Below are 247,098 nucleotides of genomic sequence, written 5' to 3'. Positions count from 1 at the left end.
TTAATAAAGGTCAATAAAGAATGTCGAAAGTATCTTCGTGTTCAGAAATATGAATGAAATATTGTTTTCGTGATTCAAATATTATTCAAAATAGGAATCATGAACTATTTAGAATTAATAATTATCTTATATTACTTTCATAACATGCCCGTTTTAAATGGTCTGTTATTTGTGAAAACCACCACGTATAGATCTCGGTATAGATCTGTGTTAGTCTGTGTATAGGCGTAGCGTTATCGTCATCTAATCATAGAACAAAAAATCGGATGAAATCGTTACTATATGTGCCGTCTTGGCTTTATATAGATTACAATGACGTATGAGCACCTGTCTTCAATCGTGATTCCTGCATGCGGGTGACTGCTTAGTATTCTTGTCATGTGCGTCAGGCAAGAGGAGGACTTGATAATACTTTTTGAACATTATAGTTTATTGTAGTATTGTAAATTGAAAATGCTTAATTATACATATACTAGTACATCTATGTGTATTTGTTTGAGTGTATGTCTAGCACGATACCTTAATTGGTGACTCCTGCATTTGGATAACTTTCATATTTAATCTTATACATCAGTTACGAGGAGGACTTAACTCACAAAAACTTATTTCACAATGGATATAATGCTGTTTCTGGTACTTTTTCAACAAACAATAAACATTATGGTTTAAATGGTTGTATTTTTAACTCATTATATGTCATGTTTAATCTGTTTTTCGTTTGTATTACCTATGTTATAATTGATTTTGTAGATAGGAACATGCTTTCATCTCTGTCATTTGGTCTCAGGTGGAAAGTTTGCATTTTCAATCTTACTACATTTTCTAATATGTGACATAGAGATAAAAACTTCCTCCCTTGGATTATTTTATGAAAAACCGGATACAGCATTCATCACACTTGTAATGCCCGAGCCTGTCCCTTAATAGTATATTATTAAGTATCAGAATTTATTTTTTCAGCAGTTTAAATAAAAAAAAAGGGAATCGCTATATACAATTTTTAAAACTAATATCTAAGAGAATCTTGTATAGTACTTTACCTTTTTAAGTATACATGCAGCTGATAAATTTACGAGCGGTAAAATCCCCAACTAATGTCGAACTTCCAATAAATAACAGTCAGTTTAAAAAATACTATGTTTGCATTTTTTGTTAAACATATGCATGTCTGATCGAAAAATAAACTAATATACACATTTTTGTGAACATCCAAGAAAAGGAAATGGAAAGGCATTTCGTTCTCTAATTTTCTGATTTTTCTGAAACCGTTGATACAATCAATGACTCCCTCCCCGCGATAAAGAAATGACCAATTTGACATTCTATCGACAAATTCATGTTTACTGATTTGACTCAAGAATCTCATATTTGATTTACAACATACTAAAACGTATATCCAAATTAAAAAAAGTCTAAAATAAACAATTATCAAGAAATGGGATCGATAGTATATATTATCGTTTAGTGTGTATTTCGGTCTAGAAGTCATCTAATTAATTATCTATTTGACCTCCGAACACTGCCGACGGTCATATAACCGATATAAACATAAAATATAGATATACATACAAGTAGATAACGAACTCGTGCAATTGATATTTTCTAGGTCTGTTTAAATCCATTAAAAAAATGAACACGCATAAAAGATAAGTTGGAGGTCCCATTGGATTCAATGAGGTCGCCGGAATTATTCATCATTGGTGTTTCTTACTTTGAACTAATTTTAACAAAATGGAACCTACTGGCAGAAAAAAGCGAATTATTATTTCACTTCTAAATGATCTTTTAATATTAATAAAAAAAATAATTTTGGGGTGGGTCATATTTTAACTTTATATATATATATATATATATATATATATATATATATATATATATATATATATATATATCTCATAGCAAGTGCCCCTTAAAGGGAAACTTCGCAAAAAAATCAAAAATTGATATTATGTTCATTCTGTATAAAAATGCTCAAATTCATAAATATTAAAGTTTTATTCCGCTAGATAAGCAATCACCATCGATTTTAAATTTAGAGTATCAATTCTCTGCGCTCCGCCATTTTGTCTTCTTTCCCGATTAATAAAAACGATATGTCTATAAACCACAAAGAAACAAAACTACAGTAACCGATGTAGTCGTAATTGCGTGTCGATATAACTAACTTGATACGGAAAATATTCTTATTTTTTTTAAATTACCATGGTCTGTTGTTTTAAAACTGTTGATATTGGAATTAGGTGAAAAGTCAAAGTTAAAATCATAAATAAGTGTTCCGTGAAAATTGTTTTCGAAAATCTAATTTGTTCATAATTCTTTAAAGTAATAAACTTTTTTCAAATATATTTTGATCTTCTCCATCTGATCACCAGCATGGCTAAAGGTATTACTTCCAAAGGTATTGTGAGGGGTGTGAGGTGACACGTCCAGGTATTCAAGCGATTTCCTGTCGGGCTTGCAAGTTCATGCATCGCTTCACTTCTGCAGGTATTGATCAGTGTACACGGCTGATAACTTATAACTTTCCATTTTGAACTATCAGATGTATAATATACAACTCTGTCTTACTTGTCATTAGTAAACTCATACGCTTGTTTATAAATAACATTTCTGGTGTAAAGAATATAATTCATAAAAATATAAATAATACTAAAAAAATAAGATTTGATGAAATTAAAATCTATTTAAATATTTTTTCCAGGGGTGAATTTGGGAAAATGTAATATATACTCATTGTCAATAGTGAAGGACAGATTGGAACAGACCAGAAATATTGATTTAAAAAAATATACGACTGGATAGAAAGTTACGGAACTATAGCGCAATTTAAAATATATACATGTATACATTGAACATAAGAAAAAAACATATATTTTGAATAAATAGGGGTAAATGTGTTGTAAATAGACTAGTCCACGTATGCCAACAGTATGTAATCATCGAATGTCGATAGACTATTGTATTCCAGAAGAAGAAGAGAACCAATTTGATTTAAATACAGGTCGATGTATAACTTTTGCTTTGGTTTATTGAAGCTGTGGACCTAGTAAACTCACAGATTTATATTTCAATAAGATTGTTCTCGAACAAAGGAAGGAATTCGTCATCACAATTGTTATATATGCCACTGGACGAACACTAATTATCCCCAGGGGATGTGAATATTTTGCTGGGAAACTTTTGAGTATCAAAGTTTCAAATTAATTTCGGGATTTATTTTCTTTCTTGGTATTCAATAACAGAAAAAAAGAATAAATTACTTGTCCGCTAAGTAGGTGTATTCTTGTCAGAATTAGTTATATTTGAAAAATAGGAAAATATGACATTAAATTGGTTCTGTCTTTTTTTTAAACATCGTTAAAAAGATATGTGTCTAAGGTGAACGCCACAAGAACCCTGTAATACTAGTACGAGAGTATAGCATGTAAACATTCCTTCTCAATAATATATATGGTTGTATTGGAAATCTTTTCATACAGATTGACAACTCATTGTTCGATATGCATGTAATATTTGCCACATGACGCCCATAGTTCTTTCTACCATCATCATCTTATTCTTTGATATTGCTGTAAACATCGATGGTTCACACCCAATCAAAATGGGAGTAATGGACCTTCAGAGCTTCTCCGTGTTATACACTTGTGAAATATAGAGACGAAATTTCTGTATTGAAATGAATCTACATCTCACAAACAGGATTTTCAAATAACGATTTTGAGTAATCCCCTTACAAACCAATATGGCAAGATATAACCATGAAGGAATTTAGTTTTTGTCAGACGCAAGAACTCATCACTATATCATAAACGTATACGTATATATATGCATACAGTTTCAAATATCAAGAACAAGCGGTCGATGTCGATAGTCCGTTTTCTAACTGTTCAGAGTTAGACATGTCACTTGTTCATCCTTGGAAGCCTTCATATTCCCCGGTTAACGATGGGAACTCTTTCTGATTGTGTTGACTATAAATGCTTGTATGGCAATTCTGTCGTTTATCTGTACAAGCAGTTGCATTTCCTCTCCTTTCGGGCCAACAAACAAACGAACGAAACGCTTCTAGTCTGATTTCTCTGGAGCTCATCCTCAATGGCTCTTATACGTCAGGATACTTACATGTATACTAATAATGATTGTTTCAAGAACAACGATGTATGGACGAACTATTCTAAATTCGTCAATATCAGTTATGCATGACTAAAATATAACTTTTATTACAACTACTGTATTACTTATTTGGATTAATGACGGCTATCATGTTCAACATTGCACAAATATTATCATAGAATTTTTAAAAAAAATCCTCAAAAATCCTCAAAAGAAATAATGCCTTAGCTTAGATAATTGGTATTCTTTTCACAAAAAGTTCGTGTAAATGATTGTCAAATGAATTTAATTATGTAAGAATAAAATGTTAAAAAGAAACTAAAAAAAATCATCCATGTTGTATGTTGTATTTTTGTGTCAATTAAAAACTTTAAAATTGCAATAGTTTTATTAGCATTTAAACACAGCCAGATTTGAATACAAGTTAAGAAATTCCGGTAAAGTCAATGATATCAAACAGATGTACAATGGTATATCAAATTGGGTAATATTGCACTTAGTTTTTATTAAAGATTAAAACTACTATTTTTTGCTTCATATTTGAATCTTTACGCCAATTGCCGCTAAGAAAGTAATCAAAATTTGTTTCCTTTTATTTTTATACACTTTCGGAATTACGAATCTGAATTTTATTTTCAATTAATTTACACAATTTAATTATTGTATCTTTATTCTCATCGTGTATTAAATCTTAGTGTATTAACATCGTGACAGCATACTCTTTCTAATCCTTTCTGTTTATCCTTTCCAAATAACAACATTTATACCTGTGTACGCTTGAACTCACACCTGCGGCTAAATAGCTACAAGGTAAACGAATTGACCTCAAGCCGAGAAATATACAGTGACCTTTACAAAATAATATACACACTCTGCTCACACATTAGTTGCATTGAAATGATTATCAAAACAATAACGGTAAATAGAACTGAAATATTTTCAGTTCAATATCAGTAAAAATGTTCAATAAATATTTTATGAAAAAAATCTCAACAATAATTAATTAAATTTATTCAAAAACATTTACTAGAGATAATTTTATAGGAGTTTAATTCAATCAATACAAAACGGTATATACATCTTCATTTTCGTTCATTCTTATATTGTGGTTAATAACTACGACCATTCGTCAGCTGTGCGCTTTTAATTACGTATATTGTCGATAAGCTATAAGAGTTAAACAGATTTTATTTTTTCCCAGAATTCAATAACTCGGGCTAATACGTCACGACCCACTCGAGAATTCAACCAAAAAAGTTACAAATACTTGATTTTCTCCGTTATTAGAAGGAATATAAATTTAAAACTTTGCAAATGTGTTTTTTATGTTAAGATGAACATAATTAGATGATAAGTAAAAAATCGCGGAATTTCCCTTTAAGTGATATATGTTCGCCATGATAAATCGGAATGATCTTTCGTCTGCATATCCAAAATATGCCGGTATATTAACATAATAGTTACAGATCGTACATGTATGTTATACTAAAGGTTGGTTTTCTTTCACTTTCAGGCAATAAAGCTAAACGAAAAGGCTTTAGCCAGTTATGTATCGTATTTGATCGTACTGTGTCTTTTCAGGTTTTCTGACACAGAAACAAGTGCCTGTGTTTTCTGACTGGAAATTAAATATACTCTAATCGCGCACTGCAGTACTAATTAACGCTTAGCATGTGTCATTTCTGATAGGTAAATCCATGATGATAATGATGTGAAATGATTATCGATTTTATGACAGCCAGGTGTTTGTTCAGTTGAAGTGTTCATAATGCCTTACCTGAGAAGGCATGTTTTTCAATAAACACCGCTTTAGCAGCCGTAAGATGGAAAATGGAAGTAGGACTTCACGGGAGTAAAGTAGGATATCTGGGTGATCTAATGTATTTACCACTTGATTATACTGTGTCTGATTACGTTTTGAGAAGAAGAGGAGCAATATCATTTGGTTCAAGCACAGTATTTGCATCCACACCGAGGTTTGAGGTACGAACTGTTATAAAATTGTTTAGATACTGGAACTACGATGTATACAAGGTATTCTCACACCTTTAAGATTATCCCCTGTTTTATCGATAAACTATTAACTCATTCCCTAAATTAATGTTTTGATATAAATTTACCCAGCTAGACCTAAAGCACAAAAGTTGGGGATGTGCTTGTATCAGTTTCCAACATACTGGATGTTTTTTATTTTAATTTTTAATTGTTTTTTTTGGGGGGGGGGGGGGTGCCTTTTATTTCTGCTATTATGTAATTTTCTCTATTCTATATATTGTTTGCCTATTACTCTCATTCTTTTACATTTAAGCACCCCATTATACTCTGTTCCTTATTTTTTGGCCTTTCTCCCTTGGCCCAGGGATCTGCGCTGCTTGAACTAGGCATCATACATTAATTTCTTTTCCATTGTAGAGTCTAATATTTTGCACTATTAATTTACATAAAAAAATACAGGAATCTTTGTGATGTGCAGTAATCAGTGGACAAATATTGATAATGTGTATTATTTTCATCAGTACTGATTGTCAATTATAAGAATTTGATTTACCAAATATTTCATTCAAAATAGCATCATATTTTTCTAACAACTCACTCAACATGGGAATGAGAGGGTTCATGATCCCATGGGCTTACGCAGATCTAAAAACTTGAAATCCCAAGGTACCTAATTTAAAGAAATTAAAACCCAGACATCCCGAAATTGAAAAAAGAATTCCGGGATCCTGAAAGACTCAATCCCGAAGTCCCAAGCTTTAAAACACCCGATCCCGACATCCCGAAAATGGTCCTGCCCCCCCTCGTGAATTGAAGTGATGATGTCCCTGAACAAACAAATGATGTTCACTAAAACCAAGGTTTTTACAGAAATGCATCAAACTCGAAATTTGTCTATTGTTTTACTGTTCTTCAAGATAATACTTTAGTTAAGTTGTTCTAAAGGCAAAGAATATACAAAATGTAGTTCATTAGTTCAATGTTTAAAAGAAAGTGTTCACCTTTATGCACTTGTAGTTAAGTAGACTTATCCTAGTTACTGTCATCAACGTCAGACACACAGTACGCAAATTGAACCCATTTAGCAAAAATAGCTCAGGAATCTAAAGTTTTCTTACATACTAAATAATTCATATTTTTATGATTTGACATGCACGTCTTTCACATAGCTTTAGCTATTTAAATTTCAACAAAGAATTCATACATGTGAATTGAGAATGGAAATGGGGAATAAGTCAAGGAGACACCAACCTGACCAAAGAACAGACAACAGCCAAAGACCACGGTACCAATGGGTCTTCAATACAGCGAGAAAATCATGCACCCATAGTCAACTTTTAAAAATTAGCATTCAAAATACATTTATGTAGCATGCTTCCTTTTTTAAAGAAATTAATAGTAACAACTATTGTCAAATTGTGCTAAATATATATGGAGAAATAAAACAAAACAACAGTTATTCAAGTTTTATGCAAGTGAATTTAATTTGAAAAAGAAGATGTGGTGAGATTGCCAATGAGACAACTCTTCACTAGAGACCAAATGACACAGAAATTGACAACTAAATGTAACTGTACATACAGTCTGCAACAATGAGCAATGAACATACTGCATAGTCAACTTTAAAAGACTCCCAAATGACAAATAATTCAAAAGAGAAAAATAAAGCCTAATTTATGTACAACATAATGAACGAAAAACAAATATATGTAACACAGCAACAAGTGACAACCACTGAAATATTGGCTCCTGACTTGGCACAGGCACAAACAGAATGTGGCAGTGTTAAACATGTTAGTTGGCACCCAACCCTCCCCTTTTAGCATGGTTGCAATTTTGGCATCCTTATCAGTGGCGGATCTAGAAATCTTCATAAGTGGGGGCCCACTGGCTGCCTAAGAGGGGGCCCCGATCTCGTCACGCTTCAATGATTCCCTATATAAGCAACCAAATTTTTTTCTCTAAAGAAGGTGCCCAGGCCCCTTTGCCCCCCCCCCCCCCCCCCCTCAATCCGCCTCTGCTTATTACAGAATCATAGATTGTTAAGAGATAGGTTCAAAGATTATTCCCTGATTCAATATCGATTAAAAACTATATTGGTGGAACTATTTGGTAAATATTGATACATCCAGAAAATAAGCACAAACAGAACTTTTGTCTGTATCATAAATAAATGTAGGTGAAAAAGATGTCAAAATAAGTGTAACCTCACAGTATATTTAGGACAACAGACGAAGTTATTCCAAAAACAACACAATCATGGCTCCAGCAAAATTTTTAAAGAAAATATAAATATTTCAAGAATAAAAGAATACACTCATCTGAAGCATTGATACCTTTTATGCTCCACCTGAGTGGCATTATGCTTTTCTGTCTGTGTGATTATTTGATCGTCTGTTTGTCTATGCGTCTGTCCTGCTTCAGGTTAAAGTTTTTGGTCAAGGTAATTTTTGATGAAGTAAAATCAAGTTGAAGCTTAACGCTTGAGATCTATATATTGAAGTACAATCAACTTGAAACTTAATACATATGTTCCCTATGTGAGTATGATATGATCTTTCTAGCTACAAAGCCAAATTAACAGTTTTGACCCCAATTTCACGGTCCATTGAAATGAAAGTGCAAGTGGGGCATCTGTGTACTAATACTATCATGGACACATGCTTGTTCTTTTTGTAACCGCCTTGATGATGCCACTCATGTGGTGAAACATGTAGACATAGTACATTATTTCAGTATTACCATGATTGTCAACTTTTTATTCTATAACCTTATGTACCTATAGAAAGATAACTATTGAATAACACTAGGTATCCAACCATACCAGTGGCGGATCCAGAAATTTTCATAATAGGGGGCCCACTGACTGCCTAAGAGGGGGCCGCTCAGGTCATCCTTCAGTGATTCCCTATATAATCAACCAAATTTTTCCCAGAAAAGGGGGGTCCCGGGCCACCTGGGCCCCCTCTAAATCTGCCTCTCCTAAATTTAACCGATACCACACATTGACCAATTTAGGGTTTTGGTTCACTATATACCCATTAGCATTTCAAAATGTTCACTATAAATCACACATTCATAAGTTTTTTTCTTCAAGATTTTTAAAAAATACATGTAAAATTTTTAAGATCTTTGAACACATTTATTTTGTGTCAGAAACTTTTATTATGTCTAAAATTTGATCACAGGCAGTATCAAGCTTGAATATTGTGTCCAAACTTGCCCTTACTGTTCAGGGTTCAATCTGTGCGGTTGTATCAGGCTGTGCTTGGTAAAGCCTTTTATTTGTTCTAAGTTCTTGCCCATCAACAAATAAAATATGTGAAATGCGTGAGACATTGGAACGGTTATTTCATTTGACATGCACTTTTCTAGGGTTGCTAATAAGGTGACAAGCATTTGACTATGGAGGGGAAGATTTTTTTCTGGGCGCTATATATTCATTTTGACCTCTACTTTTATTCTGAGACTGCTTTGAGACAAATGACCATTTTATCAACTGTTTGCATGTCCACATTATAATATTGACTTTTAAGTTCTACATCTATTATGGTAGTTCAAGTACATGTAAACCGTAATTACTGTTAAATAATGATTTAAGCCAATATTATGCCATTTTTGGGATACGATTGCTTTCAAGCAATCTGTCGACTCATACCGGTGGCTCAGAGCATTGCCCTCATGTCAATCGTTTTATTCTAAACATTAAGGAACATCTCAGATTCTTATGATTGTCTTGCTTTAAAAGGTAAAAACAAACAAAGGGATTGAACTTAAACAACTTTCCTATAATGTTCTTTTCAGATTATCTTCATGTTTGATAATTCCCTTGACTTATATGCGTGTTTTAAACAACACAGAAAATCTGAATTAAGCAGTATTTATATTTAGTATTTTTATAAATTTAGAAACACGTCAGAGGGAATTCCCAGTTTTGATAAAATGCGAGAGTTCTCTGAATTCCGATAAATCTATTTCTGTCATTTAAGAACTGAAGTGAAGTTTTTCTTATATGTTACCGTTATGAAACTGATATTTGAGATTGTACTTCCATAAAGAAATAGAGAACCATCTAGGTCGTTTAATAAACATTTAATATACGTTCTTGCTCCTGGGTTTGTTTTGGAAATTATGCGCATGCGTATAGTTTTCTTGACTTCAAGGGGTTTTAGATTAAATGGTTGCTCTGGATTCTCCGCTCAATTAATTAATTTATAACTCATGGGATCTTTTCTATGTATGTCTGCTATTGAAGGTTATTGTTGTTGCATAATTTTAAATCATATGCATCATTTAAATTAAAATAAATGTAGTCCTCATCGTAGAACACCCCTTCAGGCGAAATGGAGTCTTCCATATTATCGTTTCGAGTTGTCTCCCTTCCGGAAGTAACTTCCATCAATTCTGAATCAAAACAACACGTCGAGTATTAGCTCGTTCTGTCAATAAACGTCGTATTATATTAAAAACGATCGCATTTTAAACCGATAAATGTGTACGGAAAGGAGTCATGATCACTGACCCAAAGGAAATTAAATATTTAAAGAGTTAGGAATGGGGTTCCTCCTAGAATACACGTAGGGAAATAGGTGATAAGATACGAAGTGAAATACCTTCTCTCAGTCTGAGTCTCAGTGACTGCTGGGGAAAGTAAACTTGGAATTGATAGTACAAAAATAAAACATAGGCCTGATTACATTGTTCATACACTTTTATCCGTGATTGGCTATTTTGTAACTATTTTAAATGTGCAGTTGAATTAGTTTTGAAAATAATATTATCCAGCTACATGTATACATGTGTCAATGAAACAACGGCAATCGTATCCCTCAGAGCAATCTGCTCTTTGATTTTCTCTTCTACTTGGTACCAATAATTTGAACAATATTATATTACAGTGAGTTGACTGTTAGTGTTGCTCTCCACCAATTGCAATTCATTCAAAATTTTGACCAAATTGCAATTTGTTTTATAAAATCAAATTGTTCAACTGGTTAGAAATTTGAACCAACTGCTGTAGAAAACCACAGCCAAGTCATAAAAGTGCAAGGTGATAAAATAAAACATACTTACAATCCTATAAGACTTTAACTCCACTTTAATGATGTTGTGACAAAATTAGTTTATCAGTTTGTATAGTTATATTATATTCATTTCCATGCTGAAGGGGAACTTTTTATTTTGAATTGCTATAAAATTGTCCAAACTAAGCTTTCATATAGTTTTTCTTTCTAAAAGTATTCTATATTTATAAGAATCATATATCATTTTAAATAAAACATCATATATTCAGTAAAATATGTGTGAAATAACAATATGCTATTGATAAGTTTCTAGGGGAGATAACTTAAAATATTATTCTTTTGAATAAAGACTTTTTGAAAGAAAAGTTATTATCTCCCCCATGGAAACTTCCTACAAACATATATTGCAATTTTACACATATTTTACTGAATATGAAATGTTTTAATTCACATAATGTCTGATTCTTATAAATATAGAATACTTTTAGAAAAAAAACTATATGAAAGCTTATTTTGGACAATTGTTTTTTTTTCTAAAAGTATTCTATATTTATAAGAATCAGACATTATGTGAATTAAAACATTTTATATTCAATAAAATATGTGTAAAATAGCAATATATGTTTGTAGGAAGTTTCCATGGGGGAGATAATAACTTTTCTTTCAAAAAGTCTTTATTCAAAAGAATAATATTTTAAGTTATCTCCCCTGAAAACTTATCAATAGCATATTGTTATTTCACACATATTTTACTGAATATATGATGTTTTATTTAAAATGATATATGATTCTTATAAATATAGAATACTTTTAGAAAGAAAAACTATATGAAAGCTTAGTTTGGACAATTTTATAGCAATTCAAAATAAACAGTTCCTCTTCAGCATGGAAATGGCTATAATATAACTATTCAAACTGATAAACTAATTTTGTCACAACATCATTAAAGTGGAGTTAAAGTCTTATAGGATTGTAAGTATGTTTTATTTTATCACCTTGCACTTTCACATTTTGACTGAACAATTTGTTCAATATTCTGACCAGTTGAACAATTTGGTTTAATAAAACAAATTGCAATTTGGTCAAAATTTTGAATGAGTTGCAATTGGTGGAGAGCAACACTAACAGTCAACTCACTGTAATAATAGGTAAAGTCTTTGCCATTTTTTAAAGCATTAAGACACTCAGAACCTCTAAGTATTGTTTTCAACCAACATTGCTATATATGTTTACAAAACCATATTTGTGTACCAAAATGTGTATTAAAGATGAAAATCATAAAATTTGTAAAATAACATGCATATGAAATTGACAGATTTTTGTTCCCCCTGCTAATGAAGAAAATTTATTGTGACAAATTGACGTCATTGATGTTTATCACTACTCTGTTCACACTGTTGGAAAATAATGAAACTGAGTAATAAGTTGCTAATTTGTGGCTGAACCTGACAAGTATGACAATAACCATGATAACACCATTTGTTTGATTGATTGACTGATTTCTTACATCTGCTCTTTGGATGACTTCTCTGTTTTGATCTCAACAAAATGCATTATAATGAAACATATGCTAGATTTTATGTCCTGGCAAGAAAATGAAAAAATTAAATATCTTCTTTGTCCATCAACCTCAAAAGAAGTAAAAAGCTTAGAGTCCTATTTTAAACAGGCATTAGAACTGAGGACAGGGGACTCTTGATTTATTTATAAAATATATTTATATATCATATAGATAGATTGTTTTGCTTTTCTGCTTTTTTTGTTTTCATGGTTTTTGTTTGTTAAATGTATTTTGTGTATGTTTATATTATTTGTCACAAACTTATTGTTCAGAGTTTATATGACAATAAATATTTGAATTTGAATTAAAATTATTTTTATTTAACTGGTTTAATTTTCAATTTTGTCATAAGGTATTTTCTATAAGAGTTGTTCTTGAATGGGAAACTAATGTAGGCCATTGTACAGTTGAAAAGGTGATGACTGTAACTGAATTATTGTCATTATAAGAGAATGGGTGATTAATTACTATAAATCTATGGATTTATGGAGGCTGGAGGCTTATTTCACACTGCATGTGTATTAAAACTTAAAAAAGGTTCGTCAAAACATACAAATGTTGACGACTCTAGTTGCATTTTATGAATTTACATGATTTAAGTTAAAATAATATTCAACTTGTTTTCACTTTTTAACTGGGTTTCCCAAGGAAAAATCTGATTATATAAAAATTTTGTAGTACAGTTGGCAGGAGGGTGGACGACACTGCATAGTTTCCTTTTAAGTTGTTTTTTTTTTACTCTAAAGAAAGCTAAAACATCAAGAACCAATACATTTTGTTGAATAAAAGAGGTCAAGTTATAATTTTTGTATCAATTTTTAATGATATTTCTGCCTTTTTTGCAAAGTTATTTCCCATATCAATGCAAATCTCCATAGGAATTTTAAAATAGTTATTTTTTAATTTTCCTCAAGTTCATTTTATGAGACTTTTTTCTGTGTATATTTGGGGTATACAGTAATGCTAAAGATTAAAACTTCCAAATCTTCTGTTGCAATTACTTCAAGGTTAGGGACAAATTTTCAAATAAGCCTGAAAAGCATGTGCACCTTACATGTACATTAGAATACAACACTTTCATTTGTACTAGCTGCCCTCGTTGTTAATCACTCTTTACCTTAAAAAAACAACAGAAAACACAGTTAGATGTCATTTAAAAGCTCATTTCTTGTTATTTGTTGAGCCACTGCATTGATGGTGCTAATTTGAAATTAATAGTAAATGAATTTTAGATTACCTTCTACAGTGCACATAGCATCTGCGTTAAGACCAGATTATTTCAAAATAAGTATTAATTTTCAGAATATATGATTAAAGAAATATTTAATTTACAATATGACATTTTCTTAGATCTTAATGTAAAAGTAACATCTTTATCAAGTTGAAGTCAAGTTTTATTGTATCTCAACCATAAGTAGAGTTATGTTTCTTAAAACTGGATAGTTTCATAAAGAACAAATGTAATTTGAACTTTTGCATGCTACTAATAGCTTACGACTAACCTTGAATTATTTCTTTAACCACTAAAATATAACTATGTTTATGTGGCAGACCATAGCCTATTAGTGAATGAAATTAATGGCGATAATTAGGAAAATAGTTAGCTTTAATGGCTTTTGCACACCTTACAGACAGAAGGATAGTTGAGTGATTCGTGCAAAATATGAATGAAAAAAGAAGTTTAAGTTACCATGACAACTTTAGGTTTTATCTTGTAAAAGATGTTAATTGATATTAATTTTTTTCACTCATTGGAATACATAATGACATTAGAATTTCTCATTTATGATAAAAGTATGAGGTAAGAAATTAATTGTTTTCCTGATGATAAACAAAGAAGTACCACTAGTTTAATAAGTACTAGATATACATTTTTCATGGAACTTTTGAAAGTTCATTTACATTTTGTTTAAGTATATTTGATTGGGCCAAACAAAAAAAGTGTGTGTTTTACTGTACCACTACCTACCCTAAAATTTGTTTTACCATTTTTGGTTAAGTATTGTTAAAGTCACTATATTGCTCCCACAGACTCAATGTAAAAAAAAGTCTTCAGAATAAATAAATTTTTCTACCTACCTACCTATCTTTTCAGCATCTTACAGTTAATGCACATATGTTTTTCTTTAACCTTGTTTTTTTCTCTCATTGTGTAATTTTGGATGAGAAAATTATTTGAAAACAATTTGAAGATTTTTTTTTAGCTTCAAAACTGTTTAGCTTTTTATACTACCCAAAGTACCATAACATCTTGAAAGTTGTTATTCATTCATTGATTCAATGAGGCCCTTCTTTTATATCAATTCTTAGACCAACCATTGAAAGCAATTTAGATAACTAGAAACTTGCATCTGCTTTGATAAATACTTGTTTTAAAAATGATGTCCATTTTGACTGAGCCAGTACTGGTACACTTTTTTGTTTAGGGGCCAGCTAAAGCCTGTTCCCTGGTGAATGATTTTCTTGCTGTATTAATTTTTTAGACCCATTGGTAGACTTCTGCCCTTTGGTTGGGTTGTTGTCAGTCTCTGACACATTCCCCATTTCCTTCTCAATTTTATGTTTTAGAAGTTTTTACTACAGTATAAAAAGTGAAGTGTGGTAAACATGTATATCAAATGGAACAGCAACTGGACATCTTAGGCGGTCAACCAACATGTGGTAAATAAGCCTTTGGTCACTAACTCCTAAAAAACCCTCTCCAAACGCCAAAATATTTTGATATTCTAGCTTGAAGAGCTTGAATTCAGCATGGTTGCAATTTTCATATAAAAATGTAGAATGTTGTAGTGGTAATGTGTAAGATTATATAAAGAAACCTTGTGTTTCTCTATTGAGGAAATCATGTAGACTTTGATTTATGAGAGACTAATGACATCAAAGAAAACAATGTCATCATTTCCCCATGAGCTACCAAGCTCTTATATGCATATATTTTTGTCATTTAAGGAGTGTACACTTCTACTCTGCACCAGCAAGTAACAACACTGTCAATTATATATATGTATTGCAACATGAGATTAATTTTAATGTGAATTTATTATTTTTCATGGATTTTTTGAATTCCAAATTGTTCATTGGATTACAATTTTTTGATAAGATTGTATGTAGACTTTGGCAAAAGCATGAAATTAAATATCCATGAAAATGCAAGTTTTTCTCAATCCAGAAATTGATACCCACAAAAAAAAGAAGGAATCATCAGTATCTAGATTTCAAAAGAACGAAATTTACATGGCTTGTTTTATATTTTTGTATCAATGATAAATGCAATAAAGTTCCAAAAAAAATCAAATAGTTTAACATACATGTGTAGACTTAATTTTCTTTGAAAATATTTTGATGTCTTGGTCAATTAAGATAGATTTAAATATTATAAGTTTATAAACCTTATCTGTATTTGTAAAGCTTTTAGTGACCATAGTGGACATTTATAATTTAATTTAAGGTAAACATATTTTGTGTCATAGATCTCTTGTGCCTATAGATTGTAAATATAATTAACTAAGTACATAAAATTTTCTTTTTACTGAAGTATGAACTCAGTCTGGAACGGAAGGGTTCCTATGGAGGCAATCGCCTATTTTGCCAAATTGTTTTGTCTATTGTATAAATTAAATCAACAAATATGATATCAGTCAAATTATGAAGTTTATAACTATGTAACTGCTGTTAAGAATCTAAGTTCTGACACAGGGCAATGGACGGTAATTGTAAAAAGATAATCCTGGCTATTGGTTTGTAGAATTCGAAAAAGTTGTGATTGTATATCTGAATGTTTGTCCTTGCTATCATTGTCTGTCTGTCTTATTCTATAGAGCAACATATTTTATGGTTTGACCCATGTCTTTCTGTGTGGTAAAAATTAGCAATATTGTAACTTAATTGATACATTTGAATAATTGAACAAATCATATCACAGATTATGGGTATCAAAAAAATTGCTTATTATAACAAAAGGGTTGGTAATTCTAGATTTGATGCTTTTATTGTTCTCATTTATAAGGATTAATTAATTTGAAAATTCTTCCCTTGCTTTTGAATCAACTTTGAACTAGCTCTCATATGGCTTCCAAGATATTAGGTGTAACCAGGAGCGGATCCAGTATTGCAGTTAGAAGGGGCGCAAAGTCATATTTTCACCGAGCGGAGCAAGGTGAAAAATTTTTGGAGTTTTTTTTTTTAGGTAAAACTATTGAAATATTTTTCTAAAGGAGTGAAATGTAGATATCTCGAACTTTTGTGTGGTAAAATTAGCGAGAAATTAAAGTTTCAAGCTGAAACCGCCTTAATCCACACCTGACAACAATCTACAGATAGACAAGCAGACAGACGGACGCAAAGTGAGACGAGACAGATCACAATTGCTCACCTGACCAATATATTTTTCAAACAAAATTTCTACTTTTACCAGCAATTTTTAATTGTCCTTTTATACTATCTGTTTTTTACTTTTTTGATTTTCGGAGGTCGTGCCAGACTTTACTGTATTCACCACAAACAACTAAAATCAGAATGAGATGCATTCACACAGTTATATTTATTCTCTTGGTATCCCAAGTATAAAGTAATATGTTGCAGAATTCGGCTAAATATTGAGGTTGCAAGTGAGAAATAAATATAGACATGGAGATACAAATTAAGAAACTAACCTTTCGCTTGAAACAGTATTTTTATCTTTCATTACAGATATTATAAAAGAATCTCACTGTTTTCTTGACCGTGTCATGATGAAATTGTGAAAGTGAGTAAGGGATGTTTTGAAACTGTGATTATCAAACAAATTGATTATAAAAACTGCAAATGTCATCAGACACAGCTCCGCGTTTCAGACAACATCCTTTGAAATTTATTTATAGAAATTTAATAAAGCGACTGTCACTAGGTCAGTTGATTAGTAATCACGTTGATTCTGTTAAACTGACTGTTTTATATACTTTGAAAGTTAAAAAAGATTGAATGGTCTCTTCTGATTCTTAAATATGTTGAAGTCAACCCATGCTTTGCAAATTTTAGGGGGGTGCATGCCCGCCACGCCACCATTTAAATCCGCCCCTGGTAACAACCAAGAATTGTTAAAGCTTTTTCATCAGGAGTACATAATTATCTGTTGTATGAATGCTAAATCCTGCACAATACATCAAATCTAGAAGCAACATGAAAAGTGGCTTATTGAGCACTGAGCAGAATAAATCTGTTTTTGTCTGATTGAATTTTTAAAAATAAGAAAAATATACTTGTCTGTGTTTCACCTAAACAAAATTACAGCAACATCAATATATTGACTCTCAAAGGACCATAGACAAAAAAAAATGATTCATTTTGATGTCTGTAAGCTCCTAGAAAAAGAAGGCCAGCCAATCATGAGTGTAAATTTTAGTCATTATCATTATACACAAGTTCTAGCTCATAGTGTTTATTAAACAAATATATTTCTAAATCATTAGTGATCATTCATTTGGTCTATCTTTATAGAATGAAATTCAAAACAGTGTGGCTGTGGCCATTGATTGACACATTAAATTCATCCATTGACTGGGACAATTTACATGAACGTTTGTCTGTAACGACCACTGTTCACGACATACCTACGATAGACATTTAAACTGTGGGGTCACCAAAGGTTTCCTAACGCCTTTAACTATAAAATAATTAAAAAAATTAATCAGGAATAACCTTTATGTTTTGATTTATATAATTGATATAAATCAAAACATCGTGTTATTTCTGATTAGTTTTTCGAATTGCTTTATTAAGGTGTTGAGAACCTTTGGTGACCCCATAGTTTAAGTGTCTTTAAAAAGTACATAGTGAGAAGTGGTCGTTACATACAAACGTTCACCTAAATTGTCCCAGTCAATGGATGAATTTAATGTGTCAATCAATAGCCACAGCCACACTGTTTTGAATTTCATTCTATTAAGAAAAACACATTTCTAGTAGCATGTTATACTTTATTGTAATCAGGGATTTTACAAAATCCCTAGCTCTATTTTCAGTGATTTTGTAAAATCCCTAACAATTTCAGGGATTTTACAAAACCACTGAAACTGTTAGTGATTTTACACAATCACTGATTAGTCCAGTGATTTTACAAAATCCCTGATTTTACAAATTCCCTGTAACATATATATTGAGACTTATTTTGATAAAATGGAATTGTAATGTCTTATTTTTGACTTAATTACTTCAATCATTATACTTGATTTAGTATTCTCTTTATGCGTCCTGTAATTTGGAAAATAAAAAATTCTATACTATGCTATGCTGACCTGCAATTTAGTCCTGAAGAGTACTTACTGATCATCAAATTTTAGTGTATAAAGTAAACAGACTAATCATAATCAGACAAGGTTATTTTATGGACTAAAGATATTATTTTGAGTATATTTGATGAATATTGAAAATATTAGGAGGAAATGATTGAAATTAGAAGTATGATTAATTGCAGTTATCTCCCTTAGGTTATAAACAACAATTGGCCGATAATGATTGTTTGTTGGTACACATCTGTATTTAGGATTTAAAAAAGGCAAGGTCACACTGTATGACTACTCTTTTGTACACATCGAGTGCAGTCTTCTGTTAGAGTACTTTACTTTATAATTACCTCTAACCCTATACAACAAAAACAATTGTTTGCATTTATTTGCCAAGTCTTTTCAAAAATGAACCTGGAAAAATCAGGATCGTTGCCTGTATAACCAATTATATAACATACTTCTTCAACCTTATGATTAGGTGGCATTTGATATTTTGGTGGAATGTTATGCTTTGGTTTTGTGTTAATATATTCATAAATTTGGGAAGTTTTAATAGCTACTGTTATTGATCATTGAGCTAGAGAACACAGTGACTTTGAACTTATTTCTATATCACTAAAAGTGCTCTCGTTTAGCTACATCAATTATGATTTAAAGTTGGTAAGTGATTGCGTCATAAGATTGAATATTCAGTTACAAATGAATATGTGCTATGTACACTCAATCAATCTTAATTAAATCTTCAGAAGCAGATCTTTTTAACTTTGATTTGATATAGATAATATTTTCTGATTCTGTATGATCAGTGCTGTGTATTATAGAACTAGTAACAATGTGTCGCTGAATAAAATATTGGGATTTTTGCGTCAAGATGTCTCAGTTGATTGAAGATGTGTTTTAAATAAATTCCAATAACTCGGGAATTAACCAATTTATATGATGTGTCGACATGTTGGAAATAAAAACCTGAAGATTTTTGCATCAATATTCTTTAAATGAAAATGTCTGATAATTCTTCGTTATGTGTCGTGTTTTCCTTTAGAATGGAGTTTTTGTGGTGACAGGACAATTTCAAGCAATGATGCCCTTTACTACTGCAATGACTTGTATCCCCTCCAAAGGTCATTTAGCAACATGGAGAGTTACTGAGGGAAAATGTAAAATTATCTACCATAACAGTGAAGAGAGTCTTGTAAGTCCTTTAATTCTATTTTAGGTTAACAAAGAGGGTCTAAATGTCTGCTGTGCTTTATCAATAACTGTTTAACTTCTAACATTAAAGTTTGTAACTTAAGAGGGTATAAATGTCTGCTGTGCTTAAACAATAACTGTTTAACTTCTAACATTAAAGAGGGTATACATGTCTGCTGTGCTTAAACAATAACTGTTGTACTGCTAGCTATAAAGCTTGTGTTAAAGGAGGGTCTTTATGACTGCTGCTGTACTTCAACAGTAACTACTTTTAACACATAGCTGTAAAGTTTGCAATAAAAGAGCATCTAAATGACTTCAGGACTTCTAACCTAAAAGTAACTGCTATCGCCTTCAACAGCAACTGCTTCTAACAAAAACTGCTGTATTGTAACAGCAAACTTTCTTGCCATAATTGGGATGTTGACGATTGCTGTGCTTGTAACAGTTACTATATATGCACTGTGCTTATAACAGTTACTGCTGTACTCAGGTAACAGTTACTGCTGTACTCAGGTAACAGTTAGTCATGTTCCACAGTACTTTTATCAGTAAAGTTTTCAGTAAAAGAAGTCCTAATAATTGATGTACCTATGACAGTGTGTAATAGTAATGTATACTCACAGTAAAGTGTGTATAAAGATTGTATAAATATGACTGCTGTACTTCTAACACTAACTGTTGTAGCATCAAATTAGTTTGCAATAAAGGGTGGAGGGCAAACAATGATTGACGTACTTCTATCAGTCACTGCTGTTCTTGTTACAGTTACTACAGTTGACTTTTAACAGTAAAGTTTGCAGTAAAATAGGTCCTAATAATGGATGTTCTTATAACAGTATGTAATAGTTGTACTGACAGTAAAGTCTGTATAAAGAGGGTCTTAATGACTGCTGTACTTCTTACAGCATTGCAATTAAGGGGTATATAAATTTAGATGTACTTGCAACAGTATCTGAAATACACTTATAACAGTTTAGTTTGCAGTGAAGGATAGTATATAAGAACAGCCTGTTAATGTGTTTTTATTTGGACTTTAATTTTGCACTACATGTACTTTATTTTTTTTATTAATTTTGTAAATGCTTTTGTTTTACATGGGACATTGATTATACAGTAAATTTAGAAAAGAAATGGGGGGAGGGGGATTGGTTTAAGTGCTTGGGAAATATAAAGTCTTTCTTGTTAGGTTTTCCTTTAGATTGAATGTTATGACTTTGTATTACATCTGATTTAGGGGTTTTGTTTTGAGAAATAACCAGTCAAAAGTGTTGAAAATTCCTAAACAATTGGCAAATTATAATATATTCCTAATAAAGAACATTAATCAAACACTAGCTGCATGCACCTTCTCAAAACCATGAAAATGTCCAATTAAGGAAAGTCAAGAATGATTGTAGGTTAAGAGATGACCTTTCATAAGCGTCTTCTGTTTGATACTTCTGTATTGAATTAAGTCAATCATTTTGGGGGATTTTCCAATACAATAATTGAAAAAATATAATATATACAGAAATTAATTTACAAGTCTATTAAAATTGAAACCTATGTTCAAACCTATATTTTTTTTGGCCATGTCTTGGACTTGTTGATTTTAGTCAGTCGATGGGAGTCACAGGTTATCTACTTTCTATTCACCTCCCATTTAGAAGTTGAATTGAAATTTATTGTAAAATTGACAATCAGTAGAAATTTCTATGGAACAATGTTTTCTCTCAGCCAGTGTTGTGACTTGAATGATATCTGGATGAAGTGATGTAGGGATCAATATACCAAATCAACTGACCACAAGACTAATTACAAGACTGACCACAGGAACCATTAAATGACAACCAAAACTGGTTACAAATAAAATGTATGATAAAAAAAGTTTTGTCCTGGGGAAATGAATGCTTGCATTGATGATGTTCTTAATCCATATAGGACTTGATGGTAAAAGTCTAAGTGGTCTCATTTTAAGGCAAATACCACATATGTACAATTATTCATAAGAAATATTACTAAATTTCAGTGATACTACTGAATTTTATTAACCCCATTATCCTAAACATGCTTGCAATATTTTCCACTGGACATTAAGCAACTAACAATCAATCAATCAATCTTAAATTTTATCCTAAAGATTTTTTCAACACCATCCAATAAGATCTATCAATTTTTAGTGATTCAACAACATTTGAATGGTCAGACTAGTATTGTTATAGTCACAAAATGACCCACTTGAAGTGTATCCCACATTCTTTTCATTAGCTGATACTTGACCATTCATTTTGTGGTCACTTTCAGAAAGGATAGATAAAAAGGTTGTTAGCATATTTATTTGGCATCTTTATTATCCTAAAAATGGTTATAGTAACCCAATCTTTTTTTGTTTGCTTTAGGCAAATGTAAACAGTTGACAACTTGACGTCATGTGTAGTTATTATTTCATGTTTGAGTGAACATAGTACAATTACGTCCTTAAAATGTACTCCAATCAGATGAAATTTTCGATTTTGTCAATAACTTACTTGTTGCCTAGTGAAAAAAGCTTGACTGTTCTTTTGATGAATACATTATTTTTTCCCTACATATATAAATAATCCCATCACAGATAACTGTCTTTCATTCTCAGTGTTTTTGCATTCATTGCTAGAGAGAAGTTGAATAGAAATGTTTGGAGGGAGTAGATACGATTGAATTGATGTAAATAAGAATTCATATACATGCATTTTCATCTTACTAGGGTTTCCATTCACAGCTATTTTGTCAAGTTAATTAAAAATTGTGATGAAGTTGAGAATAAATTGTGTAAATTGACGGCTGTGAATCGTAGATATTGATGATGTCTTGATGGGATATATAAGAAAAATGGGACACTGTTGTTCATCAGAGGTATGTTGGTGTATATGTCAATATTAATTAATGAATTAATTGATGATGTCATAAAGTAATTATAATCAATCTCTGATATGGTGGTGGTGTGACAGATTAGAAGTTTTTGAGTGAGAAAAATATGTCAGTATGTCTGTAAATTTACATGACTTTCATATAGAAATTCTTGTATAATAATTAGTAGGCAATAAAATCTTCACAGAATTAACGTATTAATTCATTATCACCTTTAAAGAATAATTACCAGTACATTGAAATGACATACTGCAGGTTTAGTCATAGAATTTTCAGTTCTACTTTTGTTGAGAATTTCAAATTCAAACTTGTTATTTTTTTCTGATTTCTTCATTGAGATAAATGATGACAGATTATGTTTATATTAATTATTTAAAGAAAGATGAAATATTTTTGACTGGTAACTCTTAAAACATTATACATTTATTTTTTTCACCGAGATGATCAAGGGGCCTTTTTCTGTTCAAATTTTTGTCACCACTGACTTACATCAAATCCTTAACGGTTGCATCTGCTTTAATTTGTGTCCTTTACTGAAATGTCAAGAGACATTCTGACACTGATACTTTCAGGTATGTTAATCAAGGGTTCAAATTTACGTTCAATAATGAAAGGTTCAGGACCATTTGTAAATTTCGGTGGAAGGTCCTCTATAAGACATCAACAGTCCTGTATGATGGATTAGTGTAAAGAATTGACAGTCCTTGACTTTTGTAATTTAAAAATGAAAAGTCACACCCTTGAAAAGACAGGTCTCTGACCTTGGACTCGTATTACTTTGCACCACTGAATATATCTGTGTTACCACTTCTACACAGACATATCAATATATATAGTTCTGCATTTATAACCTATGTCACACCTACTTTACAAAACTATCAGTGGGCAATAATCTGTGTTACCATATAAATACACCAAATTATCAGTGGACATTTTTCTGCATCAATTTTTGTCACCACTCCTGGGCATCAATCTTTGTTCCGACTCTTACACCAAATTATTAAGATGGTACTGAACAGTATTGCCATAACTTTTTAACAAATTTATGCACATTGTTGCACAAGCAAGTATTGTTTGCGATTCCTCATACAGCCACATGACTCGATTTATTATGCTTTTATTTCTAAGAAATGGAGAAAAAAATCAGTATAGTAAAGTTTTATCATAGATACAATGTACATGTATGTACTTGATAATTGACAGCTAGTTGTCAGCTTTGGTTTATACTAACTTCATTATTTCTTTAAGGAAGTTTGGCACTCAGAAATCTAAAAAAAATATATATACATATGTGATTTCAGACTTATACACAGATACATTTAGAGACTTTATATATCTGACTGACCTCATTCTTATGTGGGGTGACCTAATGACTTTTACAAAATATACATATGTATGGCAATTTTCTTCTGTCATGATGTTGAAAAGTTAAAGAAAAGTTTTATTTGATCGCATGCTATATATACAAAGTCAAAATTAATATTATATATATTGGTTTTAGATAATATTTGTTGTGTTAGTTAAGTTAGTTAAGTTGTTGCATGATGAATTTATGGTGTTTTCACACCATTTCAAATTGACATCTGGCTTTAGTAATATAATTAAGAGTAGTGTCAACGAATGTAGGCATGCATGACAGTTTTGCTCATTGACCTGAGACCTTAGTGAGCAAAATCCAACACCTGACTGTGCCCCAACAATGTTATATTGCAAAAATGTCAAAACAGGAACATCAAGCAACTTAAGTTCAGTATAAATCTTATCATAAGCTATTTGAAACCTAAATTGTTACCGCTAGAAATAAAACTAGTTGTGAAACAGCTTGATTCTGGTGACTTGATCTTATATCTATCTGAGAATCACCTGCATAACTTTTTTTTCAACTATTTTTTTTATAGCACTGTAAATTTAGAAACTAGTACATAGATATAAGAAGATGAGGTATGAGTGCCAATGAGACAACTCTCCATCCAAGTCACAATTTATAAAAGTAAACCATTATAGGTCTACACTGAGCCTTGGCTCACGCTGAACAGCAAGCTATAAAGGGCCCCCAAAAATAACTAGTGTAAAACCATTCAACAGGAAAACCAACAGTCTAATCTATATAAAAAACGAGAAACACAATTGAACCACATCAACAAACAACAACTGCTGAACATCAGATTCCTGACTTAATACAAGTGCAAACAATTGCAACAGGTTTAAACATTTTAATGGTAACAAACCTTCACCCATATCATCACTTTATAGAAGGACACACTATTCATTATTTTGATTTTTGAAGAATGGACAAAAGATATTACCTTTGAGAAAAATCATCATACAGATATATACATGTATGAGATATCAGAATGTGAGTTCTTATAGCAATACTCACCCAGAAGCACCATTTGCATTATTGAAAATCTCTCAATAATTTCTAAATTAACAGTATACCTTAAGGATGTACTTAGGTGATCTAAGGTAAAATTAAATAAATCAAGAATTCAAAATTGGTACTTTAAGCTGGTAGAGTATTAGTTAAGGATCAAAATAAGCTAAAAATATTGATAGGTCATGGAGCTCCTTTTTGAGATATTTGGTTTATAAAATATGGCGGAAAAAGGCTCACTCGGCCTTTTACCTTATATTTGCATTGGTATTATTTGGGTCTCAAATCAAAAGAAAGAAAATCAAGAATCTGCTTAATTTTGTCAAATGACTTTTTATACGCTATTAAGTCTTATGTTAAAAGATAAATAGATATTATGGGGCAAACTATTTTACTTTGTATCGTATGGAAAAACACCGAGGAGTCTAAAAAGTAAAATCACAAAAATACTGAACTCAGAGGAAAATCAATTCGGAAAGTCCATAATCACATGGCAAAATCAAATAACAAAACGCATCAAAAACGAATGGACAAGAACTGTCATATTCCTGACTTGGTACAGGCATTTTCAAATGTAGAAAATGGTGGATTGAACCTGGTTTTATAGCTAGCTAAACCTCTCACTTGTATGACAGTCGCATCAAATTCCATTATATCGTCACCGATGCGTGAACAAAACAAACAGACACAATAGGTAAAAATGTCAAAAAATAGGGGTACAGCAGTCAACATTGTGTTATCATCTTAATCACTATAAAAACAACAAATGTAACAAAGAAGCACAAAAAGGCATACATCAAATTTAACATCCTCATTTTGCTTATATTATACAATTTAATTTATCTATGTAAAATGCACCCATAAAGGATGATCGAGGGTTTTAAGTACTGGTGTAAATTTTTTAACACGTAAAACATTTTACACTTATTCCAAAACCTCACCCAAGTACATCCTTAATATCCATGTTATATTTTTTAACTCCACATCAAGGAAATAATCATTTAGGGGCCAGCTGAAGCCCCACTCTGGACGGGGAATTTTTTAGCAACACTGATGACTTATTGGTGACTTGGTTGTTTTCTGATCTTTGATCATGTTATTGTGTCTTTGATCATGTTATAGTGTCTTTGATACATTCGCTGTATCTGATGATTCTCAATTCTATCAATCATCTTAAAAAAGGAATCTAAATAAAATGAAATTGTACCAGTGACCAATATATACATGTAAATATGGTCAAGTTCATTTGTTTTCATAGTTGATATGATTTTTGCTGTCAGTCTGTGAGATATTAAATCATATGAAGGAAATCTACCTTATTTAATCTCTTATCATTATTATTTATATTGATAACCTTATTAATTTAGCTTTGTGTAGACTAACCATGACGTTTGACAATGTTAATTGACATCAGTTTGAGGTCTACAACTAGTACAAGAAGTGAATTAAAACTAAGTATGGTACAATAAGAAGGCCATATATATATATTAGGATATATATAATGTGTTTATAACAGTTTATATATACATAGACACATAGAGGGCTATTACTACAATTAATAATACAACTTGTACTGCTAAATACATGATAATAGTATGTATACGTGTTACAGAGCAGGTGCTTGCAATTGGTTCATGTACACTGAAGAAAAAGGCTTGGATCATAGGATAAATTTGTTATGATAGAAACAGTAAAGGATTGTCAAAATAAGATCTGTATTATATTTAAGACTTAAATAATAACATAAATCTTTGCAGTATATAGAAAAATAGCAGACACTGTTACCATATTTTTCATTGTTTCGGAGGAAAATGTGTGAGGGGTGTTTTATTTATTTAATGAATTATTATCAGAATAATCTTAATACATGTATATGAACAAGAGCTTCTAAATATAAGATAACAAAAAATTAAAATTCAAATCTTGAAATACAAATCTTATTGTGGCTATGAGCCTTAGAGAAGGAAGCTGAATGCCTGAGTCTTCTAATATTTTATAGGTCTTATGGACAGCAGTTCACAATATTACTATAGATTCAACTCTTCAATACATTTTGGCATCTGATTTCCTTAGTATTCTGATGTAATCACAAAAGTATGAATTAATGGGGAAATATCTGATTTTACCAATAACTGATTCCACAGAGTTTTCAATCTTAATTACAAGTTGAGACCATGTACAAATATTTGCTAAATAACTTTATACAGTTTCAATAAATGTTTAGTATTGCTTTGTAAATTTCCATAATGGCGGATTTATTGTAATCAAAAATATTTATGTAAGCTTAAGTTTTTAGATGGGTCTTTAAGGAGTAAAAAAAAAGATATTCCATGCCTTCTGGTCCATAATTATGTTTTGGTTGAAGGTGAATAGTGTTAAAAAATTTAAAGATCATTAAAATTAATTGGAAAAAATATCATGTATTCAAGCTTTGATGTTCTTAATTTCAAAATTATGAGTAAAATTATCTTGATTGTTAGAAACATCAAGAATGGCATAATTTCCAGGCCCTGGCATCATCATTATATGTTATAATGTATAACTACTATTAAAGGGAGCCATCATAGCAGATAAATAATGCATATGGTCTGAATTTGGATAGGTTTTCATGACATTTCACAGGTTAAAGAAATCTGTTGTTTCCAACAATACATTGCTTGCATTTGCTTAGCTCATCAATTTGACCTTGTCCTTGAACACCATTTGACCCTGAATTGAATAAACTTTAAAAGTCTCTGTTCCTATATTATTTTTAAGTAAACTCATCAAAGATACTGGGGTGAAAATGTTGTTTTCCAGACACACTTTTAAGCTTATTCAATGAAATTTATTGATTGAGTGTTAACTTTCGCTTTTCTTTTTCAGAGGCGAGGAGGTATATCATATGATAAGCAAGATGAAACGGCTATATATGTGAGAATGCTTGGTATGTATATAATGTACAATTTAAAATATTGTGATATTGCTTTTCTGGTCTGTGAGTCCATCCTTTCGTCAGCTAGTCCATTATCTGGTTAAAGTTATGGTTTATGGCAGTTTATCATGAAGTTGTGATCACACCAAAAATAAAAATCTTATTATACATATTCATTATATTGATGTAAATTACTAGAATGTTTGACAAATTAGGATATTCACCCACATTTGGTGGTTCACTGGGCATAGAAATGGTAAAAGTGTGAGAAGGACATGTTGTCCAATGGAAAATAATTTTTGTTTTTATATTTGTCAATGTGAAATTTTGTGGGAATCAACTATCTATAAGCCAAGTTTTATTCAGCTTTCCGTGATCTAGGTTGAAACACACGTCACATTGGTTAGTGGGAAGCTGCCAGCTCACAAACACACACATTGGTTAGGGGGAAGCTGCAGGCTCACAAACACACACATTGGTTAGGGGGAAGCTGCCGGATTACAAACACACACATTGGTTAGGGGAAGCTGTAGGCTCACAAACACACATTGGTTAGGGGGAAGCTGCAGGCTCACAAACACACACATTGGTTAGGGGGAAGCTGCCGGCTCACAAACACACACATTGGTTAGGGGGAAGCTGCAGGCTCACAAACACACACATTGGTTAGGGGGAGGCTGCCGGCTCACATGTTTACCTGGCTCCATAATGCGTTGCTAGGACATGGAAATACTGGGTTTCTGTCTGTCAGTAGTAAGCATGCCATACACTAACACCAACTAAAAAAATGCTTAAACCATACTGCTGTGCATTAAATATAAATTGTTTTAAAAAGAAAAACCAAAATAAGTAGGTTTTTTTAGTTATTGCCTCTGAATAGATAAAGGACATCACGACCAGGAACTCTGTTCTTTTATTCTATTAGCTGAGTTCATTAAAAAAAATGCTAGTGACAACTGATATAATTTTTCAGAAAAGCTGACCTGGTAAACCGTCAACTTTGTTTCATTTGTAAGTTCAAGAATTGTTCCAAAAAGAAATTATAGTGCCATTTGTTTAAAGTACAAATTATCACAATGAAAATAATGTGAAAAAATTAAGAAGTATCATCACTATTTATTTGAAAAATATATAACTGGTTTTGTAATGAAAAATTAGGTGAGACTTTGACATTAAGTTAAGGGCAGGTGTATATTTTCACACCTTAGTTTTTCTCAGCTTTTACCCTTTTTAAAGTTATGTAAACTGGAGCAGTAAGATCATTTTAAGTAGAAAATACTTATTTCAATACATAAGTGTTCTCAGACAGTACTATTGAGTGATTGATATAAAAGTGATTTTTTATGGAAATTAATTGTTTGAACTAATTCTAGAGACTTTCAACACAAGATAAAACTATCTTATTTATAGAAAACAAAGAAGTATGTACTGGTACATGTATTGTTAAGATAACGAAAAATTGGAACAGCACTGCACAAACTTTATAATTTGATTAGACTTTTCTTGTCCACAAGATGCCTCTTTTTGTCATTAGGTTGCTGTCTCATTGATGTAATACCCTTAATCTCTATAATTGTTATATAATAATTGCATATAACCAGTATGCATTGGCGTGGCTAATTGATAGATTATTTCAATAAACCACTGTAAACATAGAGTAACCAATTAAGTTCAACAACAGATATTTTCAACATCAAAAAATGTAGAATTACGATAAAATTTCAGAAAGTTTCTTATTTTATCAAAACCACTTTCAGTGTTAAAGAATTTAAAAGAATAAATGTTTTTTCGAGTTATGTCACTAAATGATGTCACCGATGGCCTCATCTTGGATTGATACAGAATCCAATTAAGCGTTTTGAGTGGTCATGAATACTAACGATGGAATAATACCTCTACAAATACAACCTTTTTTATGTTAGTGTATGATCTGTATTCTAATAATCGACCTTATTTTTATCGATCATGATGCACTTCGTACAATTAGAACTGAATGTCATACGTAATTTAAAACACTTATCTTTGTAATTAGATAATAAAATATTTGGGTTTGACGTAGTTCTGTATTATCTTTAGATAGTCTTCTTTATCTGATTCCATTCATACAATATACACACACATTGGATACACATCGTACACAGATGACTTCAGGTAATGGCCATTGTAGAACATTTTGAGCAATGTATGTTTAGAGATTGGTTTTGAATTACTTTTGTATGTTCAAATTGATGTAGGGTTCCATATAGGGATTTTGACATTAAGTTTCAGTGATTTTGATTCATGCCTAGTAGTCTTTCAAGTTACTTTAAACAACAGCAGATGTAATAGCATATCATTAGATATTATTCCTGAGTTTTCATTTTCTGTATTTTGCCAAGTTTTTGTTTCAGAGTAGAATCAGACTCTATTAGGGTTAATCTGGATTCTTAATTGACTTCTAGAGATTTAATTTTGAAATTGAAAATTGAGATATAAAGTTAAGAACTTTTGTTTTCAAGTACTACAAATACTTGAATAGAGATATTGTGTTACCCAAATTGACAATATATGTGCCTGTGGATAGCATGAGATGAAAATGTATTCAGTATTAATTAATTTATTATTGACTTCATACAGCCTTGAGAACTTCCAAATTAACTATATTCCAAGCAATGGCCACTTTGTGTTTTGACACTCTTGTTTTCTGTTTACTCCTTGACACCACCCTGGCTTTTGCTCTTCTTGTTTAAAGCAACCAGGTCAAGAAGATTTTTTTCTTTGTTATTTAATCTGGATTTTTGAAAGAAAAAATTGAAACTTCAAAATATTGGTAAGAAATGTATCTGTTCATGTTTTCTTGAAATTGATAGATATAACTCTTAATGTTTGAAGCTGGTAAAATTAGCATTGATAACAACATTAAATGTCATTAATGGCTTATTCTACATGTGAATTTATATGTTGTGATTTAAAAATAAGAATCCTCTTCATACTAAAGTATGATCCTTAACCCTATGATTTCACTTTGGTAGGAGTTAAGTATTAAACTAAGGTTATTAATTTCCATGGATTTTTGGTATATCCCAAAACACATGAAAATGCATACTTTACATTAATTTTTTTCTTAACAAGCAATGAAAATTGGAATTTATAATCAGAGGAATCCTTTCCCAATGCCTTCCAGCGTTGACCACTGGACACCTGTAAATTGATATATGGGTAGATTAAATGATAATTTTCAGAAACTTATAAACAATTCAAAGTACAACCACAAAACGTCAGATCAAGTTTGAATTTTGGAACCTGTCATTTGTATCTTTGTAGGGTTACAGTACTGTGATGCCCCATTACAAATGGAAAAATTGCCGATAATTTTATTTCCGCTCTCTTAAAATTTAGTTTGCCTCAACGAAATATTTATTATGAAGCTTTTACACATTGCTTATTACAACAAAACTCAGATCTCATACAAATTTGGGTGAAAATGCTTTTACGGTTCTTGATTATTTCCCTTTATAATGATTTATGCAAAAGAAAGGGGGGGGGGGGAGCATCTCATCTGTGTCCCATGGACATGAACATGGGACACTGACACATTGCCCATTTATTTGAAATGAAAATCTGCTTGTAAACCAATGCAACAGACAATTGTTGTCAGACAGATTACGATATATAGTATTGTAAAATTTCAATATGTTTTCATAGAACAATTTCAAATTATAAATTTTTATTTTTTTCAAAAATGCATATATTTTTTTTTATGACCATCCTGTCAATGTTTAGAAGTTAATGATTTCCTGTAAATAAGGGGTTGTGTGTCACAGATGCATACTATCCTGTCCTCTAACTATCTATAGGTAGTTAAAACACTTCCGGAACCCCTTCATTGACTTACTGCACACAAAACCACACTTAAATATTTATCTTAAGTCAAATATTGTACTATCATTTAAACTGTCTGTCTGTTAATTATGTCGGTCATCATAGCCTTATATAACAATTGTTTTGTAAGATTACAGGTAGATCTAGAGTTGATTTAGTAAAGTATGAGGTCCTCCAACATGTTTTGTATTGTATGAATGGAGGTGATACTTTGACAATGTTGTTGGTTGAATTCTATCTTGATACCCTCTTTATTGTGTGTAATTTGATAAAAACGATGATTCTCTGATGTCAGTGTGTCAGACATCAATGAAATTTTGTAGGCCTAAGATTTCATTGATCTTTTAAACTTCCCTTTCTTAGTGTCATGAATCAAAAGAGAACCAAGATCTATTTTGTACTTGTTTATCCAATATATTCATTATTTTGAACATTTCTGAGAAAAAAATATGCTTCATTCTCTGTCCCTCCTATTTTAAATGATTTTATACTGTTTTGTTTTAACTTTTTTTAGGCCATTTTTAATATAATTAGACTATACTTGGAAGGACTTTCAAATGATTATAACCCTGATATTTTCATAAAAAATTGTTGTGATTGTCAATTCCAAGTAAATCAATAGATTTAATATTTGACTATATTCACATGTCTGAATTATTGAACAGAACCTAAGAAATCTTTGATACATGTAGTCACCGTGAAAAGTTCATAGTTAAAGTCTTGAAATAATGTCAGTTATACATGTAAATTAATTTTACTAGTAAAAGTATGTCAATGCCTGAATGGATGTTATCATTATATTTGAGTACAATGTTATCTTGACCGTCAATGAATTATCTTTGGGTTTTATAAACTGTCAATAGTTGAAAAATGACAGCATAGATATAGATTACCGGTATATAACTGTTCATGAGGTCAGGTTCTAACTTATATTTTACGTGAAAGTTGTGAATGGTTATTTCAATCAATCTCTCAGGGGGGTATTCTATGTTTTCTGAAAGTCCAATTTTAACCTATAGTGCTGATCTCTAGAAATATCAGTAGTATCTGATAGATAGATGAAGGTTGAGTTTTTTCTAGGTACTCATGCTTCAGAGGCAGATCCAGCCATTTCAAAAGGGGGTAGGCAACTCAGGAGAAATGGCATTTCCAACCATAATGACTCTATTCAAATGCATTGATCAGCTCAAAAATGGGGGACTTTCTTCACATTTAAAAACCTGGCTTTTAGAGATTCAATTTGAAGTGCAACATTTTACCTGAATCTCAAAACATATATATTCTTTCTGCCTTCATGTTTCTTTGAAAATGCTTTTAATGATCATGAATAAAAACTATTTAATGGAACCTGTTTTTTTGAAGTTACCATTAACTGCAAAAACTTTAAACTAAGTAATTAAAAAAAAATCACCAAGTATTTAGGGAAAGAGGAAAAATATCCTGGGCAGTGACACTATATGGAATATCTTGCAATTTCTGAAACATTTTGTCACTCGTTGTAGTGTATGTGAACTAAGGAACAATTTGTAGGTTTTCTTTGATAGTGGTATTATCCCATTGATAATTATACCCCATGCAACGGGTTGCGGAGGGTATAATGTTTTTGACCCGTCTGTCCATCTGGCCGTCAGTCCGTCCGTCAGTCCTGTTTCTTGTCATCGCAACTCCTCTCAAACCACACAACAGAATTTCATGAAACCTTTTTAGATAATAAGGACATACTATGTAGTTGTGCATATCGACAGGAAATTGCGATTCAAATTTTTTGTAGGAGTTATGCCCCTTTGAACTTATTTACTTTAATGTACTACTGCAACAGTTTGTCATCGCAACTCCTCTCAAACCACACAACAGAATTTCACGAAACCTTTTCAGATAATAAGGACATACTATGTAGTTGTGCATATGGACAGGAAATTGCAATTCAATTTTTTTTCTAGAAGTTACGCCCTTCGAACTTATTTGCTTTTATGTACTACTGCAACAGTTCGTTATCGCAACTTCTCTGAAACCAAACAACAGAATTTCATGAAACTTTGTAGATAATAAGGACATACTATGTAGATGTGCATATTGACGAAATTACAAATTAATTTTCTTTTTAGGAGTTATGCTTCTTTGAACTTATTTGCTTAAATGTACTGCAACAGTTTCTAATCGCAACTCCTCTTAAACCACACAACAGAATTTCATGAAACTTTGTAGATATTAAGGACATACTATGTAGATGTGATGATATTGACAGAAAATTATGATTCAATTTTTTTTTCTTATACAATTTTTTTCTTACACTTATTTCATTTCTCTAATGGCAATGTGGGGACGTGGGGTATGTGAGCACTAAGGTTCTTTAATTTATATTCATTTGGAATACAATTTTGCCTTGACTTCTGTTGGAGTGTTTAATTCGCTGAAAATTTGTGTCTGGTATATATGTAATTTATAATTACTAAATTGAGGACAATTTGCATTAAAAGTACACTAAATTACGAAAATGAATGCTATGAATGCTTGTGAAATTAGTTTGACATTGACAAAAGAGAAGATACCAGTTGGAATGACACCTATTGAAGAAATTTCTATACAAACAAGACCCCATGAACTACTGAGTATTTGGTTACCTATTCTTTACATAATAGTTTGAAGGTTGTTAAATTTCAGGTGAGATAAGTATGTATATGTAATTAATCTAACCTATTTATTGTATAGTACAATCAGGCTGCTCATTTGGAAATGTTGACCTAATTCTTTCTTTCTGATCATGCATGATACATATCAAATTATTGAAGAGTTCTTTGAAAGTGATTTCATTAAAAAAACACTGAAGGAGAAACATTGGTTATAAAACAACATATATTTGTCTAATATCTTGAAAAAAAATAATTGATAAAAAACTGACAACAGGCAAAGCAAAAGTTATTAACATGTCTATCTACTTTACATTACAATGTACTACCATCAGATGTCTTCTTGTAGAAGTTACTGTCCCTCTATAACTATCTTTTACTAATTTAAAGATTTTTTAAAAATATTTTAACGAGTAAAGCTGATATGTACTGTAAAAGGAAAAAAAAAAACAATCAGCATTACAAGATCTTAAAACATTCTTATACTGAAACCACCAATTCACTATTAATAGGAGTTATTGCCCTTAAGTGACAATTTTTTATTTTTTTTTAATTGACCAATTTTCAAGTTTTTGAATATAATGAACTGATAGTTACGAGAACCAAATGAGGTTAAACCAAGTTTTAAATACAAATAAACCAGTTATTATACTCTTGAAAAGTATAATTGCAAGCTAGACAGAAACTGTAAACTGCAAAAACTATCAGCAAGGCAAATCACATGACTGAAAATTATCAGCCAGCAGATCACATGATTGAAACTGTCAATTGACTGTTAATTAGAGATATTGCTTTTTAATGAAGATTTTTATGTACTTTTGGTGTTTTTAGATATTATCCAGAAAACAATAATGGATACAGAGAAACTGTAAACAGAATAAAAATGATAAACAAGGCAATTTAGATCTATAAATCTTTTCATTGATAAATTTGATAATAGGATGACTGCTTTAATACCAGTTAATGGAGTTCCATTTTATCAGCAGAATTGAAGGGGTAACTGGCTTATGGAAAAATTTGTAAAGTATTTTTAATTTATACTGATTTAATAGAAATAAAGAACATTATATGGGTACCTAGGAAAAATATTTGATTGTGAAAAGATGAAAACAAACATCAAAATAACTTTTTTTTCGCCTGGTGAACAAATGAATCTGATCTGACCTTTATGACAGGCTAGACACTTTCTTGAATTCTTTTTTCTGATATTTTAAACTCTGTCAAAAATATATTTTTGGGAAATTCCCATATTGACCGTACAGAGTTTGTCTTTTTAAATTCTTCTTGTAGATTAAAATGTATAACAATTTAGAAGGATTTCCAATGAGACACCTATCCACCTCAGTTTAAATGACATGGATGTAAGCAATTATAAGCAACATTAAAGCCTTCAACAATGTGAAAAGCACATACTGTATAATCGGCTACAAAAGGTTATGAAAGATATATTTTATTCAATAGAGAAAACTAACTGCCTAATTTATGATGAATCAATTTATGAAAAATGCATGTTCATTAATATAGGTGATAGGGAAAGATCTAAATATGTTTTTGAACACTTCTATTATAACAATAAGCTGTGTGGTGATTTTGTATTATTGCACACATATTGAGTTGCTATTATCTTAGTATATTATTAATTTGAAATCTTACACAATATAATATTCTATTTGCATGTTTAAAGATTTTTGTAAAAGATGAAGAAAGTTGTATCTATTTGACAATTATGTCATATATTCTTGTTTGCAAGTCATCAAACCAATTATCAGTTTGAATATTTTATAAATATTCATGATATAACATTTTTCATTTTTTATTTTCAAATTTGTTTTTGTATACATATGTATTTAGTTTCAAGTGGCCTTAAGAAATTTACATAAAATTAGCCACCCATTAAGTGAAAATGTATTGTAAATTAAATAACTTACTTTGAAAATCAGTTTATACAGTATGTATATAGAAATAGTATATGTAATATTATATTAATCTGGACTCCTGACAAAAACCTCGATAAGAAGTTAAATATTTTCTGTGTACTAACAGTGACTAATTTAGTTTACATTAGGTTGTAAACATTTCCTTTTTGGAATTTGACTCTATGTAAACACTTGTTCATTAAGGGGATATTTGCAGAGCTATCCTATGGGTAAGATTTTTATTGTAGATTTAACTGTTTTGACCTTGTGATGGGTGTCATCATAAATTTTCTAGTGCTTTCTTTACAAATGGGGTTAATTATCTGTTTTACAAGTACAAATAAGGTCAATTTAACATTTTACTTGTAACACATTAATAATGTTGTACATTTCATACTTAATTGGGACACTAACTTGGCAATGATATAACCTGCATATTAGAATTAATAGTCAATTTCATTGTTTTAAAGAGCATCGTTCATAGTGGCCATGAAAACTCTCAAAAGCTCTGTTACAACTTGTTAATTTTACTGATACTTTGTCTAAAAACGATTTTTTTATTTTCTTAATGACACAAAATTTTGGTTCTGTCCATATTGTTTTTTGAAGTTGCCATTCCTGATTATAAACTGACATAATTACTTAAACCCTCTTTTCATAAGTTATTGAAGCAATATTTTTAATTGAAATTTTACATATGCAAGTTTTAGCATGGTTCATTCTATTTTATGGAACAGCATCTCAAAAAAGGATTGTTCAAGTTTGTTGTTTTCCTGGCAAAGGATTTAGCAAGCCTCTCTCATGGATATTCATTATCATTAATATTTATTAAATAATTATATGTGACAGTATGAACACATGCTTGAATACCTTCCATTCAGGAAGACACTAATGAAGAGTTTTACACATTGATTATTTCCCATGTAATTTATATATATGTTGTCTCATGTTTTAATTCACAACACATTCCTTATTTTATGCCCCCCTCCCCTCCCACCACTTGAAGATTGCTGTATATGTGTGACTGGGTGCACATCCATAACTCCTTTTGTTTCTGCAACATCCCTTGTTTCTGGAGACTAAAGTTTTACTCGTATAATGTGTCCTTGAACTTGTGTTTTATTTCTTCAACCGTAAGACTTTTGGTGTTAATATTTGCAATGGTAATGACAATGAAAGACATTTTCCTATATACTGCAGTTTATATTGGTATCAGTTTCACCTTATCTCCTATTTAGAATTAATGAAATGTTCTCTGAACCTCCTATTTTAGTTTTTTTTGTAGGGGATTGGGGGGAGGGGGGTCTCTTAGTAAATCATTGACTTTGTATCTTTTAAAATTATTTGTTTCTTTATATCATGGACTCCTCAAAGGGTGAAAGGAGATATGATATTGTACATTTCACTTTCAGAATGTTTCTTTTTCAATTTATTTTTTCCAAGGTAAATTGCAGTTCACATTTGTTATTTAAGGCCTCAGAACACAGTTATTCTTCCCCTTGGCTACAATACATTTTTTAGTTAAAGTCAAAGTGAATTAAAAAATTTGCACCGCCACAAACATGAAATAAATTTAACTGCTTATAGACCATTATCATTCTAATAAAATATGCTTGTCCCAGGACAATCCATCAGTGCTTTTTCTTTTGAGGGCCCTATTAGCATGCCAATGGTAGGATTTGAATCTTGAATAAATGACGAAGGCTAATTTTTACCCTACTTTCAGTTTGGCCAAATCACTACTTTCACTTTCAACAATATTTTTTTTCCACATGTTTTACTTATTTCAATATATATGCAACTGATAGGACCACTTAAATAGTAAACATTTCAAAGAAAATAGTAGACAGATTACTTGGGAAGAAATACCCTATATAATAATTGGGAACTATATTCCTAGACCACGAACAAAGGGAATTAATTGTGATCTGAGGCCTTAAACAATGACCTGAGTTGAGTAAATATTGATTGCAACATCAAGTTCTTTAGTAGGAGATTTCTGTGTCTGATACATTGCAAGTACCTTCTTGATAGACTACAGCTTCTGTTCGGTACTATTAAGATGGAGTATGTGACAAAAATCAAAATTTACCAATTGAAATATACTTTCTCACTATACACTCCTGATGACCACTTAATTAAATGTCGGTGGAAGTGTTTATGATCACGATTATAACCTCAACTTTCTCTTAATATCAGTTTCTTCCGAAATAGTTTAATGTTCAGACAACTGGTGAGTTGCTGGTATTGCAAGCAATATTAAGGGCTAATGGAAGTATATATTCTAAAGTATAGGTGATAACACATTTTCTGAATTTGCTATTTATGATAAAAATCAGAATAAATTCACATATTCTAGCTAAAAGCCAATTATTATTCAGTTGTTGAGATTAATCAAATGACAGCATCACTGTATTCCTATAGTACCCATAGCAACTGTCATTTTAAATTATTTTTATGCTAAAATTAAAATTAATTTATAAAAAATCTAAAAATGAAATTCTGCCATGCATTATATTATCTTATATCCGAATCACCTTAAGCCTGTTATATAATGTTCCAACTTATTTTCATTCACTATTTATTACATAATTCAACCTCTTTTCTGACTGATTAAAATAATAATTGTATTTTTATTGTGCATAATCAGTGCAGTAAAGCAACTTGGACATTTTTTTTGCTGTAACAATATAATTAGGGCATGAATTCATTGTAAAAAGCCTCAAGTCTTTCGTGATAATTTCGAAAATGACTTGAGAGCCTTAATTATTTTCCTTTTATCTTCATCTTGTTGTGTAAAAATGACGTCTTTACAAATTTACATTTTAATATATCTTAATGACTTATAGTCTCCTTATGAGTATGTTCTCCCACAAGCAGTTTGGAAAGACTATAAACCATGAGGTGACAAGCCAATAGAAAAATTATTTTGGTTTTGCAATATACCTGAGTAGCAGAAAATCAGGTTAAAGTTTTATGTCAAGACAGTTTACCAGTAAGTTCTGGTCACATCAACTTAGAAACTTTTATACATTTGTTCATATGATGTGCAAACTATATACTAAATAAGGGTTTTGACCCTTGTTTCATGGTTCACTGATCATAGAAATATAGTGAGAGCAGTCCATCTTGTCCTATACATGACACTTAGGATCTTGTCTTTCATTTAAATAATGTTTCTTGAATATAAGCATATGTCATGAAAGGATAGATGAATTATCAGTGTCCTACATTTGTCTACATCACTCAAAGTCAATGCTGTGTTTCATGCTTTATGTCAAGCATAACACTTTTAACAACATATTTATTTAAAAAGATTGTTTTAAAGGCAGCAAAATGTATTTACTTACATTGTGTGCTAGTGTATACTTGTTGACTGGGTATGAGTGGAATAGTAAGTTTATTGTCCCCGGAGGTGCAACTATTGCCAACAGCAATAGTTGTATTAGAGGGAAATAAAAAACTTACTATTCCACAAATATCCAGTCAGTAAGCGTTTTATTATATCATGGGAAAAACAGACAATAAATGGGATGCGATAAATCAGCTACCGTAATATAAAAAGCAGAAACCCAACCATACTGTATAATAACGTTTATTTCAAAATATTCTGAAATGCTTAGACTACGGCCTGCACCGACGTCAACCCTAGATACAATAGGTAAAACGCCACGTTGTAATTAACCCCTGCAGTATTTTCAAAATCCTCCAAACCTGTAGCTGCATTGAAATTTCACTAAATATAAAAACACTTGCGGTCAAAGTTTCATCGAGGTCCAATAGTTGACCTATGTAGTGCAGTGTATTAACCATTGATTACTTTGGATTAATTTCTTACACCTGGAAGATACAGCCAACAATAAGATCAAGATCTTCATGACGTAACAGATTTATAACAACTTTTGTTCCCTGCATTTAAAACTTTAAATCCTCTAAGCCTTATTGCAAGTCTTAATCTATTGCTGTTTTAATATGATCGGACTACCTTCATACTTAATAGTTCATTAGTACCAAGGGAGCTCAGTACGGAGATGTCTTAGTAGTTACTACTGTAATCAGTCAACACTGACGTTGTGAGTTCAAACCTTGCTCGTGCGGGTGCACTCAACCCCAATCTTAATTGACTAGTATCGTCAGTTTTCCTATCGAAGGTCAGAGATTTTCTCCGGTCATTCTGGCTTCCCTACTAATAAAAACTAGCTGCAACGAAATAGCCTAAATGCGGTGCTAAAAAGTGGCTTTAAAACAAAAAATTGAATTATTAGTACCAAATTGTAATGAGCATTTTTAATTTTTAAAGTTTCTTGAAAATTGCCATTTTTATCGTGTAGAGATATTTATGGGAATTATTAAGAATTGTCTGTTTAATGAGAAATTCATATGTTTATGTTTTGCATGGCTAAAATGGGAACAAGGTCAAAATGGGTACAAATCTTGCACAAATAATACAAAAATAAACAATTTGTTTAGTAAAAAAACTTTTTCTTCGTGTAGTGTAAAGTTGAAAATATACTTAAGACTGAATTTAGACAAGAAGTAACTATATTTAGAGGTTTACAACACATTTGTGACTAATCAGCTCAGTAAATAAGTCATATTTGAAAACTACTGTCTGATATATGTCAGAAAGAAGGAAAATCCTCATAAATTATGGTATAATTTACTGGTATACAACTGACCTTGACTTAATGTGACATATATTAACAATGCTGTGTGTCCATACCACAATAATATGTATGTTATTCTCTTCATTCATTTAGTAGATATTCACGCTCACAGATCCATTATTTGATGTTAGGTGGGGGTGGGACTCACGCTCAATGTGGGAGGGTTGCTCCTGAGATTTTAAAACTTTATGACCCTTTTTGGAACGGGGATGAGTGTGCTGAATACGCTTCCATTTGTATTTGTGCTTGATATTTAATTTTTTATCTGTTCCCATGTGCATTATTGCTGTACTAAACAGATTTTAGTACTGATCAAATGCTGTATCATTCTTGTTGAGACTTCACAAATGTGTATTTTTTAAGCATACGATTGCTTCACTTAGATTAAACATGTGTTACGCAGGATGGTAATTTATTGCTTGCTGTCTGACAGAGATGAATTGATTCATTTTGTGGGCCAGGTTGAGCTTATATCCTAATTTAGCATCCATATATTCTGTTAAATCTTGACTTCTTTGACATGTATTCTAGGCTAGTAACCTCTGTGAGGTTTTGTAATCAATGTGCTTTTTTGTATCAAATTAGTCAAAGGTCAGACTTGTATTTTATCTGCAATATATAGATTTGTATGCCCCATGTACAATATAAAGGGAGCATTATAAGTTACAGTCGGTCAGTCTTTACCATATCTGGTTAATTTACTAAGTTTTGGTATATTATAGTTTACTTTAAAGTTCAACTGCACACACCAACTGGAAACTAATAGTACACATTTGAATTAATTGGCTAAATATGGGGTCTGACCTATCCACTATTCACTAATCAGGTCATAGTGTTCACCATGAAGTTGCAATCAGATCAACTTGAAGAATACCAAGTTTAAAATCTAAGAAAACCTATTGGTGGCCAATAGCTGTTTTCTACTCTTTGATTAGGTTGTTGTCTCTGACATATTCCCATTTCCATTTTTATACGACCGCAAAAATTGAAAATTTTTTGGTCGTATATTGGTATGACGTTGGCGTCGTCGTCTTCGTCCGAAGACATTTGGTTTTCACACTATAACTTTAGTATACCGGTAAGTAAATAGAAATCTATCAAATTTAAACACAAGGTATATGACCATAAAAGGAAGGTTGGGATTGATTTTGTGAGTTTTGGTCCCAACAGTTTAGGAATTAGGGGCCAAAAAGGGCCCAAATAAGCATTTTTCTTGGTTTTTGCTCAATAACCTTAGTATAAGTAAACAGAAATCTATGAAATTTTAACACCAAACATCAAAAATTGTATTCTTGGGGTTCTATGATATGCTGAATCTAACCATGAATTTAGATTTTGGATATTGGACCATAATAGGTAAATGTCCAATTTAAAATTTTTAAGTTTTAAAGTTCAAGTTCATAGACCACATTCATTCTGTGTCAGAAACCTATGTTGTGTCAACTATTTAATCACAATCCAAATTCAGAGCTGTATCAAGCTTAAATGTTGTGTCCATATTTGCCCCAACTGTTCAGGGTTTGACCTCTGCGGTCGTATAAAGCTGTGCCCTGCAGAGCATCTGGTTTTGTTTTATATTGTGACGATTTCATTTTTATACGTACTTTTTTGTTACTGTATGAAAGGGACTCAATCTGAAATTAGGATTAATGTAATAGTATTATACATCATCATAACAACTTCATGACAGGTTCCTGCCTAATTTATTACATATTTACGTAAGATTGCTATATTTTTTTCTGTTTATGCAATTGTGATGTCAGTGATTTTTACTGAATTCGGTCCATGTCCTACGGCTGGTAGACAAGTTGCTTTATATAAGACATAACATACTATAAATAATCACATAAATATTAGAAAACACATTCAGGTCTTTCCCAATGTAGGGGAAAGAGCTAAACAAAGCAAAAACAATTATTCGTGATCAGGCCAAGCTCATTTATATTGGTTTCAATATTATAACTCAATGGGTTTCCATATTTTATATCCTGTCTTGCATAAGTAAGTGGTGGTACTATTTTTTGTGTGTTTTCATTTTCCATCTCTATTGATCTGAAGGTAATGAATTTTAGAACTTTATTACAAAGTTATGTTTTGAATAATTTAGCTAAATCTAGTTATGGTAATTACTGGTATTCCTTATTGCTTGATGCTTCTTATATCTGTTAAAAAAGAAGTATTTTGTTTTGCTAAGGATTTTATAAAACATATGTCTACCAGCTGATAGAGGTTAAGGCTCTGTTTTGGTGCATGCTTTATAGCTCTATTAAACATTGTGGCTGTGACAATTCTGTTTCATTTAATGGTTCAGTGTTAGAAGGATCAACATTGTTTATGGGTTCAAGGTTGGATACTCCAGTCTGTAGAAGAAGGTAACTTTTATGGGTTCAAGGAAGTGACAGATTGTTTCTTGGTTCAAGGTTGAATACTCCAGTCAGTAGAAGAAGGTAACTTTTATGGGTTCAATGAAGTGACAGATTATACTAGGTTCAAGGTTGAATACTCCAGTCAGTAGAAGAAGGTAACTTTTATGGGTTCAAGGAAGTGACAGATTGTTTCTGGGTTCAAGGTTAGAAACTCCAGTCCGTAGAAGAAGGTAACTTTATGGGTTCAAGGAAGTGACAGATTGTTTTTGGGTTCAAGGTTAAATACTCCAGTTCGTAGAAGAAGGTAACTTTATGGGTTCAAGGAAGTGACATATTGTTTCTGGTTCAAGGTTGAATACTCCATTCAGTAGAAAAAGGTAACTTTTATGGAATCAATGAAGTGACAGATTATACTAGGTTCAAGGTTGAATACTCCAGTCAGTAGAAGAAGGTAACTTTTATGGGTTCAAGGAAGTGACAGATTGTTTCTTGGTTCAAGGTTGAATACTCCAGTCAGTAGAAGAAGGTAACTTTTATGGGTTCAGTGAAGTGACAGATTATACTAGGTTCAAGGTTGAATACTCCAGTCAGTAGAAGAAGGTAACCTTTATGGGTTCAAGGAAGTGACAGATTGTTTCTTGGTTCAAGGTTGAATACTCCAGTCAGTAGAAGAAGGTAACTTTTATGGGTTCAATGAAGTGACAGATTATTCTAGGTTCAAGGTTGGATACTCCAGTCAGTAGAAGAAGGTAACTTTTATGGGTTCAAGGAAGTGCCAGATTGTTTCTGGGTTCAAGGTTGGATACTCCAGTCAGTAGAAGAAGGTAACTTTTATGGGTTCAAGGAAGTGACAGATTGTTTCTTGGTTCAAGGTTTGATGCCCCAGTCAGTAGAAGAAGTTAGCAATTCTCAGTCTTGGTTCATGGTTTAGTGAAGGTCAACATTTTTGATGGGTTCAAGGAAGTGTCAGATTGTTTGTTGGTTCAAGGTTGATCATACTCCAGTCAGTAGAAGAAGGTTACGATCCTTAGTTTTGGTTCATGGTTTAAGTATGTTGATGTTTACAGCATAAATGTGACGATCAATCATCCTTAGGACAATTATTCTTACCTGTTCTATCCATCTGACATATATATAAGTGCAATCACAAAATAATTGACTATTTATGCTAAAGACACTTATAGTTATGCTAGGCTTTAATGCATTAGTATTTTACAGTAATATTTTTGTCAATTTAGAGAATGTGAAAAGTGGGAAATAAGTAATGTACAGATTTGATTGCTGTTTTAAAGTGTTTTATTTAGACTGACTGTTTACAGAGAAGAACTTTTAAAAAGGTTAAAATGGAAATTTTTAGTTATGAAATTTGTTATTCTGGATTGGAATACTACGATGATTCATTTATAACAATGTATGGTAAGGTCATTTCTTATATATTATACTCAAATCTTCAAATTACAGGTGTCCATATGTTAGTCTCTGTCTTAAATGTTAGTCTTAGAAGTAACTTTTATTTTTGCATTAGTAAATTTTAGTTATTGGGATTCAATAAATCAAAAACATTCTGCTACAAAGTTAGGGATAAAGGTGATATGGTTCCCTTTCTTAGTAATCTTGTCTTATAGACAACTTTCAAATTCCTGAACATTCCTGTAAATTTCCTGTTTCATAATGCTTACCGGTATTATATTATTAAGTCGCAGTTGAAGAACAAAATGTTCAAAATGTTCGATGACGTCTGTTTACTCTGATTGACCTTGTGACACGTGTTACTCATTCATAAAAACAACTGGATTTTTGTGTATACAAGGACATCCCCTTTTAGTGTAATGTTATGTTACTTATACTTCAGCCTGAAGAGTAAAGCAGGCATTATATAATGATAGGTTTGTTCGTTTGTTTTTCATTATTTAGTCCATACACGGTTGCCCTAATTTCTACTTCCTGACTTTCCCTACATCCATTTAATCATTCAGGTAGACATCTGAAAACTAATTATTTAGAGCATGTACTTTATTTCACGTTTAAATAAAGCGTTTAAAGCTATCCCAAATTCATGTATTTAGTTTTGATGTTATATTTGTTATTCTCATCGGATTTTGTCTAATGCTTAGTCTGTTTCTGTGTGTATTACATTCTAATGTTGTGTCGTTGTTCTCCTCTTATATTTAAGCGTTTCCCTCAATTTTGGTTTGTTACCCCTATTTAGTTTTTTTTGTCCATAGATTTACGATTTTTGAACAGCGGTATACTACTGTTGCCTTTATTTAGCCATTTCTAGCCCACTGAATTGTGTCAATTACATTTCGCATTGTTCATTTTACTTAAAATATAGTAAGATAAGAAAAGATCCAACTTTTACATATTTGCCATGATTTATATTTGCTTTATTTTTCTACTGGTGAAAGTCATACGCCCCATGAAAATTAGTGGGTTTACTGTATATATAATCTAGTAGAATCAGTAATCCAAAAAAGCAAGTGATTTAGGATATAAAAGATTAGATAAAAAAAAACCAAACAAACTTTTAATAGTCTAAAGGAAATAATTAATGATAGTAAAGAAAAATTATGAATCAAAGTGATAAATATATTTGGTTATGCTTAAAATCATGTAGAACTATATTTCAAGATCAGTCAATCAGTGATTTTTTTTTCAAGTACTATCCAAGGACCATTTTAATGCAACGTACATTCATCAAATACCCACAGATTTCAATAATCCATAGATTAAGATGGGTACAATCATTGACATAAAGATAATATTCTATTGTTCATAAATGACCATTCTAATTGGTTGTATGGACCTCATGATTATAAATACTAGACACCACAAGGACTCTTCCAAATACCAAAAACAAAATAATTTATCTATCTTTGCCCTAAAGGAACAGAGAAGTTTTTCCTAAACTGTGACAAAATATGAATTGTTAAGTGCGGAATTGATAGGGAAGAGAGGTTACTTAAAAGTGGAGAAAGCAAAAACAAACGAAAAACGGGAAAAGTATATTTTTGGGGCTGCAAATATTTTTTGAATATCTTATGTTTTTCCAAGTGTATAAACTTACAAGGTTTCATTCAGAAAATCATCTTTATGAAGTCAGTATCTAGAAATATGCTATTATTGTTGACTATAATTAGGGGGTACAAACTAAAGAAGATAGAGTGACACTTAATGAATGATCACCAAAAGAAGATCAACAAAAATAGATTTTTGTCATGAATTGTATGCTCTTCCTCCACAATGTTGGAGAGTCTCCTCTGTTTAATATGCACATAGATCAAGAGACACAGGCTCTTTTAAGGCTTCTAGTTCAGTTTCATTGTAAAAACTTATGTTTAGACTAAACAAAACAAACATACTAAATAATAGTATAAATAAATGAAGTAATAGGTAATTTAAAACTCCATATATCATCAGGACTACCTTCTTTTAAATGAGTTGTAGAAATATTGAAGCGTTTTGATTTGAGGACTAACATGTGTAACTTAAATACGACATATTTGTACAATTTATAACTGCTATTCAATCCATTGTGCTGAACTAGTAACCTTTTATAAATTATCGGGTGGTTTTCACATTCAGTGTTATTAAATGTAAATGGGTTTCAGCTAGTTTCTCTTGTACCAGTACATTTAAATGTTTTTCTGGTCGTGTAATTGATAGTATTACATACAAGGCATGTTGTCCACAATAAATTGACAAAGTACTATAGTACTGCATTTAGTGTCTATACATGTATACAAGTTTTAGAGAATGTAATTTATCATTATACATGTAGAACTTTAGGCTTTTTGTCTTCAGGAGGCTCACGAGTATAAGATTTTCAGAAAAAAATTGAACATTAATTTTTCATTACAAATTTTATTTATTACCTTTAGTAGTTGTTACTTTATCATATGGTACAAAAATAATTCTCAAAAATCAATTCGTGTTGGCCCCAGGTGACTTTTAAAATGATCATATCATTGAAAAAACTCCAAATTATCTCCCTTTTGTGCAAAATTGCCATTTTTTGGCATTAAAATTGAAATATCCTTTTTAACCCATCAGTGACTTATATTTTTATGGCTCCACCAATAAGTGGTCTGGGACATATAGTTTTACCCTTGTCCGAAATTCCATAATTCTGTCATTCCGTCATTCCGTCATTCCGCAACAAACCATTATACAGAGTTTTTTTTCAAAACCTCTTCAGATATGGGGCTGATCTATGGAATGTAAGTTCTCCATGATGAGTTACAGATCAAGTTTAAGTTTCATTCTGCTCCGCTAATTTTTGCCAAAATTACAAGCTGTAGACTTTGATAAATTGTTAAAAATCACAGTTATACAGACTTTTTTTCTAAATGCTTTCAGATATTGGGATGATTTTTGGCATGTGAGTTAACCAAGATGAGTTACAGATCAAGTTTAAGTTTTGTTCTGCCCTGCTAATTTTTGCCGAAATTACGGGCTTTGGACTTTGATAAGTTGTTGAAAATCACAGTTATACAGACTTTTTTTCTAAACGCTTTCAGATATTGGACTGATTTTTGGTTTGTGAGTTACTAATGATGAGTTACAGATCAAGTTTAAGTTTCGTTCCGCTGGGCTAATTTTTGCTATAATTTGATAAATTATTGAAAATCACAGTTACACGGACCTTTTTTCTAAATGCTTTCAGATATTGGGCTTATTTTTATATGTGAGCTAACCAGGATGAGTTACAGATCAAAATTTAAGTTTCGTTCTGCTCCGCTGAAATTAAGGGTTTACAACTTTGAAAATTGTTCAAAATGACAGTTATACAGACATTTTTCTATATGCCTCCAGATTTTGAGCTGATTTTTATACATCCGCATAAATTTTTGTGGTCGTATATTGGTATCACGTCATCGTCGTCTTCAGCGTCGTCCAAAGACAGATGGTTTCCAGATAATAATTTTAGTATAAGTAAATAGAAATCAATAAATTTTTAACACAATGTTTATAACCACAAAAGGAAGCTTGGGATTGATTTTGGGGTTATGGTCCCTAAGGTTTAGGAATTAGGGGCACAAAGGGGCCAAAAATAGCATTTATCTAGTGTCTAGAACAATAAGTTGTGTATAAGTATTTCAATTGTTCTGAAATTGTACCACAATGTTTAATACCATAAGTAGAAGGTTGAGATATATTTTAAGGGTTATGGGGTAAACAGTCTAGGAATTAAGGGCCTTAAAGGGGCCAAATACAAGCATTTTTGAAGTTTCAAGTCAATGAATTGGAGTTATCTTTCTTTGTCCAGAATGGTTGTTGAATCACCTAAAACCAATGCTTTATATAATCTTCTTTGAAAATTGGAGTTATCTTTCTTTGTCCAGAATAGAAGTGGAATCAACTTAAATCAATGCTATTAAAGCAATCTTTACCATTCAGTGATTACAAGCACTTTGATTACTATTCTAGAGTTATGCCCCTTTACAAGTGGAAAAATTGACGAATTTTTTTAGTTTCTGTTCTCTTAACTTAAGTTCAGTGGGATTTCCAGTGACACTAGAACAATAGAAAAATCACTCTTCTTATTAAAGAGATAGAAAAGGTAGAAAAAAAGGAGAGACAATTTACACATAAAAACCGATATGCATAGGGATTTATATCTCTTAAAACACAAAACCATTATATAACTTTTATACAACCACTATAAATAAAGTATATGTTAAAGCTAAATTTGTTAATATATGAATTTTTAATTGCCAAACATGCTGTTAATTGAACATCTATTGTTCAACATAGGGGTGTGTAAAAAACTGCCAGATTTGACTGCATATTTTTCTTTTTTTTCGAAAAAAATATATATCAAACCTTAATAATGCAGCTTTCTGAGTATCCAACTTTTAACGTGTTCCGAAATGTAGTTTCGTCACAAGAATTTTTCAAAGTTGGGTCATTTTGTCTATATGAATGTCGGTAAATTCGTATGATCGAGCACACCGACAAGTGTATCGTTGGGACAACTAGATATAATGTAATCAATATACGTGACAAATAACCTAATGTGAAGTTTATTAAAATCATCGTAACATAATTGATCAACACATTATATTTGAAAAACATGAGTCCTATAATACAAAACTTTAAAGGTTCGTATCATTTACATTCAAAGTTTTTATTGGATTTTTTTTACTACAATGTAACCTCGAGGTTAAACCTTGGTAGTAAAAAAAAAATCCCAGAAAAATGTTGATTGATATTGTAAATAATATGAACCTTCGAATTCTTATAATATCGGAATAGAAAATATGTGATCCGAATTAACCATGCACGTGTATTGAAGAAGACTTCGCACTTTTATGAAGTACAGGGGGTAAGGTGTTTTTCTTAAACAATATTACGATCCCAAATTTGAGGAATTTTGTTGGCAATACTTTAAAAGGAAAAGGAAAGTATATGTTAAATGTCAATGTATTGTTATTATGAAAAACCTGGTTTGGCATGTAATGGTTGAAACCTAAGGTGATTCGCACTAACTGCGTAGAAGGGGGCCCGCTCCGGTCTTGCGTCAGTGATTTAGTATATACTAGTAATAAACAAAATATTGTCTCATACTTAAAGGGGCGGCCGAGCAACCTGCACAGCCAAGCTTGTCTTGCAAAACAGCCAAGATTTACAAAACATTTGAAACAAAAACCTTCAGTTGGGCAATCTGACTGGAATCTAATTATCTCTACTGATAAATAATGCAACACTAATGACACATTTAAGTTTTGGAAGGATTTTATTCACAAAGAATGTTTCTCATTGATGTACATTTCTATGCTCTTGTCTTTTCGGAGTTTATATTGGAAATTAAAAATTGTTGCATGAAAGAGTCTAGCTCCACATTCCTATGCATATGATTGTCATATGTACGTGAGAATCATTCCATAAAACATCCGTTTGATATCCTTTCAATGCCAGACACTGTCTAGTGTGGAAAATCTGGTTAAACTTGTGCTGGATCAGACACTTGAATCTTGCATCGTTATTGATGTTAAGCAATTAGTTTAACGGGCCATCCGGAACTGTTGGATTTTATGACAGTCTTCCTTCCATACAAAACATCACTGCAAAATAATTTGAACATTCAATTGGGTGATTATAATATTATTTGGCAATCCAAAGAGAACCTGAAAATATTAGACCAACGTACGTTTGAACAGAGATGCTAAAAAAAAAACTAAAAAAAAAAACCCAGCCATTTTTCTTTACAATCAAATTGAAAAGTAGTTAGTTGCATGTCCCATCATCCTTTGGTTGTAGACCCAAGATAAATATAATCTAAATTTCGTAGCATTTTCACCACCCCCCCCCTTTTTAACCGAATTTGTTCAAGGTATAGTGGTTTTACCCCTTTTCAGATTTCAGTATGTCATGTTGTATATATTTTATAAATTAGATGAATTTCTAGTAAGTTTCTACGATATTCTTTATCATTTGACAAAATACTATGCATCTGAATTAAATTGTTTACTATTTGAAAAAGCGCGCCTTCTTATACTTTAATTTACCTCCCATTATTTCACATAGCAACACAAAGTAAAAACTGCCAATCTTTGCTGCATGTCAATTTTTTTCCCCGATAAAAATATATATCAACTTTACAAATTGGGAGAAAATCAAGGTGTTCCGACCATTGGATAGTATTTAAAAGAAAATAATGAAAGGATGGGATGATTACAAGTTTGATCCCTGACAACACTGAAAATCGAAAATTCACACATTTACCTATCATATGATGATACGATGAGGTGATAAACTTAACAAGAAATAATTCACCTGATTTGTTATCATATTCACATTATGTTGACACGTCTTAGTTCGTTTATGCTAGCTCATTTTAAACAAGCTAAACAATTACAGCATCATCCGTTTTTTTTTACCGATTACCTCTAGTCAGAAGAGCGCACTGTTTACAGGGGAGGTAATATTTTGTCACCAGTTCGCCCACTGAGTTTGTCTCAACTGAATTTAATGTCTCAGCTGAATTCAATGAAATGTGTATATAATAACTCATTTTAAGTTCAATTTTTGGCAGCTTCACTTTTACAGTTCTTGAGTTATGTCCCTTAATCAAGTTATATGCTAGCAGGAGCATCTTGGACACATTCCCCATTTATTTTTTTAGAAGTTACTATTAACTAATATTAATTTTAACCATGACTGTATGACATTTTATATTTTAATATTTTATGATGTATTTTAATGAGTAGTAATTGTTGCAAACTCCATTAGAAATTTGAATTGAGATCTTTTTTTGAATAAGGGAAAGGGGGAAGTGAAAAAAAATTGGGGTGGGTCAATTTTTTTTTTCTCATTTTAGATTTCAGAATTTAAAAAGAAAATTTCTTCAAATATTTTTTTTAAAAATCATAGTAAATTGCTTAAAAGCAAAACAAAAATTTTAAGTTCATTAGACCACATTCATTCTGTGTCAGAAACCTATACTGTGTCAACTATTTAATCACAATTCAAATTCAGAGCCATATCAAGCTTGAATGTTGTGTCCATACTTGCCCCAACCGTTCAGGGTTCGAACTCTGATGTCGTATAAAGCTGCACCCTGCGGAGCACCTGGTTTTATATGTGAGACTACTGTCATGTTTGTGTCCACATGTGTTATTGAAATTGCAGATTTTTCAAATTTTGGAGACAGGGCCATTCGTGTTGCTTTGACACATCTAGTTTATTGTTGTTTTTGAATAAGCTGTACATAAACTAAATAATTGTAAAATTTAAGCGATTTCTGTAATTTAGTTCCTTTTTTATTTCGATATTACCGCTATTTCTCCTATTAGTTCAACAGAAAAAAAGGACATTAACAAAAATGTATTCATGACTCTTTCGAAGGCAGATTGTGAGCGTAAATGAACAGTGACCCCATTTTTTTTATTTCATTGTTCTATTAGTATAAGATAAAGTTCATTTATAGAAAAATTTAGAGACATCCTATATTAAATAAATAAATTGATCTAGACCTGATAACTCCCTTATGCAGACTAAAGTATGTTTTACCCATTGCTAAAGGTGGTACAGTCACCTATAGTTGCTAACTCCTACGTCATTTTGTCTTTGTTGGAGAGTCTTCGCATTGGCAATATTATGATGCCAAATCTTCTTAATTTTCTATAGTGAACTCATACCATTAATGCTGGCAGTCTGTACATGTATTGTCAGTATGTGGAGTATAGTTTATACAATATAATGGCCTACAGTTTGTTAATATAAAATAGTGGCCATAGAGTTTAATATGATATATTAAAGTGGACTTGGAATTAAGATATAATACAAAATAGTGGATCGAACTTAAATACGATATACTGTATTGGATTTCAAGGTAGTGGACTTAAAATTTGTTTATATCAATGCAGTGGATTTCAGTTTTATGAATATAGGACAGTGGATTTAGAATTTTGATTTGTGTAATCTTGTTGGCATAATTTCATAAAATGAAATACAAGTCGTATTTTTATGTTTTAATTTGATTGAAAATTAAAACTTTATTTGTGTTGTATTTAGGTGATGTTCGGATGAAATCAAAGCCAGACAAGAGTAATGAAGGAAAGCGGAAAGCATCAATCTCAGAATCAGACATGAAACTTTTAGATAGTAAGTATGAAGTATAAAAGAAAGCATGGTATATAATTTCAGTTTGGGTTTTCAAAAACAGAAGTTATTCTTTCTCGACGCAGAGCGAAATTTTAAGTCACCAGGGTCCTCAGTTAAGAAAATATTACTTAGCACTCAGAGTACAAAATTTGTGTTGGAAACACCAAATGCAGTATTTTAATTGATTGATTTCTGGGTCTGAGTACGATAATTGATAATCGTGGTCGAAAGAGCTCGGTTTAGTTTGATATGAGCTCAATGCTTGACATCCTTTGCCTGTACATTGACTCAGTTATCATCCACCGATCATTAAGAAATCTCCTCCTGTTCACTAACTGGGCCATTTTCAAACAAAATTGGTCACAATTATCCTAATGGTGTCACTGTTTAGTTGAATATCTATTCTGATCTTTCTGCCATTTAATTAAAATGACCACTGCCACTGCTACTAAAATAGACCATAGCACCATGTGCTCAATATTTCTGATAAAAGAGCATTTTTTCTTAGAATAAGAATTTAGTTTTATCTAACAGCAATTGATATATATATATTTTCATCTTTCGTCAGTAACTTTGACAAACCTTTAAGATTTCCTCAAATAAAACTTGTCAATAATTACTGAATTCTAAATAAAACTCAAAAAGATGTAAGTATGTTGCATACTGCTATCCTTTCTAAGAAGAAATTAAATGATTTTGTATTAATATGGATGTAATTTTTGTTTGGAAACCAGTTCTTTCTTTTCTCAGCAGGATCAGTTTAAATTGCCTTCATTTGCTACAAATGGCAAATCTGACGTCAGCATTAGCCTAGAAAATCAGATTCTAACAGAATCAACAGGCATCACATAATTTCACCAGGGAATTATTTCCTGGATGGTCGGAATAATTGTTTCTTATTAAATGCTTTCCTTTATTGTTGAGGAATCGGAGGTATTTTGTAAGATTATGCCAATAATATTCCTTGCACTAATTCAGATATATATCTATGATTCTATTAGTTTATGACCAAATCTAAGAAATGGTTTTGGTTAAATGTTCATTTTGTCTAATGTGTGACCAGAGACTAATTTAGGAAAAGTAGATGATTTTCCTGAATTGCCGTTTTCATCAATGTGTGGAATGTATTTTTTTTTGTAATGATAAGCTCATTTATGATAATAAGTACTTAAAATTACACCATTGATTTTTGATGTATCTTTGTATTAGCACTACTGCACTACTAGTGCATTCAGTTCACGAGTCCACATTCTGTCAGTATTTCTCCCGTATTTGTCCTGTTAACTACTAAATTGAATGCTAAGCTTTTAGTTATGAAGAACCATACATTCATATGTAAAAAAAAAACTAATTAGCAATGATTTTAATTTTTGTACAACATACAAGTTAGTTAATTTTCTTCAACCATCATTTTTTAACTGAAAATTGCTGCAGACTAAATTAACTCCATTTTGGTAAAATAAAAAAGAAGGTAAGAGCAGCCATTGATTTAAAGAATACCCCATTAAACATGACTTTGTTACTTTCAATAGAAAATATCAAGAATTTTTACTTCATGATAGATTATTACTTTGACCAATCTGAGACTCATTCTATGCCAGGGATGAACACTATAGCATTTCATATTAGGATTAAGTTATACCAGGTGGGCAATTCCAGTTCTTTTGGCACTCTAGTTCATCTATTTGGAAACTCTATTAATTAAGAACATAACCTTTAAATAACTAACCTGTTGCATTAATAGTTATATTAAAGCTTTATGACTAATATTTTCCGTAAGACTATAAGATATTGGCAGTTTTTGTTGATCACTTAATTATACTTTCTATGTATTGTACCTACTGAATCAGGTTCTATGTATTGTACCTACTGAATCAGGTTCTATGTATTGTACCTACTGAATCAGGTTCTATGTATTGTACCTACTAAATCAGGTTCTATGTATTGTACCTACTAAACCAGGTTCTATATATTGTACCTTCTGAATCAGGTTCTATGTATTGTACCTACTAAATCAGGTTCTATGTATTGTACCTACTGACTCAGGTTCTATGTATTGTACCTACTAAATCAGGTTCTATGTATTGTACCTACTAAACCAGGTTCTATATATTGTACCTACTGAATCAGGTTCTATGTATTGTACCTACTAAATCAGGTTCTATGTATTGTACCTACTGACTCAGGTTCTATGTATTGTACCTACTAAATCAGGTTCTATGTATTGTACCTACTAAGTCAGGTTCTATGTGTTGTACCTACTAAATCAGGTTCTGTGTATTGTACCTACTAAATCAGGTTCTATGTATTGTACCTACTAAATCAAGTTCTATGTATTCAGAGCTGTTCAATCATCCTGTATCATTAATTAAAATAGGAAATGTTTGTACATTAGAGTCGGAATTGATGTTTATTGAATTCCGATTTGTGAAGAAATAAATTTCAATAAGCTGCACAAACCCCCAGTGGAAGAATTTATATCCGAGTACGTCAAATCCTAGAATGTAAGATCTATTTATATCCGAGTACGTCAAATCATAGAATGTAAGATCTAATGAAAGGAGTTGTCACTCAGGATAATGATGTATGGAAAAATCAATCTGGTATGGTAACTGACGCAGTCTTGATAAAATCACTGTCATACTGCAAATTCTATTCACCATATATTGAATGTTTTCAAAATGGCCAGACACAGGGAAAATTATGGCACCAAGAAATATATCTGTACAATGAAATTAAACAACAATTGACTCGATACAAATACGTCTGATTAGTTTATTGTTAGGATAACTGTTACAGAACCAACCTTTTTTAACTCTTCCTTACTGTAATTAACTTGTCAACAAAATGTTCGCCCTCTGGAGACGGAATGCTATTGAATGGTTAAGACAAATTGACTTCATTCTGTTTTATTTAGACAATATAGTTTTCTGAGAAAGTATTCCATAGTTTTCTATACAGTACGGTCTGAACTACAATAGGGTTATAACTGCTGGTCAATCACATCGTCTGAAACATAGTTTCAAGGCGTCATGGTCTTATGGCACAGTGCACTGTTTATTACGTTTCGTCTTTTAGTAGAAAATTGAATTCAAAGGATGAGTGAAATTCATGATTAGACATTTAAAATTTTGTTTCCTTACTAGCTTGTTGTCAATTAGTTTGGTGGTCAGTTGACCTGTGTTGACCTAAACCAAATATTAAAAAAATATTGATAAAATGTTTTTATTACTGAGAATACAGAAAAATATGATAATTTTAATTTTAAAAAAATTTTTTTTTTTTTAGAATTGTCTTCTAGAGATAATAAAAGACAGTGGCCCTCACGTTTCCTAAGTCTTCACAAACGACGGCAGCGACGACGGCCTGTGGCAACTCTGTCTCATCAACATATCTCATTATTAGATACCCAATATCAACGACAGGCTGAGGTAAAAACATGTATAAGTAAGACCAAATCATTAACTAAGAAAACCGCAATAATCATTTGAAATTGTGAGTTTGGAAATGGTTTTATGCAACAAATAATTAATTAGAGAAACCACAGAACTTATTCTAAGAAATAGAGCCAAAGTTCTAAGCAAAGCTGTATGACTACATCAAATGAATGTTTTAAAGTTGGAGGTTTGTTTAAGGATGAATGCAAACAATTGTATATGTTCCACAATATTACATGAAAGTCCTATGACATAATGTTAACTGTAGGGTATATATATCATTGAAATGTAAATGAAATACATATAAGTAAATAACAGTTTTTCAAAACTGTTATGGATATTGCATTTTTTGCAATGTCTGAAATACATATGTTATATGACACATGAAAACAGTACTATTATAAAAAAAAATGTTTTTCAGGTGTAAATAAAAAAAAACTGCCACTTTTAGGCAATAACAGTTGTTTAGGAAAAAAAACCTATCAGTACTAATTGTAAATACATCAATGTAGTATCTATAGTACCTTTATAATGTGAACAATCAAGTATTACCAATGTTCTTTAAGGGATGATGGAAAACGGAATCGTATAGTTAGTTTTTTGCTAATTTTCTTTATTTTGTTGTAGTGTCTCCTTTCCAATGTGGGCAATTGGAATTTTGACATTTTCAGCCTAGATCTTTTAACTTGTGGTAAGTTTGTTTGCCTTTAGGCCACATTTACATATTGTGAATTTAATTTATGGTTGTTTCCAAAAGATATATCTGTAAGTAGTTATCAAACATGAATCAACACTTCACTAAAATTAAGTGTTCTGATATCCTCCTATAAATATACAATAACTAACTAGCTAGAGATAGGAAAGTGTTTTAAATTTTAACATTTTCCCTCTTAGTTTTTTTGCAATATGCATTATCAGTTACATTAAAACATGATTTATATCTGCCTTAAAAGGAAATTACTTTCACAGCTTGGATGACCAAAAAAGACTGTATATATATGATTTATTATAGATAACATTAAATGTAACTGGGTCACAGGAATTCAAACCCATTTTACATATGCTAATATAAGCAATATCTACTGGTTTATATGTCATAGCCATCAGAGCAATATGAAACGGTTGTCTCTCGGATTCATTCTCCTTTCCAATCTAGGTTTTGTTTAATTTCATTAGTATATATATTGATGTATGACTAAACAAAGATTTAGATGTTAATCTTTTAGATATAAAACACAAGAATATCTTTTTGGGTAATTGCTACAGTCAGAGTAATAGGTACATCACTGCTTAATGTTGATATTGAGTAATTTAGGATCAAATAGTGTTGGTTAAATGTACCTTGATAGAAACAATGATTAGTTATATGGTTATTTCTGTTGCAGGTAGACCATTACTTCACATTGCCCTTAATATTTTCCGACAATATGATCTCATAAATACATTCAACTTAGACATCATGAAAGTGTTTCAGGTTTTCTGTAAGTATTAATATACATTTCGGGAATAATCTTATAAGTCTCTGAGTGTATTTTGCATAGAAAATAGAAAATAAATAAAGATGGTTGTTAACAATGTCATCAAGACAGCAAATCAACAATACAAACAAAAAAAGACATCTAGAGGTCAACAGAAAGTCTTTAACAATAAACATATTGCTAAACTACCAATCTTCCATCATGATTTAACACCCATTTTGAAAAATGTGTCAAAATTTTTTTGCTGAAAAATACATGAATGAGTATTAAAATGAATTTCTTCCTCTTATTTACCAAGTTAAGTATGGTTCTGTTTATGTAGGTTTAATAGATTACTGATTTCAGATAAAAGTGATAGGGATAATTTAATTTCTTTTAACACATTTTGTACTGGAACTACGCTGTAACTAGTGCTTCTGACGCATTGATTGTGATTGACTTAACAAGGATAAAAGTACAACAATGGCGCTATTCAATTAGATTAGATTAACATGACACAACACTGGTAACCAAACAATCATTAGTTCTATTTATCAATTCTATTATAATCAAACAACAGTTCAAGTAATCAACAGTTTTCCTGGCTGACATTATTGATGTCTTTATGATATACGGAACACAATTTTGAAGAGAATATATAATTCAACTTAAATATATAAATCAACATATTGGTCCTATTGAATTAAGTTCCGTCTTTTTAGTTGTATTCTGCCAGAAACTTGCAGGTAATTCAGTGATCATGATAATTTCACAATGCAATCTTATTATTAGTGACCTATTTCTGTTACAATTGGAAAGTTAAGTCTACATTTTATGCTTGAATGACTTCTATGTTTTGAATTTAGACTATTTTCTGATACCCATTGTCTTCGAATATCACCATTTCAGACTTCCGCTTTTATAAAAAAAGTTAATAGGTAAATAGTTTATATTAAGAATATAGCTTGAAAAATAGATAAATAGTTCCATTAAGAATAAAGCTCAAAATTTTAAGCTTTATATGAAAATGTTTATGTTTTGTGTAAAAGCTTTGTCAGTTGTAGAAAAATAAGTTTGCATATTTCTTTGTATCAGAACAACAATGAAGGCAGTATATTGTGGATTCATTAATATTTGTGGGATATCAATTTTCATGGATTTCGTGGGTAAAGGTTAACCATGAAGTTAAATGTTCCGCTAAATACAAATGTTCTATAGGCTTGTATGCAAACTTTGGCAAAACCGCGAAATTAAATATGTACAAAAATGCAAAATTTACTGAAATTGATACCTATGAAAATAAATGAATCTATAGTATATGAGAATTTGTAAATTTCAGCATTAATAGAAGATGGTTACCATAGTTCCAATCCATACCATAATGCTGTTCACGCTGCAGACGTCACACAAGCTATGCATTGTTATCTTCAGGAGAAAATGGTGAGATTCTTGTTAAAAAAAGAGCATATTAGTAGTGATATTACAGCTTACATGTCCGGTCATCCACTTTCTGTTTGGTAACCTGGAAACCTACAACTTAATATAATCTTGTCATCTATACAGTTAAAATGCTTATGATTTAAAAATGCTACCCGTTGTCAAATATATATTTTGGGTTATTTAGGTCATTTAGGAGTTAGAGTAAAGGATGACCGACTTGGAAACAGAATAATGGTATGTGTAGGGTAACATATCTTCATACAGACAGATATCTTGAGAAGGAGCATGATAAATATCCAAGCCATTGTGCTGGCTAGTACCAAACAGGGTTTATACTCTTAATCACATTCACATTTTATCCTTATTTGCAAGTTATACACTGTCCACACAAGGTACTATATTTGTAGACAACAAAGTTCAAAGGACAATAACTGTATCCCTTTTCAGCAAAAGATAGCACACAGATCTGCTATTCAGGTCTCATGTTATAAGGTTTTACAGAATTCTGTCTTCATTGGTTGAGTTTATGTTTTTGATTTAAGGATGTAAATGTATCAATACTATGTTAGTTGATTTATAATAAGGGCTGCATGTCAAATCAGATCAAATAAAAAAATGAATTTAAGTCGGTAAAAAACATACAATACTGTAAATCATAAGCACCTTAGAGCTTAAAAATGGCAAACTAAAAGTACAAACATAACCAATAACATCAGACAAACATACAAGAACAGATATGAGTTTATCAAAACATACACATGCCAAACAAAGCAATAATAGAAGAAATAATTCATAGATTAACAAAGCTAAAATGTAATACTCACTAGCTTGTAATAAGCATTTATATCAATTAATCTGATATGGTTCTAAAAATATCCTGCAGAATATTAAAAGTGATATAAAATAAAAGCACCAGTAGGACATATTATAGCATAATAAAATTATTTATTCTTTAAACTCTTATGTTAAAGGGTCAGATCAAAAGTCTGTGTGTCTATGATGTGTTAGAGAGCTTTAAGGAAATCTCAAATTAAATCAGAATTCTCTCAATTATGAATTATGTACATCTGACATGTTTCGGTGATCCCAGATATTTCATTGACAATGAAATATGGCAATTTTTAAGTTCAAACTTCACGAAAATGATGTACATTCAAAACTGACACTTTTTTTTTGGTAAGAGCCCTCTCTTTTGAGGTATTGATATTTGCTGATTTCTCCTGTCTCTTTCTTTATTATTCCAAAGTCAATAGTTCTTGCCCTCATTGCTAGTCAGAAAAATATTGTTATTGAAATTCTGTATAAAACAAACCAAAGGGAATTAGTTAATAAAATTTACATTTCCAATACTCTGAAAATTCAGCAGATCTCGTAAATCAAAGCATTATAAAAAAAACACTGCAGTTGATGAATAGCTGTGGGATTATTTATTTGCATATAAAGGACAAATGAGTTTGGCGAGGAAAATCAATATTATTGTTGTTTAGTCAGCACTTTTTGTTACATAATAATGTATGATGTAATCCAATGGTTTTGATACAATTAACACCAATCACAGATTAATCATGTCACCTTGGTCCTTTCAGAGGATAACCTTATAGAATTTATATATGATTAATATTAATTCATTATATTTAGAATGTCAGAATGTATAGAAGATACATGTATAATCAAGGAAAACTCATTACTCTTAGCGGTAGAAAAGTGCAACTAAACAATAACTTTTGCTGGAAATTTTTTCGTGTTTAATATATGGCTACTTTTGTAAAGTGGCAGAGGGTTTCAGTTTTACCCTTGTCTGTGGGTCCAAAAATTGGTGTCTGTTCTCTGACTTTAGTTTGCCTCAATTAGATGTTATCAAACCTATACACAATGCTTATTACCATAAACACTGGGGTAAAGCTGATGACCGTAACTGCATTCACGGTCATCCCAAGATGTCGGATGAAAAAATAGGTCAGTATCTGTATTGTCTGTTACAGTGTTTCTATATCATTTTCTTTACAAAGGAGACATTGATACGATGTAAATTTATAAAAGATTCACACGGAAATCACAAATTACTTCCGAGAAATGTGCATGAAACAGGAAATTCGATTTAAAAAAATCGCTAAGATGACCGTAAATCACAATCGAGATGACCGTAACAGAATTAGCAATTCATAACAAGGGTGACCGTAATTGGTTAAAAGATGACCGTAATTTGTAAAGGATGACAGTAATTTCTAAATGATGAAATGTAAATGAAATACATATAAGAAATATCCGTATTTGTATAACTACTTTTTTTGTATCAAATGATTAATGGTGTTGATATAAAACGTATTTATATAATAGTATTATCCTATGGGTAGGAGAAAATAAGACGTGCTTTAAATACAAAGTTCACCATATATATCTTTTTTTACGGTAGAGGGTATAATTTTTAAAATGAACATAAACAAGACATGCACATGAAAAGTGGGGAAAACATGCAACAAAAGCGCGATTGAAGATCATTGAATGACACCTTACAAACATAATTAAAAAAAAAAGTGTGCTGCACAGCCTCCAACCAAAAGTTAAAAGATTTTTTTTTTATTTCTGGAATTCCTTGTAATGACATATAATAAATGCACTTTTTTAAAAATGCCAATGGATGTACACCCATTGAAATTATATCGTCTTTGATTTGTCTTCTATTTTGTCTTGCAAGTAAAATAACAGCACCTGTTTTTAAAATACTACGACCAAACTAGTGAAGGCGATCTCCAGCAAAGTAGATCCTTAAAATAGTCTTGTGCGTATAGCGTATGACAAGAGGCAGGGGCGGATTAAGCCATTTTCAAAAAAAGGGGGTACTAACCCAGGGTAAAGGGGGTTCAAACTATGTGTCCCCTTTCAAATGCACTGATCGGTAAATAAAAAGGGGGCCCCGCAGGGGCGGATCCAGGATTTTTGAAAGAGGGGCGTAGTTTTTAAAGATTGCTGAGCGGATCGAGGCGAAAAATTTTTTGTGCCCTTTTTAGGACTAAAAACATAAAATAAGTGAATTATGCACTTTTTAAACGGTTCCTGGCGTGGGGCATACATATTTTGTAGTTGCTGTTAAGGTGTAAGGGTTGGACATTTTCGATGCTGTATTCTCCCTATTAATTGTCTATCATAAAATGATCGTATGGATCCAAAGCTATGTACTGATACATTTAATGTGGGATTTGTCAGTAAAACATAGACATGGAAAGTTCTCGCACGTATGTTGTAAGTTAAGTTAGAATAACCTCACAGATTTCTTGTTGTAAACAAGATATACGCTGGGCTATTCGATTGGATTTGAAATACGACCGACACGAGTTAAAAAAGACAAACAAGCAATTTTTAGTGGAAGAAGACTTCAAGTCTTCTGAAGGCCAATGGTGCCGACTTTAAAATCATTGAATTCTCCGTATGCCGCATTCGTTTCTGTGTATTACAATTTCATAACAACTTCTGATTCCTGACACCGATTTTTACACATGATTAAGCATCTGAATAATTTAATTTGTAAATTAGGATTGAGAAACAATCACTATCGTAAATATGTACCCTTTTATTAATGTAAATTATTAGATTTCATCTCATCTACATGAACGTTATTTGTTTACTTGTAACCGGATGTTTTCACTGTAGATATTTGAAGTACGCATGCGTGAATTTGGTATCGGGGACAACTCTCCCTGTTTACATGTTCACCCTTGAAGTTACGAATTTGCAGACAAGATTTTGTTTTTAAGGGATCTATTTCTTATTAAATTGATGTCTTTATTCATTGTTTTCCTTTGTTCAAATGGTTTGAATCTATTTATAAAATTATTCAAGACTCAGTTGACAAGAGCAGTACGTTGCTGTTGGGAGAATTTTAATTAAACTCTAAATGCTCATAGAAAATATAATCTAAACTGAATGTACCGTATCTCCTTCTGAATAATTTATTGCAATATAAATATAAATCCCTTTTGACAAGAGAAATCTGACTTTTGTCAGAAATATTTGTTTCACATGAGCAAAGGTAATCACGTGTGGCGGCCATATTGGTTTGTTTACAAATATGTGAAGAAGCCTCTAGAACCATGATCTAAGCATAAATAGTCTTCCGAAAACGTAAACTTTATGCAATACTATTTTATCAATCATGATTATTTTCATAAATTTAAATTTGATTATTTAAAGAAATAAAATTATAACAATTACGATTTTAGATTAGAGATTCTACACAGACATGCTTTGATCTATTTATAGCCAAATTAGTTTACCTGTGTGAAAATGTAAATAATGGTCTAAATTACTGTGAAAGTACTTTAATTCGTGGGTATCAATTTTCGTGGTTTGAGAGATATTTACATGTTCGTGGGTTTTTAAATTCGTGGATTTTAGTTTTCTAAAAAAAAAATTTGGAAAATTGAAGCTTTAGAAACGAAGGTTACAAATTGTCTTGATTGAGGAAAATTGCAAAGTAAACATTGACCCGGTAAAATGGCAAATCGTAGTGACAACACTAATTAACCCTAGATAAAGTGATCAACAGATTTAAGACCATCAAAGGTGTTAATTAGGCCATAAACATGTCACCTAAAGAAAACAGTACATAAAAACAAATGCTATAAACGTATCTTAATGTTAAATAATTCTTATCAAAATTAAGCTCAGCATAAAATTATTATTTCCGATATGTACGAGAATTTTGAGGATATAAAATGAACACTTTATCATACAAGCATACCAATACCGGAAATCTGACTTTCATCGATCAAAAATATTTTTATGAGAATTAAAAGATCAAAAGTTGTACAGTTAATGTGTTGAAAGATTAAATGGGTATACTCCTTCATGGAGTTGTAGTTCATAGCGCGTTTGCCCTATGACTACTATATAGCATTTTCAGATTTGGCGTTATTCAATATATTCTCTAGATCATATCAGTAGTCAAACCTACATGGGATCATTTCATGTCTTGATTTGAACAATGTTTGTTTTATTTCGTTGGACACTTAAATTCGTGGATAACGTCATCCACGAAAACCACGAAAATTGGTACCCCACGAATAAAAGTACTTTCACAGTAAATGGATATTAATTTGTTTACTAAACAAGTAAAGACAAACTATGGATGGAAGATAATAATTCACATAAATATTTCAGGACATTTGATTTATTAATTTGTTTACTAAACAAGTAAAGACAAACTATGGATGGAAGATAATAATTCACATAAATATTTCAGGACATTTGATTTATTAATTTGTTTACTAAACAAGTAAAGATTAACTATGGATGGAACATTTTTATTTTTCAGTTATTTAGTATTTTGTAAAAAAGGGGGAGGGTTTTTTTACATGTCGCGCCGTATCTCAAAAACAATTTATGATTATTGCTTAAAACTTTACACACTTCTTTGTTATATTAAGTTAAAGATCTGTATACTTTTTGGTTGTGATTAAAAATTTTATTTTAGTGATATTTAGTTTTTTTGAAGAAAAAAAAGAGGGGAGGAGGGTTTTATATGTCACTCCGTATCTCAAAAACAATAAATGGAACTAAGCAGCCTGGGTTAGTGGGGCTGCTTTTATGGTAATTCAAATTACCTTTTATTCACCTTCTTCCACCTCAGAGCTATCAGCTCTTTGATTATCCAAATGTTTGGTTGATATGTTTCACCAACAACATTAAGGGAAGTAAAGGGTTCCAAATAAATCAAAGGCTAAGAATGAGTCTGAAATGACAGCTGATTTATGAATGACGGCCGACAAATGGAGACATAAAGGCCACACCCAGCAGGCAGGTTGCAGTTTGGTCTTGAAAAAAGTATTCCATATATATCAGTTCGGCGTCGGAAACAGACATTCCGGTCAGACATGAAAACCCCTGCCACAAAAAATATGCCCGCTTTTATTCATCATGTTCATTTAATGCTAAATAATTTTGTTGGGAATTTTCGTTTCTAATAGCAAAAAAGTGGACAAGATTTTTGTTTTGCGTCCAGAATTTTTGTTTACGGCAAAAATCAGAGTCAAATTTTTTTTCTATCAAATATCTAAGACTGTCTCCTCAAATCAAATGGTTCGTACTTACGACTTTAAATCTATATAGAGCTTATACTGACTGGGGATCATTATTCAGCTATAGTATTTTAAAAAAGGCTGGGGCGTTTGGGGTTAAACATGTTTCCGTAGTTAGATAATATTGCTGTGGAACTTTTTTTCATGAGAGTGTAATAGTCTATAGAGCATTACTTTCTGTTTGGTGGAATAGTGAAATAGAAGTCAATATGTTCTTGCTAAATCCTGTGTCGCTTTGAAGGTGTCATGATTGTCATCCTCAGCCTACACAATGTGTTACTGTAATTTGAATTTCAAAATGACTGAGAGACGTTTTATTCGACGCACTGCAGGTCAACTCCACCATAGCGAATCACATGACTTTGATAATCAGTAAATTCCAGGGAAAAATATCGTTGTAAGTCAAGAATTGTCGTATAAAAATTAAATAGTAGTACACGGGAAATGGCAAAGTTCACGAAGTCTAGTCTGATTAATCATTTTACAAAAAAAAAAAGTCCTTGCAAAAGGGGGGGGGCATACGCCCTCTGGATCCTCCACTGGCCCCCCTTTGGATCCACCACTGAGGGGAACCTTGTCAATTTGTATATACAGCAATGTTATTCATATATAAAGACAAATTAAGATTTTAATCTGCTTCCTCTGGAACCATACACACAGGCTCGTTTACCGGATATTCATATGTTTTATTAGTGTTTTTTATGCTCCATTCATGGGCATAATGTTTTCTGGTCTGTGCGTTCGTTCGTTTGTTCGTCCGTTCGTTGTCTCGTTCGTCCGTCTGTCTCACCTCAGGTTAAAGTTTTTGGTCGAGGAGGTTTTTGATGACGTTGAAGTCCAATCAACTTGAAACTTAGTACACATGTTTTCTATGATATGATCAAGGATTTTGTATAGTTATAACTATACAAATCCTTGATATGATCTTTCTAATCATAATGCCAAATTACAGTTTTTTTCCCGTTTTAACGGTCCCCTGAACATAGAAAATTATAGTGTAGATGAGACATGTACTAGAGACACCTCAGAGGGACACATTCTTGTTTCTTCAACTTTTCGTCGTATCTCTGTCAATTTGTATTAAAATTTTAAAGTCGTTATCAATAAATATGTCATTGCTTACGAGAAATTTGCAATTTACTATCATTGTCATTATCTCAAAATACGGCAAATAGTTAAAAATAAATTGATGAAACATGTTTATATCCGCTAACTAATCCCCTATTAAATTGATGAAACATGTTTATATCCGCTAACTAATCCCCTATTGAGACAAACACAACAAAAAGCTATGAATACAAATACGGATATTCTTAGAATTGAGGGGTCATCATTTAAAAGTTACGATCATCCTTTATAAATTACAGTCATTCTTTACAAATTACGGTCATCTTTTACAAGTTACGGTCATCTGTTTACCAATCACGGTCATCCTTGTTTTTTGTTACGGTCATCTTAAAAATATTTTGATAATGATTTACGGACATCTTAGCGATATTTTCATATTGAATTTCGCGTTGCCTGAACATTTTTCGGTAGTAATTTTTTATTTCTGTGTGAATCTTTTATAAATTTACATCGTATCAATGTATACTTTGTAAAGAAAATGATATAGAAACACTGTAACAGACAATACAGATACTGACCTAATTTTTCATCCGACATCTTGGGATGACCGTGAATGCAGTTACTGTCATCAGCTTTACCCCAGTGATAAAACAGGTCAAATACAAATTTGGGTAGAGTCACTGTTACAGTTCTTGAGTTATGTCCCTTTATAACGTTATATGCAAATAGGGGCATCACATGTGTATCATGGACACATTCCCCATTTATTTGTGTATCATATGTGCATGTGTTTATAAAAGGAATTAATTTCCAGCTATAAATTGATTGACTTAACTTATAAATTGCTTTATATTTTTTCTTTTCAGCTACAGGGTTCCATTCCAAAATTTGAAATCATGACTTCATTAGTAGCTGCCATGAGCCATGACCTTGATCATCCAGGGGTCAACCAAACTTTCATGATTGCTACTGCCAATCATTTAGCTGCCCTTTACAAGGTACTGTCTTGTTGTTTATAAATCTGAAATAATTTAAGTAGAAAATATGAAAAGCTAAATGTGCCATTACTACAAAAATGAATGCTGCCATTAGTGCAGGGCTTAATGGATAAAAGCTATAATCAAGTGCTCAATAAAATTGTGGTTAAAAAAACAAGACAATTTAGCTTCGTTTTTGAATATACAGCGGCATGATAAATCAATCCAACAAGTTCTAAAAATACTTCTTGTTCATGTTTTTATATGTTTATTTCTAGTTTATATGTTTATAGCTTTATCTGACCACAACTGTCAATTTTACTTTCAGAATACCTCAGTTCTAGAAAATCACCATTGGAGATCTTGTATAGCCCTCCTTCAACAATCCGGTGTTTTTAACCATTTTGATAAAAAGACATGGGAGCAAGTAGAATGGCAACTCAGATCATTAATACTAGCCACTGATATTACTAGACAACAAGAATTTCTCTCTAGGTTTAAGGTAAATAACAGACACAGACAGTTCCACATGTCTAATATTATTTATTTCTAGATATGTTACGGACCCTATTCAGCCTAAAAAATTTACTAAATGTATTTCAAAATCTTGTGGTATATGGGGAAAATTGTATGGCCTCTCGAATATTATGAATTTATGAATATTAGAATAAAATAAGTCAAACTTTTAATTTTCATTAAAAAAATTACAAAAGCATATAATTCTTACATATTTTTGTGAGTTAGCTTATCATGCATAGCAAGAATACATAAATATTTGTAAGAGGGGTGTTGTTTGTGCAGCCAAACCGTGTTGTACATAATTTGATTGCTGAAAGTTCAGGTTTAAGAGATTAAAAATTATGAATCAAAAGGACAATTAAAACAGCATAAGATAAAGAAAAACCAATAATACCAGCAATAAACAACAAAAACCAGTCTAATTAAACATTACAATATAAAACTAATGAGCAAGCTGAACCCAATCAAAAACGGGGTGAACTCAGGTGCTCCGGAAGGGTAAGCAGATCCTGCTTTAAATATGGCACCAATTGTTTGTTTATCATTAACAGTGTACTGTATATGTGTATTTGACTTTTAAGATATTATAACCAATAAAACAAAAAATGATATTAGAATGCTGATGATAATAATATGATATTTATTTCAGAAATATTTAGATGATCCTAACTTTGATTTTAAAAATAATTTTGAACAAAGGCATTTTATGTTACAAGTAAGTACAGTTACAATTTTCAGATGAAAAATTGTTAGTATACGTATGATTAGTTAGCATGAATTAGTTTTATGATAAAGTATCTATTTCTCTAAAAACCAAAAATCCTTTTAATCTTCTATTTCAATTGATCAGACCATGATGAAGAAATTTATGTAACCATCATTGATTGTAAGACTTATATTTATACCAAACTATTTATACTGTTAAATAAAAATTGAAGAAGAAAGGATCCTTATATATAAACTGTGATCATTTGTTGGAAGCTCATAGTTCAGACTGTCCAATGTGTTCAAAATGAAATAAATGAAGTGAATTGATCTTCTGTTTCTAGATTGCCTTAAAATGTGCTGATATATGTAATCCATGTCGAGACTGGCCAGTTAGTAAGCTTTGGAGTGAACGTGTCTGTGATGAATTCTTTAGACAAGGTAACAAATGTGATAATGTAACAGTTAAAAATACTGTAAATTCAGAAATTATTGCGTGCATTTACTGCGATTTTGTCATTTTAGACTTAAATGTGATTTTAATTTTTACGATTTTGAGAAAAATGCTGTTTAATTCAAATAAAGAATTTCAAAATGCTAGTTTAAATTATTGCGTTTACAACTTTGTCAAATTTTTCCCAATATAAATAAAAACCTTGCAATAACTTCTAAATTTACAGTAGATAGATTCTTAACTCTACCACAAAACTTCATTCACAATTATCTAAGTTTTAAAATCAAGAAGTTTGCAAGGTATTATATATTACAAATTTGGATGGAAGCAATCACATTCAACAATTTGCTAAGAACTGATTTAATAACTCAGAGATTAGGAATATTGTTATAATAAAGAATATGAAATATAGTTCTTTGGAGAAATCTGCTTTCATAACCTTACTTGGATAATGTGCAGTGCAAGCTTTAATCCTTATGTTGCACTTGTATTAATTATCTGTATTTTCCTTTTCCTTTTTGCTCAGAGAAAAAAACTTGGTTAATTGATCTAAACTTTTGTTGAATGGTATTTAATTGTCAACCTTTCAAAATTCAAACTATGCAGTATGTTGATATAAATTTGCTTGTTATTGTGATTACTGAAACCCATATGAGCTTTTATGTTTAAAAATCCAATTAAAACCATGACATGTTTACTCCTTTTGGATTGTTTTGCTGATTGTGCCATATTATGCTTAAGTGTTAGGGGAGATATAAAACTCTTTGTTGTCACTAGTTGACATAAAATATATTTGTGTAAAATTTGCTAAGAAGATTTGTTTTATTCAAGAAGACATTTCAGACACTGATGGTTAGCTACCTTTTCAAATCCATCACCAAGCTATCTAATTTTAAAATCCATTAAAATCAAATTAAATATCAATTTGTATTGCATAGATAATCAGTAGTTTATATACATTTATATAAATGTCCAACACCATGCTATCTTGTTTATGTCCAACACCATGCTATCTTGTTTTAAAAGCAAAATTAAGGGTGATTTAAATAACTATTTAAATAGCAAAGATATGCATTAATTTATACATAGAAACTGAATTTTCAATATTAAGATTAAAGCATTACGTTAAAATCTTATCAGTAATATTGATTTTACATAAAAGGAATTTATTTTTTGCAGGTGATTATGAAAGACAGCTACAAATACCAGTTACCCCTCTCTGTGATAGAAATGCTACAACTGTAGCTAAGATACAAGCTGGTAGGTCATAAAAACAAGGATTTCTCTTTTGTCCTAACATTAATACTGATAGAAAATTGGAACACATATATAAACCAAATTTACAACACCACAAATTACTACTTGTCAAAATTAAACATATGCAATTTGTTATAAATGTTTGGGTATACATTTTTTATTATCTTTGGCTACAAATTAAATGTATTACATTTACTTTTAAATTGTTCTCTGTTGTAAAGTACTTTACAATCATAACAGAATACAAAATGAAGATTCTTTCAATTGTACTGACTTTTGATGCTAATGACTCATTCAGTATGCTCAGAAAGAAACATGTTTTAGAACTATTAAATCATATGAACGGCAGCAAAATAACTTATGTTGAATTGAACGACTATTTAGAAGAGTGCTGAAGGTAATTAACCAATATGGCTAACTATGGGTAAACTAGTTTAACATGATACAAATGTATTCTGACTGAGAAATATATAGAGAAAATCTTTTTGTGACCAAAAAAAAAAATAAAAAAAATTGCTTTATTACTGGGTAAAGAATTTTTTGTTGCCTATGTTTATATGAAAACTATAAAAAGTTAATATTAAAGTAGGTAAAGAAGAAGTTATTTCTAACTTATAGCTATGACTAAACATATTTACAAAATCAAGTGTAAGTGCAGATTTTTTTGTATTTTATTTGTTATTGTATTATCCATGCTTAATAGGACAGCAAACATGTGCATTTAAGTCTATTCTTGGAAATCAGAATGAATCTTTGTATTTCCTATCTATTCCTGTTATCATTTACCTGTATTTAATCTTTGATTTTTTTTTTTGTAGGATTTCTGCAGTTTGTAGTTGCTCCTTTATTTCAAGAGTGGCAAAGATTTCTACCTACTCCATTAAGCAGTCATATGATAACAAATGTAAAGCTTAACTTGGAACAGTGGCAAATTATTATTGCTGACGAAAATAAAGAAAAAGAAATCTTGATTGCAGAACAGGAGTTAAATGAACAAAATGATAAGTCAGATGTTGAAGACTCGGCTGAAACTGTTTCATTGCATGTTACTGATGAGGAAGATGATAAGGTTGAGGATGGAAGACTACCATTAACATTTGCTCATCTTTTAGACGATCAAGAGGACTTATCTTATAATAGTAGTCGTCGGGGAAGTATCCGTAGTTTATCTCCCGTTAGAGAAGAACCAGATTCTCTGTTGTTAGAACAGAGACGTCATAGCATGCCACCGTGTTGTTTTCAGAAGGAAATAACAAATGTGACAGTTCACAGAGACATTTTACCATTAACACAATATCTGCGTAGGCGGAGTCTGCCTACTGCTATGATTCTCCATGCTACCTCTTTAGAACGTCTTACAGACAAACTGTCAGCATTAGCTAGTGAACGAGTAACTTTACAAAAGAAAAGTACATCCATGGAAGATTTTCTGGCAAGGCCAAAAATTTCTAATTTAAGTCCCAGTTTTGAAGCGAGTAGACTTGCTAGTGGATTATATGTATCTTCTCAACCTTCCAGTCATGGAAACGCAGTCAGATTTCTGTCAAAAAGACGTAAATCACAAACTCTTCCTCACTCAGAAGATGATGATAGTGACCATGGTGATTCTAATGACTCAGATTTTGAAACACAAGATGATCACACATTCCCAAAGGAAGCATTAGTCAATAGAACTCAATTTTCTGTTCCAATCATTTCAAGGGAAGCAACTCATCCGTCTTTCAATTGTGTGAACAATATAGAGCATGACAGGGTTGTCAACTCTTTACATGAAGGTTTAACTAATTTTCATGAATTAAATGTAAAGGGTAATTCACCTATTGATAAAATGCCTCATATAGAATCCACAGATTTTGATAGCGGACTTATACCGCCAGATATCACAAAAAAAGTAGTTCCTAATGCTGTTTCACCCACTAGTCTTTCCCAGTGATATTGACCTTGTGCCGATTTTAACCCTTAGGATCATTTTTGTAACTCAGGAGAAAAAAGTCCTTTGGACAAAATGTATTAAAGTAATGAAATTATAGTTTTTAGTTTTAATTCAAGTTCCATTTTATCAATTGTACTCACTTAAAACATATTTTACCCTTAAAAACTTTATTTTATCAAATAAGAAATAAGATGATTCATCAAGCTTTATTTTAATTTTGCAATATTTTATTTTAGTATATTAAATGTAAGTTATCTATGTATTTGCTAGTAATTGGTTAATAGATGGAACACACACATTTTAGTTTCAACTACTTGTTTGTCCCTGCCATGACTGTTACTGAAGCTTATATACCTTTTTCACTTTGTTCATTTGTCTTTATATTTATTTTGGAATTAGTTTATTTCAGTTAGATGCATCATTCAGAAATATAAAGTTATGATTATTCCAGTATACCAACCCTTTTTGATAGTGCTATGCTATACATTACAGTCCTATTCTGTAGAACAACACTTCTAAGCAACATTTGTTTCACTAGGACTTACCTTTTGTACTTGTGTTTTGCATAAGGGCCCATCTGCCTGAAACTTATGGGAATATATATTTTATAGTAAAGTGCTATTGAGTTTTTTCCATTTTAACCATCTTTTCAATATATGTCATCACAAAATAAAGGGACATAATTAGGATTTCTGTGTTTCGTGTTATCTTTTTTGGAGTTGTTTTTTTTTACGTCTTTTCATCACAAAACTTGGGGAAACTGAATACTGCTAGGTATTAATTTTCGGATATTAAGTTTTATATGAAGTACTACATCTGTTGGTTTTTTTTAAATAAATAAACTTATCTGAATTCAACGCTTTGATGCTAGTTATAACATTTTTAAATCATCAGAAATTGCCTATATTAAATGTAGGGATTACTATATTTTCAGTAAAAAAAGCATTCAATTTTACTTTCATCATGATAATTATGACAGAATATAAAATGATATTATTACAGTAGTATTGGTTTTTCATTACAAAGTTTGGTTATGAACATACATCATTTTATATTCAAAACTTTTTCTTTTAATATCTGATAAAAAAACTACTATTTTAAGTACCATTTGGGTGTATAATTTATAATTTTCAAAGTTTTGTATTCAGTTGAACTTATTTTATTTGCTTAAATAATGAAACTCTTTAATCAAACTTATAAAGATTTTCCCGGAAAAGTTTGTAGCAAATATTGATTGAATAGAATAGTGTTGAGAATATCAAGAATTGATTGCGTTAAAAGTGAAGACATTTTTCCAAATAATTGATTGAATTAGATTTTATCACTTTTGGAATCAAAGCTTTCTTTACTCTTTTAAGCTCATGACAGTTATTTTCGTTACAATTTAAACAAATAGAAAAAGTTGCTAGAGTTCCGTTGCTTTTATAGTTATTTTTCTGTATTAGTATTTGTATACAACTTGTGGCCTAAATAAAATTACAATGTATGGCCAAGGGAAGACGTGCAAATTGTTGCTGAAAAATAGTCATTTACTATAAGTGATTATGTGTTATGAAAGAAATACATATACGTTCAATTGTTGGACATTTTTATTATTTTTGATACATTTTTTTTTATATTTTTACGAAAATAATGTATCCTATTAGTTAATTACATTTAGCAAAAAGAAAAAAATAGAATTAGAATCCCAAAGAAAAACTTTTGAAATTCCTTGGTGCTTATGCAGTATAAACAAGAATTATTTAAAGAATGGAAACAAATCCCAAAGAAATATGTTTTTCTTGGTGCTAGTATAAATCTGTGTCATATTTATGTATTAAAGAATATTTGTATTATAAATTAGTGCAAATATCTACAATTGTATGCTGTAAACTTCATATTGTTTTATTAATATAGTAAACATGTACGTAATGAAGGTCATTTTACTTCAGATATGAAGGTCATTTTACATCAGATATGAAGGTCATTTCACTTCAGATATCTAAATCATTTTCATTTCAGCAACCTTTTTTAAATTTTATTTTCAAGTGTGCATAAATCTTTTTATCTGATTAGTCTATTGAAAACCAGAAAAAGCATGGTTATTTAACATTTCTATTTCCACATAGCATTTCGTTAAAGGAAATTAAATTCTCGTTTGAAAATATAAGTTGTAAAAATTGAACAAGATTGTTTCAAACTGAAAAAAAGATTAACAAAGCTTTGTCAACATTTTGTTAAACCTTGACCATTTTTTGGTAGTAGAAAATAACAAAGTAATGATCATAGTTGATGTGGTCAATAGATTTTTACTGGTTAAACCGTTGGTTTTCCTGTTTGAATGGTTTAACAATTCTCATTTTTGAGGGCCTTTATAGTTTGTTGTATGTTATGAGCCAAAGCTTCATGTTGAAGACTGTACTTTGACCTATAATGGTTTACTTTAACAAATTGCGACTTGGATGAAGAATTGTCTCATTGGCACTCATACTTTTCTGGAAAGCTATATGAAATAGTTGAATTGATCTTTTCACAACAATTATGAAATAAAACCTTAATGTTTTAATAGATATTCATACTCATTGCCATTCACAGCCAATTTTCATTGACTCAGGACCAAAAAAAAGATAATTTGGTCCTAATTTTAAAGTTGTGCAGACACATTTGTCATAATTTACATCAATATTGTTTAAAACAAAGTGTATGTTTGTTTATGGTGGTCAAGGAATATAATTATCCTACCATCTAGAGTATTTTAAAACTAATACCCTTTTGGAAACCAAATAAAATGTAGGAAACAAATGATTTCTTACAGTTTTAAATTGTTTTTTTCTATCCCAAGACTTCTTACAATAACATGTAACAAATTTGTATAAAAGATCTTTAGAATCAGATATTTAAAAGTACATTTCCAAATGGTTATCATTCACTTTAACTTAATATAATAAGATGTATAGTGTAATTTATATTTCTAAATGGCCATCATCTATTTACCTTACATAGTATAGTGTCTCAAATGCTACCAAATGGCCATCAGGTCTTGAGCATCATATATTAAATTTACACATCCAAATGGCCATCATTTATTTACCATATATAGTATAGTGTGACTCAGGGATCAGATTAATTTAAACTTCAACAACTGTTAATACAGAAATATTTGTAACGTTTTTATGATGGTAAATTTTAAATTATATTATCAGAATCTGTTGACAGATTTTTTTGAATGGCATTAGATAATTTTTCCATTTAAATCAGTTAGTCGAACAGGACTTGTCATGTCTATAGTGAAACAATATCATGACTAAATTCATTACTTAATTTTTTTTTAATTTGAGATTTCTTTATTTTTCACTTGTGATATAAAAAGGATAATGACTTGACTCAGCTGATACACATTTGATGCAGCATCCAATATTGAAAAAGATGAGTACAGCACTCATGAACTCAAACAATTGAAGTAAGTCTCCTGATTAACAATGGCAATAATGAATATTTGAATGTACTGTACTAGTTAAATGTAGTATTTGGTAATAATTGTAATATCGTCAAAATATAGAACCGTAGTGAAGGAAGATCCATGTTTTAAATTTTACGTTTGTCAAACTAAAATGATGTGGTGGTTAAGCTAATGTTAGACATTCTTAGTAACATAAATTTTACATCAGGAAAAAATTTGGAGATAAAATTGAGAAAAAGAAATATAATTCAAGTTTTAAATTTCTTCTTTTTTTTTTTTTTTAGGTCTTATAATAATTTGACATTTTCAGATTTAGGTGTTGGCCAAAAAGGTTGTATAGTTTGGAAAAAAAAGCTTTTAATGCATTATTTTAATTCGTTACATGGCATTGCTACACTTGGCACTTTTTAATGGACAATTATGCTCCCAGTTTCATCAAACTATGATAGCTCTTCCCTGCTAGATTAAGATAAATGTTTTGAATTCTATCAAGTATAACAGGAAAAATATAGTTATGTTCATTCTCCCATATGTACTTGTTCAGTTAGAAATCAGAGACCAATAATAAATTAATAAACAGGGTGGCTGGCTTTGGACCATTTTAAATACTCTAATGTATTTTGAAGTAATTAAACAACTAAGAAAAATTATATATGATATTTTTAAACTGGGCATTTTTCATCCAGGACTGGACATGCATATTTCCATCTTGAATATATGAACTATTGATAAATATATATATATATTTATAAATCAAGAGGTAGACTACAAATTGAAGATTGTCAACAGCTTATATATTTTTATAGATAGTAAGGGTTTTTGCAGGATAAATGTTTTATGCCTATCTTGTATTGGATAAATTTGAGATGAATAGCTACAAATTTATTCATAATTAAAGGTAATTGTAAGATATTACATGTAGTGATACCCCATCTCCCCCCCCCCCAAAGGTCTGAAAACATTTTAAAGTTTGGACCATACATGCATTGATATATATTTTAGCAAGTGACAAGTTTAGTTATACACAACACCACACTGATATTAGAAATATCTAGCCATGTGAAAAAAAGGAAGATGTGGTACAACTCTCCTCAAGAGACCAGAATGACACATAAATTAACAACTATAGGTCACTGTATTACCTTCAATAATGAGCAAAGCCCATACTGCATAGCCATCCATGTATTAATTAAGCTAGGTGTGTAAGCTTTCCAAACTTAGTATGTGTTGGATTATCTACAACACATATTGAGGAACCAGAGAGAAAAAAAACAGTCTAGAAATTTATTTTCAGGTCTTTTATATTTGATATTCAAATTTTTACTTCTTTTTGCAGCTTGAAAAAATACTGTAATTTACCATACAATGGTTGTTTTGACCAAGATATAATTACAAAATTTATATCATGACTTTTGTTAACTTCACATCTCTGCAAACATTAGTACCAACATAGAATACTGTGGATTCACTTATTTTCCTGGATCCTGGAATTATTGTCGTGGTTACTAGGTATTGTGGTTTTGACAACTTCTGCAGAAGAGACTACTAGTATAGGAAATCTATATGTGTGGAGCACTTAAATTAATGGTTACTTTTACCTACGAAATCCATTAAAATGAGTACCAACAAATAATAATGATTCCACAGTATATGTTGTAGAACTTCTGTATTGGCAGCAGAACTGTTATGGTATGGGGAGTTCTGCTAATCAAGGTTTTCTATGATATTACCAAACATTTTAATATGATATTGACATGTTGAATAACATTTTATTTTTTAAACTTTAAAATAGTGTAGTAGTGCTGACTGTCTTTGTGATATTATTGTAATTGTGATTTTGTTTTATTGTAATGTCCGTATTTATAAATAGAAATAAATGTCAATTGAAAAATATACATTTATGGACCATCTAGGGTTACGTTTAATAGAATTTATGTCCAAGGACTTTTTATTAATTAGAAAATTTTATAGTCATGACTTAAATAAGAATAGAACTGCTCAAAGAAGAGTTTTTGTATCAGTTGATGGTCCAAGGATCATTCTATTAATGATGTTAGTATAATTGATCTTTTCTTATTGTTGAATATGAAATATATTTATGAAGAGAATTATTTGTTTACTTTATTTCATTCCTTCAAATATAAAAAAAAGATGATGTGGTATGATTGCTAATCAGACAACTCTTCACAAGAGACCAAATGACACATAAATTAACAATATAGGTCACCGTACAGCCTTCAACATATCACATAGTCCACTACAGAAGGCCCTAAATTGACAAATGTAAAACAATTCAAACGAGAAAACTAACTGCTTAATTTATGTTAAAAAAAATGAAAAGTTTATTAGAGCAAGATTTGTGAATTGGGCCTTATTACAACAAAATCTCCCAAAACTCCAGTCAATACTTTAGTCTGGGAATACATAATCTACTAATAAGTTGCAATTTTGCTTCGACTAGGTTTTCAGTAACTGCAATTACCAATTGTGTCTTTAGTTGAATTTTAAGTTTGGTCAGTAGATACAAACAGCCATATTTTATGTTTGTCCCAAGACCAAAGCATTTATTCAGGTGTAGTTGGTTTGCTGTCTAGTTAGCATTAGGGTTGACTTATGTTAATGTCTTGATAGCTTAATATTCCAAGCTTTGTATGAAAATAAGGAGATGTGGTATGATCGATTGCCCATGATACAACTATCCACAAAAGTTCAAATGAAGTGGATATAAGTATCTTTAGGCACATACTATTGAGAATTTCGAAAACAACATTGTGTAGTGTTAGAAACATTCCTTAAGTCATAGACATGCTCATTTTAATGTATTGATTAATAAATTTGTATACTCAAATATTTCAATTTACTTATAAATGGAAAATAATGTGTTTAAACAAGATTGAAGTTCAACTACAATTATGGACAAAGGAAGATAACTCCAATTTATTTTGCCTAAAGCATTTCAATGTTTAATTTAAAGTTCACATTGCAAAATTAAAGCAATCACTCCTACAGTGCCCACAATTCCTTATAAGCACGTGCACAGTATTTATGAGAGATTGATAATTAGACAATATACGTATAGTGTCTTGAAATATGAAATTTATTTGTATGAGGCTTAGAAAAGGGAAAATGCGAGGTTGTACCGAGCATTTTCCCGTTTCGTGCCGAATACAAATAAATTTCATATTTCAAGACACTATACGTATATTGTCCTTATACTGAAATCGATAAAAAATTAAAAAAATAAAAAAATATGTAACTAATATTGTTAAAAAAAAAGTGTTTGGAATTTCCCTCATGGGGTACCATTTTTGGGTATTTCCCTATGAGCGTAGTCCAGGCGGTAAGACATTGACATTTAAAGGAAAAAGACAGGGAAAATGAACTTAATTAATAACATTTGATAAACATGGTATATAAATTACCAATTTGAAGACATAACAAGTTTAAATTCATAAAAGTTTGACCATTGTTACTACACGTTGTCATGGTTGTGACGTGACATTGTAAGTAGGCGGGGCTTATAGATGAGTTGAGGTCATTGACGTATAAAGCTAACGTTTATACGTATAGCTTTATCTGTATAGTAAAATAGCTGATTGCAGTATAACAGAACATAGGTACCCAACTGCACAATTACCAGTGCAACCTGGTAAAAGAAGAAAGGTTGACAAGATTTCACACCTGCTGCAATGTTTCAAATTGTTTTATGGGGCATTAAACACTACAACTAATATTCTTAAAATATAAAATAAAGAGATGTGGTTTGATTATCAATGAAGACTATTCCAACACTTCAAGTAAAAACAGATTTACCAGGTGAGCAATTTCACATGTAGCTCTTAGTGTGGCAAGGGGCCTTGTTGGTTGATAGGTATAAGAAGTTCCACTACTGGTATCACTATCCAGTCAACACTGAGATTGTGATTTTGAATCCTGCTTGTGCAGGTGCACTTGGATCAATCTAATTAATCAGGATTGTCAGTTTGCCTACCAAAGGTTGTTGGGTTTCCTTCTGGGACTCTGGCTTCCTAGAGCAATCAAAAACTTACTGCCACAAACTAGAAGTTATGTTGAAAGTGGCATTATAGATCAATCACTGTATAGTCTTTAACAATGAGCAAATCCCATACTGTATTGTCAGCTACAATTGGTGCCAATATGACAAAATATGAAACAATTCAAAGTTTCAAACATTAAAACCAACAACCTGATTTATGACAATACAAACCAATAAACCGAATAGACATATAACAGAGAGCAACGTTTACCATCTACAACCATTGAATACAGTCTACTATCTTGAGACAGGGACATACAGAATATGCAGGATTATGAATGTTTGTGAGTGCTGAACCCTAACCATAACCTGGCACAATGGTGTATCTACACGACATAAAGGTAACAAAGATACACATTTAAAAGTAACTGTAATGAATTTACATGCAAAATATTTTCACTGTAAAATGTTTATCTTCAACAAACATTACACAAGATTCAAATCTGACCACTTAAACATGGAAATAAGGAGCAGCCTTATATGACATTTCAAACTGACACATAGTTTTCACAACATGCCCACACACATAATATATTTGTCATATTATGTATATTTATGTGGAACAGACGTTTATATAACCATCTGTGTATAAAAATGAGGTCAAAGCAATGTCACAAACAAATATAGTCTTCACAACAAATATACATATTATATATATTGTTGACCTTTCATGTTGAATAAATGAAGATCAGACCTCATTCTGGAACTGAAGCATCTCACTACTGTCAAATGAGATATTTACAGTAATTGGGTTTTTTTCTGTGAGTTTCTAAATTAAATAAAGAGATATGTTTGCATCGTATATGATCATTTGTATTTTTATTTTGAGTTGTTTTAATGATTATTCTTTGCTTCTCTTGACATTGTGTTGTTTTTTTTTCTGTTTATTCAAGATAAGTGTTTTACAACATATATGTTGAATGCCTCATTGTATCAAATATTTGTGTATATGATTTGTCTTTGTAAGGTTAGGATCCCGGATCCTGCTTACTGTTTTGTCAGATTCACATATCCCGCTTACACTACGTACGTAAGCAATTCTAATTTTTTTGTCATTTCCAAGGTCCCGCTAGACCTCATTTCCCGTTTTCATGACACAATAATTTGACTTTCACGTATCACTATTACAAACAAGAATGTGTCCTAAGTACACGGATCCCCACTCGCACTATCAATTTCCATGTCCAATGGACCGTGAAATTGGATAAAAAATCTAAATTTGCAATAAATTTAGAAAGATCATACCATATGGAACATGTGTACTAAGTTTCAAGTTGTTTGGTCTTCAACTTCATCAAAAACTACCTTGACCAAAAACTTTAACCTGAAACTCTCACTTTCATTTTCTATGTTCAGTAGACCATGAAATTGGGGTCAAAAGTCTAATTTGGCATTAAAATTAGAAAGATCATATTATAAGCAACAAGTGTACTAAGTTTCAAGTTGATTGGACTTCAGCTTCATCAAAAACTACCTTGACCAAAAACTTTAACCTGAAACTCGCACTTTCATTTCTATGTTCAGTGGACCGTGAAATTGGGGTCAAAAGTCTAATTTGGCTTTAAAATTAGAAAGATCATATCATAAGCAACAAGTGTACTAAGTTTCAAGTTGATTGGACTTCAGCTTCATCAAAAACTACCTTGACCAAAAACTTTAACCTGAAACTCGAACTTTCATTTCTATGTTCAGTGGACTGTGAAATTGGGGTCAAAAGTCTAATTTGGCTTTAAAATTAGAAAGATCATATCATAAGCAACAAGTGTACTAAGTTTCAAGTTGATTGGACTTCAGCTTCATCAAAAACTACCTTGACCAAAAACTTTAACCTGAAGCGGGACGAACGAACGAACAAACAGAGGCACAGACCAGAAAACATAATGCCCCATCTACTATCGTAGACATCACACAAGGGTGTTTTATTACAGCCCCCTCCACAGAATTATTCTTTGTTCTCTTATTTTAGTTTGCCTCAACTATATGTTATGAAACTTATACACACTGTTTATTACAGTAAAACACAGGTCAAGTTTGAAATTGGGTTGAGTCACTTTTACAATTCTTGAGTTTTGTCCCTTTAAAAAATTATATGCAAGCATGGACCTTATTTGTGTCCTATGGACACATTCTCCAATTATTTTGTATTTTTTTTTCTACTTTCCATTTTTCCCCTCCATATGTTCTCTGATCCTAATTACTTTAGTTTTTAATATCCCTGTTTTTGGCTAGCTGTATCCCACATCATTAACACATGTCATCCCTCTTATTTTTCATTCTTTACCAAGATTATAGATATAAGAAAGAAACAACTCTTCATCTAAGTCACAATTTGTGAAGGTAAACCATAATAGGTTAAAGTACAGTCTTCAACACAGAGCATTAGCTCTCAAGGCACAGCAAGCTATCCATGCACCTACAATGTATATTGTTATCAAATTTGTTGTGATGTTCAGACAAAGAATAACTAAATACAACAATAATTATTCAATTTTTTATTGTATATTATAAATGTTAACAATTTGTTTGTAATACAAATATTTCAATAGACTGGTCCATAAGCACAGCAATTGGAATGATTCATTTTTGAAAAAATCATATAACTTACAAATGTAAAATATCTTTAACAAGTACAAAAAAAAAAAACTCTGTCAAAATGTGTTTACAAATAAGTTCAAGCACTTTCACTGTGTGAACAATATTTTGGTCCAATTACAAGCAAAATAATAGTAAATGATGCTTATTTCAACAATTACAGGAATGTAGATTCAACAAATGTGACTAGTGAATACTTAACAAAATATGAAAAATATGGTCCACATTGCTTTTAACTTTAGAATAATTAAATATACACAATTTTTGTTCCTTCACCAAGTAAAACTGATGGTTCAGTATAAATTAGTTCTTCAAAAAAATTTAACACTAACTTTAATTGTATGTATGCTGTAAATATAAAAATGTCTTTGATAACAATCTAAAAATGTTTATATTTGATAGAAGTCTATTACATCTTTCTATGTGTTGGATTTTGATTATCAACTCTATGAATATTTCAGTCTAGGAGAGTTAATTTATAACACTAATAAATGAATTCAATTTGGTTTTACACGAGATTCTGATTAAATATCATTTGTACATTAAAAATAGTATATTTAAATTATCTTAATGTCAACATTATAAGACAAAATCAAATTGGAATTACATGACACCATTGCAATTTTTTTTTAGTGATGGTGAAGTCTTTTGGTAAACCTTTTCATGAACATTATTCATTTATAAGTATAGTAAAAATGTTTGAAAGCACTAACATAAAAGTAAAATGGTTGATATGTTCCTAATGCCTTAGATTGATTGATTGTTGTCTGCCAAAGAAACAAAGTACTTCTTTAAGGTGGTACCTAACACTACAGGGAGGTAACTCTGTAAAGTCAGCTAAATGTTTTAATTACGTTGTGTTGTAAAAGGAATATTAAGCTTCTCAATGATCAAAATTGGTGTTTGTCAAATTTCTATATAACCAGGGTAATTTTTCTGACAAAACGGTTGGTTCAAAAATTTTTACATTCTATTAGATCTCAAAATTTTATGAAAATTAAACGAGCCATATTAATTTTAGTGAAAGTATTGGGTACCACATTAATTGGTTCATATTCATACTTTGTCTTTTAACAAAAATATTAAGAAATATATTGAATATACTGTAATGAAACTGAAAATCTAAGTTGATCTACTAGGGTCTATGAAACAAAAATAAAATCAAAGAAAATATTAAACATTGAAGATGAGATAGCGACAGTTTGACTATGTTAAGTTATACAAAATTACATTAATATGTGAACTATTGGCCGATCATCTCTGATCAGTAAATGCATAAATATAGGTTTATATCATCTAATCTAGTGATTAATAAATATGGTACCATTACAATCATAACTGTGCATACATTGCCGTGTGTGTGGTTTTTTTATTCAGCTGAAAGCTATTAGCTGCTTCATTACTGTACTGGAAATAACACAATCCAAAGATTCAAGTCAAAAACAAAAAAATTATCAAAAAAATGTCTTTACATCACATCGTTAATAACTAACTTTTTACTAAAATTACAAGAATTAACTATTGATAATTAAGCAATGATGTTGACAGACCTTATCACTGTAGGATTCTATGACATTAGAACCTAGATTTTGAAACACTTGCCCTATTGATGTCATATAACAATAATTTTTCACTGTTGTATAAAATAAAAAGACATTAAAATTTTATAGGAATTTCTGTGATGTATGAAATTGGAAGACAATCAGGGATATTGTACATAATTTCAGGCCAATAATTGAGATTAATTAGTTTTACACAGAATTTACATGGATATTTAACATTGTCTCTAGATTAGATGATAAACTGGCATAATAGTCTTGATCAAGCATGCAGCTAATGACATTGGAATGTTTATGTAGATCACTATCTTCATTCATCTTTCTTGCCATGCTTTAGTATCCGTGTGAATTCTAGATAATCAAAGTTTCCTTTCTTGATTGGTGCCTCTCTAAACATTTCATCAACCTAAAACAATACAAAATATATCATATGTAAAAAATATATTGTGATTGTTTAAAGCAGATCTACAGAAGCTGTGTTACACAGAATCTGGGAATAAGCATGTCAGTCTATTAGGCCAAAATAAATAAATAGTGTGTTTCCTATTTCACCCCCAAAAAAATAGGTAGGGTAGGTAGGTAAAACATTTTATTTTATGAAAACTTTTTATTTTTTTCTATCGATGACAGCAGCAAAAAGATTCCAAATGAAATCATTTGATGTGCCAGCATGCTTCTTTGATAGTTATAATAGTACTTAATTAAATCTACAGGTTTTTTTATTTTCTGTTTTAGTTCTCTGTATTAAAGAAATACATGTATGAAAATAAACTTTTATGCAAATTTTATGAATTTCATGGGTCGTAATAGGAATATGTTCTTGCCGATTAATAATCTTAAAGCAAAAATGGCAGTGAAAAATCTGGCATGGTCATGATGGTATTATTGTTTGGCCTAGTTGAACCTAACAATGTAAATGACACACAGGGTATACATGTGGGAACAGATTCCTACCCCCTTTTTTTTAGTTGTAAAAACACTGCAAATCAATGCTAAGCAGCGGCTTATGGTTTTTTGAGGGGTAATACTCTTGCATCCTCTTTATTTAATATATAGATGTGTTTTGATGTTTGACATAATTAAATCTTAAAGTGTGGGGTTCTGACAATTGATATTAAAATTTCAGGTTTTGAGGAGTGAGAATCTTGTCTTATTAAATATATGGAAAAAAATTGTAGATATTAATAGGACATGAATTTTTTTCCTTCTCTAGTATAAACTGTTGTGGGACTAAGAGAAAATTTAAAGGAATAAAAGTAGACATGGTGCTGGGACAGATTCATTTTTAAATGAACTTGAATCATACACCATGTCTGCCTACTAGGGAAAGCTTTCTATTTCTTGTTACACATTGTCTGCCCCCTTGTGGTCATTAACTCAAACTGTCAAATCCTCAAAAGCATTAACAGCCGTTTATGTTGAGTCCTGAGAACATTTTTTTACAACATTCGTAAGAGCATTTTTTACAACAAAAGCTGGATTAATTTTAGCAGTATATTGATCTCATTTTTAACTCTTAAATTATTTACCGTCAATTATTACCGACCGAATAAGATACAGTCTTTCCAATCTGAAATGATTCTGACTTTTGGTCCAAAGAAGCACAGGTACAGAACGAAATTTTGTTAATATATGTATATATATACTGAATACACTATTCACTATATATACAAATATTTAAAAAAATATCTCGTCTTGTACCTGTGCAAAGAAAATGAGCAAAATGCATAACTTCGTATTTTTTTCCGTCTATAGGTCCATCATGGTGTTCTTTAAAAAGATTCATCATATCGTAATTATCCGGAATTAATGTCATTATATTTTGCAACCATGTGATCACATTTTGCATATTTGACAGCTAATACGCTGCACGGTTGTCGAAAAGCCATGCTTGTTTATTTAAAATCTTGGTTTTTGAAACGCTTGACTTATCAATATTGGTCATTGCTATCAAACGTTTTGAAGATCTGTAGTTTTCTAAACGAATAGTCGGATCCGAACAGACCAAAAAATCCGGATTTTTTTTTTTTTTTATTTTTGTCAATAAAATGTTTAGGGTCGGCGTCTGAAACGGAGGTAGGGTCGGGAAACCGGAAACACACTATTTATTTATTTTGGCCTTAGTCTAAATAACAAACAAATCATCAGCAAGTCAAAAGCTTAGGCAGACAAAAAAAATCAGAAATGCTTAGATGGTAGGATCCAATATGTTGAATGAATAGCTTTTCTACTTTTGGACCATTGCATCCCTAGACACCAGCCTTTTATTAACCCTATCCTCCAAAAGAGGACCCTTTATGGCCATGCAATGCAACTCTTTATTGTACGAAATATTTATAGCACTCTCATTGTTTCTTTAGTACAAAGATAGCTTACTGTATGTTGAGAACTTATTGCAAGGTTTTTATTAATGTGAATAATGTGTCTTTTGTAATTTTTTATCAAGAATGAAATTGCATGTAGTTAATATTATTGAACTGTGATACATGTACTGGTTTGATTATCTCTGGATTTCTGGTATGAATACTAAAGCTACAAACCTCATCATCGGTAAATCTTTCTCCCATTGTGGTTAATAAATCTCTCAATCTATCTTCATTGATATGACCTAAAACATAAAAGAAGTGTAAATAACAAAAATGTACTGAGTTATTGCTAAAAAATGATACCCTTATTATTGTATTCAGTAAACAAAAAATTTGAGTAGTGTTAAAAGTCATCACACAGTATACTAATTCAGTGTGACCCACATGGCCTTTTAGCATCATGGTAATGTGATACTATATTATTTCTATAAACAAGCCCATAATATCCTTTTTACCAAGATGAAATAAAGAATTTCTGAGGAGAACACAATATTTCTTACATGGCTTTATATACAATGTAAGTAAAAGCTTAAATGCAAGTTGATGAATTTAAGATGTTCATGCATGCTCACATAAAGCTTGATTTTAAAGATTTTTGACGGTCCAACTTAACGCTCCTCAGAAAATGAAATGCATGTATTGTACAAGGTTGAGCTAAATCTTATTAAAATATAGATCCAGCATTTGCTTGCAAGGATCTGAAAATGCTTCATTTTACTTTCTGTTTCAAAGGCATTTGTGAATCCTCTTGTTTTGTCAGATAAATAATACACACTTTAAAAAAATTGCACTCTGAAATTATTTGATTGGCTAATGTAATAATTACCAGAACAGGAAGTAAAACAGAGCATTGTCTGATCTTTGTATGCAAAGCTTAGATACAGGATCTGAATTTTAATCAGATTAGGTTGAACAAGAATTCATTTTATCTCTGATTTTGACTGTTGTACATATAGTCTGTATTTGTTACAATGTTTCCTCAATACTAAGACTATCCTCAACTTTACATAGAGAAAGAGTAAATAATTATTACAAACCTGATGCATCTTCATCAAAGCAAGCAAAGGCATTTTTAATGACATCTTCAGGGTCTGTACCATTCAATTTTTCACCAAACATGGTTAAAAACATTGTAAAGTTTATTGGTCCTGGGGCAAAGTTCATCATCTCTTCTAAGGAAGCATCTGTTGGATTTTTTCCTGTTAATAAAATATACAATGCATAAGGGACGACATCAAAAGATCGATGTAGGATAAAAAACTTCAATAAATTTTTCCCAAATTAAGTTAAGAAAGGGGGAGGGGGGGGGGGGGGGGGGTCAGTGAAAAAAAAACTATGTGAATTAAGTTTTTTATCCTTCATTGAACTTTTGATGTCGTCCCTAAGTATAAGCATATGATGGATTGATTGCAGTTAGAATCATTCTTTTCATTTTTTACTTGAATTTCACATTAATTAGAATATTAGTAAAAAATTCTTTAAAGAATGTGTTGAACATTTAACAAGTGTTTAATTTTCACTTAAATTGAATTCATTATTTGGATATAATAAAAAACATGAGCAAATGCTTTTATTCAATTACACATATCAAGACATAGTTGTTAGTTATTAACATTTAACACAATTGTTTATAAAAGTAATATTTAATCCAGCTGAAAATTTTCCAGAAGAAACTTAATGGAAAGCTTGAGAAAATGTTAAGCCATACCTAATGATGCTAACATATCATGAAGATCTTCTTTATCAATAAAACCATCTCTGTTTTGGTCAATCATATTAAATGCTTCTTTGAATTCTTGTATTTGTGCTTGATCAAACATAGCAAATACATTAGAAGTTGCACGCTGTGCCCTCTTCTTTGTTGTCTTTCCTTTAGTTTTTCTGCTCGACATTTTTAGTTCTGAAGAAAATAAATCATAATTGTATATAAATATTTTGTGTTTCGATTTGCTTATAAAGGTGAAAGTATAAACTAGTGGTACAGTAAGTCTACTTCAATTTTCTAAGTCCAAAATTCAACTTTTTTTTCAATAAAAGAAAAGTCAAATTGAAACACAGATAGATTGATTTTTGTATGTATCATAAGGTCCCATTCAATACACATATTCCCACCAGCAACAAATTATAATGAATAAATTAGCTGGAGGTATAACTAATGTTTATTCTACTTGTAAAAATGTATGTCGCCAGGTAATTTTGTATATTTTTTTAAACATGTACAATTTTGATTTACTTAATTGATAAGAAAAACTTTCATCTTTTTAAAAACTGTCTCGTAAATAGCTGGCAAAAATCACTCCTCTTATTTTAGTGAAACTGAGATAAATTTGACAGGAAATTGATACAGATACGGTAAGCTCCTTAATTAGCAGAGTATTTTTTGTTTAAAACCAAAAAGAAAAACCTGAAAGAAGTTTTTCGCCATAATGTTACAGTTTTAGAACTTTTCAATCATTCAAAAGCTAATAAAAGTGGAAAAAGAGTTGCAAATGTAGATTGAACTAAAAATTTCAGCATCACAAGAATAAACATAATTTATCTACCTGATTAACAAATGCTTGGTTGTACCTTCAAAGTATTATGTTCTATACCTTTATCTCAGAACAAAACATGTACGTAACACTTCCGATATGAATGAATCAGCCCAGGTGTAGCCCAACCCACTGTGACCATTATTATTTTTGCCTCCCGGAAATGAATATATTGTCACTTTACCTAACTTCTGCGTCGGAAATTATAACTTACTTTTATATATGTGGAATATTAAGTTATGCTTATGGTCTTCTGTTCTTACAGGAGAGATTAAATACCTACTTTTGTGTCTGGAATGTTAAAGAATTTCAAGAACTTGACTCCAACCTAACCGGAAACGAAAATAGAAGTTAATTTTGAGTGGGCATGCGTCGGTGGGACCAAGATAACTCGGCCCATTGACAACTCGGACCTTCTATGAAGACGGACCATAAATAAGCCAACTCGGACCGTCTATTATGGCCTCTGTGATTAAGACAACGCAGACTAAGCAAAGAATAAGAGTTTTGACAAAATATATGATTTGATGAAAAGACTGTGTATGAGAAGCCTCTGTTGACACCGATTTAAATGACAAAAAAGACAACTTGGAACATATCTATGAATAAACTCATCATGATTAAAGCACAATTCAGTCTACAACAAGTTATTTCCGACCCAACTTATATTACAGAACACAGTTCGTCACTTCTTGACCTTATTTTAGTAAATGACCCAGTTAACCTCCTATTTTCTGATGTCGGGGTCCCGTTACTTGATCAAATACGATATCATTTACCTGTTATAGGTATCCTTACCCAGCCATGCAAGTTACATCAAGTTTTTAAGCGTAAAGTATACATGTATGATAGAGGTGATTATGACTCATATAGACACCAGCTATCACTTGTTGATTGGGATGCTTTATTTATTTCCAATGACGTCGAAGTCATAGCACGTGCTATAACGGACGAACTTATTGACAAGGCAGATAAAAACATTCCAAACCGAATTATTACAGTCAGAAAAGATAAACCACCATGGCTTACCGCTGATATCAAAAGGATGATTCGTAAAAAAAATCGTATCCATAAAAGAGCCAAAAAACAAATTCTGCTCCGGACTGGACAAAATTTCGATTAGTTAGGAATAAGTCTAATAAACTAGTTTTAAACTCTAAAACTGATTATTTTTCAAAATTGTCAACCAAAATTATATCTGAAACTCATGGTGGCAAACAATATTGGAGTCTGATTAAATCTTTGATGAAATGTGACTCCAGCGACAGTCGCAACATTCCCCCTTTACAGAGTCCTACAGATAGACGATGATCTGATCTGTGAAGATACAAAAAAGGCAAAAATATTTAATGATTATTTTTGTGGTCAATCAAGTCTTGATGACTCCAATCAAGGACGTATAACTAACATACGTCCTTGCTCCAATACACACCTTCCAGACATACCTGACACACGAACAGACGGACTCGGTGATATGATAATATCTGAGAACGAGGTAGTAGACATTTTGAAGATTTTAGATGTATCAAAAGCATCGGGACCAGATCGTATAAGCCCACGACTTCTAAAGGAAGCATATGGAATTTTATCGGACCACAGATGAATTATCACGTTGTGATTGGTTAAACGCCGTCACGTGGTGACCCCCTATGAGACCGTATGGAGTTAGTAAGTTTCATATGGGGTTCATGACGCGTTAATGGCGACGTCATCTATTAATGTTGTTGTGTTTCATTGTTTATTTTTCAACAAAACGCCGCAGAAAAAGTCTAGCGTCCGATAAATTCGTTATACGGTTAACTACTGACCCCCTACGGATCCATAGAGGGTGAATAAAATGCATAGGGGACTCTGCCTCCGGCCTCACCCCCTATGGATTTTACTACCCCTCTATGGATCCGTATGGGGTCAGTAGCGAACCATATAACTTATAATGAAATACCCTTTGTGCAGGTTATTTAACCTATCTTTATCAGTTGGCAAATTTCCTTCCGACTGGAAATGTGCTAATGTTACCCCTGTATTTAAGAAGCTAGGACTCTCCAAGTGACTATAGAAACTATAGACCGATCTCATTGATAAGCGTTATCGGAAAAGTCATGGAAAGATGTGTTTTTAAGCATATTCATAATTATCTAATAGCTAACCAGATAATCACACCCAACCAATCAAGATTCACACAAGGGGACTCAGCCATTAATCAATTGCTGAATATTACAAATGAGTTTGGGAAGGCATTAGATGACAGGAAAGAAATTAGAGTATTTTTTTGTGATATAAGTAAGGCATTTGATAGAGTTTGGCATAAGGGGTTGTTACGGAAATTAGAAGCTATTGGCATTAAAGGTTCTGTTTTGGCATGGGTAAAAAATTATCTATCTGATAGAAAGCAAAGGGTTGTAATTAATAGTGTATCATCCGAGTGGGGCAATATAAGGGCTGGAGTACCCCAAGGGTCGATCCTGGGTCCTCTTTTATTTTTGATATTTATTAACGATATCATATCTACAGTCTACTATTAAGTTGTTTGCTGATAATACAAATTTATATTTGATAGTAGATGACCCCCGAGAATCTGCAAACAATCTGAATAGTGATCTCGTAAAAATCCATAGATGGTCTTCAGATTGGCTAGTGACCTTTAACCCTCAGAAAACCGAGACCATGACAATTTCACGGAAACTTCACAAACCTGATCATCCAAAACTTAACATGGACAACGTAACTGTAACTGAGGTATCAACACATAAACACCTTGGATTACATATTTCAAACGATGGCACTTGGCATAAAAATATTGATGTAATAACCGAAAAGGCATACAAACGACTGAATGTTCTACGGAAATTAAAATTTATCCTTGACAGACGAACACTCGAGACAATATACCTAACATATATAAGACCATTATTAGAATATGCTGATGTCATCTGGGACAACAACACACATCTATTGATTGATAAGATTGAAAAAGTACAAACAGAGGCTGCAAGGATCGTAACTGGGGGTACTAGGTTGGTGTCCCTAGAGAGATTATATCTCGAAACGGGTTGGGAAAAGCCTAAAGATCGAAGGGAGGCCCACAGATTAATTTATTTTTACAAGATGAAAAATAATATTACTCCGGAATATTTATCAACCTTAGTTCCAGAATCCCATGCAACCATACATAATCATAATACGAGAAACTCGTCCCTAATCCCCCCTGTTCGAACAAGAACAGCTCTGTATTCAAGTTATTTTTTACCGGCAACTGTACGTTCATGGAATTTCCTCCCTGAGAATGCTAAGACCAGTGCTTCGGTGGGGGCATTCAGGAATTGTGTCCAGTCTCGGGCGATTAAACCTCCAAATTATGTTTACATTGGTTAGCGATTAGGTCAAATTTATCACTCAAGACTTCGTATGCAATGCAGTTCTCTAAATCATCATCTTTTTGTTAAAAATATAGTGGCTTCGCCACTTTGTTTATGTGGTGCTATAGAAACGACAGCGCACTACTTGTTGCACTGCCCCCGTTTTCACATTATGCGTGAACAGCATTTTTATAATATCAATATAATACATTTATTGTCGGAAGAAATCTTGCAGCACGGTTCAATGGATTTCAACTACGAACAAAACATCGAAATATTCTTGGCAGTTCAAACATTTATACTCAGTAGCAAACGATTTGTCATATGATAGCACACATTTTGTTCAACAAGTAATACTTATATCTTAAATAATTGTGTCCGTTCAGAAACATACACTTTATTATTGAATTTCCGATGTATATTTTTTTCGTCTTTCTTGTGTGTCACAACCTTATTATATGTTTTTTTTTCTCTTCTTTCCATCTAGTGTAACATTGTTATATTTTTTATAACATTTTACTCCTTGAGTATTACAATATGAAATGTTCTTTTTAGGAAACGGATTAATATAAGCGAACAGCTTGTTTCTGGATCCTATTAATTGTTTCACATGTATTATTATGTAAATGCCTATTTGTGTACATTACTGAATTTAATTAATAAAATATGTTTACATTAACTCATCATAGATACCAGGACTAAATTTTGTATATACGCCAGACGCGCGTTTCGTCTACAAAAGACTCATCGGTGACGCTCGAATCCAAAAAAGTTTAAAAGGCCAAATAAAGTACGAAATTGAAGAGCATTGAGGACGAGACGTCTCTCAGTTGGTGGAGTGACATGTCGATAATGCTAAATAATGTTCAGCATTGTTTCTAAACTGAACGTTATGTTATTATGCCTCAGATAAAATTTAGATTCATAAATTTATGGTAGATTAATTAATCTATATATAATTTTTTGTTTAAATTTATTCAAATTTATTCAATTGCCGGTCTTTCACTTTAAAAAAAAATAGAGCTTCAGTGTTCATATCTAGAATGTCAACATTTTGGAAACCATAACACACTTTCACCATTCCTTCTTTCTTCGGATTGTTTACTGTTGCATGCTATTTACAACTAGAGGCTCTCAAGTCTCAAGGAACATTCATGCCATGTTTGGTTTCATTCCATTCAGTGGTTCTCTACTAGAAGAAGTTTAAAATGTAAAATGTTAACGACGACGACGGACGACGACAATGGACGACGGACGACGACAATGGACGACGGACGACAAGTGATGAGAAAAGCTCACTTGGTCCTTCGGGCCAGGTGAGCTAAAAATGAACCAAAATAGGGAAATTCAGTGCAATAATCAGTTGTACAAATCAGTGTGTGTGAGTAGCTGCGCAGATCGGAGATTATCAGTCAGATTAATTTATTCCGTAAGATTTAAATTTGGTAATACAAATTTTAATCTGAATAATGCAAGATTCGTACTTCATTTCTTTGCAAAATTTTGCACCTAGCTCATGCAAGCGAAATTATACCGAAGTCCTTTTTTTATCGTCGGATGATGATTTAGATGACTTTGAAGTAGCATACCTGCTTGGCGATTCTTCAAACAGCCTACAGTACTTATTGTGCTAATCGTAATTATGTGATAGAGGTAACAGTCTATGTAGATATGTCTCCTTTCTTTTTTTTTTAAAGATATGTTATACTTTTGAATTAAAAGTTTAAAAATAGTATTTGGATGAGGGCTTATCCCTTTATCTGGTATAATAGGCTAATTTGTTTCTGATGTATAGACTGACTGAAACAGTTCGTTTAGAATAAAATTGAGAATGGAAATGGGGAATGTGTCAAAGAGACAACAACCCGACCGAAAAAAAAAAAGAAAAAAAAAAACAGCAGGTCACCAACAGGTCTTCAATGTAGCGAGAAATTCCCGCACCCGGAGGCATCCTTTGGCTGGCCCCTAAACAAATATATACTAGTTTAGTGATAATGAACGCCATACTAAACTCCAAATTGTACACAAGAAACTAAAATTAAAATAATACAAGACTAACAAAGGCCAGAGGCTCCTGACTTTGGACAAGCGCAAACATGCGGCGGGGTTAAATGTTAGCTTCATTCTAGAGTGTGTCTCTGATTTTAGTTATCTGAGCTTGTAAAATTAAGATATTTTGAAGAAAAAGCTAGATAAAAAAAGTTTTGCTCGCTACAATTTTGCCCCGTCGATCAATCTGTGTTGAAACGGCCCGATACTACTCGTAGCAGTGGCGGATCCAGAGAGGGGTCGTAGAGGGCGAACAACCCCCTTGCTTGGACTTTTTTTTGTAAAATGATTAATCAGACAAAACTTCGTGAACTTGCCATTTCGCGTGTACTCCAGTATTTAATTTTTATGGGACAATTCTTCACTTATAAAGATATTTTCCGCTGGAATTAACTGATTGTCAAAGTCATGTGATTCGCTATAGTGGAGTTGACTAGTGCGTCGAAAAAACGTCGCTCAGTCATTTTGAAATCCAAATTACAGTAACACATTGCTTAGGCTGAGGATGACAACCATGACGCCTTCAAAGCGACACAGGATTTAGCAAGAACGTATTGACTTCTATTTCACTATTCCACCGTGACACGACGGAGCCACATTTGGAGTAGGATCTGCTTTCTATTACGAAAGTATGTTGTGTTTTGGTATACGTTTGTTAGTCTATGGTTCTTTTCTCTTTTTTTTACCATGGCGTTGTCAGTTTAGTCGACTTATGAATTGGAATTAATTTCATTTTGTTATCTTTCGCCTCTCTTTTTCAGCCCCGTGTAGATCTGTAAGCTCCTCTCCAATAGGGGGCTATATATATATATGTAGATCTGTAAGCTCCTCTCCAATAGGGGGCTATATATATATAGGCCCGGCCCTCTCTTTTTCAGCCCCGTGTAGATTTGTAAGCTCCTCTACAATAGGGGGCTATATATATATAGGCCCGGCCCTCTCTTTTTCAGCCCCGTGTAGATCTGTAATTAAGCTCCTCTCCAATAGGGGGCTATATATATATAGGCCCGGCCCTCTCTTTTTCAGCCCCGTGTAGATCTGTAAGCTCCTCTCCAATAGGGGGCTATATATATATAGGCCCGGCCCTCTCTTTTTCAGCCCCGTGTAGATCTGTAAACTCCTCTCCAATAGGGGGCTATATATATATATAGGCCCGCCCCCTTCTATATAGTTAAAATAAAATTCATAAAATATACCAGGCTTTTGATTATTTTCACAGTAGTCTAATTAACGTACTGTGAAAATTAAAAGCCTACAACAGACTCGTATTATATGACGCTCGAATAAAATAAATGATTAAAGACCAATCACATGAATCAAGCACGAAGTTGGAGAACCTTAAGGGGGTTCGCGGGTCTAAATCATTTATATAGGATTTCTCTATATTTTTCTATAAATGAACTTTATCTTATAGTTAATAGAAAAATAAAATAAAAAAGTAGGGTCACCGTTCATTTGCGCTCACAATCTGCCTTCGAAAGAAGCATACATTTGTGTAAAGGCGGTTTTTTTCTGTTGAAGTAATAGGAGAAATAAAGGTAATATCGAAAGAAAAAAAAAGAAATTTATTACAGAAATCGCTAAAATTTTACAATAATTTAGTTTAAGTACAGCTTATATGGAAATTATATTAAAAAAGATAGGTCACCGATGAGTTGAAAAAGATATTTCAATTTTAGAGCCAAAAAATGGCATTTTTCCACCAAAGGGAGATAATTTGGAACTTTTTCAATGATGTATACATTTTTGAAGTCATCTGGGGCCAACACGAATTGATTGTTTTGAATGATTTTTGTACCATATGATAAAGTAACAACTACAAAAGGAAATAAATAAAATTTGTAATGAAAAACAAATGTTTGATTTTTTTCTGAAATTTTTATACCCTAGCTCGAGCCTCCTTAAAGAGAGATAACTTGAGTATTTTATTTGTTCACAACATGAATAATTATGTTTGTTTTTTCTCCATACATGTATCATATGTACATTTCCTGTTGTGATCACTAATTAATGTACTGTCATGTTTTCAAAAGCACGTCTGCACGGCTAAATGCATTGCTTTGTGTTTGTTATTATTTTAGTGTAGTTAAGACATGTTAAATCAATTTCTCTATAAAAATACATCTATACTTGAGGCTACATGCATCGTTAAACACTATTTTTATAACAGTCAATGATGCGTCAAATAAGATTAAATAACGTAAGATGACGAAAAGGAAAATAAACTAGTGTAGAACGAAGATAGGTCATAAAATAAGTGTTAATCAAGGAAATTTAATAACTATGAAGAACGAGGACAAATGGAGATTTTTATTAGCAGGTGTTTCCAATATGTGTGGCGCTACAGGTAACAGTATATATTATTATATAAATAATGTATATATACACGTTATAGGAAAACTGAAATAATATCCTATATCGCTCATGCATGTTTTATTTTATTTCTTTGTCTAGTATTGTGTATTTTCAACGAACACTCTTTTTCTCGCATGTTTTATAATGATTAGTGTATTATGATGTGTATGTATACTCTTGCATGGTAAATAAAATGTTTATACATGTCATTATAACTGTATGTGTGTGTAAACTATAATCGGATGCATTATATATGTGCTTAAGTATTAGTGTTATTATTGATCTATATAGCCCTCGATATAGCCTCATCTTTTATAGAATTATAGATTTACCAGGGAACGACTTACCACTGACATGACTGAGCACATGCAATGTGCATTCATATTAAAGTAGGCACAACATGATTTCAGTTGACTCTTGTGACTACTTTTTCAGATGTAAACTATTCATTTAAATTTCTTTTTAATTCAAAAAGGGGGATTACCGGCTCTCGGCCTGAACGTGATAGTTTATCAGAAATATTTTAGTGTAGAGATATTTTTTTCAATCCATCTTGGATAAGGCTTGTATAGGCTTTGCTGTTCGTCCAGATTTTTTTTTTTTGTTCATTTTTAAAGGGGCACTAGCCACGAGATATATTTCAAGGGACACTATATCTGCGAGATCTATATATTTTAAAAAAAAATATGATTTTTTGTTATATTCAATCATTAATTAAAGGGAAAGAGTGATACAATAATTAACAGTATGGTTAAATTTGTCAGAACAAGGTAAGATACATCGATAATGAATCATTTCCTTGCAAGTGAATAATTCATCCTATTTGAATCCGCATTCATGTGAACTTCAGTTTAATTCCTTAGCTAGAGTTTTCAAAAAGACTCATTCTTATAAAGATAAAAACAATGATTAACATATATGTTCACTTACAATATGAAATAAAACAAACATAGAAAAATCAAATTACACGAGTTCGCTTTCTATTTCTATTTACATTATATATATCGGGTTTTAACCGTCGGCATTCTTCGGAGGTTACCTCGATGGTTCATTAGATGGAGTTTTGAAAAGATATATATTTCATATTAAGGAGGGGTATTTGCAAAAAATACCAGTCGAGAAAATGGTAAATTTCCCGAGCCGCAAGGCGAGGGGAATTCATTATCAAGACTGGAATTTTTCGCAAATATCCCTCCTTTACATGATATATCTGTTTAATTACACCGAATGTTAACGTATAAAAACGCATTGATGATCGTGACGTTTCAAGCGTCCAGTCGGATAGAGTATTTTTTAGCAAATACCACGGCAGATAGGATAAAAAGGCATATCCTATAAGTTATATGGTTCGCTACTGACCCCATACGGATCCATAGAGGGTTAGTAAAATTCATAGGGGGCGAGGCCGGAGGCCGAATCCCATATGGATTTTATTCACCCTCTATGGTCCGTAGGAGGTCAGTAGTTAACCGTATAACGAATTTATCGCACGCTGGACTTTTTCTGCTGCGTTATGTTGAAAAATAAACAATGAAACACAACAATATCGATAGATGACGTCACCATTAACGCGTCAGGAACCCGGCCCTATGAAATCTACTAACGGCGTAGGACTACTGAGCGCCGCCGAATCACATTTTGGCCGAAAAGGCACATCCGGTTGTCCTACTGTAACCCCATACGGTCTCATAGGGTGTCACTTATAAGGGATAAGATAAGATAAGATAAGATAAGATATTTTTATTCCAATTAAAGGGCCCATGAAGAGCAAAACAATATGACACGAAAGCAGAGCAATACGACACGAAAAGTGAAAAAGTCGGATTAGTATCCTCAATTATCTGGAATGTCCTATCATTGTCTGAACGCAGTCGTTTTAGTTCGTAACAGATTCCTGCGGGTCGGGAAGGGTCCGAATAGTTCGGTAAAGCACCCCGACAGTTAGGTGCGACCCGTAACATTCGGGGCAACTCAGCCGATTTTGTCTAGTCGGATTACAATCGTGGCTATGTCGTGACAGATTCTGCTGTATCGGATCGAATTTCGAACAATGTTTTGTGTATTCTGGACGGTGTCCTGTGGAACGGAAATGATCTGGAGTATTTTTTCATAGCTGTTTTTCTGCCGATTGAGTCAAGATTGCATCCAGATCTTGTCGATTGCGAACCGTTTTTTGCCGAAACCGTTCCGAAACAGTCCCGTTATTAATACGAAATTCGTCAATGATACTCACGTCAGAGTCCCGACAATTACAGAATACAATACGACTGAGACCAAACAAAGCCGTTTGCAATGCGATAGAGCGGACCGTGATAGGATTACGTTCCGACAGTACCTGATCATCCCGAATATGCCGACAGTTTTCGAACGGATAACTTCCGTCAGCGTCGGTTCACTGTCTGGTCACTGTCTGATCTCTGTCGTATTACATTCGGTAGAGTCGGGACGCTGTGGTGACAGGCTCGGTCGAATTTTACCTGGCGAAAAATACGAATCGGATTAGAAGCGGATTTAGAACGGGATTATCGGGACATATTCTTTTGGAAACGGCTGAATATCGACGCTTCCTGAACACTATCTGATTGTTGTTGTGATCAAATTATTTTTTTTTACAAATTTTAATTAAAGTTTGAATTTCCATCCACGATTCACAGGATCTTGATCAGACTTTTAATAAATTTTAATCGGGAATGGTCCTGTCAAGGATGGTAGTAAAAATCGTGAATGTGTGACCCCAGCTTAATAGATCGTCCTTGAATGATTTGTACATTCTAGATGAAAGCTTGCAGACGATAATTTTGTAGTTCGTGTGATGATTGATACAGATATGCACGAAGCTATAAGCAAAACAAAAAATAAATAAATTAAAGTTAGTCCAATGTCATTTCAACTAATGAATTCATCATGTTCTCCAATAGGGAGACTATATAGTATCAATCAGTACCAGCCTACGGATCTTGTGTGCAGACGTCATAAACTGTTTGCTAAAATCATGAAGTTTTAATGTCTCTTGTAAAATTCTTTCAAGAAATAAACAAATGCAGGATATATTAGTGGAAGAAAAGACACTCAAAACAGAGTTATGCTACTACCAACTGCTAGTTCACTGCTTTTCATGTTTTATTCTCTCTCTCCATATATAGATCCCAAGCTATGACCATACTAAACACACGATACTAAACTTGAAATGGATGGACGAAGGGCCACTTTTACATATTATATCATCTATGGTAGCTGGTTTCATGGCTGCACTTACTACCTCGCCAGTAGATGTCGTCAAAACCAGAATCATGAACCAGAAATATGAACGTAAGAAGCACTATTACTTTCCTAGTTGTTTGATTATCTATAGTATATTTTATAATTCCCATGACACTTCGTTACATGGCATTAAAGTATAAATTTACGTACCGGGGTACTTGTAATATAGTATGTAATACATACTTCCGTTGTTCCAAATATAAGAGTTGCATGTCCATAGGGCATTTTTTCTTTATGTTTGTCGGTTATTTATTCTTTATATATATCTGTAAATGTTGTGATGATATTTAGTTTATTGTCACAAACAATTATAAATATTGCACAATGTGTTAAAGTATTCCTGAAAAACTTTTATGATTTCTTTTGTTACAAAATTGATTTACCGAACATGGATGTTTAACAATGCAAAAACTTTATTTAGATTCGGTGTTGTTAGTAAGCTCTAGAGAGAATTTAACTGGACACATACAAACATATGCAATGTTCAGCATAGACAAATATTTATGCAATAAAACCTAAAATTAAGGAATAACAGTACTGTAGTTGAAGAGTTGCCACTGTCAATTGTAGATTTGACGGTCGCGAATGCAGTTTTACTGGCGACGCGTAGCGGAGACAGTAAAACGGAGATTTGCGACCGTCAAATCAAAATTGACGGTGGCAACTCTTCAACTACAGTACTGTTATTTCGATTCTGATGCATTACAAAAAGAAAAGAACAGTAAGCACTGCACAAACATGGCAAAGCAAGTTATACATTTTATGATCATTCCCGTTTCCCCGTAATCATTTGATAGCTAGTCCGAGATTACTCTGACGTCCATCGGCTGTTTTGCCAAACAAACAGCCCTAGATAACAAACAGTTCGAGATTACTCTGACATCCAACGGCTGTTTTGCCGGACAATATCCGAGATTACTCTGACGTATAACGGCTGTTGCCAAACAAACAATCCGAGATTATTCTGACATTCAACGGCTGTTTTGTCAAACAGAAAGTCCGAGATTACTCTGACATCCAACGGCTGTTTTGTCAAACAAACAGTCCGAGATTACTCTGACTTCCAACGGCTGTTTTGCCAGACAAGCTCCGAGATTACACTGACGTACAACGGCTGTTTTGCTAGACAAGCTGCCCCAGCCTGTCTGTCAAAACAGCCATTGGACGTAAGAGTAATCTCGGACTATGGATAACATGATCATTGTGACTATCACAATTAAATAAATAAGTAACAAAATAAAATGGGTATTCCACACATTATCTATATTATAAAGAAAGTTGTGTGGTCAATATGGAATTTTAGGTATTTGTTATGTTTTTCAGATCACCACGAGAAGGTTTATACGGGGACGTTCGATTGTTTGGTGAAGATTGTTAAAACAGAAGGACTTTTAGGACTTTATAAAGGGTTTATACCGAACTGGATGAGAATTGGTCCTCATACTGTTATATCATTCTTTATATTTGAACAGTTAAGACGATCTGTTGGGATGGATCCTGTTTGATGTAAAAAAGGACTAGGATTGTTTTGTAATTTAGTGTTTTTAAAACGATTCTCAGGGAACACATACACGGATTAGAAGACGGATTAAAATAAGCCCTTGTTGCTTGACGGATTAGTATAATCACGAGTTGCTTGTGTCTGAATCCTAATTGTGAATGTGTTTATAATTATACTTGTATATGATTATTCATAATGAAATATTGTTTACACCAACACATACACGTGTAATCCAGACATTTTTATTTATATACATATAAATGGTGTTTTTTATACAGTTATATTTCAAGAAATTTATTTATGTACGGATTGTGTATAACAGAGAGAGCGGGTGCAAGCTGATATTTAAGTTTTGTATGTGCAATAAAAAGTAATTATAGTTTGGCTCTTGTAATTTTAAACCTTTACAAGAATGCAGACGGAGGAGAAGGTTCAATGACTTAAAAGAAATAGAACGAAGCAAAAATTGTATTTGGAACATTGTTGTTGGCATGGTGAAGTTCGGGGATTTTTTTTTTTTGGAAAAGTACATATATTTAGGAAATCAATAACCTCGATGGGGGAGGGGGTGGTACTAAGCTCTTTGGTTCTATATGGAAAAGATTTCGTTTTTTTCTTCAAATTGTTGCTTATGCTGTGTCTAAAGGTCTCTCTAGATATGTTCGCAAATTGGACAACTATCAATTAAAAGATCAAGGGACGAGGATGTATTAAAGTACAATTCACCGCACAACACAATGAAAAACAAGGGACAAGGATGTAATCAACTACAATTCACCGTTCAACACAATGAAAAACAAGGGACAAGGATGTAATCAACTACAATTCACCGTTCAACACAATGAAAAACAAGGGACAAGGATGTAATCATTTACTATTCACCGTACAACACTATACAAAACAAGTGAACAATATGATGTCATTAACTATACAATTCACCGTACAACACTATACAAAACAAGGGACAATGATGTCATCAACTACAATTCACCGTACAACACTGTACAAAACAAGGGACAATGATGTCATCAACTACAATTCACCGTACAACACTATACAAAACAAGGGACAATGATGTCATCAACTACAATTCACCGTACAACACTATACAAAACAAGGGACAAGGATGTAATCAACTACAATTCACCGTACAACACAATGAAAAACAAGGGACAAGGATGTAATCATTTACTATTCACCGTATAACACTATACAAAACAAGGGACAATGATGTCATCAACTACAATTCACCGTACAACACTATACAAAACAAGGGACAATGATGTCATCAACTACAATTCACCGTACAACACTGTACAAAACAAGGGACAAGGATGTAATAAACTACAATTCATCGTACAACACTATATAAAACAAGGGACAATAATGTAATTAACTACAATTCACCGTACAACACTATACAAAACAATGGACAATGATTTAATCTACTACAATTCACCGTACAACACTATACAAAACAAGTGACAACGATGTAATCAACTACAATTCACAGTACAACACTATACAAAACAAGGGACAAGGATGTAATCCTGAAATGGTTTGGAAGTCTGTTCCATAAAGTAGCAGCAGCAAATTTGAAAGTTTTTTTTTACCGTAATGGGTTGGCTTTACCTATGGAATTTCCAGAATATTTACATACCTGAAATAAAATTGAGAATGGAAATGTGTAAAAGAGACACCAACCCGATCATATCTGTCTGCTATGCAGACATCAGCCGTCGTCACCAATGGGTATTCGATGCAGCGAGAAAAGAATACTTTTAAATTTCTTTGACACTTACCAAATTGTTTAAGCAAACAGGATGACTGCCATAGTGTTTATAATCTTAAAAGTTTCTAGAGCCATTGTTTTTATCCGTCTGATCTGCACGGAGGGCACCTTAGCTTCAGTAAGTTAGAAGACCTCATAGGAGCTGGTAAAATCCTCATATACGAAACGAAGTGCTCTTTCCTGCACCTTTTCTAGTTTTTTAGAATTTCTCTCAGTGCAAAAATGCCATACCAAAGGGAAAAAATCAAATTACTTAGAATAAAAGTATGAAAAAAATAAGTTTGCTAAGTCTAACCAAAACTAAGCCTAAACGTTTAAAAACATATAATTGCTTTGATGCCCTCCTACAGATTGAGCTGACATGAACATCAAAATTTAACTGATGGTCAATTTCAATGCCTAATAATGTTACTGTTTTTTCACATGTAAGGTTCGAATTTTGAATATGTATATAGATGGTCAAAGGTGAAAGGTCTTTTTGCCAACAGCCAAAACTTGAAACTTGTCGGGATTTGCTTGCATTTTATTTACCCGGAACCACTCAATATTTTTTTTTTATATTTTTACTCAGATTCCAAAGTTGAAATTAATAAATCAGAGTCTGGAATACAGAAAGACAAAGTATTATCATCTGCATAGTTATGTAAACTACCACTTTTAACAAAAAGAAAAATATAATTTATAAATATGTTAAACAACAATGGCCCTAGTAAAGAACCCTGTGGCTTGCCTTTATGGATATTAGCACAACCACTCAGAACAGTGTTGACTTTAATTTGCTGTTTACGATTATCAATTACCAACCCAGGCTTCATATGTGGCTTCGTATGGAGATCATATACACACACGGAAATTTATAAATATATTTTTTAAAGCCCGACTCTTTTTTCCAAAATCATATATGATCAAATAATTGGAGAATTTTACACTCAAAAACTGAAAAAAAATTACGCGATATGATACAGATTTATTGCTAAAGGAAAGCTATAGGAAGGGATATTTAAATTCACAAGTCAAAACTGGCAAATGACAATACCATGACAAAAAAGGAAAGGACGAAATCAAAAGACAAACAAAAGTACACACATCTCAACATAAAAAATAAAGACATAACACTGAATCAAAAACCTTGATCTATATTAGAAATACCCCTTTAAAATTCAATTCCTTATTGTTATCAAATTAACTTAAATTGCCAAAACAATCTTATCATGACATTGAGATACAAACTATGTCTCTGATTTTATTGGGTGAAGGAAAGACAAATATAAACTACGTCACGGTATAATTGTTTTGGGGAGCAGTACATCTAAGGAATCAACAATGCGACTTCCAGCTGGTGGATGGCAAGTGTTATGTTTGCATTGTTTTTTTTCTAAATATTCTGAGCCCCACTTTGACGGGAAAAAAATAATCTGGTGAAGCATGCAGATGACAACACATTTGCACATGAATTCAGTATTCTGAATGCAAATCAGATACCCCCATACCTCATAGTATAACATTTTGAAAGAAAACAAATCTGATTGATTGCGTTGAAAACTAAATAAAGTTGTTTATACTTTGCGCATGTTGCGCAAGAAGAAAAAAAATCTGACTAAGAAGAAAAATGTAACCCACACCCTTTTTTTTTAGTTAAATGGTTGTTCGCTAATAGGAAATGAATCTGATAGCCAATATCAAGGACGTATATAGTCCAAATAATTATGACGTCTCGTCATAATTATTTGGACTAGGACGTATATTGTTAGTTATACCGCGTCCTTGCCAATATATATATCTTCCTGATTGTCTGTTCTAGTTGTATGTAATGTGAGTTGGTTAAGTCCAAAAAGTTGATTTGTACTTGCAAGAACCCATTAAATAAAGAAAATTAATAAATAAATTGAATTATTTTAAATGGAAAAAAGTTAGGGTGTGTGTCCCAGTCAACCAATCACAAAACACTATTTCAACACACAGAATAGCAGTTTATCTTAATCCGTGTAAATTCTACGATTAGACAGAGCTTGAAGTTGAAATATCTTACCTATTAAAAAAAGAAGATAATCAATATTACTCAGGGGGCAGCAATAATCATGTATAGATTTTTTAGAATCTAAAGGAAAAGGATTTGCAGATACTGTCATCGGGATCGATCAAAATTTAGTTTTAGCTCAGCCTGGGTTCCTGCCGATGGCATCCTTCTGTCTGTTTGCAAACATCCAAAGAACCAGTTTAAGATGGCATCGACGGCCTTGCGAAGGTTGAAATGGGAAAAGTTTAGGTTTCTTAATAATGTACGAGTTTATTAATCCTAAAAACAATTGCAATCAATCAAAATTATCGCTAGATGTTAAATGTTGTAAAATAATATGTTGTTATTATTGTAATGACTAAATACACACACTTTAAAAGACGGTTATTCGATCCAGGATCCATGTAAATTCAGTTTGTGTTTCGAAGTGTGCTTCATTCACTTCTTTGTTTAAAGAAGGGAATCTAGTTTATCCAAAATAATAGTTCGTAGATTGTGTAAATAATTACAGACTGATTGCTACACTCCCCCTAGTTTTTAGTGAAATTAAAGCGTGAACTAAACGCTGGAATGCTGGACGTAACAAGAGGTTTTGGTCTATTCACAGGAGTTTGAAATACTAGCAATAAAGGTGTATAAATATGCCAAACTCGACCAGTGTTCTAACTTCAGAGTTTGAACAGTGTGCAGCACCTGCCCTTTTTTATTGACGCCAATGCCTATTTTCTGTCGTTCCTCTGGGGCCCTGTCGTTTTTATCACATAAAAAATATCGCATAAAAAATATCACATAAAAAATATCGGTAAAATCATAATTGTTCCATGAACAGAAAGTTCAGCTACCTGTGCAAGCTGTCAAATTAAGTGACCCGTGAAGTGTATGGCTTTATCTGATGGCTTTGGTGTCAAACACATTGTTAATTAGAACCAATTACCTTAGATTTAGGTCATAAATAATTTGTATATATATATTTAAAAAAAAGTTCGACAAACAATTTGATTATTTCCCCTTATTTATCACCTGTTCACAATATATTACTTAATTTATGTTTCTTTTATGTATAAAGATTAAATATAAAACTAACTGAATGCATATAAGAATATTAATTTAAATTATTTTCACTTGAAAACACTTCAAAAATAAATATTTTGAAAAATTATATTTTGCATCTTTACTTCCATAATTAATTGATCTATCAAGTGCAATGAAGAATTCCCAACATTAAATTTTCTATAGGTCAGACTACTTTGGTGATAGCTTCTACAAGGCAGCTTAATATACTTATAAGACAAAGGTATCCCAAAGAGGGTCTTAGCATCAATAGATATAAGTAAACTATACAAAAAATTGTGCCAAAAGAAATAAATTGCGTAACTTTTTACTGACACTTCATGTTTCAATAATGAATAATAAAAATGATGTGTTAATTAATTATGAGGCTAAAATAATTGCCCTTTTTCCAGTGATATAAATTTACACGTAAATTGCCTTTTTTCCAATGACATTCATGCGCAAAATTGCCCTTTTTCTGACTAGCACCCTACCATTTTCAAATCTTGGCTAGAACACTGTCGACTATCTGTATCTCAGCAGAGTTTCTCTTAAAGACAGAATTTAGTAATAAAATTGAGAAAGGAAATGGGGTTATGTTTCAAAGTGACAACAACCTGACCATACCGTCACCATAGAGCAGACTTCCAAAGGCCACCAATGGGTCTTCAATGTAGCAAGAAACTTGCACACCCGAAGGTGTCCTAAGACTATAACAACTGTAGCATTGAGAATTTTCTTAGACAAAAAACAAATGATAAAAAGATATACATGTACATGTACTGTGGTACAGGTAGTAATCATGGTTATTGTACATTGTTATAAGGAAGAGTTCAGAAAAAAAACTGATTAATATAAATGTGTGCACTGTAAATTTTCTTTACATTATTTTGCAGTTATCTAAAAGAAAGAACAATTGCAATCAAAATCATACAAGGACAATTTGTCAAAGAAAAACAAATCAGTATATTTGTCACAGTCAGCTAGTATGCTGTAGGACTTTCCATTCGTCTCCAGGTAGGTACAAAATGTACAAGGACATACCATACATTAAAATAAGTTCCTTAACCTACATTGTAAGTTACCTTATGAAAAATGATAACATCTTTTTTTTGTTCTTTAGAAGAAATTAAATATTTTCTAAAGTCTTCTCTTATTTATTTATTATTATTACCAAATGAACACATTCAAATTACTTGGCCTCTTCAATTGACAACTGGCAATTGCTGCTTTTGTCTAAACTTGAGAATGAAAACAGGGAGCATGTCAAAGACACAACAACCCAATTAATGAGCCGAGATTAGTATTTACAGAAACTGTTCTGCTGATCAATGTCATTACAGCTTCATATTATTTATGTTTTACAGTTTGTCATGAGTTAGTACAGTTTAAACTTGCTGATATAGGTGAAGGCATAAGGGAAGTTCAGCTGAAAGAATGGTATGTTATCAACATGATCAAACTTATCAAATAGTGGAACTTTATATCTATGATATGTGTTAAGTTTTTATACAACTACAAAGTTAAGTGTTTGTTCATCCATGGATCTGTTCAGGCATGTCAATCTTTCTGCCTTTTGATTTAGATGATTTTCAGTATAGTCATTCTCATAAATTACTTTAAAAAACATGTCATACTACAATTTCATGCCCCACCTATGACAGGTGTCTTCCACGAATGCCAACATTTTATATGTTACCTATTCCTTGAATGCCAACAAAAATATTTCAATAGTTGTTTATATAATAACAATAGGTGTTTTTATAAGTATTTAACTGTTAAAAAAAATAATGAACTTCATAGAAATGCAACATTTTATCACTTTCTCATAAGGAAAAATAGTAGATTTTAGGGGTAAAAATATTATGAATTTTAAAGAAATAAAGAAAATTAAAATTTTTTATTACTTTTTTTTCCAAAAAAATATGTTTGGAATGAATATGTTAATAACATAAGAAATATTAAAAAAAAATAATGAAATTTTAGTTTAATACAATTATTTCAAACTAAATAAAGGATATAAGAGATTTGTTTAGTTCCATATCAATTTGAATATTTTATTGGTTAATATAAACTATATGAAGATTTCAGTTGTACAATTAATTAAATTTAAAAAATAATTAAGTTAATTTGATAACTTCTAAGCTGGAAACTCTACAAAAGTTTCAAGAAAATTCATAAAATATGGTAAAAAGAATTCAGATGAGTTGCGAACATGACAAACAACTATACAATGTTATTTTACGAATCACTTACAATAAAAAAAAAAAGGTGTAATTGTATGACCAAGAAAAATATCCTGAACAAACTGAAATGAACAAAATAGTAATCTAACACGAGATACAAAGTTTCAAGAAATTTAATCAGTAATATGGTAGGATATTACAGCACACACAACTATAGAAATATTGAAAAAAAAATCTTCAAAGTCCAAAGAGTCTATTGTAGAATTTGTGCAAACTGGAATTCCTTACAGTCCTGACAATATGCACATATTGATTTTGTGATGCAACACTTTTGGAAGTTGCATTTTTTAAGAGAATCCTATTTGTTCAAGCAGGAGCAGCAAATATGATTTTTAACTTCTTAACAAACATGAACTAGATTTAGCTACCTGTATTTACCTATCTGTTTAATTAGTATGATTGTTTTGATAAGCATGCACTGTTGTTGTGATAACTACTTGCACCTATTCCTTGAACGCCAACATAATTTTACAGGTAAATTGTCGGTAGATCAAAGGATGTTGGCATTCAAGGAATAAACCCTATGACAGTTGAGGGGATTATGTTTTCTTGTCTTTTCGTTAGTCTTTCAGCTTCAGTTCAAGTTTTTGGTCAAGCCACCAGGTAGTTTTTGAAGTTGAAATCCAATCAACTTTAAACTTCGTACACAGGTTCCATATTATATTCTCTTCCTAATTATAATGCCAAATTAGATGTTTGACCCCAATTTCATTGTCCACTGAACATAGAAAATGATCATGCAAGTGGGGCACCCATGTACTATGGACACATTCTTGTTAAGTTATATGTGTAGTTAACGTTCTAAAAGACATATCATAATCAATTTTATATTTGGCATTATTTCCAAAAACTTGGCATGTGATATTGGAAATCATACAAAATACAATATGATGTAGTTCTTCACCTTTAAATATCTTTTTGATAGATAAATTTTTGGAGATTTTAACAAACACAAACAAAATGGGATGGAACTAGATGGATTCATTTCTTACTTTTTACTGAGTGCTATTTAGCAAGTTTAGCATATTTCTTATTTTGTGATTGATTAATTTTTGGATTTAATCATATCAAACACCAATTTGACCCTTGCTTTAAAAAGTTTGTCAGTATAGAGTCTTATTATAATTTACATTAGACTTTTTAGAATGGAATGAAGCTTGAGTCTTATGATAACTTACTGTGTTCTCCCCAGATTATTTCATTTAGTATCCTGGTAAAAAAGGAAATATGAAATACATTGTACCATCCTGTTTCTAAAAATCTTATGAAGTTGTGTATTTATAAGTTTGGTGCTTATTAGATGAGAAGAACGGTTGGAGAAGTTTATTTTATTGAATTGTAGGTTTGTAAAAGTTGGAGACCATGTGAGTCAGTTTGACAGTATCTGTGAAGTACAAAGTGATAAAGCTACAGTGACAATCACCAGTCGATATAAAGGAATAATCTCTAAACTCTACTATGATGTGGAGGATATTGCCTTAGTTAGTAAACCATTGGTAGATATTGAAACAGATGCTGATTCACCTGGTATGTCAACCTTGATTTCCATTTGGTTTTTTTGCCAGATACTTATGCTTCATGTTGAATCTGCATCTGCTGTATAATGGCCTATATATAAACTGTCTTCAGTAAGGTTTTGAACACATTTATACACACTGGATGAACAACCTTTCACTATACTGTATCTAGTAATATTATGAAAAAAGTCATGCAATTTTCACCCCCAAAAAATAACATCTCTGTTGGATGAGTACTTACTTCATGTGGTCTCATCAAAAATTTAATGAAATAGGCTGCATTTGTGACCGGCCAGTAAAACCATTGCAAAATTATCATTACAGTATCAGGTAATGTTACAAGAAATGTTATATTTAACAGCCAGATGTTCACTTTAGTCAAATTTTGAGCCATCTGCCTTCTGTAATCGCACAGTAATATAAATGCTATATTATTCTGATCAATGTAATGTTATTGAATTTAGGAACAACACAAAGTAGTCCATCATCATCAGAAGTATCAAGCTCTTCATCAGATGATGAACATTCTATGCAGAGGATACGTGGACGGAAGGTGTTGGCAACACCTGCTGTCCGCAGACTTGCCATGGAGAATAAGGTAAATTGTAATAAAGATACATGTAGGTATAATTGGTTGATTGACTATTTGGTAAATTTTAGCTGTAGATTATTTCATGCATATTTAGTACAAGAACACATTAAAAATAAATCTGATATTTAGATTTAACAAAGAAGGGTGACAACAATAAAGGTTGGGAACTATGAACTGCCACTGGAAAAAGAGGGTATGTATGGTAGGTTAAAAATATGTCTTGCAACATTCAACATAAGGACCCCTTTATGAACTGTTGCAAGTGTTCTTTCCTGTACAGAGAGTACAGAATTTTGCATGCATAAGGCATATGGTTAGAAATTACAACTGAAAATTGGCTGAATCTATATATTATGCACAGCCAAAAATATGCCCATTATTAGCATGTCTTTTTTGAGACAAATTGACCATTTTATCATGTTCTTTGGGTACCAATAAATATTAATTTTTCTGTGTATCAAAGGTAAATATTATTTTTTCTGTGTATCAAAGGTAAATATTATTTTTTCTGTGTATCAAAGGTAAATATTAATTTTTCTGTGTATCAAAGGTAAATATTATTTTTTCTGTGTATCGAAGGTAAATATTAATTTTTCTGTGTATCAAAGGTAAATATTAATTTTTCTGTGTATCAAAGGTAAATATTATTTTTTTCTGTGTATCAAAGGTAAATATTAATTTTTCTGTGTATCAAAGGTAAATATTAATTTTTCTGTGTATCAAAGGTAAATATTAATTTTTCTGTGTATCAAAAGTAAATATTAATTTTTCTGTGTATCAAAGGTAAATATTATTTTTTCTGTGTATCAAAGGTAAATATTAATTTTTCTGTGTATCAAAGGTAAATATTATTTTTTCTGTGTATCAAAGGTAAATATTAATTTTTCTGTGTATCAAAGGTAAATATTATTTTTTCTGTGTATCAAAGGTAAATATTATTTTTTCTGTGTATCAAAGGTAAATATTAATGAATCAGAATAGCCAAATGCTGAGACCCCAACAACTTTAACTTTGTCACATTTTGAGGATATTGAAAAGATTTTTCTTCAAATCATAAAATTCAGTGAACATAAGATTTATATGATATGTAGTATAAAGTGTAGAACTTTCTGTGTATCTGGTGAGTTCAGTTATTGTTGTGTGAAACATCCAAATATGAGATACCATACTGGCCTTTAAATCTTACAGCAGATTTCATTGAGTGTGTAGGCAAAGATAATATTTTTGGTTAGCTTGCTGGTGAGCTGAACCTTGAATTCATTATTAGGTCAGGTATACTACCCTCCTTTGAAGTAGCCCAGTCCAACAGGCACGTAGACTAGTTATCTGTTTGACTATTCTTCTCTTATAGGAGGGTAGTTTACCTAACATAATAATGACTTCACAGTTCAGCTAGCAAGCACGATAACAAAAGATATTACCTTCGCCTACACACTCAATGTAATCGGCTGTAAATAAGTATATTTGTAATACATCATATGTACTATCTACTTTGAAGATCAAGTTAAGTGATGTGGAAGCAACAGGAAAAGATGGTCGAATATTGAAAGATGATATCCTAAAGTACATGGAGGACCCTTCTGTTGGAAAACAAGGCATGATTTTAGTATTGATCAACTTATTTGAGAGCCACCACTGTGGTCTTGTTTAAGCATGGAGGTTAGGGGTGTAACTTTCTGTCTGGATTTAGTATGAGGCGTTTAAGGAGTAAGAAAAAATAGCTAGCTCAGACAAGTCAGAATGTATCTGGCTTTCTATTATGGTTATATAACATAGCCTGGTAAATTTTTGCTTAACTGGTTTATTTCAATGTTCTAGACCTCATAAACATGTGAAACACGATGTAAAAGAGAGAAGAAAGATACCAAAAGGATATCCAAACTCACAAGTTGAAAATAACCTGACATGAATGAAATAGCAAAAGATAAATCAAGAAACATGACCAAAAGACACAACACAACACAGAAAACTAAGGACTGAGCACAAGAACCCTGCAATTACAGTGGCATCATTTTATGTAGTTTCACAAATTTGTTTTGATAGTAATGTTGATTGTTAGAGTGACTGTTCTTTACAACTTTACTACTTTTTCCATTATCATGTCCGTGTATAATAGCCTTCTTGTGTTTTAAGATGTTAAAATTTTAATAATGGTTTGGTCTTTTGTGGCTAAACTTAAATATTATTTTATTGAAAACTTATGTCTTAAGAGTGTTCCCATTTGATTGGTAATAAAATATGGTAATATCATTTGTTTCAGCAAAATCCAGAGCTCCCTTAGCTACACCCCCATCAGTCACTGTTGAACCCTCCAAACCTGCTCCAGTTGTATCAACCACACCTATACAACCACAAATAACTTTACCTGTGGGTAAGGATTACACAGAAAAGATCAAGGGAATGAGAAAAGCAATGGTGAAAACAATGACAGAGGCCAATAACATTCCAACATTTGGCTACGATGATGAATTTGATATGAGTGCTCTTGTTGAATTGAGATCAAAGGTCAAGGCTATAACTGACGAAAAAGGTGTCAAATTTTCGTACATGCCTATTATAATGAAGGTACATGTGTATGAAGTGTATTATGTCAAACTTTCCTAGTTCATCACAAGATTTTTTTTTAATTTATATATAAAAATAAGGAGATGTGTTATGATGTGTTATGATTGCCAATGAGTCAACTATCCACAAAAGTTTAAATGAAGTGGATGTAAGCAATTATAGGCAACCATAAGACCTTCAATGTGCAATGCATGTTTTGTTTTTACATAACCTTTTTATGAAAATAGAAAATTCAACACAAAATAAAATTTGGAGATTTAAAAAAAAAAGCTGGTAAAATTCAATTGACAGATTCTTTGTAGTCAGTGCATATATATTATAAAACCTTATTCTGATACTTGTTAGGTGAGGAAAATATGAGTTATAATTTTAGCTGATATGCCTTCCCTTATAAGTAGCACTAAGTTTTTACTATGCTTTCCCTTATAAGTAACACCAAGTTTTTACTATGTTTTCCCTTATAAGTAACATCAAGTTTTTGCTATGCTTTCCCTTATAAGTAACACCAAGTTTTTACTATGCTTTCCCTTATAAGTAACACTAAGTTTTTACTATGCTTTCCCTTATAAGTAACACCAAGTTTTTGCTATGCTTTCCCTTATAAGTAACACCAAGTTTTTACTATGCTTTCCCTTATAAGTAACACCAAGTTTTTACTATGCTTTCCCTTATAAGTAACACCAAGTTTTTACTGAGTATGTACATAATTTATTTTCCTTTTCAGGCTGTCTCAATGGCTTTAACAGAATTCCCAATGTTGAATGCTAGTGTAGATAAATCATGTGAGAACATAACGTATAAGGTTAGTATACTAGAAGGAAGAATTAAACAATGACTTTTGATATGAACAGAAGATGTGGTATGATTGCCAATTAGACAACTTTCCACAAGAAACCAAATGACCCAGAAAACTAATATTTATAGGTCACTGTACGATCTTCAACTATGATTTACACTTGTTTGAAGGGGTTAAACCTCTACCTTGGACTTTTGGAGTTCAAAGTTGTTATGTGGTATGAAAACAAAAAGAGGTACATTGTACATGGAAAGGATAATGTAATCAACAGAAAAGAAGAAAAAGTTGTGATTTTCCTTATTATTTACTAGTAGATTAAAGTAAACCTTTTCTGAGAATATTCAGTGATTTTTTTTCACATAGTAAATGTTTCATCTGTTTACAGGCAGTACATAATATAGGAATTGCTATGGATACACAAGATGGACTAATAGTGCCAAATGTTAAAAATGTCCAATCATTAAGTATATTTGAACTTGCTGCAGAACTGAACAGGCTTCAGTCTCTAGGATTAGCTGGAAAATTAGGAACCTCAGATTTAAGTGGTGGAACTTTCTCCTTGTCAAATATTGGAGCGGTAAATTAATCTTAAATTCATGGCAATGACTTTTTGTCATGTACAATGTTTTTGTGTGTAAGCATTTTTTGATTTTTGAAAAAAAAGACAAAAAAAAGTAGACAAATTATCACAATTTAAGGAAATGATGCATAGAAACAATGGTATCAAAAATTTAAAGGAGAGCTTTTATTAATGCAATTCCATCAACTTTGCAAGAAAACATGGCATAAATTTCTGAATTTACAGTATTTATTGCAAATGGTAAAGTTATTATTGTTTGTGGAAGAAGACTTCAAGTCTTCTGAAGGCCAATGGTGCCGACTTTAAATCATCAAGCCTCTGTATGCCGCATTGGTTTCTGTGTATTACAATTTCATAACAACTTCTGATTCCTCATTATATTTGGAACAACTTTTCTAAATGAGGGGTCAAATTAATAAAGAAGATATAAGTTTAGAACCATCACAAAATCCTTTTGACATGTTTTGACCATTTAATACTTAATAGATGCATAGTTCTTGGGGGAAAGTTTCATCAAATAATATGAATATAAAGGTGCTCATTTTTTACAGTGGGTTGTAATGTTCTTCCAATGAGGGTTACCCCTCATTTGGAGTATTGTTCCCAACCTGTTAAAATCCATCTTTGTGCATAATTCAAAATTGGAAATTTCAACAAGCATCTAATATTCTTACACAAGAAAATAAACCCTGGTCTGCTAGCTACCTGTTCATCTTTTCTACCGATTTAATAACTAGAATCATGCAAACAGACTTAAGAAAAAGACATGTAAGTTTATCATACAAATATGACACTTTTTCTAGACAATCCAGATCGTGCAAAATACTTCACTAAAAATTGTAACCTTTAAAATTGTTGTTGCGCACTAAAAACCCCCATGGGAACTTTCAAAAGTTGGTGGGTATTTAACAAGTCTTACTATTTTTATGCCCAATTTATGGGCATTATGTTTTCTGGTCTGTACGTCCGTCCTGCTTCAGGTTAAAGCTAATGGTCGAGGTAGTTTTTGATGAAGTTGAAATCCAATCAACTTAAAACTAAGTACACATGTGTTCCTTATGATATGATCTTTCTAATTTTACTGCCAAATTAAAGATTTTTCCTAATTTTAGTTTTAACACCATTTGTGTTTATTTTCTCTTGCTGAAAACACACATAAGAAACATTTATGATCCCATTTTATTAACCGGATTTTTGTGACAAAAATGTCGTTTATTGATTTGGGGATGTACGGCGGGCGGCCGGGCGGGGGGCAATCAAATGTTGTCCGTGCATTAATTCATGAACCGTTCAGCCAAAGCTTTTAAAATTTTAATATGTTGTTACTGACAACTAAATGAAGGTCAAGTTCAATAATGATGATTTTGACTTTTACCGTTCAGGAGTTATGGTTCTTGAAAGATTGAAAAATGGAGTTTTCAGTCGTGTCCGTGCATTTACGCATGAACTGTTCTACCAAAGCTTCCCAAATTTTAATATGTTGTTACTGATGACAAAATGGAGGTCAAGTTCAATAATGACGATTTTGACCTTTACCGTTCAGGAGTTATGGTTCTTGAAAGATTGAAAAATGGAGTTTCCAGTTGTGTCCGTGCATTTACGCATTAACTGTTCTACCAAAGCTTCCCAAATTTTAATATGTTGTGACTGATGACAAAATAGAGGTCAAGTTAAATAATGACGATTTTGACTTTCACCGTTCAGGAGTTATGGTTCTTGAAAGATTGAAAAATGGTGTTTCCAGTCGTGTCCGTGCATTTTCTCATGAACCATTCAACCAAAGCTTTTGAAATTTTTATATGTTGTTACTGATGACAAAATAGAGGTCAAGTTCAATAATGACGATTTTGACTTTTACCGTTCAGGCGTTATGGTTCTTGAAAGATTGTAAAATGGCGTTTCCATTCACGTTGTTGCATTTACTCATGAACCATTCAATCTAAGCTTTTCAAATTTTAATATGTTGATACTGATGACAAAATGGAGGTCAAATTTGATATTGACGATTTTCTCTTTCACCATTCATCAGTAATGGTTCTTGTGATATTGCCAGGACACAAATAAATATTAATAAATCCGGTTTGCTGTCGTTGTGACAGCCTCTTGTTGATATATATATATAGCATTTGTCAGGAATGTAAACACATCACAGTAAATTTATCACCAACATAAATGTGGGAATTCTGCTTCTATATTCATTATTATTCAAACAGAAATGAGCCCTACTATACATGCTATAATTTTGAAAATAAGATGTTCTAATTTGATAAATGTGAATTTTACAATTTCTCCATAATTTTTATAGGTACCGAAGATTAATTTATACACAAATGATGGCTTATGAACATTTTTATGCCCCACCTACGATAGTAGAGGGGCATTATGTTTTCTGGTCTGTGGCTCAGTTCGTCCGTCCGTCCGTCTGTGGTTCCGTTCGTCTGTCCAGGTTAAAGTCTTTTAATGATAGACTTAAGTATTATTCTGAAGGCAGTTAGGCCAACTAAAATTAATTAGTAGATTTTCATCCAAATTTTTGAAAAAAAGGGGCGGGTGGGAGGATTTAATTTTTTATTTCTTATGAAACCCTCTTGTGACGTGTTCTTCAAATATTCAAGTGTAATAATAAGCTTATATCATGTATATACATATATAAGGAATCGTACATAATATTTCAAATCTTAACATGAATAAAAATCTCTGATTGGCAACCACTGTTCTACATGTAATTGCTGCTTTAGAAACCTAAACAGCAAAAAAATAAAAGAAGAATGCTCTCTTCAGTTGGACTACCTTCACCAAATTAATGTGTCTTTTTAAGCGACCATTTTTTTTGACTCCATAAAAAGAAACAAATATGCAACTAAAGAATTACGAGTTCAGAATAAAATGAAACTATTTTGAAAACAAAAGGGTTGGTGCTTTTATGATTCTTCTAAGTTATAGATGCAAATATGATTAATATGTAAAACATGAACTTAACCAAAAAGGAGAAGATGTTTAATGGCTCTATTGAGGGTATTGGGACAGAAGGTGTTTGCTGTTTGTCAACAAAAAATATGGGTAAATCTAAGTGTATGTTTGCTGACTTTTTGAACTCAATTATACTGTCATAAATCTAACAAGTTCGTGCTTGCGTCATTTTATTTATACAGTTATGGTTTTGTACAAATGTGTTCCACAATTCTTGCTCTTTGGATATAATCCACAGTTCAAAATTCTTACCTCATAGTCATTTTATCAATAAAAAAATCAACGGTTTTCTAAATCACAGAAAGGAGTAGGTTCAGTAAGACCCCTTTTTGGTCCCAAAATATAGCAGTTTTAGAAATTTGTGAAAATGTAATCTTTAAGCTATATTTTGGAAAGTAAAATGCTTCTGCTACATAAATATGAGCTGTTTTTGACATTACAATGCACAAATATCGCGTTCTAGCATCATTAAGTCATGCTAAATTACTGAAATCTTCAAAATTTTAGCATTTGGTCAATTTTTAGATGGTTTCCATCTAAAACGAAAGTGGACGCATTCGTGTTCTTTCATAATATTGAAATGTAAATTGAATTTGATGATAATACACAACATATATAAACGTTGAGGATGAACACGGATGGTCACTTTCATTTTTGACAAAAAACATCTGAAAAGTGACGTTTTTTTGCATATTTGATAGATTTTTCTTGTTTAAACTTGAATCAGAGCGTTTTTAATGACTAAATCAGTTAAAATCTTTCACATTAACTAATCAAATCAATTGAAATAGACACTTAAGTGTTTAAAAAGTGTCCAAAAACCTGAAATTTGAGGCCAAAATCGGCCCTTACCAGACCTACTCCTTTGTGTCATGCTGCGATTTACCATCTTGGACACAGCGTATTTCTTGTATCCCGATTATATCATGCCCTTCTCGAAATCAATCTCTATTCTCAGTAGACGATTTTGTCATCATAGAGCTGCAGAATCTTTTTTAATTACTCGAAGTAATACGAAAACCGAAATTTGAAACAGAAAGTTTGAAAGGAAACAAAATTTTTGACAGTTACCGGAAACGGAGATGAACAAAATCTGCAAATTGTAAATTTTTCAAAATAAAAAAAATGGGGCGGGACAATTTCAGAGGGGCGGACGGGGATGAAAATCTATCAATTAATTTTAATTGGCCTTATAATGAAATGTGGAGTAAAACATGAATCCTTGTATTATGTATTATTGTTATCATTACAGATAGGAGGAACATATGCTAGACCAGTTATTCTACCTCCAGAAGTATCAATCGGAGCTTTAGGAAAAATACAGGTAAAACTATTTCATGAGATAATAAAATAACACTTGCTGGTTGTTTGACTATCAACAGACTGAGAACTGTATGTAAATGTGAGAAACTGTCACTTGTCTGATGTTCGACTTGCAACATTCTGAAACAAACAACCATAAAAAACAAAGAGTTATAAGTTCACAAATATATTATGAATCATGATTTAAGTGCTAAGTAAATTTATGAAGTCAAAAACAAATGGAAATTAGCCATGAAATAATAATATTGGGCTTCAAGAGAATTACAAACTCTGATCTGTGAATTAATTCTATGAATTTTGTAGATGACACATACTGTATATGATATTGCTTAGTTTAAGTTTAATTTTAAATCATTTTAAACATAATTGTTTACTTGTAGGCATTACCAAGATATGATAACGATGGAAATATAGTAAAGAAAAATATAATGTGTGTTAGCTGGTCAGCTGATCATCGAGTTATCGAAGGTGCCTACATGGCACGATTCTCTAACTTACTCAAATCATTCTTAGAAAATCCAGGATTGATTATGTTATATCTAAGATGAGCATTATGTGATACAAACATTTACTGGTATATTTACTGTGGACCATATCATAACGGGTAAGACCAGATTGAAATGGTCTAGCCTACTGTAATAATGGTTCAAATTTATAAAGGTGTGATCTTTCAGTGATTGACAGGAGCATGCTTCATTGTGTTTTTTAATCATCAATTACATTATTTGATTCCAATATGCAGGATTCTGTCTTTTGGAAGTGCAGATGTTCTGGAGTTAAATTTCAGCTTCTTATTTCTATGTTAAATAATTGAACCTGAAATTAAAGTTTTCTGTTAGGTAATCAAATCATGTTGAAGACTGGAATTAATATATACTGGGGATATATCTATGGACTCAGGAGTATGCTTATGCATTGCAGAGAATAACAGATCCTAGTCATATTTGTTTGATATTGTGAAATTTTCTGTATAAATTATGAAATATGTTAATATAATGCAATCTAATTTTTGAAAATCGATTTACAGCTAGAATTATTCTTGAATAGAATTTCAATTTTATAAAATGGTTTTTTTTTTATTTTACATTATGAGATGAGTAAGTCTTCATCATAGAAGAATCAATTAAATTGACTGAAGATGAATACCTTAATTATGATATACATTGCAATTGAATATTTTTTTAACTTATTCAACTCAGTATTTTATGTTTAAAAAAAGAAAATAGTTGTTAATATTATAGAGTAATTTGTTTATGTGACTTGTTATGTCCTATAAAATCTAAGAACAGGATATTGAAAAGTGTGCTAATTAAACCAGTAGTTGCATTCAAATGGACATAAAACATAAAAGAGGAATATCTTCATCGAAAAAATTATAACTTTTGCCTAAAAAAAAATCATATTAATGTTTAATAACCTGCTAATATTTATGAATGACATTGAATATACAGCATTGTTAAATTTTAAATCTGTATTGATTTTTTTTTCTTAATTATCAATATGAGTATTTGTTATAGAGTAAAAATATATGCTTCATGAACATTTTTATGTTGCAAATTCAACACATCGATTTTATTTTTAAGTTGAGCAATGTTTTAATTTTGAGCTTCACGGTAATCCATAGGCAGTTAGCTTTACTACAATCCTAGTGATAATAATTTATTCCTCTACATTTGGTGTTCTTAGGTCAATATTTTGTTTGCAACATAACATTATATGTTAAAGGAATATTGTCTTCGAGAATGATTTTAATGAACATTCTAAAACACTGAATGTTGTTCAGAAAAGCATAAAAACATGATCATATAATCCCAACCATAACTTATGTATCTGATGCTAGTAAGAATAATAAGATAGTAAACATATTTGTGAATGCTCATGATCTTCCTCTTGAAGTGCCATAAAAGATATAAACCATATCTAAGCCATTAAAAATCAAGAAAGAACAATGAACTTATAATCAGTTTGACTATATCATATCATTTTCTATAGAATGAAACAGAAACTATATGAGAGGGCATTTTGTATTGTAGAGTTTGAGTGATATATGTATTTGAATCTCAGAAAATAAAATTTATAAAGAAAGCAGTGCAAAACTTTTGAATTCCTTTTATTTTACATAAACATTTATTTGATTGGTCAGTTTATAGATTAGAAATAGTGAACCAGAGGTCAATTTATGTTTGGCAACTATGATGTGTTTTATCCAGTATGCATATTTTTGCTCTTTGTATAATTTGGAGAAAAAAAAAGCAGACAAATTAGTCAAAACCAGCATAAGCTGTTGTTTGAAATGAAATAGGAAGCTCTGAGAAGTACAACATTTGATAAGGTTTGATTGTTAGTTTAAACACATTTATTTATAGTGGATTGGGAAACAAGTTATTACAACTTATACTAATCCCTTTCCACTTTCCTGGTGCAAGTGCTGCCTTGTAGTGGCTTACCTCAGCTCTTGATTTGTTAGAAAGTCTATGCTCCTACTCCAAACACATGCCTATCTTGCTTTGTTTTGTGTAACATATTTATATAATGCTAACATACTAAATCTCCATTTCATATGCTACTGCAATCAATCAGTTAGCACAAAATGCAATGGTTAAATTTTGTGTCATATCTCTCTCAAACAAAGAAAAATGTATAGCATACCCTTTTCCCCAAAGAATTTTCACATTCATTTCTTTTTTTGTTGAATTGGGTAGTATACTGACTGATATTAAGGCCATCAAAGAAAGATTCTAAGAAATAAATTAAAAGTAAAACATTGCAGCATTATATAAAAACAAAACGATTACTACAGATATTTATCAAACAATCGGTATGATTTTATCATATTTAACAAGAAGAGGAGTCTGTAGTCAATCAGTCATTGTTTTCGTCTCCCCTGCCAAACAATGGGATGATGTCAAAGGTGGACATTTTTGGTGCATGTAGGATCCTTGCAAAGTCTACATATTCGTTCACCTGAAACAAACTCTTTATTATGGATCAGTGATCATGGTAAATAGATTTAGGAAGATGTGGTATGAGTTCCAATGAGACAACTCCATCCAAGTAACAATTTATGAAAGTAAACCATTAAAGGTCAAGGTACGGCCTTCAACAAGTAGCCTCAGCTTACACTTAACAGAAAGCCAGAAAGAGCCCCAAAAATTACTAGGGTAAAACCATTCAAACGGAAAAACCGACGGTCTAATCAATATAAAAAAATGAGAAGCATTTTTGAACCACATAAACAAACGACAACCACTGAACATATCTCTCTGTATCTTAGATACTATAGCCAATATATCAACTATAATGACTATATTTTGTGTATAAAATGCTTGATTAGGTTGTAGGTTTAATCTGACCTTGACCTTTTTTTGGTTGATTAATTGAATACTGTTAAGTTTTTGTGGTTAAGTCTATTTTTTCATATTCTATAAGCATTAACGCTACCATAATTCATGTATGCTTGATTGTAAAGTACATGTGTGTCTAACAGATTTCATTTAACCTTGACCTCATTTTCATGGTTCATTGTTCAGTGTTAAGTTTAAATGTTTTGTCTGTTTATGATATACTACAAGATAGGTCAATTATATTTAGTTTCTGGAATGACTGTAAGGTGTACATGTCTGTATGGCAGGGTTCATATTATTATCAAGAGACATAAATACAACACGTCTCTGATATTACCTTGACCTCTTGGTTCCTTGAGCAATGGTGAGCCTGAGTGAGTTTGCCAGCTACTATAACTAATCGGTCAACTATAGTTGGTGTATGGCCTGAATGTAAGGTGTACACATTTATATGGCTTGGTTCATATTACCGTGACCTCATTTTTATGGTTTATCCATTGGTTAATGTTATATGCTTGTGTTGTTTGTTCCGTTTCTCATGTACTATAATAAACAAGAATGTGTCCAAAGTACACGGATGCCCCACTCACACTATCATTTGCCATGTTCAGTGGACTGTAAAATTGGGGTAAAAACTCTAATTTGGCATAGGATCATATCATAGGAAACATGTGTATCAAGTTTGAAGTTGATTGGACTTCAACTTCATTTTAAAAAATGAAAAAAAAACTTTAACCTGAAACTAGCACTATCATTTTCTATTTAGTGGACCATGAAATTGGGGTCAAAAATCTAATTTGGCATTAAAATTAGAAAGATCATATCATAAGGAACATGTGTACTAAGTTTCAAGTTGATTGGATTTCAGCTTCATAAAAAAACTACCTTGACCAAAAACTTTAACCTAAAGCCGGACAGACGGACGGACTAACGGACGCACAGACCAGAAAACATAGTGCCCCTCTATTATCGTAGGTGGGACATAAAAAGAACACTAAATTTGGTGCATGAAATTATTGTCAGGTGAACATGTTTATCTGGTAGTGCTCAAATAACCCTTAACCCGTTTTCAAAGAATATATCACTGATAATGTTGAGTCAGTGTAGTTTAAACTTGTGGTAGAAAACCTTCATATTGCAGACTTACAATATAAATTGAAAATAAGTAAAGCAGGAAAGACATTTCAGCGTGTTCACTCTAAAAATATTTGATTTGGGGTAGACAAGATAAAAGATCTTCAATTGATAATGTGACATCCTATGGACGTCGAGTTGAGAAAAGGACGTCGATATGAGTGTCAGTCTGGGAGCTTTTTCACAAAGCATCCGTTAGCTAACGGACCCGTTAACGTCTCCGTTAAGGGCATACGATACAGTTTTGAACCTGTATTTACAAGTTGATGAAAATTTGCATATAGGCTATTTTTTACCTCATTAAATCAAATATGTAATAAAAAATATATCTTCATGTGCTACTTTTTGAGTAAAATGAGGTCGAAATTTTGTATATTTGCTCAAAATTCAGATTTGTGTCCGTATTTTCCGTTTCGAAAGAAAGACATAGCTTTTTTGTTTTAAAAGATAAACACAAAATGGTTTTTGTTAAATAATCGGTAATTTCTGTATTTTATAAGTATCATTAAAAATTATGCAATTTTTATCCCGAAATATCTCTATATTTATCAAATGTTCATGAATAGAGAAAAAACCGTCATTTTTTGCTGCATGTTTATCAAAATTAAAAAAATTGCGCTATTTACAGTTTTATAAAATTTGGGTCACATAATCTCCTTGCAAAATGAAACAAATTGCTGTTTTAAAAAATAGGGTCCATGCACTCGTTTTCAAATTAAATCAGTTTGAATGATAAAAATCAGTCGAAAAATTTATGCATCTTTTCCCGATATGTCTGTGTTTGACGTCGCGAAAATAACATTTTACGTTAGCAACGTCATTACCTTCCCTGTAACTGTATCGTATGCCCTTAAGTTAACGGGTCCGTTAGTTAACGGATGCTTCGTGAATAAGCTCCCTGGTGTTGTCCTACTTATCAAGAAATTGTCAAATGAAACATAGACCGAATACCGTGCGTAACGTCAAGTACATATGCATTCCTTCATATCAACTCTTACCCAAGTGGTTTTCGTCTTCTTCAGCGGAAATTGATTAAAAGTGTCAATTGATTTAGTAACAAAATAAAATAGTAGCCGTCCAGCGTTTCGATCTATTGGTATTGAAAATATCATTTTCGCGAGAAAAAAAAAAATGTCTTTGTATTTCATTTCTGAAATCTGCTTGCTAAATCCAAAGTATTTCTTTTCCTATCCATCCTTATCTGAAAAAAATGCAATTCCGATATCAGAAATATTATAACTTGAGTTTGTGAAAATAATTTCATTTTGACTCAATGAAGTTTATTTATTTTATTGGAGCCATAGACCATTGTATTTAATAATAAACCTCTGTTTGAACTAAGAAAGACAAGATATGGCTAGGAAATATCAGATTGTTGAACCGTTGAAGGACACCAGTGTCTAATATGCAGTCTCTGATTTCAATGAATCGGTTAAATTCTGACTCGTCAAATATACTGTCAGGAGTTTCGAAGATTGAGCTATTGATTATACTATCCACTGTTTAAATTAAAAGATCGTGCTCTTATTGTAGAAGTACTGAAATGTTCACAATTGCGTCAACTAATTTTGTGAATTAGAGTTATCCTCCTTTTGCCCAGTTTTTGAACAACAGCGTTGTCTATAGAAGGCCACAATTATATACTTGTATGCAAAAATTTATATCAATTTCAAAAGACTTGTATAACAACAACAATGACAATACTTTATATAAGAAATCAAACAAATTTATTTGTAGGCTTTCCGCTGACGAATCATAATAGTTTGCAGATTCTGAAATGGACTGATAACAAACTTCATCAAAGATATCAGAACAGTCCTTCAACGTCGTCAAAACACCTCGTACACCAATAAATTTGCTGTCTGTAACAAAAAGCAAAGATGTTTTATACGTTTTGATTTTGTGTTAATAAAGTATTAATATATTTATATGGGTGTTTTATATTCTACGCTTATAATCTCTGCAGTATGGTGTACATACATTTTATTCCGTGTATATTTCAAGTTCATATTTCCAGTATGGAATATTTATATATAGAGTAAAATTGTCAATTACGTTTGCTCTTTTTACTTTGTTGTCAGTGTTGAAGGTAATATAATCGCATCGAAAAACATGGACCTCTTAAGTTTGTCAACATACATTACAGCTCTTACATTGAAAATGTGAACTTAAGTTGGGTTGGGATCCCGCTAACATGTTTAACCCCGCCACATTCCACATTCTGTATGTATGTTGATTGTCCTAAGTAAGGAGTCTGTTATTCAGTAGTTGTAGTTTGTTGATGTGATACATATTTATTTTTCGTTCTTTTTTATCATTAATGTCATTAATGAGGCCGTTTGTTTTCTCGTTTGAATTGTTTTATGGCTCTTTATAGGTGACTATTAGGTATGAGCTTTGCTCATGTTTGAAGGCCGTACGGTGACCTAAAATTGCATGTAAATTTCTGTGTCATTTGGTCTCTTGTGCAGAGTTGTCTCATTGGCAATCATACCGCATCTTTTTTTTATACTTAGTAGAAATCTTACAGTAGTCTTACGGTCGTTATGTGAAGTTCAATATGCAGAATAAACCGTGTTCCTCTCATTTCATGAAATGAATTGTATCCTTCCTTTAAGAAAGTGTTAACAGATATCTATAATGTTTTCGTGGATTTTGCCCTATTATGATCAACAAAGAAATAAATGATAGCTACAAACGCGTACCAGTTTTCTTTCTTTCCTTTTTAAAGGGACCATTGACCTGGAATGAACGTTCGGTTACTGACCTATAGTGCAAGGTTAAACTAACTCGACCAATTTATGTTATAAATTATATGGTTTTGTCATGTTCATTACATTTATTTACCAAAAAATACCTTCACGAATAATATTGTTAAATACATTCATTTTTATATTTATTTGTGTTAAGATAATAGTAAACCATAGTTAGTTCTGAGAACAAATAAAAATCAAATACTATAGGGTTAAAAATCGCTTAAAAATCAGGGTTGCTGCTATGATCTTTTTGGTGTTCCCTTTTTCATCAAATTGATAAGCTACACCAAGAAGATAATACGTATTTCTAAAACCATTACCATGTTGACGTTTATCCGAAATATCACTTTATAGAATGAAAATCCGACCAAACATTGCGCTAAGTTACTCTACCGCTGAGTATGCTTAGACCCTGTTCATGCACTAGCATTTTTTTGTTATCGATCTAATTTGAATCGATCTAAATAAAACCAGTTAGCGTTCACATTATCTTTAATCATATCGATCTCTATCGGTCTAATATGAACCACTGCGTTCACTCTACAATTAAAAACGCAATCGATCTAACCTTTTTACCCGTAAAACTGTAAACATTGTGTATACATAGAACTGATTTATCAAATTCATGTGTTGATACACTGATACACACACTTGAAAAAAATATTGTTTCTCTTGAATCGCAAGTTAAAATTTTGATACTGGTGTTATTGCAGTTTTCTTTAATTTTGAAAATAATAACCGTAGCAACGAAGTTACAACAATACGCCGGAAATACTGCGGTTCCTGTAAAGAAAAAAAATCAACATAAGAAGACACAGATTTCGCAAATCTATGCTACGGCGAAGACAACATGTTTTCAGTTTGCTTTAAAGGTCTTTTAACAGAGAAATGTGGGTTAAACAACGAACCTCCGAGATAGTTTTGCCGCTATACATGCGCATACGTTATTTTCGATTCAATCGTACTAGTTTAAACCGATCTCTGCGTTCACATTTAAAGTAAGATCGGTTTACTTTAGTTCGATTCAAACTAAACTACCACTTTTGGTGTTTTAGTTTAGACCGATTGAAGATCGATTCAAAGCGTTCACATTAGCCCTTAAACCGATCTAAAGTGAACCGGTCTAGTTTAAATCGATAAAAATGTCCTAGTGTGAACGGGGTCTTAAACTCATTCAAACATAGCGTGAATTAAAAAACATATCACTGAAACAATGCATTAATTAGTTTGGACGAAAACCAAAGCAATGCTTAATACTATAATACAGCATGTACCGAAAATTGCAAAACATTATATGTAAAGATATCGATAGCCAGTTTTTTTTTTTACTTGATACTTTAAGAAGATTGTACACTCGATAACATTTTGAAGAAAAAAACATCTTTGGGTTTCAAACCCAGTCGGTCTAGAGGAGATACTTCAAATCTGAGATAACGGACCACCTGCTTGAATTAATAAATGGTCTCAAGTCGGTTTCTGTCCTCACTGCTGAACCTTAATTGGAGAAGGATTACATTAAGGATATGTACCCTTGAGTTGATTCAATGCTAAACATATGGAAATTTTATGGAAAGTTCACAGCCTTTATCCGTGTACTCTCATATTTGGCAATTTGGTGACTGATAGATATAGGATTATTGCATGCAGTGCTAGCATTGATTTCCTTAAGGTGGTACCTAACACTACAGGGAGATAACTCTGCAAAATCAGCTTAACGTTTTAATGACGTTGTGTTGTAAAGGGAATAATAAGCTTCTCAATGATCAAAATTGGTGTTTGTCAAACTACTATATAACCACTGTAATTTTTCTGACAAAACGGTTGGTTCAAAATTTTTGAAATTTTTATGTTTTTGTTAAAGGGTTTAAGTAAATACTTTGTCAAAATATTATGAAAATTAAACGAGCCAAATTTATTTTAGTGAAAGTGTTGGGTACCACCTTAAAACAAGTTTAGCAATGTAGTTATTGGTTAAAACAAATATAAAGATGGACCAAATCAAGTACACCTTTTAGGGTGCGCTCGACTTTAGTGACTCAGCACGAGGTGTTTTGGAATTTACAGGTTGCTTAGATATTTTTGTAAACAATAAACGCTAGCACATCATAGAAAAGCAAGTGAGTAATCTATGATTCAATTTTTTTTAACAAAAATCTCTGTATGAAAGGCTGTGGATTTTCTATAAAAATCTTGATTTATTTGCCACAAAGTCCTCTTTTTCTATTAAATGCAATAAAACAGTAAATAATAATGCTTTGCATCAAGTTTCCCCTTGCCATGGTATATGTACAAAATGGCCGAGTCTCTCTCAGTTATTCATTACAGTAATTGTAGTTTTGATACTATTGAAGTTTAAAAAGTTCGTACAAAAATGGCTACTTAAGAGGTCATAAACCTTAATTTAGGTTTCAGAATTCATGATGACACGTGCTATCACAAAAAGTACACAGGTTAGGCCGTAAATAAATAAATAATAAAAATCGATTATTCATGATCATAGCGAAATTATAAGTATTGAAGCTTCTTTTAGTAATTTCACAGGGTTGTAAAAGCGTTGACCGTGCGCACATTTTCAGAATGAAGCGCTCCATACAAAATGTACTTCGGTCAACACTTTACACCCCAATGAATTTACAAAAAAAGGAGCATTCAATTCTTGAATGAATGGGTTTGTACTTTTTTTTTAAATTTCAAATACAATACATCATAGACTTAAGACCTCAAAGAGTAATCTTTGGATATATATGAAAATTCCGACACAGCATTAAGCTGTCAGATTACTTAACGTGTATAGCCAAAGCGGACCTCCGACCTAAATGTCAATCAAAATCCACCGGATAAACCACATAGAAAGGAAGATATCGGGTTAGAATGGATTGAAAGTTGATAATACCCGTATATATATATAAATATAGAGAGAACTTTCCTGATAACCAAATTGTGTATGTACATAACAATAATCTTATAACTTTTTGTGGAACACGGAAGTCCGTTTGTTTATCTTTCTTCGATATACATTTTGTATCTTTGAAATCACCGACTTTTTCATATTTACAAGAAAAAAATCTATCAACACCCTTTTTATCCGGAAAACAATCTACAGGAAGAACATTCCTGACTAAAAAAATCGAGAATAGAAAAGGGAAATAGCATCATCTTGTTTTTCACAAACCATAAGATACAACGGTTCGGAGATAAACATACATATTGCAATAAAAACAAACTTATTTATCATAACATCCAAGGACGTATAACTAAAAAGGATACGTCCTTGTAACATCATCAATTATTATCAATTACAACAATTATCATGGAACATTTTTGTACGCTGTGTTTTTTTTTTTAATTCCTTCCAAATTGCTTTAAATTCTACAGTTTCATAGATAAATTATTTTCAAGAGAAAGACGTACTATTATGTGAAAATGTACTTATTAAACTGTAACTTCTTAATATACCTATATTTTTCTCGCATGTGAATATATACAATGAACCATTATTCAAATAAAGCAGTCAACCAACTATTAAAAGTATAATTTACAGTTAAACATACGTTCAACAAAAAATAAAAACTTTGCACTTCCATAGATTGTTTCTTTTTCTGACAGGAAATTCATTTGAACAATAGGTGTGTATGCTTATTTTAACTTGTATATTTAGACATTTAGACAGGAAATTGAAAAATATTTGAAAATGGGTAGTGTCTTGCTGTGAGATGTTTTTAATGCAAGAATTGCTAATTCACCATGATAAATTTTTACCTCTTTTTTAAGTTTTTTATAAATTACCCCATGCATTGATGCCCCCCCTCACTGATAAACACATCTTTAAGGCAGTGATATAACACAAAGGTCTTTTATTTAGATCTTTATATTAGTTACTCATTAATCAGTCCCCATATTTGGAGATGAATTTTGTAACTTGCATATTTAGAAAATAAGACAGGAAATTGCAAAATATATGAAAATGGGAAGTGTCTTGCTGTGTGGTGAGAACGCAAGAATTGCTAATTCACCATGATACATGTATTTTACCTCTTTTATAAACTTCTCCATTGATAATCAAATCTTATAAATAGACAAGGCAGTGATATTAGACAAGGGTCTGTTATTTAGATCTTTAAACAAGTTACTAAATAGTCGCCATCCTTGAAGATGATTTTTGTAATATTTAGATATTAAGACAGGAAATTGCAAAATATATTTGAAAATGGGAAATGTCTTGCTGTGAAGTGAATTTAATGCAAGAATTCCTAATTCACCATGATACATGTTTTAACTCCAATGCATTGATTAACAAATCTTTAAAAGACAAGGCAGTGATATATCACAGGGGTCTTTTATTTAAATGTTTTTATTAGTTACTCAAAAGGTCGCCGTTCTTGTGGATGTTTTTGGAATTACTCATGTCATACGCCAAGTGACAGTTGACTTTATATATACAATCAAGGACGTATAACTGACATACGTCCTTGATACAATATATGTACATTGTCGGAAAATATAAAATTTATTTGTATGAGCTTTAGAGTTCAAACAGGACCAAAAGCGAGGCTTTACCGAGCTTTTCTCCTGTTTCGTAGCGAGTACAAATAAATTTTATATTTTCCAAAAATGTTCATATATTGTTTTTATCCTGAAATTTACACCCAACACTCAAAACTTTCGTTGTCAAATGCAAACCATATTTCTATTAATGTTTCAAAGAAATCAACAGTTTAAACGCGGACCGCGACAAGGACACGCAAAATGAACTGGTTCACAAAATGAAAAATCCCCATTACCCCGTGCTTAACATGGATTCGAAGAGGGGTAAAACTTTATGATTGTATATCTGGATTGGGAAATATCAACTCAAGTCAATATGTATTGTTGATGAACACGACTGTAAAATAAAACATGTTTAATAAATCACCAAACATCATGTGGTCAGATGATCCCCAGATAAAATAAATGCAAATTGATATTTTCTAATCCTCTCAAACGAAATAGACAAATGAATAAGAAAATAAAGCCACAACAAAAAATTTTGAAACAGATTTGCAACATTTTTAGTAAGAGAAAAGTAAATTAAAAATTTGCTTTTTTGATTAATACAAACTTAACAGGCAGGTAATATAAAGAATACATATAAAACAATTCTCTAGTCAAACAAGTATTAGCACGTTGATAATACTAAATACAATAGGGAATTGATTGAAGATTGTAAAATATATATATATATATATATATATATATATATATATATATATATATATATATATATATATATATATATATATATATAAAGAACATAGTTATGCTGTTGTACCATCTGCTTAGGTTACACATTTCAATGGATTGTATCAAATTCATGATTCATTGAAAGACGGAGTGGCGGGATTTGAAACACCGACTCTTGGCACATGCTTATACTGCGGATTAGTCATTATATCCATTATTCAATGTTTTTGTAGTATACCCTAATAGTTGAATATGTTTATAACTTATCAGTGAAGTCTTCTCCTTACGGGCACCATCTATTTATACCTTCTATTTATCTATTTAATAGCTACAATACACTTTCCTGGTGCAGTTGGGTCAATGTTTACATAACATCAAGGACGTATATTAGTTATACGTCCTTGATAACATTTATTATCATATGTTGTTCAGTTGTTGGTTTTTTTTTTTTTTTTTTTTTTTTTTTTTATTTATTTTATACATCTATTTCTAGATAGAATATGATATTGATATGCAAATTTTTCTAATGATTGTTTATGTGTTATATGCCATACATGCGCCCTAATTAAGAGAATAAAATTCAGCCTTCTAAACATTTATCTATTTATTGCACGGATAGAAAATGAGTAATTCCCAAACAAGTTAAATTATACAGAAACCCTACAACACAAGAAAAACAACCCAAAAGATATCCATAGATGTCAACATAAGGACATCACTTATTTGTCTGTTATCTTATATTTCCCCTGACGGTTGGTGGTTGATGGAAATATCTGAAAGATTAATAAAATAACAAACAAAAAACTTGTCGACCTGAATCTAGAACCATTTAAAAGGGTTAAAACTCTAAATTGGCATATATACTGATACAGTTTATGTTATTTGATGCACTTGTGTGCTCAGTTTCGGGTTAAGTTGATCTCAAACAACCCTAAACCAAAACTCTGACTACCTTTAAGCAAAACTTTAAATTGATACAGGAGGGACTAACATATGGACGGACGAACGAACGTGAAAATAGATAATAATGCCCCTCTTCTATCGTAACGGGGTATACATACCTACCTACATACATATCCTCTTCGCCCCTGGTGGAGCATAAGGTCAACCCAATATTTTTTTCAACCAGTTATGTCTTTAGCATTAATTTTGCTTCTGCTTCTCCCCATGTCATGCTCCTTCAGTTCTGCTTCAACCGATCGACGCCAGGTGGTTTTGGGTCTTCCTCTTGGACTCTTCCCATAGGATGTCCATTTAAGAAAGCTATCCTTGTTATATTGGATACAGGTAACATTCCCAAGCCATCCGAAGCGTCTTAGTTGTATTTCTTTCAGGACACGCAGCGGGATTATACACATTATATTATTTTCAGATTTATATGAGAACATATAATCAACTATTCTCTTTGTATTTTAGGATACCCATGCATCCAAGAGAGGAACCGAATACAACTCGTTTATCTGATGTGATTGTTTAAGTTGAGTTTTTTTTAATGTGCAAAATTAAATAATAGAAAGTGCAACATTAACATAATAGATTGAATAGTGATTGAATAAGAACTGAAATAGAATGGATAACAAAGAACCCGAGCCAGATTACCTCACTGAAGACGAACAGAGGGACAAAAAGACCTCTAATTTTTCAAGAAGACAAAATTTAGTTCATTTTCATACTTCAGCTACGCCAAACAGATATTTTAAGGAAGCACAAAACCTGGGTGTCTTACACAATGCCTTATCATATACTGATCGTATTTCTACAGATGACATGGACAATTGGGTTAAATGGCGGGAAATTGCAAATGAACAATTATCAGTGATGATTCGAGCATCGCCTATGCCAGAAAAAAGTTTGACAAGACCTGTTTTGGAGGAAAACGTTTTAATGAATATCGAAACTCATTTTAAGGAACTTTTTCATTCCCTTCCGGGTCATATCTCTAGCAAGCAGTTTGTAATGTTTGGTATACCACGAGCAAAGTTGCTTTATTTACCTTAAAACATTAACTAAGGTCAAAGAGGTTAATTTAAAATAAATTGCATATTATGTTTCATCGTGTTTTTTACAAATAAGAGACAAACTGTTGAACATCATTTAAAGCTATTTCAGAACATCAAGTGATAAGTTGCTCATGTTTCATGATCCTAAAATCTATCCCTTTTTGTGTTTTTTCAACATAGTAAAGTATACGAAAATTCAACAACTATAGTGTTTTTCCAGCTCACAGATCTAATCATTTCGTTCGATGGTGTTGGTCTGGTTAAGCTTTTGACACATCAATTACTAAACACTGACGTGTTAAAAATCCTGAGACATATACAAACTGGTACCGAATTTAAAATGCCTATAGCATATATGTTACACTTTCAATAGTATAGTCATGTACCAAATATTTGCGAGATGAAATTCATATGACATGTACATGTACGTTATGGGTTGTTGAAACTCTTATTGGCATATACATGTTCGATTATTATATGTACGGATTATTTTTACTTTGACAAGAAGTCAATATTTGAGTAACACAAAATGAATAAAAAATATGAAATCCTACAAAAGTTCATCTTGTAAAAGTTCATGATGAGGTCTATTGATGGTCCATATTTGGTCTTGATAACTTCAACAGAAAGGGGAGGAGGCCCTGTCAAAAAAATGTTGGAAGAAAAAAAAACAGAAAAACAATAAGGTCTTTCCTCACGGAGAGGAAAGACCTTAATTATGTATATTATGTTTTGTTTCCATAGCAACATTAAAAACTTATTTTACACCATTCCACTATAATACTGTAAATTCAGAAATTATTGCGTGCATTTATTATTGCGAATTTGTCATTTTAGACTTAAATGCGATTTTAATTATTACGATTTTGTTAAAAATCCTGTGTAATTCATATAAAATATTTCAAAATGCGAGTTTCAATTATTGCGTTTACAACTGGGTCGCATTTTTCGCAATAATAAAAACCTCGCATTAATTTCTGAATTTACAGTATGTTGTGTTCATGTGCTATATTTAGAGAACAATGCTACATTTTATAACAACTATTTTCTTTGTTATGAGTTTTTATGTTACTATCATAAGTAGTGACTTTGCGATGATCGTATCAAACGTTGTAAGTGTTACCAGTTTTCCTAAATAAAAAGGAAATGACGTTTACTGATTAAAAAGTTGTAGCAGTCGGGTAGTACAAAATTTCAATAGTATGAAAAGTGCAGCAGTATTGAGCTATTTGTATACTCTGTCACTTATGTACCTCATAAAAAGAATCTGTCCTTTTTTCGAATGTGAAGTAAAAACTTTTAAACATGGTTGATAGTAAGGTACGGAAAGAGAGTTCTTATATAGAGAATATTTCATAAAAGCTGTAAGTAATATTCTTTGAAGCTCTGCTCCCAAGGGCGACCCTTATTATATCGACTATGAAACGGTACTTTGAGCACCATCCCTTTGTTGAACTTAGGAAACATTTACTATTACTAAAAATATATTCCTATGTCTATAAAACTACTTGTCTTGATCAGATATTATACGATCGCACATTATAATGCACAAACACTCCCGTGCAATGCCATAGTCAGATCTGTTTTTAGTGCCTTATTGTTGTTGGGGTGTACTAGAACCCGGCCACGCTGAGCGGCCACGTTCACACTGATATAAAAAAAAAAAAGAATGTGGTGTGGTTGTAAATGAGACAACTTTCTAAAAGAGTCCAAATAACAAAGAAAAAGTTCGTTCTATGTTGTACTGTTACATATGTCCCAGGTTGGAGAAGAGTTGAACACCAGTTAACATATTTCACCCGTCACATTTAGCCTAGTATATGCATGTCCCAAGGCAGGAGTCTGCAATTCAGTGGTTGTTGAAAAAATGTTTGTTGCTGTATATATATTACATATTTGTTTTTGATTCATTATTTTGTACTTTGATAAGGCCGTTATTTTTCTATGGCTGACTTTGCTGTATTGACGTTGACACGATGACCTATAGCTGTTAATGGCTGTGTCATTTGGTTTCTTATGAAGAGTTATCTCATTGACAACATACAACATCTTCTCTTAAAACTTTTAGTGTATCTGTACCAGGGGCGGATGCAGGAATTTTCGAAAGGGGGGGTGCTAACCCAGGGCAAAGGGGGGGTGCAAAGGGGTGCAAAACATATGTCCCGATACAAATGCATTGATCGGCAAAAATAAAGGGGGGGTGCGCACCCCCGGAACCCCCCCCCCCCTGGATCCGCCACTGTGTACAATCATCAAAGAGAAGGAATGAATTATGTCAAATTCACTAGCGCGTAGTACATGGAGCCTTCTTCTTCTTTAAGATTTGTCTGTTTATTTTCTTTACATTCCAACTAATTTTTCTTTAGAAATAGAATCGGTATATCTCATTTTTGCGACATGAATGTCAGTCCTAGGCTGAGCAAAATAGAAATATGATATACAACATCAAAAGAAAAGCACTGAATTACAGGTTTCTGACTTGGTACATTCTGAATGCGGCGGCAACATACGGAATCTACATTTTTTTGTTACTCAATATTTATTTGTATATACATACAGTATTTAAGATTCAGATAATCAGATTTACTGTATACCCAATATAAAGGTATAATTGTCAAATGAGAATACTCTACTTATAGATCCAATCAAGCTTCACTGCTCGACCGATGCGAAGAGGAGGTTTGACCCGGATACCAGGCTAACATACAGAGACCAAATATCACGGAAGCAAGCAATTCAAGCCCTTTTCTTTCATATTTGTTATATGGTTATCATCAAGCACTCCTCGGGACCTTATTTGGAAATATCTTACGCTATCTAATAAATTTTTAAATCTTCAGCATCGTGCATCTATCTATAAAAATAATTCACGTTTCTGAACAATGTTTGAATATAATACACAGTCGTGTTTGTAGCATTCGATCGAGGAAATAAACACCGCTTTGGTGTGGAAATAGTTTTATATTTCAACGTCTAAATTTTGTAAACCATTGATAAATTTTATGAATTTGTGCTTTTCGTGGTAACGTGATATGATATTATATGACACGGTGTCTCAAAAGTACATAGTTAATACACGGGGGGGTAAGTTCCTATTATTTGGTATACGGGGATGTGCCAAAAATATGGGTCATAATTTTGCGAGATTTTATATAAAAATGACCCTCCTTTTTAATGACATCCTATATTAAAATGCATTTACGTTTGATAACTGTATATTGATTTGGGGTATGATCTACATATCATATATAAATATGCTATTGAGAATCCATGCGTATATATAACGATAAAATATATGTGCACCAAACGATGTCAATTCATACATAAAAACTTAAGGGTAGCTGGTATATTTATGAATTATGAGTGATGATGAGTTAGTGCTTATATAAGCATGGGTCATATTTTAAATATTGTATATAAGTATAGGTCATTCTTTCTTAAATATTTATATAACTATAGGTACTGAATTTCAGTGAATGTTATATTAAAATGGGTACGTTTTTTAAGGCAAAAATGGCACACCCCTACCAAAAAAATATTGAAGTTACCCCCCCGTGAGTTAATACATTCAAGTTCGACCCCGGATACAAGATATATTCGGAAAAATATTCGTTTACCATCCCGGATACAATATTTCTAAAATTAGTATAGGATAAGATGACAAAAGACACATATACAAAAATAGTGATGCATAACTAATTATGTATTTTGTATAACAATGTTATAGGTTATGGTTATGCAACCTAAAATTTATTTTTTGTACATTAATAAGGCCGTTAGTTTTCTTGTTTGAATTGTTTTACATTGTTTTTTTTTTCGGGGCCTTTTATAGCCGACTATGCGGTATGGGCTTTGTTCATTGTTGAAGGCCGTACGGTGATCTATATATATGTGTCATTTTTGTCTCTTGTGGAGAGTTTTCTCATTGGCAATCATACCTCAAAAAGTGACATATTCTTTTTTATATTCAAGATATACTGAATTTAAAATAAAAAACAAACAATAAACGACTTTAAATGCCAAAAAAAAAAAAAAAAAAAATAATAACCGATGTAAAAATTTACAATCTGGTGAAAAAATTGCAGATAACAGGGAAGAACTATAGATTTATTTTGGGAAAATCCACCACTGTAATAAAAAATAACGAACGTTGTTTTTAACTATATTTTTTGAGATAAGAAACCTTGATGAGGTCAAGCATTGATTTGGGGTCAAGGAACATCGATAAGGGAGCTACCATTTGATTTTTATGGGGGGGGCTAGGATGAAAAATTTTGTCCTGCATTTTTTCTCTGTCCTGCCTTTTTATTTTTCACTCTGTTCGGTCCTGCCTTTTTTTTTTTTAGTTTATCCTGACTTTTTTTTACCTAAATTGTCGTCCTGACTTTTTTTTTTTTTGCAAGTGTCTCATCCTGCCTTTTTTTTTACTCAAAACTCCTGTCCTGCCTATTTTTTTCAAATTTCATCCTAGCCCCCCATAAAAATCAAATGGTAGCTCCCTAACAAGTCACAAGTTTTGAAAATTTTTCATACAACTTTGGCATGTCTAAGTTATACGTACACTTTTCATGATTTTACAAAACTTGTGACATGTAATCGATGTTCCACCATTGTAATATAAAATAATGAACGTTTCTCTTCAGATTAACTCCAACTTAAAAAATTGAAAGACAAGAATTTTTTTCTAACAGTTATATTTGTTAAAATATTATTGAATAATAACCTTAAAAAAAGTTTAAACATTTGTAAAAACTAAGTCCAGATAATGTTTATTAACTTTCGATCTGATCAGAAATAAAACCAAGGTCGACTTTATTTTTTCGGTATAAATTTAGTTAATCCTGGGTATAAATCATTTTTTTTTTCTAATATAGGATTTCGCTATATTTTTTTATAAATGAACTTTATCATATACTTATATAACGGGGCTTTCTTGTGTGTGTATTTTAGAACTATGTCATTATTTCGGATCTACGTGTCCGGGATCGTAATCCATGTTGCCCGTTAACATAGGGAACTAGCTATAGTATATATGCCACCATAAAGTCACTGTTAGAATTGAACTAAGTCTCCTTAATGTTCACATGTTTAATCTTATAAAAGTACATGTATATATAATATATATTTGAAGGTTCACAATTATATCTTCCAATACAAAACGTTACTAAATTCCAGCTCTATAAAACAACATGTTACTTCAAGCTACTACTCCAATATAACTGACCAATACATAAAGTTTCTCACAAGATCGAGCTATAAACATGTTCTTAATTTGTGTAAGGCATTGATTAATGGTCTTACATTATTTGGATAAACTATTGCAGTTCAACTGTGCAACTAATGTATCGTATAAAGTGTCACATTAAACAAGATGAAAGATCATTAAACTGATTAAGAACTGACCATCAAATCTTAGATGTAATTGATTACGCCACATCACTCCCCGCTAAACAAAATTCGTTTTCACTCGAATTAAAAAAAATCATACCAAAAATATTACACAAAGTAAAAAGATAAGGGGAGGAAATGTGAACATTAAAAAATAAAATTTTTCTTTTACTAAAACTACTTAAAAAAATCTAAACTAATAATAATAAAAAAATAATGATAATTGCTATACCATGTAATTTATCAATTTACGTCGTGAATAGTTGTGGAAAACTTGCAAAAAGATTAATACTCTTAAAATCTAAATTAGCAATTATCCTTTCAACTTCAAACTCTTGATATTTATAACTACAAAAGAGGCACTAAACAAAAATCATAAAAATATATAACACAAGTTTGACAATTATTAATCTATTCAAATACATTATGGTAAGGTCTTTCCGGAATTTTGACCGTTAATCCAAGCGTAAACGAAATGATAAAATAATTAAAAGCATCAATTAAAATCAACTAATCATTATCTCTGGGCAATCCAATTCAGAAAATCAGCATCTCATTAGCTGCAATTTTCACTTCTATGTGACCGTATCACCATAGAACTACCAACACTGTAAATCATCTTCACATGGACACTCCCATGAACCTCCAACTAGTATAAGCAACCCTTCTCGGTTAACTTAACTACACCCAATACGCCCACTCTCGTAATAACAAGAGATTAAAAATTAGCTTAATCAAACATGTGTAAACAAAATAAAATTAAAAAAATATATATATAATAAAATACTAAACCTAGGCATACTACATTCTGAATGGATAAAACATTTATGAAAACTTAAAGTTATTTACAAACATGAAAATATTGTCCACATGACTTCTTCGGTTGGAACGTGCGGAGCCACTTCTTCTTATCTTGTAACATGAGTGCCAGTTTCCTTCATTTCTGACGGTCCCTGTAGATAGGTTGTCTGTTATGGATCGACAGTTTCGCCAGTCCATACTGGTATTTACATATATACATTGTCACAAACACAAAAGTTTCGATGAACACGTTTACTGCTAGTCTTTTGTAACATCTCAGAGTCATCTCAGGTTTCTATTCATCAAAAATTCTCACAGGCGTTCTTCTAATGTTCTTCAAAGTTCGAGGATAATGCGTTTCCATAAAAATTAAATTGACTGACACAAAAGTTTCACAAATATTTACAGCAAGTCACTTAATTACATTATGGCATAAACAAAGTCATCCTATTTCTATCTCTCGTCTAATTTGATCATAACAGCACTGCTAGTTTCAATTGAATAAATCCAAAAAATGTTTATGCTTTCCAAAGACGCCATGCCTTTGCTAATTCGTCCAGATTTCGCAGACATCATAACTCCGGTAACTGATATAGTTAACCACGGGTACCTCCACCAGATATAACGGGGCTTTCTTGTGTGTGTATTTTAGAACTATGTCATTATTTCGGATCTACGTGTCCGGGATCGTAATCCATGTTGCCCGTTAACATAGGGAACTAGCTATAGTATATATGCCACCATAAAGTCACTGTTAGAATTGAACTAAGTCTCCTTAATGTTCACATGTTTAATCTTATAAAAGTACATGTATATATAATATATATTTGAAGGTTCACAATTATAACTTCCAATACAAAACGTTACTAAATTCCAGCTCTATAAAACAACATGTTACTTCAAGCTACTACTCCAATATAACTGACCAATACATAAAGTTTCTCACAAGATCGAGCTATAAACATGTTCTTAATTTGTGTAAGGCATTGATTAATGGTCTTACATTATTTGGATAAACTATTGCAGTTCAACTGTGCAACTAATGTATCGTATAAAGTGTCACATTAAACAAGATGAAAGATCATTAAACTGATTAAGAACTGACCATCAAATCTTAGATGTAATTGATTACGCCACACTTAAAAGAAAAATGAAATAAAAAGATGGGGTCACCGTTCATTTAAGCTCACAATCTGCCTCTGGAAGAAGCATACATTTTTGTTAATGTCCTTTTTTTCTGTTGAAATAATAAGAGAAATAGATGTAATATCGAAATAAAAAAATAACCTAATTACAGAAATCGCTTAAATTTTACAATTATTTAGTTTATGCAGATTATTTGAAAACAATAATAAAAAATATAGGTCACTGATGAGTTAAAATAGATATTTCAAATTTAATGCCAAACAAACGGCATTTTTGCACCAAAGGGAGATAATTTGGAGCTTTTTCAATGATATAAACATTTTAAAAGTCATCTGGGGCCAAACCGAATCATTTTTTGGGGTTGATTTGTGTACCATATCACAAAGTACTAACTAATAGTGTAGTAAATAAAACTTGTAATGAAAAAATAAAGGTTTACTTTTTTGCTGAAATTTTTGTACCCAGGAGCCACCTCGTTTTTTTGCGTTTTTCACTACCAACTGCAGGTAAAAAATTGGTTAAAACTTCACTGAAGATAAATTCGCTGCCCTGCAATCAATGTATTATGGCGAACGTAGAAATGTATAATGACATGTGCAAACTGCTGTTACCACTTATAAGATCGTGTGGTTTTTAATCAAAATTCGTTGTAAGAAGGACATCTATCTTTGATTTTAAGGTTAACAAAAATAATAAAAACAGGAATTAGAAAATAAAAAAGACGACTCTCTCGTATTAAAAAATAAGTAACTAACATGATATTGAAAGAAAAAAAAATGAGTTGTCTCTCTTTATAAATATATAAATTTTGGGTGCAGATTAGGAATAACAAATGTGCTGAGCTAGTAGGTGCAAACATTCAATTATACACAAACACATCTAAGTAACGAAATTTTATTGTTTAAAAAAAAAAAAGTACGATCTCCAGAGAACGATTCTGTAATTTTGCAAAATTCTTTAAGTTTGTCATGTTTGTCGTCAAGTGTATCACTAATATTAAACTTCCGGGTATATCTTCGATAATTTTATATTATACATCATCTAACATATCACCAAGCAAAAATATACATAAGATTGATATTGTCCTTATTTCTTCAAGAATGTGTTCAATCAAAATTATTGTATATTATAGTATCATGAGTATTATGATCTATTATACATATAATGCCATTCAAGTATTCGAGACAAGTATTTTATTACGACGGAAGGACGGACGAAGACTACTACAATAACCTCCACGCAGTAAAACGAAAAATTTACACACCACAACATTCCATAACTATAAAAGGCTATAAACCACCTTTTTTTAAATACAGATGAGGGGCATATAGATGTTTGCGGTTCTCATGACCTTGCCAAATACATTTGAAGCTGACTTGCCACTTTGAATTACTACTTAAAAAACTAAGTAAATATCAATACTGTGGGGGTTTTTCTTTGTCGTCATTCTGAGAGCATCGAGTTTATAGACTATTTTTTCCTATCAAAAACAATATCAATAAATTCAATCACGAGATTTTTCACACCTAGATTTATATTTCACCAAGATGATCAAATGCAAAAAAGTGATTAAGAATAATGCATTGATCGATTTAAATCGAAAACGTTTCTTTTTGGCATATTGGATAGGCTGAGATGTTGGAAAAGATGGATGATTAAAAAATCACACTTATAGGTATAGTATAATACGTCTATAACGGCGTCACTGGTTACTTTTTTTTTCAGACTGAGGTAAATTGTACAGATCATTACCAGGATACAGATAACATTCTGGTAAAATCACCTATAAAGGCTGTGTTTAAATAAAATAAAGAAGATTTTTTTTTCTTTCAGATGACAAAAGTGGTTGTTTATGGAAAGAACTTTTGGTATGATATACTTTGTTAGATCGGTCTATAACACAAGATCACAGCACGATGGAAGACAGAAACACAGCGAATGACGAAGAAAGAGGCTCAGACTTTGAGGGTGTTATAAGAACTGAAACAATGCCTAAACAAGAAAAAGGAAAGTCTGACGGAGAAATATCCCTAAGAATGGCACAAGTCCAAGTGTCTACTTTACGCGAAATGCCAAAACAAACAGAACCCAACGAATATGTCGAAAACAGTAGCGAAGGTGTGTTGTCATTTCAATTATATATTAGTAAATATCTGAACCTCCTCTCATACCGAGGTAAAGACTTCTTAGCAGTGTGCTTTATCCTTATTCCAACGTTCGGAGATCCTCTACTGGCCAATAAACAAATACCAAGCCTTGTCAGAATCATTGTTACAAAAATCTATTTCATCAAAACGATTTCAGAGACTTCAGATAGATGGCAACTTATATACTTCTATTCTACACGTCTTCAAACATGATTTGGGATAGGAATCCCAACTAATAAACCCTGCCCAATCATGTTTTTGATTATTTGTAGTGGGATTGTTATTCGTATCTTCACTTCATTCTGCCTTGATTGCTTCCCTTGTTAATTGGTTTGGGAAATTTTTAACTTGTTGAATGATTTCCTGTTAGTTTGATACACCCCAAGGGTGACTGGGGTATAGAAATATGGTCACTTGGTCTTCTCCCGACCGGCAGTAAAACGCTTGCCGAAGTGGGGCGTCCGTTTGGCTGTGCGGGATGTATTAAGTTCGCAGTCACGTCCGGTCAGAAGGGGGACGTTAAATCCGATGCCTCGTGTAAAGAGAGTGCCACGCTCTTTGCACGTTAAGAACCCTTGCAACAACTCTTTGAGGGGTCCGTAGGTGGCCTGTTGCAAGGCAAAATTTCTGTCCCTATCCAATATACGCTCATTTTCCAGTGGCAGTCCAAATTTCCCCGACCGTCATCCCAGATGGCCTCTATTGTATCAACCTACCTATTGTATTTATTGTGAACTTGTTCTCGTCCTGAATATGCATGAAATATTTGCCACTGGACTTTAAGCAACCAACAATCAATCAATCAATGTTAGTTTGATAAGATATCCCCAATATATACATTTGTACATGAAATACATTTTTTGATCCTGTTTTGATATATTTTTTTAAATCAATGGTAAAAAAGAATATAGGTCGACACGTATGTTTATGTCCTGAAATTTACTGAGTATTCGAACCGAAATCCGACTAATTTCGTCATGAATTTAACATATTGAGAATGTTTTATTATATATATTTGTATTTACGCGGGGGTATTAACCAGAATCATGTTAAGGTGTGAGCTAATAAACAATTGTAGTTTTTTTTAAAGATTTTTTTTTTTTTTAATCTAAGCTTATTTCTCCGTTGGTTGACATTATTTATTAACAATAATTAGGTTTTATACATCAGTGCTATACATGTGCATAATTAGGTTTTATACTTCAGTGCTATACATGTGCATAATTAGGTTTTATACATCAGTGTTATACATGTGCATAATTAGGTTTTATACTTCAGTGCTATACATGTGCATAATAAGGTTTTATACTTCAGTGCTATACATGTACATAATTAGGTTTTATACTTCAGTGCTATACATATGCATAATTAGGTTTTATACTTCAGTGCTATACATGTGCATAATTAGGTTTTATACTTCAGTGCTATACATGTGCATAATTAGGTTTTATACTCCAGTGTTATATAATTAGGTTTTATACTCCAGTGTTATATAATTTGGTTTTATACTCCAGTGTTATATAATTTGGTTTTATACTCTAGTGTTATATAATTTGGTCTTATACTCCAGTGATAAACATGACTTAATGTTTCTCCAGTACTATACATAATTTGGTTGTTTATTCAAGTGTTTGACACATTTGATCATATTTGGTCTTATACCGTGGCTTCAAAATAATAGTGTTATACATTGTTTTGTTGTGTACTCCAGTTTTATATGTGGTTATTTAATCAAGTGTTATTCATAATTTGGTTGTAGGCTTAAGATTTATTCATAGCTTTGTTTTTATATTCCAGGTTTTATACATTACTTGGTTTTATTTTCCAGATATTGGACCTCACCCAAGGCATCCCCCTCCTTCCAATGGAGTGCAACATTTTCCACCACCATTTGACTATGGCCATCACCCTCCACCGTTTAGATCACTACATCATCCACCACCATTTGGACCACGAGGCCATCGCCATCGACCCTATGGTTCGATACATCATCATCCACCACCTCGACATCCGCGACATCGACATCCGCCACCTCCACATCCCGGACATCGTCATCCGCCACCTCCACATCCGGGACATCGTCATCCGCCACCTCCACATTCGGGACATCGTCATCCGCGACATTGTCATCCTCCACCTCCACATCATCTACATCCCCATCTGCAACATTGTCATCCGCAAGGTGGACCAGATCTTGGCCCTCATTATTCCGGAGTGCCAGATTGTTAATGACTCTTTCAGAAGGGCCATCGCCATCATCATTTTGGACCGCCATGACATTCTTCGTCGTTTAGACCACGGCACCACGTTCATTAACATGTGAAGGAACTATCTGTTTGTACATGTACAATAATTACTAAATTAGTAATTCATAAATAATGATACTAATAACTTCTTATTTTACGTTTGGCATATATGTAATAAAAAAGGTAATATATTAAAAAAATGTGTGCATGCAATGAGCGTGAACAAAAGCTTGGACTATTAAACGAAAGGCAAAACATATTTTAAAGCTTTTTGTCTATCTAATTAATCGTAACTTATAAGTTAAACAAGAGTGGCAGTGTACACGATGAAATGTCTCGCCTACTTTACTGGTCATTGATTTTATGTTGATAGTCGTTCATATAAAGCTTTGCTACAAGTATTACATAAACTTAACATGATCCAAGAAAATGAGGTCCAGGTCAGATAAACCAAACCAGAAATTCATATACACATTGCAATCATTTCATACACAACATATAGTTGGCATATTGCTTATAGTTTATAAGAACAAACTTAACCAGGAACATTTAACATAGAAAAATGATTTATGAAGATGAGGTCAAGGTCTGAACAATGCCAAACGTACACCTTACAGTCAATCTGGGCAAGATATATAGTTGACCTTTTGAGTAAAGTACCTAAGAATCAAACTCAACCATGAAAATTTAACATTGACTATTTAACCATGAAAACGAGGTGAAGGTCGAATGATACCTGCCAGACAGACATGTTCGTCATGAAATGTTTCCATACACCAAATATAGTTGACCTATTGCATGAGTATTGGAAAAAAGACCAAAATACAGAAACTTAACTTTAACCACTGAACCATGACATAGAAGTCAAAGTCGATGACACCTTGTAAGTTGAACAGGCACATCTTACAATCATTCGATACACCAATTATTGTTGATCTATTGCTAAAGTTTTATGAAAAAACAAACCAAAAAACCAAAACTTAACTCTGAGCAATGAACCGTGAAAATTAGGTCACGGTCAGATAAAACCTGTTAGATTGATCGACATATTCATCATTAAATATTTTCATACACCAAATATCGTTGACCTATTGCATAAAGTATTGGAAAAAAAGATCAAAACACAATAACTTGACTTTAACTACTGAACCATGAAAATGAGGTCAAGGTCATATATGACACCTTCCAGTTGGACATGTACTCCTTATAATAATTCAATACACCAAATGTATATAGTAGACCTATTGCTTATAGAACATATTTTGAACAGAACATATTTTATTTCCAATTAAGGGCCCACAAGGGGCATACAGAGCATACATGAATAAGGCAAAAGAATATTGATTTGCATAGATACATAGATACAAACAATTTTTTACATACAGTTACAATACAATTACTAACTCATATTCACTTTAATAAATTTACCAACAGCATTAAGGACCTGATTGTCTTCACAGTTTAATAAATAAATAAATTTATGCTGATTATCAAGTATAGAAAAATTTGGAATTCTTTGACAAACAAAGTCAAAGAGAGCATCTCTATCTAATTTAAAATTTTCACAGTTAGTTAAAAAATGGATTTCATCTTCAACACAGCCAGAGGAGCATTTTTTGCAAATTCTTTCATTTCGTGGAATATTTGAAAAACGACCAACTTCAATTTGAAGCTTATGAGCAGAAATACGTAATTTGCATATAGATCTTCTAAAATCAAAGTTCTTAATTAAAGAAAGATAATTTTCATAACCAAAATTCTGCTTAAATTTCACATAATTAAATAGTTTTCCATCAGAAGCTTTATTTTGGCTATCATACTAATTGCTAATATATTTAGTGTGAATTAATTTACTAGATATGTTCAAAAATTTATATTGTCCGAAATGTTTTACTTCTTGTTTAATTTCAAAAACTTCTAATACTTTTTTAACAAATGAGAACCAAGAAGTTATGTTAGATTTGTGAAGCTCTTGGCTGCATTTATAAGCATCTTTCAATAGACTGAATATAGTACCTGGTATATGGAACTTAATCTTGTTCACTGATCCATAAAATGGGATCGAAGTCAGAGGAAAACTTCGACGGGCATGATGACCTTGCAAGGTATGCACATGCATACTAGATATAGTTATCATATTAATCATAATAAGAGAGAACTTGATATTATAAAAAAATCTAACATTTTCAAGTTGTCACTGAAGAATGAAAATGTGGCCAAAGACAATGGACATTATGACAGACGGAAATTACATAGCATTTACACACAACGTATCAAGCATTAAGGTCTTCCACCTTCTAAAATATAAAGATTTGAAGTAGATACATCACTTCCCTATGTCTAGCTTCCTTCAACAGTTTTTGACAACGATTTTTACAGACTATCAAACCTCCACACGAAGCATCTTTATTACCACATTAGTCCGTTGCCCCCCTCGTCCTACAGACAACGGTTTAACCATTTAGCGGCCAGCTGATCTGTTTTAACATATACATGAGTCAAGCTAGTTTCTCTTCCGCGGGATTATTACAGAACCTTGTTAAATCACAAAGTCACCGATCAGACACCTTGGAAAAGTTACCGATCAGACACCTTGGGAAAGTTACCGATCAGACACCTTGGGAAAGTTACCGATCAGACACTTTGGGAAAGTTACCGATCAGACACCTTGGGAAAGTTACCGACCAGACACCCTGGGAAAGTTACCGATCAGACACCTTGGGAAAGTTACCGACCAGACACCTTGGGAACGTTACCGATCAGACACCTTGGGAAAGTTACCGATCAGACACCTTGGGAAAGTTACCGACCAGACACCTTGGGAAAGTTACCGATCAGACACCTTGGGAACGTTACCGATCAGACACCTTGGGAACGTTACCGATCAGACACCTTGGGAACGTTACCGATCAGACACCTTGGGAACGTTACCGATCAGACACCTTGGAAAAGTTACCGATTAGACACCTTGGAAACGTTACCGATCAGACACCTTGGAAACGTTACCGATCAGACACCTTGGAAAAGTCACCGATCAGACACCTTGGAAAAGTCACCGATCAGACACCTTGGGAAAGTTACCGATCAGACACCTTGGAAAAGTCACCGATCAGACACCTTGGGAAAGTTACCGATCAGACACCTTGGAAAAGTTACCGATCAGACACCTTGGGAAAGTTACCGATCAGACACCTTGGAAAAGTTACCGATCAGACACCTTGGGAAAGTTACCGATCAGACACCTTGGAAAAGAAAAGCGGAAGATAACAAACGGATATTCAAACTCACAAGTCTAAACCGAACTTACAATGCCAAGAAAAACAAAAAAAACTACCAAAAGACAAACTACAGTATAAAAAACATGAAAATGTATTCCAACACCAAGAATTTAAATCTGCAAAAGACCGGTTAAAACTAGAAAACATGTAGCATACACAGAAAACCCACTATACTAAAACTATACCAGTAACAGTTGTATAAAGGAATGATTTGTTGAGTGTTTGCGAAGTACATGTAGATAGAATCTTATATATGATTAGCACACCGTCTATCACGTGACTATTATGTTGTATTCGTATAGAAATTAGAATATTCATTTACGGGTGTCTTGGTCCTTCGTTTTTGTATTCTCTAAAAAAAAAATGTCATTATTTTCTATCTTTAATTTTAGCACCCTTCTATATTCGATTATTAATTTTTGTCCTATTTTTCTTCGATTATTCTCCAATCTTTATATTTTTTGCCCATCATTTTGCCTTTTCTAGATTTATTCTCTTTTATATGAACCAAATTCAGCTCACTGCCACGGCAAATTCGAACTCTGTGTCTGTGTGTTGTGGTTCTTATCATTGTGTTACAGTTTCATAAAAACTTGCATTAGGTAAACTAAGTTAGATTACGGAAAGACAGAAAGACAGAAGAAGAAAAATGAAAGGACGGAAGCTCAAGGGTAACACTTAATTTAGCGAAGGGGGCATACCAATGAGACTCTTTATTACAGAAGTTATTAATGTCCACGTAGGCATATTTGGATTATTTACATCTCGTGGTTCATTTGGTCTTTAAATTTTTTATGTAGGTGTATATTATATTTATATAAACGTCTAAAAAGTGTACAAAACAGCATATTTATATTTATAAATACTTTAATCATACTGAAATTTTAAAGAAGATCTACGAGATGTATGTAATATTTTGAATTAGAGACAAATGTTCTACATGTATTTAAAAACAGTCAAATGCCAGTAGGTGCGCAAATCATTTTGATGTATGAGCCTATAAGTCCAATAAAAAAAAGACCCACGCAGTGATAAAACATTGTTCTTATAAAAATGAAATTATTCATATAATAGTGTATCTCTGCCTTCAGCAACTTATTTTTTTTTGGGGGGGGGGGGGGGTTCCTGAAAGGGAGCATGCAATCGTAATCTTGTCGCGAAGAAAAAGTGGGTTACATATAACTGACATAAGGTGCATGTGGTATAATTACCAATGCCAGATCATGATCAATTTTACATACATTTTAAAGTATTTAATATCATAACATTTAAAACACAAATATATCAGTGGGTCAAGTGAAATACCTATGTAATGAATCATCACAACATGGGTGTGCATTGGATAAAAAAATGGTTTGTGCCACTTTAAATTGTTAAAACTTAAGATGTACTCATATATCTTTTTAATTCACATTCACTCATTCAAAGTAACATTTTGGTATATAATAATTTAATACGTTAAAATGAACCCACTAGAAAGAGAAAATTTCACTGACACCTCCTTTTTTTTCAAGAAAATCTGGACGAAACTACTATTGGATATTGAAAATGCATAATTTCAAAACACTTTCCTGTTATAATTGAAGTACAGGCAGTCACAGTATCTTGACAGTCAAATTTCACGACTGTTGGTTAATTGTTTAGACCAAACCTTGAAAAAAGAGAGTCTGGATTTGCGGGAGAGATTTTTCTGTTTTTTTTTTTTTATTATTCTCTATTATGTTGCTACTTTCCCCCTTTTTCTCCTATTACGTACGCCATACTCCCCAGTGGTGGTTCCAGTTTCAAGAAGCTTTTCTTTTTCTTTTTTTTTGGGGGGGGGGGGGGGGGGCACTGACTGTCCTATCTTGAGGGGGCGCGCCTCAGTCATTCCCTATATCATCAACATGGTTTTTCCCACAAAAAGGGGGGGGCTGGCCCTCTGGATCCGCCTATGTTCTTTTATTATGAACTACCCTTCTCCGCACCATGGGATTGCTTAACTTAAATATATAGAAGAAGAAGAAGATGCTTTATTTCCATAAAATGGGCTCACAAAAAACTCGGGAGCATATAAAAAAATTAATACTGGCCAGTAGCGGATCCAGAAGATTTTTTCCCAGAATAAGGGGGAAGGGGCACTGCCTGTTTAAGAGGGGGTCGCTCCAGCCATGCTTCAATTATTCCCTGAAAAATCAACAGTTATTCTCACTAAAGTGGGAACCCGGGACCCCCACTCCCCCCTTTTTTCCATAACATTCCGCCTCTATATTATTTACTCATACACATGTGGTTATAGTAGCCACAGTTTCTGTGAAGAAAAAGAAACACCACTTCCAATGAAAGTTTCACAGTAACAGTGAAATTTTGTTTAAACACTTTTCAAATTAAAAATAAAATAGATCACGACCAGTTTATCAATGAAAATAGTGTTTATTCCCATGGATTTCGTCATGTGGTTTACTGTAACCAATCGAATTTGTCATCCGTATTTCGAAAGGTTGATATCGCCTGATTTTCTCATGAATATTCATTACAAACCTTCCGATCGGCAAACTGGTGACGTTTCAGAACTAAAATTCGTCTGAGATCACAACACCACTTTGAGAGTGTGCGATATTCATTTTTGACATTGTGGAAAAACTTTCATACATCTAGGACTCTAAATTTTTCATAGAATTACAGTGTTTTATATACTAAATTAGTGGAACAGCCAGACGTATTTTCAAGATCCCCAGTTGACCTCGCTGTTACAACTACTGGGATAGACCACAACGTTTGACGTGTAGTCCAAGCAGCTCACATATTTCAGGATTTAAAGTGAAATTTTGGCAAAAAATGAAGAAATTATCCATACTGTTATTTACTGTAATTGCTTATATACTAATATCATCAATTACATGTGAAGAAGGTAAGACTTTTTTTACATTACATGTTTTTGACATGCCGGCCGGCAAGGCTTACTTGCGGGTTTTCATGTTTTCATGTTTGACAAGTTTTACGAATTGAAACACATTGTTGATTAGTTTTAAAAGCAGTCTTTATTTGTTGTTAATTAGATGTAGCTTAAATGGTCAACAACTTCTGAGTACAAATGTCACTATTCAAGAGTAGCGTAAAATCAGCCAGTGTGGCGTTGACAGACTTGCAGTGTTGCACTGAACGCAAGATAACGTAGAGTTTAAGTTAGAATTTCTGAACGAAGAATTTATTTGGGGTGTTATTTATATTTCAATTTCTTTTTAGCTGCCAGTTGTTTTGAGACACAATTTAAATGCGTAACAACAGGAAGATGCATTGCGATGAACTGGAGATGTGATGGGGATAGCGATTGCGGATACGGTGATACATCAGACGAACAAAATTGTAGTACGTACAGTTTAGTTTACAGTTTATATCAAACCAGTACAATCCCGAATCTTTTAGAAATTATGTTGGGTGTGTCAAAAAAAATACATGTGTCCCTCAGTTTCAAAATTTTCTGTTAATATGTTATCAGTAACATAAATGCGTTTTTTGTGAATATATAGACTGTTTCTGCAATTTACTGTCATTTGAGATATTAATGATATGTTGTTAAACATGAAAATTATAAATATTTATGTATTTGATAATGTTGCTGTATCAATAATATGACCTGATTTCCCATTGGTTCATAAAATGGTCTGAGGTCACATTCTTAAGAATAGACCAATCAGAAGACAGTATTCTGACACACCTGAGAAACATGTTAATATTTTAAAATTCTTTACAAAACTAAATATATAAGAAAACCAATTTATTTGAAGAAATGGAAATGTTAATTTGAGTTCAATGCCAATGGAATACAAACTTCAATCTTCCTTAAACTAAATTTTAAATAAATGATAATTTTGATGGTTTATTTGTTGAATCTAAGAATAATAGCATTATCAAGAGTAATAAAAAAATTACAAGAAGGCCTTATAATTATTTGGAATATGTTCAACTGCATTAGTTTAATTGTCTAAATTTGGCACATTATCCAGGTCAAATTAGACATTTGATTTTGATGGAAGTTTGCCATTGTTGATTGATATGTTACATGTGTTATGACAGGAATTGTTTAAAATAAAAGTTTATTTACAAACTTATTTCTGACAGTTAATTTTTCTCAGTTATTAATATTAATACAATCAAGAAGTTTCAAATTAACAGAACAGATTTATAAGCCTCTAAAATTTTAAATGAAATTTTTAAGAAAACATGATTAGTCTTTCTCAACTGCATGAACATGTCTTTCATAACAAGGAAGTACCTGCACCCTTGCAAACAAATGATCATTTTTGCCTGAATTATTGATGTTCATAAGAAGAACTTATCATTTATATATATAAAAAGAGGAAAATAATTGACATAATTATAAGAAGAAAACTTTTGACATTTACAGGTTCTAAAACATGCCCTCCAGATGAATTTCAGTGTGCTTCAGGACAATGCATACTCCAGAAATGGAAATGTGATGGAGAAAAAGATTGTTATGATGGCACCGATGAATCAACTGCTGTATGCAATGGTTAGTTATAATCAACACGACCCATATATTTTATGAAATATCTTATTTAAATGTGCCAGTCGTTGAATGTTAAGTTTTAGGTTATTACTCATGGTATACCAGATAAAATAATAATCAAAATGAGAACTAATTTAGGGGAAACTAAAATTAGTGTACAAAGAGACTTGTTACCAAAAAAACAACAATTTACAAAAGATGAACACAGAAATCATAGATTAAGTAACCTGAATTCTATTCAAAACATGACCTTAATAAGGAAGTAAGAAATTCTTTTTCCACTTGTGGCAAATATTACTGAATCCATTCACTAAATTAGTCTTGTGTGATGAGTTATAATATTGCTACCATTTTTACAAGACATTTAATTCATTTACATATAATTAAAGTGGTAATTGGAATACCTTATTTTGTTTCTTCAGGTACCCAGTGTAAGCCAGAGGAATTCAGATGTAACAATGGACAGTGTATCTCCAGTAGTTGGCGGTGTGATGGAACCAAAGATTGTTCAGAGGGGGAAGACGAAACTTGTGGTATGTCATTTTATAATTCTGCATTGAACAAAACAGGATATAATTATCTTCGTAACTAGAATATAATCATGATTATAGAGGTTATGATATAGAATTTCAGAAAAAACAAACTACTTCATAATTTTAAAGGTAAAGAAAAAGTAATTTTTTGGTTAGAATTCATTGTTTAATGTAGATAATATATTTCACAGATGCTCCCACATGTGCTGAGGATGAGATGCGATGTGCCAATGGTAAATGTCTGACAAAAAAATGGCTATGTGATGGCGAAGATGATTGCGGTGATAGCAGTGATGAGAAGAATTGCAGTAAGTAATGCTATTATATCACAACACAGAAAGACAAACTTTTTTTTTTACCTTATCCATCCTTTGATCTTAACCTTATCTAAGTTTTTTATATTGAAATTTTTTTTAATTCAGGTTGAAAGAACGTGTTTCTGAAGTATTCAGTAATTTTTGTCTTAAAAGACTATTTTGGCCCAAAAAAAAATATATGTCTGTTTCCTATTCCCAACCGACCCCGAGTCAAAACCCTGGACCCTGGATCTTTTTATTCAATTCTGGGAAAAAAAATTGTTTCCGGTCCGGAAAAGTGGTTTCTGGTCCAATCCATATATAAAAAAAAATTCCCAACCTACCGACCCTGATTTATTTGCCTTGGCAGCAGGAAACAGACAAATGAAAATGAAAAACCTTGAATATTTCAAATTTGTTATTAAATCAACAAACCTGTGTTACATGTAAATATTATTTTATTTGCAGCCTCAGTTTGTACTAATGACCAGTTCCAATGTGCTGATGGTAAATGTATAGATCAAGACTGGAAATGTGACGGCGACCATGATTGTGATGACCATAGTGATGAGACCAAATGTCCGGCTGAACCACACAAGAACACTTGTATTGAGACAGAATGGGCTTGTTTGTATGAGGAACAATGTATTCTTAACAACTGGAAGTGTGATGGCGATGAAGACTGCTTTGATGGTTCAGATGAAAAGAATTGTAAGTTTGCTGGATAGAGTATCATTTTAAAATCATTTACAGCATATAAAATCTATCAATTTGGGGCTTCCAAATTTGTTAGGACTAGTTAAATATACATTTCATTGGGTATTAGATGAGATAATTGTGGTTTTAATTACAAAACAAACTACTTAAATTGGAAGCCAATAAAAACAAATTCTGTACATTTGTATTTGTTCTTAAAAAGCAGATTTTGGCAAATAATGCATGTTGATATTGACTAATCTGGTGGCGTGCATATGTCAATGATCGAAATGGCTTTACTTAAATTGGCAGTATTTAAATAAAATAAAATATGTAAAAAGAAATTTGGCACAATTTCATACTATTGAAAATTGCATTGCCATTGAATACATAGAATTAATTAAGTGTAAGGGTTCATTATTTTTACACTTTATCATTTCAATCATAGACTAAGACATTTAAGGTCACAATTGTTTTGGTTTTATAATTCTAAAGGACATATTATGCTTATAAATTTGTTATTCTTTGTATTTGGCACTTAGCCAGAAGTTGAAAACTGGCGCAATAAATGTCAAGATATTAAATTTGGCTTGTTTTCCAAACAGTTTGATAGTATGTACTCTAAAACTACATTCATATTTACAAACAATGGACTTGCATCATTCATTCACAAGGCAGACAGTATATATTTAACTCTTTCATATTGATATTTCAAATTTTAAATTCAATATATTCAGGTGTTGCATAATCACTTAAAGTAAAATGACCACATGTAGTATGATTAAGATTTTTATGTTTAACATACATATATTACCTAGGTACCTACGAATGTTCTGCTGACCAGTTTAAGTGTGATAGTGGACACTGTATTGACCATGTTATGAGATGTGATGGCCTCCCAGACTGTACTGATGGTTCAGATGAAGTTAATTGTAGTAAGTGTTATCATGGAATATTCTTTTGTATTACAAATCAGAGCTCCAGATAAAAATTCACAAATTGGTGTTTTTACCCACAATTTTTTTATGTAATTGACTGATAAACAGATAAAGTTTTTTTAATTGCATTATCAATTCCAATTCACCCCTCAAGCAAATATCAAATTGGGTTTTCACCACCAAGCTCCTTAATGTATTGTTTTTTTTTCATCAACACAATATTGAATATTTAAGCATGTTATAATCACATTATATCAACCCCTGATGTTTTTCCATCTCAAAAATGTTTCTTTCTTTGTGTATGTGATAGCTGTTTTATTTGGTTTATTCACTGACAAGCAGTTGTACATTTAATTTGTGTCCTGTTTTAAATGTGCCAGTTTGTATTTTCTCAGATTTAAGATTTACCCCAAAACCTTGACCAGGTTTATAAGGTGGTTTAATGACAGAAACCACATTCAACTTACATTTACAAATAATTCTGCAACATCAAATAAATAAATGACAATGTTATACTGCACTTGCCATTAAAACAACTATCTTAAGCATACAGAACAATTACACCAAAACAAAGAAAGTGTAAAGTGGCATAGACTTAAAAAACAGATACATGTATCGTTTATTCACTTATCGACTAAAATGAAAAAAATAATATATAAACTGAAATTATTGCATTGGGTTGTTGATTATTTGTATTGCGTGATCATGCAAATATGCAGCTTATCTGGAGCTCTGACCAATCCCATTTTATCCTTCATTTCAAACCCATTATGATGTAGAAAATTAATGTTAATGTTCTTCCTTGACAGAAGTTATATTTTCTCCAAATTGATGTAAATCTTGAATGAAGTCATTTTTCTTCAGATAGGAATCTTCTTATTTTATATTGTTTATATAACTACCAGTTTAACTGTAATATAGAGGTTGATGGATAAAATGTCAACCCCACCAGAATTGTAAATTTTCAAATCATGATTTAAGTACTATTTTAATTGATATACATTTTTTTCTTTCAGCTGATGTTAAACATTGCCCAGATAATCAGTTTGATTGCTACAATAATGGAAAGTTATGTATTGACTACTCCAAAGTCTGTGACCATTTGAATGATTGTTTAGGCTGGGAAGATGAATCAACAAAACTCTGTGATGGTAAATATATATTTTTTTTTATATCAAGACAGCATGTTGCATAGCTACTTGTCTCTAATAGTTCTGGATTTGACTAGTATATTTATATACCTGTCATCATGTGTTAAAATGTAAATGAGTATCAGATTCTTAAAATAAAGAAAATAATAATTCAACATGGAATAATTAATTGGTAATTTTGATGTGGATCAACTAACATAACTGTCATTTCCACAAAGAATTTAAAAAAAATTAAATTACAGTATTCCCTTCAATGTTTTTATGTCTTTTCTTGAAATAAAACTGAAAGTAGTACATGCCTTCTATTCACTGCATAATCAATTTTCTAGAATAACACGCTGTGTGTGACACATGTATATTGATGCTTTAAATTTATCTTTAGAACACCAAGGCTCAATCGTAGAATTTTATCTTTCTATTAAAATGTAAATTAAAACAGTAGTTTTTATAGTTCAGAATATTTATACTGAGCTGTATATTAATTTAACTTTCTTGGTAACATCCACATTCATTCTTTCATTCATTAGCTGTGTTTAATGGGACCGAACCTGGAAGTATGTGTATCATTCATTGTATTTGTATGTTGTCTGCCGCATGCTTTATTCATTTCTAAGATCAGATAAATATACTAACTATAACTAGTCAGCACGCTTAAACAGAGTCTTAAAAAACCTGTGAAATAAAAAAAAACACAATAAAATTTTGTAGCTAGCTTGAGCAGGAATTGTTGTCACACAAAAATAAAGATAAAACATGGTAGACTGTAATACTGATGAAAATTAAAGCTGAAGATTGAAAACAAACCAAACTCATTTATCATTTTGGACATAAAAAATTTGGAAGAACTAGACAATGAACTAATGATTTTTTTCGGCAACAGGATTTCATATTTAGCTCACAGCAAAACATAAATCCTTTAGAATCTAATCATTAGGCACAAACTTGAATATTCTACATGTATATGTATGATAAATTTTTTAAATAGAAATTCTTATGAAGTCCGAATGCTTTCATTCATCATGTTTGCCAGCTCTTGACTTTTATTCCATATAATGCAAAACTATGACCTATCTTTCTAAAGCATGGTCTTTTTTTAATCTAAGGCAACATCAAGTGTTTTCCTTCCTTTAGTACCAGTCACCAGTGAACACTGCTTAACAGCCAGTTGTCCCTATATTTTGTCAATAGATGTAGTTGAATGATTGTAGTCATCAGAGAGTGTTTTCATCAGAGAGTGCTCAATTGGCTTGTCCTTCATTCTCTTTTGTATTATCAAGTGTAACCTTGGACATGTTTATCTATTCATATGAACATTGTACAAATGGTTTAGCTATATGCATTTTTAGATCATCTTATTCGCTAAGAAAGCAGAATAATTGTGGTTTAGTTTCTAAAACAAAAAGCTTCATTTCCTTTTTTATTTCGCTTTTATTTTACATTCAGGGCTTTCAATAGAAGGCGGTAGGCGGCGATTTTCGTCGTCTACTTGAAGGAAATCCGCCGCCTACTTTGCTCAAAATTGTAAAATTAAAAAATCAATAAAAATGACTGAAGGGGAAATTTACGCTGTTGACACAACCAGGGGATTTCCGATAAAGTGTGGTTGATATTTATAACCTTTCCCTATCTACGTGAAGTGACCCGAGTAGTCACGAACGCCTAGGCTGGGATCGCTATCAACAAGGAGAGTAAGGCGAAAACTACTGAAAGTAGAAACCAGCAGAAGGCACCCGAACACCGTCCGTAAACAGACTCCTGATTGGTCTATTTACAACCGGTTTTCTTAAACGACCTACGATTGGTGTAATTAATAGGCGTGTACGAAAATGAGTAAACGAAAACAAAGTGACATCAGTCAATGGATTAGAAAAATACAAAAACAAGGTGCTTTATAAATATTGAATGGAAATACAACTTATTCAAAGGAGAACACTGTATATTTTTACAACTGTTAAAATAAAATAAAAAACAAACAAACGCCAATATAAACAACGTACAGCCACTGACCCACGTGTTTGCAAGGACACCGATCCCACGTTTGTTTTAGATTCAAATCCTATTACATAGAGTGAACTACATGGACATGTTCCTTTATAACTATGTTGGCTTTGTATTAAAAATTAAATAAATTGGTGTCGCAATCTTCTTTTCTTTGTATCTTCTTTTCTTTGTATCTGTAAAGCATCACTGTCAAATTTGGGGCCACTTTAGGGTCTTCTGACTTCAATGCACAATACAACGATGCACCCACACTCAATGCCCATGTCAAGGATCATATAATTCATTATCCTGTAAAGGATTTGTCTGTCTCTGCTGTATCTACTGAACTGAATGTTAATGTCCCATTTAATTATTATTCTATTTTTCCTGAACTCATAGAATTTTAATCTAATGACTATTTTTTCAATTGTTATTCAAAGAGCACAATAATCACAAAATTATTAAGGGGCAAATAATAATTTTTTTTTTAAAATAAATTTTTAAATGTTTTTTTTCAGAAAATCAATATTTTTAGAGGGGTGTGAATCATCAGACGGGTCAGTAAGCGAACAGCAAACACATAAATGTATATTTTGTAATTTAGGCCAGCCTCCTGATAGTATTAATTCATAAAGCGCATTGACTAATTTCCTATATTATAAAAAGGGATTTTAATAGTGCTATAATTGTACCAAAATATATAGTGGTCCCCTCTTCTATTTCAGAACTTCTTGAGTTCAAGTATAATAAAATTTTATTAATGAATAAATATGCTTGGATGTGGATCTTTCCCTATATTATCACCATGTCATTGCTATTCTCAAACAACTTCAAATACAAGCTTTAAGTTGAAGTCTGGATCAAATGCATATATATAAATGTAATCAATATTTACAGAAAATCCAACCATGCTACAAATTTAAATCAAACATTTACATTATCTTCATTAAAAAATGATGTTTTGAGAGGACTGAAACAGGGTCCAGGAGACTCCCAGAATGCAGGATTTTGCACCATTTTAAAAAAAAATTCCAGACCCCACGCCGTAGGTTCGACGAGCAAGCTCGTCGCCGCGGCCGGCTTCGTCGTCCACATTGATGGGACTCCTATTTTTTGGTTTTATCCTTTTACTTCTAAACTTATTGAAAGCCCTGTACATTATAGACAAACATTTAAGTGATTAATTACTGTTGCATGTCCATTTTTAAGTACATCAAGGTCGTTCAGATCTGACACTAACTGGGTTGCTGTAAAATTCCTAACCCTAAGATTTTTATTTGTTTTGTACCTCTAATGTTTAATGAAAAATGGTTCTTGTAGCTGTCTAAAACATTTTAGTCTTTGCATAATACATAATAATCAAATATTTTTTTTATTTCAAAATTCTGGCAAATACATTTTGATAGAATAAAAGCATTTATATATAAAGCTGGTGAATTTCTTTATAATATCTTATGTAATAGTAAATTATTAATGTTAATTGTCTACACATTGTACATCTGTTACAAGTTTAACCTCTTTTCTTTTCAGAAGATCCTTGTAAAACCAACAATGGTGGTTGTGACCATATATGTGAACCTCTGGTTGGTTCAAAAGCTAAATGTTCATGCAACAGTGGATACAGACTAAATGGGACAAGTATATGTGTCAGTAAGTAACTTGACAAGTAATAACGGCAATATATATATATATATACATAATTATAGTGCAAGACGATCTGGTGCCATGATATCTCAGTCAGTAGCATGAGTTTAAATCCCAGTGAGGGAAGAACAGATCTAACATTGTTGGGCTGATGTTTAGAAGAATTATATATAGTTCATTGACAGAAGATGTATTTAATCCCCAATATATACCTCCTGATACACTTGGTTTTCCTCATACATTTTGTAACTATTCAGTAGTTAAATATGTGACTAGTATATAGTCCTAGAATTGTATTTTATTACTTTTTGGGTTCACTTGCTGTTCAGGTTAAAGTTGAGAGTATTTATATATTGTATATGGTCTCTGCAACACAACATGATGTTTTTTATATTTTTCTTATAGATATTAATGAATGTACAGAAAGCAGCATTCCAGTTTGTTCACAAAAATGTATTGATGAAAAGGGTCATTACAAATGTGAGTGTGAAGAAGGTTACAGGAAGGAATTTATTCTTGGTAAACTAAGCAAAACAACTTGTAAAATTGATGGTATGTTTAGTTTTAGTATTTAAAATTAAAATGATATAACACATTACACCCTCAACAAACAAGATTATGAAAATAATTGATGGATCTAAATCAAAAAAACTTAATATACAACTTGGATATACATATTATATCTTGAAAAGGGGATAAATGAACTAGCATTATAAAAATAAATTAGAATCAATTGATACATGTAAATTCCTCACAGTAAATCTAAATTAATCTGAAAAATAAACTTTGATTTCAACAGGTCCAAGACCTTGGTTACTGTTTGCCAACAAACATGATGTTAGAAGGTTGGAAGTAGGAACATGGTTGTTGGAACCAGTTGTAGAAGGACTTTCAAGTGCTGTTTCTGTTGGTTTCTATAAAGAGAAATATGTTTATTGGTCTGATGTCAATCTACAACAAATATCCAGGTAGGTTGATCATTGCTAATTGAGATGATGGTTATGAAGTTAGAAACCCAACAAGTATTAGACTACATATCGGACTACATACTAGACCACTAATGATCAATTTGACAAGAGTTTTTAATATACTTTGACATTAAAAGAAAAGTTTGATACAATTCCAATTAGTGGAAGAAAACAAAAGAGACAAAGGTCTTTGCTGTTTCTTAGAATGATTATAAATAACGACAATCGCACCTTTTTCAAAATGAAGTATATATATTTGCTTTACAGGACTGAAATCGGGAATGGCACCATGATGAACAACAAAAAAGTAGTGATTAAGGCTAACATAGATACACCTGATGGTATTGCTATTGACTGGATCCATGACCTTCTGTACTGGACTGACACTGGATTAAACAGCATACAGGTATCCAGTCTGGATGGAGATAAAACTGTCACAGTTGTCACCAATGATTTAGATGAACCAAGAGGAATAGTTTTGGATCCAAGAAATGGGTATGTTATAACATTACTACAAGTTTTGTAAGAAAAGAAAAGTGAACATTGTCAGTTAATATAATGAAGTGATATATTTGATTAGTTTATATGTTTTATTTGATTGATTTATGTATTTGTCATTATGGTTTATACAGCTGTCACAAGTTTGTAATAATCTTTAAAAATAGATATTGAGCCATTTACTTACAATTCTTCAAGAGATTGTTTGGAAGTTATTTAAACAGTATATTTAAATTTGTTCATTTTTATGCAGATACATGTATGTTACTGATTGGGGTAAAAGTCCAAAGATTGAGAGAATTGCCATGGACGGATCTGACAGAAAAATCATTTCCAAGGATGTTGTCTGGCCTAATAGTATTACCATTGGTGAGTTCATTTCTCAGAAATAAACAATGAATGTATCTGTTCAAAGACATTATTGCTGCCACAAGTATATCAATAATGCTGGTCAACAAATACAGTAAAAAAAAAGTTACATTCTTCATGTTTAACAGCATCCTTACCAGTCATTTACCTTGCCAGTGTGATTGGTGTACAGAAATGACAGGCTGTTCAATAATAGAAATATAGTTGAATAAAGGGGTATGAGATTAATGCCAATGCTACAATATCTTAACACCACAAGCTAACCATGTCTAAAGTTTTATTTGAATTGCTTGATTTGGAAATTGTTCATCAAGCATCTAACCAGACATGCCAGAAGAGGGAATTATAAAGTGATTGTAACAAAATTTATTATTCATTCTTTCTTTTTAGATTATGTTGACAGTAGATTATTTTGGATCGATGCTAAACTACATACAATCAAGTCGGCTCAATTAGATGGATCAAACCCACGTACAGTTGTACACAATGCTAAACACATTGCCCATCCATTTGCTGTTGCTGTATTTGAAGATGATGTCTATTGGACTGATTGGTCATCCGATTCAATCCGTAAGGCCAACAAACACACTGGAGAAGACTTCCAACAAGTAGCCCTAGGTCTTCGTTCACCAATGGACTTGAAAATTTATCATTCATCTATTCAAAAATCTGGTAAGACATTTATATCATTTAACACTGAGAAAGAAGGCCAATTTTGAAATTTAATAAATTCTTAACATGCAATGTCATGTGGGAATTCCAGAAAGCATAAAGTCTTCTGATATCAAAATCAAGCCATAAGAAACATTTAACATATTAAAATTAAAAAGGATACTGAATTTTGTAACTATTTTCTAAATTTATGTGAATCAGACTAATAAATGGAATGGTAAAAGATATGTACTTCTTCCTTTTAAAATTCAGATGTTCTAATTGTCCATCTCAACTGTTGCCATCCCTAATGTAAATAAATACATTTCATATAAAAATAATTTTAGATGTAATCATTTCCTATCTTTAATTATAGGTGTTAATGAATGCGCTAACAACAATGGAGGTTGTGAATACTTGTGTTTACCAAAACCTGATGCACATTCTACAGATCCTAATGTACAAAAGTATACATGTGCCTGTCCAGACAGCAAAAAACTTTCCTTCAATGGAATGACATGTGTTGATAAAGGTAAGATTGCTTCTACATCATTTATAAATTGCGGTCATCATTCATATACTATAATTACATTGTACAAGCATGTCTACTTTTTCAACAATTTCATGATATCAACTTTCCATTAATATGTTTATTTATATATTTATCATGTTTATATATTCATATCACTTCATCATCATTTTGATCATTGTCATGTTTGTCCTTTTCTCTTGGTAGATATTTGTTATTTGTAACAATTCCAGTCATCAAAATTTTTTTTTTACAAAAGTAAACTATATAGATCATGGTAATTGGTTTGATTTTTTTGGGGTACAATACAACTCTAGACCATAATATAAAAAACTGAGATCTAGTTTATTTACAAAAAATGACTGATAACAATTGTTGTAGATAACAGAATATAAAAGTTGCTTGCAATCATACACATCATACTAACCCCACTCATAATATTTACTTTATAACAGAAGCAACAGATATTCCTGAACTAACTTCAAGTGTAAAACCAGTTAAATCTACAACTCCATCACCTAATAGCACTAATAAGAATACTAGTTCTACTGGTGAGAATTCATTGTTGTTGTTGATTGTTGTAAAAATTCAGTGTTGTAGTTGATTGTTGTCAATTTTATTTTAGTACTGAACTAGGAAGTTTAAACAACATTAATTTTTTTCCAAAAAGTGTTTTATTTATTGCTTACTTGTCATAACTTTTGCCATAATTTGGCATTATGGTAATAACGCATACTGAAAAAAGACACATGACCAACATTCAATAATTAAACTTTCCTTCCTACCCTCCCACATAAGTTTTAAAGAAATAGCCCTAAATTTCCATGACATTTTTATTGAGAACAGTAAAATGCTCATTCACAAGGTCCCTGACATTTGGCAAAGGTCAGTAAAAACTGGTTTTGTCCAGTTAAGAGTTATGCATTACTGGACCAAATGACCAGTAAAACTTTTATTTTTTGTCCAAATCATACATGTTAATGTCCCGTAAAAAAAAAAAGAATCAAGAAGCATGGCTTTCTGTTGTGAGTGTTTGCTTGTAATCATTTGTTACTTGTCATATACATTCATTTATTCATTGATAATTCTGCATGACTAATTAACTAATAATAACGTGTACAAATCAGTTCTGCATTTGTGGATAACATAATTTGTATCTCATCAACTATCGGTTCATTTACATTTGGATTGAGAAATTTAAAAAAATCATGAGGTAACATTGGAAATTTTACTGTAAATTGAGGGTGACATAAACTTCTCTCTAGAGCTTCTCTAGAGGTAAGTGGAAAGTCTTGGGGAAACCTAGTCATTCACTTCCCTTAGTGTGGTGACCCCTGTTAATTGTCTTTCTGTATGTATACATTTTACACTTCAGCACGCAAGTAACTTGTGGCAAATTTATTACTTATTACCTTTTTTCAAGAAAGCCTTTAACACTTGATTTTCTTATAAATGTATCATTGATAAGCATTGCTGACTTGGGGAACTTGTGTCACTGATGAATTGCATTTTGCAAATACAGTGCAACTATTTCATAATATTTTTGTTTCTTTGCAGCTGGTATTACTGTTCCAACAACAAAAAAACCAGCCACTACACCTGCACCTAAACCAGAAACAACACAAGGCCATCATGAACCACAGAAACCAGTCACACAACACCCTATTATTGCTGTATCTACTGGTGGACCAAAATACACAACTTTTACAGAGAAACTCAACAAAACTTTGGAACAACCTAAATCATTGCAGGAGGAACAGACAGGAATTGTGGCATTCGTTGCCATTGGTGTTGTTGGTTTTATTGTCATCATGCTACTTATTGTAAGTTATTATAATTATTATACTTTTACCAGTATCTTAAAAATGCAAAATTTTCTAGTCCCATTTAGCATTTGTTTTAAAATATTTGTTTTAAAGTAAAGAATTTCTATAGTATATTTATTCAAATATTCTTGTTAATTTAAATTACATCTTCATAGTTCATGTAGTTAAAATATTGGCTTGTGCAGCTAAACAAATATACAGTATTTCTTAATTTTGCGTATAATGAAAGTCCTTTTAGTATGAATTAATTATGAATTATAATATCTCTTTCTCCAGGTTGGATGTTTTGTATACAGAAGAGTGAAGAAACGTAACATCAAGAGTATGAACTTTGATAACCCAGTATACCGTAAAACAACAACAACAGATGACCATCATTCAGTTATGATTGGTCACCAGGGCAGAGATGGACATCATAATAAAGGAGATCAATCGGTAAGTGTCCTGTTGTTTACCTCAAGTATTTATAGCTGTCATGGTTGTCTAGTAGTGCAATTAGTTTACCATCACTAGCTTCTGACAATTTCCTCAAGATGGGTTTGAATCGGATATTAATTGGCAAGTTTTTTTTACCAGTTTTCCTGTGGAATTGGTAGTTCTCTCCATTTATTGTGACATCACCAACCATAATATAACTAAGTGTGCTGATTATTTGGTGTTGCATGTTAAATTCTAGTAGAAATTGCAAACCAATTGTTATTTTCAAACCCTTCACATTGATATTTGTGTAATTATGTGCTGTAAAAAAAAAACTCCCCCCTTTTAAGGGCCTTCCCTGAATAAAGAAATGAAAATGGTGACATTTTATGGCAATTAGAAGAGAAAAAAAACCCATTTACTTTTGCAAGAGCATCAGTAAGTCTTGTGATGAATTTTGAATGTATTCAAATTTTAATTTATGCACAAAAGTCGAGTGTTTTAACTAAAAATTCAATTTGAAAACATACATGTATCTTAGATTGTTTTATTGGCATTATTAATATATTGTTGTTGTTTCTTTTCTAGGAAATAAAGCCATTGACAGAAGATGTGTGATGTAAAGAATTCCTATAGAACTTTTAATTTAATCATGGCTGTGAAATAAACTTAACAATTATTGTCGAAATAATTGAGAAAAGGAATTCCAGTGTAAGAACATTCATCAAATAAAAGCTCATGATGCACCTACATCGATCAAATTCAGTCCCATTGGAACGTTGATTGTGAAATCTTGTGGAAAATAGATCTGAAAACCCAAAGGCAGTTCGAAGAAGAAATCTCGAGGAAGGACCAAGTTTTAATCCTAGAAGCATTGGACACTTTAAAGCATAATATCTTCATGATGGCCCTTGGGTAACAATGGGTAGTCATATCACACTTAGTCTTTGTACACTGGCAGCTTTGTTTACGTTGTGATTTACATAAAACCGGCATTTTTATCAGTAACTGCATTTATTCTAGAATTTTCTTAATCTTGATCAAATATACAGATCTCTACTTTGTTTATTTCTTGATTCTTTAAAGATAGACATCACAACAGCTGAATTGTACATAATGATATCCTGGAAATAGTTGTCTCAGGTCTCTGTGTCAGTAGACGCAATTTCCAGTGAATTTGTTTAAAGAACAAACTGAGAGAACTCTGGTTAATTTGTGCTTAATATTCCCAACGTCACATTCTGGTAAAACAAGTCAAATGTAATTGTGTAAAAGGTCATGATGAATAAAAGATTTATAACTGTGTGAATGGTACTTTGTTAATGGATAAAATCCATAGTGAAAAAGACTTGACAAAGTATAGAATATTGTGTGCATGGAAAATGGTGCTAAAGCCCTTGAATGTAATTAATGGAGGTACATGGAAAAAGAATGTGTATATGTGTCATGGATATGTGTATGTGTGTGTCATAGACTTGTGTGCAATAATTGTCTTAGACCAATGATGTGATCATTCTTAGCTAAAAACTTGTTAGTTATTGTTACACAGCAGATCAGCATTTTGAATGATAAAGTTGCATATATGTATAAGACCCTTGTCTAATTTGAAAAACAGTCTATTAAAAAATAAATGTCTTTTTTTGTATTGTGTCTTGAGGTTACCATCTTATTGACGTATATCAAGACAACACATTTTTTTTTAATAATGATACTTTTACTAGTACATTTTATTATATAAATGATGAAATGGAAAAATTATGAAGGAAATAAATCTCGAGATATGATTTATCATAGGCGGATTCATTCTGGGGGCAGCCCCCCCCTTTTGTGGGAAAAATTTGATGATTATATAGGAAATCACTGAAGCATGGCTGGAGCGGCCCCCCCTCAGGTCAGTCAGAGGGCCCCCCTTAGGAAAAGTTCTGGATCCGCCACTGTTTATGAAAGATAAAATTATGTCATTGTCCTATGAAAGTCGAACTAAATTTTCCCTGAAGCATTATCTTTATTTGGAATACGTGACCTACATTTGCTGTTGTAATATTGTGACTAGACATGTTTTGACCTATGTGTAGATGATGTTAATTGTGAATATAAAGATGAACATATGAGAAGTATTAGAATTGTACATAGTTGTTTATTTATTAACTTTTGTTTTTGTTAAATCTTTGTAAATATGAACATACAATCATGATGTAGTCAATTTAGTATATTTATGTGAATAGGACTTGATCCTGAATCTATTTAGTGTCAGATAAATATTGGTGCTTACCTAGAAGGTATATATCAAAGAATACTAGATCTGATTCCCAACTATGTTTAATAACTGCTCAAAATCAAGTGAAAAGTTGTGAGGCATTATTATTTATTCCATTCATAAACCATATTTTGTTTCCTCTTGTACAGTTGATTTGATAAGAATATCTCATGATTGCTTTTTTTCATTTGATATATTTCTGTATGGACCGAGTAAAATCTGACAATTCAATATCATAGTTTTGCATAATAATTGCTTAAGAATCGTGCCTGTAAAATTCTAGATTCTTTTATTTATTGTATCTATACATTGTAAATAAAACCAGGGATAGTGCTTTGTTAAAAGCTTGCAAAGGAATTGCTTATTATTTATAAGTAATGTTTCAGTTTCTAACTGTGCCAAATATGATTTACAGCAAGTCAATTTTTTATCTTTATAAAGATGTTGAAAGGAAATATATTTAAACAGTGACTTTAATTCTTTGTTTTTGATTTTCTGATTTATATATTTCATGTACACCAAATCTCTATAATAGAGGAAATAAAGTTGTATATATAAACATCATATTCAAATGAATTTTAAAGTTATTTACTATCTTTAATTTAAATAACACTTTAAAAAAAGTTGCAGAAATTTAAGCATTTAGTTTTTTTAGAAGTTTGTCAGTTATTAAGATGAAAACTTTTTCCTTGTTTCATAGTGTGCTCATACATTCCTTAAATGGTTTTAAGTTTGAAGTGCTAAGAGTGCTTGAAAAGCATGTGCCAAATTATATTGCTTAGATATAGTGTCTAGTATATGATTAGATTGCTTTATATTTTTGATGAGTGGTTGGAGTTTTGACCTTTTACATTCCATAAAATGTTCAAACAAAATCGCTCCTTTCAGATTTAAAAAGCAACTGCATTGATTCAAAGAATATATGCATCAAAAATGTATTAATTTGTGTTCATCAGGCTTAAAGAATTATATTTAAGGAAGTTCATTTATATCAATTCCTCATTCACATCATGAGAAGTTTAATTTTTTAATTCTGAAAAAAAGACCCAATGTAAATGTAACATTAATTTGAATAAAATTGTTCTAAAAAAAAGGCTGTTGCCAGTCTGGTTTTGGTATTTTTATAGTTTTTAAAAGAGATACAGGCTTTTTTTGTTCCTCTTTTTCCACCTGAATTAGTATAAAACGTATGATCTGTCTGATAATGCTAGAAAAAAATCAAGGATAATCTCATATTTCATATAACTTGTATGCGTAATAAAATGTTAAAAGGATGTAATAAAATGTTAAAGGACAAGATAGGTGACCTTGTAATGTAAGCAGTTTTAACTGAATATTATTCCTAAGTCAGGTGACCTTCAAATGTAAGCAGTTGTATCATAACATTGTTCACCAAGTCAGGTTTATTAAATTAAAGCTCATATATTTATTTAATTAATGCATATCATTTTGAATTATTTTGAGTTTCCATTCATTATTTTATTTTCTCATTTTTTTGGCATTATTTAGTGCTTGTTTTTCAAGGATGTATGGTACAATTTAGTATGAGTGCTTTATATTGTATTGTTATGTAAATAGGGTGTAAATGTTGTTAATGTGTTGCTTGTAAGAAGTTTGTACAAGTAAAAATTTAAATAATAAAAGATGAAAAATCCTTTATCTTTGTTTGTGTTTATGACTTATTGAGATGGTTTCAAGATGGATGCCATGAATAGACTTTCAGGACCAATACAAAGCTTCAAGCTTTAAAACATTTGGTATTTCCAACTAGTAGTCAAGCAAACAACAATCGAAATCAATCATATTCTATAGGTGGTTTGTTTTCCCCCTGTATTCAACCTAGATATGTTTGAAATATGTGCTACTGGACATTGAGTAAACAACAACATGTCAATCTATACAAGTGATGTTTGCAGGGTTATCCAACTTTTGAAACAAAAAAACAAAAAAACAGTAAGGCGATTTTTGAGGGTTTCCAGTGAGAATTTTTTAAAGTATTTTCATGATTGTTCTTAAGATTGGTATATTAAGTTATTATAAATAGAGATGGATAAAATCCCTAGCCATGTAATATAGAATGAAAAATTACACACGAACATTTAGTACTCTGAATTACAAGGTAAAAACATTCAAATAAAAATTATATTCTTTATAATTTGAATGGGAAAAAAGAACTTTAAAAAACGCAGATAAAAATCGGTCCATTTAATTTGCTAGTTAGTACCAGGTAAACAGAAACACTGCATAATCTTGTTTGATTTAAATTTCAAATTCCAAACAGAAAATGGATTTAAATGCCTAAAGATTGTTTATGAATGTCGTTCGTGTTGCTATTGATCCGGTTTCTGCGTCATCACTGGTGGTATGATCGCTGAGGTCAAATCGATCTTAAGTCGTTTCTAGATCCCCACATTTACTATTTACAACTTTTATATGTAGCCAAGCGTGTGTAGGTGTCCGTACACGTTGTCAAGTTACAGTCGTGTTGAATTCATTAATATTTTCATCAGAACACGAGGAAGTAACATATTACGATCATAATTTCATTGTAGATAACAAGAGTAGCATAGAATCTCAAGAATGTATTCCAAATTAATTTATTGAAAATGAATGTCCTGACAGTAATTTAAGACTTTAAAAATAATATGAACTGGAAATAGATCATTTTGCGCTTCACAGGACTTGATGAAAACGAATGTTTTGAAACACAATATACAAAGAATAATAGTGATCAAAAGAATGCGAAGAAACAGTAAAACAGTCGATATTCAATCCACTAATACTCCCTCTCCCCAGAATATCCAATGGTCGTCGCCTTGTTATATTAATTAATAAGCAATCGAATAATATCAAAAGACCAATATTGAGGGAAATATAAGTTGAGCAATAAATCTCAATGGGATTTCTATAAAAGAATGATTTAGAATATTGAATGATTCTTTCATCGATCGGAAAAGAGACAGCTGTCCATGTTATTCACCATTCAGTATAAGTCTTGTGGTTCAATTTTTGTTGAAACATTAATAACTCGGTCAAACTTAAACAAGCTTTTTATCATAGGCGGAAATAGGGGGAGCCCTTTTTCAGAAAAAAAATGGTTGCTTATATAGGGAATCACTGAAGCGTGACTGGAGCGGGCCCCTCTTAGGCAGTCAGTGGTCCCCACTTATGAAAATTTCTGGATCCGCCAGTGTTTATATAAAAAAAGAGAGAACATCGAAAGCAAAATTAAAAATAACATTTTTTCGTATTAGTTTTCACGAAAGCGACTTTTAGTGCTCTATCGATACATGACGCTTGTGTTGTCACATATTTGTAAGCCTACTTTGGATATTTACATGGGATTTGTAATTTACCAATGGTACATTCAAAACACATTAAATCGAGTAAAATTTACATAGAGTAAAATTGGGAGTGAAAAAAAAACCAACCGAAAGGAGACGAAAATACCGAAGAAGTGGTCACTTTGATTTTTTTTTTTTAGCCCAACCCCAAATAGCCGTCGACCTGCTTCAAATAGGCAATGTTTAATTAAGGTGGTATGGGTGTCTTTTTTTGTTGTTTTTGAATATTTTTAAATTTGCATTTTATGGGGATGTAACTCGAAAAATGCATTCAGATGGAATCTTCATGGAATTTTCCTATTTTGTAATTTAGCCGGAAAAACCGTACGGTGACCTGATTAATTTCTTTCAATATTCTCAAAGCATTGTCTGAAAGGTATCGTTTCCTAATTTATTTTACAATTCTATCATTTTGTTTAGTTTCTAATCACACAATGGGGTTTTCTCCTGTATAATCCATACAATTACATTAATGTAGATAATATCAAGATCACAATTACCTTTGTAAACTCACAAGTTGAGCATTGCCGAAATCCCGAGTCGAAACCTTGTTGGTTCCAAAATGACGATTTCTATTCATTTTCTGTGCTTTGACTTTTAAAAATAAACTAAATAGATTAACAAGAAACGTTTTTTTTGGGAAAAATAATCAGAAAGAAAAATTCTCAACAGCCACGCCCAAAACAATAGTAGAATAGAAGATAAAGACAAATAGTCAATTGAAAAAATATCAGCAAGACAAGATCGGCAAATATATTATTACATGGCTGAAACTTCAGGCGACTTGTTCATGTGTAATTGTTCTTGTATACATACGATGGTTTTTACCAGTTTTGCATGTTATGCAAGCATTACAATAGATAGAGAAACTGAAAAAAAAGACAAAAAAAAAAAAAAAGATAGACAATCAGTTATTTTTTTTTATTAGTGATGAATTATATTCTAGTCTGATTTTGGGATCGATTCACCAATTAATTTCAAAGTTTTTAAATAGTTCAATGTTTCAATTGGTTTAAGTAGTCGCATGCAGTTTAAAAGGTCTTAGGCTTGGCCTGTTCTTAACTTACTACAAAAAACAGAAAGGGTCAAATCTGATTACGATTAAAGACCGTAATCAAAACAAATAAACCAACAAGATTAACATGTAATGTTTAATTTCTATGATTTTTTTTATGTATTGTATTGTAATATAATGCAATTGATACTATACTAAATTATTTAGATAAACACTTATCCTATACATGTGGAATTCGGCCAATATTGTGGTATTCTGATGAATGTTTGGCAATATACTTACGCAATATTGTTTACCTGATGATGCAATAAGAAAATAACGTGACGCTTTGTATTGGTTAAATACACTGTGCAATGACATACATAAAATGATAAATAAAACCTCGCCTATATTAGCAAAATATCTAAAAATAGTTTTCTTAAATAAAACATACCTTGATAAAATTAAATCTTTAGTCTTATTTGAGGGAATTGAATGTTTTTTTCTTCTGACCAAGACCTTTACTGTTGCAAATTTTCTAATGATCTACAAATACTATGAAAAACCAAATGTTGGAATCAACCAATCAATCAGAATACTCCCTTATCTTATGTGAATGTTTCTAGATAATTTTTGGGGGATATATTCAAGTGTAATTAAACAGATAAGAGTTGGAAGTGGAATGGAGAATTATGAACTATTTCAAAGTTTTCTATTTATACTTAGGAATTTATCAAAATAGTTGTTTGAAGTTGAAGAGGGTTATACTGTCAGTGGAACAAGCTCCAATGATTGTTCTTGTTTTATTTTAAGAAGTATTAATTACTCTTTTATGATGTTAAACTGCACAAAACGATCTCGTAAAAAATAATGATTGAAGCTAATTTTAACTCTATAATGTTATTTGTAAAATTTATTTCATCTTTTGCCGTATTTATATCTCTGACCTATGCAGAAGGACTTCTGATATTATGTATATGTTGTGTACAAGTTGTTAGATTTTTTGTACAAGTTATCAGTGTTTTGTGAACTGCTTAACACAAATGGATGATGCAAACACACAGTCTTTTGTTCCACAGATTTCTGTCATATTTTCACATCTTCATCATACAGTCTAATACTGAGACTTGATACATAAAACATTATGAGACCACAGAACGACTTTTTATTGGCATGAATATGGTAAAAGGAGAAAAATAAAATTAGAATTTAAACCATCTAGGTATCCTCATTTCCAGTTTGGGGACAATGAGACAAGCACTAAATGTTGGGTTGAAGTATATAAAATTGAATTCAAAACATTAAACTAGTACATTTTAGAAGATAAATCTGTATCACATGATGCAAGAAGGTATGTGTCAAAAAACTTATAACTTGTACAAAAACCCTGTACAAATTATAATTTGTACAAACTTACATCTTGTACACAACATGTACATAGTATAGTAACGGACTTCTGATATTATGTATACAGGACACAAACTATTCTGTTAAAACAGGAACAAATATTTACAGTATTGAATTTGGTATAAAAAGATCTAACCCATGCATAAATATACTCTTAACAATGTTGAAGAATACAATAAATCACTTCTGAGAAATGTATCAACCAAATGATTTTCATATATTTTCAAGCGATTTCACAAACTAAACATTGACATAACTTCCTTGAAGGAATGTATCTTCATTTACGACAAACATTTTACTTGCACAATCTAATTAAATTGTAACTTGCTCAATCTAATAAAATTGTTACTTGCACTACATCTATAATTTTGAAATCCTATTATTATTCTGAATGCATTATTATACATTACTTGCATTGAAAGAGGCAGAATATTGTATTTATACAAAACAGACGCACAATAGAAATTCCTAAAATAAGAAGGAAAAAGTTAAATCTTATAACACCTATTGACTTTTTCGCTTCAGCATATAAAAATTCCCTGCTTGCATATTTTTTCAGATTCATAAGGTTTTGCTAGTTTTCAAAGACAACTGTCTATAAATAAATTCAAAGAATTAAGTTTCATGACACTACATTTTTAAAATTTAAATTGACTGTATTTAAAGGTATTTGAAACGTGAGGCTCCGCGTGACGAGCTTTTCATATTGCGAAATACACTTAACAATTACAATAAGAAAATGAACTTATTCCTGATCTCAATGATAAAGACAGAATGTTTAGTTCCATGCCACATGTATTTTCAAGTTAAGTAAATAAGTAATGTGAATAAAAACATTGTTAGTAGTAAAGATTAATATTAAAGATCAGCCCATGCTATAAAACACAATGGAACAAGGTTAATGAATTGTACATAACGTCAAAGCTGAGAATTGTTTTGAATTTTAATTCTGGGTATCGTTTCACAAATATTCTTACAATAATCTTAGATAATTTGTCGGTTAAACGTCTATGTGACAATTTGTGTTTATGAATGTTGAACAAAACATTACATCTTTAATGAATCAAAATGAATATTTAAATCGAATGTTAAAAAGAAGGATGAATATCAAAATTGAATGCGAAATCATTAAGTAGAACGACATTGAATAATTCTTTCAGCTGATATGTTGAAATTGTCGTACCCCTATCCCATCCTATTTTCCCAAGTATTTGGTCTAGCGGCTTATCATCAGGTTTGTGCCCCAAAGAGCAACACAACGGGTGCTGCCACATATGGGTGAGGATTTGCATACTACACCTTAAATCGTTACTTTTAAGGGTTGATTTTGCTCGGTTTTGTGTTTTCTATGTTGTGTTTATGTTTTGTTGTTTGTCTTTTAGTCGGGCTATCAGACCTTTGTTAATACATCTGTTCAGCATTAACTTATGTGTAAGTCAGATTGTCAGTAGTGGAATCCCAAGTTTATAACATTTAACATTTAACATTTTCATTGTTTTACAATCGATGAAAGATAACAAATTACAAACACACTATATTCGAAAACAAGCTAGCATAGCCATGACAAAAAACGAAAACGACGAAATAAAAATTGGAAACACGTTGCACGAAAATAATCATTTGACAACAACCTTAGTAATGGTTTTCTAGGTTATCAGCCGTTTTCTTACCGAAAGCCAGGAGCCTGGTCTTTGAAAGTCTTGCATGTTTTTTTTTAATTTTAGTTCATTTATATGTTTTAAAGTTTAGTATGACGTCCTTTTCACTGATCTATACTAGTACACACATTTTATTTAGGGGTCGCTGAGGCCCATTCAACTCCGGTGCGGGATTTTTTTTACAGCGTTGAAGAACCATTGGTGGCCTTCGGCTGTTTTCTGCTCTTTTGTCGGGTTGTTGTCTCCTATGACATATTTCCTTTTTCCATTCTCAATTTTATCAAATGAATACTGTGAAAAAAAACCCAAAAAACCCAACATATGTCATATTGCAAATTGCTGCAATCTGGTTGTATGATGAGTCTTGATCGACTCAGTTTGATGGTATTAAAGAATTGCCTTTTCTCACAAAAATGTCATCTTTATACCGTAAAAGAGAGGCACAGGATTACAGGAACATACCCCGTCTTGTTTGACATCAACTGACACTCCTGCTCTTAATTACTACTTGTTATTCTCATTGGTTTTTGTCTAATGCTTAGTTCGTTTCTGTGTGTGTTACATTTTAATGTTGTGTCGTCATTCTCTTATATTTAATGCGTTTCCCTCGGTTTTGGTTTGTGACACGGATTTGTTATTTTTCTATTGATTTATGAGTTTTGAACATCGGTATACTACTGTTGCCTTTATCAAATGTCATAAATGCGCTTTTCGTGGAAAATCAGCAACCTATAATGTTCAAACATTTGAAATCAAACACGAGATGTAACCAAAGAAGAGGAAGAAGAAGTAACATACACACCTACTAGTTTCCCTAAATAACACACAATCGGGATGTTAGCCTGAGTTGAACTATAACTGATCATTTAGGAACAATTTTGAATAAACGAAAGTTTATTTTATGGCTAATGTCCGTAAAATTAAATATGACCAGGTTGATTTCCGCATGCAATGTTTGTTTCTTGAAAACAGATCATAAATAACCATAATGACGTCATTGAAACGCCAAATTTTTTTTCAAGAATTAAGCTGCTGCATGGGTTTTAAAAGGCTTGGCTACTAAGTATGGAAAAAAGAATGTATTTTTAAAAACTCCCTTAACACATTGCATCAGAAAACTCACTCAGCATCAGCTGCGATATCAGTAGCATGTTGGCTATTTTAGTTTTTTCATTGACCACTATAAGAGGCTTAACCTGTTGTCCGTATATTCAACATTTGACAGGATGTTTAAATAGATACATCCTGCAGTCAAGTAGACTGGTGTGACGTCAAGCTGACATAAATACGTCAAATATCGTATGATATCGTTATCTTATTTTTCAATATTTTCCAATTATTGATTAGTATTATGTATATTAAAGTTATTTAAGCGGTTTCGAAGATGACACAACTCAAAATCAACAGGCAACAACTTTATTTTTAATAAATTATATTTAATACTCATGAAGGTAAACATCAACGCAAAAAAAAAAATATGAAAAGCTCACTGTTCAATTGGACTTTCGTCAGCCCCAAACGTGATGAACTTGTTGATGGGTACTTTAGATGTGTTATAAACACTATTTTTCTGAGAAATATCACTCAGGTAAACCAAAAAATGCTGAGACTTCAGTTTAATTGACATCCTTTTGTGTGCATCCGCTACAAAAGGGATGAACTTATTTGCTAGAAAAAACTTTTTTTTCCTAAGAAATAAGATAATGTTATTTGTAGATAAAAAGCATTTAAGGACTATTTGCTCCATTTATAAAAACTGCAATTAAAATCAAGTTTATACAGTACTTTTTCAAATTCTCCAAACATTCTTCCTAAGTTGATTTGGGAAAAATTAATCGTAACAAAGTATTTATTTGCATCGATTTCAATAATAATAAAAAAACAGCACCCAAATAAAACGAAAACCTTTTTTTTCTTTTCTGTCGGACAACTTTAAGACAACATATAAATACCTGATTTTTTCGAGGCAAAAAGTGACAAAATTTGTCTTTCCGTTGCATACAGATTTTAATGAAGGGACGGGATTGCGTATTCACAAACATGTTTGAAATTCGCTATAATATTTTTTTCCTTGTCTACAAGTAAGGAGCTGTTTCAGTGCAGTTGACGTTGATTATTTTTGTTTGTTATATTTGATTTTACGTTTATTGTTGTAGCATATTAGAAAATACTATATATTGGCCTGATTGAATGCTTCAAATTTTGCAATTTCAGGGTCTTTTATATAGCTGACTTTACGGGTTGAATTTTACCCATGGCTAAAGTCCGTACAGTGATCCATCCTTGCTTGAGTCTCCAGCGAACAAATTTTTCAGTCATATCACATCCCTTGATTTTGTTGAATAAAATAAGGCCGTCTGTTGGGAAAACTAATCATGGTACATTTCTAAATGAAATATTATAAATGTATATATATATATATTATATATATATATATATATATATATATATATATATATATATATATATATATATATATATACCCACTACGGAAGCCGATAAGGGCCATTTAAAAAAAAAAAAAACAAAAAAAAAACATTTATGTCATAATTACGACATAGCATAACATGTCGTTATTACGACATCGCTATGTCGTTATTTCGACATAACATGTCGTAATAACGACATCGCTATATATATATATATAAAGGAATATGTATTGTGATTGCCAAGAGACTAATTGTAAAAATTATTATTAAAAAAAATCTTATTTTGATGTTAGCTTTCAAATTCCCTTTTATTTTTAGAACATATGTTAAACATGATTTACATTTTTTTAAAGTTTTGATTGTACCATAATTATTAAAACATAAAGTAAGGGGAACATAAAGGGAGGGTTACGAGGTTAAATAATATACCAACGATCGAGGTTCATAACATTGAGTAAAGTGTGAATTTACTCCTTCACATATGGCGACATTTACTTATATAGAAAGAATTATACTTAAAAGTTCATCATTCTTGGTTTTTACCAACGTAGAATGCATATATCGAAGTCAGAATAATAGCATTTAATAAACTTATAAAGGATTAAAATTCTTTAGAGATATAGGTTAAAGGGTCAGTGTATGGTGATATCTACTAAACTCGGTAAGAAGGGATTATGGATCATTTTCAATCTCTTCATTTGTGCACGTAACATTGGAAAAAATGTTCCCATCATGATTAGACTGATACAAATTATTATTGTAATAGTCAAATCTGAGCGTAGGTACAGTATCCAGATAGGGTACAACACTTGTCGGTCTACCTTCATGATTTGGTTTATACATCATTCAAAGCAAAACCGACATCTCTCTCACTCACTATGGAATTTACTGTTTTAATAGAAAGAATATTTTTTACCATTTTGCATTCTTTTTCGCAGAAACCACACTAGACAAAAAAGTTCGCCACTATAAGATTTACAATAATCCAACATTACCAAAATGTTCAACTGAATCATTAGACCTTTTAAAAAACGTTTTTGATTCGAACATCACTGATTCTCTTGTAGACGAAATGCGTGTCTGAGGTACAATATTATAAGCCTGGTATTCTTGATGAGTTTTATTATAGGAATTGTTGCAACTGAATGACGATTTTAACCAATTTTTGCAGAAACTATTATAGACTGAGACAAATAAGATATTCAATATGGACTCAATTGTCAAATGACCAGGAGTATAATATGAGTAATTGTCCCTGAATGATGATTTTTACCAATAATGTCTGTTCGTTTATTTGTTAAAAACTATAGCAGATAGAGGGAAACTTTGACTTGAATCAGCAAAATAAGACTGAATAAAAAGTCAACATGGCCGAAATCGCCATGAATTAAATGACATTTATTATTGTAATGGGGACCATAGATTACATAGAGGAAGTTTTAACAATTCAGCTAACCAGAGGCACACAAACAAACATTACAGTCAACAGAAAAAAAGAAAGTCGTCAAATTAATTCCTTATATGTGATGTTTGGTTGAGTATTTTATGTAGTCTTACCATAAAATCATGATTCATTACAGTAAGGAAAAAAGTGCAATTAGAGGAGCACAGTTAGTCACCATCAGAACACCTATCACTTGACAGTATACTTAATTTCTAAGCAGAAATTAGCAAATATAATAGAGCAAATACAAAAGCAACTTACGACTTTGTTTGCATCTTCGCTAGCCAAGGGTTACTACCCGAAGAGGGAACTGGATTGTAACCCTGGCTAGCGGAGGTTGTCCGATTGATCTGTATTTAACACGTTTTAGAAAAATAAAAATAAATTCTTATTTGATAAAGTTGTGTCGCAGTGTAAAGAAGTCAGAATTGTAAATTGGGACATTCTGACCTCGAAAAAAAGTTAACTTATCCATCATTAACAAATAATTGTCACACTACATAACATACATTAATCTACGTAACAATAATTAACAACGACTTTCGCAACGGTTGTAAGATATGGGTATTTTTTAAGGAGTCCTTTGGTTATATTCATTTTATCGTTTACGTATTTATACATATTCACTATTTTGGCTTTTGATGCAGGCATATCAAGAAAAGCGATTTGGACGCACGAAATTTATAAAGTTATATTGATTTTTCTTGCTAAGTGATATAAAATGTTATATGGGGCGTTAAACCAAGCTAAGGGGAATAATTCAATTTCAGTCATACTGCAAATAATTGCGAGTATTTAGTAAGATTATAATTTAGATATTGGTACATGTAATTAAAGTTTGACATATAAGAACATAATTAACTTGTGAAAAACGTGCACCTGATAGGTATTTAAGAGGGGATTTTCGATTATAGCAAGTTCGGTTTTTAGAATGATATCTTTAATTTCTGATTATCTATGGATGACTAGAACAATTATTATTAGACTTTTCGGTTATTATTTATTCGCACTTATAACTCTCCTTATCTTTACACTCTTTTTAGAATAATGACCAGAAAAAAAAAATGAAATGAACAAGGATTTAAATTATTTAGTGATATAGGTTATAGGGTCAGTGTATTAGCCTACCATGCTAGAGCTGTATAGCCAGTCAAGGTATTTCAAAACTTCAATTTGTTGTAGTGTATAGTCATATCTACTAAACACGGTAAGAGGGACTTATGGATCATTTTCAATCTCTGAAAGTCTTCCTTTGGGCATGTAACACTGCCAGAAGTGTTCCCATCATGATTAGACTGATACATATTATTATTATAATAGTCAAATCTTAGCGTTGTTAATAAGATAGGGGACAACAATCGTCTGTCTACCATCATGATTTGGTTATACATCCTGCACAGGAAACCCGACATCTTCCTCACTATGAACTTTACTGTAGGACGTTCTCGTCAAAACTATGTTTAAACCCCTTTTTTGGAAAAAAATACACACTGAGATTTAAAAACCTAAAATAACACACTGAGATTTAAAAACCTAAAATAACACACTGAGAAATCGAAACTACACACTGAGATTAAAAAAAATAAAAACACACACTAATAATTCAAAATTACACACTGAGATTTTAAAAAGACACACTGAGATGACATAAATTGAAAAACACACACTGAGAATTGTTAATTACACACTGAGATTAATATGCAAATTACTTATGAATGAATATTCATGAGATGAATAATTCAACAGATTAATATCTTGATCTCAACATGCTCAAGAACTCTTGTCATTATAATGAAATGCGATTACTTTAACCAACATTCGTAATAAATTCAAGACTTAACATCGTTCATATTCATAAATTTGTTGCTTATAATTCAGATTATTACTACCAGTGTATCGGGACATTTTTCCCCCTTAAAACCGTTTAAGCATGGGTCCCTTTTCAAAAGTCTTCCAACTGTTTCCCTGATTTCGCAAGGTAATCTTTTATATTTTTGTTGCGTTTATATGCTATAATAGAAACTTGAGTAAAAATTTCACTGCATTTCTTTTTTGCAGATTGTTCCAATGTTTTCTTATAATTTTAATAAGGTTTTTCATCATTTGGTTATATTTTGTAATAAGAGTAAGTGGGTATTTTTCTTGTTCTTGTATTTCTAAAGTTTTTTTACAAATAATTTGGAACCAAATCGAAGGACTAACGAGTTCTGTCCCCTAGTTGTTTTAAGCTTGTAATAGATTCAGATTAAGTACGCTAATAAGATATGTGCGCATAAAAAGTGCACACAAATCTCAGTGTGTAATTTTAAATTCTCAGTGTATAATTTCAAATTCTCAGTGTTTGTTTTCAGTTTATTTATTCTCATTGCGTCTTTTTGAAATCTCAGTGTGTAATTTTCAATTCTCAGTGTGTAATTTTCAAATCTCAGTGTGTAATTTTCAATTCTCAGTGTGTAATTTGAAATTCGCAGTATGCGTTTTTCATTTTTGTAATCTCAGTGCGTCTTTATGAAATCTGTGTAATTTTTAATTCTCAGAGTGTGTTTTGAAGTTTTTAAATCTGAGTGTGCTTTGTTGTAATTCTCAATGTGTAAAATTTTCGAAAAATGATCTTAACATAGTTTTGACGAGAACGGCTTGCCATAAAAGGCCATGTGAGCTTCAGCGCCATTTTCACTCGTTGATTTTTCAACAATCATAGTTTTTGTCGTCAAAAAACTCCAAGAAAGTCAAATGCCAAAAATCTTCGATATACCTCTTACAGGTGTATATTTGCCATTTAAAGATGATTTTACCCGTTTTTGCAGAATCTAAAAAAGATAGAGAAAATATTTAAAAGTAAAAGTGATCAGCAAATTAAGATCTACTAAAAAAGTCAACTTTGACCTTTTTATAAAAGTTATTGCGGCTAAATGTTGTGATTTCTTCAATATGTGTTTTTTGCAGAAACTATAATAGACAGATATAAACTGAATATTGCAAATAAGATGTACAAACAAGTCAAACATGACCGAAATCGTAAAGTTATTTTTTACCATTTTTGCATTTTCTTTGCAGAAACCACACTAGACAAAAAGGTTCGCCACCTTTAGATTTACAATAATCCAACATTATCAAAATGTTCAACTTAATCATTAGGCCTGTAAAAACGTTTTTGATTCGAACATCACTGATTCTCTTGTAGACGAAATGCGCGAATGAGGTACAATTTTATAAGCCTGGTATCATCAATGCTCTTCAACTTTGGACTTGTTTTGCTTTATAAATATTTTGATATGAGCGTCACTGATGAGTCTTATGTAGACGAAACGCGCGTCTGGCGTACTAAATTATAATCCAGGTACCTTTGATAACTATCCATGATGAGTCTTATTATAGGAATTGTTGCAACTGAAAGACACATTTTACCAATTTTTGCAGAAACTATTATAGATAGATAGAAACGACGAATAAGATATTCAAACTAGTAAACATGGATAAAACTGTCAAATGACACTTAATAGGAGTATGATATGAGTAATTGTCCCTGAATGATGTTTTTTTACACATAATGTTTGCTCGTTTATTTGTCAAAAACTATAGCAGATAGAGGGAAACTTTAACTTGAGTCAGTAAAATAAGACTAACAAGCAAGTCAACATGGCCGAAATCGCTATGAATTAAATGACATATATTTTTTGTGATGACGACCAAAGATTACACATGGGAAGTTTTAAGTTCGACGTAATCTCTCCCTATCTAGTTCTAGGTAACCGGTATAAAAGAGGGACGAAAAATACCAGAGGGACAGTCAAACTCATAAATCGAAAATAAACTGACAAAGCCATGACTAAAAATGAAAAGGACAAACAGACAAACAACAGTACACATGACACAACATAGAAAACTAAAGAATAAATAACACGAACGCCACCAAAAACTAGGGGTGATCTCAGGTGCTCCAGAAGGGTAATCAGATCCTGCCCCACATGTGGCACCCGTCGTGTTGCTTATGAGATATCAAATCCGGTAAGTATTCTAATTCGGTAGGTCACATTTATGAAAGTTATATAAGTTAACCCTTCCTTATTTAATCTTAACAATTCGGCTAACAACAGGCACCCAAACAAACATAACAGTCAACGAAAAGAGAAAGTTATCCCGTAAATTTCTATCTTGAGAAGTTTGGTTGGGTCTTTTTTGCAGTTTTACAATACAATTATGATTCATTACAGAAAAGAACTAAGTGCAATTAGAGGAGCACAGTTAGTCACCATCAGAACACATATCACTTGACAGTATACTTTATTTCCAAGCATAAATTACAAATGTAAAAGAGCAAATATAACAACAACGTTTGGCTTAAATGATTCCTTTTCATCTTCGTTATCTAAGGGATATATTGGCCTTCTAACCATTTTGATATAAGCGCCACTAATGAGTCTTATGTAGACGAAACGCACGTAAGGTGTATTTAAAAGTTATAAGCCTAGTACCTTCGATAGCTATTTACACCATTTGGACGATACCACTGCTGATGGACGTTTCGTCTCCGAAGGTTCAACCAGCCTAGTAGTCAGCACTTCGGTGTTGACACGAATATCAAGTATATGGTCATTTTTATAAATTACTGTTTGAAAAAGTATAAATTATTCTAAATACTAAGGATTTTCTTATCCCAGGCATGGATAACCTTGGTCGTTTTTGGCACAACATTTTACGAATTTTGGATCATCAATGCTCTTTAAATTTGTACTTGTTTCCTTTGTTTGGCTTTCTTACTATTTTGATCTGAGCGTCACTGATGAGTAGACGAAACGAACATTTGGCGTATTTAAAAATTATAAGCCTGCTACCTTTTATAGCTATATACGACCCAAAACGGTGAACTTGATCGCAATCCTTGGCTAGGGAAGGGGGTTCCGATTGATGTGTCTATAACACATTTTATGACCGGAAAAGAAATACATCATCAAGTTTTGTTTAATTAAATTGAATGGCAGTGTATAGAAGTCAGAATTGTAAATGGGGACATACTGACATTCATAGAAACTTAACTTATCCAACACTTACATATAATTGTCACACTACAGAACATACATTAATGTACGTAACACTATTTTACAACAACTTTCTTACCGTTTGTCAGATATGGCTATCCATTTAAAGACCCTTCGGTAACATAGTTGTTATCGTTTAAAGTATTCATACAGGCATATGCTATCCTCAATTTTGGTTATAAATGTTCTTGATTCAGGTAAATCCAGAATAACTACTTTGACGCGCGAAATTTATAAATCATGTTATATTTATTTTTTCTGACATACAATTTGAAAAAGGAAGCGTTAACCGAACAAAGGGGAATAGTACAATGTCAATCATACTGCATTGCGAGTCTTTATGAAGACAATATATTCATAATTGAAGTATGGACTGAAAGTATTTAATTTCTATAGTTTCACCCTAGATCCTCGACTAGAGGTTCGTAATACATAAAAACATAATGAACATTGTGAAAAACATACAATCGATAGGTATTTAAGAGAGGAATTTCAATTAATAAGCGAGTATCGGTTTTCAGAATGAGATGTTTAATTTCCTTTAACCTGAATGACCAAAAACCATCAGTATGAACAATCATGATAAATGGAAACATTATTAACAAAAAAAATCTATTAAAAAGACTACACTTGGAAGTTTTCGGCTTTTTCATTTCTTGCTCCGACTGTTCTTATATATATCCCAATAGGTCTACATTAGTCAATCAACCTTATACATGTTTGCTAATCTTTTTACTCTCATATCATGCATATATAACTCTCCATATATTAACACATTTTCTTTTTTTTTCAGAATAATGACTCGGCGGGAAAAGAATGAAAAAATGAACAACGAAAGCAGCAAATACATGAAATTTTAATGCCATAGTATTAGGCATTGTTTTCTGGACTTTCGTCCGTCCGTTCGATGTTCAGGGTAAACGTTTATACAAATGGAATTTATCGTGAAGTTTGTATCTATCAAACTAAAAGTTAATACATACATTCATTATATTGTGAACTTTTATACATATATGCAAAATTATGGTTTCTGCTCTTGCTATGCGTGCGACGTAAGGAGAATTTGAACTACAGTTGTATTCTCCGTATTTGTTAATGAATTAAATCCGGTAAGTGATTTGGGGACACGAAATTAATAAATATTATATTTTTTTTCTTGCAAACAATATGATTAAGTGACACAGTGTACACAGATATGAAGCGTTACCCGTACAAAGGGGAATAATTCAATTTCAATCATACTGAATTGCGATTCTTTAGAAATATTATGATATAAATATTGTTAATTAAAGTACGGACAGAAATATTATGGCGATAGTTTTAGTTTCTTTAGCTTTCCCTAAGATCCACGGCCAGTAGGAATACATGAGAAAAAAAAATGAACTTGTGGAAAAAGTACAACTGATAGATATTCGAGAGGGGAATTTAAGTTATAGTCGGATTTCTTTATTTGTTTTCTTTATCTATTTAGCGATGGTTGTGTGATATTATAATATTTCAACACTTTTGCGTCAAAAAACTGATTTATTGAACTGGTTATTTCCCTTTACATAATAGAAACAGCTGTTGCAACTAAGTACAAACATTTATGAATGCATTTGAAATCGTCTATATTGATTTGTTACAACATGTGTCATATCAAACAGGCAGTTTAGGATATATTGTATGATGTATAACTATTTCTGCACACATTGTTAACGGCTGTAGGATCCATGATAAAGAGAATTTGGTTCAAAGAGAATTTTTCATATTTATATCTGATGTTATTTTGATGGTTTATTTTTATGTAAATGGTATCATAGTTCAAGAACCCTTCAAGTAGCCTCTCAGGATGGGCATATTAGAAAAATACTAACTAATGTAGACAAAATACCAATAAATATATGTAGTGATTGAAATAGTCTAATTTTAATAGGATTATAATATTCCAGGTAGGTAAGTTTATTCATTTAATTTTCTTCTGTAACCGTCTTCTTCAAAAGTAGCATGAAAATCAAAAATACCTATCCCATTCTTATCATTCTTACTTGTTCATGTCAAACTGACATCAGAGAATCAATGATTGCTATTCCAAATTATGTGTTTTAGTTTTAGTTATGAATAAGAAACTAACTGTGAAAGACAGCTTTTAGTACACATTTTTATTTAGGGTCCAGCTGAAGTCCGACTCCGGGGGTTGGATTTTTTCCCGCTGTGATGAAGACCCATTGTTGGCCTTCGGCTGTATTCTGATCTTTAGATGGGTTGTTGTCTCTTTGACGTATTCCCCTTTTCAATCCTCAATTTTATACCTTCAAAAAAATCTTCATATTTTTATAATCCTTCAAAAACCAACAGCACCGGCCTACCCATGAATAACTAGTTATCAGAGTTTCTGTCATAGCTAATGTTTATATCGAAGATAATTATTTCTAAAATGTTTTTTTTGAAATTTTCAACAAATATTGGCCATTGATGCATGAGGTGCGTATTCCTTTTTGAGAGTTTTACATATTTCTGGTATATTCAACTTCGACAGATTCCAATACTCCTTTATCAAATAATGGCAAAATATTTTAAAGAGTGCCGAATGCCCCAGGAATCTGAATAAACCTTCATTTGCATTCTATTATAGAGCAATGGTAGAACCAGAACCCGACGATGAGGAAGCACAAGAGGTTAAGAGCACACCGGAAGTCAGCACTCGATGGAACTGTACCATAATGATTACAGTTATTATAGAAGTAATAATATTGGCAGTTGTTTGTATTTTGGAGTATTTTCTGAGGTAATTATTTGTTTGTTATTAAGTTCTATTTTTTCAATTAGAAAATGCGAAGAGGTAATCACTATCTATAAGCTGAAAAACATGTCCAATAGAAAAAAGACAAATTTACACAGAAAACATACACCATGATCGAGATAGGTCGACCAAACAAAAAACAAAGCCAAACAAAAACATTGCTACAATTTAACAAATATTTCCCTTCAAAAACAACAATCAGAAGACAAAACTAAAAACACATTAACAAACTAAAATATAGAACCGGAAGTAGTACAATTTTACTGGCGAAGTTTAACAGTCTTGATACAATGCTATTATTTCTCTCCAAACAAAGAGATACATAATCCACACATATATGCCAATCTAGAAAGAAGTATTTAAGGTTTCAGAATTTTTTTACATTTTCTAACTGGAGCAATGATGATACAATTAAATGTCTCCCACTATTACACAGTTGCTAAAGAGTTCCTGATGCTATATGCTGAATTACTTTTATAATGAACAACATCTTATGCTTTTTGTAGTATTATAAGTTTTGTTATAAAGTAAAAATGTACTTTTTACACATAGCTCAACATTTTTTTTTAAAGATCATTTAATGTTGCGAGTTCAATATACAGGATTATTTTTGAAACTGTAAAATATCATATATACATTTGAATTAAATTTCAGATTCACAACAGTTTTCCCAATACGAAAGGTGAACTTCTCTTGTACAGACAATGATATAAGTTATTCCACATCACAAGAGGCAGGATTTACCTTTGATATGCAGATTCCTGAGGCACTAATATATATATTAGTTTTCTGTTTACCGATCGGCATCGTAAGTACTAGTATATGTATTGTAACTAATTCTTGGACTTGGTCCTGTATAATATGAGGTACCAAAATTGCACCTTTTTTGACAGTTTTCTTTTACCTACGTTTATTTATGATCCAAACATGTTTCTATTCTATACTAATTTTGTTGCTGTATCATTATTTACTATAGTTCCATAAATTTAATTTTGATTCCATATTGAATCATAAGAAAACGGGTTTTAACCGACATTCAAAAAATCTATGGTTAAATATAGTCCATTGAGCTCTAACCAAAATTCTGTCTAGTTCGTCTCTGACTCAAAAGTTCATTTGAATAAAGACATAAAAAGAGGCAAAAGATACTAAAGTGACATTCAAACTCATAAGTTTTAAATAAAACCGCCATGGCGAAAAAGAAAAGGACCCAGATACAAACAACAGTATAGACAACAAATAGAATTAAAGCCAGAATAACACGCACCCCAATAAAACCTGATGTGATCACAGATGCTTTGGAAGGGTAAGCAGATGATGTTCTACATGTGTCACTCGTCGTTAACAGTTAATCAATTTGTGATGGTGTCCGTAAAATGTGTAAGGGATTATTTCAACTTCACCACTTGGAACTTTTGGTTTAATAGCTTTTGATCAGCAACACTCCATCAAGGACATCATGACAGAAAATGCAAGTCTAGAACTATCGTATCAACTGGCTCAATGCTTATCAACTTCTTTATTAGACCATTTTAACGTTTTGATTCTACCGTCACTGATGAGTCTTTTGTATACGAAACGCTCGACTGGCTTACAAAATTTCGAAACCCTGTTTCTATGATGAGATCGTTTGCTGCACATATATGATTTAATAGATGTAATTACTACAACGTGTACTTATATTTGAAGATTTTATTAACTGAAACTGGCATTTGGGCCTTTGTAAGCGATAAAAAGAAATCCTTAAAAGCCGGCCGTTTGAAATTTATGCAAGTTATTCGACGAGTGATTCGCTTTTCTGGTAAGTCCACTTTCTTGTATAGATTTATTTACTTTCATTATTTGTAATTTAAAGTGCATCCTAATGCCATAAAGTATATACAATTATTCCATAATTGAAAGAATTAAAGACTTCATATGATAAATTTGACTCATATGCTGAGCTTATATATATATCAGAACTCTGGAACGTTGAAAGTTTTTGGTTTAGACTTAAGAGGGGTCATATAACACATATTAGGTACCCTCTATCAAAAATGTTTCTGAACGTTACTTCATTTTACTTCCTGGAAAATCTACTAAAAGAATCAAAACAAGAATGCAAACATTCTAAAGATAATGAAGAATGGAGAAGGGGTTTATTTCACGAAATGTTACATGCACATTTGCTCTGTGACTTGATATTCGATGATACTATTGGTTAAATGATGATCATATATTACAATTCGTTTGCTATCTTCAATAACAATTAAAGATTTGACATTTCACTTAATTCACATTTTATGTTTCAGGTGTTTTCCTGTTTGGCATTTTATCGCTAATGATCTATGTAGATATCATAAAACTAATGACAGGACGATTAATACCAAGTTTTCTTGAAGTATGTAAACCTAATATGTCACAGTGTACCATCCAGTCTAATTATGGTGGGGACGAATTGTGTACACAAACAGACGAAATCAAATTAAGATTAGCTAGGTAAATTATTAAGGCAACAGTAGTTAACAAGTGTTCAAATCTCACAAATCGACTAAATATGCACATTAACGTAACAAAGAAAAAAATGAGGGAATTGCTAGGACCCCAAATAATAAAAACATAATATAAAGTAAAATAACAAAATACTCAATTTTATGAAAATTCAAAACGAAATTCCTTTATCAAATGCTCAAACACATCAAACGAATGGATAACAACTGTCATATTCCTGTCTTGGTACAGACATCAGTCTAAAACTTCAAGGTGTAAGTACCCGTTTTTCCTCTCTTTAGTTATTTCTAATAGACTAGGTCTGGTAAGGAACAAATATATGTTACCAAAACAAGTCTATTAGAGAAGTGTGTGAAACTTTTTTCGTGAAACAGAAATGGTATAAAATAAGGAAATTTCCAATTCATTCCTTAGCCAATTGTGAAATCGTACGACTAAATTTGTTTTCCCAGTTTAACGAAGAATTAAGCATCGAAAACAAAGTGAATATTATTTTAACTTTCATAAATAATGCATGTTCCCCTTACGGAATGAAGAGTATAGAATATTTATTCCAACGGAAACATATATATAATATCATTGTTTATGATTTTATTTAATAGGACCATCTATTAACAGGATCAAATATACATTCTCAAGTTAGAAGTCATTATTCCAGACTTGTAATTTCGGATTCATTCTTGACAAATATGTATAAGTTGAGATCGTGAATTAATACTTGACAATTCGAGTTATCCTTCCTTCTCTGTTTCATTTCAGGTCGTCGTTTCCATCTTTATATTCAGCAATGACAACATTTTCATCTGTATTCATTGTGGTATGTAAAAAATATGATAAAATAAACATAACATAGAAATAAACTATGATTCATGACAGAAGTTATATACATGACGCAAGAAAAATAATGATTCGTCACAGATATGAGCCGGGTGTAATTAAAGACAACAGTAGCATACCGCTGTTCACATACCATCAATCAATTGAGAGAAAACATACCTGGCTTTTTTTAAACCGAGAAAAATACATCGACTATAAAAGAAAAACAACGGAACAACAGAAACACTGAGGTGCAACAAAAACAAAGTCGATATAAAATACTTTATGGGTGACTTTTCCATACCAATTTTTACGAAATAAAGTTTTGATAACGTTTTGTTTGGATCATATCTATACAATAGGATGGTATATATTTTGGTACGAGTTTTATTATTACCATTCAATAACGAATTCCAAATTTATATGTTTATTTGTATTTTTGTAAGTCTTTATTCAATTTGTTTCTCAAGACCGAATATGAATGCTCCCTTTAGGTTGATTTTTATTCAGGAAGTCATCGGTTCTGATGTGTTAGCAATATTAAAAGTTGTTTTTACTGAATTGTAGTTTTATGAACTTCCATTTTTTGAATTTGACTAGAAGTTTGGGGTTTTTATACTTTGTTTATCAAGAATATGAATATGTTGTAGACTTTTTATCAGTTGGCTTATATATACAATGACTGATCTGCAATACAATCTTCTTTCTGTGTATAAAAATTATGAACAGATATATCATGTTAGGGAGGGGTATTTGCGAAAATACCAGTCAAGGGACCGTGAATATCCCAAGCCGCTAGGCGAGGGAATTTGGTCCCAAGACTGGTATTTTTCGCAAATACCCTTCCATAATATAATATATCTGTTTAATTACACCGAATACATTTTGATTGATACTATCTGTACATGTGAATGGTAATCGTAGTACCGCGGGAGTTATACATATACATTAGTGCTGTCTTTTTGTAACGTCATGGTATTTATATGTGTAAACGTCATTGTTATTCCAATACTAAAGCGTTCATTTATACAGACGTCTTTTTTCCCTCTTTATATGTATATATCTCTTACAGTTTTCGGTTTAACTCAATCAATATTGTTTAACCATGTTGTCTTAATAATCGGGATAAGTGAGAAAGGTTCCGAATAACTTTGTCGGGAACAGGCTCGCGAGGGTAAAAAAGGAATATCCAAAATGGCAAATACCATGGTATTTGAGGCAGATTACCAGCAGTAGTGAAAAAAAGTTATTTTGAAATGAAGAAAAAAGGTTAGATGTGCAAAAATATATTGGTTCCAAACCAATCCAAATGCAGCATTCTTACATGAGGTGTAATTATGTATAGTATCTTATAAAGTATGCTGATTTGAACTTCACTTAAAAGGAATGTATATGTATTTTACAGTTATACTTTCACAAAGCCCTAAAATCTCATTCAGGGCGAATATTCCGACCGTTTCTATCCTTTATCTTCCTAATGTTGGCATTGGTATGTGGTCTGTGGGAAATACGTACCTACCGGTGTCACTGGACAGATGTAGTTGTTGGATATACTATTGGTCTTGTCCTTGCAACATACCTGGTAAGATATTGTCATTGAACATGTTATTTGTATAAATCTAGATTCAAGCTTACATGGAATTGAATAAAATTGTGAAGAAAAATGGAAAATGAGTTCAAAGAGACAACAACCGACCAAAGAGCATAAAACAGCACACCACCTCGAGGAGGGCTTCAGCTGGCCAATAAATAAAAATGTGTTCTAGTTATGTGAAAATGGACGTCACACTAAATACTGCTAATTCAGACACATGTCGTCGATTCGTTATTGAAATTTTTGAAGAATGGGGGAAAATGCGAGATATTATATTTCAATTTGAGGAAAAGCTGGATAAAAATATTTTTTCTGAAATTTTAATGCGAGTTCAGATTACTGAAATACTAACCACACGCAATATTCACAGAAACAAATAACTCGCGGTAATTTCTAATTTACAGTATCTGAATCTTCAACTCAAGTAAAGCATAAGTATCTCACATTCGGAAGTATAAAATTTAGAACGTGTTGTTTTCATTTTATTTTCAAACACATTATCTCATGGAAACAATGCACACAATTCTCTCCGCCTTTCTTTGGATTTGTAATTAACTTTGTGCTAAGTGCTTTGTATAATATCTTATTTAATAAGTCATGAAACAATTGCATACTATTTTTAAGACTAATCACATGTAAATCCTCACATATTGCCTTGTAGGGTCTAGTTTCACTGCAGTACCATAAACAACGAAAAGACGACGACAATATTATTCAGTTTTTCCAGCAGTTAATTAAAGACCAAGAAGAAGAGAACGTAAGTTAATTTGAACTATTAGAATTTATGTTCTTGCCACTCATGTACCGAAGCATAAAATATTACTCATTGCTGATGTTCCTTCGTATCGTCAATAATTTCTGGACTTTGGACACTATAAAATCCAACAGATGTCTGGTATTTTCGTCATGCCTTTAGTTTTGTATTTGTAAGTGTACACCAATTGATGCATTTTTTTCGAGTGACATAGTTTTCTTCTAAATTTACAAGACTAAAAAAAAATCAATGATAACTTTGTATATATCTCAAATTGTTGTCGTTATATATACCTGTGAATAGTAAGCGGATACTTTGTACATCAGTGTGTTTAATGGTTGGTTACATACAGGTAGACCATGTTTCGTTTTAAATGACTAGCTTTTTATGAAAATATGTTACCATTCCGTAATTCTATCAGCTTGTAAAGTTATTTCGCTTCGATTTCACAGATTTTTTAAAGAACAGATTTTAGTGTAACCCATGATTTTTAAATAGCTATAAAATAACTGCATTGACATTAATAATGCTTCATCAAAGTTTTGCAAAAACCAAAAATATTTGATACACACCATTTTCTTTAAAATGCAGAGTTATGAAAAACCCGCTTACACTTGCAATAGTTGATAAAAGTACCATACTTATAATTTAATAGCAAGTGCATTCTTTTAAATCGTTAATTGGACAAACAAAATATGAGCTGTAGAAATGAAAATGTTATACAAATCGCATTAACTATTTACATCAGATTATCAATATCATGATATAATTGGTTTGTTACCTGATTCAAATCAGATGTTCGAAATGAGACGGTCAATTTTATGAAACACGTTGTGAGATACTCGTGCTCTTTTTGCCATATCTGACAGAACAAGCATAATATACACATAACATCAAACTCCCAACGAACGTAAATCTTTTCAATACTATTATTATAGCGAGTAGACATTTTCTATCATTATACTTGCAAAATCACTTGTTGTTAATGAATAATTCAGTATTTTACCTGACATGTAATAATAACAAGAAGAATTTATGAGCCAGGTAACCCAAAGCTTTTTTCCTCGACGGAAGGAGTGACCAGCATACGGAAACATGTTATAGCCAAGGTGTAATAATACAAAACAACAACCTTGACTTGATAACAGTAATATAAAATAAACAAGATCCGTCAGTCCGACAAAAAGGGTGTCAAAGGCTCTAAGGATAAAACAAAACGACAAAAAAAGCATCGAAAGGACACAAAGACAGTCCTAATGAACTTGGAAGATCGGTGTTAACAGATTAATGGCATATGTTTTGTTGACTTGAGTGTCATTAGTATGCCAACTTGCAAGGTTTCGTTCTTTGCAAATTATACTCAGGATCAAAGTTCTCTTTCACCAGAAAAGTTGTTAGGTCTATGAAATAATACCGCAAAACTGCAAGCTGCCCTGCCCCATTATGAAAGTAGAGTTGTTAGATAGTGCTAAGAACCGGTGTAGTTGAGATAAGGGAAGCGGTGACGGACCGCAATAGGCTAAGATAATGTGTGAATACAAACTTTAAATTTAGTGACGCAATAATTTATACAAGTAGCTAAAACACAATTTATTCTAAATAAACCAACTTGTAGTTAGTTTAAGTTGTTACATATTCATTATTTGTGATGACTGCAACCATTGTTAAACTTGTTTTGTTTTATTATTTCTACTGTTTGATTAGATAGTCTGACAGAAACTATTAGAATCCAGACTTTCATTATACATTGATGAGATTTTCAAAGTCTAATAAAATTGTTATTTATTTGTTTTTCTTGTTTTATGTCTTTGAATAAGATGTACCACTCAAAGAATAAAAGAAGAACACCATAAAAAGCAAAACAAAAAAAAAAACAAAAAAAACAAAAAAAAATTGAAGTAAGATTATATATAATTTTGGCAGGCAAACATGCGACTGTCAAGGAACAGAAGTTTACAACGACAAAAAGTCATTTATTCCAGTCCAAAGACAAGATGGCATCGTGCTGTTACAACAATACAAGAAACAAGACAAAACGACCCTGAATTGTACAATTCGTTCCAGAGAGACTTATCAAAAGGCATAGATCATTATAGAGACAGAAGGGGTACACTTATTGATACAACTCGTATAACATGAATAATTAAATGTGTGTATATCTATTAAACATTCACGTCACTCATCAATATGAAAGTAGTTTACCGATGTTCTGCTTATGAAAGTGGTAAATATTCTACATAAACATTGAAAATATGTTCACGAATTGTACATTATTTTAGTTTAGTTAAATAAGCAAAACTGTAATACAAAATATACAAAATTATACATAAAATTTAATTTTTTTGATGAAATGATGTGTTTTTTTTTAGAAACCGAAACATCTATGCACTTGATCTCTTAACTAAGCAGACTTCTGGCTGTAAGGGAAAATCTTCAAATTCTGAATATGTTATAGTATGAAACATGATGTATTGAAATTAAAATAGGTAAAACGTATGTATTGGTCAAATTAAAGAGGTAATGTTTCTAAAAGAAGATCAGAACTTCTAGTGTTGTTGGACTTCATCTTTTCTATAACTTTAGTTAGGAAATGAAAACTTGATACGTGTATCTTATACATTTTGTTCAAAACAAATTGTTATTCGAATGTACACTAGCCTAACATAACATGTATTTAGAGTCATGACACGCTTTTGGTCATGGATGCTATTTTTTTATGAATTACAATAAGAGAGCAGAAAGAGGGACATTCAAACTCATAGATCGACAATTTACTGACCATGCTATAGCTTATAAAGAAAAAGAAAAACAAACAAATAATAGTACACAAGACGCAACATAAAAAAACTATAGACTAATCAACACGAACCCCACGAAAACTTGGGGTGATCTCAGGTACTCCGAAAGACTAAGCAGATCCTGTTCCACATTTTGCAACGCCTGGCTAAAAATGAAAGCAGACAAGCAGACAAACCGTCGTGTTGCTCATGTTATTACAAACCTGGTTAATATTCTTATTCGGTAAGTCACATTCGTTAAATGGGAACGGGATTGTAGTTACGATATAAGGAGCATATCCGATATCACCTGTGAAACGGATATTCCATAACGGTTAACCAACTCTTGATGGCGTCCGTAAAATTTACCAAGGAATAATTACAACTTCACCATTTGGAACTCTTGGTTTCATAGTTTCCTTGTGAGCAGCAACCCTATATTAAGGAAAATATCCTGATAGGAAATACAAACCCGGAAATATCGTATCAATTGGGAGATATATACTCCGTATGCATGTGCTGCTGGAATGTTGCTACATAGAAATGGAAAGTTCACAATTGGGAAGCTGAAATCATCTCTTTTGTCGTTTTCAACCGATTAGCATTGTCAATAAAATTGAGAATGAAAATGGGGAATGTATCAACGCGACAACAACCCGACCATAGAGTATACAACAGCAATATCTAGATGTAAGTCAAGATATGAGATAGAGCTAACTTTTTATCTCATGTTTGATGGGATAGATGCGTTAAATATAGTCACTAAATGAGTTCTTCTGAGTCAGATGAAGTTTCAAGCAAATTCATTTACTAAAAATCTAGAAACCAAGACCAAAGATTGAATGATTCACTTATTGTCCCACACGGAATTTCATTGACGCAGTGATTATTATATGAAAAATATCCAGCTAATTAAACTTTAGATCCATCGTGACTAGCTTACTGTTATATTTGTTAAGCATAGCGTATTACATGTTATATGATAAAATTGTTAAAAGTATAATACATATTTTCGTAAAAACGGGTTGTTTTCTTTAATAAATAAATGCCATACATTCATTGTTAAAACATTTAGAAACAAAAGGATAGCTTCTACAGCGTACAATTTCTTAAACGGAGCAATGAAAATTTTTATATATGTTATCATATATAATAAAACGATTATGTTTAACATAAATAAAGCAAATATTGACGGAAATACGTGAATGGATGTTACGCGCTGACATTGTATATATGAAAACAAAAAAATCACAAAAATACTGAACTCCGTGGAAAATTCAAAACGGAAAGTCCCTAGTCAAATGGCAAAATAAAAAGCCTAAACACATCAAACGAATGGATAACTGTCATATTCCTGACTTGGGACAGACATTTTCTTATGTAAAAAATGTTGGATTGAACCTGGTTTTATAGCTAGCTAAACCTCTCACTTGTATGACATGATATTGACAATGTTGCGTGAACAAAACAAACAGACATAATAAGTAAACATGTAACAAATAAAGCAGTCAATATTGTGTTTCAATCCCATTCATTTAAAACAAACAGATATGTAACAAAGAAGCACAAAATGGCATATAGACCAAGCACATCAGCAAAAATAATGACAAGAAAAAGCCACGTCATATATGTAACAAAGACACACAAAAAGGCGAAGAAAAAGAAATAGGAAAAATGAAAGACCAGCAACAAACAGGTTTAACAAAAACGAAAAGTAAAAGACAAGAACACGAGAATGTCATAAAAAATATTGACAATATTGATTTTGCGTTAGCTTTCGCTCACCTTTTGATTTTTTACAGCATTTGCAACGTAAGACATGAACAGGAATGAAATAAATAAAATCAGTTGGAAATGTATTTAGTTTCACCGTGTGTAAAGACAATATCAAAAGAGGGTACAATAGATCCATAGCCTTAGAATTACAGTTTTGTTTTGTTTTTAATAACCCTAAAAAGAAACTTAAAACTTAAAACAAAGTTGTGAATCTTAGTGGTCATTAAACAATAATCTGATATTCCGTTTAAATCATATATTTAAACGAAAGATAGAAGTTGCCAAAGGTATGTTCAATCTCATAAGTGGTAAACAAACTGACAACGCCAGCATATACAGACGAAAAACGACATGAAGACAAACACTATTTTACACGCCCTCCAAAAACCGGAGTTTAGAATGTCCATTGTACATAGAAAAAATTAAAATTGTTCTTTAATTGACAATCATTGGACCAAAGATCTTTATCGAGGATATCACCTGTACAGTCAATGTCCTCAGCATTGACAATGATTTATTAAATATGTACAAAACCAGACGCGATAATTGTTGTGAATTGCAAACTTACGATCAACTTTAGTCGTAAAACATTTGATCGAAACACATGACAGACCAACACATGCATACTTACAATCAACTTTAGTCGTAAAAATTTTATTGGAACACATGACAGACCAACACATTTCCATACCAAAATCAACCTTAGGATTTAACGGCTAACGAAGAACTAGTTGTTTGTACTATTTTGAAATTTTCACTCTCTTACATGAAAATGAAAAACATGACCTCAAAGCGAAATTTGAACATAATTTTAATTTGATAGCGTGATCCAACTTATCTATATAAATAGATTTCGTTATAAGAGTTATACTTCTGCTCGTAGGTTTCATCAGGGTTTGTAACACAGTATATGAGGTTAGTGTAGCATGTGTATATTTTACTTTATCATTTTCCTGTTTTGTTTGTGTGTCGTAAGTGATGATAGTATGTACCACGCATCTTCTCAATCTTTGTCTGTCGTCAAAAGTTGATAGCCCAACAATATTACATTTGTAAACTTGCTTGTTTTAGTTTTTCCCACAGAGGGATTTGAATCCATTAGTAACTAAACAGGTATATCTGGCACAGTATCATTTAGCCATACAATTGACCTCAATATGATGCTGTAAGTGATTTTATTTGTCCTATGTCCATTCTATTGACACGATTAAGTCTAGACTAATTAATGAGACTAAGAACCAGTTACCTTGACTAAAACATTTGCTTTACTGAAAGTGCAGTAATCATGATCGACTTTTGTACCGAAATGGTAATAATCATATTTTTTGTTTCAATTCGAGTTTAACTTAAATGAAGTTTCCAACGTTATGAATTTATTTGATGCCGGTTATCATTGGAGTTTAACTTGTAAATATTACAGTTAAGATTCAGCTCAGTTCATACACATTGTCAAGCTGATATTTCTGTGGCTATGATAAATTAACTTTAATAACCGTCGTTCTTTACTCGGTTACGACACCATCTAATGCCCCTTACTACTATGTTCTAATTTGCAATATTTACAGTACGGGTCGAATTTATACAAATGCTGACCTTTCTATGGTCAAAAGACGAATTATTTGATTCCGTTATAAGGTTTCATTTCGTAATGAAACGACCCATGCCGTATGCAACAACCCGTATTACATGAAAACTATTATGCTTCTAAAAAATCACAAACTTTATTCATTATTAAAACGGGTGGACAATACATCTTGACAATTAAATAACTGATATATGTATATATATATATATATATATATATATATATATATAAATAAAGTTAGAATCAACAACCTATGATATACGTATGAAATAATGATTGAAATTGGATAAATATTTTAAGATCTATCGTCTTTGAGATCGACATCGTCATATGCCAATTCCAGCTTTATGACGTACAACAATTTTGATTCAAGTGGAATGATACTGCTTTTGTCATTCTCAACAATTTCTGACGCGTTGTGTTTTATTTTCTGGTTAAAATTGCGAATAACATAAATATTTATATATATTTTTTAATTTTGAAATTTTGAAAAAAAATAATAATAAACAATATTGATAACAATTTGCAAGAAACACAGACTACTGCGACAAAAAGAAAATTTTCAGCAAAAAGATTGTGGCGATTTACCTAACAAATCTAAATTCGCGGCGTTTTGAATTAGCTTCACCCCCTTGTCCTATATAAATTTCATGTATGAATCTATCGTAAATAAGGCGATAAAAGCAATCAGAAATCATTTTTTTTAACGCTGAAATAAGTAACCAGTATTTGTCTAATCATTAATGTAAATGTAGAATTAGAGTTATTTATAGTCATATTTACTTGCAAAAGTACACACGCAATAAATAGAGACGAGTGCCCTAAATAAGTATGAATTAAATTCTGACATTTTCACTTCTTATTATTAAATATTGTGATCGGATTGCGCTATGCAGCGTAAAAACTAATTGATATGTCTCACATACAAACTGGTAACAATGTGTTTTTATAACAATATCCAGAACGTCCAATTGCTTGGGTTGCAATCCTTTTAAATTTTAATGTTTTCAATTTAAACGCTGTCATTTTCATTTTGAAGTGAAGTGAAATGTGGATTTTAGCTTATACATCTGTCATCTGTAAAACTTGGTTAATATGCACAAAAGCATAAAAGCACTTAAATCAAAATATCCAACTATAGTACTTATGTATCGTAGGATCCGTTTGTTTGGAACAAATCTTAATTAATTTTATGCATACCGGCTATGATGTTATGAATCACGAAAGTTCATGTTTGATCTTCAGCTCATGAATCGGTCTTTCCATGAAATTTTCGCGGTAGATTTAATTTTGCGATTCAAATCATACCGCGAAAATAGTGAAAACAGTGCCGCAAAAATATCCCTGTTTATAGTAGTTTAACCTTTGAAATATATTTGTTTCCTAGTACATGAGGTATTGTGGCATGTGGTTTACCTTTCATATCAGCTGTGTATGTATGATTTTTGTTGTTGTAATGGTTGGGCAGTAACGTTGTTGCAATACTTTTAAAAAACTTTTTAAATCTTTTTGATATGTTAAAATATGTAACATCTTGAATACAACCGTTCTCTATCGATAAAGCAAACGTTATACAGAACTGATACTACAAATAATTAGACTTAATTCTGAGGTTAAACTAAACAATGTTTCATTTGCGAATCTGTGTCGCTTATTCTTTGTTCATCCTACAATGGGATTTAAACTCATTTGTAAGTCCCCAAATACTCTGAAAGGAAGAAGGATAGCTTGATATCTGCTTCAATCTTTGATCCTTATGATGCCTTTAACGTGTAAAAACGTACGCGAAGGGGATACACAATCAGTTAATTAGGAAGAATTATGATTAAAGAAACAAATTAAAAATGCTTGAATTATGTACTATACAAAATAATGATCAACCAGATAGTTTTAAGTTTTAGAATGATCAATTTGAAAGCTTTTCAATAAAAATGTTACCGCAGGTATTTACATGCAATGATGAATAAGATGAACTTTCTTTATCTTTAACATCAAGTAATACTATCGTGATTAAAATTGTCAATTCTATGAATGTCAAGTGTTCGATTTTTAGATAAAACACATGAATCTACAGTTAGATCTGGCACAGAAAAGGTATTCATCAAGTGGGCTAAATAGTCATATTTACAGGTTATTAACAGAATGAAATATAAAGACTGATCTATGATATTAAAACATAACATTAAACTAAAACATCTGTCTGTGTTGAACGTGCATTTCGCCACATAGAAATTTGGACTAAAATGATTAAAACAATACATTTTCTTTAAATTTCCAGTCCACCAATTGTGTAATTGTGTTAAATCTAAACATTGCATCGTTCTTGCTTATTGTTTATCTTAGGTTTTCTCGTTGTTTCTTTTGTTTATGGCATTGCCTGGCTTTCTTTCGATTTTGTTTACTTTTACTTGATATTTTTTTACCTGAAAAAAAGGTAGATAAATCAATATGTCTTATTCGCTGACAAAGACAACGACTGTAAATGAACTGAAATAAATGACAGGGAAACATATGCATATCAGCTCAATCACAAGGTGCATACAGAGATGTTACACCATTTATAAAAGTAAGATTCGGCTTGAAAATTATGTTATTTTTTGTTTTTGTGACTCGGATTTGTTTTCGCTTAATCGATATAGTTGACTATTAAACAACGATATACTACTGTTGCCTCTTTTGTTAAGGTTGATTATCAGTCTGTTTGAGCTGGACTTTGCAGTATGTTTAGTGTGTGTATTACTGTAAGGTATACCCGGAATATGCTCTAAACTAGAAAAATCGGAGGCGAGATAGTGTTTGGGTGGGTAGGGGTTTCTGTTCATCCAACATTTCATAACACAACCTCATTTATTGTAATTACCAAGTCAAGCTATCTGGATGATTTGTTGTTCGTTGTATTATTTTCTATCTAAATACGTGTACTTTCTCAGATTGCTATTGGTTAGTGGGGTCCGTCGTATTTTTAAGTACTTTTAGTAAATCCTGTCATCCTTTTCATGTTTTATTCCTAGAACAATTGTAAAGAACACATATGAATTACAATGTCTATGCATTCTCTATGGCAGTTACAGTCATTGGACATGTTGGAGCAACCCGTTTCTAAAACAAATTAGAACAACGCAAATTAATTCTATAAATGAAAATTTTGCAACTAGACTCTTACTCTAGACTTGTAATAACATGACGATAGTTTTGATAGTATGGATGTTAGTTCTATGATGAAAATAAAGTAAATCAGAAAAAAACATCACTGAAAATACATAAAAAACTGTTTCTCGAAGGTCACATAAGAAACATTTAAAAGGTTTTGATAAAATGACAGCTTCCAAGTAATATTTGATAATAGAAGTATTTGTTGTTTGTTTTCAATTCAAACTCAATTGAGTTGGCCGTCTTTGTGCTACTATTAAAAGTTTTGATAAAAAAAGTAATTGTCAAGGGCATTGATGACAAAGTCACATTCATTTTGACCGACATTTTCAAGACAATAAGATTGTGATACTGATTTTCCTTTATACTATGCTTATTGTTCTGTTGAATGTAGTTTGGTAAATCCGTCATTTTATACTAAAATTTTGCAATAAAACCTGTTACAAACTTATTACATCCAGTTTATTCGAAAAACAATTCATTGACCAGGAAGTGGTTAATTTGATTGTGATTACAAACGTGTCTGGATTTAGAAAAAGGAACGGTTCTTTTCATAAAAAGTATAGTGTCATTGTTTAGTACGATGAAGCGAATTTACGAATATAATTCGAAAAATATTTCAGTTAAATTAAGACAACAATAGTTTACCGGTGGTCGAATCTAGTAAGTGGAAGTTAAAAGTCTGTTCATAACATCTTCGATTTTTGATGATATTAAAACAAATGTGGAATTGGAAAGATGAAGCTTGAACCTTTCATTAAGTTTAATATCTAGATCACAAGTGCTTTCTTTAAGCCTTTCAGTACGACAGCACAAATCCTATAGTTAATTTTAGTATATTGTGTTGCATATGGTCTTAACTAGTTCAAAAAAATAAAATACCACGATGATTATATGGACCATAGTTTCAATATATATATTTTGCTTTCGGGTATGTTTACTCTACATTTCCTAATGACAATTATTTTGGTATACTGGAAGCTAAACGATTAAAGATACGATACGTACAGATCGATCGTAACTACACAGTATAAGATATTAAGCCTCAATTTACAACCAGACATTGTGACAACCAGCATTCAGTGACGTCAGCAATCATATTTTATCGTATGGCTTACAACAATAAACATAACTTATACCACATAGTCAGCAAAAAAGTCCCAAAATGTAAACGAAACCAAAAGCTTTGATTTTTGACCAAATATTAATCGAAAAATAAGTTAGGTAGAAATAACAACTACTAAATAACAGTTTCATGATTTGGAATAGGCGTATATAGACTAAGCGGGTTAAACATGTTTGTGAGCGCCAAATGTTTCCTCTTTTCTTGGATAGTGAAGTAACAGCAGAACATAAGAACACACAAATCATCATATTGAAATTCTTTGACTCTTTAATTAAATTAACGATACCAATTTTCTTGCACCAGGTGCGCATTTCGACAATACATGTCTCTTCAGTGATGCTGGTAAGAAATATTGACATGGCTAATAAGAAGGCTTTGTTAGTTGAGAGCCTTTGGGTAAATGATTTAAGAAAAAGAAAGGATATGGAAATAAAATTGAATGAGTTACTATAAGGTAATACATAATTTCAATAAGGAATGATAGGTGAAAATAAGTTGGACGAAGCAGCCATAACTATGTAAACATAAATCACAGACATTCAACACAACTGACTAAAAATTCAAATAAATATGCAAATAAATCTAAAAAAGACGCAAACAATTTTTGTAGTTGATAGTAAAGTCGCAATGTTTTCCCTACACTCACGACACACAGTTAATTTCAGATGATGACGAAACACTTTATATTGCTTGGTGTCGTATAAAACAATAGAGGTGGAAAGTATAAAACGTCTTTTAACGTCACTGATTTTTATAGCAATTTTATTTTCTGACGCAAAATATCTGATGCAGATTTATTTCACATTTTCCTTAAACACGTAACAACAATGTTTTGAAATGGAAATCTACTTACCGGTAATAATTCTCTTTCATGTCCGTTTAAACTCCTACAACAGTTTATTCATAGCATTGGGTAGAGTGATACTTTATATATCTAGCAAAAATGATTCTCATGTTTACATAACACGCATTTGAAATAAAATTGTCCAGGTATACCCGGAGCTTGAAAGTCAAATACGTAATTGTCATAGAATTGTACGAATATTTACGCACCAATATAAAAAGAAGAAGATAATGTTTGTTTACCAATAAAACATCTAGAAGCCAGAGACAAAATGATAGGACACTGTATGGCCATCAATGTGTTAATGTAAGACATGTCATATATTTTTTACAAAACAGACGACCAGCTCTGTACCACAATTTACTGGCGAATTTTATTGTGACAGCATAATGCATAATCCGTCGTTTTGGTCTGAATGCATTTGGCGGAAGTCTTGTAACAATGCTCAGTTCTTTTGTGTATCTTCAAAGACAATTAAGGAGATTATGGCCATGGAACATTATTAAAAGAATTCCAGTGAGATGTGATTTCTGTATCTGGGCACTGGCTCAGAAAATCGGAATTCACTTTCAAAATTAAACCAATGAATAGAACTTTCTAGTATCTCGGAAATACACCGATGAACACCATCAAGAAAATGCAGTTTAACGTATACGAAGGTGTTGCAATTTTGGTCTCAAAGACTTTATCTCAGTAATTGTTTTGAAATACACTTCAAATATACTAGAATTTAATTAAGAACACTATGCCTTTGACTTCATTTAACTCAATTGAACATCAAATGTAAATGAGGGTAATGTAACAAATGGAAAGAAAAAAGAAATGAAGTTGAATCGATTGAACAGTTTCGAAAAATGGTGCCAGATACTAAAGTCGTCTATGCATAAGGTAAACACTTAAGTACTGACTACTGGGCTAATGATGTCATCGGATACTAGTATGGCATCGATCTCGTTGTTGTACAAAATTATTGCCAGGTTTATATAACTCAGTACGTTAGAATTATAAATCAAAAGTATCTGTGATATTGAACTGAAACTTAATTGCAACTGTCATACAAGTGAGAGGTTTAGCTAATTATAAAACCAGGTTCAATCCACAATTTTCTACATTTGAAAATGCTTGCACCAAGTCAGGAATATGACAGTTCTTGTCCATTCGTTTTTTATGCGTTTTGTTATTTGATTTTGCCATGTGATTATGGACTTTCCGAATTGATTTTCCTCTGAGTTTAGTATTTTTGTAATTTTACTTTTTACTTACCTAGTATATTTTTTCTTTAAACATGGAATGGTATTGCTGACTGTTGAAAGCTGTGCGGTGACTGTTAGTTTCTTACATGCACCTCCATTGGTTTGATAATTGTGTAATTGGCAATTATTCCATATCTCTTTTTTTATATGTTTTTTTGCTTAAATTTGTACGCAATTCAATTACAAACGTTTTGCTCCGAGCAACCTTGAGAATTTTATTTCAGAAGCGTGCATTGTAAACATTAGAATGTTAATCATATTTCGATTTATGTACCTAATGCCATGGATACATTATAAAAGGAATTTCAGGACATGAAGGAGAATAATTGACTAGTCTTTCATTCCAAAATACGATTGTCACATGTTTAAAGAAAACATCAAATTATTCTGCATCAACTATTTGGCGTAACAAAATCAATTTGCATGCTTTAAGAAATCATCGACGTTAATAGTTTCATTATACTTTACTCTTAATTTGTTTTAAACATGTAACAATAAGCAATAAAAGTTTTTTGTCTTCCGCTGAAATAAACTTTGTTGTTATCGTAGCGTGAACATATCGTAGATCAAATATATTGAAACTTCAGACCAAGCAATGAACGGGTATTTTTCTTGTTTCTGTAACAGTAAGAAAACAAAATTCACAATTCTAAACTAAACTAAATTGAGGGAATTTGTCTTATCGCACTGACAAGCTTTACGAGAGCACTTTGATTTAAACTCTTAATAGATACAAAAAAAAAAAATGTCACAAGACGCGCGTCTCGTCTCATTAGTGACGCTCGAATAAAAAAGTTAAAAAAGACAAATAAAGAAAAGAAACATTTAAGACAAACAATTATGAAAAGTTGACAAAAACAAATAAGGCAGTCTATTTTGGGTGTAGAAACACACTAGTATTTCGAAAAATTCAAAGTTTTGTAAACCATGTCTTTAATGGTATATCTCATTTTTTATTTGTTTTAAAATCGACAAAAATCACGATTTTTAAAAATTATGTTGTTGCATTTTTTAGTAATCATAAGGAATTTCGTAAACAAAATGTTTTATAGACGCATACAATGTCACCGTATAATTGATATGAAAAGGACTACTTCATTTCCTTTTTCTTTATAAAACCAGGCACGTGTGCAGGTACAAGCAAACTAACAACATCCTGTTGAAGGAATTCCGTTATAGTGAATGAATTTAAAAATAGAACTTATTGCCAAATATAAAAAAGAAGATGTGGTATGATTGCCAATGAGACAACTCTCCACAAGAGACCAAAATGACACAATTATAGGTCACCGCACGGCCTTCAACAATTAGCAAAGCCAATACTGTATAGTCAGCTTTAAAAGGCCCCGATTGACAATTTAAAACAATTCAAACGAGAAAAACTAACGGGGTAATCTATGTACCAAAAAAATAAAATGAATGAAAAACAAATATGTAACACATGACCAAACGACAACCACTGAATTACAGGTTCCTGACATGGGACAGGTACATACATTCAGAATGTGGCGGGGTAAAAAATATTAGCGGGGTCCTAATGTCCCCCCTAATATGGGACAGTGGTGTAACAGTACAACATAAAAACAAACTATAAAAATTAGTTGAAAAAGGTTTAACTCATCTGATCAAATACAAGTGAACGTGCCCGGGTACTTGTACATCCCAACAACAAAAAGACACTATAAGTACAGAACTAAGACTAAAGTCTGGCATGAAAAAAAAATTTCTTTTCAAATTACATTCCATCGTAATGTGAGTAAAAAGGGAAACGGTATTACAAACCATATTTTGCAGAAAATGTAGGTCAAAAATGTATGTCTACTCAATCATAGGTAAGCACTTTCAACAAAGCAGATGTTTTTGTATTCATAATTTAGGCCGAAGACTTGATCATCTTAAATGACTGGGAATAGCACAAATTAGTTCGGTAAATGAATCAAATTCAGATTCTTTTTATGGAGATATTATATGTGTCAGATCTACCTTTAATCACGTGTTTCATCTAACTATCAAACACTTGACTTGCGATGAAATTAAATTGATTTGAACCACGAAAATATATCATGATCCTAATCTTCTGACAAAAAAAAAAAATGATTACATTAGGCGCGCATTTTAATTTCTGTTGTAAAACTTGAATTATGTTGATGTGACTGCAAGCCAAGAACTATCAACCTTAAAGATAAACAAATACTCTGCAAGGTATGCTACATATAAAGATGAAAATATCGAATTTGATTGTCAATAAGATAATTGGAGACAAAATGACGTAAATGTCATTTACTATAGTTCGTCGTACGACCTTCAACATTGTATTTCCTTCATATTACATATTTGAGTAATAATTGATCATCGCTCTGTAAAGTCTTTGCAAGGAATCCATTTATGTATTTTGATTCGATTTTTTTTTATTATAATTGTAAATGACATAACTAAGAATCTCTTCTTGTATCCTTTTCCAAGTTATCTGAAATATGAAGATCAAAGGAATATTTAGATATAAAGTAATTTCTAACAAGAGACCATGAAAATAAACATTCAAGAGTTTTTTTTACCAAAATCCTGACATATTTCCTGTCATAGTAATTGCATTTTCCTAATTGGGTTGAAATCCCATTTAGGGAATATAAAAGATTAGGAATCACCAGATTGTTCATTTAACATAGTCAGGTTATAAAAGATTAGGAATCACTAGATTGTTCATTTAACATAGTCAGGTTATAAAAGATTAGGAATCACTAGATTGTACATTTAACATAGTCAGGTTATAAAAGATTAGGAATCACTAGATTGTACATTTAACATAGTCAGGTTATAAAAGATTAGGAATCACTAGATTGTACATTTAACAAAGTCAGGTTATTTTCATACAGAGTATGAGTAACTTGTAGAAAAAGCCCTGTATACTATATAGGTTGTTTGATGAAGAACGTATATTACAAATATGTCATGGTCATGTATTTGAAGATATATAAAAGAGTTATATTTATGTGACTACATGGTAAGGTCAACCATCTTTCAATATAACTAAACAAATGCTCTCCAAGCTTTAGGTATGCTACATATAAATATAAAAGGTGGGGTTTGATTGTCAATAAGATAATTTTAAGTTAAGAAACAAAATGACGTAAAAGTCATTTACTACAAGTCACTGTACGACCTTAAAAATTACGAAGATCAATTCTACATAGCAAGCTATACAAGACCCGACATAAAAAAGGTAAAATAATTCAAACGGGAAACATAAAAGCCTGATTTAGGAAAATATATTAAACGAATAACAAATATGACATACAGCAACAAACGACAGATTCCTGACTTGGATAGGCACATTCATAATGCAACGATATGAAGTCTCATTTCGGGCACCTTGACAACAATTTAAAATAACAATGTAAGAGCAAAAAATTTAAAATCAGACTTAAAAAAATCTTTAATTCAAAATTTAATGAAATAGAATGATGCTTTTAGGTGGCTTATGTTACTTATATAAACAGAGGCAGTGCTACAGTAAGATGCATAATACAGTTATAGATTTATGGTCTACATTACGTCATGAAAATGCGAGTTTTCTTTCTGAAAATGTGGTAAGTTATTCTTGAATATTGCTCTTTGGTATACTGTTTTCTTTTAGACGAGAATAGAAATGATCGTTAGAAAGAATACTCTACATAAATCTAATTGAATTCAATGCCTAAATGAACAGTCTCGTCGAATATCAATTTACAACTAAATATGTCCCATACAGGTCATTATTTGGATAAGAAAATGACGATTGATGCTTTTTCTATAAGTTGTATTCATCACGTGTTAACACTCCATAGAGGATTTGTAAAATGATAATGTATGTGTTCGTTATTGACATTTAGACAATGCTCAACACGTTATAATATAACTTGATGCTGTACAATTTTTTGAGGTTTATATATTAATTATATTATAGAGGAAATAAAGTTATGTATAATGCGCGTAATACCTGGTAGTATGAAAAATATACATTCCAACCTTGAAGTTTGTATATATGTTATTTCTATTTGTATCATTATGTCTTGTTGATATTAACGCTAACCCACGGGTATCCTACAATTTTAGGAAAATAGTCTTTGTTTTTAAAATGTTTTACATGTAATGCTGAAATCATCTAATGAAAACATTAAGTGTATTCGTGTTCAGACATTTAACCCAAAGCGTTCAATTCTATTTTTTTTTTCTTATGTGCTTTAAAACAACTTACATATTAAGGGCTCCACAATCTGTCGACACCTGTTTCATTGGATTATACATGCGTACTGATTAATATTTTAGTCTTGGATGCATCATGTTTTTATTAGTTGTTATTTTCTTTGAAATAGCTGTCAGTAACTGTAAGTACTATTTGATCTGAACTTAGTGTTCTTTTTGTTCTGGGGGATGAATAAATGCCCTGCCACGTCCACGCTGTGTTTTTTTAGATATGTTTGTCTGCTTTGTATCGATCTAAAGAGTTACATCCTTGCTCTAGGTTAGGGGATAGTTAGTGCGCTTCCAAACTAGTTTAACCCGGCCACATTCTGTATATGCCGGTCACAAGTCAGAATCCTTTAGTTCAGTGGTTGTCGATAATGGCTTTATATCATATGATTTATTTCTAATAAATTTATTTTTGACATCCAAAGTCCCTTAAAATGATGTTCAACAAATCTACAGGGAGGCCAAGTTACATTTGTCCTACCAGGAATATGCTTAGCTCGAAATAACTATTGTATTTTAAAGCAGCTAGTACCAATCTCCGGACCAATTTCATAATGTTCTTTTCTTTTAAAGACGTTTGATTCACAATTGCAGCAACCGCTGAATTATCGGTAAAAAACAAGATTTTATGGTTAGCTAAAAACGAGCCCCAAATATCAATTTCTAAGACAATTGAAAAAAGTTCTTTTTATTGTAATGGTTAAATTTCTTATATCATTGGTCCGTTCACCTGCAAACGATTTACTGTCAAAAAGTAGTTGCAAATCCTTCATGTGCTCCATCAGCATGAATAAAGTTTCAAAACATCTGAGGTAGAAGTTGTTCATTTTGTGTCCATCGTCCTCTTGTAGAAAGTTGTCTCATTGAAAAGCACACCAAATATTTTTAGTCTAATATAAGCTTTTTTATGACGATTCAAAATGTGTGATAAGATAACCACGGTTTAAGTAAAACACTTTATGACATGACCACTGATTAATCAGAATAAGATTTGTTCGCTTATCTTAAGGAAGATTTTGCTATGTATTTGTGTAATATATGTTAATAAATGAACGGTTTGATAAGGCAAGTATACTTACCCCAAATGGAAGCAGTTAGCAAACGAATCAAAATATGACTTAGCTTAAAATGTTAATTTGATCATTTTAAGAAGGATGAGTCTACCTTACAAAACCATATTACAACTAGATGCCTCTGGATGTGTCACCAACAGGTGCTTACCGATAGTCGTATGCATTTCATTAAAGATACATTACTATTCGTGTGGTTGCTGCTTTAACAAAAGTTTGCAAATGGCTGAAATCTGATAGTTGTCATATTCACGATTTGTTTTCTCAAATATTTTAAAATCCAGTCATGGTTCTGTTCGATTTGATAAAGAATTAGGATTGTCAACTTGCGAAAATTGTTTTACATTTGGTTTCTCACCCAGAAATCAACAATAAATCTCAAAAAAATATTATTATGGTATTATAGAATACTGATATTGCATTTTAATAACTACATATGAAATTATTCTATGTTTATCGTAAGTACTATGTAAATGTGAAAAGAGTCACGCATTTGAGTAATTAAGTGTTGCTATTTGATTTAACGATATATGTCTACAATCATTTATTATTCATTAAAAACACGAAAATCTTTCATTCGTATGAATAATTATATTCCTGTTCCTAATAAAATGATAATTTTTAATTTTCATCCTCATTAATCACATATGATACATCACATAATTTAAAAAAAAGTAGAGATAATCAATTTCACATATGATAGCTTTTTTAAGGGATAGGATACTCATTAAAAAACGGTATAATTCTTTATTTTTTTTTTCACCAATCATTATAATCATTGCACAATATGTTTAGATACCATTAATGTTTCAAATGATTTGGTGACTATCAATTGTTTCATCTGTCTGCCTTTGAACTGTTATTCTACTGCTTTGGCATCTTCGACATAATAATTGAATTTCAATACTGTTACCTTCGTCCATTTCCTATTACACAGAGTGGTTTTATTGATATCAAAATAGGTTTTAAAAAATATCAACAAATAAAGAGATGAAACTTTAAAGAACAATTGACAGATATCTATTAAGGAAAACAACACAAAAACATAAATACCCTTCACCACTAACCCGCCAAACCTCACCCGAAAAACAAATTTATTTTGTACTCAAAGACTTTTACCACCGGCATATGTACATTTCTTTTGTAAATTGATGTTACTACAACATGTTACCATTGCCGTAAAAGCGCGAGGTTTGGCTAACCACAAAATCAGGTTCAACTAAAAAAAAATCTTAAAATGTCCTGTACCAAATCAGGAAAATGGCAGTTGCTATCTTATAGTTCGTTTCTGTGTGTGTTGTATTGTCATATGTTATTGTTGCACTTCAGTGTTTCTGTTTTTTTGTTCTTTTCCTCTCATAGTTGATGTGTTTCCCTCAATTTTAGTTTGTAATCAGGATTTGGTTTCTCACAATCGATTTATGACTTTTGAACAGCGGTAAATTTCTGTTACCTTTACTTATAAGTTCCTGTAGTGAATTTTTCAAGCAAAATGAACCAACAAACTGTATATAACACATTTATTTTAACTTATACCTAATCTGAAACGTTGACGTTGACGTTCTAATTTCTTACAAACAAAAAACACAATAGATATAAACATATTGCAATACGTTATTCGTATAATAATTCCATAAAGTATTGTATACTTTAGAAAAAAAAAGCCCATAAGATATCTTAACAGCTACATATTCTTAAACAGACACTCCAGTAAAAAATGTCCCCGCCAAACAGTGAAAAAATATGATAAATATCAAAGGTAGGAAATTATGTTTATGAGTTAAGTTTAAATCATTGTTGGTTGCTTAGACTTTGTGTGTTATTTTTGACAATAGGAGAAAACAAGGAACGAATCATTACCACAGAATACTCTAAAGGATAAACACAAATATTTATAAAGAAAATAAGCTAAGCACCGGTATCAATAATATTTCGCCTTGTCTGTGTATACATATTGATAAAGTAATCATTAGACTGTTGTTATTCAAACATTGCATATGAAATTTTTCTAATTAACATCGATTGGCTAATTATATAGATGGAAATTATACTAGTTTGTTTTGTATTCAAATTAACAGAGTTGTGGTCATTGTACCAAATCGAGTCTGCTTGTAAATTTCAAGCCGTTTGTTAGAGAGTAACAGTTATCTTGTCACATATAAAATAAGATTATTTTATTCCAACTTAAGCATGTCAAACTTAAAAAAAATAAATGTGACCTTTTTATATTCTGAAATATAGTTGCATAAATATATTTTAAAAATATGTCAGTTTGATTAGATGCATGTACAATTGGAGGAAAGAGTTTTTCATATTGTCTTAAAAATCATCAAATCTTTAAAAAGTAAAATCATCAAATTAACTCAGAAATCATAGAAAAAACTACAACATTGATGTGCAGTCTATAAACATCGCTAATTTAATCAAATGTGAAAAATTATAATGACGTCACTTTGTAGAAAATGATAGCCAACACCTGATGGTATTTAAGTTTTGCAAAAAAAAACCAAAAGATTTTCAATGCATTAGATTGTTACATGTGCAATGAATAAAGCAGAAAAGACGTATATTTTGGTATAGAAAATGGGAATTTTGAAAATCACCAAAGCATTTACTTTAATACCGAGAATAGAAATAAATGTATAAAGCTTTAAAGCTTGCATAAAAATGCATGTGTCAATATTAGAAATAAATGCATTGATTTCTTTTGTTTGGCTTGTGAGATAGACGTTTAACATTTCGTTAAATATGTCGTATGGATACATGTTACATTCAAAGATTTTAAGAGATCTACGTCTTCTCAATTAAAAGATATAGTCATCTTATTAACTTTTATAGGAAGATGACTCAATGTACGGTAAATACATATGAAATCATTCTATTTGCTTATTAGTGTGACCAGAGTTCATCGCTTATACCATCAACATTTGTTTTATATATGTTGAAATTATTATCACGATGAATTATAACATTCGAAGTAACGATTTTTCATTTTATTTTAACATATTTCAAATATAAGTAAATAAGCGGAAAGATTGATTGATTGATTGTTGGTTGCTTAACGCCCAGTGGCAAATATTTCATGCATATTCAGGACGAGAACAAGTTCACAATAAATACAATAGGTAGGTCTTGTCACAATAGAGGCCATCTGGGATGCTGGTCGGGAAAATTTGGACTGCCACTGGAAAATGAGGGTTTATTGGATAGGGACAGAAATTTTGCCTTGCAACAGGCCACCTACGAACCCCTCAACGAGTTGTTGCAAGGGTTCTTAACGTGCAAAGAGCGTGCCACTCCCTCTACACGTGACATAGGATTTTACGTCCCCATTCTGACCGGACGTGACTGCGAACTTGATACATCCCGCACAGCCAAACGGACGCCCCACGTCGGCAAGCGTTTTACTGCCGGTCGGAAGAAGACCAAGTGACCATATTTCTATTCCCCAGTCACCCTTGGGGGCAATAAGCGGAAAGATAAATTTGACGTAATTTCCACTTTAAGAACTAGATTACTTTAAGGTCATTGTTCGGACAATAAAGATCAAAAGGTGCTAAAAAACTTAAGGTGATAATACCCATAATTAAAAACCAAAGATTAAGAACACAGTTTAAGGTCTATTAAAATAGCAATTCGTTGGAGAAAAAATGTTGGTGATATTAGAAACATCCTGAGTAAAGAAATAATTGAAATGAAATAATTTGATACCTCCATTTTCATGGTGTCACATCCAGTCTCATTTGATATTTCCTCAAAGTTGAATTCAAAAATCTATATTTTATTCTTTTTCCACGAAATTATTCCCATTAAGGATTACTTCCGATTTCTATCAGATCTCTTCTGGTTCACATTTTTTTGTAAAGATTGAAACCTGCCAAAAGACAGACAAGATAGCTTTTTCATGCTTCATTTTGAAACTACAACATATACTTCTTATAATAAAACAACTCATATTAGATGTCCTTTATTTCTTCAGAGCTGTATAATAACTTAGGACGATAAAAAGGCAGAACATGACTTTTCATTAAACATTGACCTCTATTTCACAGAAATTGTCCAAATATATTAAGAAAATACTTAGAAAAAAAAATCTTCAGGTTAAAAAAATCAAACATCGGGTTGATAATAAACATGGTTAAAAACATAGCTTACGAGAAAGGTACTGTTGTTTGTCTGTTAGTCTTTCTTTAACATGTCGTTGTCAAATTATTTTTCAGCTTATGGGTTTAAACCTCTTTTTTGAATATTTTGCCTCGCTTTAACTCAAATAACATACCGCCATATTGCTTCAGAACCCTTACATTTGGATATATGGAGATTATAGAGATATCAGGAACAGTGAAAATGTCCAAAATAACGCTACAAGAAATAACAATTTTTTTTAAACTTTCTTATTGGTAATCCTTCAGTGTTAGAAAATATAGAAACAACAGACACAGCTTTTTGTGCCTCATTTGTAAACTAAACTTATAACTCGAATTTGACATAAGCGGTCATCTTAGAACCAGAATCTATGATGATTTTATATATTTGTTTGTTTTCACAGTGATTAAGATTATAATATAATATTAACTGCTATACCCCTATTTTTTTACATTTTACCTATAGTATATGTTTGTCCGGTTCACACGTAGTTGTCAATATAATGGAATTTTATGCGACTGTCATACAAGTGAAAGGTTAAGCTAGCTATAAAACCAGATTTAATACAGCAAGAAAATGCCTGTACCAAGTCAGAAATATAATTGTTGTTATCCATTCGTTTGACATGTTTTAGCATTTGCTATTGTCATTTGATTAGGGTCTTTCTGTTTTGAATTTATCTATATAGTATCCCACCCCAAAAAATTTAAAAGTTTAATGCAATATTTACGAATCGCTGTTCCTGGGAAAACTTCAAAGTACTTTACCTGTTTATTGTTCATATGTAAGCATGCTTTCTCATATTATTGAACATATTATTAATTCTTGTAAAACTAATGGAACTAATGACATAAAAAATATAACAGATTTTGCATCATATGTTATCCGATAATTTTGTTGAAATCAAGATTTGTTCTACGTTTTTACTAAGCACAGCGGTTCTTTTACAATCATTAACACGCTTATTTTCTCCTTCAGTATTGTATCAACGAAAGTCATCTATATACATTTTTGCTTATTTGAAGGCTTGGAAAAATGAGAATAAAATAAGTAATTGGTATAAAAATTTTGGATCCTCTATGCTCTTCAACTTTGTACTTGTTTAGCTTTTATAACTATTTTGATATGAGCGTCACTGATGAGTCTTCTATAGAAGAAACGCGCGTCTGGCGTACTAAATTATTATCCTGGTAACTTTGATAACTATCGAATAGGGCTAAAGTAACTCTTTTTCTTCCTGCTTTGTCATTTTTGACTTCATAGACATTCTGAAACTTCATGAGCCAAATTGCATTTTCAAATATATGTACTTTTGCGTCAAACACAAGTTTTGCTTTCGTATGACTAATTTATTAATTTTATGAAAAACACTATAAGATTGATTTGCAGTCCCTCAGCAGGACTAATTAAGGAAATGCTTGCTTAGTTTTCTATGTTTTGTCTTGTTTACTATTATTTTTCTGTTTCTCTCTTTTTTTTAGCCATGGCGTTGTTTGTTTATGAGTTTGAAAACCCCTATGGTAACTTTTGACCGACTGTTTTAGACTAATGATAATGTTATGAGGAGGACAGATTAAAAATGACACTCCGTAAATTCAACGGACACCATCACGAATGGGTTGATCCATACGATGTGTCTTTGTCCATAACTAAGGACATTTTTACAACGTGTTAGTTGTGGTTTGTCATTACGTCGTCCCGATTGTGACTGTTTTGCTGAGTGTGAATTCGCATTGCTATAAGACGTTTCACGGTACTTTTAGATCCGAAATTTATGTATTTAGTTTAGATGTAATATCTGTTATTCTCATCGGATTTTGTCAAATGTCTTATCGTTTGTAGTTGTAAATCTTATTTTTTTTCCATTGTATTCTTGTGTTATGGTAAAGATAATTTATGATCCATGGTTCATTTATTAGATTTTAGTTTTGTTCAACTACATTTATACGATATATTTGGTTTACAATTTGATTTAGAAGAAATACAGACATAGCTAGATTATAATCAAATTAATTTAATTACTACCACAATTTGATATCAATTAGTTTTGTAATTTTCATTTTTACTAATAAATGTTAAATCAACATTACAAACCTAATCTTAAAATCTGTCCAATTTTTGGATTTTTTTAGAAATTCAAATGTGACGTTACTTAGATTTGTGCGTTAATCTAACGCGGTTGTGCATTTTTATATGCTGGTATAGGTTATTTATCTATACGTTTTTATTGTGTAGTTAGTCACCGGTTGTATCATTTATATCTATTATTGAGTCATTTTATGAAAAAATACTATTTGCAAAAGTATGAATTATTCTGAATAATAAAGATGTTCTTATCCCAGGCAGAAAACCCTAGCCGTATAGGGCACAACCTTTTGGAACTTCAACTTTGTACGTTTTTTTGTATTTCGAACTTTTTTCATCAGAGCGTCACTGGTTAGTCTTGTGTGGACGAAATGCGCGTCTGGCGTATTAATTCTAAACCTGGCATCTTTTGTTAGCTATTATTCGTGTGTTTCTCTGTCCTATATGTTCTCCCATTTATTTGTATTGTAGTCCTATCATGTAATGTTGTCATTTTATGTTATATTTAACATTGCCATAAAAGCGGAAGGTTTGGCATGCCGCAAAACCAGGTTCAACCCAACATTTTTTATTTTATTAAAATGTCCTGTACCAAGTCAGGAAAATGACCATTGTTATATTATAGTTCGTTTATGTGTGTGTTCCATTTTAATGTTGTGTTTCTGTTGTGTCGTAGTTCTCCTCTCATATTTGATGTGTTTCCCTCAGTTTTAGTATGTAACTCAGAATTGTTTTTTTTTTCAATCGATTTATTAATTTCGAACAGCGGTATACTACTGTTGTCTTAATTTATATTGTAGAAAATGATAGCTTACATCTGATGCTTTGATATTTTGATTTTCTTAAGACAACAAGCTGTAAATGCATTCAATTGTTACATCATGAATACATTTTTTATATAGTATATTTACAATGATACAAGTGGATGTAAATAACGTCAACAGTAATATACTGGTGTTCAAAATTATTAAATAAATTGAGAGAAAAAAAACAGGTTCCAAACCAAAACCTAAGGAAACACATCAACTATAGGCAACAACACGCCCTTTGCAAATCCCTTATAGTAGGCTATAAATATATGTATGATTTAATTATTATCATGATGAAACACGAAACTCGACTTAAATGTTTTCCATTATTTTACATTATATTGAAAATATGAATACATAAACGTAAAAGAGACATTAGATATATTAACTGTGAGAAAACCGCACTGCCTTCTTTGTGTCACTATTTAGTCAATAATGATCAACAGGTGCTAAAACTTCAAGATGATAATAACTATGATAAAAAAGCAAAGCTTAAGAGAACACTTTAAGGTCTTTCATACTGTTAATTTGTTGAAATAAAATGTTGGTGATAATTTTAATTTCCTTATTAAAAATTATTAAAATAAAATACTTTGATACTTCCTGTTTGCATGGCGTCACATATGATATTTCTTTTTCTTTGAATGCAGAAATGTATGGTTTAATTATTTTTCCCTGAAATTAGTGCTAAAAAGGCTACTTCCGGTTTAGATCTGATCTCAACTGATTAACACTTTTCAAGGTAAATACTTGGTTACATAATCCTAGAAACCCGATGGATATTACTTTGATATATGATAGATTTTGGAATTCAAAGGAGATACCAGAAACTGGATAACAGATTAAAATGAACCAGATAACCATTACAAGAAATAATAATCGGTTTTACATAATATCACAACATAACAACTCATTACCTCAGGTGGTTCAAAGTTCCTTGAAAACTTCAAAGTTCTTTATCTGTTAATTGTTGATAACGACATCATGTCCTCTGTCTTTGTTTAATCATTGATTTCATTTATTCTTAATATCAAAGGTTTTGCATAATCTTTAATCGAATATTGAATTTAATATGAAATCTGTTCTACGTTATTGGCAATCATTGCTTGTTATTTAAATTATTGAATCAAGGAAATTCGAAATTCGTTACCACAATTAACTCAATTCTATTATTCAAGATTTAATTTGGAAAGGAGTAGGTAAGGGCCGATTTTGGACTCAAATTTCAGGTTCATCTGACGAAAGATTTGGACACTTTTAAAACACTTAGTGTCTATTTTATTTTATTCAATTAGTTTAAGTAAAATATTTTACCTGATTTAGTCATTAAAAACGCTCCCATTCAAGCTCACATATGAAAAATCTATCAAATATGCTAAAAAAAATGTCACTTTTCAGATGGTTTGATTTCAAAAACGAAAGTATCCGCATCCGTGTTCAACCTCAACCTTTATATGCTATGTACTATCATCAAAAACTACTAACATTTCAATATGGAGAATGAACACAATTGCGGCCACTTTCATTTTAGACGGACACGTCTAAAATTTAACTTAAATCCTAAAAATGTGAAGATTTCAGTAATTTAGCATGACTTGATAATGCTAATACCCGATATATGTGCATTTTATTATCGAAAACAGCCCATATTTATGTAGAAGAAGCATTCTTCTTTTCAGAAGACAACTAAAAGTTTACATTTTAACAATTTTGTAAAACTGCTTTATTTTGGGGCCAAAAAGGGGTCTAACCGGACCTATTCCTCTGGTTGTTCTTGTAGAAAATTTATTAAAAACGAGATATCTCAGTTCCTACTCTATTTTTTCCAAATTACTAGTATCTCCTCGTTACGCCACTTTTTTCTTTTAATCATGAAAATAAAAGCCATTGTAGGGATGCCACACTTTCAATTAAGCTTTTTGAAATTGAAAAAACGTATCCACAGGCATCACTACGATCCTAACTTGATATTTGTATCGTAAACGTCAAATGTATCTTTTAGCTTTAAAGTATCATCTTACGTACTTTTAATTCATTTGATAAAAATGAGTGAAAGATAAAAAGCAATAATACACGTAAGAAATTCACCTCAAATTATAGTATTTATAGCGGCTGGAAGCTTATTTGGGGTAATTCGAAAACAAACTTTAGAAAAAAGGAAATCCTGGATAATCATAGGTTTGTTCTGTTTCCTTTGGAATTTCAACCACAGATGAAGAACTGGATCTTCCATTACTATATTGGATACGAAAACTACATAAGTATCCTGAGAAACAACGGTATATATATGGGTCTTCCAAGTGCTCTTTCTAAATTATTAACATCTATTTTATCAGCAATCAAAGCCGGGCTTCAAAGTTTTTGTGAAATTGCATATTCTAGAAGTGGCGTGATTCAGATGTGGTTACTAAAATATTCTAAAGATCTTTTAGATTACATATATCTAAGACTCTTTTATTTTGCAATATTTTTTTTTTACTTTATACACTTTATACAAGTATTCCACATTCCAAAGTAAAAGACAAATTGAATGAGCTGGTATTGTTTTGCTTAATAAAAAAAAAAGAATGGCCAACGTAGATACAAGTTTCTTGTCTTAGGGATAGATAAATCCTTCTTTGTAAAGGATCACACTGATTCAAACGAAAAATTCTCTAAAACTGACGATATGAAGATACTTGATTTCTTGATTGACAACATATTTGTAACGTTTGGATGACGTGTTTTTCAATAGACTGTCGGTATTCCAATCGAAACCAATAGTGACCCTCTTCTTGTCGACTTGTTTCTATATTATTTTGAAACTGACTTCATACAGAAACTTCTTCGAAAGAAAAATAAGGAGTTAGCAATATCATTTAACTTACTTTCCGCTATATGGATGATATTCTCTCTCTAAATAATTAATTTAAAATTTGGTGACTATGCTGAACGCATCTATCCCATCGAACTATAGATAAAGGATACAACAGATACAGTTAAGTCTGTCTCATATATTGACTTACATTTGAAATTGACAATGAGTGTCGATTGAGAACAAAACTTTACGACAAACGAGATGATTGCAGCTTCCAAATTTGTGAACTTTCCATTTCTATGTAGCAACATTCCAGCAGCGCCTCCATACGGGATATCTATTTCCCAATTAATACGATGTTCCCGCGCTTGTATTTCCGATCGTGATTTCCTTAAGAGAGGGTTGCTGCTAACAAGGAAGCTATTAACCCAAGAGTTCCAAATGGTGGAGTTGAAACCATCCCTTCGTAAATTTTATGGACGCCATCACGAGTTGGTTGACCGTTTTGGAATAACCATTTCACAGATGATATTGGATATGGTTCTTACGTCGTTGCTACAATCCTCTTTCCTTTTCATGAATGTGACCTACCGAATTAGACTACCGGGTTTGTAATAACATAAGCAACAAGATGGGTGCTACATGAGGAGCAGAAACTGCATACCTTCCGGAGCACCTGACATCACCCCCAGGTTTTGGTGGGGTTCATGTTGCTCATTCTGTAGTTTGCTATGTTGTTTCTTATGTACTACTCATGTATTTGTCTGTTTGTCTTATTCATTTGTAGCCATTGCGTTGTCAGTTTATTTTCGATTTATGTGTTTGATTGTTCCTCTGGTATCTTTCGCCCCTGTTTTAGAGGTTGAAGAAATATTAGCATAATTAAAACACAAACGCAAAGAACGAAATATTTCTGAATTTATGCCTATAGAAGAAATGAAATGAACAAACATTAAAAACAAAAAAGAAGTAAAACCCAATAACCTCCTGTTTCCACATGTGTAGTTGGAAGAAACGTTTCTTTGTTGTTATTCGTACACACCTACTCTATAGGTACGACTCATTAGAAAGTTTTTTTTTATGTAAACCATATAATTATATTAAGCACTTTGAAATTTTAATGTTATCATATGAATATGTAGCCTGATGTCTAGTAGTTGTCGTTAACTGATGTGGTTCATAAGTGTTTCTTGTTTCTCTTTTTTTTTTTATATATATATATCCGACCGTTAGTTTTCTGTTTGAATGATTTAACACTAGTCACTTTTAGGGCCCTTTATAGCTTGCTGTTCGGTGAGAGCCAATGCTCCGTGTTGAAGGCCGTACTTTGACCCATAATGGTTTACTTTCACAAATTGTAACTTGGATGGAGAGTCTCATTGGCACTATCACATCTTTTTATATCTGTTAAAATATACAAAATTGGGATCTGAAGCGAAATGATGTATCACATAGTTTATTTTTATGCATGTTCAAGACGAAACAGTTCACACAAACACGCTTTAACGTTAAAAGTGTACCAGACTTTCACTTTTTGAAGAATATTGTCCATTTACAACATTTTCCCCTAAAGTGACAAAAGACACTGTTTTCATATACACTGAACATGTTTGAAATATGGTTTGATAATTGATTTCATAACAGCTTTTTAAAAAAATCCGTTTAGACAATAGTCTAAAATATATATGGAATGTCTTTACGATAGTAAAATGCTATTCATGAATTTATATATATCATTATTGAGGATGTAAGTATTCTAAAAATATATTTCATATATCAATTTATTCTATGTACCAAAAGTAAAAAAAAAATGCTACTTTTATAAAATCAAATTGTTGCACTCGAATGTATGGAAATGTAAATTATTTTTCCCTAACAGATGGTAGTAAGTATATATTTACAACAGTTATTTTAAGAAATGATGACCAATTCACAGTTCATCCAAACGAAATAGATATTGCTTTTGAAGTTTTAATAAAACCTTACTCAACACTTTTGAGATCCAAGATGGCTACCCAACTTTTAGCCTCTACCCTAACCTACTTTCACAGAGTTGATCTACATGGAAAAAGTGCAGATGAAGCTGATGTTTTCATTTATTTGATTAAACTCATGCCAGAATACAATGATTTGATATCTAATCTGTTTTGCATACTTCACTAGGATATTCAAAGCATTATATTAAATGACAACATCCATGTGGTCGTTAGTGACATCGTTAATGCATTTAAATATCGAAAATAATTTGATGACATTAATAATCTCTATTGATTATCTATCATTAGTCATGCTCGACTAATAACGAACGTAATTTAGATGTAAGTGAAGTTCACCTTGTGATTTAGGCAGGTGATCTACATTCCTATTGTTGTAATTCGAATCGGGTATTAACAAACTACATAATCATAACTGAACACTAATGAATACTGTGCAAGTTTGATAGCGATATAAAAATCTCATAAATTTTCAACAACCGCAGTATCTAAAATAATCATTGTACATAGACTTGAGCAATCAAGTAGCAGAATGAAATTTGAAATATGAATCAGCTGTCAAGTTTAGTTTTCTTTCATCACAACCTCTTCAATTGGTAACCTTGCATGGCATATATACTTGTTTTGTGTGTAATGTTAATAATTACGAGATTTGCGAAATGATTACTCACTTTAAACGCAAACTAGATAAATAGATAATCCAACAAGCAGGAATCACCCAAATGAAATGAAATATCGAAACAAAGTTTATTTTATTTTTGTTACAGTTTACAATACATTGAGAATGGAAAAAGGGAATGTGTCAAAGAGACAACACTCCGACGAAAGAGCAGAAAACAGCCCAAGGCCACCGACGGGTCTTCAACACCATGAGAAAATGCCGTTTATCGTTTACACAATATTAAATGCTATACTAAAGAAATCGAACAGCACTGTCCAGTATTCCAAATTTTGTGTAATTCCCCTTACAACTGTAAAGAATTTTCAAAAGGACCAATTTGAAAGAAACATTTCAACATGTATCACTCTTTCAATTGATTTAATGATATCAGACGTAGTTATCGAACACAACATTTCATTTTTTGTTCTTTTTTTATTTATTGAGAGGTAAATTAGTTACCCTTTTCAAACGCAGTAATAATTATATCAAGCACTTTGAAATTTTAATGTTATCATATCAATATGTAGCCTGATGTCTAGTAGTTGTCGTTAACTGATGTGGTTCATAAGTGTTTCTTGTTTCTCTGTTTTTATAAAGGGCCCTAAAAGTTACTAGTGTTAAATCATTCAAAATAAAGTGTATATCACAAAATATTTTTGTTACTGTAATTCTAATCATAATCCGTTTACATTATTTGTTTTGTAACAACACAATAAATTATTCGGATGTACACCGGTTATTTATACAAACAGAGCTATACTTAAGATTATTACATTAAAATTTATTGGTAATTAGAACGGCATTTTGATTTGCATCGACACTTCTGATACATGTAATAGTATTTGACAATATATTACGAACGTCATTATAAGAATCAGTAATATGATACGGAGCTCCATGATATATGAACACCCACCTAGTCGTTATTTTTAATCACATTCATTTAACGTAGAAATAAACCCAAAGACATAACAAAGGAAAACGATAATGATCATGGAGATTACACTTTTGACCCCAAAATTCCACATTTTTTAGTTGAGAAAGATTTGAATGAATGGTGTAAATGAATTTTGACGTTGCTAGATGTTTTGTGACGTTTTGCATTTTTCTTACAAATAAGCCACAATAATTACCCAAGCACACACTACAAACCAGTAAAAGTCTGAAATGGCCTATATCTGTACTTGACTGTACTGATTTTTACTCGACCAGTAACATAAAAAACATTTTTTTAAAATTGCAGCATCCTGTTTAACTTAAATAGCAAGGCCTGTCGAATATACTAGATAAGTATTACAAGAGTTTAAGAGGCTTTCTTTTTACCTGTAAAACACACATGTACTGAGGTAATTAAACCATATTAAAGTGCATTTTGTATGCCATGTCTTTAATTTGACAAAACCTACTTAAATTAATTGAAATAAATTTTTACTGTTACTTTGGAACACATTTCCTTTTTTAAAAAGGTTATCAAGGATTGCTATGGAAATTCTATTATCAAGATTATAATAAATTTCTGGTTTTACAAAACAAAACAAAGGTCTCATTTTTTAAATAGATTAAGTTGCTTTATATACTATTATATATATATATATATATTAATATAAAAAAAATATTCACTGCATTATTAATTTAACTCAACTGACACCATAAATGTATACTAGGCTAAAGTAACTGGTGCAAAATAGTCCAGTTACCTTAAAATACTTCTGAAATATCCAAAAAATTTGGAATAACATTGAAAATATTAGTCACAACTCATTTTTGAGATTATTTGATCAGCTTGTTTTTTTTATATTTTAAAGTTGATATATAGTATTATGTAAGTGTTGATGAATATTGTGTTGAAGTTATATTATGATTGATTATTGTGGAATTTTTATTTCAATACTATACTGAATACATTTTTAATTTCAAGTTGTTGTTCAAATTTCATTTTTTTTTTTTAAATATTTCCTAAATTGATAAAATACTGTTGATAGATACAAAGAATAAGTCTCAGTAGGGCGAGCATGGTTCAGACTCGTAAAAAATGGTTAAGTACTGGTCGAGCACAAGTTCAGACTGTTAAGTATGGTTCAGACAAGGTTTGTAGTGACAAATAACAATAATTACAATTCTCGTAACCCATTTTCCTTTCATGATTGAGTAGTAAATATCTATGAATTTTGTTTGACATAGTATAATTAAAATATTTGCAATTGATAATATTTCTTTTAATAATGTGCTTTTTTGACGCAATCGATGTTTTGCTTACGTAAGCATAAAATCAACAGATGAACCAGTAACAGCAATCAAAACCTCGGCGAATTAAAAACCCTCAAAACATGATCAATCAAAATCATGATTTTTTTTCCCTATTGAGTCGGTTATTCTATTTTTTGAATATTTTAATTGTGCTTGAGGTGGTACCTAACACTACAGGTAGACAACTATGTAAAATCAGCTAAACGTTTTTATCACTTTGTGTTGGTAAGGAAATATTAAGCTTTTCAATGATCAAAAATAGTGTTTGTCAAACTACAATATATTTTACCAATTTTTTCTGAGAAAGTGATTGGTTCAAGTTTTTTGAATTTTTTATATTTTTTCAAAGGGTCAAAATTAATGTTTTTTTCTAAATTATATGACAATTAAACGAGCCAAATTAATTTTAGTGAAGGTGTTGGGTACCACCTTAAGTTATCCTTAAAGACAAATCACAGAATTATTGAACTCCAAGGAAAATTTAAAAAGAAAGGCCCCAAATCAAATAGCAAAATCAAAACCTCAAACACAATAAACGAATAGACAACAACAGTCACATTTCTGACTTAGTACAGGCATTTTCCTACATAGAAAATGGTGGATTAAACCTGTGTGAATTACCCATACACAAATTTAAACTGTCTTGACGGTTTCATCGGGATACTTATTTATCAAACTATTGGCTGAAAAATTTAATATATTAAACAAAGACCTCAAGTAAACTAAAGACAAAAGGTTGTCGGATGTTATAAAAGCTTTTTCGTGTTTACGTTCTGTTAATTATTATTAATTTCTAAGGCAAATGCAAATCATCACAAAACGTCTCGCACCATCAAAATTCCTTTACCGCCATCTATTGCAAACGTTCAACTTAAAGAGTAGGAGTTTGAGGTCAAAGACGTGTGCTGCCGGTGATCATAATCTTATTTCCAATTTGCAATCGCGGGGTTTATTGTTAAATAGATATATGTTTTCTTTTTCAGATACTGGTAGGTGGGCGTTGATCCATAATTGATGTCAGTAGTATACTACTTACATTTATAATAACGTTCCAGAATATTGCCAGATACTATCCTTCGTGTATCTGTACGTACAATAATATAGTCCAGAATTTGGAACTCGAATTCATGTTCTGCTTTTTTTTTTAATTTTTATTTTATACTAGTCTTATGTATATAATTATAAGGGAAGGCTATATATTCATATGCTTAAAAAACAATACTTTTCTGGATTAACTTTTATCCGGATTGACAAAAGCCGAATATTGGAAAACAAAGCATGTATAAAAATCGAAGCAATTGAAGAGCTTAACGTCAAAACAGGACTTACAAAATTAATTTTACAAACTTAAAATTCACTAGCCTTTGCGTAGCGCAATCCCAGTTTTCTTGACAAAACGTATTTTGATGCTTGCATGATGCAATCATTACATATTTCCTTATTTTCATAACTATATAGACTCGATCATGACAAATGGATATTATCAGGGATGGCTTTGGAATTGAAGAGGTTAAAAAGTGGCATCTTTTATTCATGATATTCAGTGGAGAATTGAGAATATTAAGTACTTTGTAAAATTGTAAAAAATTCAATTATCAAAACAATAGGTGCATCCATATGATTCATACTATAAATCTTTTGTTTCTGTTACCTGTTGGATAATTAGCAAATAAAATCGAATCAATGAGAAGCAAAGACAAATCTGTAGTAACTGTATTATTGACCATTAAATCTTATAGGAATAATAAAAAATCCTATGATAAAGTAAACTTCCGGTTTGATTTGTCAGAACTTGGCTATAAAGCAATCACCTACTTCGTTTGAAATCTTAAGTTACCATTACATGATAAGTACACAATATCCGGTGTTTAATACTCGGCTAAAAGCTTCCGAGAAATTATGTTTCATTGTTATATAGAAACACAGTAAGTGCTTCTAATTCGTGACCAATAGTTCGAGTTTTGTATGTGAATATGTGGTTTTTGTTGCCTGCAAAAATTAAGTTCGTTAATAGCAACATTTTGCATAACGTAACATCAAATGAAACAGTAATTAAATCAGTCTCATGAGAACAAAAAGTCGTGAAAATATCCAATTATACAATAAAAATAATGTTGCAATCTGAATACGTAATCAATTAAAAAAAATAATATTGTCTAGACTACATCATCGACAACTGGCTGCTTCAGTTTATCACGATTTTAAAATTACAATAAACTTTCATCATCGTATGTGTGAAACTAAGATGGACTTTACAGAAGAGACCGTCTTACTATACGACATATTCGGGTTAGGCACACTTGCTTTGTAATGAGTTGTATTAATGAGTCGCTGGAATAGTTATAAGGTTATTGGTTCATAATATATGAAAAGACTTGCGAAAGTTAGATTTGGTATATGACAAGTTTACTACTAACCACGTAATAAGTATCTGACAACAATAACCATTTTCAAAGATGCCATTTAAACCATGAGTGAATGCTTTAAATATTTTACAATTTTCTTTTCTTTTTCAACCTTGACGATTTTGTACGCATACAACTAAAAGGTTGAAGGTTTTTTTTAACAAAAAATAAAACTACATTTTTTCCGATGACAATTCAAAATTGAAAGTTTTTATTCAAATGTCAAAATCAAAAACTCAAACATAGTAAACGAATGGTAACAATGGTCATATTCCGAACTTGGTACCGGTATTTTCTTATAAAGATAATGGGGGACTTAATCTTGTTTTACACCTAGCTAAACCTCTAACTTGTATGATTGTCGCATACAATTCCATTATATTGACAACAATGTTTGAAAAAAAAACAAATATACATAATAGCTAATAATGTCAAAAATAGGGGTACATTAGTCAACATTGTGTTATAATATCAACAAAAATCTCGATAAGCTCATTATTAGAGGTTGTATTCTCTTACAACAAAGATCCAGAGGAGTTATGATATGGTAATGTCCATCCGTGCTTCTCAATCGATCTTGAATATTCTTAAACATACATTCGAGAAAGGCAACCGTACAATGTATTTATTATAGATTCAATTGTAAAGGCTGCATGACTATATGTAGTATCCATGAATTAAGCAAAAAGAGCTATACTATTCGATAATCAACATTATCCAGTTTTACGCACACATGTGATTACAGACAACTGTAGGAATATTTCAATGAACAGTTTGGTTTTATTGAGTCATCGAACGATGTCCAACACTACACATCGATGCAGCAAATCTGAATTATAGTCCAGAAAACTATGTGTTAATAAACAATAATGAGAAAGTCATCCAAGTAAAAATTAACAGACGTTTTAAAGACATACGCCGCCTTGTGAGTAAACGATAAGCGTTGTTTCATTAATCATTCACTGCTAACATACAGGAAATTAGAATCTTAGCGTCTAATAAGATGAATATTGGGACCCTTCTCTTTTTTCTTAATCTATTAGAAAATAATAGTAAATATTTCGTTTCGACTTCATTGTCCACTAGTGTATAACAGTCAATAGGAACTGAAAATGTTTATCAGCAACAATCAGAGTAAAGATAAAACGTATCTTTTTTTAAGAAATAAAAATAAAATTGCCTTTAGACTTTTTCATGGCGTATTGGCAGTACATTATACAAAAACTAGTGGTTTTTTTTTCAACAATTGCAATCATGAATAAAATAACCATATGGCTATGTTCTCTAAGTTGCACCTGTTTGAAAAATATAAAAAAACCCTCTTCCGCCAGGAAAATAAAAAGGGATTTTGCTTAGTCGTATGATGAGAAAGTTAGATACTAATTTTCCCATGTATACCAATATACTTAACGACAGCAAACAAGGTGAACAAATATATAGACAGTCATAATTTTTACATATGAAAATGCATGTACCAAGTCATGAATATGACAGTTGTAGTCCATTCGTTTTGTGTACTGAGCTTTTGATTTGATGACGAACTTTCCATACTCAGTATTTGGTGATTTGACTTTTTTCCAAAGAGATCGAAGACATTTTCAATTAAATGAAAAAAAGACGATTAAGCAAACAAAACTTATCTCACTTATGTTTACCCTACATTCCCTTTGACTTATTTAATCATGCATTATAATGAATTTGATGATATTTCCCAAGTGTGAGAAAGATGAAATATTAAAATTATACTTTTAACGTTTTTCATCTAACTTATATAAGGGATATTAAATAACCCCAGCAGAAAACCAGCAAATCATATGTACTTTACATGCATTGTTGTGATGTTTTTTATTTGGTTTGAAACGATCAGATATTAATATCATATACGACAAAATTGATTGCACTTGTAACATATGGAATTGAATTTACAATTATTTGGAAGACGAATTGTTTACTGATAAGATTCCATTCTAATCAGTCGTCTGAAACAGAAATTAATTTGCTGGTTGATTAATTTTTAGTATTAAATTCTTTATTACATATGTTTAAGCTGAATATTGTGTTTAACAAAAGTTTTGTCAAAGAATAAGAAAGGATTGTGTCCAATAAAGTAAATTAAACAGTGCTTACAATATCATATATTGTATGGAAATTTATCTGATTTATATGTATTAATGAAATTAAATCTGTCGCTATAACCATTGTAGCATTTTCCCACTGGATATCTGGGAAACTATAATCAATATCTTCCCCTTGACAACCTTGGATTTCATAAATCGATGCTAAATGATTATAACTAACACGATTGCAGGTACTTTACCTGTAGTTACAATCTGCTGAGTGACAGGAATTTGCAGAAAACACGTGGTACATATATCGATGAAGGAGGAGTTGTGAACAATATATAAACAGGTAGTACTTCATAAAATATCAACATTCATCGACACCCTATGTATCTGATCTTGAGTTTGCTCTAATAATTCATTAACTGACAAAAGTGAAAGTGTAAACATTACATTACTAGAAACAAAATGTTCCGAAGTATAACACATATAAAGGGATTTTCTCACGACGACGACGATGATTCATCATCGTATCTGACCATGGCAGCACGCGGGATCCACGAATGTACCTTGGATTCTTACTTCACAGCAAATGTACCTAAGGAGGCAGATCATATGGACTTCTCACACAGCTTTTCGGAAATTGGTTCAGACTTTTCATTTGGTTTAAAATGTCAAAATGCCAAACGTGAACAGAGGTATACAATACATCCAATTGACGAACAAAAAGAGGCAGAACAGGAAAAACAAACGGACAAAAAAAGTGAAAAACTTTCAAAATTGAAACAGAAGTATATTGTCAACGATAACGGACGGATTATTTTACAAAATAGAGAAAGCAAAACGAACAATAATGGAAAAAAATTGAAAATGAAATGGCAAAGCATATGAAGAGTATGAGTGAATAAACTATGTTTTTTTTATAACTTTGACTAATGTGTTGTGTGAATCTACATCATGCACGGAGTATGAATACGACTGAAACAAGACTGTGTGATTTTAATTGTACATAATGTGAGTGAAATGACTGTATGTGTCATGTATGCATTGGTTGTGCATTTGTGAGTTAGTTTTACTTTAAACATTGACAACATTGATATGTTACTCTAATCTTAGTAAAAATAACGTTTGCTGAGCTGGTTCTCGCGTTATTTGTAAGTAATATATTTGATATTTAATTGTTCAATAAAATTAAAATACACTGATTTTATATTTGTCTTTAATATTTGATTCTTGTAGTGATATTATATTGGTTGTTTGTCTTTTCTTGTCTATAGAAACGGGAGCAACAATTAATCATTCAACACAAAATTACAATTCAAAATATAACTTTTTAAGCAAATTGACCATTTCAAAATAAATAGTCAGTTGTGGAATATTTGGTGGAGACGGAAATTGAGAAAATCCGGAGACGGAGACATGAATACAAATATATACACAAAGAAAAGGTCATAATGATTTATTTGCAAACAGCGAAAAATCAAAAACAAATCAGACAGATAGATTCTTCACAATTTTTTAATAATGTGATATCATTCAAATAGAAAGGCAACAATACACATATTACATTTTGATGGAAACTTGAAGAAAAAAACACTTTAAAAGACAATTCCCTCTACATCATACGGTTACATTTACGACATCAAAGACAAATTATTATCGCCTTGCAGTTGATGCTGCATGCAATAATGGACAATTTGTTTTAAAATGAGCAATTAAAATATTTCCGATGCAACTATTTCTTTCCAAATTAATAGTTCAATGTAAAATTGTCCTTCAAATATACAGAAATGATACAAAACATCTAACACTCGAGTTTTACAGATGTGAATTTAAGCATGCATGCAATTCAGGTGTTCTTTCATACAGCATATTCGGTCTTTTGGAGGTCGTTCAAACACATTTTTCTATTATTCAGTTTGAGTTTAAAATCATTTAGTGGAACTGTATATCAAGAAAAATAAACAAACACACAATGAAGCTTTTGTTTGGATGTTAAATAAACGTGGATGAAAAAACTGTCAAAATATTTGCAATTTGGGTACCCTGATGTTTGATATTTAGGAAATGAATGTCGTTACTTTAATTTATTATTTTATTGTTTTTGATAAACTTTTACGGGCAGAATAACATCTAATTTTGATTTAGTACACACAGTTACTTAATAAAAAAAACCCAAAAAAAACCAAAAAAAAAAAAAACAGAACGAACATTCATTTTCATATTTTATTCAATGCTCTTCTTCTTTTCAACATAATGAAACTCGATTGTTTTTTTCTCACCACAAATCCACCACAAAAGGTAATTTCACATTAACTTTATTTGAGTTCTACCTTGAATATTCAACAAAAAATCATATCATATATAACAAATATGATAACCCGGTATATCATTTAGCGACAATCTATTTGTAAATAACAATAAACTACAAGTTTTCTTAACAATGAATCAAGATTTTGTTTTTTTTTAATTTTTTATAAATGGTTGTTGAGTCATTATCTTTATTTCAAAATTGATTATCACAATCCATATCTGAATGTCAATGTTTTATTGTGTGCAATATACAGAAGTTAGTCATATCATTGTCTGTGACATTTAGCTGAATCAGAAAAAAACCTCTACGGAAAAGACTAAACAAGCTAGAAGACAGAATACAACATTCAAATAAAAAAAGCAAATTAATTTGAAACACTCACTTAAATAAGATATAATATATCAAATTAAATAGAGACAAATTATCAGGTAGCAGGCTTATAATTTGATACGGCAGATACGCAAGACTCATCAGTGACGCTCAAGCAAAAGCCAAACAAGTACAATGCTGAAGAGCATTGGGAACCCAAAATTTCAAAAATTTGTGCTAAATTATGGCTAATGAAATTATGCCTGGGATAAGAAAATCTTTAGTATTTCGAATAATTCATGATAACATTATTCGTCTTTGCAGGTTTTATTGGCATACAGCTGAATCATCTGTTAAACAATAACACATATCAAAATATTCATTTTCTTTCAATTATGGTGCAATTTCAGATAGGAAATTACAACATTCATAATTTATGTTTGTGTTTGACTGGTCGGAATTGCAACTATCTCTCTGGTAATTTCTTTTAAGAATCATCATGCAGCAACACCCTGCAATATTACTTTTGTAGTTAGTTTTTTTTTGCTCCAACAATCATATAAAACAACAAAGTATTAAAAAGAAAACTACAATCTATAATAATGATCATTTACCATAGTTGGTCGTTAAAAGATTTAGATATTCTTTTTATTTCACTTTTGACCTTATGACTCTCTAAAATTCTAAGTTTGAGCGTAATTTTTTTTTCCTTGTTTAAATTAAAACTTTTATCGGTTTTTTTTATTTCCTTTTCCACATTTCCATCAATATTTCCTAACCTTGAACAATTTCCAATTTCAACAAAAAAAAATCTATAAACTATAACAAGGAACAGTAAAAAAGGGGAATTTCAAATGTTAAGTTTTATGTAAAGGTTTATGTTAGGTAAATCGATAGAATACTGTCGGCCGCAAAACCTTCCACACAAAAATATTTCACGGAGTTATTTAGTTAACAAGTACATTTGTTCGCTTTATTCATTATCTTGTCCGAATTGTTTAAAATAACCTTATACGGTATTTTGTTTGTAGACAACGTACAGTGGCACAATAATTTGAAAAGAAATCGTTGACATTATAGAAAACCAAAGTATAAATATCTGCTTATTTTCAATGTATTTCTGTTTTCTTTTCATTTTCTTGATGTACTTGCCTTATTTCTCACTCATCATTCCTTTTCTTGATTTACAGATCATTCACATATTGGCATCGATGAAATTGTTTTCAATAAATGAAGAGACAAATATTGATAAATAACACTCTCGTAAAACATAAGGAAAACATAAGATTTAAAGAAAGAATTGAATAACATGTTACGTTTTTAAAACTGATAATAACAAAAACAGATTTAAGGTAATTGATTCAATATTTATTGGATAGTACAAATTCGAGTTTTATATAAGCCAGAGCTGTGATAGGTTAAGATATAGTGATGGTTCGTGGTTGGCGATTTTTCTTCAAGGATAAGGAGAGATTCAAACTCATTTCATTTAAAATTTTAGTGAAAGCGACAGTCAATGCATAGCTTGTGTTAACAACAAAAGAGTGGCTAAAAATACAAAAGTGACATTTAAACTCATATCTCGAAAATAAACTGACTACGCCATGGCAAAAAATGAAAAAAGACAAACGAACACACAATAACATACGAAACACAACATAGAACAAATGGATATTCAAAGCTTGGTAATGCTATGATTTGTAACATTCCCTGTTGATAAATATAGACATTATCAAGAATCTAAGGCCCAACCCTTTAAAACAATATCGACCTAGGACATGTCTTGTCAATTCAATTTTGGTAATACAACACTTCAAAATATACTGTGAAAGTACTTTTATTTGTGGGTATCAATTTTCGTGGTTTGGGCAACATTAAAATATTCGTGGGTTTTTAAATTCGTGAATTTTCGTTTTCTAAAAAAGAATAAAATGAAAAATAGAAGCCATTAGAAACGAATGTTACAAATTGTGTATTTAAGGAAATTACAAAGTAAACTTTGACCATTATAAATCGCAGTGATCACACTAATTAACCCAAATAGAGTGATCAACAGATTAACGATCATCAAAGGTGTACATAAATCGCTAGCTTTCAAGAAGTTGCAGGAAAATAATAAGTGTTATTTTTATTTTATTTCAGTCCTACAGATATAATGAAGTGACGCATTTTTACATTCAGATGGATATGCTTTAATTTTATGTGAGCAGAATTTAAAAGCAAACAAAAGTTTGTGTATCCTATTTGGCGAAATATTATGTTCTTTTCCACGATTTTGCAAATGCCATGAATTAAGATTTGTCTATGAACTTTGAGCTCCTCACATTTCTATGACATGTGTCAATCTTACTGAATACTAGTATGTAAGATTCAATATTTTTATGGGCGAGCAATGTAAAGATAAATTTTTAATGACAAGCAATATAATTATCTTAATGTGTTAAGATAAATAAGGTTTTTATATCATTTGCAAATTTTTAAATGGTAGCACAACCAATACCTGCCAATCATATGCCAATCTATAAATTTAACTTATAAGAAGGTTGCAAATATCAACTGATTGACCAAGTAGTAATTTGAACAAGATACCGCGCACACAAGTATCATAAATACACTGTGCTGTTTGAATACATATGTACTAACTTAAATAAATACAGTTTTTGTTCAGAAGACAAGAATCAATGTCATTTGTTCAATGCCAAATATAACGATTCTGATAGCATATCCGAACCTTATTTGTTTTTAGTCCCTATGATACATTCATTGGAATTGGCGCTACCTCATTCTCCGTATGAACTTAAGAAGTAAAAATAAAAGCAAAAATAGATGAAGAATATAATTGCTAGTAAAGTTCACCCTCATTTTCTAAAACAGATTGTCTTACTTTATCATGTTTATGTATATTTCAGATGGCGACCCGTAACTATTTAGTAAGACTGTTATGAATGCACAAATTTGCTTTTATGCAATTGTCACGACATTCAAAAAGCAATTTGCTAGATTTTAAATGTACAATGTGGTTGTAAGGGTCGCATTTACACTTTCTTTCATTATGTCAAATTTCAATTTCGTCGACAATGGTAATATACACTTTGAGTCATGAAAATGCGTTTCATAACCTAATGCTTTGTTTCAAAAATGAGTTTCATAACCTAGTGCTTTGTTTCAAATATGAAATTGGTATAGTAAAAAGATATGTATATATAATCTGCTACAGACAAAAAGAAAGAATGAGAAACTCAATACCTTCAATCCTGTTAAGTAAATAAATACCTTCCTATCATAGTAGATAACAACAGAAATGTCTTCCAACATCATTTTGTGTATTTCAATAGATCTATAGATTTATAGATTCATTGTCCTTCAGGAAAACTTCAACTTAGAAATCTTCTAGTACATACATTGATATATGCGAGGTTTTTAAAATTTTATCTAATCAATTAAAGGAGACTTTGGGAATGCATCAGTGAGATAGTTACTAGAAATGAGAATATTGAAAAACAAAAAAAACCCTAAAAACATTGGTTTAATGATTTCACAGTGTCTATATAACATTGAAGGCTCTAAGTTTTGTCAAAATGTATAAAATCAGTGATCAAAGTCATTTGATGTATTATAGAAACGCTTGTTGCTAATGGTATATAATGCATTTCAAAAGTAATTTTATGCATGTACTTAAAATGACATCTATCATCAGAACAGAACTGCCAGTAATTGCATAGAATTTGATTTTGGAGTTTTAGGGTTAAAGTACATAATTATACCCCCGCTTTAAAAAGGGGGGTATACTGTTTTACCTCTGTCTGTCAGTCCGTCCGTCCGTCAGTCCGTCCGTCCGTCCGTCAGTCAGTCCGTCCCATGAAACTTTCGTCACATTTTTCTCAGGAACTACACATCCACCCTTTCTGTAATTTGGTATCAACATTTATATATGTCAGCCATACAGTGTGATGCGTTTTCAGATTCATCACTTGACAACTTCCTGTTTACCGAACACTTGTCTGATTTTACACATGATAGCCAAGTTGAAAATTTTCGTCACATTTTTCTCAGGAACTACAATACAAGGATTTCTGAAATTTGGTTTCAGGATTTATATAAGTCAGCTATACCGTGTGATGCGTTTTCAGATTCATCAATCGACAACTTCCTGTTTACCGAACACTTGCATATTTTTACACTATTAATATTATCCACTTGCGGCGGGGGTATCATTAGTGAGCAGTAGCTCGCAGTTTCACTTGTTAATTTTATATGGTAGTAGTTTGCATTGTTTTATATCATTTCACTTTCCTAAAATATTATTAGAACATCTGTCAGGAAAACGTGAATCAGGAAATCTTCAATCATATTGATAGCTGCAATGTTTTCTCAGCATGTTTATTTTTTGTGCCTTATCAATAAAAATAATGTGCAGTTTGCCTTAATGAACCACCAGACACGACAACATTAGAAAAGAAAAGAAAAACAAATAAAGAAATGTGTATCCGGTCTTCAACATAAGACATTTCACAATGTATATATACATGATGTACTATAATATGCTACAAATCCAGATTTATACTTTATCAATGCATGTTGGAAATGTTATTTGATGCACTTCCAAAGAAACCGTATACATTTTCTCGAAATGAAATCTTTCACCAACACAGAAATTGCTAGCATTTGCCTTTGATAAGGGTTTAGAATTTAATGCGAAAATATAAAGATTCACGAAAATTATGCATTCAAAAAGCCTACATTGTTTAATTGTTTTTTTCTTCTCCTATTTTCGCTTCATTGATAGTACATAACACAATACTTATTGAGCGTTAAATGAGGTCAGTACAATAATATTTATGTATAAATCATCTGTTTTGATTGTTGAAATTTATGACCGATTACTCTTGTCTTGTTGATTTTTTACTATTGCTTTCAAGCTTAGTTTAGTTATACACTTTGCAATGGCTCGCATGGCTGTGAAATGGAAAATCTGCTTAAAAGCATATTTTCTGTAGAAGTTGCAATTTTGAATAAATTCAAATCATCCAGAGAATCTGATTCAAAATAAATGATGCTTTGTTTACCTCTGAAATCTGGAAACTGAACACGTATTTAAGTGATAATTTTAAAACATTGAGTGCATCGAGTAAGAAATTTTTCCGCATTCAGCGACCTTAAAGGTTCAAAAGATTTTGTACTTCACAACCAACAATGTTTTTTTTTTTGCATTTGGTTATTAACTGCAAAAGGTTAAAATGAAAACGTTAATTTTAATATTGGAATTGTCCGTCACTAAAATTCAAATGTGGCCAATGCTTTTTGTTTTGAAATGAATATATCATCTGGATTAAGTTTGGTCGGATTTGGTTTTTCTGTGAACCAAAAGTGATTATTCTTGAAAACCCTTGATCAAAACATTTGGTTGCACTGATATTTATTATCATACTTTCAATGATAGTGAAGTATTCTTCTCACAATTACTATAATTTAGAGCTTACATGATATATGACGTTTATAGATATAAAATATGTTATTTGAAAAACGTACAGGAGACAGCAATCTGATTATGCAAAATCCATACGACATCTAATAGAAGTGTATAATTGAGTATTCTACAATGTGCTGCATATACTTGGTTATGGTATTAATATAGTAGAAATCTTATATAAGAAAAAATACTGACTACAAAGTGTTTCTTTTTCAAGAAGGAAAAATAAGTTTAAAACTAAATGTGAATGCATTTTCCCCTTACTTGAAAAATGTTGTATCTATATTTCATTTGAAAAAAATGAATAATTACCATCTGTGGTATAAATTCAGGATTTAATTTGTGGAACCAAATATCAATTTAGGATACGTCTACAAAATTAAGTTGCCTTATTTCCCAATCATCATTTCATTTTTATGATAAACAGATCATTCCCATATTAGCATATTTTTTAATGGTTTCAATAGATTTATATATAGAGAAATATAGATAAATAACATTCTAATAAAACATTGCGAATATATAAGACTTAAAAACATGGAACATTTTTTAAATTGGTGATAATAAAAACATTTGATATATTTTTTTCGATGTTTATTGGATAATACAAATAGATTGAATTTAACAGTTTGATGTAAGTCTAATACTTATAGTATATATTTTCATATATAGTGATGGTTCGGATTTGTCGACTTATTTCACGGAATATTGAGAAATTCAAACACCTCTTTTTCAGAATTTCGTTGTTAGTGAACACGACAGACATTCATAACTTGTATTATCAGCTAGAAGAGTGGCGCAAACAAACTGACTACGTCATAGCAAAAAAAAAAAAAAAAAAAAAAAAAAAGAAAAATGAAAAAAAACCCACAAAACACACCATTACACGTATTCAATGTTAGTTATAAGATGATTTATCAAATATCCCGTTGATAAATCAAGATATTATCAAAAACCTAAGGTTTCAACTCTTTTAGGCAAAATTGACCAACAACATTTCTTGTCACTTCCATTTTTGTTATATAGCTCCCAACACTTCTACATATACATAAATCGCTAGCTTTTTAACAATTAAATTTGATCATTGCTGAAGACGCACGACAATATGAAGTATTATTTTTATGTCATTCCAGTCCTTGAAATATCATAACATGATGCAAGCGAATATTCAGTTGGATAGGTTGTTATTTTGTGTGAGCAGATTTTAAAAGCAAACAAACGTTTTTGCATCCCATTTCACTGTTCTTAAACGGTTAAGTTACCCACAGCCCAAGATGGAGCCACCTTGCGTCGGTTAGATACGTTTCTTCTATAGAATAACAATACCACGAATGCATCAATTAAACAACTGAATTTAAAAGTTGTATTAATCGTTTAGGGAAACCCTTAAACTGGAAAGGTGATTAAATTCTACAAAATAAACGATCACAGCACGATTTTAAAAAACACTTAGGCTGTCCGTAACTTCAAAACAACTTGTCCGTAACTTTTTTCATCATACCAATAGAGATGTCCGTAACTTTCAAAGAATCGACATACGCGGATGTAATGTTTAAACTGGTGATAGAGATTGCATCGAATACATATTCACAAAACGAAGTAAATGTCTAGTATGATATAATTCATTGTATCGATGGAAGACAAAATTGGGAAAAGTATAAAAAAAATCACGATAAATCCGCAAAACTCGGGTCTCATATTGTATAACGTCGGGGTACCCGAATCGCCTAGTTCGGAGGGTTGTTTCCGATCATAGCAGATAAACTGTTGAAACATCATTGTTCGGTTTTGTTTTTGAACAAGTAGAGTACACAAGTATTTTTTACACATACATGTAGCATATGTATACACTTACTGATTTTCTGCCAGCAACGACAAGGGTAACGTGAATCCGGGATTTTGGGGGGGAACCCAAATTGCCCAGGCATGCAGTGGATAGACTATACGAGACTTAAGTGCACAAACTTTTTCCGTCTTTTTGAAAAAGCCAAAAACACTTTTCTCTCATCCCCACAAAAACAAATCCCATCAGCATTGACAGTAAAATAAAAGGGGTGTCAATCTGGACACACTGGGACGTTGCGCACGGTGATATTGCGGCACCCTGGCCAAAATTTACAGTAAATGGGAAAACTTTAAAAAAGGACATTTTGTATAAATGAATAAACCTAGTTTTACAGCTAGCTGCATATTTCATTTGTATGCAAGTTGCATTAAATCTCATTAAATTGAATAAAACTAAAAGACACAATAGGTAAAAGTCAGTGACAATAAAAGGAAAAGAGCAGTCAACATAGTGTAACAATTCGACATAGTATATAAAAATATAAATAACTACGTAGGACATCAGGGTAATTTAATAGTCTAACAACCCCTGATAACATACAAAGAAAGAAAAAAAAAACATACTTGGAAACATATTCAAAAATTCATAACACTATAACTAACTGGTGGGATGTATAAATACCGAGCCGCGTCAAAGAGTATTCATCAAAATACAGATAGCAAGAAACAGAGGTGAAGGTAAATCGCAAACATATGATTAAACTCAAAACATTAAAGAGTATGGAAAAGCCTTGGTCTGACAAGCGAAAAACGTCGATAAGACGCACATCAGTAAATAAAAGTTCAAACCATAACCAGGATGGAGTACCACAAACCCCACATAAAACTTCTGTGGTGTAAGTATGATGCGTTAATAAAATCACATTTGGTGGTGAATGAGTAGTATAAACGGCCGCGAAGGTTACAAATATGATGTTAATTGTCTTATAATTGTTGAAATTATAATTCTTAAAATTTTAAATCAAAAGTTACCCACATCTAAAAATAAAGTTACGGACAGTCTGCTTAGTTTCGATCAAAAAGTTACGGACATCTTATGCATTTTTTAAAGTTGACCTTGCGCTTTAGTGAACTCTATATTAACAAATTTATGGTAATTGTTAGTCATTTCTTTATTCAATAATCCTATAAATATTTACATTCTGCATGAAAAACGTCGCAAAAGGTACATTTTGTATGAATTAAATATCAACGAGTTTAGAGTCCGCCATCTTGGGTTGTGGGTAACTTAAGTTACCCACAGCCGTTTAAGCACAGTGCCATTTGCCACCAGATTATTTATTTTTCATGATTTTGCAAATGCTATGGTTTAATATGTGTATACCAACTTTAAATTCAGCACATTTCAGTGACAGATGACAACAATTAATGTCATATAGAAAGTATTTGATAGCAGAATCGTGAATCCGAACCTGATTTCATTTTTGTCCTCAAGATAAACTCATTGGAAATTAGTGCTATCTCATTTTATGGATGAACTTTAGTAGAAAAATGAAAGCGAGATTAGATGAAGGATATACATGCTACATTCAGTAATGTTAGCCTTTCTTTTCTAAAGCAGATTACATTACTTAATGAAATTCAAGATGGTTTCTATCTTCTAAATAAAACTGGCATGAATGCACACATTTGATTCTATGCAATTATCAAGACATTAAATATAATTTGCTCGATTTTTAAAGTACATTGTAGGTGTAAGGGTCACAATTATACTTTTTTTATTATGTCATTGTTCATATAACGTAATCTTTCGACATTTGAAATAAAATCTTTGAATAATAAAAATGGGTTTTATAACTTGGTGCTTAGTTTCAAATTTGAAAATGCATAGTTTAAAGATATGTGTATTTGATCTGCGTCCGATAATTCTTTGTGAACAAAGAATGAGAAACACAATACCTTTCATCTTGCCAAGTAAATAAATCCCTACCTATTAAAGCTATTATACATAATTTACAAGACTTAAAAGAAATTTCCTCCGACATCATGTTTGTGCATTTTAAGATTTATAGATACGTTGTCCTTCAGGAAAACTCCAATCAAGAAATTTTCTAGCTCATAAATTGATATATATTTTTTTCACCGCATTTTACCTATAGATAAAGACATTAGAATACGTCATCAGCATGAGCCATTTCACATTGTCAGAATCGACTTATCAAGTGTATCAAAGCTGTGATCGAAAGTATTTGAATTAATATTTTTTTTATAGAAATGCATGCATGATGCACATGATATTAAATGCATTTCGAAAATAATTTTATGCAATATTTCATATGGCATCTGCCAAAAACACCTAATTTGCCGCCATTTGTATAACATTTGGGTTAAAACGTTTAAGTACAGAGATTCAAGAAAATTTTTCATGTAAGTGGTTTGAATTGATCATTTTCCTATTCTTCGCTCGTCAAATGAAAAAAAAAAACAACACAATACTAATTGAGCGTCAATGAGAACAATATAATGAATAATTAATTTGTTGTAATTGTTCGAAATTGTAAGAAATTATTCAAATGAATTGTATGTATATCTTTGCTTTTCAGGTCATAACTTCTGGTTTATTATAGTACACTTTGTCATTTGTCATGGCCGGGAATAGGAAAACTTTATAAAAGCTGATTTTCTGAATCAGTGTTTGAGATCTCAACACTCTCCCTTTTTAATTTTGAATATCTGATTTACAAAATGATCATAAAAGTTCATACAATGAAGATCAATTAAAGTCAGTACAGGAAAACACTGAACTATTAAAAACGGTGTAATCATCAACATACTTAACACATAATTCTGTAAAACTGAATGCTTGATGTTATTGAAAGCGACCTCAAATTACTTGACTACTGAAAGATATTTGTGTGATCCTTAACTCAAAATCGTTTGTTGACAGTACAGAAAGACATTAATTGAGAGGAATAACATACACAGAAGAATATTGTTTCAAACTATCATAAATTAGATAATTGTTGTTTCTCAAAGTTTCTACTTGTATTACTAAAATATCTTTTCTGAAAACACAGGAGAAGAATAAGTTTTCCCAATGGATGTAAATCACTTGTTGGTAGATTTATTTCAAAACGATTATAAATACTAATATTATTTAGCGAAACATTAATGGCTTATACATTTCTTTGTTTGTGTAATGTATGTGGTTTTTTTTAGTAAGATCTCTGAATAAAGAATAAATGACGAGCTTAAAAATACATTTTATACACATGAACATGTTCGTAAAAAAAATTTGTAGCAAATTACGTTTTGGCTTAATAACTGAAAATATGATTATATTGCCAGTCGGAGCCTATTCGTACTAAATGAATTAAGTTTGAAAGTGCAAATTTGTAAAGCAAAATTCCAGAACATAACAAATATGTATAACAGACTTATTAAGACCTGATGGTTTTGATGTGATAGAAACTTAGTGCTTTCATTTTCATACTAAATCATAAAATGTGTTTCATTAGTAGATACCCAGTTTGATATATGAGATTGTCGTAGTAAGAAGATAGGTATTGAATCCGCTACTGATAATCCTTTGTAAAGCAACAATGAGACACACAATGGCGTTTATCCTTTTTAATGAAATAGATTACAACCTTACAAGGTTTATAGAATTAACAAGACTTTAAGTAGAATTCTTAAGAGTCAATTCGCTTTTAACAAAAAAAAAAAGAATAAAAACTCAACAGCTGTCAGAGAAAAGTGAATCATGCAATATTTTAGGTCATTGATAGCTAAAATGGTTTTTCAGCAACATTATGCCGTTTCAATTAAAAAGAAGGTTTGCATTAATGAGCGTCCAAACACGAAAACATAAAAAACAAAAAAAACAAAGAAATCAGTATACGGTGCTCAACATAGGACATTCCCAACTTCAACTGACATATGCCACCAAAACCGATTTTCCATCATTTGCCGAAAAGGTGTTAAACTTTTAGGGTTGAATTACATAGATCCAAGAAAAGGATGCATGGAAATAGCTTATATTGTTTAATTGCTATTTATACACCTATTGTCGCTTCGTAAATATTAAACAACATTATTCTCATTGAGTGCTAAATGAGGATGATTGCTTAAAATTGTAAAAGATAACTCTTGGAGAATGTGTACTTTTGCCGTCAAGCTCAAAATTCCCTGTTTATTTATACACTTTGCTATGTCTCTCATGACAGTAAATTGGAAAAACTGCATTTAATCATATTTTCTTCTCTGTGTAATTATAAATAATTAAATTAAATTGAATCATGAAGTGTGTTTCATTAGCAGAAACCCAGTTTAAACTATGAGATTAGTGCAGTAAAAAGATAGGTACTGAATCCGCTACTGATAATCCTTTGTAAAGCAACAATGAGAAACACAATGGCGTTCGTCCTTCTAAGTAAATAGATACCAACCTTATAAGGTTGATAGATTTACCAAGACTTGAAGGAGAATTCTTAAGACTTAATTTGCTTTTAACAAAAAAAATAATATTGTCAGCTGTCAGGAAAACGTGATTCAGGTAATCATTTAAGTCATTGATAGCTGCAATGTTTTCTCGGCAACACTTTGCCGTATTGATAAAAGATAACGTTTACATTAATGAGCCAACATACAAGAAAACATGAAAAACCAAACTAAGAAATCAGTATACGATGCTCAACATTAGACATTAACAACTTGAACTGACATATGCCACCAAAACCGATTTTCCATCATTTATCGAAAATGCGTTAAACTTTTAGGGTTGAAGTACATATATTCAAGAAAATTATGCATGGAAATAGCGTAAATTATCTTATTGCTATTTACACTCCTATTTTACACCCAATCATACTAATTGAGCGCAAAATAGGACAGGACAGTAATAATTATATATAATTTATCTGTTGTGATTGTTTAAAATTGTGAAGTATAACTCATTCATTTGGGTTGTGTCATTTCTCTCATAGCTGTGAATGTGAAAAACTGTATTAAAGCATATTTTCTGTATCAGTGCAGTTTTAAATAAACTTTAATCATCCACAGCAACTGACTCGAAATAAATGTTGCTTTAAAAACGTCCGTGATCCGAAATTGAACAAGTATTAAAAAGATAGTTTCAGAACATTAAGTGCATACAAATTGGAAATCTTCTGCAAACCCTTTATATTATTATTCAGTAATCGAAGTTACAGTTTCAAAAATATATCTTACTAATTCACAACCTACACTTAAAATTCAAATTAGTACCAAAACAATTGATTACTGATTATAAAATATAAATGTGAAAACCTTAATTTGATATTGAAATTGTCCGTCAAGACGAAAAGTAAAAAAAAAAACAAAACAAAAATACGGAACTCCGAGGAAAATTCAAAATGGAAAGTCCCTCATCAAATGGCAAAAATCAAAAGCTCAAACACATCAAACGGTTGAATAACAACTGTCATATTCCTGACTTGGTACAAAAATTTTCTTATGTAGAAAAATGGTAGATTGTACCTAGTTTTAAAGTTAGCTTAACCTCTCATTCTCTCGAGCAATCGGCGTTTATCAGTTAATCAGAATGTTAACGTCACAATGGAGATATAAAATAATTTTATCGTTCAAAGAATGTGAAAAATAGAGTCTACAGTTTTGCCTTTTTCTAAAATAAATACGTCACCAAGATTCAGTTGGATCGTATTCGTGTTTTTCTGTAAACCAAAAGTCATTGTTCTTAGAACAATTGGATTAACACAGATTTTGAGGCACTGATATTTTAAGCATCAATTTGTTCATGGTAAAGGCTATTATAGAAAACTTCCTTGGCGTCAGTGAATAAAAAGCGATGAATATAAACTAACCGACGCCAACATTATACTTAACTATCCGACCAGTGTGCACGACACACTGTCTCAATATTACTTTATTTAGATCTGAATCTGACATGAAATGTAAACCAAAAGTCATTGTTCTTAGAAAAATTGGATTAACATTGATTTTGGGGCACTGATATTTTAAACATCAATTCGTCCATGGTAAAGTATTGTTCTCAATATTACTTTATATAGATCTGACTCTGACATGAAATTTGACGTTAATACAAAAAATGGGATATTGGATAAACGTAAATGAGACAACAATCAAATTATGAAAAATCCATAAGACATCTAGTAGATAGATAATAGATAATTACGGATACTACATTGTGCAGCATATACAGTGTAGTGATATAAATATGGGAATAATCTCACATAGGAACAAATACTTATTCAAATTATCTTAACTTTTTCTAAGAAGAAAAGTTTACAAATAAGTCAAACAGCATATAAAAGTTAACGTAAATGGCTTATACTGTAATGTAAAAAAAAGTAGACCTTTGATAACTATTTGCATCTATATTACATTTGATTAATGATGAAGTTAGAATCATGATCCCTTCGTAAATTTAACGGAGGCTATCGTTGGTTGACCGTTGGAGTTTGTTTCGTATATGATAGCGGATATGTTTCTAATATAGTGACTACAATAACGTACCATCTTTATAAACGTGACCTACCGAATTAAAATTGTAACTGGTGCAAAATGTATCTTGTCATGCAATGGCAATAATCCATAAGGCACACGAAAAGAATGCGATTCAAGCCAATTTCCGTCACTATTTGTGCTAGAAAAATGACAATGCATTTTTACATTCTTCCAGAGTTCCGGCTTTCTTTATCTTAATCATAGACATGATAGGTAAGGTATTTTATCAAACTGTTTTCTATAAATCATAATAAATGGCCTTATAGAAACGTTTGGAATTAACATAATTTTATCAGTAGTGCTAAACATGTGTTATTTATGAACCAGTGGATAAAATATTGATTGATTGATTGATTGATGGTTGTTGTCCAGAGGTAAATATTTCATGCTCGTTGACGACGAGAACAAATTATCAATTAATATTTCCTCTAAAAGAGGCTGCCCGGGATGAAGATCGAGAAATTTAAACTGTCACCCTTGTGATGTATGGGGCTGACAAAAGGTTAATCAACACATAGAAGAGAGCATACAGAAAGATTAAGAAGAATAAAAAATCTGGGAATAAATGAGATGCTTCTACATAAAAAAGGGAGATCTCTAACAAGCATGTTCAAAACTGCTAATTCTGTATGCTCGTGCCCTTAGTGAGCTCTCTCTATGGAGGCCGTACAATAACATGTAGTTGCTTACATGTACGTCCTTTAGTCTCAGGTTGATAGGTGTATCAAGGGCAAACATACCCCATCTTCTTATCATTAATTTTAAATTTGAACAATTATAAGTTACTGATTCATTTCTATGCTTAAATTTGTGAACAATCTTAATTCAGGCATATTTCATACGTGTTTCTCGTTTCTCGTTTTTATATAGATTAGACCGTTAGTTTTCCCGTTTGAATGGTTTTATATTACTAATTTTTTGGGCCCTTTATAGCTTGTTGTTCGGTGTGAGCCAAGGCGCCGTGTTGAAGGCCGTACATTGACATATAATGGTTTACTTTT

The 247,098-nt window shown here is 31.5% G+C and overlaps 7 protein-coding genes and 1 long non-coding RNA gene across 19 annotated transcripts; 7 read left to right on the top strand and 1 right to left on the bottom strand.

The window, feature by feature from the left end:
* Positions 1 to 5,849: 5,849 nt before the first annotated feature.
* Positions 5,850 to 78,238, top strand: LOC143067933 (high affinity 3',5'-cyclic-AMP phosphodiesterase 7A-like). 5 transcript variants are annotated; one of them, XM_076241576.1, is made up of 14 exons: positions 5,850 to 6,096; positions 19,999 to 20,148; positions 28,276 to 28,336; positions 53,281 to 53,370; positions 56,659 to 56,801; positions 57,435 to 57,498; positions 58,193 to 58,288; positions 59,604 to 59,704; positions 67,713 to 67,844; positions 68,152 to 68,325; positions 68,992 to 69,057; positions 69,392 to 69,488; positions 70,681 to 70,761; positions 71,577 to 78,238. In XM_076241576.1, exons 1-14 carry the CDS (start codon positions 5,944 to 5,946, stop codon positions 72,689 to 72,691), a joined length of 2,523 nt encoding a protein of 840 aa, XP_076097691.1. In that variant the 5' UTR covers positions 5,850 to 5,943; the 3' UTR covers positions 72,692 to 78,238. The 5 variants fall into 5 exon arrangements, with proteins under 5 accessions (XP_076097691.1, XP_076097698.1, XP_076097706.1 ...); XM_076241583.1 differs by lacking the exon at positions 19,999 to 20,148 and having other exon boundaries at positions 5,852 to 6,096; XM_076241591.1 differs by lacking the exons at positions 5,850 to 6,096; positions 19,999 to 20,148 and adding an exon at positions 22,871 to 23,021.
* Positions 78,239 to 82,664: 4,426 nt separating this feature from the next.
* LOC143067925 (myosin regulatory light polypeptide 9) lies at positions 82,665 to 89,629 on the bottom strand. Of its 2 annotated transcripts, none has more exons than XM_076241551.1 (5): positions 89,519 to 89,629; positions 88,413 to 88,604; positions 87,742 to 87,903; positions 86,879 to 86,946; positions 82,665 to 84,744 (listed from the first exon to the last, which is right to left on the bottom strand). In XM_076241551.1, the coding sequence occupies exons 2-5, from the start codon at positions 88,594 to 88,596 to the stop codon at positions 84,649 to 84,651; spliced, it is 510 nt and encodes a 169-aa protein (XP_076097666.1). In that variant the 5' UTR covers positions 88,597 to 88,604; positions 89,519 to 89,629; the 3' UTR covers positions 82,665 to 84,648. The 2 variants fall into 2 exon arrangements, with proteins under 2 accessions (XP_076097666.1, XP_076097676.1); XM_076241561.1 differs by lacking the exon at positions 89,519 to 89,629 and adding an exon at positions 89,248 to 89,371.
* A 10,389-nt stretch (positions 89,630 to 100,018) lies between these two features.
* On the top strand, positions 100,019 to 102,137 carry LOC143067871 (mitochondrial substrate carrier family protein ucpB-like). The gene is made up of 2 exons (XM_076241464.1): positions 100,019 to 100,304; positions 101,580 to 102,137. Exons 1-2 carry the CDS (start codon positions 100,187 to 100,189, stop codon positions 101,759 to 101,761), a joined length of 300 nt encoding a protein of 99 aa, XP_076097579.1. The 5' UTR covers positions 100,019 to 100,186; the 3' UTR covers positions 101,762 to 102,137.
* Positions 102,138 to 105,701: 3,564 nt separating this feature from the next.
* Positions 105,702 to 121,293, top strand: LOC143067863 (lipoamide acyltransferase component of branched-chain alpha-keto acid dehydrogenase complex, mitochondrial-like). Its single transcript, XM_076241451.1, has 11 exons — positions 105,702 to 105,828; positions 107,513 to 107,633; positions 107,984 to 108,056; positions 110,205 to 110,389; positions 110,844 to 110,977; positions 112,470 to 112,566; positions 113,232 to 113,536; positions 114,261 to 114,338; positions 114,718 to 114,909; positions 119,135 to 119,206; positions 119,586 to 121,293. Exons 1-11 carry the CDS (start codon positions 105,772 to 105,774, stop codon positions 119,751 to 119,753), a joined length of 1,482 nt encoding a protein of 493 aa, XP_076097566.1. The 5' UTR covers positions 105,702 to 105,771; the 3' UTR covers positions 119,754 to 121,293.
* Positions 121,294 to 130,004: 8,711 nt separating this feature from the next.
* LOC143067916 (uncharacterized) lies at positions 130,005 to 134,344 on the top strand. The gene is made up of 2 exons (XR_012976064.1): positions 130,005 to 130,065; positions 133,076 to 134,344. It is a non-coding gene; the product is annotated as an uncharacterized LOC143067916 (long non-coding RNA).
* Positions 134,345 to 141,761: 7,417 nt separating this feature from the next.
* LOC143067904 (uncharacterized) lies at positions 141,762 to 145,646 on the top strand. 2 transcript variants are annotated; one of them, XM_076241527.1, is made up of 3 exons: positions 141,762 to 141,839; positions 142,828 to 143,112; positions 144,970 to 145,646. In XM_076241527.1, the coding sequence occupies exons 2-3, from the start codon at positions 142,911 to 142,913 to the stop codon at positions 145,368 to 145,370; spliced, it is 603 nt and encodes a 200-aa protein (XP_076097642.1). In that variant the 5' UTR covers positions 141,762 to 141,839; positions 142,828 to 142,910; the 3' UTR covers positions 145,371 to 145,646. The 2 variants fall into 2 exon arrangements, with proteins under 2 accessions (XP_076097642.1, XP_076097650.1); XM_076241535.1 differs by having other exon boundaries at positions 141,818 to 141,843.
* A 5,530-nt stretch (positions 145,647 to 151,176) lies between these two features.
* On the top strand, positions 151,177 to 166,974 carry LOC143067882 (low-density lipoprotein receptor-like). Of its 4 annotated transcripts, XM_076241490.1 has the most exons (20): positions 151,177 to 151,555; positions 151,891 to 152,013; positions 153,053 to 153,178; positions 153,598 to 153,708; positions 153,900 to 154,016; positions 154,473 to 154,715; positions 155,519 to 155,635; positions 156,655 to 156,789; positions 157,317 to 157,343; positions 160,300 to 160,419; positions 160,819 to 160,965; positions 161,213 to 161,381; positions 161,649 to 161,876; positions 162,133 to 162,248; positions 162,639 to 162,920; positions 163,276 to 163,431; positions 163,884 to 163,979; positions 164,986 to 165,251; positions 165,531 to 165,689; positions 166,260 to 166,974. In XM_076241490.1, exons 1-20 carry the CDS (start codon positions 151,483 to 151,485, stop codon positions 166,287 to 166,289), a joined length of 2,841 nt encoding a protein of 946 aa, XP_076097605.1. In that variant the 5' UTR covers positions 151,177 to 151,482; the 3' UTR covers positions 166,290 to 166,974. The 4 variants fall into 4 exon arrangements, with proteins under 4 accessions (XP_076097605.1, XP_076097613.1, XP_076097622.1 ...); XM_076241498.1 differs by lacking the exon at positions 157,317 to 157,343; XM_076241507.1 differs by lacking the exon at positions 163,884 to 163,979.
* An 18,069-nt stretch (positions 166,975 to 185,043) lies between these two features.
* On the top strand, positions 185,044 to 195,030 carry LOC143067841 (phospholipid phosphatase-related protein type 1-like). 3 transcript variants are annotated; one of them, XM_076241439.1, is made up of 9 exons: positions 185,044 to 185,159; positions 186,858 to 187,010; positions 187,680 to 187,833; positions 188,715 to 188,826; positions 189,317 to 189,503; positions 190,275 to 190,332; positions 191,737 to 191,913; positions 192,587 to 192,682; positions 194,603 to 195,030. In XM_076241439.1, the coding sequence occupies exons 2-9, from the start codon at positions 186,862 to 186,864 to the stop codon at positions 194,816 to 194,818; spliced, it is 1,149 nt and encodes a 382-aa protein (XP_076097554.1). In that variant the 5' UTR covers positions 185,044 to 185,159; positions 186,858 to 186,861; the 3' UTR covers positions 194,819 to 195,030. The 3 variants fall into 3 exon arrangements, with proteins under 3 accessions (XP_076097554.1, XP_076097542.1, XP_076097550.1); XM_076241427.1 differs by lacking the exon at positions 185,044 to 185,159 and adding an exon at positions 185,864 to 186,174; XM_076241435.1 differs by lacking the exon at positions 185,044 to 185,159 and adding an exon at positions 185,864 to 186,178.
* The last annotated feature ends 52,068 nt before the right edge of the window (positions 195,031 to 247,098 follow it).

The sequence above is a fragment of the Mytilus galloprovincialis genome, chromosome 1 (assembly GCF_965363235.1).
Source record: "Mytilus galloprovincialis chromosome 1, xbMytGall1.hap1.1, whole genome shotgun sequence".
In the NCBI taxonomy this organism is placed as follows: Eukaryota; Metazoa; Mollusca; class Bivalvia; order Mytilida; family Mytilidae; genus Mytilus; species Mytilus galloprovincialis.
This window is presented reverse-complemented; position numbering and strand designations above follow the sequence as displayed.

Bases quoted from the DNA above. Each gene is read 5' to 3' on its own strand.
- LOC143067933 (XM_076241576.1), top strand. From the start codon at position 5,944: ATGGAAGTAGGACTTCACGGGAGTAAAGTAGGATATCTGGGTGATCTA. The intron at 53,371-56,658 runs GTAAGTATGAAG...TTTTTTTTTTAG, and splicing joins AGACATGAAACTTTTAGATA to AATTGTCTTCTAGAGATAAT. The intron at 57,499-58,192 runs GTAAGTTTGTTT...TTTCTGTTGCAG, and splicing joins CCTAGATCTTTTAACTTGTG to GTAGACCATTACTTCACATT.
- LOC143067925 (XM_076241551.1), bottom strand. From the start codon at position 88,596: ATGTCGAGCAGAAAAACTAAAGGAAAGACAACAAAGAAGAGGGCACAG. The intron at 87,904-88,412 runs GTATGGCTTAAC...TTTTATTAACAG, and splicing joins TGATATGTTAGCATCATTAG to GAAAAAATCCAACAGATGCT. The intron at 84,745-86,878 runs GTTTGTAGCTTT...GTATTGTTTTAG, and splicing joins AAAGATTTACCGATGATGAG to GTTGATGAAATGTTTAGAGA.
- LOC143067871 (XM_076241464.1), top strand. From the start codon at position 100,187: ATGGACGAAGGGCCACTTTTACATATTATATCATCTATGGTAGCTGGT. The intron at 100,305-101,579 runs GTAAGAAGCACT...TATGTTTTTCAG, and splicing joins CATGAACCAGAAATATGAAC to ATCACCACGAGAAGGTTTAT.
- LOC143067863 (XM_076241451.1), top strand. From the start codon at position 105,772: ATGGCATCGACGGCCTTGCGAAGGTTGAAATGGGAAAAGTTTAGGTTT. The intron at 108,057-110,204 runs GTATGTTATCAA...ATTGAATTGTAG, and splicing joins GAAGTTCAGCTGAAAGAATG to GTTTGTAAAAGTTGGAGACC. The intron at 110,978-112,469 runs GTAAATTGTAAT...TCTACTTTGAAG, and splicing joins GACTTGCCATGGAGAATAAG to ATCAAGTTAAGTGATGTGGA.
- LOC143067904 (XM_076241527.1), top strand. From the start codon at position 142,911: ATGGAAGACAGAAACACAGCGAATGACGAAGAAAGAGGCTCAGACTTT. The intron at 143,113-144,969 runs GTGTGTTGTCAT...TTTATTTTCCAG, and splicing joins TGTCGAAAACAGTAGCGAAG to ATATTGGACCTCACCCAAGG.
- LOC143067882 (XM_076241490.1), top strand. From the start codon at position 151,483: ATGAAGAAATTATCCATACTGTTATTTACTGTAATTGCTTATATACTA. The intron at 155,636-156,654 runs GTAAGTGTTATC...TTTTTCTTTCAG, and splicing joins TTCAGATGAAGTTAATTGTA to CTGATGTTAAACATTGCCCA. The intron at 160,966-161,212 runs GTATGTTTAGTT...TGATTTCAACAG, and splicing joins AACAACTTGTAAAATTGATG to GTCCAAGACCTTGGTTACTG.
- LOC143067841 (XM_076241439.1), top strand. From the start codon at position 186,862: ATGGTAGAACCAGAACCCGACGATGAGGAAGCACAAGAGGTTAAGAGC. The intron at 187,834-188,714 runs GTAAGTACTAGT...TTATATTTGAAG, and splicing joins TCTGTTTACCGATCGGCATC to ATTTTATTAACTGAAACTGG. The intron at 189,504-190,274 runs GTAAATTATTAA...GTTTCATTTCAG, and splicing joins ATCAAATTAAGATTAGCTAG to GTCGTCGTTTCCATCTTTAT.